Raw genomic sequence first — 235,237 nt, 5'->3', positions numbered from 1 at the left:
AAGTTTCATCATGATATCTCAATTCTTACTCAAGTTACAGCTTGCACGGACGGACGGACGGACGGACAGACGGACGGACGGACAGACAGACATCCGGATTTCAACTCTACTCGTCACCCTGATCACTTTGGTATATATAACCCCATATCTGACTCTTTTAGTTTTAGGACTTACAAACAACCGTTATGTGAACAAAACTATAATACTCTCCTTAGCAACTTTGTTGCGAGAGTATAAAAACAAAAACCCGAGAGAGATTGTTGACGCTCCAGACGGGGCTTGTGCGTCCAAGAATTTTATAATTTTACATGAATAACAGTGTGTGTTTTTTTTATATGTAAAGTGAAATAATCAGTTCATTTGCCAGGTGTATTTATTGTTGTACTTAAATGAAGTACAATACTACCTGCAATCTTGTGCGTTGATTTTGTGGGTAGAGTGCACAAACTAACCAATCTATTGCCTTCTAGCTTGCAGAGCACAAATCCAAAATATGTTTCGCTGTAACTTGCGTGTTGCTAAATTGGGCAAGTTATGCACTTTCACTTTAAATAAAAAATTAACTTGTTACCTGTTATCCGGTCCGAAGGACCAATGATAATTCGGGGGGTGGAGCACGGTGCTCGTTCGTTCCGTTGTTGTGGTTGGTCGTGGGGAAACGGTCGGCGCAAATGATTCCACAAAAATATTGAATAAAAAACAAAAGGTTTCTTACAATAAATATATTTAATTATAACAAATTGGAAATATACTTACCACGTCTGTATCTCTAAGCGGTCGCAAAAGGAGAGAGCGCGCGCAACTTTTTTTGTTAGAGTTTAGTTGCGAGCGAATTAAACTTCGAAAAAACTTCGAAAAATAGGAAAAGAAAAGATTGCTATGTCGATACAGACGGGGCAAATAAATTGAGCGGGGGCGGCGTCAACAGTTCTGATCGAGCCTAAATAGAGCGCACTAGTGCCTAAAAATAGTTTATATATGCAAGAATATCGGTTTTATACCTAAATGTAAAATTGTGGACTTTTTCCAAATGCTCTGTAGTTGCGGCTTTATGCCAACTTTAGTAATATGAAGAAAGTTAATTAACTTAAGTATGTGAATTTCATATTGTGAAGCAACTTGATATGGATTGCTAAATGTTTAAATCCAGGAAAATCAGTTTTATACCTAAATGCTCCTTTGAAGTGGGTCGCCTTGTCGTGGCGAAGGGGCTTAAGTAAGAGTAAAGTGTGCATCCCAAAGGAAACGCACTCTAATCTTACGAACTAAGAGGGACACCTCATAATTCCCACAATAGTGATATGGATGAATAACCCTAGGTTTTACGCCTATCTCCCATTGTGGAAGTATGAGGATACCCGCACCAACACCACTCTAAGCCAAGGTGTCGAGGTACCCGTGGGCTGAATGGTCAGCGGGGGGTAATAAATAGCTGATCGCGAACGGTCCCCTCCGATACTCGGGCGAGGTCGGAGGTATAAAAGCGTACTCTCCGCATACCGGCTCTGCGGACGAGTGACTACCCTTTCCGGACTACTCGTGGGACCAAACATGAACGCAAACAATACAAAAACAACAACAACAACAACACCAACTACAACAACCAAATTGACGACAACAGCAACGACTAAGGACATGAGCTATCGGAATCCTATAACGGAATCCGATGAGGACGAACTACTTGCCTCCAGCCAGGAGACGAGTAAGAGTACTACCGAACATACCAAACAAAGTATACCGGTAGATACAGCAGTGAAAACCACAGAGGTAAGGGACGAAGCGTCCACCTCCAAGGCTGCCATGAGCACCAACCAAAGTGCACTGGCGGCTAAAAGTGAGAACAAAAAGAAGCGCAAGAAATCCCAAAATCAGCTGAGGAAAAACCGGTACCAGAGGGCGGTCTTCATACTAGGGAAGATAGCCAAAGACCAGGCAGCCGGTACCCCAGTTGATGAGGCTGAAACAAAGCGCCTCAAATCCATCGTAGAGGAATATGAAAGCTACCTGAAAAGGAAGCAATCACAACCTCAAGTAGAGAACAAACTAGAGAGCACTTCTCAAAAGAGAAATCGCTCCATCACAGAGGTACCCGGAACTCAGCCCAAAAAACCGAGGCGGAGTGAAGGAGAACACAGCAGCACAACAACGGCAAGGCATTTCTGCGATGTAGCCAGGGATAGCCTGCAAGTGGCCATTATAGATGGAAATTCCTCCTCTCCGGGCACAATACAGGAGAGATGGGTGGAGATCGACGTCAGATTGTCGAGTATAATGCTAAGCTATGTACTCGACAATCCTGCGGGTTCTCACCCGGAGTTTGACTCCTCTGAGACCCTCAGGGGCTACAGGGTCATCAAATGCGCGGACCAGGCCTCGCTAGATTTCCTGACGGGTAGTGTTGCTATAACTAGGCGTAGGCCTCCAATTGAGGCTTATACCCGCCAGGGACATTCCAAAGAGACCTCGTGCTCGCATTTGGTTACCCTTTCTAGAGGAGCCAGGCGAAAAACTCCTGATTTGCATTAAGCTGCAGAACAAATCTATACCAGGTATAGAGGAGTGGCAGCTAATCAAGGAGGAAAAACCTAATAAAGCAAGTAAGCCAATAAGTAAGGCTCTGAAGAAGACTGACTACAAAATCAGCTTCGGAATCCGCAAGGCCAGACTAAAAATCTTCCAAGGCGACAAAGCGGCTGACGAAGACGACACGGAAGAGGTCGACGACGCCAGCCAGTTACTAAGGAATGTGGGCATCGAAGAAACCCGAGATGCCCAATAACAACCTTAGATGTGTACAGATAAACCTGCAGCACTCGAAGAGTGCTACAGCGAATCTGACAACCCTCGTGAACGAGAGGGGCATCGACATCAGCCTAGTACAGGAGCCCTGGGTCAATGATGATTCCATTAAAGGGCTAAACAGCAGCAACTATAACCTGTTTTACACACGGAACAGAGGTAAAACTAGGGCATGCATCCTTATCAATAAAAGTATAAATGCATTTCTTTGTCCTAATTACAGCACAGCAGATATCACAGTGGTAAAGGTGGAACAGAAGGAAAAGCCCTTCTTCTTGCTCTCGGCCTACTTGGCCCATGACGAAGACTTACCACCGGCTCCGCTCGCCAGACTAGTAGAGGAGAACAGGAGGGATGATGTCCTAATAGGGTGTGATGCAAACGCAAGGCACACCGTATGGGGTAGCTCCAATATAAACACCAGAGGTGAGTCACTCTTGCAGTATATTTTGAATAGTAATCTAAGTATTTGCAACAAGGGCGATAAGCCAACATTTACTTTCCCAAGCTCGGATAGGTTTCCGGGGTGGGAGGAAGTGCTTGACCTCACGCTATCAACAGACACAGACAGTCTCGTTGTGGATAACTGGAGGGTATCCGATGAGCCTTCCATGTCGGATCACTCTTGGATACTCTTCAGCATCCGCGAGAAGTACAGTGCGCCTCTCACATACCGGAACCCTAGAAGAACGGCATGGGGAAAATTTACCAGTATAGCAACAAAATGCCTTGAAAAGGGAGGCAACAAGAGTATCAGAAATCCTGAGGAATTAGATTCAGAAGTAGAGAAGTTGGAAAAAATTTTAACCACAACTTTTAATAAATCTACTCCGCTAACAGTTTTGAAAAAGAGAAAGTCTCTTCCTTGGTGGAACAGTGAACTTAAGAGTTTGAGAACACAACTAAGGAAAGCTTTCAATGAGAGTTTTAGAACCAAAATCTGGCAGCCATATAAAGACATTATGAAAGAATACAAAAAAGCAGTCAGGAAAGCTAAAAAGGACTCATGGCAATCTTTCTGCACATCGATAGAAAGTTGCAGAGAAGCCGCTAGGCTGAGCAAAATGCTATCCAAAGATCATATTAACACTGCCTACATTAGGACGGAGGGAAGTGATTGGACCTCCTCGGCAAAAGAGTCTCTGGAGGTACTAATCACAACGCACTTCCCCGGGAGCCAGCAAAAACCTTCAACGAGGGTTCAACCAGAACCACCGCTGAATGCAGCTGACTATCGAAGCCAAATAGTAGACAAAAGTAAAATCAAATATGCCATAAACAGTTTTGCACCATTTAAAGCGGCAGGTCCTGACGGGATTATGCCCATAATGCTGCAAAAACTGGTAGAACCAATGGTTCAAAGGCTTGAAAATATATGCAAGGCTAGCATTCAACTATCTTACATCCCAAGAAGTTGGAAGAGAAGTACAGTTGTGTTCCTTCCAAAACCAGGCAGAAGAACACACGAGAATGCCAAGGATTTTAGACCTATAAGCCCTACCTCCTTTATGTTGAAGGTACTAGAAAGGCTAATAGATCTACACGTCAGAACCATAATGGCGGAGAAGTTATCGAAGTCCCAACATGCGTGCATGAAGGGCCGATCAACCGAAACCGCCCTTCACGAGGTGATAAGTGTAATCGAAAAATCACTACACCACAAACCATACACCATGGCTGCATTTCTAGACATAGAGGGCGCCTTCAACAACATAGGAGTAAATGCGATAATTAATTCTCTGGCACATGGTGGCATAGATGACACTGTGTGCAGATGGCTACTATCGATGCTTGAGAATAGGAAGATTATAGCTTCAAACCGCGCTGCAACACAAACAAGCTATGTGAGTAGAGGAACGCCTCAAGGGGGGTCCTCTCTCCGATTCTTTGGGTTGCAGCGCTGAACGAAATACTACTCCAACTAAACGGTGAAGGAGTGAAAGCAGTAGCGTATGCAGACGATATAGTGTTGTTGGTTTCAGGCATGTTTCCTTCAACAGTCAGCGAGATTATGGAAAGAGCACTTCGTAGGTTAAACCTATGGGCTAAAAACAATGGTCTAGGAGTTAACCCGAACAAAACAGAACTGATGCTATTCACTAGCAGAACCAAAATACCTCAGTTTCAACTTCCGGTACTAAACGGTACAACACTCACTCTATCCCCCACAGCTAAATACTTGGGGGTGGAGATTGACACCAAACTGTCCTGGAAAATAAATATAGAAAAAAGAATAAACAAAGCATACATGGCCTACTATACTTGTAAGAAAATCGTCAACAAGAATTGGGGCCTTAAACCAAGTATAATCATGTGGATGTATACGGCTGTCATAAGACCTATACTTACATATGGAGCTCTGGTATGGTGGCCAGCGCTAAACAAACAATACAATATTAGAAAATTAAATGGAATACAAAGAGCAGCATGTGCGGGTGTTACGGGTGCAATCAGGTCATGTCCGACTGATGCGCTCAATCTGATCCTGCATCAACTACCAATGGACATTTTTATTCACAAAACAGCAGCTATTGCGGCGATAAGAATAAAAGAATTGGGAGGTTGGAAACAGTTGAACTACGGACATAGTGTATTTCTAAACAAGTTCACTATTAACAAATCAGACTACATTCTCCCAAAGCTGGATTTCAGTAGACATTTCCAGGTGAGGATACCATCTAGACGAGAATGGAGAAGAGGTTCAATAGTAGAGGAAGATACCACCTCAGTCTATACCGACGGGTCCAAAATGGACTGCGGAGTGGGCATGGGGATATTCTCCGCTGATCTAGGCATATCTCTCTCTATACGTCTACCGAACTCGGCTAGCATCTTCCAAGCAGAAGTACTAGGCATAGAAAAAGCCTGCGAGGTTCTATTAGAAAACCACGGAAATATACATAAAGCAACTATATTTACGGACAGCCAGGCGGCCCTCCTGGTATTGTCTTCACCCATGACAAATTCCAGTATAGTTCACAGCTGCAAGAGAGCACTAAGCTCAATAAAAGACAAGCTCCAGCTAAACTTGATCTGGGTTCCCGGACACAGGAACTTTTTCGGTAACGAAAAAGCAGACGAGTTGGCAAAGGCAGGAGCTTTCCTCAATGAATCCGAGGCGGAGCTAATACCAAGCCCGCTAGGATCGATAAAAAGAGAGATCAATAGACAATTTCAGCAAATTGCAAACAACAGGTGGAAAAACATTACAAAATGCGTCATAACTAAACAATTATGGCCAACATATGACAGGAAAAGAACAAATGATTTATTAAATAGGTCAAGAAAAAGTATTTACAGAATAACAGCTACCACAACAGGGCACTGGCCATTTGGGGAACATGCGTCCAAAATGGGATTGCCCTACAACGATATCTGCCGTGGCTGCGGAGTAGCAGGGAACAAGGAAACAATCTTCCACTTTCTCTGCGAATGCCCAGCTCTAGCACAGATCCGACACAAAACACTCGGAATCCACCAAGCACCAAATCTTGAATGGATTTCCACCAAAAGCATATCGGACATAAATAGTTTCATCGAAACCTCAAAATGGTTTGAGAGAGAAGGTGAAACGTAATAGCAGATACAGGGGTTCTACGAATAGTGTATCAAAATGGCACATCAAGTGCTAATTGAGCCGATAGGGCTGCACTCCTACCTACCTACCTACCTATACCTAAATGCAAAATTCTGGAATTTTTCCAAAATCACTGCCGTTATGGCAATTTGTCAACTTGAGTAAGATGATGAGGTTTAATTAACTTATATACATATATGAAGTTACTGATTTGAAACACCTCGACATAGATTGCTAAATTAGTATATACACAAAATTCGTTTTAATACTAAAATATAAGATTGTGGAATTTTTCCAAAATCGCTGCCGTTATGGCTTTATGTCAACTTTGGTGAGATGAAGAGGGCTAATTAACTTTAATATGTGAAGTTAATGATTTGAGGCAACTTGGTATGGATTTCTAAATGTGTACATGCAAGAAAATCGGTTTTATACCTAAATGTAAAATTCTGGAATTTCCCAAATGCTCTGCCGTTTTGGCTTTATGCCAACTTCAGAAAGATGAAGAAGGTTAATTAACTTTAATATGTGAAGCTAAAGATTTGAAGCAACTAGATATGGATTTCTAAATATGTACATGCAAGAAAGTCGGTTTTACACCTAAATGTAAAATTATGGAATTTTTTCAAATGCTCTGCCGGGTTGGCTTTATGCCAGCTTTAGAAAGATGAAGAAAGAGAATTAACTTCAATATGTGAATTTAATAATTTGAGTCAACTTGATATGGATTTCTAAACGTGTATATTCAAGAAAATCAGTTTTATACCTAAATGTAAAATTATGGAATTTTTTCCAAATGCACTGCCGTTTTGGCTTTATGCCAACTTCAGTAAGATGAAGAAGGTTAATTAACTTTAATATGTGAAGCTAATGATTTGAAGCAACTTGATATGGATTTCTAAATGTGTACATGCAAGAAAATCGGTTTTATACCTAAATGTAAAATTGTGGAATTTTTCCAAATGCACTGCCGTTTTGGCTTTATGCCAACTTCAGTAAGATGAAGAAGGTTAAATAACTTTAATATGTGAAGCTAATGATTTGAAGCAACTTGATATGGATTTCTAAATGTGTATATGCAAGAAAATCGGTTTTATACCTAAATGTAAAATTATGGATTTTTTCCAAATGCACTGCCGTTATGGTCTTATGTCAACTTGAGTAAGATGATGAGGGTTAATTAACTTTAATATGTTAAGCTAATGATTTGAAGCAACTTGATATGGATTTCTAAATGTGTACATGCAAGAAATTCGGTTTTATACCTAAATGTAAAATTGTGAAATTTTTCCAAATGCACTGCCGTTTTGGCTTTATGCCAACTTCTGTAAGATGAAGAAGGTTAATTAACTTTAATATGTGAAGCTAATGATTTGAATCAACTCGATATGGATTTCTAAATGTGTACATGCAAGAAAGTCGGTTTTATACCTAAATGTAAAATTATGGATTTTTTTCCAAATGCACTGCCGTTTTGGCTTTATGCCAACTTCAGTAAGATGAAGAAGGTTAATTAACTTTAATATGTGAAGTTAATGATTTGAAGCAACTTGATATGGATTTCTAAATGTGTATATGCAAGAAAATCGGTTTTATACCTAAATGTAAAATTATGGATTTTTTCCAAATGCACTGCCGTTATGGTCTTATGTCAACTTGAGTAAGATGATGAGGGTTAATTAACTTTAATATGTGAAGCTAATGATTTGAGACAAATTGATATGGATTTCTAAATGTGTATATGCAAAAAAATCGGTTTTATACCTAAATGTAAAATTGTGGAATTTTCCAAATGCAATGCCGATTTGGCTTTATGTCAACTTTAGTAAGATGAATAAAGTTAATTAACTTTAATATGTGAATTTAATAATTTGAATGATTTGGATGTCTAAATTTGTATAAGCAAGAAAGTCGGTTTTATACCTAAACGTAAAATTATGGAATTTTTCCAAATGCACTGCCGTTGTGGCTTTATGTCTACTTTGGTAAGATGACGAAGGTTAATTAACTTGATTATGTGAAGTTAATGACTTGAATCGACTCGATATGTATTGCTAAATATTTGAATGCAAGAAAATCGGTTTTATACCCAAATGTAAAATTCTGGAATTTTCTAAATGCACTGCTGTCTTGGCTTTATGCCAACTTGAGTAAGATGAAGAAGATTAATTAACTTTAATATGTGAAGCTAATGATTTGATGCAACTTGACATGGATTTCTAAATGTGTACATGCCAGAAATTCGGTTTTATACATAAATGTAATATTATGGTATTTTTTTCAAATGCACTGCCTATATGTATATGCAAGAAAATCGGTTTTATACCTAAATGTAAAATTGTGGAATTTTTCCAAATGCACTGCCGTTTTGGCTTTATGTCAACTTGAGTAAGATGATGAGGGTTAATTAACTTTAATATGTTAAGCTAATGATTTGAAACAACTTGATATGGATTTCTAAATGTGTACATGCAAGAAAATCGGTTTTATACCTAAATGTAAAATTATGGAATTTTTTCCAAATGCACTGCCGTTATGGCTTTAAGTCAACTTGAGTAAGATGAAGAAGGTTAATTAAATTTAATGTGTTAAGCTAATGATTTAAGGCAATTCGATGTGGATTTCTAAATGTGTACCTGCAAGAAAATCGATTTTATACAAATGTAAAGTAATGGAATTTTTTCCAAATGCACTGCCGTTATGGCTTTATGTCAACATGAGTAAGATGAAGAAGGTTAGTTAACTTTAATATGTGAAGCTAATGATTTGAAGCAACTTGATATGGATTTCTAACCGTGTACATGCAAGAAAATCGGTTTTATACCTAAATGTAAAGTTCTGGAATTTTCCAAATGCACTGCTATTTTCTTTATGCCAACTTTAGTAAGATGAAGAAAGTTAATTAACTTTAATATGTGAAGCTAATGATTTGAAGCAACTTGATATGGATTTCTAAATGTTTAAATGCAGGAAAATCGGTTTTATACCTAAATGTAAAATTGTGGAATTTTTCCAAATGCACTGCCGTTATGGCTTTATGCCAACTTTAGTAAGATGAAGAAAGTTAATTAACTTTAATATTTGAAGATAATGATTTGAAGCAACTTGATATGGATTTCTTAATGTGTACATGCAAGAAAATCGGTTTTATACCTAAATGTAAAATTGTGGAATTTTTCCAAATGCACTGCCGTTATGGCTTTATGCCAACTTCAGTAAGATGAAGAAAGTTAATTAACTTTAATATGTGAAGCTAATGATTTGAAGCAACTTGATATGGATTTCTAAATGTGTACATGCAAGAAAGTCGGTTTTATACCCAAATGTAAAATTCTGGAATTTTCCAAATGCACTGCCGGTTTTGCTTTATGCCAAATTCTGTAAGATGACGAAGGTTAATTAACTTGAATATGTGACGTTAATGATTTGAATCAACTCGATATGGATTGCTTAATGTTTAAATGCAGGAAAATCGGTTTTATACCTACATGTGAAATTGTGGAATTTTTCCAAATGCACTGCCGTTTTGGCTTTATGCCAACATAAGTAAGATGAAGAAAGTTAATTAACTTTAATATGTGAATTTAAAGACTTGAATCAACTCGATATGGATTGCTAAATGTCTACATGCAAGAAAGTCGGTTTTATACCTAAATGTAAAATTATGGAAATTTTTCCAAATGCACTGCCGTTTTGGCTTCCTGCCAACTTGAGTAAGATGGTGAGGGTTAATTAACTTTAATATGTTAAGCTTATGATTTGAAGCAACTTGATATGGATTTCTAAATGTGAACATGCAAGACAGTCGGTTTTATATCTAAATGAAAAATTGTGGAATTTTTCCAAATGCACTGCCATTTTGGCTTTATGCCAACTTGAGTAAGATGGTGAGGATTAATTAAATTTAATATGTGAAGCTAATGATTTGAAGCAATTCGTTGTGGATTACTAATTGTGTATAGTGCAAGAAAATCGGTTTTATACCTAAAGGTAAAATTGTGGAATTATTCCAAATGCACTGTTGTTTTGATTTAATGCTATCTGTAAGATGAAGAAGGTTAATTAACCTCATTATGTGAAGCTAATGATTTGAGGCAACTTGATATGGATTTCTAATGTGTACATGCAAGAAAATCGGTTTTATACCTAAATGTAAAATTGTGGAATTTTTCCAAATGCACTGCCGTTTTGGCTTTATGCCAACTTCAGTAAGATGAAGAAAATTAATAACTTTAATATGTGAATTTATTAATTTGAAGCAACTTGACATGGATTTCTAAATGTGTGCATGCAAGAAAGTCGGTTTTATGCCTAAATGTAAAATTGTGGAATTTTTCCAAATGCACTGCCGTTTTGGCTTTATGCCAACTTCAGTAAGATGAAGAAGGTTAGTTAACTATAATATGTGAAGCTAATGATTTGAAGCAACTTGATAAGGATTTCTAAATGTGTTCATGCCAGCAAATCGGTTTAATACCTAAATGTAAAATTTTGGAATTTTTCCAAATGCACTGGCGTTATGTCAACTTCAGTAAGATGAAGAAGGTTAATTAACTTAAATATGTGAAGTTAATGATTTGAAGCAACTCAATATCGATTGCTAAATGTGTATATGCAAGAAAATCGGTTTTATACCTAAATGTAAAATTGTGGAATTTTTCCAAATGCACTGCCGTTTTGGCTTTATGCCAACTTCTGTAAGGTGAAGAAGGTTAATTAACTTTAATATGTGACGATAATGATTTGAAGCAACTTGATATGGATTTCTAAATGTGTACATGCAAGAAAATCGGTTTTATACCTAAATGTAAAATTGTGGAATTTTTCCAAATGCACTGCCGTTTTGGCTTTATGCCAACTTCTGTAAGGTGAAGAAGGTTAATTAACTTTAATATGTGACGATAATGATTTGAAGCAACTTGATATGGATTTCTAAATGTGTACATGCAAGAAAATCGGTTTTATACCTAAATGTAAAATTTTGGAATTTTTCCAAATGCACTGCTGTTATGGCTTTATGCCAACTTGAGTAAGATGAAGAAATATGTGAATTTAAAAATTTGAAGCAACTTGATATGGATTTCTAAATGTGTACATGGTCGGTTTTATACCTAAATGTAAAATTATGGAATTTTTTCCAAATGCACTGCTTTTATATATATGCAAGAAAATCGGTTTTATACCTAAATGCAAAATTGTGGACTTTTTCCAAATGCACTGCCGTTATGGCTTTATGTCAACTTGAGTAACATGTTAAGGGTTAATTAACTTTAATATGTGAAGCTAATGATTTAAAGCAATTCTTTGTGGATTTCTAAATATGTAAGTTAACTCGAAACGCAAACCACCAAAATACCAAGTCAGCATTGTCTGCCTAACATCCGTTTCAGGCAATGCTGAACATTAACATCACCCCAGTCCATGACCAACGGCCCGAGTTATGATCCAACGACAAGCAAAAACAAACGATACTCACAAGCTACCGTAGCCGTGGGATCCGCTGGCGCAGCACAAATATAGCGCAAACAAGCGACGACTTACACTACACGCAAGTCGGCGTAATTGTGGGATTCGTTGGCACTGCATCTGACAAAACATAGCAACGACAGCGACGACGGCAGCGGCAGTGAGGACGGCTTAGGCTAAGACTTAAGAGTAAGAATGTTTTAGAGTTAGTCTGATCGAGCCCGAATAAAGCGCACTAGTGCCTAAAAATAACTGGCGCCCAACCAGGTAAAGATGATACGAAGGATTCTGCAGAAAGTAAAAATCACCAAGGTATTTTGCGGTGGAGTGGTTTTAATGACTTCAAGGAACCCAAGGACTCACAAAGAATCGCTACAATCTTTAAAAACGTATCCTACAAGGACTACTAGGATCCGAGGATTCATCAGAAAGCAGTTTATAATAAAAAACATGTTTCGAGTATTGAAAGTAGAGTGCTCATTAAAATAAAAACATTATAATTTCTTTTGAATTAAAACTAAGTTTTCAAAATAGACGGAAAGGAATTTATTTTAGAAAATAAGGAGATAATCATAAAATTTTGAGAAACAAATTTTCCAGAGTTTAATAAAAAAGAAACAGTGTAGTCTTTTCTCAAAAACGTTGTGTTTAGAAACAGAATGTGTGAAGAAAATTGTAATAAATTACTGAAATTATCTAGCGATGTCAACAAAAGTGTGTGATTGATTAATTCGACTATACAAGTTACAAGTCTATTCAATTTTAATTTCCAAGTCTATGAGTAACTCAAAATTAGAAAACCTCTTAGAAAGAATTATTAAACTACAGGTGACCAGTAAAATTGATTCAAATCAGGTAACCGCAGTGGTTCAAGCAGCCGTCTCAAGCGCTCTTGAACAACAAAGACAGACTTTCGAGGTTATGCTCCAACAATTAACGGAGCAAATGACTACATTGACCACTGCTCAAACGCCAAAAATATACCAACCGGTAAAAATATTACCGAATGTAAAGTGTGACGAACCCCTTGATCTGGTAAAATCATTACCAGAATTTGACGGGAGTTATATCGTCACATCAGCCCCCACCAAAGCTCAGAAGGCACCAATAGAATAATAAAAACATATCATTAAATTTATTTTATTATTTGAGGCATTGCAACAACTGTAATTAATACTTCCTTCTTGTTATCAACTTTTGTGCAGTTGTCGTTGTTTTAATTTTTACTGACTCATCAAATTTATTTTACTTGCTTGACTTCATAAGGCACCAATGGAATAGTAAGAACATATCATTAAATTTGTTTTGTTATTTAAAACATTGCAAAAGTTGTCATTAATACTTACTTGCAAAAATTGTAATTAATACTTACTTCCTGTTATCAACTTTTGTGCAATTATTATTGTTTTAATTTTACTGACTTATCAAATTTGTTGTACTTGCTTGACTTCGTGTGGAATTGGTTTGAGAAATAAAAATCATTATTGGTGTAACCTTCGAAGAAATGAGGTGTTTAAAGTGTTTTATTTGAACGGAAGAAATTTTGAGCAACATAACTGACGCAATCGAAAACCCCGTTGGCTCGTCGAGTCGAAAATAAGAGTGCTAACGAAATAAAACTTTGTGAATCCTTGGACCACATAAGGGGCCGCCTGTTCTAAATCCGAGGGAATATCGGACGGAAAACAAATACCCAGAGCACATTGGTATAGGCCACAAGGAGATAAGTGAACCGTTGGAAAAAAGGACCTACACCCCTCATGCATTCCATTCCCATAGGGGCTCTGTAAGTAAATGAGCGGTTATTAAATTACATATATATATAAAATAAAAAAATAGCAATAAAAATAAAAAAATAAAAAAAATTTATGAATAGTTAACATACTCGTATGTACATAATATATATTGTGAAAGTAGATGAAATTAGAAAAATTTTAAATAAAAATACATTAATTCAAAAGAAAGATAGGAAGGATCATTAAAAAAACAAAAAATAAATAAATCTAATATATAAAATTCTCGTGTCCCGGTGTACGTTATTGAACTCCTCTGAAACCGTTCGACCGATTTTCGTGAATCTTAGCGTGCATATCGGCTAGGGTGGAGAATCGGACAACATCTATTTTTCATCCCCCTAAATGTTAAGGGAAATTGGAAAAGTAACATTTTTCCATACAAATTTTTTTTATCAATTTTTGTTTGTTTTGTTTTTCAAAATTTTTGTTTGTCAAATATTTGAATCATTCAATTTCGGTCGCATGATTTTTTTATTCCGGCTGTTTAAAAGAAAAATTATTGAGAATTATTCAGTGAAAACGTTATGTTTCACATAAAAATATCAATTACAGGTTGAAATTTCTTACGAAGCCACGAAGACGTCGCGCTAATATCGGTCGGCGTTCGTTTTGCCATCAACGTATGGCAGCCCAAGACAAATGAACGACTACTCCCAGGATGCAATGACATATGTACATGTGGAATTATTTAACGCGATCAATCAGCAAGCGATCGTCTCGATGTCCCAGCACGACTTTTCAAACAGCAGCAGCGATGTTTGATGTACTTTATCTTGAAGCAACATATGGTACATACATATGTATATATGGTGCTGTTAGATGCTCTATGTATTCTTTCAGTAGCAAAAAAAAAGTTACGCCAGATCAAACTGATGAACTCATTTCTGTGGAAATTCCTGATGCAGAGAAAGATACAGTATTATACCAAATGTTGAAAAGCAATATGATTCATGGACCTTGCGGACACCACAATCCCACTTCGGGTTGTATGTCTGACAATAAATGCACGAAAACCCGTCGAACTCCGTTTCGTTATTGAACTCCTCTGAAGCCGCTCGACCGATTTTTGTGAATCTTAGCGTGCATATCGGCTAGGATGGAGAATCGGACAACATCTATTTTTCATCATCCTAAATGTTAAGGGTGGTACACCAATAAATTTTTTTAACTTTCCGCGAAGACAATTAAAAATTATCTAAAATCGGGAAGTTATTGGTTGTTAAAGTTATTGGACCCGCTTATAACTTTTGAACGGATCAAGCGATTCAACCCTACCCAACGGCATTTCAAAGAGTTTCACTTAACTTAGATTTTCTAAAATCTTGAGCCGATTCGGATCGCTAGATTTCGAGAAAACTCAAAAAAAAAACAGCAAAAAAAAATTTTTTCAAAAGTGGTTTTTTGGGAATAACTTCTAAACGGCTATATCGATCAATTCCATAAACTAATCAGCACTCAACCTCACAAAACTACGCCGATTACCGCAAACAGGGTCAAAATCGATCAATTTTCTTGCGAGAAATCGTTCACGAAAGAAATCGCAAAAATAGATTTTTTTTAAATAACTCTGAAACGACTCGACCGATTAATTCTGAAGACTTATCAGCTTTCGACTCTGAAAAATCACGTCGATGGCCGCAAACCGTGTCAAAATCGGTTGATTTGTTCGTGAGATATCGTTGACGAAATTCTATCCGCATATCCGCAATAGGGTTGCAAGATGGCAATTGAATATTACAATTGTAGTACGATAAATTCTTATTCATAGTTCATAATTTCAAGTTTTATTAATTATGAGAGTAGGGATGAGGACGATGCCGATCTCCTGTCTTACTCACTATACATTTTTCAGCCATTTTTTTTGGTTTTATTTGTGTATCAATCGTAGCAGTCACTGTTATACCTATTTCTTTAATTTTTCTGTGCAACTCTCATGTTAATTTTACTGTCATCATAAATTTATCATTGATTTCCAGTGCAATAATTATTTATTTACAATTTATTAATCTGACAAAGACAGTTTTAACTCTCAGTTTATTAAGTGATATCATGTAAATAAACACGTGTTGTAAGCTCCCGTCAACAACGGCCATTTCCTAAAGATTTTACTAACGATACGGTCACGCATGTTGACGGATATCCAATATATCGTCGAAGAAGTACCGAAAATGGCGGACAATCTTTCATTAAAGCTATCAGCAACGCAGACATCTACATTGACAATCGTTGGGTGATATCATATTCACATCTGCTAAGCAAAACATTCAATGCTCATATTAATGTCATGTCATGCAGTTCGGTGAAGAGTATCAAATATATTTGCAAATATGTGAATAAAGGGAGTGATATGGCTGTATTTAAAATTGAAAATACTAATGTACATTCTCTTCCGTTGAATCAAAATGATGAAATTACGAATTACCAAATTGGCCGGTATGTCAGTTCCAATGAAGCTGTCTGGCGTATATTCGGTTTCCCAATTCTTGAACGGGATCCAGCAGTTATCCAATTAGCTGTCCACCTTGAAAACGGCCAGCGCGTATATTTCACGAACGATACAGTGCTTGATCGTGCTATAAATCCACCAAAAACTACGCTGACCGAATTTTTTGAACTGTGCAATCGTGCGGATGCTTTTAGTGCCTTCGCACAAACACTTCTCTACTCTGAAGTTCCACGGTATTTTACATGGGCCCACAAAAAAAATAAAAAATGGATACCCCGCAAGCAAGGGACACCAGTTGATGCGCACCCCGGTTTATTTAAATCAATTACTTTGGGTCGTGTATATACAGTCAATCCAAGGCAGACTGAGTGCTTTTACCTGCGACTATTGGTGGTTAATGTCACCGGGTCATTGTCATTTCAAGATATACGTAAGGTAGATGGACAACAGTACCCTACGTATAAAGATGCATGCCTTGCTCTTGGCTTGCTAGAAGACGACAATCATTGGGACAGTACGCTTGCTGAAGCAACATTAAACTGCACAGGATCACAAATTCGTCGACTATTTGCTATAGTACTGACTACATGTTTCCCGGCCCGAGCACAAATGTTGTCGGATAATCACAAAGATTCAATGACTGATGATATATTGTATCGACATCGTACAAGGCGCAATGATCTAACGATATCATTCAGAGATGCAATGTACAATGAAACATTTATTGCTATCGAGGATCTTTGCATTGCTATTGTGAATTTGCCAATCAGTCATTTCGGTATGAGCTCACCGAATCGAAGTGCATCTGATTTACTCAACACAGATATCAATCGTGAACTACAGTACGATACTGTAGAAATCGCAGGCATTGTTAGACGCAATGTTCCACTACTAAATGACGAACAAAAAATTATTTACGACCGCATCATGCTGGCAGTTTCAGCAGGACAAGGAGGGTTCTTTTTTTTGGATGCACCAGGTGGAACTGGCAAAACATTCCTTATTTCGTTACTTCTGGCCGAGATACGTTCCAAAAATGACATCGCATTGGCCTTATGTGGCTTAGATTTGGAAACACCATGCATTTCCCACGGACAACTATATGTGGCATGTTCTCGCGTGGGAAACCCCTCCAGTTTGTTTGTGTTGGCTAAAGACGGACTAACCAAGAATATTGTACACTCTATTGCACTGAGAGATTAATTTTTTTTTTTTCAATTGCCATAATTGATAGGATAATATGAATAATTATTTTTGATATTTAAAAAGCTATCAAAAATCGTAATTTAAAATATATTCGTTACTTTAATAAGGATTAATTTATTAACTTAAATAAAGCATACTTTCATTGTTTATAATGCTTTCGATTATAAGTACATCCCCGCACACTTAGTAGTAGATTGTTATTTTTATTGAACTAAAAAAATGTTTCCTAGAAATAATATATGTACATGGCAAAACAGCGTTTGCCGGGTTAGCTAGTATATATATATATTAGGGCGGGTCGATTTAAAAATCGCCCATTGCTCTATGAAAATCGTATTTTTGGGATCAAATTAAGATACTTTGCCGAAGGAACCATACCTCTAAAACGAATTTTGATGTCCCCCAATTTGGGTCGAATCTTTGGGTAGGGGCAAATTTTGAAAAATTCCACTTTGACCCATTTAGAGTGCTCCAATGGAGTCCAAATGTATGACCGACCCCCACTAACTTTGGACGGCCGATCCACCCATGCCAGTGGCACACCCCCTGGAACTCCCCTGTGGGCTCCCCATATAATCATTTCAAAAAATCACCATTTTTGATGATTTACATGAAAAAATCAGCTAAATTGCTATGCATTTTCTTTATTTTTAATTATTTATTTATAACAATATCAATTTTTTCTCTTAAGAATTTTATTTAGTCAGAACATATGTAAATGAAAAAAATTAATTTAAGTGATGATCTTAAACTAACAGTAGACAATTGTGTTTGCCCTTGAGATCGCAAATGATCCTAAACTAACAATAGACAAGAAACAATTATGTTTGCCCGAAGATCAATTCTGAATTTATTGGTTACGTAGGACTGGAACATGAAACCGCTGAATACAAAACAACCAAATTAAATGGTTTTTTCAACGATAAAAATATATCACTGGATACATTAATTGGAATATGCACTGACGGTGAGCCAACAAACACTGGCCCACACGGTGGAATTATACGACGATTCGAATTGCTGTTAAAAAGACCATTGCATTGGTTTGTTTGCCTTCTACACTTCAACGAACTTCCGTTTCGGCATTTGTTTGAAGCTTTGGATAAATCAACCAGCACTGGACCAAGATCGGCAACCGGAAAACTGAGCCGTCAAATCAAAACTTGTGAAACTTTTCCGGTAAGTTATTGCTATCACTCATTTATTATAATAATCAACCATTTTTAATTATTTTATTATTATATATTTTAGGTGGTGGACGGCTTCCAGAAAATTGAGTTGCAAAATATGCCCCCTGCTCCAGAAAAAAAAGAATTTTCCACCGATTCGAAGTACTTATACGACATGGCCCATGCAATTTCTAGCGGCGTGGTTCCGGTGGACCTGGCTAACATCAAACCAGGGAAAATTGTACATTATCGGTGGCTCACCAAAGCCGCTAGATTATTGCGATTATATATGACAACGGAAAATCCAGATGCAAATTTAAGAATTCTGGTTGAATTTATAATTAAATGTTATGTGCCAATGTACTTCAATATCAAGTATTACAGCTCTGTCGTGTACGGCAGTGCATTATTTTTCAAGTTCATTGGTTGGTCACGATTTCTAGAACCTCGTTTACGCAAAATTGTCAATCAAGTAATTAAAGATAATTCATATTATGCGCATTCGGAAAATATTTTGTTATCAATGTTGTTTGATGATAGGAAAGAAAAGAGCGACTGTGCCATCAAGAAAATTCTACGCTATCCAACCGATGTTGACGAGCCAATGGAACTTAGAGTTTATAAAAAACCAGATATAAGCTTTAATTGCACAAGTTATACGAAAAATGATCAATTTGAATGATATAAATATCGTATTTGAACCACCATTCACGCGAAGCATTCCGTACGATACATTGAAAGAATATTTAAATCAAGATGATCCACCGTTTAATAATCCAAAAATTCCATCACACATACAAGGAAGGAAACGGCATGTTCAATTGCTAGCTAGCGTTTCCAAACGGGTTATACCGGAAAATGTAGAGGCTGTTATGGCGACGACATTAGAGAGCCGTGCGAAATTGCTCAGACTTGAAAGTTAAAAGGACTTGAAACAATAATTTTTATTAGTTTCTTTTCTTTAACTCACTTAAATTAATTTTTTTCATTTACATATGTTCTGACTAAATAAATTTCTTAAGAGAAAAGATAGATATTATTATAAATTTTTTTTTTTTTTTGCAATATCTTTTTTTATTTATTGAATCTGCTTTTTGTTTTAAAAGCCTAACAATAAGTTTTAAAATCTTAAATCTATTTAAAAACTAGACAAGCTCAAGCAAGTGTTTGAGCTGTTTTGGTGATACGTCGCTCCTTAGTACGCAGGCATATCTCTTCTTTTAAGTCGTGTGTGATCGCAGGAATGTACCAAAGCATTAGCCAAAGGGCTTGGGTGACCTCGGAGTTTAGATATATAATTAATTCTGCTGTCTTCTACTTCTTTTTTTACCATAGAAATACCGAGGTCTTTATGGATATTTTCATTACGCATGTACCATGATTTGTTGATTGTTCTAAGCATTTTTGATTGGAACCTTTGTATTAGATCAATATTAGTTGCAAAGGTCGTACTCCACAGTTGAATGCCATACATCCAAATCGGCTTTATGGCCGCATTATATAAAAGCACTTTGTTGTCTAGGCTAAGTTTTGAGTTTTTATTTAAAAGCCAATTTAAATTTGCAGCTCTTATCTTCATGCAAGTTATTTTACTAGATATGTGTTTCTCCATGGTAAGTCTTCTATCTGGGTGAATACCGAGATAAGTTACGTCGTTCGCTTGGGGTACTAGAATATTGTTCATTTTTACTGCCGGACACATTTTAGGTCTTAGTGAAAACGTAACATGCTAGCATTTTTGTTCATTTACATTTATACGCCAGTTGGCTAGCCATTCTTCGATTCGACCTTAAGTGCTAAGCTAATATTCTTGATGCTATTATGTGGCATTTGTTACGGCTCACTAAAGCTGTGTCATCCGCAAAAGTTGAGGTCAATATATTATTAGCTGTGGGAAGATCTGCAGTATATATGATGTATAGAGTTGGGCCTCAAAACACTACCCTGGGGTACACCAGCCCTTATCTGTCATTTCGTCAGATATGAAATCTCCACTTTTACCATAAATTGTCTATTTTTTAAATAAGACTCCAATGTTTTTATACAATTCTAAAAGGTAGAATGTTTTTAATCTTATACAAAAGGCCTTCATGCCACACCTTATCAAACATACCTGAGCCACGTCTAGAAATAAAGAAGCTGAACAGTACTCTCTTTGCTCAATGCTTTTCTTATTTCGTTAGTAATTCTGTTTACTTGCTCTATCGTGCTATGTTTTTCACGAAACCCGAATTGGTGCGTTGGTATTATATTATTTTCGTGGAGGAAAGGAGACATCTTTGATAAAGCCAACGCACTTTTTCAAATATTTTAGAAAGACAGGAGTAGAAGACTGATTGGTCTGTATGAAGACGGCTGTGTTAAGTCTTTCCCAGGTTTATCTATCAAGATAATCTGCGAGCTTTTTCCACTTGAAATAGGGTAGTATCCGACATTAAGAATTGCACTGAAGAGCAGAAGAGAGCACTTCTACAGCAATATTTGGTAACTCAATTAGCATTTTTGGGTAATATTATCATGTCCTGGTGACTTTTTTTGGTTTAAGTTCTTTTATTATTCTAATAATTTCCAGTAGGTGAAGTCTTAAAAGACTCGAGTGACTCGTTAACTGTGTTGGGTAAGCTGGACAACTCGAAGTTGTTCTTTGGGCAATTTGGTTGAAATACCTTTTCCTGGGGTAATTTGTAAAACAATTAGCCTTTTCCTCGTCACTTCGAGCCCAATTTCCGCCCATGTCTCGTATAGGCATGTTGGAGTTAGTTGGTGGCTTCAGGGACTTTTGGGCTTTCCAAAGAGAATTTTGCTTGCTTGAATTTGGACACAGCTTCTTCTGCTACATTTCGGTATTGGATTCTTCCTCGTTTAAGCGCTTTTTTTAGGTTACGTGCAGCTGATTACGTACAGATTACATTTTGAAGTTGGATGTAGATCACCACATACTACACATACACTTCGTAGAGTGCAATATGCTTTCGTGTGTCCATACTCTTGGCAGTTTGTACATTGTACTGGACCATTTCTCTTGTGTGGTTCCTCAACGGTGATTCTGCGATGGAGAAGATATTTTAAATTGTAAATCGGGTGTATTTCATTTTTCTTTAATTTGTTGGAATCTGGCATCAATTCTATTTTGAACATTGGTTGTGGGACTTTGTTCTTGTTAAAAATATTTACTACTGATTTAATGCTAAAACCACCTTCTTCTAGTGCTTCTCTAACATCGTTAGAGTCTACCGAAGACTCTATACCTTTTATGACAACAACTAGGCCTTTTGAGCTCTTCAGTTGGTAAGAGTAGTAATTCTTGTTATCATTTGATAGGAATTTTACAATTTCCATGAAACTTTTTTCAGTGTATGTTTGAATTTTTGTTTCATCTATGTTATCTTTTTTCATGGGCACAATATGAAAATTGAGCTACGCTCACGCAAATAGAATGTGGTGATACCCTTTGTATCAATCGCATTTGAGCTACGCTCACGCAAATAGATTGGAGGGGGTTTGGCATTCACGACCGTGGTGGTACCCTTTGCTTCGTCGTTAGGCCCTTTGCTTAATAAGACAAATCTGTTGCCATTAAGAATTTCTGGCTTTTTAACTGTTTGGCGTGTTTGCTTGAAATTTTTTGGTATTGACCGCTGTTTTAATAGGACTCAATTCCTTTTTATATTAATGCTAGCGATCAATACCAGTCTGAACTGATAGCCCTTTTTTGCTTGGTACATTCTCACCTTGCATTTTATTTTCCTTCGCTGTCCGGGTGCTTGCTGGCTGCATAGTGGCTGCTGTCAGTGGATTTGTTGTTGCCCCGATTGCTGTTTGCACTGCTGCTTCTGCTGACTGCGCTTGCTGAGTCTCTCTTTCGTCTGATCGGTGCGATGACTCATCATCGCCGTTACATTTGTTTTTGCCAGGAGTTACTTTTGTTAGCTCGACAAAACTGAAGTAGGCATTTAAGGAATGCCTGCGGTTTTGCAATTGAGAGAACTCTCAAGCACTCATAATTGTTTGTTTTTTTGTTTTGTTTTTTGTTTTTATATATTTGTTTTGTGCACTATTTGTTAATGTTTATTATTAAAAGTTTGTGTGCACTGTTTTTTTATTTGTTTGTTTGTTTTTATTTATTATTTTTGTTTGCTTACTTATTGCAAAAATTAGAATCACGGAGCGAATTCAAAAACACGTCCGTACACTTTGAACACAATCAAATTCATACCATAAATAAATAAATAAAAATAAAGAAAAAACATAGCCATTTAGCCGATTTTTTCATGTAAAGGCCAAAAATGGTGATTTTTTGAAATGATTGTATGGGGAACCTCCAGGAGAGTACCAGGGGGTGTGCCACTGGCATGGGTGGATCGGCCGTCCAAAGTTAGTGGGGGTCGGTCATACATTTGTACTCGATTGGAGCACTCTAAATGTGTCAAAGTGGGATTTTTCAAAATTTGCCCCTACCCAAAAGTTCGACCCAAATTGGGGGACATCAAAATTCGTGTGGTTCCTTCAGCAAAGTTTCTTATTTTGATCCCAAGAATATGATTTTCATAGAGCAATGGGCGATTTTTTGGTTTCCCCACAAATCGACCCGGCCTAATATATATACATATATTGTATATTAGGGTGATTGAAAAAATTTTTTTTTTTTTTTCAATTGGTACTCGCAAAATTGGTTCCTAGACACCTCTAAGAAAGCCTCTCCAAATATGAGTTTTTCATTGTAACGGGAAGGTCCTCCGCCTAACGGTTTTCTATTTTTTCTTATTATCAGATTGAAAAATTTATATCTCGCTTGCAACTACTTGAAAAAATATCTTGTTAAACAGGTTTTGTAGGAAATTGAATGCTCTAAAATATGGTTTCTTATGATTTTTTCGTGAACCCAACCGTTTAAAAGATATTAACGGTTGAAATTTGACTATTTTTGGAAAAAATTTTTATTCCTTATAAATTTTATAACTCAATGAATTTACTGCTCTATAAAAATGGTATACTATGATATTTCGATTAAGTTAAGCGTTTACGAGATATTCATCGTCAAACATCAATGCATATTAAGGTGGATCAAGAAAAAAAATTTTTTTTTTTCGTTTGGTATCTGAAAAATAGGTTCCTAGACACCTCTAAGAAAGCCTCTCCAAAAATCTATTCATAATAATTTTTTTTCATTGAGTTATAAAATTCATAAGAAATAAAAATTTTTTCCAAAAATAGTCAAATTTCAACCGTTAATATCTTTTAAACGGTTGGGTTTACGAAAAAATCATAAGAGACCATATTTTAGAGCATTCAATTTCCTACAAAACCTAATTAACAAGATATTTTTTCAAGTAGTTGGAAGCGAGATATAAATCTTTCTATCTGATAATAAGAAAAAATTGAAAACCGTTAGGCGGAGGACCTTCCCGTTACAATTAAAAACTCATATTTGGAGAGGCTTTCTTAGAGGTGTCTAGGAACCTATTTTTGCGAGTACCAATTGAAAAAAAAAAAAAAAATTTTTTGAATCACCCTAATGTAAATATATCGATTTTATATTAAACTTATCTGCTTTCCGCGTCTAACTTCTTTACTTCTTCGTTCAACATCTATGTTTCTGCCTTCAGCTTATTCAACTTGTTCAACTTCTCTACTTCTTCCCTCAGCTTACTCAACTTGTTCAACTTTTCTGCTTCTTCGTTAGACTTCTCGCTTCTTCGTTCAACGTGTTCACCTTTCGTTACTTTCAAATTACTTCTTTTGTTTGCCACACTTCGTTACCAATCTGCTTTTCCTTTCCACACGATCGTCGTTTTTTCTCGTACTCGAATTCGCTGCTACCACTTATCGCTGGATCTGTATTTCATACGAATGGAATACATTAGCTGCTTTTTCGCCGTTAATTTTGAAATGGCGACTTCGTATGACGACGAACAATTAATGACGCTTCCCGAACTTTCCAGAATTTTAGTATTGACAATTAAGAAATTTTTATAGCGTTTGAAGACGCTTTTTTGTTTTTGTTTTGTTTTTTTTTTCACTGGCCGACACTTGAAATATATTTGTGTATTGCACTGCGTTTGACGACGCTGACAATTACAAAATAACGGACGATTAAGTGTTGAATGTTTTTATAGCGTTTGACGACGCAATTTGACGCAACAAATGATTTTTAAACCTTTTTTTCACAATTCCACCGGTTGAGTCCCCAATTTGTGGGGTGGGTTCGTGTTTATTATATAAAAGTTTTTATTTTATAAAAGTGTTGGTTTTATAAAAGTGTTTGTTTCACAAAAATGTTCTAGTTTTAGTTTCTCAAACTGTTTGCAACTGGCATCGTACTCGTCTGCGTGTCGACTGTCAGTCGTTTCTTCGTCGCGACTCGTTGTCTATAGCGATCACTGTTGCATGTTACTGTCCGCACGTTCGCCCACTTCTAGTCTGTCCTTTCTTCGTTCCCACATATATGTGATACAAACTCAACCAAGTCCGCTAAAATTAATATATTGAGTGGACTTGAAAACCATCGGCGAAAGGATCGGATTTCATTCTGTGAGGAATAATATAATTGTAAAACTTTAAGGTACCTAATATCATTGAAATATATTAACGGTGCATTATAGTGGTGCAAAAACCAAGAGTAGTCGGCCCATATTTGCGTCGACTTTTTACGAATAGTTTCACGCAAATCGGAAGAAAAGGCTAAGTCCGTGTGCAACCGAACATTTTATAATCTTGCAACATGCAAGAATTAACTCCAGGGAAATACCTGAATATGTGAAACGTCATTCAGAGGATTGAAATTTTATCAACTTTTTATATACAAGTACATACATTCGAGTGATTCGAAAAAAAAAAAATTTTTTTTTCGTTTGGTACTCAGAAAAATAGGTTCCTAGACACCTCTAAGAAAGCCTCTCCAAACATGAGTTTTTAATTGTAACGGGAACGTCCTCCTACATACAGTTTTATATTTTTTCTTATTATCAGATAGAAAAATTTATATCTCGCTTCCAACTACTTAAAAAAGTATATTGTTCCTTAGATTTTGTAGGTAATTGAATGCTCTACAAAAAAGGTCCAAAATGATTTTTTCGTAAACCCAAACGTTTAAAAGATATTAACAGTTAAAGTTTGATTATTTTTGGGAAAAATTTTTTTTCTTATGAACTTTATAACTCAATGAAAAAAGAGGTCTTAGAGGTGTCTAGGAACCTATTTTTTAGAGTACCAAACGACAAAAAAAAATTTTTTTTTTGAATCACTCTAACATACATACATACATACATATGTATATACAAGGTGCGTTCCAAAGTAAATAGGACTTAAAACGGAACAAATGGTTTTTTCGGCAAGATTAATTTATTTTATTCAAAATAGTCTCCTTCTGCTTCAATACAGCTTTTTGCACGGTCTAAAAGCATGTCGAACGCGTTTTTTAGCTCGTTGGAATAAGGGGAGTGGTTAATGGTTAAAATGTGATTTTTGGTTCAATAATCGGTCACAAGCGTCGATCGAATGTTGGATTCTGAGCAATTTTTGGTCGTCAGTCAATTTGTGGGGAACAAACCGTGTACACAGCTTTCGTTAATCTAAATGATCGGAATAAATCGATGTTTTGGAGATGTTCAATTCCATTTCCTTGTATAAACTTTTTTGTCCATGACATTCGCCAAAAATGTGCAATACTAGCTAACTCCGTAAAAACAAAAAAAAAATCACTGTTATTTTTACGTTATTTGTTTAACGGAAATACCCAAGTTATATTAAAAATTCAAAGAAAACTTATCATCAATGAGCGGCATTATCATCAATAAGTTTTCTTTGAATTTTTAATATAACTTGGGTATTTCCGACGGCAGAAGCTTAAAATTTTTCCTAATAGGTAATATGATGTGGCGAATCATAACCAATAAAAAAACTCGGTTTGGAATTTTTTAATGATACGTTATTTTGCATTTTAAGTGACGATATGCATATATATGATCAAATTGAAAGGTGAATTTTGCCCATTTCATCCCCTCTCGCTGCAATACACTTATGCCAACGAATTCTCCATCCAGTTGGAAAATTCCTCCGTCGTGATGGCCATCAGAGACTTCTTCGATTAATCTTTTATATCCTCGATTGAGTCAAAACGGTGTCCTCGGAGTGGTCGTGTGAATTTGCTGAATAGCCAGAAGTTACGCAAAGGTAAATCAGTCGAATGCGGTGGTTGCGGCAAGATATTAGTTGAAGATGTGGCAAAATGATCACGAATAACCAATACAGTATGAGATGGTGCATTATCGCACTTCTTTGTTCAATAAATTCAGATAAAGTAAAAATTGAAGAATTCACTTTTAGAGCCTTACAAAACGACGCGTATCCTTAATACTAATGAATATTTAGATGTGAAATTTAGCATCGATGTCACTAACAGTACTACCAACTTACAGAAAAAAATTACCGATTAGAAAAACACACGAAGTAAAAATTAAAAATTCATCTGTCAATTTGATCACAGTAGTATAACTCATACTCTGACCGGCATATTCGGCATAAGGTTTGTTAGAAAAACTAAAATCATTATGGGAGTTGGGTCGTAACAACCCGAATTTATCTATTAACTATTATTATGCAACATGCTAAAAAACGTTTCCTGGGTTGTTTTAAAGTACCTCACCTACAATCATATGTAGTAACGTCAACCGGATGTTCAGAAATCCTGATATTAGTTACATAGAGACTAGGTCAAGTTTTGTCCCAAATTTATATATTTTAGGCACAGTTGTTATGATAAAAATATTGGCCGATATATGTAGTACAAAGTCACCCGGAAGTTCGAATAACTTTGTATTGAGTATATGGGGGCTCAGCGAAGTATTGACCCCATTTAACCCATTTTTGATGCACAAACTTACTTCCGTCATAGTAGAACGGGAGTGATTGTAGAGTTTGGTATTTATTCGGCGAGAGAGAACTTTATTAGCCTACTCAGTCCAACCTGTTGGCAAAAATGATTCTGCGCTGGATTTCAAGGCTGATATTGTTGTTGATGTTGATGGCGGTTCCAAGATAGACAAAATTACAATTTCAAAGTTATGACTGTAAACAGATTCACACACACGTTTACGTGTTAACAAAATATTTTAAAATCAATCCATGGATTACAATCATGCTATATTACATCATATTTCCTAAAGTTACTTAGTTGGGTTATTGCATTTTGTTTCATGTCCAAAATATTTATAATAAAATCAATCGAAGCAATTCAGAACACTATATTCATTTTATCAGTTTTTTAAGAAATAACAAAAGCCAAATTTTTAGTTGGAGAATGGCATAACACTAGTCGAAATATTCTTACTTAATTTTGTTGTGACATCTGCTATTGAAATAATAATAAGTTATAATGACAGATTGAGTTTTTTAGGCAGCACACTTAGCAGCTACGGTGAAAAAAGCACCGTAGTCGGTGAATGCAGTGGACGCCCAAAAGAGGTTGTTACTGACGAAAGCATCAAAAAAGTCCGCAAACTAATTTTGAATGACCGTAAAGTGAAGTTTTTCGAGATAGCACTCTAAACTAAACTTGGACATTATACCATTCACGTACATTTGGGTATGAGAAAGCTCGGTGCAAGGTGGCTGCCGCGCGAGCTCACTTTTGACCGAAAACAACAACGAGTTGATGATTCAGAGTAGTGTTTTCAGATATTTAAGCGCAATAGAGCCGAATTTTTGGGTTGATTTGTATTAATGGATGAAGCATGGTCCTATAATTTCATTCCGAAGTCCAATTATTAGTCCTCCGAGTGCACCGCACACAACGAACCAAAGCAAAAATAGCATGGAAAATCGTAACAGTCGGCTGGCAGTGTGTACTACTTATAGCATCTGTATTTTGATATGCGCGTGGAATAATTTTTAATGATTTCCTTGAAAAAGGAAGAACCAGCGACTATGAATTACATAGCGTTAGCATTTAAAGAAAAACGAAGAGCTGTTTCACCAATGCACCGGGTCACAAGTCAGGGAAAGAATGGCAAAAATCCATACCTTCCTTACTGAAAGAAATTTGTATATAAGTAGAAAAAATTGCATAGACGTAGTTTTTCATAGCACACAAATTCACACAAATAATTTTACAAGTGTTATTGAACTTCTAGAAGTAAAGCAACTCGAGAGCCAAGTATGTGTTATGTAACATTTGCCACACCGCTGCTTGCGGTCATACGGTCAAGATACAAATTTCATGTTTAAAATTTGTTTATTTTTTGGTTAATTTTTCAAAGCCTAGACATTGAAAAGTTTGTGCAATACCATATATCACTAAATAAGTATATACAATGTTCAAACGCCTACACTCAGGCGACATTTTCTGAATAGTTGCTCGACCAAATATTTTATAACACCCTCCAGCCACCGCCTTCTCATCGCAAAAGCAATGAGCTCAGTAATACTATATGCTGCTCCAGTATGGATACAAGCACTAGACAAAAAAACATATGCCAGACCAATAAATGCGGTGTATAGACTCACAACAATAAGAGTACCACGTGCATTCTGAAGCGAAGCAGTACTTCAGCTGCCGCCCATAGACAACCAGGGAGACGAGTTCACGAGATTATTCAAGCTATCAGCGCCAATTACAGAAATCAACAAGTTAGGAAGGACTAAATTCGGGTGTCACCGAACATTTTATACTCTCGCATGATAAAGTGATAATCGAGATTTCATTATCCGTCATTTACATATTTTTCAAATACCGTATTTGTGTAAAGTTTTATTCCGCTATCATCAATGGTTCCTAATATACATATATATTATACCGAGAAGGCATCAGATGGAATTCAAAATGGCGTTATATTGGAAGAAGGCGTGGTTGTGAACCGATTTCACCCATATTTCGTACATGTCATCAGGGTGTTAAGAAAATATTATATACCAAATTTCATTGAAATCGATGGAGTAGTTCCTGAGAAATGGTTTTTGGTCCATAAGTGGGCGACGCCAGGCCCATTTTCAATTTTTAAAAAAAGCCTGGATGCAGCTGCCATGTCAGAAGGCATTTTTCTTCCGAAAAATTTAGTGTTTCTGTCGTTTTTTGTTAGTCGGTTAACGCACTTTTAGTGATTTTCAACATAACCTTTGTATGGGAGGTGGGCGTGGTTATTATCCGATTTCTTTCATTTTTGAACTGTATATGGAAATGCCTGAAGGAAACGACTCTATAGAGTTTGGTTGACATAGCTATAGTAATTTCCAAGATATTTACAAAAACCTTAGTGGGGGGCGGGGCCACGCCCACTTTTCCAAACAAATTACGTCCAAATATGCCCCTCCCTATTGCAATTCTTTGTGCCAAATTTCACTTTAATATCTTTATTTATGGCTAAGTTATGACACTTTACAGGTTTTCGGTTTTCGCCATTTTGTGGGCGTGGCAGTGGGCCGATTTTGCCCATCTTCGAACTTAACCTTCTTATGGAGCCAAGAAATACGTGTACCAAGTTTCATCAAGATATCTCAATTTTTACTCAAGTTACAGCTTGCACGGACGGACGGACAGACGGACGGACGGACAGACAGACATCCGGATTTCAACTCTACTCGTCACCCTGATCACTTTGGTATATATAACCCTATATCTGACTCTTCTAGTTTTAGGACTTACAAACAACCGTTATGTGAACAAAACTATAATACTCTCCTTAGCAACTTTGTTGCGAGAGTATAAAAAAGAGAGGAGAGAAAGAAGAGCATAATTATATGGCAGCAACGATAGCAAACCTCAACTAAAGAACGGTGGACCCTTAGCCTTTTACTTGACATCCATACGTGGATAACTAGATAACATAGGGACCTGGATTTCCACCTGACCCAAATATTAAGCGGGTAGGCGTGCTTCAGTGGCTATCTATTGTTCGATAGAAAACTCTGAACACGTGTTTTTCCATTGTTCTCGGTTCCGTGGGAGTGTCTTAAGTTGAGAGTAAGTTAGGTTTAGCGGATTAAAGATCCGTAGTTCGATGCTTACCCCTACTATAAGACAAAATAAAAACCCTTACATGAGAGGTTGTGCGTACTTTGTGTTACCGCTTTTACCGTTTTGGTAAACTTGTTTCAATATATTTCTTGTTTTTTTTGATTAATGTCTAATTCGCTATTAAAATACATCTTTATTTTATAAACTCTCCTTATTAAATATATGAGAAAAATATTAAATTTATGATATTCCGATATTTGAATAATTATTTACTTGAGTAGCTTTTAGAAACTTAAAATATTTTGACTTTATTCGGTTACTAAAATTTAAATGCTTTCTTTTCTTACAGCGCATTATGGACTCCGCCGAACAGGCCGCTCTCTCCGAATTGGAATCACAGAACTCACACAGTACTTCCGCGACAATAAACAATCAGCACTACGATGCGCGTCGCATTAACGAATACAACTCGGATGGTAAATTGGCGGATGGTGCAAGGCATATGGACATACGTTTTATGCGTCGTTTCGAGCGATTACCCGTCAATCTCAGTCTCAGTTCCATTTTAGTGCCGAATTCTGTCTCGCTTGACGAGCCTGATGTAAAGTCAGCACTTCAGTGGAGCGCACATCTCGATCCACTCTTTCAAAACAATCTTGAACGCGATCCAGCGCTCTCGTGGCAATATTTCGGCTCATCAACTGGTTTCTTACGTCGTTTCCCTGGCACTGCTTGGCCACCCGAGGGTTCGAAGGGCAGCAAACAAATACACGACTTTCGCGCACAAAACTGGTTCGTACAAGCCGCATCGTCACCAAAAGATATTGTAAGTTTCTGTGTTTGTTTGACATGTTAGATTAACTGATTTTCTATTGATGGAATACAGATGATATTATTGGATTCTTCGTCGAGCATGTCGGACAAATCTTTCGAACTCGCTATGGCTACAGCTTTTAACATACTTGACACGCTAGGTGAGAACGATTTTGTCAACTTGATTACATTTGCGGAGGATGTCAAAACGCCGGTTCCGTGCTTTAAGGACCGCATGGTACGTGCCACTCCAGACAATATACAGGAAATCAAATCCGCAGTAAAAGCAATTAAGCTCGAAAATACCGCCAATTTCACAGCTGGTCTGGAGTATGCGTTCAGCTTGCTTCACAAGGTTGGTTGTTTATCTAACTACTAAATATTATATTTTTCAAAAAATTTTAATCGTCTTGATTTTGTTTATCTATAATTTTAGTACAATCAATCCGGCGAAGGCAGTCAATGCAATCAAGCTATTATGCTCATTACCGAGAGTACTTCGGAAACGCATAGCGACATAATCAAACAATACAATTGGCCTCACATGCCCGTACGAATATTCACCTACCTTATCGGTTCCGACTCGAGTAGTCGCAGCAATTTGCATGAAATGGCCTGCTCCAATAAAGGTTTCTTCGTACAAATCAACGATATGGATGATGCACGCAAAAAGGTTATCGACTATGCGCTGGTTATGGCACGTCCCATGATAATGTATCAGGCCGATCATCCAGTGCACTGGAGTCCAGTCTTCGTTGCTGGCAAGACTGGTGGCTTGGCGCGCGACTCTGACTACCAGCGCAGGCTGGTGACGACAGTTTCAACTCCGGTCTTCGATAGACGAAACCATTCGGTGCGTGTGGCAAATTTACTCGGTGTTGTTGGCACCGATGTGCCCATCGAGGAGATACGTAAGATGATACCGCAACATAAATTGGGACCGAATGGATATTCGTTTATCGTTGATAATAATGGGCGTGTACTGTATCATCCAGATTTGCGTCCACTGAGTGATGGTAATCAATATATTGACCAGTTGCGGCCGCGGTACACGTCAGTCGACGTAACGGAGTTGGAACTGCCGGAAACCGAAGTGGGCAACGAGCATGAAATTGTCGAAATGAATAAGAATCTCTTATACGATGTAAGTGGAGAGTGAATATAATATTGAAATAGTCTTATAGTTTATTAAATACCGTTTTTTTAACAGATGCGCAATGATATGCTCATGCCCAAGGAGGGTGAAACCGAATTCACGGTATTCAATCACTTTGACGAAATGAAACGAGTGACGGCGCGTACACAAAGGTAGATCCTAGCCCCAGCAAAGTATCTGATAATACAATACGTAAATAATTCAATGATGTTCTCATCGATTTTAGGTATTTTTATGGACCTATTGAAGATACGCCCTTTACCTTAGCTGTTGTACTCCCTGAAAAATATGGCAGCCACGAATTGGTCTCCCAACAGGAAATAAGGCACTCGCGCAGAAATGGTACGACAATTTTTCTACTTTACCTTAACTTTATATTTTCACTCACAGTGTTTTCTTATCCCACAGTGACCGAGTACTTTAAGGGAGACAGTTGGCGCGTACATCCCGACTGGGTGTATTGTGAGTACAATAGTGTTAGCGATTTAGAGAAGGAGCGTGAAAGCTCTGGCGAATATCTCTCAGCCTCACGTGAACAAGAATTAAGTTTCGGCTCACCGGAAGAGCAGGTCTTACATTTCTTGGGACGTGCAGGACGGCCAGGCTGGAAGTGGATGTCGGTAAGCAAATTAAAAGCAAAAGTTTTTGGTAGAATAGAAATATCAGTATCCAGACCTTCAATATTGTCTGCTAAAATAGTTCTGCTAAAAAAAAAATTTTACGAACAGTTTTAACTAACTTAAGCCATTTTATTTCTCACAGGTGCGACCAAAACCACCGCAACCACACCATGCCATGCATGGCGTGACACCTGTCGGCCATTTTGCTCAGCATCTAAATAACGTGCAAGGTTCTCGCAAAGCCGAACCTTACTATTGCGATCGAACCTTGGTACAGAGTTTAGTGCGTGATGCTATGGTAACCGATGGTCTGGATCGAAATTCAACTGGAACGTCCAATGGAAAGGAGGATAAACAGTATGTGTCCGACAACACGTGCTGCATAAGGATGCATGCATTTATTCTTTCATTTTCTTTTAAATTTGCATATCCTCTTTTGATTTAACTCTGCACAATGAGAACAGGTATAACAAATCCAGGTTGCAACTCTAAATCAGTTCAATGAAGAATTTATAAGTCTACAAGAATAATGAGTCTCGATCTATGCTGAAGATACACCTTTTCAAAATATTTTTAGATTCGTGAAAGAAAAATCATATTGCGTTTCGAAAGCTTTCCTCCAACTTTTCGTTTAAAACCGATTAGTTGTTCGAAGGCAACATAAACCTTATAGGGTTCTATTAATATGGAAAGGGTTGTCTTTTACGACATTTGTGTAGTTTTGCAAATAGTTCTTCACAACTTCAGCGTCAAAGAAAAGCGGAAAATCGTCCCTTTGATCCGGGCCTAGAATAGTCGCTCTGCTTATACGATATCGTGGTATTTTGTCACGTATCTTCCACGGTAGTTGTTTGCTGATATAAAGAGAAGAGTCGCGGTATATATGCTACAAGCGTTCTTTGATTTCATTGTACGATTTCCCTTGCGCAAACAAGAGTCGAATCATCGGTGTTTGCTTCTCTTTTTTCCATTTGCTAAAACTGCAAATACGTCCGCTTTCACACCCAGTCGTAGTCTACGAGAAGAAGAAAATTTCTCTTGCAAATATTGGGGCATTCCCACAGCGAAGCTACAGTGTGTTCAAAAAATAATGTATTCGTTTTCCAACGTGTAGGTACCTGACATCCTTGGTGACAACATGCAACTAAATTTCCCGCTCAAAAAGATACCTCCAGGTATGTTGGGGTAGCGGAATAAAATATTTTGTTCACATTAAAATATTTTCTTGATATTTTGGCTTTTGGTTTGAAGTCCATACATTCTCTAATGTATAAGAGTCTGGTAATGCTATGGTTTGCCACGAAGTTTATAACACCCAAAAGGAATCGTCGGAGTCCCTATAAAGTATATATATAAATGATCAGTATGTTGAGCTGAGTCGATTTAGCCATGACCGTCTGTCTGTCTGTATATATACGAATTAGTCCCTCAGTTTTTATACTCTGTCTGTCTGTCTGTCCGTCCGTCTGTCTGTCCGTCTGTCCGTCCGTGCAAGCTGTAACTTGAGTAAAAATTGAGATATCATGATGAAACTTGGTACACGTATTCCTTGGCTCCATAAGAAGGTTAAGTTAGAAGATGGGCAAAATCGGCCCTCTGCCACGCCCACAAAATGGCGGAAACCGAAACCTATAAAGTGTCATAACTAAGCCATAAATAAAGATATTAAAGTGAAATTTGGCACAAGGGATCGCATTTGGGAGGGGCATATTTGGACGTAATTTTTTTGGAAAAGTAGGCGTGGCCCCGCCCCCTACTAAGTTTTTTGTACGTATCTCGGAAACTACTATAGCTATGTCAACCAAACTCTACAGAGTCGTTTTCTTAAGGCATATACAGTTCAAAAATGGAAGAAATCGGATAATAACCACGCCCACCTCCCATACAAAGGTTAAGTTGAAAATCACTAAAAGTGCGTTAACGGACTAACAAAAAACGTCAGAAACACTAAATTTTTCGGAAGAAATTGCAGAAGGAAGCTGCACCCAGGCTTTTTTTAAAAATTGAAAATGGGCGTGGCCTCGCCCACTTATGGACCAAAAACCATATCTCAGGAACTACTAGACCGATTTCAATGAAATTCGGTATATAATATTTTTTTAACACCCTGATGACATGTACGAAATATAGGTGAAATCGGTTCACAACCACGCCTTCTTCCAATATAACGCTATTTTGAATTCCATCTGTTGCCTTCTCTGTATAATACATATATAGTACATTAGGAACCAATGATGACAGCGGAATAAAACTTTACAAAAATACGGTATTTGAAAAATATGTAAATGACGTATAATGAAATCTCGATTATCACTTTATCATGCGAGAGTATAAAATGTTCGGTGACACCCGAACTTAGCCCTTCCTTACTTGTTAAGATATCGTTTTAAAATTTCGCAAACGTCATTTTCTCTTCAAGAAGCTGCTCATTTGTCGGAAATGCCTATATCGGACCACTATAACATATAGCTTCCATATAAACTGAACGATCGGAATCAATTTATTGTATGGAAAACTTTCACATTTGACAATTTATCTTCACGAAATTTGGTATAGATTATTTTCTAAGGCAACTATGTGATCTCCGAAGAAATTGTTTAGATCGGTTAACTATAGCATATAGCTGTCATACAAACTGCATAATCGGAATCAAATGCTTGCATGGCAAACTTCCTCATTTGACGATATATATTCACGAAATTTGGTATATATTATTTTCTTAAGCAACAATGTAATCTCCGAAGAATTTGATCAGATCGGTTAACTATAGCATATAGCTTCCATACAAACTCTACACATAGTTACTAAAAGAAATGCACTTGTGAAGAATATATTAGCTTCGGCGCAGCCGAAGTTAACGTTTTTTCTTGTTTTTAAATATAAACAATCATATATTTCAAAAATATAATATGACATATCAAAGGTACATATTTGAGCAATGTCTCCTGAAACAGTGCTTTCGCCGTGGGCAGCATAACTTATTATTGGAATAAATGGAAACAGTTTTCCGCGAGTTGATCGCGAAATTGATTTTTTGAATGCCCCGAAAATTCTTATCGGACAACACTCGTGGGCTACATAGGTGCACAGAAATCGTTTTTTCTGTTCAGGAAGGCCATATACATAGTTCGAACTCTGCAGGTTAGCCTTCACTTTACTTGAAATTTTATTGGATAGATATCAAATGGAATGACTTACAGTCGCTTTGTAGAAGTATAGAACCTTATTGAGTATAAATAGTTAGCTCAACTCAACTCAACAACTCAAATAAAAAACTTTCAGCTGTGCAGAGTGTTTACGACATCCTTTTATCTAATATTATTTGATTTAATTTGATTAAAAGCACCCTTTCTAGCACAAATACAAATTCTTTATTTATAATTTTAAAGCGTTTATTAAATTGATAATTATTAATTTGAAAGTAAAAACTTTATGCACTAAAGCACAAATTTCTTTTATATTTGTATTCCTACTCTTTTTTTACTTTCTGGCAATTTGTTTTGGTTATTATCTGAATGGTCTATATTTCTTATAAAAATAATCAACTAATGGATATACGCGTTTGGTGTAATGCAAATAATATTACACATGCAATAATTTCTACTCATCTATGCCTTTCATAAATAATATATATTTTATAAACAAACAAAAATATCAAAAACAAATATCTAGTCCAATAGCCACTTTAATGGCAATTTTAAAGAGGTAAATTACACAAAATTCTCGTATCGAATAAATTTTATAGCTACGCTGCTTTCGAAAATGATGTTAATGTAAGCTAATGCTGCCTAGAGACGTGTTGGATATTGTAAGCTACATATTTACGCTAGTTACCACGGGTATTGTGACAGAAGCTTTTCTAAACTTTGAACTTTGAAAGCTATTCCCACAAATAGTGAAAGCTTTCGAGAACTACCCAAATCTACTTCGATCAACGACATATTTTACCTGCTATTGACTTACCTTCTTTTATATCCCGATGTCTATATATGAGTGCTTGAAAATTATTTCTTTTTAACTCCAATGCTATTTTGCCTACAATCAGTGCCTTTGAATTCGAACAGTTCTGTCCATTTATGATTGCTAAATTTTATTACACCGATGTGTTCTATGTATATTACGGCTGTTAAATTGTGTTCACTGTGGATTTGTTGAAAACAGTATAGCCGATAAGCCCCTGTCTTCGCGAATTTATGAGCCTCCTACGAACTCAGCATGCGTTGGTCAGCCAGCACCACTTTTGCGGTGTCGAAAATTTTCCGGCCCTGAGTGGAATGTATGCAGGTCTATTGAACTACATACTTGCTTTTAGGAAGGTTCAAATCGTCACACTGATCGCCTAACTGGATATTACCTTGTTGATATTTACTGGGTTATTGGTATATGTAACGGTCTTTTTGATATATACCTAAGAGTTCTGCACATCAAAATGGACAGGTTTATCTAGCTGTTCAAGTGAGTTTGTGAGTGGCCTCACGAATATCTGCCAGTTCACCCAACCTAATCTAAGCTCACCAGCGGCTGTTAAAATTCACTAATACCGGCATATTTTCAAATCTTCCATTTGCGAATTTCGCTGCTTTTAACTTTATTCAATTGTTGATCACTAGAGATTTAACGGATGCTGTTGTAAAAGTCAGAATGTCATCAAGAAGCAAAAGATTTTTTTAACAGCTTATTGCTACTGTACAAATAGCTTATTTGAGACCCTTGAAGTCATGGGTCCACAGCTGACAGATAAATTCAACCACTAAGCGCTTTAAAAATTGTAAAACTCGTATCGTTCATACTTTTATGCTTTAGCTCTCACAAAGGAGCGACATCGGTAATCGCAATTAGTAGCTGGAGTTAGAAAGAAAGTCAAACCAGCACATAACCATTGTACAATTTCCAGCTTGAGCGTAATATTTTGAAAAACACATATCTCTAATATAATCTAACTCTTAAATACAATTTCAGACAAGGCTATCAAAAGTTTTTGGTTGCAACATCTTTTGTGGCCACACGTTCGGGTCTACTACGTTGGATTGATCACATCAAAAGACCTGAAGACTCACCTGATCCGTAAGCTCTTAACCCATAAAGCTAAATTTATAACAAATATTGAATTTTTTTTCTTTGCAGCCATTTCAGTGAAGATAACGCACGTGCCATGGATATGCCGTGGTACAAACGCGCCGTGGACCAGCATACCGTCGAACAAGATAGCTTTGTCTACAGTGTACCCTTTGCCAATGGATATGCACCCAAACTAAATACGACGCTTGTAACCGCATCGCATGCTATATTTGTCGAACATCGTGGCCACAAAGCTATAGCCGCGGTCGTGGGACTACAATTTCAGTTGGACTCGCTGGCGAAACATTTCATAAACATAACCTCAACCGTAAGTAACGCAATTGTGCTTAAAATTATAGAAATTTAATTTATCTAAATGTATTATTCTCTATCCAGTGCACCGGCATGACAGGTTGTCGCCGCACATGCGCTTCCGACGATCTTGATTGCTATGTTTTGGACAACAACGGCTTTGTGATCATTTCCGAGCAAAGTGAACAATCAGGCAAATTTTTCGGTCAAATCGATGGTACCATCATGGATTCCTTGGTACAGGATCGCATTTACAAACGTGTCACGGTCAATGACTATCAAGGCGTTTGCTCTGACTCTGACAATCCATACACGGCTGCAAGCACTTCACTACAACCACATCGTGTCTCCACTTTTCTAATGAAATATTTGGTATCGTTGAGTGCCACTTGGTTATCGCTATTGCCAACACCTCTAAACGCATGGCCACAAGATGATTATACCTATAATGAAGATGTCTTTGAAGAACCCACATATACGGACGAGTACGAACCTTTCGAGGATTACAATGCACAGATCGATGAAGAAATGGATGAGTTCTTCACCACCGCTGATGTGGTAAGTGAAATATCTGGGGTGAATTCAAAAACCTTGCTGAAAAAGATGATGAATACCCTTCTGGAAGTGACAGTTAGATTTGTCTGAGGCAGAGTATATAAAGATTGCGACGAAGTTTGTAAGTCCCAGGAGATAACGTCGGAGACCCTACGAAATATATGCTATATGTTATATAAATGATCATAGTGACATGTTGAGTTGATTTAACCATGTCCATCTGCCCTCATTTTTCGAAATGTTGCTTTGAAATTTTGCACATGTCCTTTCTTCTCAAGCAGATGATTATTTGTCGGAATCACCGGCATCGAATTAATATAGCTAATATTGCTTTCATACAAACTGAACGATCAAAACCCAGTTTTTGTTTGGAAAACTTTTTTATTCGTGATGGTTATTCTAGCTTCGACGCAACCAAAGTTAGCGTTGTTCTTGTTAACTTGTTCTAATCGCTGCGAAATATAGAATTTCGGAGATAACAGAAAACCGGGAAGAATTCGGTTGGCTTCTAATTCTATAGGGAAACTTTAAACATATGGCTCCTCTCACCATAAGTAGTTTATAGGCTAATAAGAACCCTTCACGAAATACACTAAACATTGTTCACGATCCAATTCTGAGTACGTCATCCATTGAAGCAGGTTTTTTAAATTGCTAGGAAGCTGGGTACTTGGATAGGCTTAGATATATTTACTCTGAAAATCACGAGGAATTTAATTCCTTCCCTAAATATTCAGACCAAATTGTCGTCAACGTACCTGTATGGGTAATAATCTGAACGAATGGCCTTTATCTCAATGGGAAGGATGGAGTAAGAAATATCTAAGTACTCTAGTTTCAGACTTTCAGAAAATAACTGTTGTATGTTTGTAACCTGAGCGGATAAAGTTCTATTCATCTGCTCTCAACCCAGCTGCATCAATCTGGGGGAAATTTGTATGACTCATTCAAACCAATTTTTTAGATCTTCAAGTCTTGTGACACTAGCAGTATTTTAAAAATTTCTCCGATATTATTGAGCTTGAGTATAATTCATATGAATTAATATCCTAATGGTCTTACCTTTATTACTAGGAATACACAACACCAGCCCCTAAGCAACATAAGCCACACACCGGACCACGCGCCTCTCCAGACCCTCAACATGCACGCCGCTGCGATCTGCGTACAGATCTATACATGCTGCAGCCAGAACGTCTCAACCAAGGTGGACAAAACAATCCGCTTAAGGTAGTCTTTCCTCGTACTCAAAAGTTACAGAAATATAGCAAAAGTTTTGCATTTCCAGGGCAAGCTGACAAATTGCCATGTATCCGGTTGTGAACGCCCCTTCAGCGTACAAAAAATACCACATAGCAATCTGATACTATTAGTGGTGGATACACTATGTCCTTGCGGCTCCAAACAGTTGGATATTGAACCACTTGAGGAGTCCGGTACTATTGGTATAAATGGAATTTTAAAAACTATATTACATAACACTTTTTAATAAAATATTTCCCAAACAATTTTCTAGGCGCCTGCAGCGCGCGTCGCCAGTCGCAGGAGAGTGCAAAGCGTCGCCGACCCAAAAAATGCATCAACTATCATCCCGAGGAAATAGAAATACAGCAATGTGGGCGTGCCACAGCCTTGCTGCAAACGCCCGTCTCGATCTTTGTAGCGCATCTGCTCATGTTGGTGGTGACATTTACGCTGACAAATGCGTGATACTAAGTGCAATGCCACTAAACAACTAAACATCACAAGCTACAGGTCAAAACAGTGTCGAGCATAGGTGCAGTGAAAGTACACTTTTCATACCATATATACCATATACAAAAAAGAATGACTACGAGAAACAACGCAAAAACACTTACAATAGTTATGCCAACAAAAATTCAACAACAAACCCACTAATTAATACAACAAATAAATGTATCTACGAGTATATTTTAACAATAGCAACAGTTTTGTCTTAGGGTATTCATATACAATACATATAAGTATGAGTATATAAGTATGTTTGTGTAAAATTAAGTTTCTTAAGTTCCGACTTAGACAAATGTTATTTGTAGATATATTTTTTAGAGCGGAAAGAAATTTTAGACGATTCATGTATCGCATTAAATGCAGCCCACTTGATTCAAAAGGCATATTTTTATGTCAGTAAAAGAAAATCTTTTTTTTTCATAGAAATAGAAAAGGCTTAAAAATACTTTTGAGGATCAAAATTACTCCTTTGGAATTATATTCAAATACTTCTCAAAATTATTTTGTACTTTAATAATGGTTGTGTAAGCGCGGCAACTCTGTTGTAGTTATTTCTACATAACTGTCAGTTTTTGAGGGTCCCACTTAATGGATTACAGTGAAAGGCAAAGTAAGAACAATTTTCCTTGCTTACTATCATAGCTTACTTATTACTTTCATTTTAAGTAAACAAAACCTTGTCAGAAAATTTCTTATTACTATTCCTAAGCATTAGCATCAAAGTCGACTTTTGACAGATCAGAATCAGACAAAAAAGCGCTGTTTCCACTAAAATATATAACTTTGTACGCCATCAGAAGAGAATATTGTTTGAGAATATTGATAGGTACCGAATATTCGGATCCCAGTACCTCCAGTTGACTTTTTACCGAAAATATTGGTCAAGTGTCAAGTTTATAAATGAAATTCGGAGAGAATCCTTTCCTGATAGTAATAAGTCTGTGTGCTACAAATGGGTTGAATGGAGTCAATACTTCCTTTAGCTCAGGCATACCTACCATAATATAAAGATTTTTGAATTTTCGAATGACTTTATACGGCATTTATCGGCCAATGTGTGCGTTATTTTAATAAAATTAAGAGAGCGTATTTTTCTTATAACGATGCATATTTGTGCTTGTAATGAATAAAATCGAGTGAAAACCCCATATAACTAATAGGCCTTATTCACCTGCGGGTACTTCCCTGGTTTTAATCGCTGCAAGTTGCAAGAGTATGAAATGCTCGGTTATACCCGAACTTAGCGCTTCCTTACTTGTTGTAATTCCACTTGGAACATAACGAGGAAATATTAGCCTTAAAATTTCATTTTCAACCAGAATTCAAGCGCATCGCCTCGTTTAAAGTCACACAGGAATAAATATAAAATAAAATAAGTACTTACTCTATGAAGTATGAAGTTCTCAATTCAGAAGTCTTGAATTGGTATCTGCCTAAAGGCAAACTGAGAGTGAAGTAAATATTTAATTGTCCAACTTTGGAAAAACTCTTGATATTCAAACTGGATTAATAAGATTTCCGTCAATATTCCGAAATGTTCTAACAGAGGAACATATCGCTCTCCAACTGACTTTCTGCTTCAACGTGGCCGCTTTCACATATTAAATTTATGGCAAGTGTATACGTAAAGTTGATGCCAAAAATAATTATTTTAGGTGCAAAATGGAGAATTTGAGTACACGGTTTGTTATAGAAGAATTTAGGTGTTTCTAGATACCTCCAGTTATCCAATTTATTTAATTGAAGAGGTATGGAATAGTTAAGTACCCGTATTATGAGATTAAAAATTGTCTAATATTCAAAGTACAGTTAAGCAGAGAACACTACGTATACCTTCGATGTATGTGTTTTCAGAGTTTCCTTTTCAAAAGTTATCAAAGCAACATTTAAACAGAATGCGTAGTTATTTCAGTAAGGATTAGACCGACGTCTTCCGAAAATAAGAACGGAAAGAAATTCAATTCCATTATATTATAATTATACTGAGTAATTCATAACCATGAATTCACGTCTATCATCGGAAAAATCGTTGAAATTCTCTTCTCTGTAAAATATTAAGTACTTTGTACCCAAAGTAGCAGCGATCAAAATCAAGTTTTTGTATGAAAACTTTTCTATTTGACGAGATATCTTCACGAAACTTATCTTGGACTCTTGTTCGAGACAATACTACACTGTCTGAAGATGTTTTCCTGATCGGATAATTATATCATTTAGCTATCAAAAAATTGAGCGATAAAAATCAAGTTCTTGTATGGATATTTCTTCAAACTTTTCGCTTTAGTGCAGGGGAAGTTGACGTGCAACAAATACTGGGCGACCCAAGCCAACTGCAAAATTAGAAAATATAAATTTCCGCTCTAAATTTAATTTTATTACTTTTTGTAATTATTTTTTTAATTAATTTTTTTTTCTAAAGCAAACTGAAGTAAATTTCATGATATTAACTATTAAATCCAAATGACGGGTAATAATCATGTTTTGTAATTAGAATATTTTTTCAAATTAATTAGAAAACAATGGAATAAGTTTCTTAGATGCCTCCTACTATATTAAATATTCATATAAGCTAGGTCGTAGTTAAATTGAAAAACAAATAAAAAACGATTTTGTGTAAGTTGGTAGACAATAAAAACTTAATTTAATTCAAATAATTTATAAATTCATAAAAAATTAGATCCAATTAGTTGTACTTAAACTATACTAATTCAAGAACAGTTAAGGTGAAGTAAGCAAATTAGTAATTTATGTATATTAGTAAAAAAAACAAAAACGTAATAATGAACAGTAATGTTAAAATGATTAGTAATAATTAGCGGAAAAATATATAGACATATTTAAATAAGTACAGTGGTACTAAAACGTAAATGAAAAGTTACACTAAATTAAATTGAATTAAGAGTCTTTCGATATTGCAAATTTTAATAACTTTTTTCAAATTTTTTTTTGAAATTTTTTTATAGTTTTAATTTTATAATTATTTTATTTTAAGTTTATTTGTTTATTTGTTGGTTTTTTTTTAGAGAAGGCCTGTCATAAAACCGTTACATTGCTGTATAATATGGCAATTATGTTGATGAAACTTTTTATTTTGAAAACTATATTTTTAAAAATAATACTTGAATTAAGTTTTTTAGCAATGCCGAAAATCTTTGTTAATAATTTTATTTTTAATCATTTTTATTACTTTTCATAACACAACAACCGAAATAAAAAATAAAAAAAATCGATTCAAATATATCTTTTTGGGTTTTAATCCCCAATAAAATTTAAAAAAATGTAATTCTAAATTTATAATAAAAAATTAATAATAAAAAATTTTCAGAATTATATTTTTTTATTTTTCCCAACATTTTGGTTAACTTTTGAAAAGTAAAGCTTACTTTTTAATGAAATATTAGTAAAGTTTAACTATTTCCTTTTTGTAACTAAAAACTATTACACATACATAAGAAATGTTTGATGGTTTTTAATTATTATATTAAATTTGTATTTTTCGAAATAAAAAATTTAATTTTAATACCAATACCAATACTTTAAGAAAATCCCAACAACGGCATTAAGTCTTGAAAATTTAATTTATAATTTTAAAATTAGAATTAAAAAATTAAAATGTAAAATTAAAAAATTCACAACCTTGCATTAGAATTATATTTTTCGGAAACCTTCGAATAATTTTGCTTTTTTATTATATTTTTTATTCCAATTAAATTTTTTTTTATTATATTTCAACTTAATTTTTTTTTTTAATTTTTATTTTAACCTAAAATTTGTACAATTTTTTATCGTAACTTAAATTTTTTTTCTTAATTTTGTTTTATTTCAATATTTTTTTGGTCTAGCCCAAAGATTTTTCCGCTATTGTTGAAAAAAATCCAAAAAGAACACACTCATTTACAGCATTAAAGTTAGTACAGTGTCATACATTTAGTGTAAATGTATTTAAATTATTGACGTTAAAAAAATTTGAAATCAAAATTTTGATTGAAACGGCAACAACTATAAATAGTAAAATATTTGCCGTTTATAAATAAACAAAAATACTTTTTTGTAAATATTGTTGACGGCGAAAATGAAAGGAAACGCAATTAAACAACTTTGAAGTAAAGCAAAGCAACAAAAATTCCTACCGATCCGTTTTTAAAGCAAGAAAATAAATTAAAAAAAAAAACACAAATTAATAGTGATAATTTTTTTAAATTTGCTCCGCAATTACGCAACAAATTTCAAGTTAATAAAAAATTAAAAATTACAATTTTAATAAAATCGGATTTCATAAAAAATATTAACTGATATAAACAATATTTATTTATCAAGTGATTTTTTTTTAATCTCATTTTTTTAGCTGAAATTGAATTTAATTAATTTTGCGTTTGATTGTTATTATTTACTTGCACCAACTACAAAAGCGCACAAATACACGTACTCACTGCAGTGTTAAAGTTCACTTTTAAGCTTATTTTGCAATTATGCTTAACTGATATCATGAAATATACTATATTTAAACATAATAAATATAAACGACACCACAGTAACAAAATTACATATGAAAAACGATTCAAGCAAAGTTAAATGAAAAGACTTAATGCAATTATTGAGCGTCATATCAGTTTAAATATATATATATATATATGTATATATATAAATGTGTATATGTATGTATGCAAATATTGAAAATATTGATGGTACTTATACAATATTGACAATTTATGCCACACAAAACAAAAATGAACAACAGCTGTTGCAGCAAAAACATGAAAAACGTTTTCCAATAAAACCGGTGAGAAGTGAACGCACGTGTTTGACAGGCGAACAAAACGGTATAGCAATAAAAAACGAATTATACTAAAACTACTTAAATGATATGAGATCGCAGATGAGGCATTTTTGTTGGTATTTTTACTGAAACGATTTATTTTATATAAAACTTTATACAAAACGAAAAGCAGAAGAGAAAAAATGTGCAAAAAAAATAAACAAAACTAAAAATAAAATTTCAATAGCAAAAAATATTAATAATAATAATTAAAAAAATTAGTCTTACATAAAAAAAAAATTTTAAATCCAAATTAACCAAGAGGAAATTACAGCAAAGAAAGTCAAAAAAGCTGCTTAAAATTAAAAAAATTACTTTTGACTATAATTGCAATTGGCAAAAATATCAAAATTTAAACTAAATTAGCACTTAAAAAAAACATAGCAAAAAAACGAATTAAACAATGGTTTAGCGTAATGATAAAAAATTAAACATATCGACTACTTCATAATCAAATTGCGTTTAATGTGAGTTTACTGCGGCAATTTTGCTTTACATCTTCATTGTTGTAATTTTTTTTTTTTTCATTAAAATTTAAGAACTAATACAAATACATATGAGTCAAAAACCAGAATAGATATGGGGTTTGGGGTATATTAAACATAAGGCGAAAACTATAAAAAGATTGCAATGCAGCGTTGGGGCGAAAAAAAATTCACACACACACACAAAACATTTTCTGTGTCTTAAACTTGTATAAAAGAATGTCTTCCATTAATTAATACTAAACAAAAAGTAATAAATTAAATACTAACAGCAACAAAAAAAACAAGAAATTTATTAATTAACTATTAAATATTAAAGAAAAAACAACAACATATGCATACGAGCTGCATAAGCGTGCTCACACACACACACAAATACTCATACACGTGCATGCAAACATTTCAATTTTACATTTACACACACAGGCATAAATTTGCACTTGAACACTTGCATACTTACTACTAACTAGTAAATAATAAATAATAAATTGTATCAGAGTAAAAGTAAAAATTATCACAAAATAATACAATTATGATAATTGAGAGTAAGAAATTTGTGCAATTTTTTGAATGTATTGTATGCAAGTTAAACTAATATTTGTATATATGTAAGGCGAGGGTGTGCGTGGCAGGACAACACACAAATCTTGTACGAAAAGTTAAAGAAAATACAAATGTTAAAGGTTTGCAAAACATGATTCGGCAGTGTGTTTGAAGAAACGAAGAAGTGTATTGACATTCAGGCGCATGCTACGATTCGAGGAAGGTTTGATTGTGACGAAACGAACAAGCTATTGGTATAAATCTAACAGGCTCGCCTCAACAGATAGAGACAAATATTGTATTGAACTAAACTAGCGGACGTTGTTATTACTTTCGCATGTCAATTTTCGAAGGCATTCAAAAGTCGTGATTATGATTTTAGTAAAAATATTTTAAATTATTTTCAAACAGATCGTTAATGTAGAGAGAAAGTATAAAGAGAACTTTAATATTAGGTCTAGCAAAAAAAATCCAACATTTTTGATTTAAATTGAAGGTTTTATTTAGCACAGTTAGAATTAACCGATTTAGATAAAATTTACATGGTTTTGTTCGATAACTTTTTGTTGTTTTAAAGATAATATCACAATGCCACACTCGAACCCGGGTAAGACAAGTTTTCACAAGCATCTCTAGAAGCAAAATTTGCAACAGCAAAATTATACGCAAAGACCGGAAGCGATAGTAAACACTTGCTGTCAGACTCAAACTATAAGGTGGCTGCATAAAAACAAGACGAATCAGTATCAATGTGGTCTGTCGGGAGTTGTCTAGATGGAATATAATGCCTCTTCTATTGAGCAAAGCCTTAAGGCGGTACAACTGTTTATAATACAGGTCCGAATTAAGAGTTTGGTCGCAAAGAAGTAGCTACTATAGATGACGCCCTGCCAACTCTACCAAATGTTTTGGAAAATCTTTGAATTAAAGCTTGGCTACCGGTTGCGATGGCTCAACTCGATTCCCCCATGACCGATTACTTTTGACCTTCTGCTTCAGAATTCGTTTGATTTTGTTGCGATGGAAATGGTACTTATACTTTGTATACAGCCTTATACAAATGACTCCAAAAGGATTTTTACGCAATACTTCACGCCTGGGCATTCTAACAGTGCTTACATAACAGTCGAATTCCAATATCGATATTTCCAACAATTGTCCTTCCAGAGCGTGGTGGATGTTTAACATCGAAATTTTCGAACATAATCGACAAACCCCAAATTTCGAATCATTGCCTCCTCCAGTATCTGGGCCATAAACACGATTCACGGAGGTTTGCCTTAGGTTTTCGCCTGTATCGGAGCAGAGCTGTAAAAAAATGGCGTATTTTCTCTTTTCAGGTGTCCATATTTGGCGCATGAGTATCGTTAAATTATCGAACGTTCAGCTACCAACCAGTGTGGTTTAAAGTTTTTCCCTTGTATTTGAAAAACGAGAGCAAGGAAATAATACATGTCCAGAGCCTTCTATATCCTCTGTACACATCTGACAGTTCGGACTAATGCCATTTTGGAATCTATAATGGTAGCTTCAAAAGCACCCATGTCCGCTAAGTATTTGGATCAGAGATCCAGGTCCCTATATCGTCTGTCTATCCATGAGTAGATGTCCAAAAGAAGTATATGAGTCCAGCGCCCTTTGAATGAGGATTGCACTTGTTTCTCTCCTCTGTTTTTGCCGATACTATTTTAAACGCCTATAGCTGATAAAATCGCTCGAGTTCATTACCATGAATATCAATGGGTGGCATACTGACTAATACTTCAGCAGCGTTGGTTGATACACATAGTCCGGAAAGAACTTATTACCCGAATTGCAGAAAGCCTATGCACTGCAATTATTTACAATATTACTCCCAGATACTTCAGCTGCGACTGTGTGGTAATCTCGCATTCCCCTATGGTGAGCTCTATTCGTTCTTCCACCTTCCTGGTGCTTATGACGAAAACTTCTGTTTTGTGCTCAGCCAGTTCCAGACTCATAAAAGAGAACCATTGGCGGAGACTATTTAAGCACTGATTGCATTTGTTTCTTAGGTCGACTAACTTTTTAGCCACCGCTACCACCATGAAATCGTCCGCATATGACATTAGTTTCACATTTTTTGGTTCCTGTCATAAATAAGGTTCCATAATAGTGGGCCTAATACTGAGCCTTTCGGTACTCCACTCGAGTTAGTATAGCTCTTGGTGCCTTTGTCAGTATCATAAATCAGCCTTATATTTTTAGAATACTCGGTATAATGTTTATGAGGCATTCAGTTGTTTTCCTTGTATGGACTTATGTGTGCCCATTTTACCGTGTTGAACGCATGATTGACATCCAGGGTAATCAGCGCGCAGTACTTTTTTGTGCGACCTCTCCATCTTTTGCCACTTACTGCACATTTCGCAGTATCGACGACTTCTCGTAGTGCACAATGGTGAATCTCTTTAATAATCCGCCGGCTTCCTGGATTGCTAACTCCAGGCGATGTCGTGTTATATTTTTTTACCCATTGTGAGCAGCATACACAAAGGTCGAGAGAAGAACCAAACGCTGTACTTTCCATGAGTCGGGAAACACCTCTTCCTTTATACTTATTTATATTTTAGCAAACAATTGAGGTTTTGAGTAAATAGGTTCCTTCAGGGTACTGTTGGGTATGGTATCTAATCCAGGCGCTTTGGGTGTTTTTTTATTTTCTTTCCTATGGCCAATAGCTCTTCTTCCATGACTAACAGCTTCGTTTCGTGTCTTGGCGTATGAAATCTGGTCGTGATTCGGCAACAATATACCGACGACTTTTCCCAAAAAAATGCATCTTTAGTTTGCTGCTTCTTGTTTTTAAATCTCTACAAAGATATTTTGTAAGAAGTGCAATAGAGTTCACACGTGTGAACAAAAAAGCTGTTTTAATTCGTGTGTACCCCGAGCACCTCGTACAATATTCAGAAATGGAAAGTCACTTCGAAGTCAAATATAATCTCTAATTTAGGCCAAAAAAGTTATTTTCGTTTTTCATTACGGAAATTAGTACAATTTTAACTAGAAGTTTTAGAAATTTTTTATGTGTGGTAGACGATTTACGACCACGCCCAACCGAACCTAATGAAAGCAACTTGGGACTTTCGAAAACAACCCTCTATCGTAGACAAAACGACTTATGACATTGAATACCTGGAGGAAATTAGTTGAGTGTTGACATCTAATGTAGTTTTGTATACGATAGAGTCGAAATCTGACAGTGCAAGAAAAAGTTCAATTTCGGACGCAAAATACGTCCGTAAAATGTGATAACGTTGGGTTGTCCTTTTGTCGATAACCGTTTTTGAAAAATACTGTCTAAAACAGAAGTTAGAAGTTAGGCTAATGCTGTTTCCTTGGGTTTCGATGAATGAGGTTTTGAGAAACTTTTGAGAAAAAGCTAAACAAAAAAGAAAAAAAAACTAGTATACTTGAGCAGCTTGTAGCCCGGGTTGGGATCGAAATGTAAACGCTTTAGAACGACACTCTATAATTAATGCTTCATCTTAGCTTAAAAGCTTTGGATAGATTTTATTTAAAAAATCGAAACAGCACTCGTTCTAGTCTTCGCTAAAAATATTGAGTTGGAAAGTGTAAAAATCGTCTATTCAATAAAGAGTGTCCTATCATGCTAATTATGCAGAAAATTTTTATTAAAATATTGCCGAAAATATACAAAATATTTCCGTTTGGCAAAAAGTCGCATTTCCAATGCTTAAGTAGAGTTGTTGGTATTTTGAGTTATGGCGCTCTTCAGAACAACCAGTGTTATGTTCATGGAAATATCATAGAGAAAAATTTTGTAGCTAAATGACTGATGCTGTCTATCATACTTGTATCTACCGCTTCTTGGACTCTCAAAGGCGAGTACGATTTCTGACTAACTGAAGTCTATTTGCTCTCATTTAAGCTTTAGTTAAAGCACTTTCGATCTTATGAAATTTCAGGTTTTGTTTATTTCTCCAAAATTTCGCTTCCAAAATGCCTTCGTTAGTTGCTGTTGGTGTAAAGCTTCGAAATTTGCTGTTAACGAAAAGCCAATTGAATGTCAGCCACTTGCTGGGATGTCAACACACTGGAAAAGTGTAAAGATAATTGCCAATAATTAGGTTCAAATGTTAGAATGATGTTTGTTACAGGATTTGGGATGCTTGAGCAATTGCAAAAGAAAAAGATTGCACTTAATTGCGTGTTGATAGCGTATATAACTGTAAACTTAAGTGAATGAGTCCGAATTGTGTACTATTAATGAGTTAATTTCGAACGCGAGAGTGTGCGAATTCGAGCGAAAGTAATGGAAATGTATGTAATTATGAGTAAACATTACAGGTGAATGAGTTTAAAGTATGTGACATTAAAGCAAAAGTTGAGCAAATTTGTTATTAAGGTATTTATATGTAATTTTCATTGAAAAAAGTTTACCTGGTAACACTAGACATAAGCACATACATACCATACATATATACGCGCATACATATAAATGTGTAAAATAAAAAAAAAAATATATATATAAAGAAGACAGGAATAATGCTAGCATAAATAACGGAATGTATACATGCATATATCTGATGAATTCTAGGGTGTTAAGTAAGCGCATTAAACAATTGAAAATGTAACGAAAAGCAGTTTATTAAATACTGGCAGCAGTTGAATGAGCATAAAACTGAATTAAACGATTTATGTAAGATAAAAAATTTTGCAAAGTTGTTTGCAAAAATGTTTTTGAGAGATTTTGCGCAATTGTTTGATAGTTGTTTTTATTGAAACGAACTAAACAGAGATTTAAAACAAAAACCCAAAACCCAAAAAAATAACAAAAAAATATATTGAATAATGCAGTTTTTTGAAACTAAACTAAAAACATACTTCACACCTATCGTAGGCATACATATACATATATATACAAACAAAACACTTTCATGCGTTTCATACCGAACTACACACATACACACCTACATAGATTTCTACAGCATTAGCATACTCTTAGATTAAAGATAAACGAAACAAAAAGACAGCAAACACTCTACTCTCAACTAAAATAAATTTTTAAGCTTCATCTACTAAAAAAAAAACAAGAAAAAATTACAAAAACGAAAAATGCATCTAATAAAAACATACATTTATAAAGTCTTTCCATTATTACTCTTATATTTTGCTGCTAAAAATTGTAAAATATATTTATAAAAAGAAAAATCTAGCAAAAAATTGTGAAATCCAAGAACTCATTACCAAACTCGAATTTGCTAATCTGCATGTAGTAAATTAATCAAGTATAAAAGTCGCTCAAACGCAATTTGGAAATAAATTGAATACACACAGAAATGCATTTCCATGCAACACTTTGTTTTATAAAAGTAATATAAAATAATATGAAAAATAATAAATTACACTATACTCTCACGCAGTTGTTAAAAAAATTTTGAATTTCATTTTCATTAAGTATGCAGTGGCTTTGTTGGTTTTAGTTGGGGGAAGTCGTTGGTATCCGCTTCCAGCATGCCGAAATCTGGCTGACGTAAGCCACTAACTCATTTTGAATTTGGTACGCGGTAATGTTTATATACATACATACTTATGTAGGTAAATGCTATCACACTAAAGTGAATAGTAAGCGCGTTAGTTTCTAAAAATGTATTATGATTCTAGAAATCGCCACCTAAAATGCAAAATAATGCAACATCACTTTTCATAAGTTTACAGGCGTAGGAAAACCGTTATAATTTAAACCACTAATATTGAAAACAATTTGAGTTTTGGTTATAAAATGGTTGTCAAATATCTTCCTTCCGCCTTTTTGTCTTTTGAATTTCGCGGGTATATATAAAGCGCTACAGCGCTCGTATCTGGCAATACTATACATCTTTGAAAGGCGTTGACATAATCTACAAAACGACGCTATGCATGATTAGTTTGGATATTGAATTCAACAGTTATAGACGTGTAAACATGGAGTTCACTAACGCCGAAATTCTCGCTATTTTAAAATTTTCCTTCATTAAAGGCATATCCGCTAGAGAAACATACCGTGAGTTTAATGGTGTTTCGGGGGATGGTACCCTATCATTTCGAACTGCGGAGGAATGGTTTCGACGATTCAGAGCGGTTGAACACGACACCATGTATAAGCTAGCCGGCGGAAGACCTCCGACGACGAATACAGATCAAATCATGGAAAACATCGACTTAGACCTGTGGCATCTCGTGACATAGCCCAGAAGATGGTAGTTAGTCACCAAACCATTTTAAACTATCTGCAGAAGGCTGGATTCACAAATCAACGCCTGCGTTATGCTGCGTTTAGACTGGCGACAAAAAATGAATCACATACGATATCAAGCGAAAATGGTCGTGGAGGAAGGCCGGTGAATCGTCCCAAACAGTGACCAAGCCGGGATTGACGGCCAAGAAGGTTTTGCTGTGTGCGAACAACTGGATCGCTTGAAGCAGGCGTTCGATCAGAAGCGTCCAAAATTGGCCAAAAGGGGTGTAGTGTTCCACCAGGACAACGCCAGACCACACACTTCGTTGATGACTCGTCAGAAGCTACGGGAGCTCGAATGGGAGCATTTATCACTTCCACCATATAGCCCGCACATAGCGCCAAGTGATTACCACTAGTTCCTGTCCAAGGCGAACGCCCTTGTTGGTGTGACGTTGAACACGAAAGAGGCTTGTGAAAAGTGGCTCTGAGAGTTCTTCGCAAATAAGGAGGGGGCTTCTACGAGGGGGGTATTATGAAGTTTCCGCCTAGACGGAGAAAGATTATCGAACAAAACGGCGCATATTTGAACTAAATCCGATTACTGTAACACTTTTTATAAAGCATTCAATGAAGAGCAAAAAAGGGAAGAAGAGAGTTATTTGACAACCTTATATATTGGCTATATCTGTCAGCGGAAGCCGAAAAATTTATGCTACATATGTGTTATATTATGTAGTGAGTCATAAGCAATAAAAAAAACTCAATTTCGATTTTTTGGATGTTACATTGTCTTGCATTTTAGGTGACGAAATGTTTCACTATAATCTATTGTGTAAGACTAGTAGAGGTCTAATTACCGGTCTACCTTAGAACTGTAACATGATTCTGCATGGCCTATGGCTACTGACAGCAGTATACTTTAAAACGAAGATAACCACCTAGAGTTTGTAATTTTGAGAAGCACTGTATTAGGCCTTTGGTAGCATTACGTTGCTTTCAATTTAAAAGTCGTTAGTAGGTTTGAATTAATTTGCTAATTCCTGGTCAGATTTCAAGCTCATCCAAGTTGGTAAGGGAATCTGAAAAAATATTTGCTAGTATAACTTATAAATGCATAAGTTTCAGGGGCAATTATTAGTATCTAGTAGGCCAATGAGCCACGCATTAACCAGTTTTGGTACTTTGCGATGCCAGATGGAGTTCAGTTATTAGGTCCATTAGGAGCAGCCATCCTTTAGAATGCCTGAGCTTGACGCGAATTTTAACAGACTCTGCGGCCTCACTATCGATACTTTATCTATATACCAATAGATAATGAAAATCCTTTGAAAAATATTTCACATCAAAAAAATTATAGAACAAGTTAAATATATATATACATATATTACTTTTTTTAATAAACTTTGGTTAATTTTTCAGTTGCAGTAACGTATTCATACTTTAACACTCTCTTTAATACTCTAGGACAGTACACTAAAACAAGTTATGATAGCAGTCATAATATTGAGATATTTGCGACTGACTAATAGCCATACATAATGTAAATTTTGGTAAACAGTCGGTATTAGCGGAGAAACTGACGGTGTTTGATGTGTGCGAAGAAAATTAAAAAAATGCACGACGAAAAGAACAATATTGTTTCCGCAAGCACATACTATTGAAATGATCATACACGATCTGTGAATAGCATCTTTGATTATACATATATTGTATCTCAACCTTGATAGATAGGGTCAGTATGTACTCTTCTTTACTGTATGTTTTCATGGCGGGTGTGGTATTTCGATGAGCGCCAGAAAATTATTTTCTTGATTTGTTTATAAAAACTTTCTTGCTACTCCTAACAGTATACCCCCTATATAAAGGTAAAAGTTGCAGAGTCGACACACCTTGAACGAATATGTTATAAATCACGTTTCATATCGGCCTAGCAAACCTGAAACTTTGGTTGGGGCAAATTTTCTAGCTTTTATTTTTTTTTTTTTGAATATTTAGGTGCTACAATTTTTTACAGACTCGCTTGCGTGTTACCGTTGTTACCAAAAGTTAGTTGTCATTCAAGTTATGTACCCATAATTTTCTGACATGATCAGACTATTTCTGGACTACCCATAATTGATGTATGGAATATTAGTTCCATAAAGCATGCAGTCAGAAACCGATGACAGTCTGGTATACATAAGCGAATATATGAACCAGACCTCAAAATTTGAGGAAAGGAATTACAATTCTAATTTTGATTTTTAACAAGCAATAGCGTTGGACATATCATTCATTATATTATATTTAAGCACGAAATGAAAATTGTTTATAGGTAAGATGCCAAGAAAATAGTAAATTCCAATTCAATTCAAAAGCATTTTCATCGTCAGTCTCCATGAGATGAAATTTACATTAGCATTATTAAAACAACTGCTGCAGCTGAGGCACTTTCTAACCGTCGAAAGTGCATGTTTGGAATAATCGATTAAGAAAGGAAAATAGAAAAAACTGCAAATTTAATGATGCTGTTTAGTATTATTCGTAACAATATGCTTTTGGTATTTATTTTTGGAAGATTATGTCTATCAAATATTAGCTATGGCTACGTCTCAGATGGTCCAGTTCAATTTTCGATGACTCTTTCGAGCATTTCAACTGGTAACTGGCGAATGACACGCATGCTGTTTTGCTGCATGGCTTGAATCGTCCGTAGTTCACGCGCGATCTGTCCTAAAAAGGGTATTGAAAAAAGTACCTTTACTTGAAACACCCATTATTAGCTTAGATGGTTAAGCAGTCGCTCTGCTCTTCAGCTTGAAGTATGGTGATTCTTAAAGATGCTGTCTACATGAGAATTGATAAAAAGCTAACACTTTAAGCTAAACTTTCGAACAACGGCTTAAGGAAGAAGATTTGAAATGCAACTCAACCCGAAATGAATGGTCTATACGAATAACGAAGATATACTTAGCAGATATATTTGTTATATAAATGGTGTTGTTTAGAAATAATTACTTTACTTAATTATGTGTAATGAGAAAGGTGCACTTTTTTAATTGACAACATTTGGTTACTCGTCTCGCCTGCTTTTGTTCTGAAATTTCGTTAGTCTAACACCTGAACGAAGATTAACGAGTTTTTTGAACTCGAACATGCCTTGGCCAACAGTTTTTATTTTATTTTATTTTTTTTATGTAAATATATTCAGTCTTAAGCGTTGTGACGTTAAGAGTTTGTGCTGAAAAACAAAACAAATCTTTTAAAGAACCGATTGAATTCTTTGTGGCAATTGAAGGCGAAACGAGCGAATCTATTAGAAGCAGAAAGTTTTAAATTGTTTGTTATTTTTTTTTGTTTTTTTTTTACTTGAAAACACAAAGGCTGCAAATACATTTGAACACTTTGCTTCCGACACAATTTTTTCTACTAAACTATTTACACTAACTAGAATAATAACGTATTTAGTTCACCGAATTTTCAGAATACATATAATAATATCTAAGCAATTGCAAAAATTTTATTGCAAAGGTTTACAGTTATGCTCATTTGACCGAAAAATATGGATAAATATGAAAGTTTCGAAGAATGCCAAATCTATAATACACATATGTGAAACATTTTATTGGTGTTTGAAAATTCAGCAGAGCTAAATTGTACCAAACAAAAATTTCAAAAATTATTAATAAAAAAGTCACAATTTTTCATTATGCCTCTCGGGCTAACGTAATTTTTCACAGAAATTAGAAATAAATTAAAATAATGCATGTATATGTATGTGTACTCAAAGTATGTACACTAAATTTGAAACAAACCTTTCTGCCGCCTAACGGATAACAACACGCGAACCCACAATTTTAAAACGAGAAACCCACAATTCTAAAACAATGCACTGTAACTCGTAAAACTACTATGCACACACAAACACATAAGAAGACTTACCAAATTGCATATTAAACTCACTTACTAAATAATTAGAAACTCAAGCAAAAATGTAATGCAAATTAATGAAATTGCAAACAATTTGTACGCATCTCATAATTCTAAAAAAAAATATAAAAAAAAATAAAGAAAGCATGTGAAAGGATTTAACAACAAAAGTCTCATTCAAACCCGATATATAAAAAAGTTCATTCGCGTTAAACTACTAAGCATTATACGAGATAATTATTTATACATAAATATTATAACATTAAAGTTCATTACATTGCTAATACCAACTAAATACAATTACCAAACAAAATATACAAAAAAAACCAACAGAAAACTAAGAAATAATAAAGAAAATAAGGAGCATGTAATAAATTAATTAATGAAAGTATTGAGAAAAAGACAAAGTGATTGCTACCTAACCTATATTATGACAAAAACCTACATTTAAGTTGAAGACAGGGAAGTGTGGGTGACGAGCACATTCTAGAACCATAAACAATGAATAAATAAACAGGTGAAAGGTGACGTTGAATGATAATGAAGATGGAGATTAATTAAATTTAAAAATAAATGAAAACAAAATATTATAAAAAAAAACAATAAAATATAAAAAACGATTGGCTCATTTAAAAAATTGGAAGCGAAGAGGTAGGTAACTATAAAATTATTTTTTTTCTATTTAATGGATAGTAATATCGAAATAAATCAAACTCCATGGCATAACGTCTCCAAATGGATTGTTACACAAGGAAGGTTCGACCACCGACGGCCGAACTGTTAGCTACTCGACTCGCAGTTTTGCTCTCTGAGAGAATTCATGAACTACTGGGTATAATCGAACTATGGGCAATCATTTTAAGCTCTTTAAGTACAGCTAGAAACGAATTTACTGATTTTCGAAAATGTCAAAAGGACAGCTGGTACGATTGCGAAAGACCGCGGTTCGAGCTGAGTAGTATAAATACCGAGACTTGAAGAGGGAAGCGAGACACGTATGCAGACAAAAATAGCTGTAAGATTCAAAGAAGCCATTTAGCGGCTAATGCACAGACCATGCTAAATTATGGTGGAAATACTTCAACCTGCTGAATGGCAATTAATGTGTAACACCATTAAATGGCGATCCTTCGATGTTGATAGAACAGATATTCCATTACACGACTATGAATAAGTACGAACAGCAATTACTCCCGTTCAAGAACAAGAAAGCGGCAGGTGCCGATGGATTAGCCAGCCGAGTTATTCAAATACGACGGCGAAAAACTGACAAGCTGCATGCATGAGCTTTTTTGAAGGATATGTTCGGACCAAAGCATGCCTGATGATTGGAACCCAAGTGTGATCTGCCCAATCCACCAAACTGGAAACTTTGGACACTTTTTTGAACTTAGAAAATATCCACCGTCAAGAATCCTTATCAGTGTGGCTTTAGAGCTGAAACAAACAATTGACCTGGTATTCACTATGCGCCAAATCTTGGAAAACACCAATGAAAATAGAATTGATACACTCCAACTATTTGTTAAGTTTCAAGCCTCCGTCGATAGCACGAAACGAATCGGCGCTATGCCAACGTGAATCCGTTTTGTGTGACATTTTTGAAATTAAACGAGGTGCAGAACCAAATATGGAAGGTGCAATATTTTCTAAGAGTATACATCTGTTAGCGTATGCCGATGATTAAATACCACTAGCATTAAGAAAAGTTCCGTTAGTTCTGCAATTCACAGGCTGAATAATGAAATGACGTTGGTGAGTCTGGTAGTGTACGAGGACAAGGCGAAATAACTTCTGTCTTTAAACGACTTGGCTTGTACGTACGTAGGTTGCTATATATATTTCTGGCCTAATAATGTAAATACATAGACATATTTATCAACGAAAATGTTTTTTTTTATTTTTTTTTTTTGTCGATTGCTGTTTTGTTTCGGGCTCATACGCATAGATCCATGATTCGTCACCTGTGACGACCTTATAAACGTCTTTTGAAGCACCGCGACCGTATTTTTTCAGCATTTCTTTACACCAATCCACACGAGCCTTTTTTTGAGCGATTGTCAAATTGTGCGGGATCCAAGGAGAACAAACCTTTTTTACGGCCAGGTGTTCATGCAATATCGAATGTATGCTGGTGGGAGAAATACATAGGCATGCCTCTATTTGAAGGTATATTACATGACGGTCTTACATTATCAGTTCACGTACGGCATCGATGTTTTCTGGCACAACGGCTGTTTTTGGACGACCTTCACGGATTTCGTCTTTGAGCGAGCGTCGGCAACGATTGAAATCGTTGTACCAGTTTTTCACAGTGCTATAGGATGGTGCTTCATAGCCATACAAAGATTTTAGTTCATCGATGGACTCTTGTCGTGATAATCCACGTCGAAAGTTGTGAAAAATTATCGCACGAAAATGTTCACGAGTTAATTCCATTTTTTGGCCGAGATGAATTTTTCCCTGTAAACAAAACAATTCACGATTAAATGACAAAACGTTCTGAGTGATGTTATGCTAAAAAATGTCAAACTTTCCAATGGAAATGTCAGATTACACCTGGCAACACTTAGTGTTGCCCTAGGCCAGAATATATATAGCAGCCCTCGTAACTATGGACGATCTTAATTTTGAAGTCGTATTTAATTTCGTCTATCTTGGAATCAGCATTGTCCACATAAACAATGTAATTTTTTAAATTCAACATAGAATCACTCTTGCCAACATGTGCTGCTTCGGACTAAGTAGACAATTGAAAAGTAAAGTCCTCTCTCGACGAACAAATGCCAAACTCTGCAAATTCTTCATTATTTCCTTCTTACTACGTGAAACGCAGGTATCAGGCTAAGGTTTTGCGGAAGATTTGTGATCCTCTGCGTATTGGCAATGACAAATAACGTTACAAAGCTCAGCGAACTAAGAGGCGGCGGCAGCCGTAATGTTTCCGTTCCGCCTCCTATATCAGATACACGTTTTATAAGTAACCATTCCAGGTTAGTTTATACATACCCGTTCTCTATTAAAGAATCCGCCATTTTCACCGTTACAACAGTAAACCTTACAGTGCTGCGTTTTTTTTAACTCACATGTTGGCCGATATACAAGGTCTGTCGCAAAAGAAACAGAACTTTTTAAATATAACTGTTTCTGGTGGCGCCACCTATTGGTTGGTATATGAAATGAAAAGTTTGAACTCTTGTTGTCATTTCGTAAAAATCTTAAGACAATTGGATAACTACAATCGATGTTATCGATCAAAAAGTGACAGCAGCTTTTTGTCATCGGCCGTAAAATGCAAAGAGCAAATATTAAATTTTGTTTTAAACTTGGGAAAACGTTTACTGAAACATTTCAAATGATGAAAAAAGTTTATGGTGGTTAGTGCCTATCCCGTAGTAATGTGCATGAGTGGTTTAAGCGATTCCAAGAAGGTCGTGAGGACCTCTGTGACGATTAGAAGTCGGTCGTCTTCAGAAGTCAAAAATAATGACAATGCTGATTTGTTTTTACGATTCCGAGGGTATTGTACACCGAGAGTTCGTCCCACCTGGCCAAACGATTAATGCTGTGTTTTACCCTGGTGTTATGAAGCGTCGTGCTCGACCACAATACCGTGAGGCAGGGTCCTGGCGCCTCTTGCACGATAATGCGCCGTGTCATCGGTCGACGCTTGTCACTGATTTTTTGACAAAAAACTCCATATTAACCATTAATCACTCACCCTACTCACCCGAAATAACACCCTGTGATTTTTACCTATTTGGAAAACTTCATTTGCCCATGAAAGGACACTGGTTTCGGAACATTTCAGCTATCCAAAAGGCGACGACCGATATTCTCAAGAGCATTCTGAAAAATTACCTTAAACACTTACAATTCGAAATGCTAATTGACCGTGCTAAACGCTGTATCGAAGCACGAGGAAACTACTTTGAATAAAAAAATATAACTTTTGAAAAATATTAATTTTTTGTTGTTTTGTTTAACAGCCCTGTTTCTTTTGCGACAGACCTTGTATGCAGTATATAGTCACCAGGAACTTCGAAAAACTTTTCCTCAGGTATATGGGGGCTCAGTGAAGTATTGTCACGATTCAAGCCATTTTTGATACACAGAATTACTATGGTTAGGAAAGGGTTCTGTCTGAATTTCAATTGTATATCTCACACATTGAATGATACTTTCGGTCAACTATAGATACTGTGGTCCACATATTCGGTACCTGGGGTCTTGAACAGTTTTGGTTAGATTAGGACATTTTTTCGTCAAAAGATGACATAATTTTAGGGAATTATTACTGCAAAATGTTCTACCGTTACAATTAATGCTATTGAATTGTGTAATGGAAAGTGAAAGAATCAAGTGAATTTTAAAATTAGGTTATATAGGAAGTAGGCGTGGTTGTAGTCCGATTTCGCCCGTTTTCTCTCCGTGCCATAGTAATGTGATAAGAATGTTACGTTCTAAATTTAGTCGATATCGGTTGATCGGGTCCTGAGATATGGGATTTCACTAAAAAGTGGGCGGTGCCATCATAAAGCTCTCTCGTACCAACGGAGGTAAAATTTCATGTCTCTAGTGTAATTAGTTATTTATTTATTACGCTTTTAGTAGATTTGAACAGTACCGTTATATGGAGAATGAGCGGTGTTATCTTCTGATTTCGTACATTTTCATACGAATTCTTATAATATTCGAGCTTAGCCAATTTGTTTCTAGTAGTTTTAGTGGTTTAAGAGGTATGTGCATTAAACATATTAGAAGGCTAAGCCCACTTTTCCAAAAAAAATTACGCACAGGTGCCTTTTACTACTGTGACACCTGTGCCAAATTACAGTTTTATGCCTTAATTTAGTGCTTAGTTATGGTAGTTTATAAGTGTTTGGTTAATGCCGTTTTGTGGGCATGGCAGTGGTCCGATTACGCCCATCTACGAACTCGTAATTTCTTTTGTACTAAGGAACGTACCAAGTTTCATCAAGATACCTCAATTTTTAGCTTTAAATGATTCATTGTCAAAATTCGTCGACGGGCGACCCCTTTTAGGAGAAATCACATATTTGAAGACCTGCTCGACCAACTTTAACTAAATTCAGCACACAACATTACTTTGATTTCTGGATAAAATTTTGCACAAATAATTCTTTTGAGGTGTGCCACCTTATGACTAAAAATTATCCAAATCGAACCAAAACTGCTCAAACCTCTAGGCACTGAATATATGGACCAAATACTTATAGTTGAACTTTTCCGCAATTATCGCTTAATGTGTTGTGGACAGGGTATATTAAGTTTACCACGAAGTTTGTAACACCCAGAAGGAAGCGTCGGAGACGCTATAAAGTATATATTTAAATGATGAGTATGTTGAGTTGAGTCGATTTAACCGTCCGTCTGTTCGTCTGTATTTATACGTATTTTCATATTTTGCAAACATTATTCTCTTCTCAAGAAGCTGCTCATTTGTCGGAACTGTCGATATCGGACCACTATAACATATAGCTGCCATACAAACTGAACGCTCGGAATCAAGGGCTTGTATGGAAAACTTTCGCATTTAACTTGCTATCTTCACGAAATTTGACATGGATTACTGCGTAAAGCAATAATATAATCTCCGGAAAAATTGTTCACATCGGATTACTATAGCATATAGCTTCCGTACAAACTAAACGATCGGAGTCAAATGCTTGCAATTGGAGATTTTTTCAGTTTTTTTCTCATTAAGTTTATGTTAATAATAAAGCTTCTTAAAATTTTAAATAACTATAAGCGTCTAAAAGATCCATTTTCTTTATTAAATAACTTTAATATTTCTAGCAAAGAACCTGGCAAAAGAGAACTAGTAAAATGTTTTCCTTTGGATGAAAATCACTGGCCGGTTACGCCTTTAGATTTACTTAAACCCATAGTTACTAAAAGAAAAGCACCTGTGAAGGGTATATTAGCTTCGGTGCAGCCGAAGTTAACGTTTTTTCTTCTTACCTATTAATTTTGCCAAGAAGTTTTTAAAACCCAAACCTTATAAAATATAAATACAATTAATCAGCATGGCGGGCTGGGTCGATTAAGTCATGTCCCATCTGAAGTGTGGAGCTTTTCAAGGAGCTGCTCATTTGTCGGAAGCACTATTTCCAAGCTAGCAAGTGAACTTGTTAATGATTCGTTTTAGTAGAAATGCCTAAATGTAGGCAACGTTTAATTCACTTTTCGTTTAATATCCGTTAATGGTTTGGAATAGTTTTGAATGAGACAGACCAATGAGACAGAGAAAAAGAGAACAAAGCTTACAGTGTTTACAAAGTACATTTTTGGATTTTATTTTTTCATTTTAGCTTATTTTAGTTAAAGTTAGTTTTAATTCTATATTTGTTAAATATGCTAATGGCGCTCGAGCATCCCAATATAACTAAGTCTTAAAAAATATGAATTAACTAGAAATTGAACTAAATGTTTACAATTCCAAAACGTAACTACTTAAATTATTTTTGGTAAAACTCTAATTAATACAAAATCTTAACAGTTATAGTAACTAATATCTCTTCGAGAGCTTAAGTACTGAGCAGTTCTTATAAAAAACAGCAGAAAATGTTAAAATCAATTAAGCCTAAATATAAATTAATTATTTTATGGCAGCGATTTAAGTTCAATGAGCATTTACAACAAAAAAACTAAACGGTTTAACAACGATAATGCTAATTGGCTGGATGGAAAAACAAATGATTACTTAAAGGTAACTGAATGAGACTTATAATTACAAAACGGTCATGCATGCAATGTTTATGGATTTTCAAATTAATGCGAGACATTTGAGACAAATAAGCTTACAAACTAAGGCGATAATACAGTATGCATTCAGCTGGCGTCGCGAGCGACGCAACGATACGACTACCGACAGCCGCACGACTCAATAACCATATTCGGAAAGGTTTTCTGTGTCGCAGTATTATTGCTATCCATAAAGACGAGCTTCAGCGGAGAATACTGTTTGGCGGTGCAGCAAGGTACCAGCTCAAGCGGTTTGCTGTCACGGTTGTTGCGTCGCGACAATGCAATTTTCTGCAAGAAACAACAATACAGCGCATAAGTACGTGTTAAACGAAAGCAAAAAGAAAATTTTTATCTCATAATTGAAATAATATGCAATACCTGCAGGAAGGCACTGTGATGCGTCGCCGACTGTGCCACACTGGCTACGCTGCCGCAGGTGCCCCGACAGAAGTAGGCATCATAGCCGCGCGGTTGAATGATCCAATCACCCCAACCGATCTCATCGAATGAGATGTAGAGCTTCTCACGGCAGCACTCCGTTACACCGTCGGTGCAATTGATGCCACGTTTCTGGCGTGAAGCGCGCCGCCGATTACGCGTATCGACCATTATAAAGGGTCGATAATCCTTGTCAACGGATATCATATCCTCCATTGCGGCCATGTCGCAAGTGCGGCATGAGATGTGTATGAGATGGCTGAGATCGTGATTGCCGAACCAACGTTTGATGGGCCATTCAATATCGATCTTCATCCATTCGTCTGCAATTAAGAAAGGAAAAACGTCATTATTAAAATTATTTTATTAACAGAGATATAATTAATAATACACGAAAAGCTATGCTAAAAGACAAACATAAAAGACCCTAAAAAATATTTAAAAAAAAATCGCTCTATAATAATTTGCTAAAATTCGCTTGGTGTCACGCAACTGATATAAAAAAGTCTATAAATAAAAGCTGAACTAATTTTTTAATACTTTTTCAGCATTTGATAAGAAGTTCGCCGCTTCGGCAATTTGTTGAAATACTCAGATTTTAATGACTTTGTTATGCTGACTATTTTTTCACAAGTTTCCATGCCTTTAATCTTCTTCTCTCATCCGAGGCTTGTTGTTCTTTACCTTTAATCAATCCTCGAAATTTAAGGAAATATAGTATTTCACAGTAACATAAGCTGAAGTTTATGTAACAGTATGCTTTTGTAATGTGTTCTTTTTTTAGTAATATTTGTCAGTTCGAATTAAAAAAGAATAATGAAAGTCGGTTTGGGATTCACGAGTAAGAAGTATTTTATTAAAAACCTCCAATGAAAGCCTAGAAAAACTATTGTTTGAATTCTACGGGTTGTAGGTTTTTTTTAACACAAGTGTAAGCTTTACTATACTTAAGAATTTCATGGAAGCTCCAAAAGCTCAGATTTCCTCAAACTTTCAACTTTTTTATAACACAAGTGAAAGCTTTATTACACTAATGAATTTCTTGAAAGCTCTAAAAGCTCAGATTTGCCTCAGAATTTATGCAAAGGTTTCTTATGTGATAAATTAAATCTTTCATTTGTCTTTTTTGGATTGAAAGTTTTTTCCGAAAAAATATGAAGTTTCAAAAAAAAAATTTAAAGTTAAAAAAATTATTTCGAAATTAAAATTAAATACATGGCAAAATCTATTTGTTTACAAAATAAAACATTATATGATATATTTTTTAATTTAGGTCAAAAAATACTCGGAGAATATTTTTTTAAACAGTTAGAACAACTTTTTTGTCTCTCTAACTATTATTGTTTTAGTATTTAAAATAAAACATTTTTTTTAATTGAAATAACTTTTTTAAATTACAACTTTTTACTCTGTCTAAATTTTTAAGCAAACCGTATGGATGACGTAATCGGAAGTATGGCCAAGGACTTTAAATATATTTTTTTTCTTGTCTTTTTCGGTTAGAAATGTTTTCCGAAATTAAAATTCAAATTCAAAAAAAATTGTCAAAGTTAAAAATAAAAAAAATGTCAAATTTTATTTATCTGAAAATTAAAAAATTATGTAAATTTTCTCCTGACCAACATGTGTTAATTTAGGCCAAAATAATAGGCATAAAACTATTTTACTTAAAAAAAGCTGTTTGTCTTTTTAGTTATTATTGTTTTAGTATTTACAACAACATATTTCTTAAATGAAAACTATTTTTTAAATAACAACCTCTCTTCTTGCTTTAAAAATATTGCATTCTGAATATCTCAAGTGATTTGTATACAGGTGAAAGCTTAATTTTTTGTTATAAAATTCACGAAAGCTGCGAAAGCTCTGCAGTTTACCTATTCTCATTGGCCTGACACAAGAAAATTTAGCTTTCAACACAACAACAACATCGAAATTAATTCATTTTCAATAAAAATGAAATGTTTTAAAACTTTTTTAACAGTAAAGCACTTAATTAATTAAATAAAATTTCAAAGTCGCAGAATTACAATGAAAGGAAACTTCTTTTTTTTCTACTTTTACATTGTCTATTGTAAAAAAAAAAAAAAATCCTATAACTTTAAGTATTTTCAATAATTTTTTGCTGAAGGCACACTAGAACCCAAAAAAGCGCTTCCGGATGTGCTTTTAGTATGCCATAATGTTATACTTCTCTTAATCAAAGAGGTCAAATGACCAAACTGAATCTAAAAAGCTTAATTTGCGCAGTGGGCTCTTTAAATTAAGAAAAACATCTATTAGCGTGCAACTTTTAGTATTTATTAGTAATTATAGATAACCAGAAAGCTATTAATTTGGTCAATAATCAAATAGTCGCCTATTTAATAAGCTATGTGTTGTTTTTTTTTGGTATTTTATTCCTTATTGATTTGTTTTTATTTGTTTTCACTATTCATTTCTGCGCTTCATCAATGCGGATTTATCATTGTTGTTGCAAATTTTGTTCATATTGTTTATTTTCACATTTCTTCTTCTTAAATATTTTTTAGAAAACAAAAATTATCTGCTTTATTTCATCATGTCTTTAATTCCTTTATTATTTTTTATTATAATTTTTTTTTACTCTGTTCTTTACTCCATTTGCCATTTGTTTACACATTTTTTCAGACTCGTGATCGGCGAAAGTCCAAATCACGAATCGGCATTTTTGAGATTTTTTTGTATACGAAAATTGCAGCGTGGCTTATTCACACACACTTAAAAAAGCTTAAGTCTGTCTAAATTAAGTGACACTCAAATTGTTTTGTCTTTATGTACTCATAATTTTAAGTTGTGATAAAATATTTTAAAAATCAAAAATATTCCAGATATTCAAATGAAAATTAAATAAAATGTTTTATGACAAAAATCGGTTTAAATATTATAAATAAATCTTAAAATTAAAAAATATCGGATTGAAGAGAACTTTAATCCCAAACTTAAAATTAAAAATAACAAAATTTTTTTTAGAATTCACATTTTTTCGCATTTGTATACATCGTGCTCTAATATTTTTCTTATCTTTAAAAAATGAAAACTCATTTTTTATAAGATATCAACATGGTTTAGCTCTTTTTGCCTTACATAATTGCTTGAATCTCAATTCGCAACCCGGTTTCTTGGATTATATTTTAATAAATAAATTCAGTAAAATTAGTGAGCCTGATTCGCATTTTTAATCTTATATTTATAATAATTCCATTGACTTCTTGATTAAAAATGACACTTCAAAGACCCCACATTATGCTAAACCCATTAAATTTTAAAAAAATATATAAATGCTGTGTGTGTGTAGTTGAGAAAGACAAGCAGAATGATTTGGTAGCTATCAATTGTTTCTTTGTCCTTAACTCAGTTGCTGTTTTTGTATTGAATAACAAATTTTTACAGCTTCACAAATTTGTATGCCTACAAAGATAACACAGGCGCTGGAAACAACCGGTTTTATAGAATATAATAAAGTGTACTATAAAAGCTCAACAGTTCTTGGAATGTACTTCAAGTCGGGTGGAGAGAAATACATACTATGTGTTGAGATATATGCAAACATATTATTCAAACAGTATGAAATGATTTTGAGGTTTAATGTTTGAAATACTTGAACTTGTAAAAAGTTTAAAGTTCCGCCTCAATACATACGTATATTAGGTTGTCAAATATCTCCCTTCCGCCTTTTGAATTTCGCGGCTATGTATAAAGCGCTACAGAGCTCGTATCTGGGAGTACTATACATCTTTGAAAGGTCTTAACATAACCTACAAAACGACGCTACGCATGATTAATTTGGATATTGCATTAAACGGTTATAGACATGTAAACATGGAGTTCACTAACGCCGAAATTCGCGCAATTTTAAAGTTTTCCCTCGTTAAAGGCAAAACCACGAGAGAAACGTTCCGTGAGATTAATGGTGTTTTGGGGGATGATACTGTATCTCTTCGAACTGCGGAGGAATGGTTTCGACGATTCAGAGCGGCTGAAAACGACACCATGTATAAGCCAAATACCGATCAAATCATGTAAAACCTCGAGTTAGACCGGCATCTCGTGACAACGCCCAGAAGATGGGAGTTAGTCATCAAACTATTTTAAACCATCTGCAGAAGGCTGGATACAAACAAAAGCTTGATGATTTGGTGCCGCATGATTTGACGCAAAAAAAATCTTCTGGACCGAATCAACGCCTGCGATATGCTGCTGAAACGAAACGAACTCGACCCATTTTTGAAGCGGATGGTAACTAGCGACGAAAAATGGATCAAATACGACAATATCAAGCGAAAACGGTAGTGATCAAAGGCCGATGATCGTCCCAAACAGTGGCCAAGCCGGGATTGACGGCCAGGGAAATTTTGCTGTGTGTTTGGTGGGATTGGAAGGAATTATCCACTATGATCTACTCCCATATGGCCAGAAGCTTAATTCTACCATCTACTGCGAACAACTACACCGCTCGAAACAGGCGATCGATCAGAAGCGTCCAGAATTGGACAACAGGAAGGGTGTAGTGTTCCACCAGTACAACGCCAAACCACACACTTCGTTGATGACCCTTCAGAAGCTACTAGAGCTCGGATTGGAGGTTTTATCGCATCCACCATATAGACCGGACATAACGCCAAGTGATTACCACCAGTTCTTGTCCATGGCGACCGCCCTTGTGGGTGTAAAGTTCAACTCAAAAGAGGCTTGTGAAAAGTGGCTGTCCGAGTTCTTCGCAAATAAGGAGGAGGGCTTCTACGAGAGTGGTATTATGAAATTGCCGTCTAGATGAAAACAGATTATCGAACGAAACGGCGCATACTTGTATTTGAACTAAATCCGATCACTGCAACACTTTTTATAAGGCATTGAATAAAGAGCAAAAAAACCGAAGGGAGATATTTATATACAAACATACTTGTATTATTCAATCAGTATGAAATGATTTTGCGGTTTAATGGTAGAAATACGTTGGATTCAAAAAAAGTTGTAAAAAGTTTGCAGTTTCGCCTCAATACATACGTAAATATGTATGTATAATAACATTATTGGGTAAATATGACCGAACACGATCACCAGCGGATTAAAAGATTTTTCACAGCGCTTTTAAAAGTTAAAGTTTAAATGGAAAAAAACATATTCAATCTTTTCCACTGGAGACTTGTGAGAATCAATCATATGTATTTTAAAGGCAGCGTCTACAAAGACTTTAAATTCCTAAGCTACCCGATTTCTTCCGTAGTTAATCGTTATTTTAAACACTTTAGTCATAAAAGCACAGCTAAAATAAGCTCACACTCACCTTGCACATCGATCGCCTGTATGGCGATTGTTTTCACGACTGGTAAATAGGTCGGGTGTGTGTTTTGCTGCACTTCCGACACGACAATGGTTTGCGGACTTGTACGCGCGGCTTTTCGCCTATGCGTGCGTTTGCTTTTACTCTTGAAGAGCCAGAGCACAGCGGTATTGACATCGAAGCCATCAGCATCAGCATCGTCGATTTTGAACGAGAAGCACATGGATGAATTCGTGCCCAAACGCTGACATTCGCGTTTTTCTGCAAATGAAAAATTGTTGTAGATGAGTTAAAAATTCATTAGCAGACAACAGTAAATTCAAATAGTACAATAATGTAATAGTTTTCTCTACAATTCCGTTGCACTCACCTTTCTGCAGGAAGATGAACTTTTTGCTCGTACGCGCATAGTAATCATCTACTTCCTTATTTTTAGCGCTGTCCTCTTCCTCCTCATCGATGGTTGTGCCCTCATAAATAGGTTTGGGCAAACTGACCGCCGACACATTGGGACGCTCTTTCAGCCGCAGCTTCTCCAAAATCTGTTGTTTCACATACTCGATGCGCAGCAGTGTCAGCTCTTCCTCGCTGATGTGTTCCACGCGCCGACTACTTTCACATTTTGGACAATCGGTCTTACCGTTGGTTTCTTGTTGTCTTACAGTCTCCGAGCTTTGCTCCTTCTCTGACGACTCCGACTCCGATTCCAGCGAATTGCTCTGCTCTGCTTCCACAGTGGGCGCCAAAAAATCATCCAGCTCATCAGAATCGCTAGTGGTCTCCGCCAGCGGCAGTGACACATCGAAACGTTGTGTCTCCACGCTGTCATAGCTCGGCGCATCGCCGAGCATTACATCCGCGGTGCCGCCTAAGTGCTGCCAAATACGCGGCATGCGCATATTAAATGGGTATAGCGACACATCGCGCTGCTTTTGCTGCTCTTCGGATCGCCACTCTTGTATTTGTGTCGCCCTTTGCTTTTGATTACGTCCGTATTCGTCTTGGTGATGCAGCAGATGCTCCTGCTGATGCGCCATGTGGCGTTGTATGTGCACGTAACGTCGCAGCGCCGCTTCGGCTTCTTCGCGTTCCGCACGCTGCTCTGCGCTACTTATAGTATCTGGCGGCACATTCTCTTGCCACGACGACTGTCGTATGCGTCGCGACTTAGCAACACGCGGTCGATTGTTCTTCACATGCGGCGTACGCTTGCCTGTGTGTGGCAATGTGTGCGCCGACAGTAAATGCCGGTGATTGTGGTGTTGTGCTGGACGCATGTGATCCGCAATCGCTTGCCGGCCGTCAGAGTCGTTCGGACCATGTGTGTCACTGTGGTAACGTCCATAGATGATGCTGTGATCGAGCACGACGAAGGCGATCAGTATGAATAGGATAAAACACTTGGCCATGGCTGGGCTTAGTAGTTTGGACGGTGTGCGTTGATGGCGTTTACTTTGGTGTTTGAAGTTGACGGCGTTTAAATTACTTATTTACCGTTAATATTCACTTGCTTTGTTAGCTATGCAAATATATGCTTTCTTATTGTATGTTCACTGATTTACTATCTTTTTGGTAACATTAAAAACCCCACTTTAGTCCGTTGTTGTTTTAAAAACATAGAGGTGGTTTGCACTATAGTTTTGTTTTAAGTTGTTGCTTTTCTTGTTCTTTATATGTTTAGCACTTTTTCAAAGCCAATTCATTTGGAAAAATTTATAAACACTGGGATTTGTCACTTTGTGGGCTTTGAAAATTTGAATGTGTCATGAAATTGCGCCTGTAAAGAGAGAAAGAAGGTAACTGTTAAATATAAAGCACATTTTAAGATATTTGAATATTAAAAATTAAATTTATATAATTTTTTTTAGGCATATATTTGGCACAACTAAACGCTTGAAAATTCTTCGCATTAAAGTGACTGCCAGAAAAAAACACATATTCGCTTCTCATATTCGTTATACCATATTTATTTGTAACTTTTAAAGCATTCTAAAGTTGTAGTAACTTTGTTGGTATCCGACACTTGAAAGCGCTTCGTTATTACTACGAATTCATCGGCTTACAGCACCAATCACCAAATTGGCCGCGAGTTCAATCGATTATCAATTCTGTGAATATTGAAATGTAATTTACATACGAATTCCGGAGAAAAATGTTTTTGTGGTTTTTGTAACAATTATACACTCGTGGTTACACAAACCTTACCACTATACTTTCTTAATTTTTTTTTCTGACTACACCGACTAAACTTCGTGTTTCAATTAAAAAAAAATGAAACAAAATATTAATTTCGATTATAGTGTAAATGAAATTAAATAAAAAAAATAACAAAAAATTTTTCGATATCATTTTGTATTCGTAAATCTCGCTATCTTCCAATTGATTTATCTGTTGCTGAATGTGTTTTGTTTTAAATTTTTAATATTTTTGATTAATAAAATGTGATTAACTTATTTCTTTATAAAAAATTTCTATACCGCAAAAAGTACCGCTATAAAGTGTAGTCAAATATGCACTATACTTGAAATTTTTGAGTGGTAAGATTTGAGTGGCCACGAGTGTATGTTTCAATAACGATAAAAAAATCACGTTTTTAATAGGCATATTAAAAACATTCACTAACTATTGAATACTTTACTTCAAATAGTAAACAGTTTTTTCAAAAGTTTTTCCTTTTGGATATTTTTGAAATTGTTTTTTTTTATTATTTTTAAATGTTTTATAGACACAAAATTATAAAAAAAGAATTATTTGTATATATTTTTGGCCAAAAGTACTTTTTAATAATTTTTTTGATTTTTTTATAATTCTGTCTTTTCTAAATATATTTATTTTAATATATTTTATTAGCATTTTATACAGTTATATCATAATATTTTGTTTTATATTTTTATGAATGTTTTTTATATTATATCTTTATAACTTTGCTTTTTTTCACTTATAAACTTGTTGAAAAATTTTAATTTTATTTTTAATAATTTCTTGTATGTTTTTTGTTATAATTAAGTATTTTCAAAATTTATTTTAAATTGTTTATTATAAATAATTGATATTATTATCTCACAACATTTCATTTAACAAAATTTTTATGAAGATTTTCAATCGTTTTTTTATAACTTTGTCTCTTAAATATATATTTTTTTATAATGTTTAAAAAATTTTTCTTATAATGTTAACATAATTACATACTTTTCTTTTTCTTGTTTTTGCGCTAGTCCCGTTTTTTATAATATTTTTTTTGTAAATTTCCCATTAGTCCTTTTTCATATTTCTTTCAAAATTTATTCAAAGTATGATCACAAACCCAGCTAGTGCGCATTAAGCAATTTTTTTTACGCTCGCATGCCGATGACACGTATAATTAGAACACTATCAGCTCATAGAGAACACACATTTGTTAAATTTTTGGAAGGAGGTGTACATGACCGCAATTCTTTCCAAATTAATTAGTGGCGTCATTTCTCGAACCTTTTCCAAGCAAAATTTTTAAGTGTGATTATACTTTTAACTAATACTTGAAATTTGATTGACGCGCATACACATCCACATATTTATTTATTGCAAAGCATTATCGCTGCGTATAATAACTACCTGAGTGCATTCGTTCTTTTTCTTTAAGAAGCTACAAGCTTATCTGCAATTTTGGTACTTGAAACACTTCAGAATTAACTTCCTCAAACACTTGCAATTTGTTGCCATTTATTTAGTAACTCTTTCGAATGCGTTACGATAGTGTGATTTATAGCTTTTTAAGTAGACACCGCCGCGACACGCGTCTTGCCACCTTGCGACACATTTGATGAATGAAGTGACAGCCTAACGAGCGCACTAGATTTATTAATAAACTACGAAACGCTCTGGCGGCGGCAGCAGCAGCAGCACCAGCACTAGCAGCGCCGCGTCACTAGTAAGTGATCAAAGCAATCGCAGCGCTTACAGCTACGAAGTAATTGGGCGAACGCTACACCCGCCACACCGCGCAACCGCCCTTTGACGCTCAGCCCACCCGGCTACTTGAGACATTCACAAACTGCTCACTAAAAACTGTTATGTATATGTGTTTGAGTGTAAGTATGCCGCCATGTAAGTTGTTAAGTGTGTTTGTATGTACACTGAAATTGCCTTCTACACTTTTTTGTGCACACGTGAATGTGTGTTTATGCAAAAAATATACAAGCTTGCACTATGCAGACAGAGAGCGATTACCTTTCGTCATGAAATCACTAATGAAATTGCATCAGCTTACAAAGCACGGCGCGCTGAGCGTGAGCGCTTGGCCCAAACATTGAAATATCAAGTATGCAGACATTGCTTGCAATTTAGAGGCGCACATGCACATACACACCGTATGCGCTTAGCTGGCGGCCAAGCAGATAGTAACCAAAAGAGATCGTCAAACATTTGCCATGCACAAACACTCACGCGCGCGCACATTTCGGCTATGTATCTGCACTAGTAAACGGTATGCCGAGGCATGTAAAGTGTATGAACGCGCGCGCGCGTTTGTATGCGTGCGCATTGTAATAAATCGAATCTCCTACGTCAGCCAGACGAACGTGATTACGTTTGGGTCGCAAGCCAACCCATTCAACGACGCACATTGCCGCGCGTCACTGCGCGGACGAGGGCTTCGCATTGCAGCAAAGAAAAAATGTAGTATAAGATATTTATGCAAGCGTCGGCAAAATTACATAGCACATGTACCCTAAGCGCTGAACGCTGAACGCTGAGCGGAAGGAAAGGTGCTACAACAAAAACTGTATGCAAGAAGTGATCGCTGCTTTAATTATATCGCCCGCAAGAATTTGCAATTCGCGGCGCTAACACAGTCAGACACGTTTTTGTGCTATTTTTACTGACGCCGCAGCCGCAGCGCAGCTGTTGCATTCAAGAATATTCCCGGCGCCCTAGTAATTTATCTGAATTTGGCATGCCGTTAATCCGCAAAGAGATTCCCAAGATAAGCAATGCCAAATGAAGCGCCTACAAACAAAAAGCAAAATAATGGAGTTTACTGCGCGCGGGTAATAATTTTGTGTACTCATTATTTCAATTAACGAATGAGCGATTAGATCTGTGATCTCACGTAGATCACGTCGTGACATTTGCTTACTGATATTTTCAACATATTGTTATCATTTCAATTAAATGTATACGTAAGTGTTGCTGGCACGCGGCAATAAATGCGCGCATACTCATACTGCATATACATATGTATGTATATATACACATTTGCATTTGTATGTATGTCGACATGTGTGGTTAGTTACATGAATATGATAATGCTATCAATTCGAATGCCAAACTGATTGAAACGATAGGGTGGTAAAGATCACCATTGACAGGCTCGTACGTTCTACACAGTGGCGGAGCTAGGGGGGGTGGGGTTGCGAAGGGGGCCGTCGCCCCGGGCGCAACGTCTTGGGGGCGGCAAAACGATCTTCGCTGACACCAATTCGGGCAAAAATTCCTGCAAATTGTGTCGAAAGTGTACAAGATATAGGGCGAAAATGGGTTTTTTCTATGGCTTTTAATAAGATGTCTTGTAAATTTACTATCAATTTCCTCAAAAATCGTATTGTGGGAATTTTGGATCTTCAGAAGTTGCGTGGCTTGTAGTTCCTAAATTTTACATACTTAATATCGAAGATATTTGGTAAAAATTCACTTTTGTTCGAACCACCTCATGAAACTTGTAGGTAGGTAGATATAGGGGGGGCGGCAGAACATCCTTGGCCCCGGGCGCCCGAAGTTGTAGCTACGCTACTGGTTCTACACATGCTCGCAAGCTCATAAGTTTACATGCCGACATATTAGCGCATATCGATTTCATCAGCTGTTGAAATTAAACATTAATTACAATAAAGAATGTCCGCCTCAGCATTTACAACTGCTTGACATTGATTAGGAATGGAATTTTTTTGACTTTTTGCTTTCGTAAGAAAGTCAAAAGGGACCCTTTAATCGTTTTGCTGATAATTGAGGAGTCTAATACAATGTTAATAATTTTATTGCAATGTTCAAACGTAATACGCGAAATCGGTTACAGTTTACTTGAACTTTTTTAATCCAGTAAAAAAGCTATAAAATAGTGATCAGTTTACAGCTGAACTGCCATTCATACATACAAGTATTGTCACCTAAAATGCAAAATAACGTAACATCACTTTTCATAAGTTTACAGGCGTAGGGAAAACGATATAATAGAAACATCTCATATTAAAATAAAATTAGAGTTTCGGTTACAAAACGGTTATATATTGGTTATAAAATGGTTATATATTGGTTACAGATTGGTTATATATTGTCTATATATTGGTTATATCTGGCAGCGGAAGCTGAAAATTTTATGCTACATACATATATGCAACATAATGTAGTGACTCGTAAACAATAAAACCCCAATTTCGATTTTTTGATGATATGTTGTTTTGAATTTTAGGTGGCGATATGCTTGATATGAACTATGCTCGGATTTAGTAAATAACCAAATTCAACACGTAATCGCTTGAGCATACTCAAGCGGATCATAAAGCAGTATGTTATTTCAATATAATCTCTAAGGATTGTTAATCTCAAAGCGAATCTGCGGCGAGTTGATTAACACATATGTATATTTAACCTAAACTAATTAAGTTTGCGCAAAATGATTGTTCAGTCTTAAGTTTTCTAGAAATTATTTAATTTTTTAAATTCATATAGCATAAAGCTTAAATTTCAAAGCATCAAGACAGTAAATAGCTTCTTATTTAAGCGGGTACAGAAAAACAGAACTAATGTATATACAGTTTTTTTTTCCGTTTTAGTCACAAAAATTTAGGCCTAAACAGTGTTGGAATTAATGCTGTAAAAAATTAATTAATGTTCGATCTAATTACTTTTTATTTTTTGTTTTTTTTTTTTGTAATTACGAAAATCTTACTTAGAAGTAATTTATAAAATTTTAATCTCAAATAACGAATTGAATAAAATTAAAAAAAAAAACAGAAATTGTAACTCCAAACCTGGATTAAAGATTTATTTTTAATTTTTCATCCCAAACACGCGAAAAAAATAAAAAAAATCCGCAAAATTTCGATATGCGTAGGTACAAACATACATTTTTTTAGAATTGTTATCGTTTCGCGTTTCATACTTCCTTTTACCATATTCTACCATTTTGAACTAAAGGCGCTCTTACAGCGCCATCATATTCATTACTCTATAGCACTGAACGGCAAATTGATATTGTACATGCGAACGATCTATATTTTATCAATTTTTAATTCTAAATTTAAGATTAAAAATTAAGTTTTTAAAATGAAAAAAAAATAAAATTCTCAATTTTTAATACCAAACCTCTTGCAATTAAAACTAAATATCGTATTCCATTTTTAATTCCGAATTTGGGATTTAAAAGATTTTTGTTTTCAAAACTGCCCAACCCTGGACATTTGTTACATTTCAAGCCGGAAAAGTAAGAAGAAAGTATAATTGGCAAATAAGTTAAATAGGAAAAGCTCTAAGGAAAACCAAATACACTGCTATCACAGCATCGAACGTTTGTTTTAACGGGTACATACTTGTACATATGTATAATTTAATCAACAAAGTAATATCAGGTTTTAATGAAACCAGATGACTTAGAAAAATTAAGAATATGTAGAGTTTTCTTCATAATATAATATCGATAGCTTGTATAATGAACATTTCATATTTTATATTAACGCTCTTATTTTAATAAATGTGCATACATACTTACTAACTGCAATCTGACAATGCAAAGTGGACTATGGACAGAACCGTTCAAGCGCATTTAGAGCTTTTGAAGCTCAATAAATATATTTACTTAATGCCATTTGTTAACACAGAGCATAGTTGAAATTTGATTTAAATTCACAATAATCTCTCATAAGGGGTTACATGGGTTTCCTCGGGTAAAGCACAGCCTTTTTTCAACAGCTTTGTTACAGTTACAAACATACACTATTAACAAAAGAAATTCTGAAATTTTTGGAAAAAAAATATTTTAAACTAAGCCATTTTGGTCACCCTCGGGAAAAAGATGCGCCCGCGTTGGCAGAATGACTCCTAACAGTGTCATTTAAAGTAAAAAAAATAATTTTTTTATATAAAACCTTAACTTAAAACTTGGGCGAGGGGAAAAAAAATGAAAATTTTGTTTTGGGCAGACATTTTTACAAAAAAAAAATGAAAAGTAAATTATAATCGAAAAAAATTCATAGTCCAAGTCTTTAAGAGTTGTATTTCATAGACTTGTGTAAAATTTCATGAAGATCGGTTAAGTAGTTCTCGAGCAATCTTGCCAACCGACTTCAAAAACACAGTTTCGAGAAAAACGCGTTAAAACACGACGCAGTTAGCCGAAATTCATCCCACGCAATCCCTTCCTTGACAGATCTTGATAAAGGGTGTAAGAATATGTAACTCCATCAAAATATTTACTTACTGTCATCTAATAATACAAATGATAATTGAAACTTAAAGTACAAACCTGTGAGAGTGACCACTTAAAAGGAACTCACAAAGCAAAATCACATTAGTTGCCTTCCAGGAATTTGCCAATATCTAAGGATAATTAAAAATTGCAGTAAAACGTCGAGTGTTGGAATTAAAAGCTTTTCAGAACTGCAGTCAGCAAAGTAAGAACAACAGGCATTTTCGAAATTATGGAGATTTTCCAAATTAACGAAAGATAAGCCCAGTTAGATTAGTTTAAATTATTTTCAATATTGATATGGAATGGAAATTTGCAAAAAAAATTGTTGATATAGATTATAAATAGAAATGGCTTCTCGTATGATACTTGAAGAATATAAGAAAAAGGATTTTAAACTTAAAAGACGGTAGCAGTGTATAATTGCTTAGAACTACTAACGTAAAAACATTTTTAGCAACTCAAGACATAAAATAAATTTACAAACGAAAATTAAGTATCTTTTTCCAGCCATAAAAGGCACTATAATATTATTATGTCATATTAAAGAATAACAACACTAAAATTACCGCTGAAATGTTGAAATTCTTTGACGCACATACTTTCTATGGAAAACAAATTGGAGGTGGGGAACACAATTCGTACAAGTATTATGTATATTCGATATACGATCTAAATAGTCTACAGCGGTATAAAATGTGTTATCTAAGACCGCTTTAGCGCACTTACGTAGAACGATATGCGTGGATACAAACATTTTTCGAGTGTTTGATCCTTAACTATTATACTTTAAAAGAAGTACACACGTCAAAGCTTTCGAAAATCGTTATATCTGTTATATGTAATTATCGTTACTTTTTATAAAGTGTAAACTACTTTGCTACACTTTGTAAAGGTTTATTTAAATATGTGAAATGCTTAGGCAACTACTTCACCATATCGTATCGTTTAAGCTGTTAATACTCAACTACAAAACATGCCAATGGTAATCACTAAACATTGCTGTAATGAATTGCTAATGACGTCATGTGAGTACTTTCAATACAATTGCAATTTGAATACGACTTTGTACGTTTTTGCTACACGTGATTTCTGATTTGTGAACAGGAATACTGATTTTGAAGAATAAATGTTTATAAATAGTTAATTAAGTGGGTATATTTAAAAAGTCCGTAGAAATACAAATCAGTGTCGATTTTAATTAAATCATGTAATTGTAGAATAATATTTAAATGTACATACAGTTAATTTACTAGAACAGCTGCGCGAGTTTGTTTCAATCATCAATTACTCATGTTAGACAAACTCATTACTGTAAAGAATAGTCAATTGCACCTTGGTTGCTCCAAGTAATCACAAGTACTTGAGGTAATATTTGTATTATTAAATAAAATTATTAGTATAGCCTGAACAGTGATGGAAACGTCGGATACCTTATAAAGTAAATATGGGCGATGAGCAGAGACGAATTATACACGTACGGATTCTATATACACGCTCCTGGTCCTCAGATTTAAAGTCATCGATGTGAAATTTTGCACACGTCGTTTTCTCTCTAAGCGGCTGCTCATTTGTCGGAACAGCCGATATTGAACTACTATAGCGTATGGCTGTCATACAAACAGACCGATCAAACTCAAGTCCTTGTATGGAAAACGTTTTTTATTTGAAAGGAAATCTTAACGATATTTGGCGCAGATTATTGTTCAAGGCAAGTCGGGTGAATAAAGCATATAGCTGACATACAAACTCAAAAATTCTTATATGAAAGATGTGAATGTTTTGGTAGTTATACAAGTATGAAATAAGTCATAGAAAATCTGAAGTCAATAAAGAAATCTTGAAATAAACTCGGCATTTTTTTTAATTATGGCAATAATTTTATATAATACTTTTGGATACAAAAATTTAAGGGATCAGTGGGGTAATCTGGGCTGTTTTTTTTTTTGATATTGTTTACATAGAAATTTTTATTGTACAATAAGACTTTTTTCACATATCATGAAGTATGTATATCGTGGAGTGTATAAATAATTTTTTTTGGAATTTTTGATGACATCTGTCGTAGAAATGGCTGGGTGAATGAGATACGTTTTTTCACTGTCGGACACGATTTCTCATGTTTGGATCGTCTAAAACACAAAAACCCAATTTATTCTTAAAAAGTACGTGAATGGTTATCGTACCTACCAGAATCATGAAAAAATGTTGATAAATAAAAAGTAATTTACCGTTTTTTTATCATTTTTCGCCACGTTTATTTACATAAATTTTGTCATAACATTGTCAACAAATTATTCAAAATATAGGGTCGATAGCCAGGCGTTTTGAGAACATTTAAAAAAAAAAACTAAGCAAATCCGTTGAGTAGTTCGACCGGAATCATGTCCGCCAGTTTAAAAAAGTGTGTGTTTGAGAAAAACGCGTTTAAAGTTTGAAGTGTGCACTCCGAGCGCTCCGAACGTAGAGCAGTATTACCATTTTTGGTCCTTTTTCGAAACCTTCCAATGATGTAGTGGGTTTCTACATTAACAGAAAATGCAAAAAAAAAAATTGGAAATGGATTACCCTACTGACTCCTTAACTGAAATACCGTTTGAATTAAAAATTAGGTATTAAGAATTAAACATAAACTCGCAAATCAAGACAAATTTAAATGTATTTTATTGATGGGCGATCATTTTATACACACCTTAATCTATATATGTAAAGGAGATTTCACAAAACCGGACCTTAAGCGCAAAAATAACAATGTTAAACCAACAGCTTACACATACTTATCTCTCCCACATTTCATGCCATCATTTGTATTCGGATAGTCCATTTGCGCTTGTGAATGACCTAGAAAACTGAATTTGAACGCCAATAGGTGCGTTACTTTGCCGCAAAATAAAGTTTATTCACACTGTTTGTGAAATTTCAAAACACGCGGCGCATAAAATTCCCATAATGTACAAAACAAACCATTCACATATTATTTGGATGCTCTTCAATCACCTTTTCTAACCTCTGAAATGGCCGCAACAAAGATTGCCACCATATAAATAGGCGCCGTTTTGGACTGTAGTACTGTGTGCGCCGTAAAAAATAATACCAAAAAAAAAGCAAAAGGAAGAATTGCTGCTTCGAATATTTGCGAGTGCATTGAACATTTGAGCAGAATTACAGTGAAAAATATGGCAAAAGCGCACTTCGCTGCGGTAAATAACCTTCAACAAGCCGCCGTACATTCAAACAGACATATGTTGTTGCTGTTGTTGCAGATTACGGTAATCAGACAAGCGGCGCGCCGGTGGAAATTATGCTTGTGACAATACCCCCAAAAAAAAAGTTCATCATTTGACATTAACAAAGCTACGCCTACCCACACAATTATCGCGCACAAAGAAGTGTGACCAATCAGAGATCGGCAACGAATGTGCGTTGAATAAAATGGCGGCTTGTTTTGCTGGTATGCTTTCTTTTATGTGTCTTAGAGCACGTCGCTGAAACTCCACGGTAAAACTCTTGTTCAAAAAACGTACCAAATGTACTAGTGTATGTGTGTAGATAGTATGTATGTATGTGTACATGTAAGCACAAACCTCGATTAGCCATAAAATAAGACAAGACGAAGAAGGAGCGTTGTAAATACCAAAAGAGAAAACTTCAAAATTATTTTTTTGTTGGGTGAGGTGGTTCAGGAGCTTCCAAGTTAAACTTATTTTTTTTTTTAATAGAGGATATAATTAAAAATAATTACATAATATTAAAGTCAACCTCAAGACTCGAACCACGTTCCTTTTAAAAGCTCATAGCAGTTGTTTTGGAGAATTTGAAAGCTGGGTTTGTATTATTTTGTCCTTCAAAAAGGGTTCTAAAGCACCAAATGGAGAAATAATAAGTGAAGGGTTTAGCAATCTATACTTGTATATATGTATGTATGCCAGAACATAAATTTATCGTCAGTAAATCAAATTTTGATCCAATCTTGATACAATGATTATATAACATAATGTTTCGTTTTAATGTTTTTAACAGAATTTTCGTAATCACATTCAGTGATCAAAAAAGTATTCAATACACAAACATGTAATTGGATTAATTATGGAATGAACATAAAAAAGCAATAACAATTCTGTACTTGTAAATAAAGTTGAGAAGTGGCCTGTTACTCTATATCCTCTCCAAACTGAGGATCCAAGCTATAATACCCTGCACAGATGCATTTTTATAGCATGAAAGAGTATAAAAAGAACATTATGGGAATTTCTATAGATCATTTGTATGGCAGCTACATATGTACATATGTATGTATATGCTATATTGGTGCGATTTGAACGATATGTTCGGAAATCATAGCAATGCTTCGGGCAATAATCTGTGCCAAATCTCATAATGAAAATCTCTCAAATAAAAAGTTTTCCATATGCGAAATTAATTTTGAGCAGTCAGTTTGAATGACAGCTATAAGCTTTAGTGGTCTGATATCAGCGGTTTCCACAAATTAGCAGCTCCTTGGTGCAGAAATCACATGAGCAAAATTTCAGTTCGATATCTTAAAAACTGAACTATTCTGGGTGTAAACATGTAAAAGCAACTAATCTAAAACCTACATTTCGTTCAAGTACTTCTGGCACTGTACTCGGCTTCTTTGTCATGGGTTCGTTCAAGTACCCCTGGCGCTTGACTCATCTGTCATGAGTTTTTATTTAACTGTTATGTTATGTCACCAGTAATGCGCTCATTACTACCTAGAATAGCGCGTGTCTCCCATGATAAAAATCTGTCAGGTTAATTGTATTTTACGAGCGCGCCAAAGTAAAAATGCCTAGTAATTAATTTTTTATCAAACAAATTACTCGTTTTCATTCTAATCAACCCTAAAAATATATTTCCTAATGACTACGATGATAAATGCTGCGCATACATAAGTGCAAACAGCCATATAATACGTATTAGTTTAAAAATACGCTTTGCTCAACTTTATCAGTTAACTCCTAAATTAAATTTATAATGAAATATATTTTCCACCGCCCCTCTGAACTTTTGCACGCCATAATCTTCTGAAATACCGGTATAACATATTTCTTTTCGTGTCTTCTCTGCTTTTTTAATTTATGTGGTAACGGCTTGCGGGTTCACGCAGCCATCGCGTTGCCAGCATATGTTAGACACGTGACTTTTGCATGCTTACCACTAAACACTAGAACAAGTAGCGCAAACAAAAAAAAAAAATAAATGAAATAAATAAATAAAAAAAGTTGATTTAGAAATCTCACGAATTGCTATGTGTTTTATTTTCAAAATGTTTTTTTTTTGCAAAAGTTTTTTCATTATTTGCACACATTAAGCCTAAGCATACAATTAACAGGTGCGATAATGTCGACACGTAAGTATGCACTCTTATTTATTTCCTTCTCTCATGCGAGCTCTATCATATCAATAAAATAATTATATACTCTTTGTGCCAACAAATTCGGTAAACATTTAATTCGCAATAACTGCGTTAGTCACTCAGATAGATTGGTGTATAGTATAACATGTACATATGTGCTGTCCTATGTTGTGTTATGTTATGTTATGATATGCTGTTAAACAAATACACATGTAGTTCGTTTTTACAATTGCTCGATTAGACTTAATCCACTCTCCAAAATCTGGCTTATCAATGACATCTAAGCACTAGATTCTAGAGTCAGAAAAAGAATGTGTTAAATATGCTGTCTCATATTCCCTTCTACTGTAAAGCGTTGTTTTTGCTTTCTCAGGTATTTTTCATTACGCGAGAGCAAAGCTCAAAAGCTTTAGATTTACTGTATTAAAGCTCTGTTAAAGTGTAGTAAGCGGTCGGGCACACAATATAATTTTCGTAAAATAATAATAAATTTTCATAAAGTGTTATCAGATCCACAATATAGATATTAAGAACCCGTAAATAAGCACTTTGGAAAAGAAACGTTCTTGAGGAATAATATACCATTGAATATTTATATTTATACAGCTAGATTTCCCCTATAATAGTTAGTTAGTTCAACACTAACAGTCAGAGAATTTGAAATCGCTTCGCTCTCTCATTTACGGGTACACACAACACATGCATGACTAACTACTGTTAGCCATATGTTAAGAATGATAGAGTTATAGCAGAACGTTCTCTTTGTGCTATAATTAGGAAAGCTTTTATGCTGCCTTCATATGTTTGTATGTATGTTATGCTAGTTCCTGTGAGAGTTTTAAATTCGCAGAATCCGATCCTTAAAAATATTTTCAGACTTTCTATTCTCTAGAACTAATTTTATGCCAAAATTTTCTGAAAATTACGATCTTTGCTTGTAGCAGAGAGTTCAGAGTTAAAAAGTTTAAAATGTATACATATATACATACTTGAATATATATAACTGATACGTATGTACATATGTAATATGTATGTATGATAATAACACATATGTATGTACTTGGCCTACAATTGACCAATTAGAATGAAACACAACTACTAATAAAAACAATAGTGTAATAAGTGTTATATCCACAAGAGATATCATTATATAAAGATTATATAAAGATAGCAAGAAGATAAGAAATTAAAAACATCTTATTTTCATAGTTAGATTTTAAGTCATCTGTCGAGAGCTTTTTGTAGTACATGATTAATATTGCTTTATCAGTTTATCCTAACCATCCTACATGGATTTATGATAAGATTCTCATTATTTATCAGATAGTAAATCAAAAATAATATAGTAGTTTGTTAAATCTTTAAAACTGTTAAAGTCGTTGCATAGTTTTAGGAAGCCAACCAAATTACATACTTCGCAGGTTTTCGCCAAAGCTTCCTGCTCTTTAGGTTACTAAATTTACTAAGCATGTGATTGGTAGTTTGCCAAAGAGTATGGAATAATCAAAATAGATTTTTTAATAAATATCATATTGTAGTATATGGTATATGATTTAATATTAAAATACCATATTCTATAGTAAATTTACGTGTCATGACAATCGAATAGTATTTTTATACAAATACAGGGGTAACTAGAAACTTAAAGTTTAATATAGTGAAATGTAAAAGCTTTAACAAAAATATTTTGTTTGGAAAACTTTTTTTAAAAAGCACGTCCTTTAACAAAAAAAATTTTGTGTATAAACTTTTGAGAAGAGTTTACGGTGAGAGTTTCAGATTATATTTTTCATAATACTTTATTAATAAACATTGACTATTTACTAGGCTACTAATACTAATTGCCCTGTCGTATTAAAAGTTATAACAGCTTTATATAATATGCTGTCTAAGGAACATTCGACACATTTTTAAAAGCTTTCCATAAAGATTGTAAAAGTTTTATATTTTAGAAACACAATATAAATCTGTATAAAAAATGTTCCCTATTTTTTTATTGAAAAGGTTCACAACTAATTTTATTAATTTTTTTTGCATATTACAAAAATTAAATAATTAGCGGCTTTAAACAATACTAAAACCTGCTGTCATTGCGATTTTTCCTTAATTTAAATATAAATTAGTTGCAATAAAAAATGTCCACGCAGATTTTGCGCTTTTAAGAAATAAAATTCGTTTTAAAAATTTTATGATTTTCGAAAAAAAATTGGTATAAAATAAATATTTATAAAAAATTTAACTAATAAAAAATTTTTATATTTTTTTCAATATAATCTACAATTATTTTTATATTAAAATTATTAATATTATATTAAAATATTAAATTTTAACTATTATTTATTAAAATACAAACGTATTATATTTTTTATTATATACTATATATGTATATACATATGTATATTATATATATTATATTAAAATATTATATTTTTAATAAAATAGATAATTTTATCTTATCACATTGTTACTAACATCAAAAAAGTCAACATATATTTTTTTTAAATCGCTAAAAAATTTATTATTCGTAAAAATAAAATAATCGTCTTTTTCTTAGTATATATTTTATTCAAATGAAAACAATATCCACTCACCTTTTCAAAAAAAAAATTTAACAGTATTTAATCGATATATATGTACATATGCACATTTAAATGTCACGAAATCATTTTTAAAATATAAATTTTAGAAATCCGTCATATTACATGAAAATGTTTAACTCATTTTTTCTCACATTTTATTTGTCGAATTCACAAGTTTAATTTTCATTATCACCAGAAAATGACGCTTAAATAAATCTAGCTTTGCAACGTTGGCTTCACGTTTATTGAAATTGCGAAATTTCTTTTCGAATTTATGATTAATTTGTTAGCGCGTGCACACCTTTTAGCCTATTAATTTTTTTTACTGACTTTTATTTTTCTTCAATGCTTTTGTTTTGCTTTTATTTCATTTGCTGATCTGTTAATCCTTGTGTGTGTCTAATGTTTATTTTTCTTACTATTTATTTATATTGTTGCTTCTGTTTTGCTGCACACTTTTAACTTAAGATGCAATATTTATTTATATGTATGTATGTATATATATGTATGTATGTGTTGTTATTATTATTTTTAATTGTCACTTTTTAATTAGTTTACTAATTTGTAAATTTGTATTTTTATTCCACAATGCTTGTGGCACACTTTTGACTTTTACTGATTGCTGATTGCTATTGAAGTCACTTTCATTTAATTATTTGAAAACCAAATACCGTTTCTATTTATTTCCGAAAGCGTAACAACACGTCCAAACGCTGGGATCTCCTACGAGTGAATAATTTGCGAGATGACTTCCCCGGCGTACATTGGACACAAGCAAACTCTATGAGTTGGCTGTTCGCTGTTTGTAGGCTCAAAAGCTGCAGCAACAGCAGCAGCAGCAGCAGCAGATGCTAATCATGAATGCTAGGCGACGTGTGTACTTTTGAGCGTGTGTGTGGGTGTGTATTCCTATCAGCAACTGTTGAGGCGCCTATTCGGGGGCTTTCCAACATCGCGTTGATACGATCAGCAGCAGCAACAGTTCGTCAAAATCAAAAAACCGAAGAGGACAACAAAAAAACGTTGTAGATTGAGTTAGTATGAGCACAATAACAACAACAATAACATTCGAAGCTATGAAGTTATCGGCGGTAGCTTATGCGCTGGACGCATTGCGGGTGCGAAAAGCACAACAAGTTTGGGGTGATAAGACCGTTTCGGTAGTAAGTATGTACATAGGTACATATGTACATGTACAGTTGTGATCGCAATAATAGCAGCGCTTATATCTAAATCCATTTTAATTCAATTTGTTTACGTATTCTACGTATGTGAAGGGTACTTTTATAGCAAGTCTTATGTAGAGTAAGATCTCTTCAACTCTCTTTAATACTCACACAAAAAAGTTAGAGAAATCATTGCTATTTTTTTGGACAGAATTGTATAAAAATACAAACGTATAGACATGTATGTATGTATGTATGTACGCCTGCCCGCCGACGGGCGTGTGCTAACGTACGAGTATGTGTACATACACACGCACATGAATTCATGCTTTGAGATAAGTGTGTTGGCAAGTTATTGCTCTTTGACTGTAAGTGAGCAGCGAATGTGAACTATGATCGCTGTCGTCACAAGGCGCATGTCTTGTACATTGCACAAGTCCGATAGTTTAATCATATCAATGAATTAGTCAACGACTGATAGCATCCCCGTGGGACCAAGCACAAGCGTAAGCGTTTGGGCGAGTGAGTAACTGTAATCCTCGATAGCAAATCGCCGTCGCGCGGATATTAAAATGTTAGAAGCGTAAAAATGTTCGGATGGAGAGCGGTTAGCTCAACTTCGCAGCCATACAGAGTTAATGCGAAGCACACACACGCACCAACGGAAACTCTTTCAAAACTTACGCATACAAATGTACGTACTTAGTAGTACAAACCGAAGTAGTTCGTTTGAATTAAAGTTGCGCCGATACGCTCTCGCATACATTCGGCCGCAGCATGGTCGATTTACCTACTATATATGATCGTCTCGACACGCATTGCATTCGGCTCGATCTGTATTGCACCTCGTTTTATTGCTTAGCCGTTCGATGGCTGTGCGTTGAGCAACGATTCACTTAAGTGTATTAACACCCACCCACCCACTCGAAGTTGACATACATAAATTTCGTGCGGCATAAATGAACGCCGGCGTTTAGTAAGCGCTACCGAGCCAGCCATATCTGCGCAGTACGTCGTAGCAGTGATCTTTGCACCCTTTGCAATCGCGCAATAGCCGCCTCAATAAAATTTTTTAAACACAAATATACTCTTATTTACAAATATACTTCTATTTATAAGTATTAATCACGCTCAAGGTAATTGTGTGTACCGAAATTTCTTTCTTTCTTGAGTTCCCAAAATATCAACTTTATTTGTTAATTCAAATGAAGAAAAATAACTCCTTCGGACCACAATTTTACAATTCTTTACACGTTTTTAGAGACTTTTGCAATCGAAATGAGAGAAACTACATCAAAGCTGGAAGTTTTTAAGCTCCGAAGCTCGGTTTCATATCAGAAATGCTGTCGAAGTTTTATCATTGCCTGAACCATTACAATTGTGGAACCGATAACAGCAAAGTGTTCTACTATTTCAATCAAAAGTTCAACCGACACTCTATTTTATTGTAGGTGAACTCAATCTCAATTTTGCAAAAAGAGTGTTATCGAACATCTTTATTGTTCCGATAAATGTTAATAAAACCGAAAAGTTACGCTATCCAACAGTTACGTATAAGATGTCTGATAAACCCTCTTTCTGGGTTTTTTGTTTAAACAGCCAGTAATTTTAGGAATATAACACGCAGGGTGCGAAATTAATGGTTTTTTTATGATATTGTTTTATCATATTTAATGGGTTATATTGCGTAGGAACATCATTTTCGCTTTATGGTTTTGTTACTTAGATTCCAGATACACAAATTTGAAAATTCAATGTCTGGGTAAACTAGACTTTTATGTGCGTTGGTGATTGGGAAGTTTTGATCGTAAATTTTTATAATCATTAATAGCTTTATACACGTCTACTAATAATACTAATTTACTATAAACATGCATATAATTAGGGAAAACCCAAGGCAATTCCTACTTTTTTCTTAGCAACAGGGAATTGATAATTATTCGACATAACAGAGACCATTTAACCTTTCCCCAGGCAGTCAATGTACTTCTGACGTTGTGTTAACAAACACGGAATCACTTCTCCGATCGGCAGGACAATCTTCTTTTTTCTCAGGAATCGTTTGTTTTTGCTGTAGTAGATCCACTGTTTCGACTGTTTATTTTTTCGCCCGCCGCCATTGAAGATTGCTGAATATTGATATCGAATTTTCCAATATACATATATTATATCATATAGATGTATAGCAAATCAGCCTTATTATTTAAATTCAGTCTTAATGTCAAGTATCATGAAATATTAAGTCCAAATTATTAAGACAAAGAATTTTCAAGGCGTTTAGAGCTCACCACAGCTTACCGAACTCACTGGAAGTACATAGATTCACAACTAAAACGCAAGAGGACATTGTTATATCGATCGGCTTCTCCCTAGGATTAAGGCCAGTTTCGGCTCTCGGAGTGAACTCGCACAACTCTCTGAAGGAAGCTAAACTTCGGAGGACTACATCTACTGCTACCATTGATAGCAACCACCTCCGCTTGAGAGAGGCTACAGTGGTCTAGTAGCCTAAAAGTGGAATTATTGGTAAGCTCCTGAAAGAACATTCCATCTCCACCTTCCTCTTAACTTCCATCCGTTCCTCAAAAAGCTCATTGCACCTCTCCTCCAACGGATTTACCCCGTACACAAATCTAGCGTAGGTGTGTGAGCAGAGAAGAAAGCAACAGGATGCAGTGGTATTAAGTATCATTGTTGGTGTTTTCCTTAGCACACCACAGATATCGATGAGCACACTCCAGCTGCTTAGCTCAGGCGGTTTTTCCGAATGTCCACCTACCCAATAAAACGTTATTGGATTAGCTCAAGTTTCATAGACCCAGCACAACATTTTTAGTGTGACGCCCCACCACTTCCCAATTGCTCCTCTATAACAATACACATCCTTTCAAAGAGTAACTCAATGATTTTGTATCTCCTAATATAGTAAATAAAACCAGTTCAGTTTTATTTGAATTTATGGCTAATCCATTTCAATCTGCCTACTTCCAATAGTTACCATATTTATGTGCTCTTAGGTGAGATCGTAAACGGTGTTTAGGAGTTTTCCTTGTTACCAGAAGAGCTACATTGTCCGCGTAAGCAATCATTTGGCAGCCTCGTTCCTCAAGTCATTTGAAGTACATAAATATGACCTTTACGCTAATAGAAAGTACCTAAAGCTGTCAATAAATCGAAAATTAAATCGTCCATAGCAAGCGCTCTGTTGAAAAGCTCTTAGCTTTGTTTGAAAATCGTTAAGAGCAAGGACTTTGACTCTCTAATAAATGCAACAGACAACGATATTCAATTCAAAGAAATAAATTACCCGCCATTGTTAAAAAAGAGAAGAAGCTTTTACTACGAAAATTCATTAATTCACAGCTGCGCTTTTAACCTCACAAAAAGCCCACGGGAGAAAGCGAATGTGTTTATCGAAACAATTTTATGCAGCTAATAATCATTTCAATAGCTTTAGAAAGTGAGAGTATTTTAGAAACAAACAAAAACAAAACAAGCTGATTTTGTTTACATTTTAACAGCTTTTATAGAATGTATTTGTATTAATTTGTTACTCAAATAAACAAAATTGCATGAAAGCTCCTCAGATGCCTTACAAAGGCGCATATGTATATTTAGCTTTAAAGGTCAAAGACTCGGTCCACTCAATAGGTCTGCTGTTAAATTTTAATGAAGTGACACACAATGCATCGCCGAAGCTGATGAAGCTCTGAGATATGCGTTCGCGGGGCGCCGGCTGGCACAGTCTTGTAGACAGACACTACGTGAGTAATTATGTACATATGTACATCGGTATGTGCGCTCACACACTAAACGATTCACATTTGCATGTAAACATAAAATTAATTGAATGGACTTAGTACAGCCGCTGCTGGCTGCTGGCTGCCGTTCCGATGAGAGTGCGTCTGCTGGGCAATTCGCCTGCGAGCGCACACACAAGCAAGTATGTATAGAAATTTATGCATATGTTGGCATGTATCTGTAACACGCACAAAAGTAGTTTACGTGTAGCACTCGTCGTGTGCATGACTCGCCGTTGGACTTTGCACTTTCCACGAGCGGGAATTGCCTAAAAACAAAAAAATAGAAGCTTCAAAAAATAAATTTGTAAAGAAAACATGCATGCGTGCTGGGACATGCTAATGAGTAGAATTGTGCGCCAGACAAAAATGCATGCTGAAAAAATCAACAGCTCTCTGGGCGAACGACTGCAGAGCATAAGCGAAACAAGACAAAAACACGTTAACTTCGGCTGCACCGAAAGCTATAATACCCTTCACGGGTGCAATTTTATAGCAAACAAGTAAGGAAGGGCTAAGTTCGGGTGCAACCGAATATTTTATACTCCTGCAATCCAGAATCAAAGCCAGGGAAATAAGGTACTTTAAGGTGTGAAATACCAAACAGAGTATTGAAATCTCAGCAATTTTATATATACGTATACTAAATAAAGGGCTTTTCATTAGGAATTTCAATTAAATTCTTTATTCCTGTGAAAGTACTTTCGATGCCATTATGTATGGAACTCGTTTTCGTTTTCATGGCGACCACGGGCACGCTTACAGAAGTCCAGATGCTGAACCCAAATTTCGACCGATACTGCTGCAATTTTACGTTCGATATTTCGTACGAAGTTCATCAATCGTCGCTGGCTTCTTGGCAGAGACCATGGACTTGATGTAGCCCCACAGCAAATAGTCTAACGGTGTCAAATCGCATGACCGAGGCGGCCAATTGACTGGGCCATTTCGTGAGATAACACGGCCAACCAAACTTGGTTTTCAATAAATCGATTGTGACATTCGCTGTGTGGCTTTTGGTGCCATCCTGTGTATGCGGTTATCAGCGGTAGCGTAGCGTTCCCATTCACAGTAATGTGTCGGATGGTGACTAGGGACTGTCGCCCCGGGCGCAACGTCTTGGGGGCGGCAAAACGATCTTCCCTGTTTTCTAATATTCAGAAAAATACTTCAACAAATTTTTTTACAAAATTTGTTATAAAAGATAAAGTGTTGTATACTCACAATGTAATAATCTGAATAACAATGAAAAATATTAATTTTTACTCAAATACTCTTCAGACTTTGAATTTGTCTTATATCTTTTGGCTTATATCTTTCTTAAAAATGGGGATAGAACTTAAAGATGCACTTTTCTTGCTTTGTCCTATGCTTTAAATATAACAAATGCTTTAATAACTCCAAATTTTCAAAAATGGTATTTAAAAACTCCAATTCGGGCAAAAATTCCTGCAAATTGTGTCAAAAGTGTACAAGATATAGGGCGAAAATGGGTTTTTTCTATGGCTTTTAATAAGATGTCTTGTAAATTTACTATAAATTTCCTCAAAAACAGTATTGTGAGAATTTTGGAACTTCAGAATTTGCGTAGCTTCTACGAGGGGGGTATTATGAAGTTGCCGTCCAGATGGAAACAGATTGTCGAACGAAGCGGCGCATACTTGTATTTCAACTAAATCCGATCACTGTAACACTTTGTATAAAGCATTCAATAAAGACCAAAGAAGGGAAGAAGGGAGATATTTGACAATCTTATACTAGGTATATGGGGGCTAACGGAAGTATTGGTCCGATTCAACCCATGCATTTACATGCAGACATATCATTTTCAGAGAAGATCTATCCCAGAAATTCAGTTATATGTCTCACACATTGACCGATATTTTCGATCAAAAGTCAACTATAGGTACTGGGGTCTAAATATTCGGTACCTAGAGGGCTTGAACGGTTCTTGTTGGTCATAAGGTGGCATACACTACAGGCATTATTCGTGCAAAGTCTTATTGCTTCTTGATAGGTACTGGAAAGTGAAAGAATCAAGTGGAATTTGAAATTGTTCTATATGGCAAGTAGTCGTGGTTGTAGTCCGATTTCGCTAATTTTCGCAACGTGACATAGGAATAAAATAAGAATGCCACATAAAAAAAAAACAAAAACAAATCTGTAAATCTAAAATGATATCACTTTTATATTTCAAAGATTGTGTACATATATGATTTAGCGTTATATCCATCAATACATGCTAATTAATTGTCAATTTGCTTGGCAAACGTAAAGAATTAACAAATTTCTATTTTTACAAAAATTTCGTACTTCGTTTTCCGCTCTCTTTACTTCTTGGCGCCTGCAACGGAAGCTGTTTTGATTTTGTATGCATTCATTATCTCAGGGCAAAGGCTTATCGTTTATTGCTGGTCTTGTCCACTGTGTTCCACTCCAATTGCTTCTGGGTAAGTATTCACCTGTTTGACAAGTCACCCACCACAGCCGGCCGGCAACAGTGTTGCAATATTTTTACACATATATGTATGCATGTATGTCGCCAAGTTTGTGTGTGTGTGCAAAGCATTTGAAGATGGCGGCCGCGTTCAAAGTCTATCAGCAATTTCGCCGCACCGATTAAAGTCATCGCTTGCTTGTTGGCACGAGCATATTCTACAACAATGCCAATATTTTCTATATTACTTGGCATACTTCAGTATTAATTATTGTTATTTGTTTTTGTATGCTAATCAGCCACCCCCACATGCATACACTGACAATTTCTTTGAAACAAAAAAAGAATATGTCCTTGCAAGTGAATTTTAACCTTGCTATCGCGGTAAAGGGGGGGGCGGTGATCAAATATGAAGCCATGGTTCCACCACGTGATAAGCTAAGTACTCGCAATGGAATATTCCATTTGGCGAAAAGAAATTTTGTTTTCCTCATATCAGTCAGAGTATTGGAGTTTTTTTGCTTCTTTTTTTTTGCTTTTTCAAGGTAAAATTGATTAACTTTCGATATTGTTTTTATTAATAGATGGTCAATTTAACAAAAATTTGCAAAAATAACGATCTATTTAAAGAGTATATAGAATTAGCTCTTGTTATCACTGAGTGTTATTAGTACCGGATTTTAGCGCATTAGCTTCCAAACAGGCAAATGTTATTTTTCTTTAAAATGCGTTGAGAAGATTTAAGTATTGCCATTGATATTGTAAAAAAAAAAAACGTTAACTATGGTCGCACCGCTTACGCGATTATAGCCGAGTTTACACGCGCTAGTCGTTATTCCTTTTCACTGTTTCGTACCACTTGAAGATTCCAAGTGTGGCCACGTCTTGTAATGTAAATGTCGTTTTATTGAATGCGGTATTCACCGTTGCCAGTGTGCAAAGGACCATAAATCTTCCGCAGAGCCTTCCCCACGAAAACTCGTACTCTGACTCATCATATGTTGTCATCGTTTATGCCTCTGCACTATATAGCTGGAATAATGAGTGACTTATAGAGTTTGGTTTTTGTTCGTCGAGAGAGGACTTTACATCTCAATTACCTGCTCAATCCGAAGTAGTACCTGTTGGAAAGAGTTATGAAATTATCTACGACTTCGAAGTTATGACTGTCAACAGTGACGTGGGAGAAAAGTCGCGAGTGCGACGACTGTTTGTTTGATGTTAGGAGATATTTCGTCTTACCCTCGTTCACCACCAGACCCATTTGCTTCGCTGCCTTATCAATTCTGGAGAAAGCAGAGCTAACGGCGGGGATGTTAAAGCCAATGATATTAATATCATCGGCGTACGCCAGCAGCTATACACTCTAATAGCAGATTGTACCTGCATTGGATTGAAGAAGTCGCATGATAGCAACTTGTCTGAAACCTCGTTTGGCATCGAACAGCTCGGAGAGATCCTTCTCACTCCTGACAGAGTTTTTGGTACTGCTCAACGTCAGTTTACACAGCCGTATTAGTTTTGCGGGGATACCAAATTCAGACATAGCGGCATAGAGGCAGCTCCTTTTCGTGGGTCATTCCCAAGATTTGGCGCATGGTAAATATCTGGTCGGTTGTTGATTTTCCAGGCCTAAAGCCACACTGTTAAGGCCCAATCAGTTTGTTGACGGCGGACTTTAATCTTCTAATTAACTTCTAATCCCCCGATTGTTGGCGCAGATTGTGAGATCTTCCTTTTGGTAGCCGAAGCTAGAGTGCCTTTCAGCATTAATACAGTTTCCACACAATAACTTGATTTTGACTGATCGATTTGTGTGGCAACTATATACTATAGAGGACCAATATATGCGGTTCCGACAAATGGGCAATATTGGAAAGAAAGGATGTGTGTAAAATTTCACAGCGTTATCTCAAAATCTGAAGATTTGCAAATTTCCGGCCAAACCACCAATATGGAAGCTAATGAATGCTGTAACAATTTTTACCATTGTTAACACCAGGCCATATTATTATCAAGAAAATATACATATGTACATACAAGGTGCGTTCCAAAGTAAACAAGACTTAAAAAAAAACGGAACAAATGATTTTTTCGGTAAAATCAATTTATTTTATTCAGAATAGTCTCCTTCTGCTTCAATACAGCTTTTTGCATGGTCCAAAAGCATGTCGAACGAGTGTTTTAGCTCGCTGGCCGGTATTGCCGCCAGTATGCCGATACAAGCCTTTTGAATGGCATCTACGTCTGCATAACGCTTTCCTTTCATAGGCAAATGCATTTTTCCGAAGAGGAAAAAGTCGCTCGGTGCCATATCAGGTGAATACGGGGAGTGGTTAATGATTAAAATATGATTTTTGGTCAAATAATCGTTCTTCGAATGTTGGATTCTGAGCAATTTTTGGTCGTCAGTCAATTTGTGCGGAACAAACCATGCACACACCTTTCGTTAGCCCAAATGTTCGGTCAAAATGCGATAAATCGATGTCTTGGAGATGTACAATTCCATTTCCTTGAATTTCAATTATAATTTCGGCTAATTTTTGATGAATTCACGCACAGTTTCGATGGAATTTCCGCTGATCACGGATTTTGATTGGCCCACATGTTGATCGTCATTTATGTCCTCACGACCGCTTTGAAAACGTTGAAACCACTCGTGCACTCTGCTACAGAATAGGCAATCATCGCTATAAACTTTTTTCATCAATTGAAACGTTTCGGTAAAAGTTTTACCAATTTTAATACAAAATTTAATGTTGGCTCTTTGCTCGAAACTAATTTTTTTTTTTGTTACTGACACTTAAAACGCAATAACTTCACTTCCGATCTATGAAATGTCATGAAATTCTCACTGAACAATCGATAAAGATAGCAGATTCTAACGCATGTCATTTGAATAAAAAGAGCAGGGGCCCTATTCTGCACCTCGATTCGTATATGTATTCTATTCGAAATTCGGATCTATTTTATAATTATGCGAAAGTTGTTCTTGTGCCAGAATAAATACGTACAATTTTCGTGTTTTACTTTCTATAACTCAAAATCTAACAAATATTTTATTCGAAAATTGGCTTGAAATTTCGAAAATCGAGTTGCAGAATATAAAAAATCCGAGTTCGAGTAAACTTTTTTTCGAATCGAGTTTCAGAATAGGCCCCCAGAGTTTGATACAAATTCGGTTTCATTCAAAAATTGTATTTACTGTAGTTGAGTTCAGTCGAAGAATCTATTTAACATGGTTATAGCCTCTTATACAACTTGCCAGTTTTGCGACATGGAGCCGGCAACCACCGAGCACCTGATTCTAGACTGCACAGCAGTCTATAGATGCTATAACAAGGCATTAATAGCACACAGCTCGATGCAGGAATTTATCAGACTGCTGCATGGATGTTAGTTTGTATGACATAAGAGAGGGCGGAATATATGTATGTATGTACAAAACTTAGGTTGCGGCGCAAGCCTCTTTTTCTTTCTGTTTCTGGTTTTAGTTAAGTAATTGTTCTGAGCTGATGTTAACAAACTTTGTCAAATCTTGTTTTTGATTGCGGCATACTGCCAACCATACTTCTTGATGACCAATTTCTAGCGATACCTAATGCTGAAGATAGCGTAACTTCCTATCAAAATGAAATAAAGTCATATAACTGTTACTTACTGACCAGAATCTAACTTCGCTTACACATAAATACATATAAATACACAACCTACCATATTTGTCGCATCTTTAAGCTATATTAATATTAAATCTTTTTAATTTATTTTATAACAGATTCCATATACAAGTACATTCCACTTCTAATTTGTTCTTTCTTTAGTTTCATTAATCGCTCTTAATTTTATATATACTTAAGCACTCTCTTAAAAGTAAATATTTGTTCTTTTCTTTGCGGATGTTGTAAGAGTAGTCTGGCATATTTTTCGCTCGTTATGGACATGCCAGTATAGTGGGTGTTATCATTGTATCAATGTAAACACAATGCGATTAAAATTGACTTTGAGGTTAAGTACGCTGTCTGTGAAGTTTTTGATTTATTATCCGTCATTTAGTTCCTTTATGTATATATACACATATGTATGTATGTATATGTGTATAACTTTGCGCAATCTTGCATATACCCGCAAATGAATGCATAGTTTATAAGGACAAAATTTTTGCTAAAATTTCAATGCTACAGTTTAATCTACCAAGCCTTTTAATCTTCAAATTGGCATCCAGAAATAATAAAATGTGAAGAAACTGATATCACCCACCTAAACGTTAACTTCGGTTGCACCGAAGCTAAATACCCTTCACAGGTGCATTTCTGTTAGTTACTATGTGTTCAGTTTGTATGGAAGCTATATGCTATGGTAATCCGTTCTGAACAAGTTTTTTGGAGATTACATTGTTGCCTTAAAAAATAATCTATACCAAATTTCATGAATATATCTTGTCAAATGTGAAAGTTGTCCATACAAGAACTTGATTCCGATCGTTCCGTTTGTATGGCAGCTATATCTTATAGTGATCCGATATCGGCCGTTCCGACAAATGAGCAGCTTCTTGAAGAAAAAATGACGTTTGCAAAAATTCAAAAAGATATCTTAAAAACTGAGGGACTAGTTCGTATATATACAGACAGACAGACAGACGGACATGGCTAAATCGGCTCAACTCGATATACTGATCATTTATATATATACTTTATAGGGTCTCCGACGATTCCTTTTGGGTGTTACAAACTTCGTGACAAACTTAATATACCCTGTTCAGGGTATAATGAACGCGTTCACTTGAATATTTATTGTTAATTATAATTGAGTAGTCGAAAAAGTCTTTCGAGGTTTCCTACTTCTTTAAAGGAAAACACAGAAACTTCAAACCCAATGGGGAATATTTATTTTCATTCGAAAGAACAAGTGTTCTCTCAAAAAATCCATTGATTACAACGATGTGTGGGTAGTGGCCCTGTTATGTTGAAACAAATTTCGCCGAGTCGAACTTCAATTTCAGGCATCAAATATCGGTTATCATGGGACGATAGCGGTCGCCATTGACGGTTATGTTCTCAACAGCATCAATTTTAAAGGAACCACATCAAACCGTTATTTCTTCTGGATGAAATTATTGAATCTCCTCAGGTTGCTCTTCGTCCCAAATGCAATTTTACTTGTTTACATACTCATTGAGCTAGAAATAGGAATTTTTCAAGAGCCCATAGAGCGAATGAATGTCGATTGGAAAGTCGAGTGACTTCAACTCACACAAGCTTTATTTTTTACGCTTTCGATTTAAGATCTCGACGTAAAATGCGTCAAGACGTGCTATACATGGTGTTGCGAATAGTACGCTCAGTAAGCCGATTAAGTTGAGCGAAGCGAGCGAAACACACTTTTTACAAAAGACGAATTTTCGTAATAAAATTGAACGATTTGTAAACGTTGGTCAGGGTAAAGTCTTTCCATGATGAAATACCAAACAATACTGTACAAAAATAACATGACAGCTTGACACGACTCATGCGTGATCTGTCAAAAAACGGCTATTGAAAAAAGTACCTTTACTTGGATCACCCGTTATAAGTATCATCCAATTATCAAAGCATATGTATGTACCAATGGAGGTTATAATTTTTTATCACATCCTTTGAGAATATTCATTAAATATATTAAAAATATAAACTATATGAAACAAGTAAGGAAGGGCTAAGTTCGGGTGAAACCGAACATTTTATACTCTTTAAACTTGCAGGAATTTAGACCGAGGAAATACACTAAAGTGTAAAACGTCAACCAAAGGATCGGAATCCCTGCAATTTTATATTTAAATATACTACTACCCATATATAACTCTTGCACTGACCGACATATTCGGCATAAGTTATGTTAGAAACACGAAATTCATTATATGTAGTTTATGAGAGATCGGGTAGTATCGACGCGATTTTATCTTTTAACTATTATATTATCATGCCCCATACTAAAAAAATGTTCCCTGAGTTTCATGGAGGTACTTCACATACAATTGATAATCATATAGAGCAAAGCCAGTCAGATGTTCTAAAGTCCTGGTAATATTTATATGGAAGCAAGTTCAAGTTTTCGCCCAACTGTATTTATTATTTAGGCACAAAAATATACTGTTATGAGTAAAACATATTCTGTAATTTTCGTTGAGATAACTCAAATATTGGTCAATATCTCCAGCATAAAGTCACCTGGAAATTCGAAAATCTTTATATTAGGTAATTGGGGGCTCAGGGAAGTATTGACCCGATTCAGCCCATATTTGATACACAGGAATACTATTGTCAGGAATGGATTATTTCTGAATTTCAATTTTATATCTCACACATTGACCGATATACCCGGTCAAATTCAACTATAGATACTGGGGTCCATATATTTTCGGTACCTAGGGTCTTGAGCAGAAAGCAAAAGAATCAAATGAAATCTAAAATTGTGTTATATGGGAAATAGGCGTGGTTATAGTCTGTTTTCGCCCATTTTAACACCGTGTCATATGAATGTAAAATTATTATAGAAAAAAAGTTAGTGATTCCACTCTTTTGGGTTTCAAAATAAATGTGGTGAAGAAATTTCAAAGAAAAGTTTATTAACGAGATTTCGAAAATCAGTTCAACCTTTTTATTTTCCAGATTTGATCTTTTCTGCATTTTAATCTGAACGAAGAGAGTAGCTGTTACAGCCAAAGTGTCATATGACACTGAGGGAAACCCAAAAGTTTTTCAATCTCATCAATGATCATCTCGCTGGAGATCATAACTTGTGGTTCTCAAGCTGGAAAAATGCTGGAAATATGACTCACTAAACCAATATTTCATATTAAGTTTAGTGTTGCTTAGCCGCTGTTATGTGAACCAATTCTATATAATCACTAATATATGATTTCTATAATGTGGTATGTGCTAATATTTCCCTATCAGCATTAAATTGAATACATATTCAAATTTTCACTTTATTTAAATGTTTGCATCATTTTGTAAGAAAATTACATCAGCATACTTTTTCTGATTAAGCCAGATCTTGATTGCAGACCAAAACCAATACATTCCATGCTGGAATATGTATATTAACATAGAATAACTATAAATCAATATATTATAGCAAAATAATATGCACTTAAAGTATTGAAACTTGACTTCATACATACTAAATCATACTGAATTAGTGGGTGGACTTAAGTACTGAAGAGAAAATAAAAAGGCAAATAAGGAAGAGCTGAATCGAGTGTATCCGAAAAATGTATACTCTAGTGATGTTCTGGAATTGTTACAATTATTCGACGGAAGCACGAAAGCATGAAAGAATTACGATAATTTTTGACATCTTTTTAGGTCATAGACAGTCTTAGTTTTATTACCATATATTTACAGCCAACCAGCACTATTTATGCAATATTTTATACCAATAGCTTCATTGGGGTTTTTTTTTTTGTAACGACATTTTATGGTCATGACAATAGTCTGATTAAGTTCATCTGCAATACCAACATTCTCATATTGCCAGGGAAAATATGTACCAAGTTTCATCCGGATATCCTAATTTGAATCATTATACGTGAATGTCTTGGGTAATATAAAGGCTACGGAAAGAATGATTTTATTAAATTTGTGTTGAAGTGTATGTATATGTTTAGGATTACATTAATTCCAATTATATATCTCATATATTCGCTATAAAGGTGAACCTCGAAGAAATAATTGAGTTTGGTTAAGTATTGTCACTACTATCGTATATCTCCAGTGCTACCAATCACATTGTGTCATACCATATAGTGTTGGAAAATGAGATTTTAAGCTTCATTTAAACAAAAATTAATTTAGAAAAGTTATAGCTATTCAAAAATAAGTAAAACCAAGAAAAAACGTTAACTCCGGTTGCACCGAAGCTAAATACCCTTCACAGGTGCATTACTGTTAGTTACTATGTGTTCAGTTTGTATGGCAGCTATATGCTATAGTTAACCGATCAGAACAATTTCTTCGGAGATTACATTGTTGCCTTAGAAAATAATATATACCAAATTTCGTGGATATATCTTGTCAAATGTGAAAATTGTTCATACAAGAATTTGATTCCGATAGTTCAGTTTGTATGGCAGCTATATGCTATAGTTAACCGATCTGAACAATTTCTTCGGAGATTACATTGTTGCCTCAGAAAATAATATATACCAAATTTCGTGAATATATCTTGTCAAATGTGAAAGCTTTCCATGCAAGCATTTGATTCCGATCGTTCAGTTTGTATGGCAGCTATATGCTATAGTTAACCGATCAGAACAATTTCTTCGAAGATTACATTGTTGCCTTAGAAAATAATATATACCACATTTCGATACAAGCATTTGATTCCGATCGTTCAGTTTTTATGGCAGCTATATGTTATAGTGGTCCGATATCGGCAGCTCTGACAAATGAGCAGCTTCTTGAAGAGAAAATGACGTTTGCAAAATTTCAAAACGATATCTTAAAAACTGAGGGACTAGTTCGTATATATACAGACAGACGGACGGACAGACAGACGGACATGGCTAAATCGACTCAGCTCGACATACTGATCATTTATATATATACTTTATAGGGTCTCCGACGATTCCTTCTGGGTGTTACAAACTTCGTGACAAACTTAATATACCTTATTCAGGGTATAATAATGAAGGAATTCGCTATGTTTTAAAATTTGTGTATAAAAAGGGAAGAATGCCACGCAGGCCACCAATGAAATTAGTGAAGTTTACGGAGACGATGCTGTATCAGCTCGTGTAGCACAACAATGGTTCACTCGCTTCCGTTTTAGAAATTGCGATGTGAAAGATGCACCTCGCTCTAGTCGACCCATCGTTGAAAAAGTTGCTGAAATTATGGAAAAGATTGACCAGGACCGTCATATAAGCAGTCATGACATCACTAAGCAACTTAACATTCATCATCAAACAATTTTGAACCACTTAACAAAGGCTGGCTACAAAAAGAAGCTCGACGTTTGGGTACCACATGAATTGTCTGTGAAAAATTTAATGGACCGAATTAATATTTGCAATTCTTTGCTGAAACAAAACACTGAAAACGAAATAGAACCATTCTGAAGCGAATGGTAAGAAGAGACGAAAAGTGGATCAAATACGACAATAATGTGCGAAAAAGATCAAGGGCCAAGCGTGGTGAAGCTTAACAAATGGTCGCAAAGCCAGTATTGACGCCTCGAAAGAGTGTTTGGTGGGATTGAAAAGGAATCATCTACTATGAGCTACTCTAGTCTTGTCGAACGATTCTACATTTTACTGTCAACAAGTGATGAGATTGAAGCAAACTATCGAAAAATTCGTTTTCCACCAGGACAACGCTAGACCATACACGGCAAAAACTGGGAGAGCTTAACTGGGAAATATTGATGCATCCACCATATAGCCCTGACCTTGTGCCATCGGACGACCATTTGTTTCGGTCAATGCAGAACTCCCTTAATGGAGTAAGATTGACTTCTCTTGAAAATAAAAAAAAATAAAAAAATTACTTGTCGCAGTTTTTCGCCGAGAAATCAGAAAAGTTTTACACTGATGGAATAATATCTTTAGCAGAAAAATGGCAAATAGTGGTCGACTAAAATGGTACATATTTGATGATTTATCAAAGTTCATTATAAATAAAAAAATACGTTGACTTTTTGAAGCGAAAAAACTTTTTCGACTACCCAATATTTTACTTAGTCGTAGGTATGTAGGTATTACAATTAACCGATAAGTGAACAAAACTATAATACTCTATGCATCATTCACTCTAGCAAAAATCAAATTTTAGCTTATCACCCAAATTTTGTTAACCACTTTACGAGCAGCAATTAAATGCAGACAGTTTTCGATAATGAGTTTGTTTGTAAATGTGAGTAACCGTTTGCATCGAAGGTTAATTTATAATTATAATTTTCTGTATTTGAGCTGATATCTGTTTTTTTTTACAATAAAAAATGTACACGTCTCGTTGGACGTCATTTCATTGTATAAAACACGTATAATGTCTTAACGGTTTTCGTTTTGATTTTTAAAATAGTACATATTTCACATTTGCCCGTCATTACATTGTTTTCTAACATTTGCACAAAAGTGAACTCTAGCAAAAGGGCTAAAGAGTTTCCCAGAGGATCGGAAATCAGTATTTCCCCAAAATATTACCAAATTCATACGTATTCAGCGCTTTACCACATTATTTTTTAAGACCTTCCCTTCCGCGTTTTTGCTCTTTATTCAATGCTTTACAGTGATCGGATTTAGTTCAAATATGCGCCGTTTCGTTCGAGAATCTGTTTCCACCTAGACGACAACTTCATAATATCAACTTCGTAGAAGCCCCCTCCTAATTTGCGAAGAACTCGGACAGCCACATCTCACAAGCCTCTTTTGAGTTCAACTTTACACCAACAAGTTCGTTCGCCATGGACAGGAACAGGTGGTAATCACTTGGCGCTATGTCCGGGCTATATAGTGGATGCGATAAAACCTTCCATCCGTAGCTTCTGACGAGTCATCAACGAAGTGTGTGGTCTGGCGTTGTCCTGGTGGATCACTACACACTTCCTGTTGGCCAATTCTGGACGCTTCTGGTCGATCGCCTGCTTCAAGCGGTCCAGTTGTTCGCAGTAGGTGGTAGAATTAAGCGTATGGCCATATGTGAGCAGCTCTTAGTGGATGATTCCGCAGCACGCAGCAAAACCTTCCTGGCCATCAATCTCGTCAGTTTGGGATGATTTGCCGGACCACAACCGTTTTCGCTTATAATTGTCGTATGTGATCAATTTTTCGTCGCTAGTCACAATCCACTTCAAAAAAGAGGCGAGTTCGTTCCGTTTCAGCAGCATATAGCAGGCGTTTATTCGGTTCAGAAGTTTTTTTGCGTAAAATCATGCGGCACCCAAACATCAAGCTTTTTTGTGTATCCAGCCTTCTGCAGACATTTTAAAATGGTTTGGTGACTAACTCCCACCTTCTGGGCGATGTCACGAGATGCCACATGCCGGTCTAACACGATGTTTTCCATGGTTTGATGGTGATGGTATTCGTCATCACAGGTCTTTCGCCGGCTGGCTTATACATGGTTTCGTTTTCACCCGCTCTGAATCGTCGAAACCATTCCTCCGTAGTTCGAAGTGATAGAGTACCATCCCCTAAAACACCATTAATCTCACGGAACGTTTCTTTAACGGTTTTGCCTTTAACGAAGGAAAACTTTAAAATAGCGCGAATTTCGGCGTTAGTAAACTCCATGTTTACACATCTATAACTGCAGAACGCAATATCAAAACTAATCATGCATAGCGGCTTTTTGTAGGTTATGTCAAGACCTATGTGATCTCGAGACACGCCCAACCGATTTCAATCAAATTGGGTATGTGGCATTTCTCTGGCATATTTATGTATGTTACAGTATGAAAATGAGTGAAATCATTCTACAGCCACGCCTACATCCAATATAACATATTTTTATATTACATTTGAAACTTTTTTTTTCCAGTATACAAATCTATATTAAATTGCTGTGTGCGTGTGCCACCTTATGACTAAAAATTGCGTAATTCAATTGTTCAAGGCCCTTGGTACTGAATATATGGACCCAGTACTTTTCGTTGACTTTTTATCGAAAAAAATTAGCCAATATGTGAGATATATAATTGAAATTCAGACCGAATCCTTTCCTAATAGGCAAGTGATGTCCTGCGTTGGATTTCGAGGCTGACGTTGTTGTTGGTGTTGATGCTGGTTCCTAAATAGAAGAAATTATCTGGAACTTCGAAGTGATGACTGTCAACAGTGACTCCCCCTGTGGGTAGGGGGGACCCCCTTTGGGTTCGGCGGGGAAACCGAATATACCCGTGGTGGTAAGGCATGCCTGTCGTAAAAGGCAACTAAAATCTACATGTACTGTGTATGACATTTGCAGGTCTTGGTTTGAATGTCATCATGGTCTAAAGTCAGAAAAGTGCTATAACACTCAGCTTGAAATGATATTATAGTTTTTTATATTAATTATTAATATAAAGGCATTTGTTGTTCAAGCGACAAATGTCACCAGTCATGAGTTGGGATTTTTATGAGCTCAAACTGGTAGTAGCCAAAAGTTACAAAAGTCACAACAAAGACTTTAACTTGGTACCACGGGGAGCAGTTAGCCCTTGGAGGTAACTCCAATCTGCTCATTGGGTTTTGCCCTTTGTGGGGATTCGTGATGGCTGTGGCTTAAACCTAAATGCAGGCAGGGCATTTGTCCAATGTGGAGTCGCATTGCGGTCGGGTGCCGGACCCAGAGTACGGCGATTGCGACGGCTGTTTGTTTGATGACAGGAGATATTTCGTCTTACCTTCGCCACCAGACCCATTTGCTTCGCTGCCTTATCTATTCTGGAGAAAGCAGAACTAACTGCAGCTTGAATTATTTTCTCCAGAAGAAGGTTGAAGAAGTCACACGAAAGAGAGTTGTGTAGTCTGAAACCTCGTTTGGTATCGAAGGGCTCGGAGAGGTGTTGCTCAACGGCAGTTTATATAGCCGTTATAGTTTTGCGGGGATACTAAATTCAGACATCGCGGCATAAAGGCAGCTCCTTTCCGTGCTGTCAAAGGCAGCTTTGAAATCGATGAAGAGCTGGTGTGTGTCGATTCTCCTTTCACGGGTCTTTTACAAGATGTGGCACAAGGTCTGGTCAGTTGTTGATTTGTCAGGTCTAAAGCCACACTGATAAAGCCCAATCAGTTTGTTGACGGTGAATTTTAATCTTTCACACAATACGCTCGGTAGAACCTTATACGCGATGTTCTTTTTCTCTCTGCAAATGCGTCTCGCTTCTCTCTTCAACTTCAATCTGCTTTTTCTCCGCTGCTACACCGTACTCATCGTCGTACCAGCTGTTCTTTTGCACTTTCCGAAAACCAATGGTTTCGGTTGCAGCGGTACGTAAGAAGTTTGAAATGCCGTTCAACAGTTCCCTTATACCGAGTTGTTGAGGAGTGCTCTCAGAGAGCAGGAGTGCAAATCCAGTAGAAAATCGTTCGGCTGTCTGTTGTGATTGCAGCCTCTCGACGTCGAACGTTTCTTGTGTTTGTAGCCGTGCGTTTTTTGCTACACAAAGGTGAATGCGAATCTTGGCTGCAACAAGATAGTTGTCCAAGTCGATGTTAGGAGCGTACGCACGTCTAGAACACTGGAGACGTGTCTTCCGTCTATAACAACATGTTCGATATGGTTGGTGACTTTTCGATCCGGAGACAGTCAGGTAGCTTGATGTAAGTATTTTCTTGTGCTGGAATCTTGTACTACAGATTACCATATTTCGGGCCCCGGCGAAGTCGATCAGCCTCAACCCATTTGGGGATGTTTCCTCGTGGAGGCTGAATTTACCGACTGTTGCGCCAAAGACACCTTTTTTGCCCACCCTGGCGTTAAAGTCGCCAAGCACGATTTTGACATCGTGGCGGGTGCAGCTCTCATAAGTGCGCTCCAAGCGCTCATAGAAGACATCTTTGGTCATATCGTCCTTCTCTTCCGTCCGGGCGGGGGCACAAATCAGCGATATGTTGAAGAACCTCGCTTTGATGCGGATTATGGCTAGATGTTCATCCACCGGAGTGAATGATAGTACTCGGCAACGGAGTCTCTCTCCCACCACGAATCCAACACCAAACTTGCGCTCTTTTATATGACCACTGTAGTAAATGCCACAAGGACCTACTCGCCTCAGTCCTTGTCCGGTCCATCGCATTTCTTGGACGGTGATGTGAGCCTTTATTTTCACGAAGACATCAACCAGCTGGTCAGCGGCACTTTCCCAATTAAGAGACCGGACGTTCCAGGTGCATGCCCTCAAATCATAGTCCTTATTTCGTCTGCCATGGTCGTCATCAAAAGGGGGGTCTCTCATCCGAAGCTGTTGTTTAGTTTTCATTGGATGCGTTTTCTACGTGGCGGGTCCCAAACCCAACGCATAACCCTATGTTGGGGATGTTTCGCCTTCTCACTTTAGCTCGCCTTCAAATGGATGTTCTTAGGCTACCCAGAGGATACTTAGTCAAAGACCGAAAGTCGTGAACTGCTTGAGCCATGTGTAAAAGAATCGTTTCTGGCCACTCCCAAGTAAATGGCGATCAAAGAACTTTCCTCACTTGCGTGAACTTCTACACATGACTCCATCCTCCTTATACATAAACAAATAATCTAACCGATAAAATTGTTAGATCGAAAAGCATACTAACTTTCCTTGTAGACGTGACAATATAGTCATATGCAAAAACTTATATTTTTTCAAAAAAACGGCAAAACCCGATTATTTGCCCTTGTAATTAAAATTTTAATTTTTAGTTGATAAATGCGCCGAATTCACGCCATCAAATGTCAATGTTGTTATTTTTATGAGATGAAATATAATAAAATACTACAATATAATAATACTTTTAAAAAGTTGCACACTTATGTATGTACATACATTGACATACAGTAAAATGTAACTTGCCATCAGAAGCGAATTCGAGGCAGATAGGGATCAACAAACTTAATCGATGGAAAATTCCCAGAGTAACTGACCACCCAGTGGGGACGCTATATACGCACATACGTACATATATGTATGTATAAAGTGTATGTAGGAACATACTACATACTTAAAATGTAAGTGAGATCTATATAAAAAGGTGATAATGGCCCCCTCAATTAACCCTTCAAAGGAATGTGCTACATTTGACAGCGTGAACACTGCGTGGCCACAAGACAACAAGCAGGCCGAGATAATGCGCACAGATAGTTACACTATCTCTATCAGCTTCAAGCATAATAAGCGCATACACTTGAGCGCTTTCCAGTGAATGAAGATGCTAATCTGCCGAAAAACCAACATTTAATCAACTCAGCTCAATAGTTTCGGAAGCGAAAAAAGTGCGCATGTTGCTTGCGTGCTAGATCACCCACTCGTGTTCAAATATATGTGTATAATATATTTAACTATGTAAATATTTAATTATTTGTTCTTGAGTGTACACGCGTTGATTATAAATAAGCATATATACTTATGTACATTGAGAAGTTAAGTGCGTAAGTGTGCCAGGGAGATACACGTATTACGTACAAAAACTTCAGTTGTATTTAAAAAATTTCCCGGAGCTTACCCGGATTTTTATCCGGCCAATGACTGTCAACTCGCGAGATTTCTGCCGCCACAATAATAACAAATGAACAGCTTCTTTAAGAGAAAGATCAAATCGATATCTTAAAAACAGTGGGGCTAGTTCGAATTTTCACAAACGAACATGGCCAAATCTACTCAGCTAGTCACGCTGATCATTTATAAATATATTTCATAGGTTCTCCTTGAGGGTGTTACAAACATCGTGGCAAAATTAATATACCTTGGTATAAAAACTCCCGAAAGAGTCATCTGTTGTGTGTTGAATATCTATATCTACAGGCGCTGGTAGGGAATGCGGACAAGAGAAATGTCTCCTATTATTGTATTACTGCTGACATACAAAATTGAGGAGTTCTCAAGCATGCCGATTGTCACGTAATAAGCGTTAACACGTAAAACCAACGCAACTTCGTAATCTGAAGTGATGAAATCAGAAGTAAAATTATCTCTGGTCGAACTAAAGTAAGAATGAAACTCTTATTAAGCTAATACAGGAACCAGAAACATATACAATATCCTGTTGTTGTTGTTGTAGTGACAGAATTATGCCTAGTTGACAGTCGGCTGGATAAAAATCCGGGTCCGTTCCGTTTGCATGAACCCGACTGTCGTGGGATCGGGTAAGAGACCGGTACTTGGAATACTCAAGGCATACGTTGTCCAGAGTTAAAACCAAATCCACAATACTTGAGAAAGATACACAGAAACGTTGTTAACTACCTACTAGATGACCAAACGGTTTTTAATTTCACAGCCTGATTATAATAGAAAAATGTGGAACGCACTTGAAGAAGCTCACAACATGTCGGAATATTACCATCCACACTATAGCAAGTGTCTCATCTATCTCAAGAGCAACTACAGGTTATTTCTGCAATGCGCCGAACACGATATTTTACCGATCAAAATTCGAACGGCATTAAATGCCATAGACAAAGAATAGCTCAAGATACCTTGAGAAACCAGAGAGACTCGTATTAAATAATTTTACGCACAACATAGTATTTTAAGCTCTTCCTTCTCCAAAGGGGATATATGTTTTGCATGTAAAGATCCCCGGCATGACACTAACCATTTTTTGCATATTTAGACCTACTTACTTGACAGCGCTTTTTCTATGATCTAACTTCGTCGAAATAGCAAGTTTAGCTTACCGTTCCTACAAAACTTTGAAATTATATATTTTGGTTAAGTATGAATGTGGAGGATCGAGTCATGTGTAGAAGTTCACGCAAGTGAGGAAAGTTCTCTGATCGCCATTCACTTGGGAGTGGCCAGAAACGATTCTTTTAAATATGACTCAAGCAGCTCACGACTTCCGGCCTTTGACCACGTATCCTCTGGGCAGCCTAAGAACATCCGTTTGAAGGCGAGCTAAAGTGAGAAGGCGAAACGTCCCCTCCGCAGGATTGTGCGCTGGGTTTGGGACCCGCCACGTAAAAAACAATGAAAACTAGTAATCAGCCTCTGATGAGAGACCCCCTTTTTGATGACGAACATGGCAAACGAAATAAGAACTACGAATTGAGGGCATGCACTTGGAATGTCCGGTCCTTTAATTGGGAAAGTGCCGCTGCACAGCTGGATGATGTCCTCGTGAAAATAAAGGCTGACATCACCGCCGACGAAGAAATGCGATGAACGGGACAAGGACAGAGACGAGTAGGTCCTTGTGGCATTTACTATAGTGGCCATATAAAGGAGTGCAAGTTTGGTGTGGGATTCGTGGCGGGAGAGAGACTCCGTCGCCGAGTACTATCATTCACTGCGGTGAATGAACGTCTAGCCACAATCCGCATCAAAGCGAAGTTTTTCAACATATCGCTGATTTGCGCCCACGCCCCAACGGAAGAGAAGGACGATGTGACCAAAGATGCCTTCTATAGGCGCTTGGAGCTCACTTATGAGAGCTGCCCCCACCACGATGTCAAAATCGTGCTTGGCGACTTTAACGCCAGGGTGGGCAAAGAAGGTATCTTTGGCACTACGGTCGGTAAATTCAGCCTCCACGACGAAACATTCCCAAATGGGTTGAGGCTGATAGACTTCGCCGGGGCCCGAAATATGGTTATCTGTAGTACTAGATTCCAGCACAAGAAAATACATCAAGCTACCTGGCTGTCTCCGGATCGAAAAACCACCAACCAGATCGATCATGTTGTGATAGACGGAAGACACGTCTCCAGTGCTTTAGACGTGCGTACGCTCCGAGGTCCTAACATTGACTCGGACCACTATCTTGTTGCAGCCAAGATTCACACCCGCCTCTGTGCACAAAAAAACACACGTCAACAAAGGATGGAAGGTACGACGTCGAGAAGCTGCAATCACAACAGACAGCCGAACGATTTTCTACTCGGCTTGTACTCCTGCTCTCTGAGAGCACTCGTCAACAACTCGGTATAAGGGAACTATGGGACGGCATTTCAGACTCCTTATGTACAGCTGCAACTGAAACCATTGGTTTTCGGAAAATGCAAAAGAACAGCTGGTACGACGAAAAGTGCCGTGTCGCAGCGGAGAGAAAACAGGCTGCCTACCTCGCAACGTTACGATCGACCACAACACGTGCGGGATGGGATAGATACCGAGAGTTGAAGAGGGTAGCGAGACGCATTTGCAGACAGAAAAAGAAAGAGGCCGAAATGCATACTCTCGCAGAAGAGCTTGATAAGCTGGCCGACAGGGGTAATGCTCGAAAATTCTACGAAAAAATGCGGCGGCTTACAGAAGGTTTCAAAACCGGAGCATACTCTTGCAGAACCCCCAAAGGTGATCTAGTCACTGATGCCCAGAGCATACTTAAATTATGGAGGGAACACTTCTCCAGCCTGCTGAATGGCAGTGAACGCACAACACCATGAGAAGGAGAACCCGATTCCCCAATCGATGACAATGGAGCAGACGTTCCATTGCCCGACCATGAAGAAGTTCGAATAGCAATTACCCGCCTGAAGAACAGAAAAGCGGCGGGAGCCGATGGATTACCGGCCGAGCTATTCAAACACGGCGGCGAAGAACTAATAGGGAGCATGCATCAGTTTCTTTGTAAAATATGGACGAAAGCATGCCCACGATAGGAATTTAAGTGTGCTCTGCCCAATCCATAAAAAAGGAGACCCCACAATCTGCGCCAACTACCGTGGGATAAGCCTCCTCAACATCGCATATAAGGTTCTATCGAGCGTATTGAGTGAAAGATTAAAGCCCACCGTCAACAAACTGATTGGACCTTATCAGTGTGGCTTTAGACCTGGAAAATCAACAACCGACCAGATATTCACCATGCGCCAAATCTTGGAAAAGACCCGTGAAAGGAGAATCGACACACACCACCTCTTCGTCGATTTCAAAGCTGCTTTCGACAGAACGAAAAGGAACTGCCTCTATGCCGCGATGTCTGAATTTGGTATCCCTGCAAAACTAATACGGCTGTGTAAACTGACGTTGAGCAACACGAAAAGCTCCGTCAGGATCGGGAAGGACCTCTCCGAGCCGTTCGATACCAAACGAGGTTTCAGACAAGGCGACTCCCTATCGTGCGACTTCTTCAACCTGCTGCTGGAGAAAATAGTTCGAACTGCAGAACTAAATAGAGAAGGTACCATCTTCTATAAGAGTGTACATCTGCTGGCGCATGCCGATGATATTGATATCATCGGCCTCAACATCCGCGCCGTTAGTTCTGCTTTCTCCAGACTGGACAAGGAAGCACAGAAAATGGGTCTGGCAGTGAACGAGGGCAAGACGAAATATCTCCTGCCATCAAACAAACAGTCGTCGCACTCGCGACTTGGCTCTCACGTCACTGTTGACAGTCATACCTTTGAAGTTGCAGATAATTTCGTCTATTTAGGAACCAGTATTAACACCACCAACAATTTCAGCCTGAAAATCCAACGCAGGTTTGCTCTTGCCAACAGGTGCTACTTCGGACTGAGTAGGCAACTGAAAAGTAAAGTCGTCTCTCGACGAATAAAAGCCAAACTCTATAGGTCGCTCATAATTCCCGTCATGCTATATGGTGCAGAGGCTTGGACGATGACAGCAACCGATGAGTCGACGTTAAGAGTTTTCTAGAGAAAGGTTCTGCGAATGATTTATGGTCCTTTGCGGGTTGGCCACGACGAATATCGCATTCGATGGAACGATGAAAGTATTCCACGCAGTACCTGCCGGGGGAGCAGAGGAAGAGGAAGACCTCCACTCGGTTGGAAGGACCAAGTGGAGAAGAACCTGGCTTCGCTTGGAATATCCAATTGGCATATTAATACCTGTTGTTAACTCGGCTATAATCGCGTAAGCGGTGTCTACGTCAATTAAGAAGAAGAAGTATGAATGTATTGTTATTGGTATATATTGGTTTAATAAATTTTGAAATTGAGTCGAATGTTTAGTTTAGTTTGGAAACACTCTTCTGAGCAACATCACAATATTAGCTGTATTTATAAAGAGCTAATCACAACCAATTAGATCTTCCTTATAACGTTCAAAACTCATCAACAATCATCAAAACAATAATAACTGACATTAGTTATACTTACAATTTGTTCTTTATTTTTAATTACAATCATTAACATAATATTTGCCAGCAGCTTCCATTATTGTAAAATTTCTTCTTCCACTATATCAGTTTTGCTTACTTATTATTAATTAACTTAATATTCTTGCATACTTAAATACAATCTTAAAACAATATATGCAATATGAAGACCTCTACATAATTACGTATCAAAATATTTATGAATATTAAAAACATCAGGTTCGTTTAAGTGTCCGTGCGTGTGTTAGTTTGTAACAAACTTCGTCGTTTTTTCATTTGCTTTGAAGATTCAAGTGACCGTCTTTTTCTATGTTTTATTCGCTCCTCTAATTGAAATTGCAAAACATCCGGCTTTGTATGCAAGGCAAATTGTATTTCTGGCATATTATATGATGCCAGTAGAAAATTTATGCGAACACGATCTTCTGCTATTTGTTGTAGTAATGCTTTAGTTTCATCTGACGCAAGAAACTCGGCACAAACATCAGGTAAATCGTCCTTATTTTTATCTGCTTGTGGCTTAGTATTAAGTATTTTCGGTGCAATTTTCTGTAATTTTGGCGCCTTATTCTGTTGTATACTATCGCTGATAGCATTTGTTTTGTTTTTGGTCTTCGATGGCGCCTTATCTTCCTCATCATCCAGAGATATTGTCTCAAATTGTATTTCCGGGCTTGCACACAGAGGATGATGGATACTTTTGCGACGACTGCGTTTAGTTTGTAGTGGAAGAGCTGCATTTAAAGTGCTAGCTGCGGCTGTAGTACTGGCGGCACTAGTACTTGCAGACGGGTTACTTTGTATAGTTGCTGTCGTTGGACCCTGTAAGATATTTAAGGACGAAACGTCCGAAATTACTAAAGGAGGAGGAGAGTTACTGCAAGAAGGTATAGTTTCCCGTGGCAAAACTTCCTGCAAATACGAATCTTTGGTATTGCAAACATTGTTTGGCGTAGTCAAAATAGAGCTGGCGTTCCCTAGAGGATCACTTTCAATTCTTTCTGACTCCTCTTCGGAATCAGAAATCTCTATCACTTTCGACATATTAATACAATAAATAATATTATATTTTTGTAAACACCACAAATTGTTTGTCAACTATTTTCGGACGTTTCTTCTACAACGATTGACAATCAGCTGTTATTAGCAAATACACAAACCACACAAATATCCCAGCTGGGACATTAAATACAAAACATAATGCCAGATTAAAATATTTTTCTTTTGCGATAAAACAGTAAAAAGCTTTTAATCAAAGGAACTATAATAACGTCGAAAAATATAGAAATTAATAAAGCATAATCAAAATTAACCACAAATATCGTATTTTAAATATAATTACTTAAATGAGAAAACAAAGTGGGAAAAATTCGTTACTATTTATAATCTACTAATATAAAATAGGTCATTATAACTTTTTACTTCTGTAATAGCCCTGACAGGCGGCATCGCTATTATGCATTAGCGGGCTTAATTTACATTTACTTGCGCATTTGACCCATGTTAATGCAAGTTTGTAATGCACAAGAATTTCGTGGATTTAGCTGAATTTACCAAATTTGTAAGCGGATTGTTATTGTTCACTTGGCATTCGTTAAAATATTTGTTACTTTTGGTCAGAGAGTGACACATAACTATTTAATGTTCAGTGGTTATCTCGCTCTAACCAATGGCAAATATCGCATGCTGCCTTGTTCTAACAGAATACATACATTTGTTAGCAAACCTCTTCACAGTATGTTACGCGTAACAAATTCTGTTGTTAGCGCATTGCTTACCTATGTGTTATGGATAACAAAACGTATTTGTTACCCGAATATCTGTTAGTGTTATTATTTTGGTTATCAGTTTGTTACCTATAACATATAAACATGTTAGTAGGAATAAGCAGTAACAAGATTATTTGTTACCCATTTGTTACTTCTAGCAAATTCAATTCTTTTAAATAAAATTCATTTTTTTTTATTATTTCGCTTTATTTAATAATATAATCAAAATAATCAAATATTTACTTAAACTAATAGCGAGCTCCACGTAATGCTCGTCCTCTAAGTCACCGGTGATGCGGCTAATTGAATGGTGCGTCTTTGTTATACGCATCCAAATGCTCCAAATGATTTCTGTATTATAAAAAATTTTAATTACACACACGACATTCAATTCACAATTATTACCTTTTTCGCCTTGTTAAGCTTTTTCGTTTACTCTATATAAAAGAAATTAATAACATATACATAGATATGTATAAGAAATTTATTATAAAATATCAAATTATGAAATAACGAACTTACCTCCTTAAAATCCAAAATAAACTGCGCTTTTCGTTTTCTTCTTCTTGAAAAATTGGGCATTCGTTTCTCCTATTCTAGCAAGTTAATAATACAATATGTTTAGAATGTCGATAATTTTTCTCTATCTTACTTACTTATTCTGTAAATGTAACAGTGTTAGTGAACAGCTGAAAATGTTTCAATAGGGGTATTCGCTTGCTCTTGCAAAACCCTTGCACGGTGCAAGAATTGCATATATTTCCTCTTGGTGCACTGTCGCAACAACAAACAAACGCAAAAAATTTTTTGCAATGGCTGTTAAATATGTCAGACTAAAACCCATGTATATTTGCGTTCAATGTCACGCAAAAATATAATTGCAACCCTGTTTTAGCTGTCATTTTACATAAAGACATATTACGTCGTTAAATTGTTGAGGAAGGTAAGTTTTAAATAGATTTTATAATTTCTATTTAAATTATAAAGATTTGTTACAGCTTTTTTTGTTAAAAATGTAAACAGAAGGTGCGCCAATTCACATAATAAGTCATTCACAATAAACTGACCGAATCAGCCGTTCATATATCACTAGATTGTGCAATGAGTGCTCTCGTGCCCTTGTATATTTCGGTATAGTATTTTTGCAATCTGCAATCTTGCAAGAGCAAGCGAATACCCCTATTATCTGCTCATATGAATGTATGAATACGCATGTGCGCGTTCAGAAATTCAAATCATGATTTTATCACTTATCAATATATGCATGTTCATACATTCATATATACTTATATGTACATATATTTGTATACACTTCCGAACAAATAATGCACAAGCATACCAAAATACATATGCGTACACATGTGAATATGTCACCAACAAAAAATTGAAACATTGTTCTACAAAAACAACAATTGCCTAAATACCATAAGCATGGCAAGTCAATATGGCAGCCGAATTGGCGAAGCCCAAATGTAGTAAATTTTACAGCAAATACGATTTCATTCGTAAACGCAGGCGCATATTCCACAAGTGACCTCGCATCATTCATAAAAACAGACGCCGTAACATCTCCCCGAACATGCCTTTGCCTGCAACATCTTTTCGCGACGATGGCAAAAGCAAAAAATCACAAATTGAACATCTTTCTGGTGTTTGTTCTAAGAAAGAAGTGAGAAAAGTGGCAACATAGCTGTTGTCGATTTACAATATTTGTCAATTCTAAAATATTTTTCCGTGGCTCGCAAAACTCAGCGTCGATATGTATGCAAGCTAATACAAAAACATACATATTTACGCTAGTTTGTAGGCGAAGCTGTTACAGCGGCAAGGGAAGCGGTGACAATCGGCGGCCATTTCGGCCATTGGTTGACCGTGACAACGGAGATGCGTGCGGCACTTGTTACTATGGATGTATGTACATACATATGTATGTGGCTCGCAATTGCTTTCGTAAACATACAGACAAATGTGCCAAAGAAATAATATACATATGTACATACATACATATATGCCATAGAAATTCTATTGGTGCAAATATGGAAATGATTACGAAATAATGCGAATGGCACACCTTCACTTTGTAATAGTCGAATTAAATATAACTTTTTTGAAATAAATAAAAAATAAAATTAAATTATTTTTTATCTAATTTTTCACGATTTTGTAACAAATGAAAATTTGTACCATTTTTCTGAAAAAAATGGTTAATATAATACAAAATAATCACTCATTTATGACTCAGAGAAGGCTTTTTTACATTCTCTGTGTGACTTTGTATATTTTTCTTCAAAGCATTTCTCTTTATTCGTTCTCGCATGGATTCAGTCGTTTTACATATATTTCTGCCATTGAACGTGCTCATTTCTGCTAAATAGCAGCGAGAATGGTGAATTCCGTACTACAATTCTATAAGCTCTGTTCGCCGTCCCATCATATAGAATTTTTCTTCTCTATGCTTTAAGTTCTCCAGCTCAGCTCTGTTCAAGCGCAACTGTTAAGATTTTTCCTGCCGAGCTGGAAGCTCTCCACGAAACTCTCCCATCTCGACTGAAGTGCTGAACACATAGAGCGCTACAGACTGCAAGCGACATCTGTCAAATATTAAAATTCACACGTTCTTATGGACACAGTTATGTAGTTGTGCAGCTGCCTCAATAACTGTGTCCCTAAGAACGTAAGTATTCTAATATTTGACAGATGTCGTTTGCAGTCTGTCGCGCTCTTTGCGTTCGGCACTTAAGTTAGCCAAAAATATTTTTACGTTCTCCGCGCCGTGAATCTTCTCTATGATAAATGTTCTCTGGTAATGCTTTAAGTGATCAACCGGTTAAATAACTGAACCGGCTACCGTATACGCCAGTTAGACCAAACCATAATTACACTTTCTTTATTAAAATGACTTTCAATATATTCTTTATAACTCAATTTTTGTAATATCTAAATTGATACTTGTGTATGCAAGTTTAAGAACAATTTAGTAGGTTTATAAATCTTTAATAGGATTATAATTACATATATACATTTAAAATATGTTACCTACTCATTCTTGCTGCAGAGTATAATAGTTTTGTTTATCTAACGCTTGTTGATATAACCAAAAATTAACCGATATTGTAAATGTGGGGTATAAATAAATGAGCAGGATGACAATTAGTATTCTGGGTGACTGTTTGTCCGTCCGTTTGCCCGTTTAAATGATAAAGGATTTCAAGTCAACCAAAAGAGGTAGGTACTGATGGTACTGATAATGGGCGTAATAGACGGTACATACACAAAAAGCATTAACCTATTAATGACGAGAACCCAAATTTCAAAGTGAGATTTGAAATTAAAGTAATAGACCACTTTCGTGGTGGGAGAAAGACTCCGTCGCTGAGTACTGTCATTCACCCCGGCGGATGAACGCATAGCCATAATCCGCATCAAAGCGAAGTTCTCCAACATATCGCTGATTTGCGCCAAACGCTCCGACGGAAGAGATGGACGATGTGACCAAAGATGCCATCTATGAGCGCTCGGAGCGCACCTATAAAAGCCAGGGTGGGCAAGGAAGATTTCTTCATCCTCCGCGAGGAAGCATCCCCAAATAGGTTGAGGCTGATCGACCTCGCCGGGGCCCAAAATATAGCAGGAGATTCCAGCACAGAAAAATTCACCAAGCTACCTGCCTGTCTCCGGATAGAAACACCACCAACCAGATCGATCATGTTGTGATAGACGGAAAACACGTCTCCAGTGTTTTATACGTGCGTACTCGGACCACTGTCTTGTTGCAGCCAAGATTCGCACCCGCCTCTGTGCAGCAAAAAACGCACGACAACAAAGACAAGGAAAATTCGACGTCGAGAAGCAGCAAGCACAATAGACAGCCGAACAATTTTCTACTCGACTTGCACTCCGGCTCTCCGAGAGCACTCGTCAACAACTCGGTATAAGGGAACTGTGGGACGGCATTTCAAGCTTCTTACGTACAGCTGCAACCGAAACGATTGGTTTTCGGAAAATGCAAAAGAACAGCTAGTATGATGAGGAGTGCCGTGGCGCAGCGGAGATAAAGCAGATTACCCACCTCGCAACGTTACAATCGACCACAACATGACATGGGATAGATACCGAAAGTTGAAGAGGGAAGCGACACGCATTTGCAGACAGAAAAAGTGAGAGGCCGAAATGCGTGAGTATACGCTGGCCGACAGGGGTAATGTTCGAAAATTCTACGAAAAGATGCGACGGCTTACGAAAGGTTTCAAGACCTCTTGTAGACGATGACGATGGAGAAGACGTTCAATTGGCCGACCATGAAGAAGTTCGAGTAGCAATTACCCGTATGAAGAACAACAATGCGGCGGGGGCTGATGGATTCCCGACCGAGCTATTCAAACACGGCGGCGAAGAACTGATAAAGAGCATGCATCAGTTTCTTTGTAAAATATGGACGAAAGCATGCCCACGATTGGAATTTAAGTATGCTCTGCCCAATCCATAAAAAAGGAGACCCCACAATCTGCGCTAACTACCGTGGGATAAGCCTCATCAACATCGCATATAAGGTTCTATCGAGCGTATTGTGTGAAAGATTAAAGCCCACCGTCAACAAACTGATTGGACCTGGCAAAACAACAACCGACCAGATATTCACCATGCGCCAAATCTTGGAAAAGACCCGTGAAAGGAGAAGCGACACACACCAACTCTTCGATTTCAAAGCTGCTTTCGACAGCACGAAAAGGAGCTGCCTTTATGCCGCGATGTTTGAAATTGGTATCCCCGAAAACTAATACGACTGTGTAAGCTGACGTTGAGCAACATCAAAAGATCCGCCAGGATCGGGAAGAACCTCTCCGAGCCGTTCGGTACAAAACGAGGTTTCAGACAAGGCGACTCTCTTTCGTGTGACTTATTCAACCTACTTCTGCAGTAATAATAATAATTCGAGCAGCAGAACTAATTCGAGAAGGTACAATCTTCCATAAGAGCGTACAGCTGCTGGCGTACGCCGACGATATTGATTTCATTGGTCTCAATAACTGTTAGTTCTGCTTTCTAGACTGGATAAGGAAGCGAAGCAAACGGGTCTGGGTGGGCAAGACGAAATATCTCCTGTAAACAAACAAACAGTCGTCGCATTCGCGACTTGGCTCCCACGTCACTTTTGACAGTCATAACTTCGGAGTCGCAGATAATTTTGTCTATCTTGGAAACAGCATTAACACTAACAATAATGTCAGTCTCGAAATCCAACGCAGGATAACTCTTGCTAACAGGTGCGACTTCGGACTGAGTAGACAATTGAGAAGCAAAGTCCTCTCTCGACGAACAAAGATCAAGCTCTAACAGTCACTCATCATCCCCGTCCTGCTATATGGTTCAGAGGCATGGGCGAAGACAACATCCGTTAAGTCGGCGCTACAAGTTTTCGAAAGAAAGGTTCTGAAGCCGATTTATGGTCCTTTGCGCATTGGCAACGGCGAATATCGCAGTTGTTGGAATGATGAGCTGCACGAGTGTCGTCCGAATGAATGAAAACACTCCAGCTCTGAAAGTATTCGACGCAGTACTCGCCTGTGTCCTTAATGCGTTTATTTAAAAAAATTGTTAGAGAAAACGGAAAATGGTTGAAAAAAAATATTTTACTTATAACTTAAAATTATTTTAATCAGTTATTTTGTAGAAATACTTATACAGGTGAAACATTTGTTGAGCTTGTGGAGAAAAATCACGACGAGGCATGGCTACAGTATCGAAAGGGTGTCCCAAAATTAACGCAAGATTGGAATTAAATAGAAAAAACAGTTTTTATTCTTTCGATTGTACTTTTTTTTTTCTTGAATCATAAAGTATATAGGATAAGTTTGTTTATGGAATAAAATATCGACCAAATGGCGTCCACAGCTTTCCATACATATACTCACTCGTTTATCGAAATGTTCCATAACTATTCTGTATAATTGTTGTTGAATTTCATTGATGCAACGTTGACTCTTCCTCCTTTCAAGCACTTGTGATTGAGGGCTTGTTGCAATAAATTGAACTGTGATTTTAAGTAGCCCCATAAAAGTAAATCGAATTCAGGATTTTGTATTGACACCGACACTCTCACGCACTGCTTTGATATTGTGATTTGAACGATTGCACGACCAGTGTGTTTGGCGTCTCCAACAGATCCTGTCTCCCAGGATTTTTCAATTTCAATCACAGTTGACACAGTTATAGCACTATTTCGGGCATATTTGGCATGAAATTTTCGAACTATGGCCGTTAAGCCATTATTTTTCAAATATTGTTGTATAATAAAGACACGTTGTTCTATTGAGTAACGCTAGATTTTTACCAAGCCTAGACTGTCAGCTGTCGATTTGTTTTTTTAAGGTTGTCAACTTTCCCACATAAATGGCGGCAAATTTAAATCTTGAGCTAATTTAATTTTTTTTTATAATCATGATCCGAAAAGTGGATGTCAGTGCAGCATAAAGTTCGCATTAAGCGCTTAAGTTTCTATGACCTCGAAGACTCGTTTGACAAATTTGGATAGTCAGATTAGTTTAGGATTTATTGCTGCTTTTGGTTAATTCAACATTTTTTGTTTTACAGTTGAGGCTAATACTTATATTTTTATTTTTTTCCTATTTAGTTTTTAATTAGGCAGCTAATTTTCAATTTTCTAAACCTTTTTTTTCTACCGAAGTTTATCTAAAATACTGACAACAATTGAACAAAAATACTTTACAATAGAATCATATGTATATAATTATTTTCGAGAGTTCTTCATTATGTCGTCAATTTCGGCACGATTTTTAAAAGCGTAAACGAATGCATAGCATTACGTGCAAACTCATAAGCCACAAATGCTACCCGACCGTAAGTCTTCGGCGTTTCCAGACGCGCGTAGTAGTTGAGCATTTCCAGCACCAAAAGCAATGGAAGACGTTTGGTGATAACAGTTTTATTTTCCAAGCTAAAAAAAAATGTAAACGGTATGGAAAAACAATTACTTATAAACAGAACTTTTAAATTTTACCTTTCATAGATTGGCAACGAAAGCACTACGCCGGTAAGATGTCCAAAATCGCGAGCCAGCACGAAAATTGAACTATCCTCATGGCGCATTTGTGTCGGATCCATACACCACTTGAAGGCCTGCAATACAGAAATTAAGTTATCATACACCCTTGAGTAAGCACCCAATGATGACGTTTACCATGCGCACCGACCAATGCGGATCCATGTCAATACGCAGCATGCCAAAATATATCAACACCGGCGAAAAACTAAGGCAGCCGAGTATCAGGATTGCTTTAAACCGACGAAGATTACACAAGCTTTTGGAATATTTGCGGAATGTGTGCAACGTGAATATCGTGAAAAAGCATGTTAACAGACATTGATGTGGAAATTGTGCTGCCAAATAAATGCGACTTATTGACATGGCAGTGCCGCCTAGTATAACCGTTTGTATACAAAATGCGCTCAAATATCGATTAGGCAATTTAAGGCGCTGACAACAGGCGGGTAAAAAGACCAAAGCTATCAAGTAAAGAGTTGTGCTGAAGGACACCAAATGGCTCGAGGGAAACGCTGCTGTCGTTTGGCAAGTGCCCTGATATTGCTGTAACGCAGTCGTGTCATTAGACTCACGTAACCACCAGTAAGGGCGGTTTGCCGGCGCAGACCTGGAAGTAATTAAAAATGTATCTACTGAAAACCTTATGAATATGCAACAAATACCATTTAATTAAAGAGGAGAGCACATTCATTACACCTAGCGTGCCTACAAGTAGCATCATAAGCTGTTGGTTAAATACACCTATCACTGGAATATAGATATCCAGTAATTTTGCTGGCGTCAAATGCTCGCTGAGCAGCAGCAGTAACGGTCCCACTGGCGCAAAACTGTAAAAAAGTAAGTATGAGTAGTGTGGTTATATAAAGTTTACATTGTGGCACTCCAATTTCCAATAGCGACGTGGACTTACAAATTTTGCACCCATTGTATAAGAAACAGCTCCTCATGGTAAAGTGTTGCTAATGGATCCACTAGTAATGACTCCAACATATTTTAAGAGAAATTATCTTAATTTGTGCTCTATAATCACATTATTTATTACATTTACTTGCTTGTCAACTGCTATGGATTTTGTGCCTTGACATTTTAGGGACATGCGCATTACTAATTCTGTGTTATTGCTAAAAGTAAAATGTTACCTTATTCGCGCAAACGTCGTTTCCACGTTAAAGGGAAGGAACTTGAATTTATATCCGGTCAAGAACTGTCACCTCGGCAGTATTTTTATACTCTTACTTACGTAACCGAACATTTTATACTCTCTCAATCAAAGTAAGTTAGTAAGTGAAAAAATCAAGGGCAGATCAAACAGAAAAAACTTTAACTTCGGTTGCACAGCAGATACAACCCTTCACTCATATAAAAAAATTCGTTACAAGAGCTTAATTCTCATAGCTTAGTTTGTTTGGCAGCTGTATATTCGGACAACATGACCTAGCCAGCGTAGCCGCTGTCTTTCAATTCGCTGAACTATTTCAATGTCGTCGTATATCTCATACAGCTCATCGTTCCATCGAAGGCGATATTCGCCGTGGCCAACGCCCAAAGGACCATAAATCTTTCGCAGAACCTTTATCTTGAAAACTCGTAACGTCGACTCACCAGTTGTTGTCATCGTCCATGCCTCTGCACCATATAGCAGGACGGGAATAATGAGTGACTTATAGAGTTTTGTTTTTGTACGTCGAGAGAGGACTTTACTTCTCCATTGCCTACTTAGTCCGATGTAGCACCTCTTGGCAAGAGTTATGTTAAAAGCGCTGCAGAGCTCGTATCTAGCAATACTATACATATTTCTTGACATAACCTGCAAAACGACTCTATGCATGATTAGTTTGGATATTGCGTTCAACAGTTATAGACGTGTAAACATGGAGCTCACTAACGCCGAAATTTGCGCTATTTTTAAGTTTTCCTTCGTTAAAGGAAAATCCGCTTGAGAAACCTTCCGTGAGATTAATGGTATTTTGGCGAATGCTCCTCTATCACTTCGAACTACGGAGGAATGGTTTCGGCGATTCAGAGCGGGTGAAAACGACACCATGGACAAGCCAGCCGGCGAAAGACCTGAGATGACGGATACCGATCAAATCATGGAAAACATCGAGTTAGACCGACATGTGGCATCTCGTGACATCGCTCAGAAGATGGGAGTTAGTCACCAAACCATTTTAAACCATCTGCAGAAGGCTTGATACACAAAAAAACTTCATGTTTGGATGCCGCATGATTTGACGCAAAAAAACTTTCTGGACCGAATCAACGCCTGCGATATGCTGCTGAAACGAAATGAACTCGACCCATTTTTGAAGCGGATGGTGACTGTCGACGAAAAATGGATCACATACGACAATATCAAGCGAGCGAAAACGGTCGTGGTTTTGCTGTGTGTTTGGTAGGATTGGAAGGGAATCATCCACATCTACTGCGAACAACTGGACCGCTTGAAGCAGGCGATCGACCAGAACCGTCCATAATTGGCCAACAGGAAGGGTGTAGTATTCCACCAGGACAACGCCAGACCACACACTTCGTTGATAACTCGTCAGAAGCTACGGGAGCTCGGATGGGAGGTTTTATCGCATCCACCATATAGCCTGGACATAGTGCCAAGTGATTACCACCTGTTCCTGTCCATGGAACGCCCTTGTTGGTGTAAAATTGAACTCAAAAGAGACTTGTGAAAAGTGGCTGTCCGAGTTCTTCGCAAATAAGGAGGGGGGCTTCTACGAGGGGGGTATTATGAATGGCGAACGTCCTTGTTGGTGTAAAGTTGAACTCAAAAGAGGCTTGTGAAAAGTGGCTGTCCGAGTTCTTCGCAAATATGGAGCGGGGGGCTTCTACGAGGGGTATTATGAAGTTGATGTCTAGATAGAAACAGATTATCGAACGAAACGGCGCATATTTGAACTAAATCCGATAACTGTAACACTTTTTATAAAGCATTGAAAAAAGAGCAAAAAAGCGGAAGGGAAATATTTGACAACCATGCCTGATGCACTTAATAAAACAACAACAATTTACATATTTGTTTTTTTTTTGTCTCATACAAACTTATTGAATTCATATAATAAATAATTATGTAAGATTTATTTTTTTACAAAATGATAACAAATAAGATTCAATAAATAAACTTCAGTAGAAAGAAAGTGTCGTAATATAATGGTACAGTTATCGTATATCATAGAGCAGTATGTAGTAGTAGCAATAGTGATATGTAGTAGGAGTATCAATACTTATATACAAATTATGTGGTAAAATTACATATACATATACAAGCATTCCACACAACGACAATTCTTCATTTCTCCAGACAAATCCGTAAGTGATAGACAATTTCCACACAGATGGAAATATTGTAGAAGCGCGCTAATTTGACTAACAATTTTTAAATTATATTTAATTTAGTGTTTTTTTTTAACTCATTTTTCGTACGTATTTTTTGTTGAAAGGGCAATGAGTTAAATTAAAAATTTACTTAAACAGTAAAAATGAGTAGATCTCAGCAGATTATATAGTTTTTGGTGGCATTAATGTTGTCGTCCTTGCTTTGAATGATTAACAGTAAATACATTGATGTGATCCACCAGAAACCATTGCAAAATCCCGTCGCCATTAACCGAAATTCTCGAAATGATGTATAAAATATGGGAGCTTTCGCGTTTTGTTCACCTCATCACAAGCAGACATTATGCTCTTCGTGAGCGGACGCGGTCCGCATGAAAAAACGCCAATTTTGGAAACCTGTTGGCAAGAAAATAATGTGATTATAATAGATTTCTTAATATGTATATACTATATACGTCGATAGTAGATCGCTGAAGACCTCATAAGCAAAATTAGCCAAATTAGCAAATTTTATTTGGCCGATTGTTTAAACCTTCTTTATATCTGGGGTTCTTTTTTAAAGATTGAGAAGCGCGTGTTGTCGCAGTGAATACTGAGTTTTATATTGCTAACACACAAAATCCATTTGCGTCTTATAGTCTACAGTTAGCCGAAATAAAAATATTCTGTAATAGCAAGAAACAGTCTCTAACCTCATAGTTGCCAAATGACTTTAAACTTGTGTTATTTTTACGAAATTGTCCTACTCCGATGGTAATTTCCGATTCGAGTTAAGATGGCAAGAATGGGGATTGATAATAGTTGGTTGCAATTACCAAGTTTGAGGTTTTAAAACAGGGTGATCTATTTTTAGTTGTTGAGGGAAAAATGTAAGTATTAAATCGGCATCTAAATTTGAAGTTATACTGGATTTTGTCCGGAAAGCAATAGGACTCATTTCCTTCCGCCGCCGCTGTACTTTAGAGCGTGCGCGCACCGACTGGATTCGGTAGAGGGTGTTCCTAGCTAACGAACGAGCGGGTGGTCAGTTATCACCGAGTACCTGGAGAGTCAGGACAAACATTTTCGCGCGACGTGTTTCTCTGAGTGGGGCAAGCCGAAAGTGCAGCGTTCGTTAGAGTAGAGGTACGCGATTAAATTCTGTGTGAAACTCGGTAAATCTGCGACAGAGACGTTTGATATGATGAAGCAGGCTTACCCAGATGTTGCTTTAGGAAGAAGTGATTTGTTTTGGTGGCACCAAGCCTTTTTGGAGCGCCGGGAGAGTTCGCTGATGAAGACCGTGCTGGGAGACCTGCGCCTTCGCCAAGTTAACTAGTGTGCGCAAAGTTTTAAACTAAGACCATCGCCTCAGTATTCGTTTAATTGCCCTGCTGTTAAATTTATCAAAATCTGTGGTTCATGACATAGTAACGGATCACTTGAACATGCTCAAGGTGTACGCGAAGATGGTCTCAAAAGTACTTACTGACGAAAAGAAATTGGGGCGAGTGGAAGTGGGCCAAGAAAATTTTAACATGTTTAAAAGTGAAAGGACTTTTTTTTGCCTGATCCAAGCAGCATGCACCTCGGCACTTTAGTGTTGAGTTGTTTAGTCGAAGAGACCAAAACCCATGTCGTCGTCTTCCTCGGACTCCGACTGAGGCTATTCCGGAGAATGCCAGCGCTGCATGGACGCAGAAGGGGCTTATTTTGAAAGTTTTGAAAGAATTGTAACAAACTAGTTCAATAAATTTTCTTAAATCTATGAAGTCTTATCACTTTCCGGACAAACCCTGTGAGTTTAAAAATGTAACAATTTTTGAGAAAATATGTAGTCGGATTTGAGTTTTAGCTAAAGCTAATGAAAAGTTAGTAACTGATTGTGGATACCTATACCACAATTCACAGATCACGGAGATCAGATATGCAGAGTTTGAATCCGTTACTATACTTTGAAATTCAAGATGAAATTCTTAAAAGTGTTCCTCATATGTTGAGTAAACGACCGTAAAGGCCGTGAGCTAATCATAAACCTATGGACGCAATTAATTTCGAATCTAGAAAAATTCACAAAGATGAGAAATCCAATATGAATAATTTACAACAAACAATTCGATGTACAGAGTTCTTGCGTTCGACTCTGAACATGAACGATCTTGTTCCGTTAGTTAGACAAAACTTCGCGATCTCGCACGAAGCCTAAGCGTCCCATATTAAGCTGCATGAGGTCAACTGCGTTTAGCTCCATTCTTGAAAAAGCTCAAAGTACACCTTTTTAAACGGTTCCACGTTGGCAACAAGTCCTCCGCGTTGAAAAGAAACCACCACTTAATTAAGTAAACAATTACGGACCATTTTTCTGTCAGATAAGTTCTGGTTAACTTAACCAAGATTTATTTTTTCAGTAAAGAACCTTTTTTTAGCCAGAACTTAACTGACAGATGGCTAACCAGATAATGAGAAAACGATCCTTGAAACCTCCAACATTATTAAAGATTTCTAACTAATCTTACATAATACATAAGGTGCTTCAAACTTTTTAAAAACTTTCCCAATAATTGTTTTGGATTAACCTTCTTTTCCAACATTTTACTTACATAGGAATGTTTCTTTTGTACGAATTTTAAAAAGCTTGACATATCAGGTCGTCCAAAATGATTCACCGCCTTTAGGCCCGTAAATATTGAGGTCTTCGATAGGCGCTGGAAGTGATTCTCACAAATGTACTGCAAGAGGAAGAGGCAAATTATTGTAACCAATTGCTTTAATATTTCATTAGTTTCAACAACTCACCAGCATGGTGGTTCTCAAATCGAATTTGTGGAAAAATTGTGTAATGAAAATGTGTATTTCCAACACATTTGTGACATCCTTCTTCTCCACATCGCGCAGCACATCGATGAACCATTCGAAATGTTTGTGCGAGGGACAAATCCAAAGGAAATATACCTTCTTGCATGCCACACCTGAGTACCGGTTCGTGCTTGTACCGAACACCAAATCATTGAGCATCGAGGCATAGGGTGTAACACCTATGCCACCACCCACCATTACCGCTACCTCGAACTTGTACCAGTCCTGGTTGCCACCGCCGAACGGACCTTCAATGCGTATTTTAGGCTGATCTTCTGGATTGTAGTTACACGGGTCAAAGTAATTGCGCAGTTTCCACGTCCATGGACCTTGTGCTTTTATGTGACAACTGAGGAAATTCTCATGCGGCGCTGAAGTTAACGTGAAGCTGTGCATTTCGTGTGGTCGAAAAGCAGTACACGACAAGCGCACCCACTGTCCGGACAGGTATTTTAGATTAGGTGGTCGATAGAACTTGATTTTGATAACATCGGAAGGCAGCAGATCCGTTTCGATAACATCCAGCGCCATGTATTTGGTGCGCAGCGAGACGATTTTATCGAGCGTGTATATAATGCCTGGACCTAGGAAGAACATCCAAAAACGTGGTGGTCCAGTGATGCGCGCCAAACCGTGTATCAGGGACAATAAATACATCCCCACGTAAAGTTGATGCGTATTCCAGAAGAACTTGTATGCCTTCTTGCGTACGGTCGGGTGCGCAAAAACGAATATTATGCACATAACAATAAAGAGCAGTATGCCAGTAGTGCCTTGGGGAAGAAGAATTCAAATTTGTTTTTGACAAATGTCGAGAGGAATTTATAAAACTTACCGGTAACTGTTTGGAAAAGCCAAAATGTAATATCCGGCTTATAGTCGGAGGCAAAGTGCACTTCCCGTGTAAGACAACGTAAATTCTCGTGAGATTGCGTAGAGACATGATAGAAATTAACAATATGACCGATGGTATGCAGCACCGAGAAGAAGAGCGCGGTACAAGCAGCGATTTTGTGAAATTGTATGTGTGCATCAAGTGGAATATACTGTTGTATGGGGAACTCCTTCAGTTTGGTGATAAGGTTTCTGAAATTAAAATTATGTTGCAGGGTAATTCAAGAAAGAGTTACTTCCGCTTTACATCCGCTTTACATCCGCTATTGAGACCATACCTGGACATTGTGAGTAGTAATAACGAGTAGCAGAAGGACAGCGAAGCTGCTGAGCCACGTGTTACGGCAATGCCGACACCCATAATGTGCCGCAGATCCGTATGCTCGGCCATGAATGAGTAGTCTGTAATTATTTTCAAGAATTAAACAAGTCTAAAACTCCACTTCCGTAGTTCACTCACGTATGAAGCGCTCTACAAACAGCACGATCGTGATGACGTAGAAGAGAAACAAATAAAATATGTTCTGGCGGTTCTCTTCTAAGAACGTTATATAGCTGTCCCATTTCTCTTGCATCCAATGTCGTGGCTTTTCCTGCATTGGCTCGATATTGAATGAGGTCATACGCGCCACATTAGTTGAAGTGTCGAGGAAATTCTGCTTAGCACCTTTGCAATCCAAACCGATAGCTACAAAGTCACCCTTATATTCTTTCATCATTAATTTGAAGTCCTGATAGGTTAAATGATTTTTATGTTCCAGTCCAACATCTTGGAACATGCCATCTATCAGCTCGGTCACCTGATCATCACCCAAACTGGTGGTGCGCGCCATCTCCACTAGCGAGCGCATCATTTCACTCAATTCACCTTTATCGATGACACCGTTCCGATCATTGTCGCACATATCGAAGATAATACGCAACTTATCGTCGGTCTTGCCACGCGAGAAGAGCACCACAGTCTCAAGAAACTCCTGAAAGCTTATTCGTCCATCTTGATCCTTATCGACAATATTGAACATTTTACGCACAAACATATCGTTCGGCTTCATTCCTAATGCCGCCGCAAACTCCGCTTTTGAGAGACTAGTACGCATAACCGTCATTACTTCGCCATCGGTGGAGGCGTCGGAGCGACGTCGGCGCTCTCCAGGCCGTAAGCCAAATGTTAGCGCATATGCTTCACGGAAGAAATACTCCAGGCGCTTCTGTCGTCTCTCACGAGTTTCAGCACGCGCCAACATAATCTCACGATTCACTTCCACCAGCGTCATTTCTTTTTTATGCAAAAAGAGAAAGTCTTCCAACTTCTTAACGAACTTACGTCGCGCACCATAAGATTCTAACTCTAGTACCAAATCATGATCGTTCGGTACACGCAGCAATATGTATGGCTTCTTCTTAATATGATTTGTCGATGATTCCTCCACTGTGATTACTTCCACATTTTTCAAATTAAAACTACGCAATTTCTCACCCTTCCTATCCACTGTGTAAATGGCAGCCTCCGGACCGAACTTTACCGTCACCAAACGTTTGTGATTCGCATGCAGCCATTCACGCGCCAACATCTTGTCCACCGAACCCTTATTTTGTGCCGAACGCAAGGCTTCTTGGCGTATTTTCAACTTACGTCGTTTGCTATTTTGCAATTTCACCACACAGTATCCAGCGCCAGCGCATAGTATGGGCACAAATCCGAGAAATACGCAAGCATAAATGAACATTAACTCAGAACCAGAAAAGTAATCGTATCCTTCGAGATATTGACAGGGCTCCAGCTCGGAGGCGTTCAGTTGCATGGGCTGTGGACAAGGGTCACCTTCGTGCCACATAAACACATCGCGTTGTATATCGGAGTCATTTATGTCTGTGCTGTTTACAATAATATCCCACATGGTTATCTGTCGCAATTCTTCGATTTCTTCGCGCGTAAAAATACCATTCCGATCATTTTCAAACCAAAAACGATCAGCGTCACGCAAACGCTCGAATTGTTCCTTTATTACGACTGTGAAAAACTCGCCAGGTTGACCGTATGATTCCAACATACCACCAACGTAAACATCCACATTGTCCAGACGATCATCGTAGGCAGTAATCAGCATTCTGAAATTATTTGAATCTTCATTAATGAAAAGTTTTTTGGACTCGGTTTAATCAAAAATATATACAAATAAAAATTGTTGATCTAGGGGCACACACATAGACCACAAACAACGGATTGACCGATAAAATGAGTTCGTGTCTTTATATCGAAGTTGTATTGGAAAAGCATTCTGGAGAAGATTTTGGCAGTGCTGTGCTAAGAGATACGCTGTCTTGCTACATATCAATGGATTCAGAATGGCTTTGGTGCGAGGGAAGTCCGGTAGGGCTCTAATCAACAGTCTCTGAAGGATTTGGTAGACATCCATTTATTCTATATACTATAGCAATGAAGTAGGTTTATCGTTCGTGTGAATAATAGATAATTTGACCGAATATCCATATCCAACTCAAAGGGAACGAAAACAATTAAACCCATTTGCAATTTATTCAGCGTGTTAGCATAAAATACATGTATGCATATCCATATCCAACTCCAAGAAGATTTGGCAGAACATATGAGGACACGTCAAGGAAAACTAAAGGCATATACTTCCACTTTAAAAGGACCTTAGTTATTTGGAGACTTGGCACGGGTCTCACTACAACATAAACTGTATTTTGGAATGCTTGAAGCGGAAAACTTTTAAAAACACAATAGGACTTGATGTATTAAACAAATAATAACCGTCCGCCAGTTTAGAGATAGAGATAGTGACCAGATTACCAAGGTGTTAAGTTTACTCACCTTAACAATTCGGGATTTTTCTCAAACAGCTCCGGATTGATTTCCTTCCAATCATTACGACGCTGTAAACCAAAAGCCTCACGCGCTGTATTGTAATCAGGCAAACCATTATCACGACCACGCATAATATTCAAAGCACCCAAATCACGTCGAGTGAATTCCATCGGACCGAAAAGTTTATCACGGACGTCTGTACACAATACGGGATCTTCACGTTCTGCAATCTGCGAAGACATACCCAGTAGCACCTCCTCGACTGTGGTGTCCGTGAAGAAATCCTGCGGATTAAAAGTCATATGATTATATAATTTAAGATAGTTGGCAGAAAACTCACGCTTGAGTCCCACCAAGTAGAGCACAATCGTATCGCGGGATAGCCCATAGGTGTCTTTTTGTAATTACACTTGGCGTCACGGCGATAGATACCAGGTGGTATCATTGTATGACCGAAGCGGAATGCAGCTGCTTGAAAGATGTGTCCAACACCGGGATGTATTTCCTGCTTATATCCCTCGTAGGGTTTTACTTCGGAACCCAAAAAGGCTGGCAGATACTCATACATAATAACATTTTGTAAACTAGCGATGACCATGTGACGCGCACGTTGAAAGATATCCTCATCACTCCAGTCGGAATGAGCGCGCTTGATGCGTTGCGCGAGAGTATTATGCCAACGCAAAAAGAGTATGGCAAATGAGAGCACAGCGGGATTTTGATTTGTACGCGGGTCACCAAGCACTGACGGGAAATAGATTTAAATTAATTTACAAGCAAAAATTATGCCAAAAAACTAACTCACAAAATAGACGTTCTGGGCTAAGCATCTTCATCACATTCGGCGCTGGGTTGTTGAAGAGCGGTACTCGCATTGTATTTTTAATGGGCATTTTGCCACCCTTCTCCGTGAGCAGTGTGCCATTGTGGAACGACCGCATTGCGTTGAGCCACGCCTCTGAGGTACTGTAAATGAAACTGCCATCAATCCAAGCAGTCATTTGATTTATCTGTAGAGCGTAGATAAGTTTTTGATGAAATCAGGTATAGAGTAACATTAAGTTGCATTGCGTATATTTGCATCATAATTACCTGTTCACGCGGCGCATTCGGACTCTGCCCAGTATCGCGATCGTATGCAGCACGATGGAATGGTATATAACGATCTCCACGACACTCACGATCGTACATTGCATCGCATTTTTCAATCTCAATGCGATGCATCTCGATGGGACAACCCGACTCTGAAGCCATCACTATTTCATTCGCCACTACTTGCCCGAAGAAGGCTAAGAACGCGGTGCGATTATGCTTGGATGCCAAGCCATCACGGCCGCCCATGAATAAACGACTTAGTCGACGAGTAGACGGACGATTTGAGCCAGCCATGGCGTAAACTCCGTCGGAATATGACGGCGGTGCTTTTCGCACCAAGTGACTATCTAAAATATCAAAGAGGAAGAGTAAGATTAAATAGTCGAAATAGAGAGATTAGTTTTACGAGAAAATTCAACAATGGTCGTGACTTATTAAATCATATATTTTCGATTGATGTACACGTAGTGAGCTACCGTTTGTTTAATGTTTGAGTAATGGTGGGTCTAAGTCCGGTCATCTTGATAAAACCTAATCTGAAGGATTTAGCGTATTCAAATGATAAATTCAGTAACCGGATCATTAATTCACGTAAGCTTAGAAAATTATGCTTACTTTACCTTATGCTGGGCAAACCCGCGAAAGAGACTATTTACATATAAGACTAAATAATCAAACTTTGCTTTAGTCTGGCAGATGTGGGACTGTCAAGAAAAAAGTTGAGACCTTCCATAATTTAACAGAAGTCGACTCTACAGTGTTCTCTGAGCTTGCAAGAGGACTAGCTGCCCATTAGTAGGCCGCGCCAACCCCCAATGAGCCAGATAGTAAGCTTTACAGCTTTATGGTCTCTGCGATTGCACAGTACCTACACACTTGTATATTATACATATAATTTAAGGTTGTCAAATATCTCCCTGCCTTGTCTTTTGAATTTTGCGGCTATGTATAAAGCGCTACAGAGCTCGTATTTGGCAATACTATACATCTTTGAAATGTCTGGTCGTAACCTACAAAACGACGCTATGCATGATTGGTTTGGATTTGCGTTCAACAGTTATAGACGCCGAAATTCGCGATATTTTAAAGTTTTCCATCGTTAAAGGAAAATCCGCTAGAGAAACGTTCCGCGAGATTAATGGTGTTTTGGGGGTGGTACTCTATCACTTCGAACTGCGGACGAATGGTTTCGACGATTCAGAGCGGGTGAAAACGAAACCATAGCTAAGCAATCCGGCGGAAGACCTATGACGACGAATACCGATCAAATTATGGAAAACATCGAGTTAGACCGACATGTGGCATCTCGTGATATCGCTCAGAAGATGGGAGTTAGTCACCAAACCATTCTAAACCGTCTGCAGAAGGCTGGATACACAAAAAAGCTTGATGTTTGGGTGCCGCATGATTTGACGCAAAAAAACCTTCTGGACCGAATTAACGCCTGCGATGTGCTGCTGAAACAGTACGAACTCGACCCATTTTTGAAGCGGATGGTGACTGGCGACAAAAAATGGATACGACAACATCAAGTGATAACGGTCGTGGTCGAAGGCCGGTGAATCGTCTCAAACAGTGGCCAAGCCGGGATTGACGACCAGGAAGGTTTTGCTGTGTGTTTGGTGAGATTAGAAGGGAATCATCCACTATGAGTTGCTCCCATATGGCCAGACGCTTAATTCTACCATCTACTGCGAACAACTGGACCGCTTGAAGCAGACGATCGACCAGAACCGTCCACAATTGGCCATCAGGAAGAGTGTAGTGTTCCACCAGGACCTCGCCAGACCACATACTTCGTTGATGACTCGTCATAAGCTACGGGAGCTCGGATGGGACGTTCTACCGCATCTATCATATAGCCCGGACATAGCGCCAAGTGATTACCACCTGTTCCTCTCCATGGCGAATGTCCTTGTTGGTGCAAAGTTGAAATCAAAAGAGGCTTGTGAAAAGTGGCTGTCCGAGTTCTTCGCAAATAAGGAGGGGGCTTCTACGAGGGGGGTATTATGAAGTTTCGTCTAGATGGAAACCGATTATCGAACGAAACGGCGCACTTGTATTTGAACTAAATCCGATCCCCGTAACCCTTTTTAGAAAGCATTGAATAAAGAGCAAAAAAGGAAGGGAGATATTTGACAACCTTATAAGTTTTATGAGAAAAACGCTCACTCAAAGTTAGCGCCTAACGCGTTCTGAGTGTACGACCAGTAAGATCAGAATATACAGGTGTATATTATTGACCTGATTTCGGTGTGAATATTTAGCTTTGAGAGGTGATAGAGGATAGAGGGGTGAGAGAGGTTCGGTTCGGTTACCATTATAGTAAATGATAAAGCTGGCGAATACGAACTTGGTACAAAGGCAGTCTATTGTACAAAATGAATTTAATGCCCATCTTGAAGTTGGCACGCGTGAAGTTCTTTGCCTTGCGGCAACATCATTTGGGTATTCACCTGGCTCCTTTTTAGCATGAACTAATTAATTAATTAGTGTGTTATCGCCGGCTACGCTTTTGTTTGGTCTAAGCGAATGACACAAAAATAATATTCTATATATTGGGATTTGTTTTCAGTAGCATTTTCGTTTTATAGCACAAATTTGTTGGGAATCACTGCCCTACAATACACTTAATGAAAGTTGAATGACAATTAGCCTCATCTCAAACATGAAGGGCTTATTAACACTCTGTTACTATTAACCCCATAAAAATAGTAATTCAAAATGTAAAATAAATGAATGATAATTTATTTATACTAACTACAGTGAAGTGAATAAAAGCGGCAAATTCAATTGGGCCCTTCAAAGGCAAACACATTAAAGATATTTAAAAATCCATTAGACACCCACATATTTTTCAAAACAACAGTATAAATTGTAGTAAGTAGATATACTGTCAGCGTCAAAAGAAAGTGTACACCTTCTTCCCATACATTTGACTCTTTATTTCAGTATAAAAAAATGTAAATTTTTTCAAATCAATTTTCATTTACAAATGGATAGATAGTGTTCTTAAAAAAAATTAACAGCAATCCAAAAAAACTCTACAACAACAAAAGCAACCAAAACAAAACCTAATATACGCAGTATATCACGCGTCAAAACAAAGTGTACAAATACAGTAGTAGGCCTCGCATTTTCATTTTACGCCAATAAATGTACCGTTATCAATAGTTTTCTCATTGTAACGGCTTCATTCTAATGTTATTTAGTATCTTTGTGCCGATTGGATATTATTTGCGTTTGGAAATTAGCGGAGTGCACATAAATTGGACAATGGGCAAGCAAACTTCACCTGATATAAGAAAATTAGTGGTAAATTTTAAGAAGGAAGGAAAATCCTTACGTGAAATTGCTTTAATAATTGGAAGAAGTCATAACACAGTGAAAAAAATTATTGATAAGCAAATAAAGTTTGGTAAAATAGAAGATCGACCACGTTCGGGTAGGCCAAAACGGCTTAGTGCCACAGAAATACGGTCAATTGTGAGAGCTGCGAAGGTGGATCCAACTGTCAGTGCTGTCAAAATGTCTGAAGAAGTATCCAGAATATCCGGACTGAACGTTAGTGCCAGCACGATCAGGCGAGCATTGCATGCTAATGGTCTGTATGGCCGGGTACCGAGAAAAAAACCACATATCTCTACAAAGAATCAAAAGCGACGACTGGAGTTTGCGGAAAAATACAAAACTAAAAACAAATCGTTCTGGAATAATGTAATTTTTTCTGATGAAAGCAAGTTCGAAGTTTTCGGGAAGAAAAAATGTACTAAAGTTTGGAGAGTGAAAATCAAGAGTTTGAACAGAAAAACATTACATCCACTGTAAAGCATGGTGGGGGTTCGGTGATGGTTTGGGGGTGCATGGCGGCAAGTGGAGTGGGAACGCTGGTGTTTATTGATAGCACAATGAACAAAACAGATTACCTAAACATTTTAAAAGAAAATTTGCTTCCCAGCGTTGAGAAATTGGGCTTAGGTCAATCCTGGATCTTCCAACAGGATAACGATCCTAAGCATACGGCAAAAATAGTGAAGGAATGGTTGCTCTACCGTACACCTAAACAGTTAGATCACCCTCCACAATCACCGGACCTCAACCCCATTGAACATCTGTGGGAACATTTGGACCGGCAAATAAGAAAAAGAAGTATAACCAGCAAAAATTCTCTGAAGGAAATTTTACAAGAGGAGTGGTCAAAAATTTCCCCGGAAGTAGTGTCCAATTTAGTGGAATCAATGCCAAGGAGGTTGGAAGCAGTTATCAGAGCAAAGGGAAGACAGACGAAGTATTAGCTTTTAATTTTTTTAAATATTCGCAAACTGTACACTTTGTTTTGACGCGTGATATACTGCGTATATTAGGTTTTGTTTTGGTTGCTTTTGTTGTTGTAGAGTTTTTTTGGATTGCTGTTAATTTTTTTTAAGAACACTATCTATCCATTTGTAAATGAAAATTGATTTGAAAAAATTTACATTTTTTTATACTGAAATAAAGAGTCAAATGTATGGGAAGAAGGTGTACACTTTCTTTTGACGCTGACAGTATGTATTCCGCTCACGATCAGCGAGCGCTTACTGTACACGAGCCACGTTGCACACGAATATGCAAATCTGTTTATGTGCGTGGGAGTGTGTGTGTGTACAGCATGACGATATCACCGTAGGGTGCATCGATCAGCTGTGCGCAGTTTAGAGGCTTTGCCGTGCATAAATGTTATAAAAATAGCTATGAATAACAAGTGCAATCTTTCCGCTAGAAAGGGAAACCGGGTCAACGTCACGAGCAGCTTTTGCTTTTGAGATATTTCATAATAGTTGCTGAATTGCAAATTCAAAACGTGTCTCGTCTACCAGTTGTTTACCTACTTACATACAAGCAGACATGCCCATTCATAGGCTAATAAATATTTATCTTCTTGACTGTGTTAGCGATTGTACTCACCAACTGATCCCCAGTCTGGATGCGCTAGATTATTGTACCAGCCATCGTAGCGCTGCTTCTCTGTTAAACTGTACATTTTATCTGTAAAAAAGGAGAAAAAATTGGATCAAATATTAATAACACATTGTTATGTATGCATATAGAAATTTTCTATAAGTATATTGTGACTATAATTTACTATATATTAATATATTATCTCTAGATTAACTACTGAATTTAACTAAGACTATTGGCATCTTGCATTTGTCGTGTTTTATCTATACAATATGTGTTGATTTCCATAAAATAATTTAGGTGAATTCATCGTTAAAGCAAAAGAAGGCTGCTATTCCAGAAAATTCCAGCAAATAGAGTATACTTTGCTATAAGTTTAGACGTAAAGACTTAAAAACCATATGTATATGAAGTAAAGACTTTAGGTGGATGGCGAGACTGACCAGAAAGGTTTTGAAAAAATCTTAAATTTTTCAAAGTAAAGTCTGTAGCAGATTCCGTTTGTTAGATGACATTAAAGGGGCTTCAGAAATAGGAGAAGAACATCTGGGAATATGTAAAATATGTAACCTAAAATTTGGCAGATTTTTCTATAGTAACAGCGTAATGACCTAACTTTATATGTAAAGTTTACTATCATAGCCTCTCTTGTAATGAAGAGGCAGAGTGTAGAGTCTAAAGATACCTGTTAAAGAGACCTGTTTATATTTCTCTAACACGTGCCTGACGATTTTCAAGCACCATATCTTTCACTTTTTTAATATTTTCATCACTTGAACAGGTCGAAGGTCGTCCAGAACGAGGCATGTCTTCAACAATCTCTCCAACGTCTTTGAAGGTTTTCTACCACCGTAGGCTTTTGATTTTGATAAAACGAAATCATTGTAAGCCTTTTCCAACATACGAATTTTGGTTATAATTAAAAAGATGTGAGACAAATTATTTGTTCGATATTTTTATCCATTTTAAAAATCGGAATGCACTTCTGAGGTGTACCGACTTAAGCAGCTGCTGTAAACAAAGTTTCTTAGAAATACCGTATTTAATTACAATTTCATTAACGTTCGACTAATCCCAAGCTTTAAAATAGTAATACCCGTTCGAGGCAATAATTTTTCCTGAACTTGTTTGGATAGCTCCTGCAGGGTGTTAAGAACTTCGACAATCATTGCCTTACTCCTGTTTAAAAAACTATCAGTCTTTGAATTTCTATACTCGTACCTTTAAACAACATCACATAATTTATATGCATATAATTGAATTTGGTTTTTGGCCGAAACACTATCTTCTTCTTCTTAATTGGCATAGACACCGCTTACGCGGCTGTAGCCGACTTTACAACAGCGCGCAAGTTGTTCTTCTTATTCGCTGTTTGGTGCCAATGGGAGATTTCAAGGGTATTCAGGTCCTTCTCCACCTGGTTGTTCCAATGGAGGGAGGTGGGTATATTTTCGCTTAACTATGTCAATGTCGTCGTATATCTCGTACAGCTCATCGTTCCATCAAATTCAATACTCGACGCTGCCAATGCGCAAAGGACCAACAATATTCCGCAGAACTTTTCACCCGAAAACTCATAACGTCGACTCTTCAGATGTTGTCATCGTCCATGTCTCTGCACCATATAACAGGACGGAATAGTGAGGGACTTATAGAGTTTGGTCTTCGTTCGTCGAGAGAGGACTTTACTTCTCAATTGCCTACTCAGTTCGATGTAGCACCTGTTGGCAAGAGTTATTCTGCGTTGGATTTCGAAATTGACATAGTTGTTGGTGTTAATACTGGTTCCAAGATAGAAGAAATTATCTACGACTCCGCCGTAATGACTGGCAACAGTGACGTGGGAACCAAGTCGTGAGTGCGACGGCTGTTTGTTTGATGACAGGAGATATTTCGTCTACTGTCTACCGCTCATTAAAAAATAAGCAAAACTTTTAATTACTAAAATTAATGTGCAACAAAATACAAATTCAATTAACACCTCAAGTCTCGGCAACTCATGTTTATGGATATTAGTAATTATTTGTTAAGGGCATATGTTGTTCTCTGAAAACAAATGTTTTCGAAAAAGCAATTAAATGACAATGTATTCGGAACTGCAACTAATTAATTACTCAGAAGTGCGAGCGCTCTGCAGGCATTAGCAAGCGTTTTTCGTATAACCATCACATGTGTGTAAGTTTCGTGCCTGGCGCTCGTGCATGAAAATCGTATTTGGTCACAATTTAGCAAAAACTAATAAGTTGACGAACATAAATTATGTCGATGCGTTTTGCTTTGAATTTTTAACTTTTCCATTAAATCGTTAATTGCCGTCACTAATGATTCGGCTTCTGTGTTAATCGCGGCGTACTAGTGTATATGTATACGTATGTATGTGCACATACTTCAAATATGTCCAATGCCACGTTTAGTTATTCCACAATTAAAATTTACTACTTCAACGGGTGTGCCTATTGGTTCCCAATTAATTCCTTTTTTATACCCTGAACGTGGTATATTAAGTTTGCCACGAAGTTTGTAACACCCAGAAGGAAGTATAATATCTTTATACATATATAAATCCTCTGACCGTGTGTTTGTAATTGAACTGCTTTTAAACGGCTGGACCGATTTTGATGAAATGTTTTGTGTGTATTCAAGGAGATACGAGAATGGTTTAGATTCACAAAAAATTAATTTTTCATTTGTAAGTAATTGCTAATTTTGGAATGTTGGACCGATAGATTGCGCTACCATCGTAGTATCCAATATTCAAACCTTAAATTGGAGTAAACGTGCAATAAACAAAACGATGCCAAAGTAAAAGGCGACATCTGTAGACAAGTTTTCATAACGTGGACAGAGTTGTTCGTTCTTAAGTAATAAATTGGGTGATTCAATACATCTATGAGTAGCTATAACATTTTTTTCATACCTGCTAACTATTGGAGGGGTTATCTTGACAGGCAATTTAAAATTGCAAAAGATCTGGCATAAAAAAATAGCGGCATAACTGAAGTGTTGATAAAAAGGTCTATTAAAATTTGAGATATTCAAAAATCTTTTCGAAGCATTGCAAGACTGATGCCATAACCTTGCCAGCCGATTTTTTTGTCTTTCCACGCTTGAGAACCGTTTTTTAATATGCCACCAGACTGACAACCGATTGGACTCGATTGATTTCACTGATGCACAGCCCAAATTCAATAGTATTTTTACCCCAAAAACCAATTCTTTCTTAACGCACGAAATGCTTTTTGATTAATTTTTGTTGCTTCACCAAAAATGCGATTATTTCTTAACTTATACTTATAATCTAACTAATAGAAATCATATAGATGGTACTACTAGCTATGTATGTATCAGCCACAGTAAAACGTGGGCGGGTCCTCTAGTATGAATATATGATCAACACGATGAGCTGAACCGATGTCAGCCTGTCTGTTTGTCTGTAAATATATGAACTAGTCACTCAGTTTTTGAGATATCGATTTCATTCATACCTTTCTCCACAAGAAGCTGCTCATTAGCTTCCATACAAACTGAACGATTAGAATAAGCGTTTGCATTGAAAAATTTTGTTTGATGTGATATCTTCACGAAATTTGGCTTGGGTTAGGCTTGGGGATCGGATCGCTATAGCATATAGCTGTCATATAAGCTGTCCGATCGGAATCAAGTTCTTGTAAGGAACATTTTGTATTGTGAAGGGTATTATAGCTTCAGATCAATCTAGGTTACCTTTTTTCTTCATTTAGTATTATTTATTCTCAACTGGCTAACAGTTTAAGCAATTACGCAACGAAGGCAATTCATGCGTTTGTTTTAGAATTGAAAATTAAATAACTGATTGTAGGAATTTGAGTTTTTCAAGCCGCAAAATACTTCTAATAACTGCATTGCATAGGTGTCTATAGCTTGATTGCTTTCAACTCATTACAGGGTGCGCCAGTATATACAAGTAAATCAATAAAACGACTTTGACATTTACTAACCGATTGAATTGGTTAGATAAGTTTTGTAAGCCTCATTTCGGTACAATTCCAACCTCGAAAATTTTCACACCAAAACAATGTTTGAATTTAGGGAAGAAAATAACCATTCCAAATCATATTACTGAGCTATATTTTTCCAAACAAATCAGTGGATTGATGTTGACATTGACGATCTTTGGCTTATTATACTTGCCCACGTGCGTGCGTGTATTTCGACGTATCAACAAGACGCCAAGTCATTTCACAATATCAATCAAACTCTTCAGCTTTCGAAGTAATATTGACTGGGCATCAACAATACACGGAAAAGTTAAACATTGTGTTGAAATGTTCACTATACCACCAGATGCTCGTATTATCGCAAATAATCTTGCTCTTTTGAGATTTTTAGGAAATTTGGCGGGTTACGGGACGTTGAGCAGTGATCCCCCTCTTCATTCTGATTCCTGATTTTCAATGCAACCAAACTTCAAAACGCTTCCCGTCCAGCTGAGCAGGTATGATACCGTTTGATCCCGAGGAATCAAAGGCATTAATTATGTAAAGCATCCTTGTGAGATAGCACTCTTTCAAAAAGTCATGAAGCTCACTAAGGTAGCACCAGCGGGCAGTAACCAGGAGTTGGTTGGGTCCCTCATGACTGGAGACAGGGTTGTGGTAAACTTCAAACACATTCACAGTCTCTTTTGTTAAAGAACTACATATAATGGCAGTTTTGGGCATTGCGCGTCGATGGTAAAAAAGATACCTTGCAAGGTGAGTTATCCCCCATGCTCTCGATTATGATCTTACCAACCAACGGTTATCTGAATGAGATAACAAAGTGAGCGAATAAAAGTGGTATAGCCATAAATTCGTATAAAATTGAGCTAGTTTTATTTACTATGAGTTATAAGATCCCACATGTTTCTCTCCTCTCATTGAGAGGCTGTAATCTTCGATTCGTGGATAGGGTTAAATACTTGTGGCTTATCCTGAACAAGAAGCGTTCATGTAGGCCAAACAATGAGAAAATAGTAAGGTTGCCTTAAACTGCTGTAAATGAGCAATGAAACTCTATGAATCGGTAGTATAATGTTTTAAGGGGTAGTTGTACGGTGGAGGGCGCACAAAAAACCATACTCTCCAAGTACAAAGGACAACACCAAGCGCTAAATTCTACATGTTACAAGTTGATATTAGGTACAATGAAGCTGGGTGTTGGAGAGTTCCCGATTAAAGGTTTTCTGAAACCCTTCATCACTTCGAATGTACTGCTGACAACCTGTACCACTGCATTGTGGAATTTTCGCCGGGCGGTTCCATCTGTGCGCACATATCTGGGCCTTAACCAAGTGTACTGAAAAAATATATCTTATTGTATTCAAAAAGGCCTAAATTAAATAAAAATATCTGAAATATTATATAAAAGCCGGTTGTTTTTTAAGAAACTTTAAAGTTTGCCTATCAACTTTAATCATATCCCACCTTGTATAAGTATACTGCCTATATGTATAAACACAAATGTTCGATTCCACTATTTTGAACAATAATATTTCGATTAATCATATCATTTGTCGACATACTTTTATAGGCCTTGCTTTTAGTTATTCAACAACGTGCATACATCAGTGCATATATCTACATATATACGCATGTAATAAAACAATTAATTAAAGCTAAATATGTAAAATATTTAGAGAATTCATGTAAGCTTAAAGCCTACACAAATTAAACTATTTGTCAAATAATAGACTAATGAGAAACAATTCTCTCCAAAACTGGTTGACATTTATGTTTGTACTTATGTGCTTGTGTTCATGGAAACTGGTGAATGGGGGAGAGATCTATTAAGTTAAAAATCTTAATTTTATGGAATATTTATAAAGCCCTCAAACAAATTCAAGAACGCACAGAGTCGATTCAGTAAATATTTTTATACTCTCGCAACAATGTTGCTAACGAGAGTATTATAGTTTTGTTCACATAACGGTTGTTTGTAAGTCCTAAAACTAAAAGAGTCAGATATAGGGTTATATATACCAAAGTGATCAGGGTGACGAGTAGAGTTGAAATCCGGATGTCTGTTTGTCCGTCCGTCCGTGCAAGCTGTAACTTGAGTAAAAATTGTGATATCATGATGAAACTTGGTACACGTATTTCTTGATTCCATAAGAAGGTTAAGTTCGAAGATGGGCAAAATCGGCCAACTGCCACGCCCACAAAATGGCGGAAACCGAAAACCTATAAAGTGTCATAACTAAGCATTAGGGAGGGACATATTTGGAAGTAATTTTTTTGGAAAAGTGGGCGTGGCCCCGCCCCCTACTAAGTTTTTTGTACATATTTCGCAAACTACTAAAGCTATGTCAATCAAGCTCTACACAGTCGTTTTCTTCAGGCATTTCCATATACAATTCAAAAATGGAAGAAATCGGATAATAACCACGCCCACCTCCCATACAAAGGTTATGTTGAAAATCACTAAAAGTGCGTTAACGGACTAACAAAAAACGTAAGAAACACTAAATTTTACGGAAGAAATTGCAGAAGGAAGTTGCACCCAGGCTTTTTTTAAAAATTGAAAATGGGCGTGGCGCCGCCCACTTATGGACCAAGAACCATATCTCAGGAGCTACTAGACCGATTTCAATGAAATTCGGTATATAATGTTTCCTTAACACCCTGATGACATGTACGAAATATGGCTAAAATCGGTTCACAACCACGCCTTCTTCCAATATAAAGCTATTTTGAATTCCATCTGATGCCTTCTTTGTATAATACGAGTATAAACATTAGGAACCAATGATGATAGCGGAATAAAACTTTACAAAAATACGGTATTTGAAAAATATGTAAATGACGTATTATGAAATCTCGATTATCACTTTACCATGCGAGAGTATAAAATGTTCGGTGACACCCGAACTTAGCCCTTCCTTACTTGTTCAGTTTAAAATGCAATATCCCGGTCGAATGCGATATAACACAGGTGACAAGTGTGATAATGTAGCTCTTGTATCCGTTGTTTTTACTGCTATAAGCATTCTAGCTAAGCTATTCCAAAAAAGTCGAACAAATTATACATATATATGTATTAGAAGCATCTCAATTAGAGTTTCTACATTCGTTGAAATAGAGATGGTGAAAGAAACAGAAGAAAAATTTTATCTGAGATCCGCTAGAGAAAAGTTCCGTGAGATTAATGGTGTTTTGGAGGATGGTACTATATCACTTCGAACTGCGGAGGAGTGGTTTCGACGATTTAGAGCGGGTGAAAACGACACCATGAATGAGACAGCCGGTGGAAGATATTTGACGACGAATACCGATCAAATTATAGAAAACATCGAGTTAGACCGGCATGTGGCATCTCGTTTCATCGCGCAGAAGATGGGAGTTACTCACCAAACCATTTTAAACCATATGCAGAAGGCTAGATTCACAAAAAAGCTTGATGTTTGGGTGCCGCATGATTTGACGCAAAAAAACCCTCTGAACCGAATTAACGTCCGCGATGCTGCTGAAACGGAACGAACTCGACCTGTCAAAACACTTCTCAAACTACATTTTTGGGATAGCCGTTAGCTTATGTAGCTTAGCTTTTTCGTCTATATTGTAAAATGAAGGCCTGAAATTTCTCTTTATTTTTGGACTTAGGAAAAAGTCACACCCAGCCATTTCAGGTGAACATGTAGGCTGGGGCATCCTTACAGTATTATTATTTGTGGCCAAAAATTCATGAACAAGCTATAAAGTGTGAATTTTTATACTCTCTCAACAATGTTGCTAACGAGAGTATTATAGTTTTGTTCACATAACGTTTGTTTGTAAGTCCTAAAACTAAAAGAGTCAGATATAGGGTTATATATACCAAAGTGATCAGGGCGGCGAGTAGAACCGAAATCCGGATGTCTGTCTGTCCGTCCGTCTGTCCGTCCGTCCGTCTGTCCGTCCGTCCGTGCAAGCTGTAACTTGAGTAAAAATTGAGATATCATGATGAAACTTGGTACACGTATTCCTTGGCTCCATAAGAAGGTTAAGTTCGAAGATGGGCAAAATCGGCTCACTGCCACGCCCACAAAATGGCGGAAACCGAAAACCTATAAAGTGTCATAACTAAGCCATAAATAAAGATATTAAAGTGAAATTTGGCACAAAGGATCGCTTTAGGGAGGGGCATATTTGAACGCAATTGTTTTGGAAAAGTGGGCGTGGCCCCGCCCCCTACTAATTTTTTTGTACATATCTCGGAAACTACTATAGCTATGTCAACCAAAGTCTACAGAGTCGTTTCCTTCAGGTATTTCCATATAAATTTCAAAAATGGAAGAAATCGGATAATAACCACGCCCACCTCCCATACAAAGGTTATGTTGAAAATCACTAAAAGTGCGTTAACCGACTAACAAAAAACGTCAAAAACACTAAATTTTACGGAAGAAATTGCAGAAGGAAGTTGCACCCAGGCTTTTTTTAAAAATTGAAAATGGGCGTGGCCTCGCCCACTTATGGACCAAAAACCATATCTCAGGAACTACTAGACCGATTTCAATGAAATTCGGTATATAATATTTTCTTAACACCCTGATGACATATACGAAATATGGGTGAAATCGGTTCATAACCACGCCTTCTTCCAATATAACGCTATTTTGAATTCCATCTGATGCCTTTTCTGTATAATACGAGTATATACATTAGGAACCAATGATGATAGCGGAATAAAACTTAAAAAAAATACGGTATTTGAAAAATATGTAAATGACGTATTATGAAATCTCGATTATCACTTTACCATGCGAGACATCCGAACTTAGCCCTTCCTTACTTGTTACAAATGAAAATCGCCAAGCTTATAAAAACATGTCTAATTTTAGCGGCTGCTTCAGACAAAGTACTACTGTGATCAAATTAAAAGCTGAATTTTGTCCATTTCATCCCCTTCAAAGTAATCCCCTCTCGCTGCATTTCACTTATGCCAACGCATTTTCCAGTCATCATAGTACTTGAAAAAATCCTCCGTCGTGATGACGGCCATCAGAGCCTTCTTCGATTCAGCTTTTATATCCTCAATTGTGTCAAAACGCTGATATTGATATCATCGGCCTCAACACCCGCGCCGTTAGTTCTGCTTTCTCCAGACTGGACAAGGAAGCAAAGCAAATGGGTCTGGCAGTGAACGAGGGCAAGACGAGATATCTCCTGTCAAACAAACAGTCGTCGCGCTCGCGACTTGGCTCTCACGTCACTGTTGACAGTCATAACTTTGAAGTTGTAGATAATTCCGTATATTTAGGAACCAGTATTAACACCACCAACAATGTCAGCCTGAAAATCCAACGCAGGATAGCTCTTGCCAACGGTTGGTCATGGCGAATATCTTATTCGATGGAACGATGAGCTGTATGAGATATATGACGACATTGACATATTTAGTTCAGCGAAATAAAAGACAGCGGCTGCGCTGGCTAGGTCATGTTGTCCGAATGGACGAAAACACTCCAGCTCTGAAAGTATTCGACGCAGTACCCGCCGGGGAAAGCAGAAGAAGAGGAAGACCTGCACTCCGTTGGAAGGACCAGGTGGAGAAGGACCTGGCTACGCTTGGAATATCCAATTGGTGCCACGTAGCGAAAAAAAGAAACGACTGGCGCGCTGTTGTTAACTCGGCTATAATCGCGTAAGCGGTGTCTACGCCAATTAAGAAGAAGAAGAAGTAAAAGTCGAAGAATTCACGTTTAGAGTCTGACAAAGCGACGCGTCTCTCAGATACGAATGGAAATTTTGACGTGAAATTTAGCATAGATGTCGCTAACAGTACTATCAACAGAAAAAAATTACCGATTCAAAAAATACGCGAAGTATAAGTTAAAAATGTACCTTTCAATCACAGATCACAGTTGTAGGCAATAAACACAGTTGAAAATGCCTTTCCAGAGCCTTTCGGGTGTAAAAATTTTCAAAAAAAAGTATTTGTATATGGTATATACATTGCTCATTTTTTTTGGAAGATTGTTAATCTTAATATTTCGTGAGTAACTTGACGGTTCTTACTCTAAATTGGTGTTGGCTGAACATTCACAACTGACTGTGTGGCAATTTTGATCGTTAACCGTTAAGGGTATTGTTGATATTTTCTCGTTCATGGCCAGCTCTAATTGGTACCCAAGTCTACTACTATGACATTTCGAGAGAGTAAAGATATGAAAAATGCATTAGATGTAAACTATTTCGTTCTATTGTAAGTAAGATCTTCAAACATCTACCTATTGTCGCAAAAATATGAAAGTAATTGGTGCAGCAGTTGTCATAAATAAATTTTTGTTTAATTTTTTAACTACATAAAGACGTAGTTCATACCTTAACATAAAAAGTTCAAATATTCTGGGAAATTAAGAAAAAAAAACAAGAAAAAACGTTAACTTCGGCTGCACCGAAGCTAATATACCCTTCACGTGTGCATTTCTTTTAGTAACTATGTGTTCAGTTTGTATGGAAGCTATATGCTATAGTAATCCGATCTGAACAATTTCTCGGAGATTACATTGTTGCCTTAGAAAATAATTTGTACCAAATTTGGTGAAGATACATTGTCAAATGTGAACGTTTTCCATACAAGAATTTGATTCCGATCGTTCAGTTTATATGGCAGCTATATGTTATAGTGGTCCGATATCGGCCGTTTCGACAAATGAGCAGCTTCTTGAAGAGAAAATGACGTTTGCAAAATTTCAAAAGGATATCTTAAAAACTGAGGGACTAATTCGTATATACACAGGCGGACGGACGGATGGACAGACAGACAGACGGACATCAGCTCAACATACTGATCATTTATATATATACTTTATAGGGTCTCCGACGCTTCTTTCTGGGTGTTACAAACATCGTGACAAACTTAATATACCCTGTTCAAGGTATAATTAGACATTCGCAGATTTAATGACGTTAATAACATAAATAATTCTCCTACATTGACAGCACTCGTAGCGCGGTGTTGAAAAGTATTACGCATATGTCGATCACTAGTATACATATATGAATAATTATGCGCTTGTTACGACTTTAATGAGAATTCCGAGTGCATACATATCTTGTGAAGTGCTAAGATATCGATCGGCACGAATGTAAATTCATTTTCGATTTGATTGTGTACAACTCAAGGGACTCAAAAATTCAATCAGCCAGTTTAATGTGACCATCAAACACCAAGTTGCTCGAATTCAAGTGGGTAAGCGTAGACAACACGGGCGTATTATAAGAATGCACAACAACAACAACTGCGGGTTTAACTGAAAAAGTCAAATGAAATCAAAATTTGCTTAATTTATGCTGTTTGAAATTTGAGAAGCCGTTTTCGAAATTGTACTCATTGCTGTTGGTGCCGCTGTTGTCATCTTTGTTATTATTGTTGCTTTGACGGCGACAGCAACAATTTGTTAGCCGCTTTTATCGCGTTTTAATGAATCGCATAAATAGATTTGAAACACACAGATGAAACAGGTGATATACATATGTATATGTTTATTCGTATGTATGTATCTATGTGTATTTGCTTACTATTTATGTGTAGTAATGGGTGGTGCAAATGCAAACAATATACAAATGTTATATACCCACTAGCAAAAGGTAATAGGTAGTGTATGAGTTGGTAAGAGCCAAAGTGAGGGTCTTACTGCTGAATTCATTGCTGAATTTTAACACAGCGATGTCCTAGGAATTTCAGAACAGATCAACTCACATACCCAGGGATACAAATCGATCAGCTGTACGCATTACCAAGCTATATATCTGAAGACATAAATTAGTCAGTTGTAAGCATTACTGGCTCACATACCTGGGTATTTAGTACTGAAGCACTCACATACTCAGAGGGCTGGGTCGATCAGTTGTGCGGATGACCAACTCATATGAATAAAATTCGCACATTTCTTGAAGATAACAACAACCATTTTAAAGCGAAATTTTTTTCGTTTCTTGCCCCGCAACCCATTACCAACTCGCTTACTTTTTTCAGTAGTGAATTATTTTGCTACTGGGTAGCCACATTTTATATCCTTATTTGATTATCTCACTGTATTTGTTTTAAGCTAGTTGCTTCATCGATTCGCTGATCATCAATATGTATACCCGGAACTTTGCCCTATTAAGTTTGCCACAATGTTTGTAACACCCAGAAGAAAACGTTGGAGGCCCCATAAAATATATATACATATACATGTATTTCTAAATGATCAACGTAACGAGCTGAATCGATTTAATCTTTGTTTATCGTTATATTCGGACCTGAAATGATGTACTTTAACATCTTAAGAAGAATATTCACCCAGTGTTCGGTCTGGAGCTTATCAGACTGTCATGTATTCGGGCCCTATGGCAACAACCCAGAGACGCTTTGTTTTTACACAGAAGCTCGATATTCCCCATTCACCCATCCTCCAAATTATTTCTAACTTTTCATCAATAAAAAAGCTTGCATTTGATCCACCCATTTCAGTTCCATAATGAAGCATGACAGTGTAGTAACCAAAGTGGCAATTAAAGTAAATAAAAATAAAAGATTAAATATTTACAAAACTTTTCGATTACGGTTGTTTGCTATAGATTTACGAGTTACGAGTTGCCATACGCGTACGTGCTCGTATTTGAATTTACCTGAAATAGCGCCATTCATTACCCAATTAAATTTTAAGTTACCAATTTGTCTGAAGTGGCCATAGAAAAGTAAATGCAAACAAAATATAAAAAAATTTAAGTAGACTTAGGAGAGCCGAAAACACTAATTTAGTTATTCGAGTGCGAATCTTTGGCGATTTTCATGTGAAACTAGATACTCTACAAATGTTTGCATACCGCAGAATAAATCAAAAAAATATATGTAAAATAAAATAAAATTAATTTAAAAATAAGAAAAAACGTTAACCTCAGCTACATCGTAGCTAAAATACCGTTTACAGGTGCATTTTTTGCAGCGTATACGTAAAATGACCTGTAAAGATATTTATCTTGATTTGATCGGTCAGTTTACTTGGCAGCTATATGTATGCTATAGTCTGAATAACATTTTCGGGTATTAAAGTTATACCTAAGGTAATTAATTTGAGATTCCTGAGATAGCAATCTATGCCAAATTTCGTGAAGACATATTGTCAAATATTTCCCTTCCGCCTTTTGAATTTCGCGGCTATGTATAAGCGCTACAGAGTTCGTATCTGGCAATACTATACATCTTTGAAAGGTCTTGACATAACCTACAAGACGACGCTATGCATGATTAGTTTGGATATTGCGTTCAACAGTTATAGACGTGTAAACATGGAGTTCACTAACGCCGAAATCGCGCTATTTTAAAGTTTTCCCTCGTTAACGGCAAATCCGATAGAGAAACGTTCCGTGAAACCAATGATGATATTGGGGATGATACTCTAGCACTTCGAACTGCGGAGGAATGGTTTCGACGATTCAAAGTGGTTGAAAACGACACCATGGATAAGCCAGCCGGCGGAAGACCTGTGACGACGTGATCAGTTTATATGAAGGATATGTGATATAGCGGGTCAATATCGGCAGTTCCGACAAACGTCCCGCTTCTTGGTAAAAAAAAGGTCGTGTGCAGATAGATATCTTACATTATCATCTCCTATTCTCGCAATTAACATTTTAAATATCACTCAGATTTGAAGAATAACTTTTTATTTTATGAAAACATACAAAACTTTAGAAATTATTTGACTCCATGCCATCATTTTTTATTACTTCACTACATCTATTTGGCATAGAAACTATAATATTTTTAATAACTACTTGTGGAATGTTTAACCAAGCTTATTTTGCAGCTTCGAACAATTATCCTTCTATTTGTTATATACCACAGATTCTCAACAGGATTGAGATCCGTCGTTTGAGCTTGCCACTTTAGTTGACTCGATGTAGAGGTGCAACGCCATATCCGGAAAAACATCCCTTTATCATAATGTCACCTCCACTATGCTTAACCGTACCTTGGCAATATCGGGGATCTGACCTCTTATTTTTGGTAGGCGAACTCTTCTCATTCCGCCTGAATATTTCTAAGTAAATTTCAATTCATCAGAGAAAAGTATTGATTTCCATCGTTTGACCAGTTTGATGTGTTCCCGAGCTTTTAAAAAGGCTTTTAACTACCCTATAGCATGCACACGCTTTTCTTTTGACGGCTTCAACCACGCTCGCTGACGACTTATCTGGAAATTGTTTTAGTTCACTAAGTATTTTTTAATCACCATGTCGTATTGTAGCTTTGGGTCGTCTTCCACGATGATGAGTTTTCACAGATCCACTGTCCCTAAATTTCTTTATAATAAAGCTCACTGTTGATTTGTTGACCTAAAATTTGTTACAAATGTCTTTTTGTTATAATTCATTCATGTAGTCCTTACTAATTAATTGTTTTAATAGAATTGATTGTGTCTAAGTAGCACGATTCCCTGTGTGATATGGCACGCTGTCTGGTGTAACCGTCAAAACACAGGTCTGCCCGAAAATTCTAAACATTGAAAGACTTACCACGAAAACTAATCCATACACAAGTTTAGGCTCATTATTTCTATGTGAAAGAATGTGAAGAGCGATTACCCGTGCACAGGAGTTTTGAATACTGTGCCTTAAGAAACTCATGCAATCTGGTAGCGCTCTCTGGTAGTTAATGCACGATTTAACCGTTAGTTAACTTGCAGGGAGGCTTGAGAAAACATATATAGTAAATAGCAATTATAGCAACTACGCTTCGATCTTTAGGTTTGAGAAAACATGTTTCAATACTAATTTTGGCGCACACACTGACCCAAATAGGCACTTTGTGGTCAAGCTATTTCGATGGTTATTCCATCGATGGAATTTTACGGAATCGAGGAGGTTCGAAAACATGTCCAACGAACTACTAGCTATTAATGCGGCATACAATGTATATACAATAAAGATCGAAAAAATTTCTGGAAATGCTTTTGAAGAATAGAAGATTTGGAATTGTTGAAAAAGTTTTGATTTGCATTCAATGTGACCCTCACAATACACCAGGTTGCATAATTTGTTTGAGAATCACCCTTATGAATTCCGGAAAGACGAATTATGAATTTAAGCAAATAGAGTAGATTTTGAATTTGTAAACTTCTGTTTAAACGAGCTTAGCCATATAAAAGCTTTTGAGGTTTCGCAAAAAACAAACCAAGTATTTAAAAAGCATTTACATCAGTAGACCTAAAACTACCTGGTTAATAAAAACTCATTATAGAATATTCGTGATGGCTGTTTCAACATTTAGGATGTAGGTCTACTTGTGAATCTTCAATTTAGATATTCGGTGGAACAAAGTGACTACGTTTTGAAAAATTTCAAACGAAAGTATTCCAAAAACCGAGCTAAGCTTCAGAAGTTTGATAAAGCCTTTCGAATACCTAGTATTTGGTAAATCAGCAGTTTAGAATTATATTGAAACAGAGTTGCCACCAATCCGTAAAAGTGAAATTGAAAACTATCAAACTTGTGCGACAAACGTTAGATGTTGATTAAAAGTGAAAGAAAAACTAAAAATGATTATCTAAAATTGTTAAAGACAAGGTCTTTGAAACATCAAACTCAGCTATAACCACGTAATCTCTGTCTACGCCAATAAAGAAGAAGAAAATTAGAAACATGTATTGTATTTGAAGATTTTCTTTTAAAAAGCTTCGGGCGTATTTAAGCAAAATCACGCAAAACTTAACTAGTACACGGAAAAAATGTGTAATTTAAGCTTCAAAAGGGAAACTGAAAATGTTAAAATGATATGTTCAATAAATCAGTTCATCTTAAATTCATGCAATTATGATTCGGAATTGAAAAGAAACACAAAAGCTCGATATTATAGGGCACACTTCTCGAATCTTGTTTCAACGTTGCTACTTTCATTTGCAAAACGAGTTATATTGTCAACTCACCCATCACCTTTCAATAAAAATTATAAAAGCTTAGCACAAAATATAACGTCAAGATCCGGTATCTATTTGTTGTTTCTTTTTAAAAGAGACCCTTGTTGTACAGCATTTGCGGGTTGTTGACTTTTATAGTACTTCCTCTACAAAAAGGCAAATATTCAACAAAAAACAACACAAGATAAAACAAATGTAAATTTTATATCAAAACAAATGAATAATCCGTAGCCATCGCCAAGCGATGTGCTCAGAAATTAAGTAGCAAATAATAAACATCAGCTAAGATAAAACTGCCCGAGAAAAGTGAAGGGGGACCTACGCGATAGCAGACTTTTTAATACTCACACGTGTGTGTTCGTTGAATTCATAGGGACGCCTACTTTCCATAAACCTAACTAGATTGTGTGTTTTGTTGGCTGGCAGTGAGCGCATAAGTCCATAATATTACATTGAGCATATCAAAAAGGCGTAAACGAATTTTTATTATTTTTTTATTATTTGAATAATTATAAAAATATATTTTGTTTAAGCTTTGATGCCGCCAGAGCTACTAGCTAGGCTTAAAGTGCATGAATGAACTACCTGTTTCAGTAAATTATTATTAATGTATGTACATATGTATGTATGTGTGCATATGTGTTGGCTTGTATGAATAGTTCATTGCTGGTTTTGCTAATCTCGAAAGCAAAATGGGATTTATAACATCAGATCCGTTGATTAGCTAATTGTACATAGTTGAACGGAACGTACTGAAAGTGAGCTAACGCTACACAATATTCCTACTTAGTATACAACAACAAATACAATTCATATATATATACTTGTATATTGTACATATGCACATACGTATGTATATGGTACGTTTGCACGTTTCTTACTTAATATTAAGCTGGAATGCATTCCTGGTATAGCGGATCACTACAACTAAGCATACAAACCTACAGTACTTGATAAAAATATGGCACATTTTAATGGAATGTTTGTAATTACTTTAAAGTACTTCTTTTCTCAGTGCTGTGACGGAAAACAAACATATACATACATATTTCTGGTTGAGGTTAATAAAGTTCTTTATAGATGCAATTTATGCCGGACGCTCTCTCTTTATTCAATGCTTTATAAAAAGTGTTACAGTGATCGGATTTAGTTTAAATATTCGCCGTTTCGTTTGATGGTCTGTTCATAATACCCCCCTCGTAGAAGACCCCTGCTGTTTTGGGAAGAACTAGGACAGCCACTTTTCAAAAGCCTCAAGTTCAACTTAACACCAACAAGGGCGTTCGCCATGGACAGGAGCAGGTGGTACTCACTTGGCGCTATGCCCGGGCTATATGGTGGATGCGATAAAACCTCCCACCCGAGCTCCCGTAGCTTCTGACGAGTCATCAACGAAGTGTGTGGTCTGGCGTTGTCCTGGTGGAACACTACACCCTTCCAGTTAGCCAATTCAGACGCTTCTGGTCGAACGCCTGCTTCAAACGGTGCAGTTGTTCGCAGTAGATGGTAGAATTAAGCGCCTCGCCATTTGGGAGCAGCTCATAGTGGATGATTCCCTTCCAATCTCACCAAACACACAGCAAAACCTTCCTGGCCGGCTCGGCCACTGTTTGGGACGATTCACCGGCCTTCGATGACCGTTTTCGCTTGATATTGTCGTAAGTGATCCATTCTTCGTCGCCAGTCACCATCCGCTTCGAAAATGGGTCGAGTTCGTTCCGTTGATTCGGTCCAGAACGTTATTTTGCATCAAATCATGCCGCACCCAAACATCAAGCTTCCTGTATCCTATCCAGCCTTCTGCAGATGCTTTAAAATGGTTTGGTGACTAACTCCCATCTTCTGGGCGATGTCACGAGATGCCCCATGCCGGGTCTAACTCAATGTTTTCCATGATTTGATCGGTATCCTTCGTCACAGGTCTTCCGCCGGCTGGCTTATCCATGGTGTCGTTTTCACCCGCTCTGAATCGTCGAAACCATACCCCAAAACACCATTAATTTCACGGAACGTTTCTCTAGCGGATTTGCCTTTAACGAAGAAAAACTTTAAAATAGCGCGAATTCCTGCGTTAGTGAATTCCATGCTAAGACGTCTATAACTGTTGAACGCAATATGCAAACTAATCATGAAAAGCGTCGGTTTGTAGGTTATGTTAAGACCTTTCAAAGATGTATAGTATTGCCAGATACGCGCTCTGTAGCGCTTTATACATAGCCGCGAAATCAAAAAGACAAAAAGGCGGAAGGAACGTATTTGATGGTATTTGCGTAAGTATAAAAATATCAAAATCAGTTCTTAATCGAAAGTATAAAATCCTTAAACATTATGGGGAAATATTTTTGAATGGTATTAAGGACATTTATATTTTTTACGTGACCGTAACTCTCCTTCATTTTTATATGTGTTGTAGATATTTCTTTAAAGTAATTCCTAAAATAACATGTAAATAATCAGAAATACTTTCATAAATAAACAAAATAAAAAATAAAAAATGAAGAAAGAGAAGAAAATATTACATTTTTTGTTGCGCACTGTACACTTGCCTTGTAGCACACAAAGCGAATGGAAATGACAGTTGTTCGTGTGAGAGGCTTAAACCAACCTGTTTGATAGTAATTTGCAGTAACAGCTGATTTCTATAACTCATTTGTGACATCGAGTTCACTAAATGAATAAATAAATATAATTTTATAAAACACGTAATAGCACGTGTGAACTCAAATATACCACTTTTACCATAAATTTATAAATACATATATCAGTCTGTATAAAAAGCCTAACTACCCCTACGCTGAAAGAATAATGCGGATCTACAAACGTTGCATACCCTGCGGTGAAATCCCAATATGAAAAGCGGACTTGCAAACATCATGGGAAACACCTAAAGTTCATTTACACTAGCCTACGGTAGTCATACAGATCTACAGCTGTAAGATGATTTATTGTATTTGCCAATCAACACTTTTGTTCCGTCATCAATTTTATACAGTTTGAGTTCCGGCTGAGTAATTTAAAATGAACGCTTGAAATAAATAAAATGAAACAAAAATGTTTAAGATGTGGTTATTTAAATGTAGGCACATTTAAGTGGGCGATGAATGAATCAGAATGTGTGAATGACTATGAAGTAACAGAAAAAATGGAAATAAAATTAGCTAAAAAACTCATAAATATAAATTAATTAACATTTTTATAAAAATTTTTACTGGTAAGTAAATAGTTTACTTAAATGCTTTTTGATATGATTTTTTAACATTCTTCTATTATGATTTTTTATGTTGTGTTCACTGCAGTTGAAATTTTACAATTTGATATTAACAATAACAACTCAACCTGTCAAAAAAATGTATTCTGAGTAAACTATAATACAATTCAGTAAAAGTGGGATTATCAGCAAAACCAAAAACTAACAGATTATTACTATTAGTAGCCATAGAAGATTATGCCAATTGTTTTCGAAAATTGTTAATAAAAAATTAAAGTTAAATACTCTTACTTATTACCCTTTCACTTTATTGTAAACTAATTTTAATCAACAATTTTGAACAAATATATGAATAAGACGGGGTTGTAACGATTACTAATGCCTAATAAGTAGCAGATTCCTCCGCATATTTTCGCAAATGTTTTTTAATCTCATTTAAGGGAGAGCGAAATGCGTCTTTTTGGTATGAAAGTGTGTAAATCAAAAAACATATTATTAAATAGTTATTTAATTAGGATTTTCAAAGAACTGGAGAGATTACGGAGACAAATCATGTCGTTGTAAAATAAATCAAATCGAAAAAGATTTTAATTATTTTTTTATTCACTCTTTCGCCAACATTAACTAAATTGTAAAACTTTTATTTTGCATTACAAAATAATTATCCACTGTTATTATCTGCAAATTTTACAACTGTCATTAATTCAATTGCAACTGAAATTTCACCCTAAAAAATTTAGTTGTTACCCTATTCTGGTTACAACTCATCTAAGCTGACATCAGAGCCGTAATTAGAGTATCACTCCCAGTTTCAGTAAAAGAGTTCAAAATAGCTTAAGTCTACTTAAATCAATTAATACGTACAATAACAATCGAGATACTGAGTTCTATCTTCAGCAATGCTTTGAAATATTAGGTTGTCAAAAAAGTCTTGCGGTATTTTCGCTAGTTGGCGCTGAAAGCGCGTACTTCTAGTTTTATTCGTCGCATCGGGTCATGCTATACCTTTTAGGAAAGTTCATTTCACGCGCTAACACGTGTTTGATTGATTGTCGTTTCTTTTAAGTCGTTCGTGAGTTATAACTTCGCAAACATGGAGCAAAATAAAGAGGAAATACGGCATATTTTACAGTACTACTGTGATAAAGGCAAAAATGCATCTCAAGCCGCCAATAAAATCTGTGCGGTTTATGGACCCGATACAGTTTCCATTTCCACCGCACAACGATGGTTTCAACGTTTTCGTTCTGGTGTAGAGGTGGTCGAAAATGCGCCACGCTCCGGAAGGCCTGTCGTCGAAAAATCGATAAAATCGCTGAATTGGTCGAAAGAGAGCGGCATAGTAGCATTTTTCCTAAAGCTTGTTTTATAACTACCTCATAAATTAGTATCTCACATCAAAGCAAAGTGACAGTTTACATTGAAATAGTATAATAATAGTAAATATGGTTGCACTAAGATTAAAAATTTGAATAAGAGAAAATGTATACATTTGAGATGGGATGCAAAAATCAAAGTTTCACTATTTCAGTCGATGTTTGATGCAAAACTATCATTTCCCCATATTTTTCGGTAAAAATGGGTCCAAGAACATGCAATGTCTCCACAAGAATATCTCGACGATAAGGTCATTAAAACTGCGCACCAATTTACACAATAATCGAACAGATCTCTATATTTGACTTCCTGACTGTTTTTGTAAAATCTTTGAAAGCCAAAGTTTACGTCATATATCCTCATATCATTGACGAGCCGAAATCATTATCATCATTAAGGGCAAACTTAAAGTAAAGGCGACCAAACATTTTTTTTAACAACAAAACAAAAAAAAATAAAATTAAATTATTGCAACTGTCAATAATCCTAAGATTTTAGGTGTAAAATTTTATAGTTTATGCTTCTTCACTCATCATATGACCGCGATTATCGCCAAGGTACAGAGCCGCAATAAAATCCTCAAGTCGCTAGCCGGCAGCGCATGGGGAAAGGACAAAGAAACGTTGTTGGCAACTTACCAGGCAATCGGCCGGCCGGTCCTCAATTACGCCGCACCAATATGGTCGCCTGGATGCAGTGGTACGCAGTTGAGGAAACTTCAGACCTGCCAGAACACTGGGCCACGACAGGATGCCTCTTGATGTCTCCCATCGAACATCTACAAAGTGAGACGCTTATGCTCCCAGTTAAGGAGCATAATGAACTCCTCTCCAAGCTGTTTTCGCAGAAATCACCGCTGCAGCGATCTGCTTGGAGCGGAACCGCCTCTTAGGAACATCTCTCCTCAATTACGCCGACCATATCGAACAATACGCCGACCGGGTTTTGGACGCAACTAACTTCCAACAGGTACTGACCGCCAATTACAGTGGATCTATCAACGCCGACTCCCTTCCAGTGAATGGCGTTCTTGGAGTCAAATCACCACCCATTGTGGTCGAAGAGCTCGAGTTGCCGCGAGAAACGCGAGTGTGCTTTGCGCAGCTTCGTTCTAGATACTGTAGCAGGTTAAACTCTAACATATGTCCTGCGTGCAATGAGTCTCCGCATGACACTGGCACCTCTTTGCATGCCCCGCCAACCCCACTCATCTAACACCCCTTTCCCTTTGGTCCGACCCCGTCGAAACAGCACTTTTCCTGGGCCTCCCGCTAGATGGCGTCGACGATAACCTAGATAACCCTTATCAGCTTAAGAGGGATTGCTAACCGTTAGAACAACAACAACAACCAAATATTTTTATGTGTAAAAATTTGTTCAAAATTCAGAAAATCAAGCAAAAATAAATGAGTTGATTCAAAATTCTATGACCATAGTTTAAATCATGTATGGATTGAAATAATTTATTAATATTCTTATTTATTATATTTAATATTTTTATTAGTTGTATCAAGTTTACATACATAATAAATATTTTTAATGAAAATAATGCATATTTAATAAGAACTAATATTATATGTGAAGCATAATAGTTATTTGTGAAGAGAAATGTTTATAAAGTGCATTAATATACACACCTAATACATTCTTTTAAACTTCTTTATCGCTTGTATCTGTCTACTTTTCGCTAAGCTTCCTCATTGCGCTATAAAAAACGACGTTATTTTACAAATATTTATTCTCATTGTTATTTATTTTTATTTTTATATATTTATTCCCTTATCAGGGTATATTATTCCAAGTTTTCCATTAAGTTTGTAACACTCAGAAGGAAACGTCAGAATCTCTATAAAGTATGCGCCTCAAGAGATTAGCTCACCTTCATCAGCTTAATAGTATCTCCCTTCCGCTTTTCTGCTATTTATTCAATGCTTTATAAAAAGTGTTACAGTAATCGGATTTAGTTCGAATATGCGCCGTTTTGTTCGATAATCTATTTCCATCTAGACAGCAACTTCATAATACGCCCTCGTAGAAGCCCCCCTCCATATTTGCGAAGCCTCCTTTGAGTTCAACTTTACACCAACAAGGGCGTTCGCCATGGACAGAAACAGGTGGTAATCACTTGGCGCTATGTCCGAGCTATATGGTTGATGCAATAAAATCTCTCATCCGAACTCTCATAGCTTCTGACGAGTCATCAACGAAGTGTGAAGTCTGTCATTATCCTGATGGAACACTACACCCTTCCTGTTAGCCAATTCTGGACGCTTCTTATCGATCGCTTGCTTCAAGTGCTCCAGTTATTGGCAGTTGATGGTAGAATAACGGGCCTGGTCATATCGGAGCAACGCATAGTGGATGATTCCCTTCCAATCCCACCAAACATACAGAAAAACCTCCCTGGCCGTCAATCCCGGCTTGGCCACTGTTGGACGATCATCGGCCTTTGATCACTACCGTTTTCGCTTGATATTGTCGTATGTAATCCATCTTTTGATTCGGTCCAGACGGTTTTTTTTCCGTCAAATCATGCGGCACCCAAATATCAAGCTTTTTTGTGTTTTTGTGTAGTCAGTTTTCTGCAGATGTTTTAAAATGGTTTGGTGACTAACTCCCATCTTCTGGGCGTTGTCACGAGATGCCACATGCCAGTCTAACTCGATATTTTTACAGGTCTTCCACTGGCTGGCTTATCCATGGTGTCGATTTCACCCGCTCTGAATCGTCGAAACCATTCCTCCGCAGTTCGAAGTGATAGAGTACCATCCCCCAAAACACCATTAATCTCACGGAACGTTTCTCTAGCGGATTTGATGGAAAACTTTAAAATAGCGCGAATTTAGCCGTTAGTTATGAAGGGTATTACAACTTCGGTGCAGCCGAAGTTAACCTTTTTTTGTTGCAATATGTTTCTGTTGGTATGGAGTCAACATTGTTAATTGCTTACGTCAATGGTGTTTTATTATGTGCGCCACACCATTTATGCTGCTGTCAATTTGCATGCAATGCAATGTTTTTGTTTGTATGTATATACATAAGTGCAATATTATGTGCAGCTTGAAGATCACTTGCTTAATGGCGATAACAGATGCGCGCGTCAGTCTCGAGTGCAACAGTAGCTCTGATGTAATGGTGCGATCAGATAAGTGCACAGCTGAACGTGGCTGCAGCACAAAAGTATTAAGTAATACGAAAAACTAAGCAAAGTATCAGCAAAAAAAACAACAAACAAAACACCCTATTGCTTGCGTCACAAATTAATATAAATTGCCAGCTATTTCGATTTGTACTTGCCGCGCATTATCTCACTTTTTACAGTTAAATCAATATGTGGATGGAAAAAGCTTTTATGCAAAGCGATTCTAAGAATTCACTGGCATATACGTGTATGTGTTAGTGTGCGCGCGCTTGTCTGCAGCATGGCGTGTCTGGACGCGCCCCTTTTTAACGCAAATCAGCCGTAGCAACTTTTGTTTACAGTTTACGCGTCTCAGATTTTTTCCCATATTTTAATTGGCAATTATTTATTGCCCATTTGTGCTGCCGCGCTGAGCGCTAACTGTTTATATGTTTGCATTTGCAATTACGGTGCTTCTTTGCAATTCTATGTTTGTGCATATTTTCTTATTTTTTTCCGGAATGCTGTGTATTTTTATGTACATATGTATTATATAGGTAAATGAGTATGTATATAGATATACATATTTATACTACAAGCACGTTATTTGTTCCAAATTTTTGTGGTTTTTTCTATCCATTTTCAGGACTTTCTCAAAATATTATTACACAAATAAAATTTAAGTTAGCGCAAAAGTTTACGTACTTCCGATTGTTTATAGCAATCGCCATACAATATTTTTATGTTCGACATTTTGTTGCTATTAGTGTCTCCCTAGTTTGTATCTGCTCAATTTCTATTATCGATTGTCCAGCTGTATTTTGATGAAATTTGAATACGGTTTTTCAAAGCCTCCAGATATTTTGAATAGGATTAATGTCTAGTGATTGCAGGTATGGAGTTGTTTTTATTTCCATAACAACCATTCACGTACAAGATAAGTTGTGTGTTTTGGGTCGTTATCCTGGTGGTAAATAGAAATGGCAATTTGTTGAAGAGTGCTGGTTATCATAGACGAGTCGCGCGTCGTCAGCCATACATATATAAGGTTAATAAAAAGAAAATGTCGGCGTTTGCTAAACAATATTTAAACAAACCGATGTATTGCCAATGGTAGAGCACTGTGGGGGTAATGTTAAGGTTTGCGGGTTTATGGTTGCACCTAGAGTTGGACATTTGGACTTCATTAGTGAAAACATGGATAAGCATATGTATCTGAACATTTTAGGAAAAAAATTTAAATTTTAAGTGTGCTTAAATCGGCTGTTAATAGCAGCAAAACCAATTTCCAACAGGATACCGACCCAAAATAATGGGTCAAAACATCCGGAAATAATACTAGAAATTGAGTGGGGAGCATACAACGATGTCTAGGGACACTAATAGCAACAAAATGTAGGCCAAAACCCGTTAAAAGTATTGTAATTACTTTTGATTTATATAAACAATCATAAGTGTACGTAAACTTTTTTGATATAAATTATGCTCATTTTAAGCTTTAACTTTAATTTTTTTTATTTGTGTAAAAAAAAAAAATATTTTGATATGCTATGTTTAATGTTAAATATACATATCTTGAAATGGATAGAAAAAACCACAAAATTTATCCGAAACAAATAAATATCGGAATTTAATGCCGAATTAGGTGTAAAATGTTGGTCCACTGTATATGCCTACAAGCAAATCCAAAGGGAACAGGACTTTCTGAATCCAGCGCTCTCCGGTTGCGCCATCTATATGTCGATTGGTTCGTTAGTATCTGCTATCTTTATCGATTGTCCAGTGAGAATTTCATGACATTTAATCCATTGGAATTGAAGTTATTGCGTTTTAATTGTCTGTATGTTTGTGTTATTGGTGCGAAAATGAGCTTCGAACAAAGAGCCAACATTAAATTTTGTTTTAAAATTGGTAAAACTTTTACCGAAACGTTTCAATTGATGAACAAGTTTATGGCGTTGATTGCCTATCCTGTATCAGAGTGCACGAGTGGTTTCAACGTTTTCAAAGCGGTCGTGAGGACATAAATGACGATCAACATGTGGGCCAATCAAAATCCGTGATCAGCGGAAATTCCATCGAAACTGTGCGTGAATTCATCAAAAATTAGCCGAAATTATAATTGAAATTCAAGGAAATGGAATTGTACATCTCCAAGACATCGATTTATCGCATTTTGACCGAACACTTGGGCTAACAAAAGGTTACACGGTGCACGGTTTGTTCCGCACAAATTGACTGACGACCAAAAATTGTTAGGATCCAACATTCGTAGGACGATTATTTGACTAAAAATCACATTTTAACCATTAACCACTCCCTGTATTCACCGAATTGGCAACGTGGGACTTCTTCCTTTTTGGAGAATTGCATTTGCTTATGAAAGGAAAGCGTTATGCAGACGTAGAGGCCATTCAAAAGGCTTGCACCACGAGCTAACAAACTCGTTCGACATGCGTTTGGACCATGCAAAAAGCTGTGTTGAAGCAGAAGGAACTATTTTGAATAAAACAAATTAAATAAAATTAAATATTTTATTTGAATTTTTCATTATTACAAACATACACTATTAACAAAGAAATTGTGAAATTTTTTGAAAAAATATTTTAAACTCGCACATAGCAAACTTCTTGCAGGACCATCTATGGTGGACGAAGGAAAAAAATAAAGATTGGATTTTTGGCAGACATTTTTATAAAAAATTAAAATTAATAAATCTTAATAATTTTTAAAATTAATTAAAAAAATATCCTTCGTCCAAGTCTTTAAGAATTATATCTGAAAGACCTCTGTAAAATTTCATTAAGATCGGTTGAGTAGCTCTAGAGAAATCTTGCCAACCGACTTCAAAACTAGCCTCGAGAGCACAAGTTCTCAAGGCTGTATCTCCGAAATTATCACTCGGATCAACTTGAAAATTTGTTCTAGAGGTGTTGTAGTATTTAATAAGACAATAAAAAATGTCGATTTTTTGAAACCCGTAATGGAGGCTATTGTAGAATTTTGCGTAGTACTTTTTACTTGTACTATCAGTATGTCTGTTAATAAATATAGATATATATATAATTCCTACTTTGTGAGTTATATACACTTACTGTAGACAATATTTAACGCTAATTTTCAAAGGAGAATGAACCCCATATTTTGTTTTATTCACTCCTCGAGCTAATTACAATTAACACTCGCTTATAATTATGCAAATAAATATGGAAATAATTAAAGTTCTATTCCCATGCTGTGCAATTAAATTAGCATTTAAAATTTTTATAAGCGAGTGGCCGCTTATGCGTATAAGAAACGCTAAACAAAGCACTGGAATGTTGGCAAGAAAATGATGTGCTGTAGCTGGCTTTCAGCTGAATGACTTCAAACGTTCTCAAAATGATGTAAATACATAAAAAATATTTGAATTTATTTTTGATGACACCCCCCCATCTATGAACGAGTCGGCATTTTCGGCCGTTTTAATATCATAACTAAAATTTGAAAGTTAATTTCGGCAATTCCAGTAAGAGTTGCCAAGTACCCGGAAATTTGTTGTCAAAACTTATTGAATATTTTTAAGATTTTCATCAAAATATATTATTGCACATTAATTTTTACGTCATATCCATTGCGAATTCACTAGCCGGCATTTATGAAAATTCTAACTTCAGTAAAACGCAATAAATAGCACTATAATTGCGGAAGCAAGCTTAAAAAGACACCTTTTCGTAATTTCCACGAGGATTATTAAAACACTACAATGTTCGAATAAAAGTGGTTGAATATATTTTTTTTTAAGTTCGAAGAATGAATTTACTATCGATCGTCATTCTTTCAAAAGTCGGTTATCCCCTAATTTACTTTTATATGTGCAATATTTATATTCACAAAACACTCGTTCTGTTTAAATTGACGAAGGAGATTATGATTAGTTTATCATATCGTATCATATATGTAGGCGAGTGAATCGGCGTTCAAATGAACGAGTGTTCGAATAAACAAATGTTCTAATAAACGAGTTTCTAGTGTAATAATCTGAAGTCGATAAAATCTTCCTATATCTAGATAATGTTGAACTAATTATGAATATAATGCGATTTGCTTTAGTTTGGTGAATATATTATGCAATTGCGAGAAATCAGGTATGAGTATGACTCGAATCGTAATTGCTGTGTTGAATAATATTATGGAATACGGTTATTAAATTTTTAAAATACCGACTTCTAAAATATCGACTATTTGGAATGACATTTACGAAATAATGAATATATATATATGTCGGCGCACCCTAATGCTGTGTTGAGATTGGTATGCTTGTGTGAGTGTATGTGTATACAGTTTAGGGAATTTCATTAGAAATCTTAGTTCCTCATTATTGCATTTAATTTAAGCTTCATGTGGACGTTCTTTTAGTAAATTGAAATTTGTTTTCAACGATTTGCGTACAACAATGGGGGATGAACGTTTGTATTCTTTGATGCTGCTTTCTTCTTCAAAGGATAAAGTAGACGAAATCGATCTGCGCCATGTTGTTGGAAAATGGTCAATGTTGAAACATCGCAGAGTGAAAATATAACTCAGAAATTTATATTTTTTGCAATTCAATTTCTTAAGAAAATCTTGTTTTTTCCCGCGTAACACGTGGCTGAACAATATATGTATTTTATATTAAGAGAAACATATTAAATGATGATTATACTAATATGTACAATACTTATTTGAGAATAAAATAATGAATTATGCTATTATGTTGTCAAACTTCTCCGTAATACCTTATCAGAAATGAAGATATCCTTATTTCATATATATTTATAAACATATACATTAAATCGGCAAATTCTTGAAATGAGTCGGCATTTCAAAGGGACTCAGCAACCCCCCCCCATGATCTGGATCCTCGCAACGCCCCTATGATTTTCCCTGTCAAAAAAATATTACGCTGAATACTTTTAGTTTTAAAAGCAATTAGTAAATAAAACGTAACATTTTAAACGTATATTATTTAAAAATATAAGCAATTTTTATTATTGCATAAGAATATATGGACGTTTACTATAAATGAATTTGATTAAATTACTTATATGGTACATACTCATATATTTTAAATATACCCATTAATTGCTACTGTGCCCAAAAATAAGGTGACATTTGAATTTAAACTGCGCGCGTCGAAGGATTTGGAGAATTATTTTTTTTTAGGTTGGTAGTACTGTCAGTCACATTTATGTTAAATTTCATGTCAAATTATTGATTAGTGTTTGAGATACCTGTCGTTTTGTGCGCTGCTAAAAGTGAATTTTTCGTTTTTTGCGATGTCGAAATTTGTTGAGCAAAGAATTTGCATTAAATTTTGTTTACGGATTCAATATTCTGCTGCGGATACGTTGAAGATGGTGCAGAAATCCCTCGGTGATGAGGCTCTGTCTAAAAAAAATGTTTACAAGTGGTATAGTGAGTTCCAAGCCGGCCGTGAACGTGTCGAAGACGAAGAGCGTCCAGGGCGACCATCAACCCCAAACCACGAAGTCCACGTTCAACAAATCAAAGATTTGGTGTTGAAAAACCGTCGATTAACAATTAGAGACCTTGCTGATGAAGTTGGCATATCGAAAGGCTCAGCCAATACCATTTTGGGCTTCAAGCGCGTCAAATCTCGACTGGTACCGAAAACATTGGATTTTTTGGAAAAAAGGCGTCGCGTTGAAGTGTGTGAAACGATGCTTTCCGACTACCAGGGTGTCGCATTATAACTGGCGATGAGACTTGGATCTATGCTTACGACTCCGAAACATCCGATCAATCGAGCGAATATCGTGCCAAAAGAGAGCCGAGACTAAAAAAATCGCGCCAAAGTCGCACAAAAATCAAGGTCATGTTGACTGTTTTCTTCAATTATCGTGGTGTTGTGCATTATGAACTCCTTCCAACCGGTCAAACAGTCAATAAGGAATATTATTTGAACGTTATGCGTCGTTTGCGTAACGCTATCCGCCTAAAAAGGCCGCAATTGTGGAAAGACAATTCCTGGTTTTTACACCACGATAATGCACCATCCCATACTGCCCTCGTAATTCGTGATCATTTCGCCAAAAACTCAACCCATATCAATCAGCAACCACCGTTTTCACCTGATCTGGCACCGTGTGACTTTTGGCTGTTCAGCAAGCTCAAAAGACCGCTCTGAGGACATCGTTTTTATACGATAGAGGAGATTCATGCCGCAGCGAAGACGGAACTGAAGCCCATCCCGGAAAGTGACTACAACCAGTGTTTCGAAGATTGCAAAATCCATTGGCATAAGTGCATTGCATCGGGAGGGGATTACTTTGAAGGGGATGAAATTGATTTGGACGAATAAATAAAGAATTTTCAAAATAAATACAATGTCACCTTACAGTAGTATATATATGTATGTATATAAGGGTGTTTGTTATTACCCACTTTGATTTTAGTTTAGTTTAGTTTTTGTTGAGTTTAGTTTTCGCAGACAGATCCTGAAATTATTGTTCTAAAAAAATATTCAACGTAAAACTCGTTTACTTTCAAGTTTCTTTTCCCATGTATATAATATGGTATTATTTCATATTTTGCGAGTCGTTTGGATAAGTAAACCTACAATTGGAGACTAGAAAACTGATATTCTAATAAGAATTTCTTTGCTCTACAAGTGAGAAGTGTATAACTTTAATTTCAAATAGGACTTTCTTCACATATCATGAGGTATATCGTGGAGTGTATAAACGCATATTTTCAGAATTTTTTGATGACATCTGTCGGAGAAAAGGCTGGGTGAATGTGATGCGTTTTTTCACTGGTGGACACGATTTCTCATGTTTGGATCATCTGAAACACAAAACCCCAATTTATTCTTAAAAAGTACGTGAATGGTTATCGTCCCTACTGGAATCATGAAAAATATTGATAAATAAAAAAGTAATTTACGTTTTTTTTTAATTTTTCCCCATGTTTTTGACACAAATTTTTTCATAACATTGTCAATAATTTATAAAAAATTATGAATTTAGTATGGACGATTTTGTGAACATTTAAAAACAAAATTAAGCAAATCGATTAAGTAGTTCGACCGCAATCATGCTCGCCAGTTTAAAAAAGTGTGTTTTGAGAAAAACGCATTTAAAGTTTGAGATGTGCACTCCGAACGCTCCGAACGTCGAGCGTTATTATTATTTTTGGGCCTTTTTCGAAACCTTCCAATGGTAAAGTGGGTTTCTACATTAATTCTAAGGGTATAAGGGAACAGATAATGCAAAAAAACAAAAAAAAATTATGATAAAAGATTAACCTACTGGCCCCTTAAAGTTATACTCAGCAAGTTCGTGCCTTAAGTCTTTTGTTAGAGATGTATTTGCATTCAAACCGCTGAACACAAATAGCGTTCTCTTTAACCACAAAAATTTTGCATTTATTCTGCGCTATGCCCAAGCCGCCTTGGTTGCGCGATCTTTTCTCACCAATTTCGCAAGTAAGTTTGTTATTTTCACAGAAAGTGTGAAACATTTTCTCTCCTTTTCAAAACGTAAAAGCGAGAATTTTTCAACGTTTGGAACATTTATTTTGTTCAATGGCGATGCGATGATTTCTGTAGTCTATACTGTAGTTATTAACTTAGAGTACTCAGTATCTAAGAAAAATCAATTTTGCACTTCTTAATAACTTGATATATCTTGATGTTATCTAGGTATGAATAAAATTTTTCAAAATATTGGCAATATGGTATATAACTGCTTACTTGAAAGACGGAATCTTCCACGAATTTTATATATAGTACGTTTAGTTCAATCTGAAATTCATATATAAATTTAAGTTTCATTAAATGCTTTAAGATAATGCTTCCTTTTGCAGAGGCTAGAATAGCATAAGCCCGAAAAGCTTCCTGAGCAACCAAATATGCCCTGTACTGCTGCAGAAGAGATATTGGCAAAGCGTGGGGACTCTCACCAAAGTAGTTTCTTGGCTTTATGAAGCCATAGTTAAGACAATAATGTTCCACTGAATTCGGGCTGCGCTCGTCTGTATATGTGGGCACCACGAACCACACCAACTATGGCGCTGAGTGCATTGCTACATATACATAGCACTGGTAGATATAGCCGCAAGGTGCATGGGTGCGAAGGCTCCCCTTTACTCAGAGAGTATGGGTACTGGCAAGTCTGGACACTCTAAAATTATCATACATCTTGACTTCATTCCAAAGTACTTGGTTTAGCAGGTCACAGATCCTACAATTGGTTGCCTCTTCTCTGCTCATATAGCCCCGAGGTATGGAAGGGAAGGACACGCTAGAGGAGAGGGGCGGTAAGCTTCTTTATGGATGGATCAAGGCTTGCGGGGAGCGTCGGTGGAGAAGTACATTATCGGAAAATTTTCATTTTATCCAGTTTAAGGCTTCCTATTCATTGCAGCGTCTTCCAAACGGAGGTGACTGGTATAAAGGTAGCAGAAGATCTAATGCTTCGGAGTGCAGCCTTCTCCAGAGTGGTTACTATGCACTTTGATAGTAAGACAGCGATATTAACCTGATGAACTTTCTAGGGCATAACTTCGGAATGGGAACGAGTAAAGTCTCCGTTGGCCTCTTGTGGTTCACTGCTGGACTGTTGGGCTTTAGATCAGCTCAGTAAGAGTTGGTCAACTACCAAAAGCTGTGCGGTCTAAAGAACTTTCTCACCAAGATTAAATCGTAAGAGGTCTAGGGACCTCTTCGCTCTCAACAAGAGTCATTTTCAATGGTTGTGGGAGTCCTAACTTGACCTTATCCACGGGATTCCTCCTGAATGTACCGCTTTTGCCGCCATGCTGAGGGATCAGTCATTTAACCTAACCTAACCTTTCCAAATATTACTGAGTTGTGTTAATACACATATTTATTAGTTAAAAATTATCACGTGAATATAAGGCACAAAGAGAGAAGAGAGCGAATAGTAATGAAGCTTCTATAAAACTGTGCAAATTGGATCGCTGGCAGCCTCCCATTCAACAAATTTACTGCGTTCCAAATCAATAAAGCGTATCAGAAATTTCTTCATAAATTCATAAGTTCAAGCCATCAGATATCGAATAAGTGGAGCTCCGTCCGTACATTTGGCTTTAAACCGAAAGTATCGGCGAATCTTTGATATACACCCTGTCAAGAAAGTATCGGGAATTCTTCATTTAAATCTCCCGCTTATATGAAAGACAGGTAATTTTTTTTCCTAGGTTGGTACAACTATCCTTAATTATGATGCCAAAAGTTAGCACGAACTGTCAACCATTGTGTTCACAGCAGCTGTTTATATCAGTCGACCCTGTTTGTCGAATTTTGCAACGAACGAAAATATTGATCAACGTATTTATTTGAAACTTTGTATTGCGAACGCATTTTCGTGTACCGATACATTGAAAATGTTGCAGAAGGCTTTTGGTGAATCTGCTCTATCAAAAACGCGCACTTACGAGTGGTACAGAGCATTCAAGGAGGATCCGAAGACCGTCGAAGACATGCCTCGTTGTGGATGGCCTTCAACGAGTGTGACCGATGATTATGATGAAAAAGTGAAGGAAATTGTTGCTGGAAATAGCCATGTGAACTTGAGAGAGATTGCCCATATATTGGAGATGTCGCATTATAGCGTACGTACGACTTGTTGCGATAGAGCTGAATTTCCTTCAGAAAAGTTATCGATAGCAGGTAGCTGCAGACATGCTGGATCGAGCCAATTCGGATTCCACCTTCATGGAATACATAATTACTGGTGACGAGACATGGGTCTACAAATAAGACACACTTACGAACCAGCAATCATCCTAATTGCGACCTGAAGGCGCACCAAAGCCGAAAAAACCACGCCAAAGCCGATCGAAAGTGAAGGTAATGCTCACTGTTTTCTTCGATATTCGTGGTGCCGTTCACTATGAATATGTTCCAACTGGTCAAACCGTCAACAAAGAGTATTATCTTGGTGTTATGAGGCGCTTACGAGACGCTTACGAGAGTCGTAAATGTCCGAGTTTGTGGGCCAACAATTCATGGATTCTTCACCATGGTAACACACCATCGCACAAGGCCATCATTGTGAATGAGTTTTTGGCCAAACATTCAACAAATATCATTGAGCAAGCATCGTATTCACCTGATATGGAGCCCTGTGACTTTTTCTTATTCTCCACACAGAAATATACACTTCGGAGAACGCTCTTCGACTCAATTGAACACAAATTCGACGCGAGAGCTGAAGGCCATCCCGGAAAGTGGCCTTAAAAAGTGCCATGCTCATCGCTTCAAATATTCAATATAATTTCCGTATACTTACAGGACAGTTCGAGGTTCTTCTAGCACCCATATATCTTATATACAAATTTTCAAACTTCCGAGTGACTTTATACCGTATACTATATATCGATTAATATGTTATCTATAAAGAGTAAATTTGGAGTGGTTACGTCTAAGTTAAGCGTCTGTCCTTGTGTCAACAAAGGTTATAGTCAGCTCAACCTTCGACTTTGCAGTTGACTGTTAATAATTTATTTAGGTCCTTACTTTGTTAATGCTCCAATCTTTAACGAACGACGACTGTTATCTGTACAAGAGGTATAGTAAAAATCTGAATTGAATATTTACTTAACGTTATTTTAGTTATCCATGTTATATAAAGTACACTATTTTGGTTCTCTTGATAATTGTTTGTATCATTGAGGTCAATAAATTATTAGCAATTTGCAATCAATTTGAGGTCTAAAACAAGCTTTAGTTTGAGTGTGAAAAAGTTTTCAAAACTTTTCTCTAATTAATAAATGAAACAAGCATTAGATGCTTTAGAATTCAAAACATTATATCCGATATAAAAACCCCTTTTAGTGTTTTATTTTTATTTAAAATAATGACAGAATTACATTCAATCAATTAGTCACATAATTATAATATTATTGTCAAGATCACTAAAGTATCTTATGCAACAAGGCAGTATCTTAATTGCTGCTTTTAAATATCTTTTAACATTCAAATCAAATGAATTACAGGTAATTTACGACCAATTGCAATCAACAACGGCGACAATGGCAGTGCAGCACTTGCCAAAATCAGTCAAGACCTTCAATTACTTTCCACTTCGCGTTAAAAAATTCGAACGCTTTTAGCAGACTTGGAGGCCAGCAAACTGCTCGCGAGCCACGACCAATGCACGAACACCGGCTGGAGTTCTCTTTTTCGGTAATTTCGGCTTTCAAAGCTCACCTTTTGACCACTTTTTGCCAATGCACACATTTTTTCTATGTGAGCTTTTGTGTCTTTAATGAAGTGCATACTTTCGTTAAGCTTAAATGGGAGCAATTAACAGCTACAAATAAGAAAACATGTGGTATTTTAAATTGCTACGCAATCCCCAGAATTCGTGCAAGCATTACACAAAATCGAACTTTACAACGAGTCGCCAAGAATTGGTATTCGTGTCGGTAGTTGCGCGCTTGGGTAGGTATCTACCTACATTTCGGCTACGAGTTGTTAATTAAAACTTAAGCCGTACAAGTACAGGCGTCACGAATTTGGTTATAGTACGAGTATGCAGTGCGAATATTTTGTTGGACAATGACAAATGTCTGTCACGCACGCAGCTTGCACATAAATTGGCTCCTTCTCGATTGCCGATTAATGAAGTGGATTGCATGTGTGCGTATGCACCCTGTAGGAAAAGTCCTAACAGTTGAACGGAGAGATTGATAACAAGAATGGTAGAAATAAATAGCAAAGAATAAAAATAGTTAGTTTCCTTTCGTTATCATTTTTGGAGCGCTTTGACAGCAAATGCATGAGTTTGTGGTGACATTCGTACAGGGTGCATTGGGTTGAATGTTTTCTCTTTTTCAAATATATTTTCCAAGCATTTCGTTTCTACCAAATTTGCTGCATGCTTCATCATTCATCAGTATTGATTTCAAAATTTCTTTTCCCCTTCTACGAGTGGGGTATTATGAAGTTGCCGTCTAGATGGAAACAGATTATCGAACGAAACGGCGCATATTTGAAATAAATTCGATCACTGTAACACTTTTTATAAAGCACTGAATAGAGAGCAAAAAGGCGGAAGGGAGATATTTGTATATTACCGCACCAACGAATTTTGATATACCATATTTGTACTTGTGGGCATTTAAAATAAGATATTGAGCGAAAAAATAGGATATTAGATGAAAATATGTTATCCATCTATTTAATTGGCAGGAAATAAACATTATCTTAACAAAAACAGACAAATGTTAGAGTGCGGTTGGAGCTCATTTTTATAGGTCAAGTTTCAGAAAAGAAATTAATGGCAAACGATATAATGAATGACCAACTTATCGATTAATGTACAATTACTTTTAATGTTTGTTATAATTCAAGTATATTTCACGCTTCTCTTCAGCCTTTAGTCAATCAAAATATTTTGGAATTTCCCTTTGCAATGTAAAATTTGCTTAATGCGCCACACCAACCTAAAACGAAGGAAAATAGAAAGAGCAGCATCAAAGAAAGCCGCCAATAAATATAAGCGAATATGCTTTTATATATTATTTGTAGATTTCTGAAAAATTAGTAGCCCACGGTCAAGAGCATTCTTCTATTCCCCAATTCATTTCGGCCAAAAATCCGGGGATAGCAAATAATTTATTTTGACTTCTAAAATTAGCAACAAATTAAATCTGTGGTTACTTGAAATTGGCGTATTTTCCCCAAGTTCCAAAATAGTTCGGATTATATTTTTTTTGTATCGCTTCCACTGGTTTGGTAAATTTGCAGTAACAGTTTGCTATTTTAGATTGATTGTGGAATTCCAACGAAGCTCGTTTGAGATAAAGTTGAAAGCTTTAACCCTTTCAGCACTGGGTTAGCTCACCTATGCATAACGGTAGCGAGCTTTTTTGGTAAAAGTGTTTCGAAAAGGGGGTCTTAAGCACCGACGTCAGTGGCAGTTAATTTCAATTCTTGCACATTACTGCTTATATAAAAATCACATTAAATTTTGCTGAGGTGTAAAACTTAAAGTTTTTAGTTCGAAGAGGAGGGTTAAGCGTGCTTTTCATCAAACTCATTGTTAGCTGGTACATCAATTATGAGGGCATCTCCATGCTTCTTTTAATAGCTAATTTTTTTCGTTTTCATTCGCGCTTATGAACCGCGTATTAATGTTATTATAAAAAGATTAAAAACATTTATGATCATAGCAACAAACACATTGGCACATATGAATATAAACACAAAATAATGAGTTTGGAATTCAGCGGTGAAAACGAAATTCCAAGGAAGCGGATACAATAGTAAAATATTTACAATGCAATGCTGAGTAATGTAATTAATAGCATTTGCTGCAATACTGGTAATTTAGCATTACTACCAAATGTCTTAAATATTTTTTTTTCATTTGTTTTTGTATTTGTTTTTGCTTTGCGTAAGTACATATATTTATATATTTGCACTTAAGTGCACAGTTATTAGAAAGCTTAATGAATTAGCTTCGAATTGCCCCTTTTGGGAGTAAGTTCGTATTCTCCGAATTGCGCATTTCTGAGAATGATTTGCTGAAAGGCTGTAATCAGCACAAATTATGAAAATTATGTTAGTCAGTTTTCAAAAAAAGTATTTTTTAGTTGTAATAAAATTTTCGTTTGTTGAAAAGTGATATGAAAGCTTTTGAGGAAGCACAATAACATATGCAAATTTCAAAATTTTCATACATTATTATTTTAATCTATGAACTCGTAGAAAATGCAAACGTACATATAATAATACCCAACGATTACCCTCCTCCCGCCCAACCGACGCGAGGGGCGCAATCCGCGAACGAGCGGAATTAGCCGAGTCATAAAAGGCAAGAGAGTTTTAAGCGTTGCGATCTTAAGCTGCTCAGCTACAGAAACAAAAATTTCAACAGCCGAAATTTAGAATTAGATTAATGTTTATAATTATTAAATGCTACTTGTTAAGAGTAGATAAAATAATTTTTTTAATGGTAAAGAGTGAGTCTGTTAGATCAAATGTGCTGGAATGAAAATTGAAATCATGACATATACGGCGGAATGGTTCGTTTGACTCAAAATTTGTTCTAGAAAATTTTAAAAGTAAGGGTCTAAACTGCCTGGTAGGGCGAGCGGGAACGTTAAAATTAATATCAGATAAGAGAGATGGGCTACAGACTGATCCATTCATGAGTTTTACAAGAAATATTATACCAAGCATCTCCATACGACTAGCGAGTGTCGGGAGATTTATAAGTTTTAAACGGTTAATGTAAGGGGGAAGATTTAAACTGGAATCCCAATGCAAATGATTTAAGGCAAAAAGTAAAAAATGTTTTTGAACGGACTCTAATTTATCCGAATGGACTTGGTAACTAGGGTTCCAAACCACAGAAGCATACTCCAATATAGGCCTCACCAGAGATGTAAAAAGAATTTTTGTGGTAAGAGGATCTCTAAATTCTTTAGAACAACGTTTAAAAAAACTAAGAGCGCCTTTAGCTTTAGGGACTACTTCTCGTATATACAGAAGGTCAGAGAGAGGGACCATGGCTAAATTGACTCAGTTCAGAATTCGTGTTTTGTAGTTGGACTTAACTTTCAAATCCTCGTTAAAATTTTCACTTTTGGGCACAGCACACATTCGTTAGTGCTTTTATGTAAGATGTAAAGGGCTAATGTCCAAAAGAGACAGACAAAAACTCTGCAAAATAATTATAGATGACCTTTAACGGAAATTGGCAGAGATAGTTGGCAACTTGAAAATATAAAAAATTGTATGTTATAAATAGTATCTTTTATCATCTTTATTTAAGTAATAATAAAGATCAAGTAATCGGCGCGACTAAAGTCTATTTCTAAGTCAAATAATAAATATCTTGTTCCATATTATTTTATGCATTTGGCAGAGACGACAGAGTCGAACTGCCAGTCCTGCTGCCAGTTTTTTGGGGGTCACAGCCAAGTTTTTACTCGTGTTTTTGTTAAATTAAATATTTTATGCATCAAAGCCATTCGTCGCTTTGAAGAATGTATCGATATGGAATTTAGCACTGAATTGTGCATTGCTGGCCTTTTTGGTAAAAAATAAGTTGCGATGCAGATTATGCGTACATTAACCGTTTATTATAAGGATTTTGTAATTTTATTTATATTAAATTTGCTTGCATATTTTACTATGCGTCATAACAAATTGAATCTAAAACAAGTAAGGAAGAGCTAAATTCGGGTGTCACCGAACATTTTATACTCTCCCATGATAAAGAGATAGTCGAAATTTCATTATCCGTCATTTACATATTTTTCAAATACCGTATTTGTGTAAAGTTTTATTCCGCTATCATCGTTGGTTCCTAATGTGCATATATGTATATAATACAGGTAAGGCATCAGATGGAATTCAAAATAGCGTTATATTGGAAGAAGGCGTGGTTGTGAACCGATTTCACCCCTATTTCGTACACGTCATCAGGGTGTTAAGAAAATATTATATACCGAATTTCATTGAAATCGGTTTAGTAGTTCCCGAGATATGGTTTTTGGTCCATAAGTGGGCGACGCCGCGCCCATTTTCAATTTTTAAAAAAAGCCTGGGTGCAGCTTCCTTCTGCTATTTCCTCAGTAAAATTTAGTGTTTCTGACGTTTTTTGTTAGTCGGTTAACGCACTTTTAGTGATTTTCAACATAACCGTTGTATGGGAGGTGGGTGTGGTTATTATCCGATTTCTTCCATTTTTGAAGTAGACATAGCTATAATAGTTTCCGAGATATGTACAAAAAACTTAGTAGATGCCGGGGCCACGCCCACTTTTCCAAAAAAATTACGAGATATGCCCCTCCTTAATGCGATCCTTTGTGCCAAATTTCACTTTAATATCTTTATTTATGGAACTTAACCTTTTTATGGAGCCAGGAAATACGTGTACCAAGTTTCATCATGATATCTCAATTTTTACTTAAGTTACAGCTTTCACAGGCAGACGGACGGACGGACAGACAGACATCCGGATTTCAACTCTACTCGTCACCCTGATCACTTTGGTATACATAATCCTATATCTGACTCTTTTAGTTTTAGGACTTACAAACAACCGTTATGTGAACAAAACTTTAATACTCTCCTTAGCAGCTTTGTTGCGAGAGTATAAAAAAATAAATAATATGAAGAGAAAGATATGTACTACTTGTATAATCTTTATGAAAAAGACATAGTATTATTCAATGTCAGTATGATTAATTATCTGACAACATATTAAAAAATTTTCCTAAGGTTTTAAGTTTTGTTTTGAAATATGGATTTAATATGGTAAACTTTTTTGAAGAGATTTGAAGATAAGTTTTCAAGAACTAAAAGTTTAATTTATTTTCGTATGGAAAATGTGAACTAATTAAACATTCATTTCAAGGGATAGAAAACAATAGATGATAAATAGAAAAAACTATTTTTTAAATAGTATAAATTTACTAATTTTGAATGTGTCCCAGTCACTTCTTATGTTGTAACTGGTGTAACTTCTAATTTCTTAATATATATTTAAATTAAATTTTGTTAAAGAATTAAAAACGCTTAATAAATATAGTATATCTATACAATACTTACTCGACGTCAAAAAATCTAAAAAACTGTTTTGTGAACACATTTTTTAATGCAACTCAAAATTAATAGTAAAATTTTTTTCTAATTTTGACTCACCTTGACAATGCACATCTAAACAGATGATAAATATGATGGCCAATGTAAGCCATATTCTGTTGCTAAACACAATGCTGTTGGCAACATTAAAATATTGCAACCGTCCCGACTGCCTCTGATGACCCCACGCTGGGGCTAACCTTTTAACACTCATTTTAAACAGCAGGTAGAAATATTTGCGCTAATACAATTAAAATATTTTCCTCTTCTTTGCGATTTTGCACAACTTAAAATTACTATCACTTTTTTATTTCGACTTGGCCGCGCTCTTTATTCACTTATTTTTACTCGGGTATTTTTATAAAATGAAACACACGAAGAGGGTCGGAAGAGAGCCGAAGAGATGGAATGCAGTGAGCAAGAAAATATTTAGCAAGTTTCCTTGTTTGTCATCGCATCGCGAAGATGAATTGTTGCTGATGCACTGTTGTTGTTGTTGCTTGTTGATGATCGTCGTTATTAGTTGTTGTGGTCGTTGCTTTGTTGCGCGATTTTTTTACACTTTTGTTCGTAGTTGTTGTTATTGTTTTGTTAACTGCCGATGCTACTCACTGATGGCAATGATGACGCTTTACTCTAAAGCCAACACTTCCTGATTGCAATTTCACATTCAACTTTACTCATGGAAAACTACGGGAGATTTGTAATTATTAATTAATGAATGAACTTAACCGATGTCAAAATCTAAAGTAATTCTGAATTTGCAGAATTAACACCTTAATGATTCTGTCAATTTGGTGATTTGCAATATTTAGCACTACAAAACCAAAAACAACAAATTGCTGCTATAATAACTTTTATTTGTAGTTTTAAAGTTTTTTGCATTATATATTTAAACAATGTTGTATATAATTATACTTAGGTTAAATTTTTACTAAATTTCTTTTTATATATATTTTCATATATTTTATATATGTACATATATAAATTATATTTCTTGAATCAAATTTCATTTAAAATGTTAGTCTAAATTTTATAAAGCTCATATTGATGAGAAGTATTTTATAATTCTCGATTATTCTATTATCAAAACGATAGGCATTTTTTTACGAAAAATCGTTACAAATGACATGAAAAAAGTTAATTGTACTCTATATTATATTCGCCACCAAGTTTGTAACTCCCAAAAGGAAACTTCGTAGATTCTATAAAATAAATAAATAGATGACCAGCGTGACGAGCTGATCCAATTTAGCTATATCCCTCAGTTTTTGCGCTATATCATTTTCATTCATCCCTTCCGCTCTAAGAAAGTAAGAAGTTGCTCATATATCGGATCCGTCGATGGCGGAACACTATATCACATAGATACCACACAAATTGTAGTATAACAAGTAAGTAAGATTTAAGTTCTAGCGTTACTGAACATTTTATACTCTTGCAACCAAGAAGAATCAAATCCGGCTATATTACTTTAGGTGTTGGCAAAGCCTTATGTTAAAAAAGTTAAAAAAATCGAAAGAATTAAACATTCTGGAATTACAATCGACTTTGTAACTTATTAACCTATATTATAGGTTATTGGCTCAATTTGTTTTATCACTACATATAATATTTTAATTTGCTTCAGCTAAATTCATATGACAATCATCTTCAAATGAGATATATATCATATAAAATATATTGATGTTAAAAATTTTGGAATATTGAGTTGATAGGCCCAATGTCAACTGGAAGATCGGATTTATTAAATTCGCTATATGCCATTTGGACGAAGATCTAAATAAATTCCATTTATACTCAGCGATAAACCACATAAGTTTCGTTAAAATAGCGAAAATCATTATACGTTTTGGCATAATTCGCATACTAAACTCACATATTTTCGGTATTAAACTATAGAGACATCCAACGACATAGGTTCGGTTAATTTTGCGAAGATATCTAACCTTTTGACTGACACATATGGTATAATGTAAGATTAAAAATCTTGTATTAGGCGTATAGGAGATAAGGGTAGTGTTGATCACCAATATATATGAAGTAAAGTCACCCGGGCGTGGTAAAAATTTCACCCGATTTCACACAACACGACTTAAGATAAGAAAGTAAACTGGCAGTTCGAAATTGTTACTATTAAGTATGAGTACTAAGGCTAGTATACATCCTATTGAATCCATTTTTGACATACAGGTGTACTATCATCGTAATGGTAATGTATTATTTCATTGATTTACCGTTATTTGATTTAAAAATTTAGCAACATATACTGGGGTCCCAATATTCGGTACCCGAATTACCGAATTTCTTATGGTGATAAGGAACACGTTTACCAAGTTTCATCACGATCTTGCACGGACCGACGAATCTACGGACGGTCGAATTTTAAATAATATCTTCATGTGATCATTCATATATACATAATCCTATATCTATCTCGATTAGATTTAAATGAAACAAGCAATAGTTAGGGTTTTTTTTTTGACAAACGATCTTCACAAAATTTGGCATAACCTATTATTCAAAGCCGTGATACAATTTTCGAACAAATTTTTTGATCAGACCACTAAAGCATATATGTAGTTACCATACATCCTGGGCGATCAAATTCAAGTTCTTTTATTGAATATTTTCTATGAAGGGTATTATAGCTATGTATGAACCTTTCATATTCAGTCTCCCTTGGCAATATTATCAAAACATAGCAATGTTATTTTTTTGCAATGAGGTGACTTTCAACAAGCAAATTGATTCTAAAAAATATTAGTGCTTCAGTGGCGTAGCTTTGGTCGATTCTGTAGAGCAAACCAAAAACGTAGTTGCCATATGTAGTGTTTTGGTACTAATTGAAAATTTTTCTATATTCAAAGTTACCGCTCTCATATTTATACGTACATATATAAAAAAACAAACTTTATATCAGTTCACCCAAAACAAATTACATTAAAAGCTAATTTCAAGTTAATTTTTTCTCATATTAAAGCCGAAAATCACACCAAAAGAAGGCCACCTGTGCGCAATTTAAACAGTTATGCGCACACTCATTCATTCTTAATATTTGTCGGTCAGTTGACTCCGGTCGCTTTGTCTATGATTTAATAGCACAGCTGTACGTATGTATGTATAGTACCGCCACTGTTAAGGCCGTCTTCCGTTATCTAAATGGGTTTTACGCAAAGCAGCCGTGTAAATGCATACATAAGACCATATAATTGTCGGGCTTGATCCGCCATCCGCTCCTCAGTCATGGCTACGTGCGCGATTTTCATTTCATTAGCGTTCACAGGCAACTCGTGTAAGCTATATTTGTATGTACTGCGATCATAATATTTGGAGTTTGAATATGAACAAACACGTAATGAATGGTCTAGGCGTCTGTATAAATTAGAATACTAGCCAAGTACCAAGTCGTGCAAGTACGCAGAACAAATTAGGTAAATGATGTTATATGGCGAATTGAATTAATTTTTTCCTTTATTTAATTTTTATACTCTCGCAACAATGTTGCTAACGAGAGTATTATAGTTTTGTTCACATAACGGTTGTTTGTAAGTCCTAAAACTAAAAGAGTCAGATATAGGGTTATATATACCAAAGTGATCAGGGCGACGAGTAGAGTCGAAATCCGGATGTCTGTCTGTCCGTCCGTCCGTAGGTCTGTCCGTCCGTCCGTGCAAGCTGTAACTTGAGTAAAAATTGAGATATCATGATGAAACTTGGTGCACGTATTCCTTGGCTCCATAAGAAGGTTAAGTTCGAAGATGGGCAAAATCGGCCAACTGCCACGCCCACAAAATGGCGGAAACCGAAAACCTATAAAGTGTCATAACTAAGCCATAAATAAAGATATTAAAGTGAAATTTGGCACAAAGGATCGCATTAGGGAGGGGCATATTTGGAAGTAATTTTTTTGGAAAAGTGGGCGTGGCCCCGCCCCCTACTAAGTTTTTTGTACATATCTCGGAAACTATTATAGCTATGTCAATCAAACTCTACAGAGTCGTTTTCTTCAGGTATTTCCATATACAGTTCAAAAATGGAAAAAATCGGATAATAACCACGCCCACCTCCCATACAAAGGTTATGTTCAAAATCACTAAAAGTGCGTTAACCGACTAACGAAAAACGTCAGAAACACTAAATTTTACGGAAGAAGTGGCAGAAGGAAGCTGCCCCCAGGCTTTTTTTAAAAATTGAAAATGGGCGTGGCGCCGCCCACTTATGGACCAAGAAGCATATCTCAGGAGCTACTAGACCGATTTCAATGAAATTCAGTATATAATATTTTCACCCTGATGACATGTACGAAATATGGGTGAAATCGGTTCAAAACCACGCATTCTTCCAATATAAAGCTATTTTGAATTCCATCTGATGCCTTCTTTGTATAATACGAGTATAAACATTAAGAACCAATGATGATAGCGGAATAAAACTTTACACAAATACGGTATTTGAAAAATATGTAAATGACGGATAATGAAATCTCGATTATCACTTTACCATGCGAGAGTATAAAATGTTCGGTGACACCCGAACTTAGCCCTTCCTTACTTGTTTATGCATATATTCGTAATGCTTTTGTTACAATATACATAAAATGTAATTCAATTTACTTATTTGTCTTGCAGTACTCTCTCGAATTTAGCGTGTGAAATTTTTAATTGGCGTATCGCACTTAAAATTTAATTTGAATAAAACATATTTGTTTACATATTTTTTTGTTTTGTTTGGAACAATTACGGTTTATAATATATTAAATTCTATTTCTTTTTTTTCAAAAATTTTATTTCCATTTTTGGATTTAAAACTAAAATTTTCGACTTTGGTATTAAGATGGGAGCCTGCTTTAGAGGCTTCAAAAATCGATTTTTTTGTGGATTTTTTTGGGAGAGAAAAAAAATTATTGATTAAAGCGAAATTTATATATTTAAACATCATCCGAAAATTTTTTTGATACGGAATCTTTTATATTCTGCCTTTGGGAAGCAATTGCCCGTCGTATCTCGGATGTGCATTTATCGGACGGCGAGCAGGATGCGGGTCGCAATTTCTATCGGAAACAAAAAATTCGAAGAGATTCATATTTTCTAATAACTTATTTTCTAGTTAAATTAAAAAATTCCAAAAAAAAGTGTAAATTTTACAATTTCTTAACATTGGTTTTTGACCAAAAAAAATTTGCTTTATGTTGTTTAGAAATATGTTCAAACTTGACTTCTTTTTTAAGTTTAAATAGAAGATTTGTTAATGCCAAAGATAATAAGCTTTGCCCCAATTCCATACCACGTTTAGTTTTTTTTCTATCCTGCTCGCCAATTAAGAAAAATCGTAAAAATTAAAAACCGAGAAATCGCGAGATGCTCGTTCACTATTTCACTTCTAGCTTCGCCAATATTTCGAATTCCCATCCTTACCTTTGGGGACATATTCTTAGATGATTTCTAAAGAGATTTAAGCAAAAACAAAAAAAGGGATTTTTTGAAGCTTCTACAGCAGGCTCCCCCCTTAATTTGATGATTTTCGGTATTAAAATTGTTTTCATTTTTTTTTCGGATATTTGAGATTAAAACTTTTAATTCGATATTATTGATTAAAATTTTAAAAATTATTATTAATTAATTCGGGATTAGAAAATAAAAATTTAAATTCTTATGTTAATTCACTTATTATTTTATATGCAATCCTGATAATAATACGGCTTGTTAGGTTTGTTTTTCTTATGATTGGGTTGAAATTTCTGATTATTTAAAACCCGAATAAAGTTTTCTCAGAACATTTAACTTATTTGTCTGAAATATTAAAATGTCAAAGTGAATCATACTCTTCTATACCCCCAGAGATGATCTAGTAAACAATACTCAGAGCATACTATCTAAAAATGTGAAGGGAACATTTCTCCAGTCTGCTGTATACGTTCCATTGCCCGCCCATGAAGAAGTTCGAATAGCAATCGCCCGTCTGAAGAACAACAAAGAGGCGGTGCTCTTGGATTGCTGGCCGAGCTATTCAAACACGGCGGCGAAGAGCTGATAAGGAACATGCTTCAGCTTCTTTATAGAATATGGTCGGATGAAAGCATGCCCAACGATTGGAATTTAAGTGCGCTATGCCCAATCCATAAAAACGGAGACTCCACAATCTGCGCCAACTACCGTGGGATAAGCCTCCTAAACATCTCATATTAGGTTTTATCGAGAGTTTTGTGTGAAACATTAAAGCCCACCGTCAACAAACTGATTGGGTCTTATCAATGTTGCCTTATATCTGGAAAATCAACAACTGACCAAAAATTCACCATTCGCCAAACCTTGGAAAAGACCCGTGAAAAGAGAATCGACACTCACCACCTCTTCTGCTGCCTTTATGCCGCGAGAAAACAATTTGAGCTGCAGAACTTAATCGAACAGTTACAATCTTTTATAAGAGGGTACAGCGTCTGGCGTATGCCGATGATATTGATATCATTGGCCTCAACATCCGCGCCTGTCATCAAACAAACAGTCGTGACACCCGTGACTAGGCTTCCACGTCACTGTTGACAGTCATGACTTTGAAATTGTGGATACTTTTGTCTATCTTGGAACCGGCATTAACAGCAGCAACAATGTCAGCCTCGAAATGCAACGTAGAGTAACTCTTGCCAATAGGTGCTACTTTGGACTGAGTATGAGCTGTATGAGATACGGAGGCTGCTATATATATTTCTGGCCTAGGCAACACTAAGTGTTGCCAGGTGCAATCTGACATTTCCATTGGAAAGTTTGACATTTTTTAGCATAACATCACTCAGAACGTTTTGTCATTTAATCGTGAATTGTTTTATTTACAGGAATTAAAAAATTCATCTCGGCCAAAAAATGGAATTAACTCGTTAACATTTTCGTGCGATCATTTTTCACAACTTTCGACGTGGATTATCACGACAAGAGTGCATCGATGAACTAAAATCTTTGTATAGCTATGAAGCACCATCCTATAGCACTGTGAAAAACTGGCACAACGAATTCAATCGTGGCCGACGCTCGCTCAAAGACGAATTCCGTGAAGGTCGTCCAAAAACAGCCGTTGTGCCAGAAAACATCGATGCCGTACGTGAACTGATAATGCAAGACCGTCATGTTACATACCTTCAGATAGAGGCATGCCTATGCATTCCTCCCACCGGCATACATTCGATATTGCATGAACACCTGGCCGTAAAAAAGGTTTGTTCTCGTTGGATCCCGCACAATTTGACAATCACTCAAAAAAAGGCTCGTGAGAATTGGTGTGAAGAAATGCTGACAAAATACGATCGCAATTCTTCAAAAGACGTTTATAAGATCGCCACAGGAGACGAATCATGGATCTATGCGTATGAGCCCGAAACAAAACAGCAATCGACCGTGTGGGTCTTTCAAGACGAGCCAGATCCAACGAAAGTTGTTCGTGGAAGAAGTACTTCGAAGCAAATGGTCGACTGTTTCTTCGGCAAAACTGTCATGTGGCGACTGTTCCGCTTGAGGAACGTAGGACGGTCAATTCTGAGTGACAAACCACAATTTGTTTACCTGAAGTCTTCGGAGAAATTCGAAAAACGAACAAGAGAAGACGATTCATTGTGCACCATGCGAGCTCTCACACATCGGCTCCAACCAGCGCCTCTTTGACCGGCCAAAACGTCGAATTGATGGGTCATCCGCCTTACAGCCCTGACTTGGCACCCAATGACTTCTTTTTATTCCCACACATCAAGAAAAAAATGCGTGGTCAACGATTTTCGTCGCCAGAAGATGCTGTTGAAGCATTCAAAAACCATGTTTTGGAGGTGTCTTAATCGGAGTGGAAAAAGTGCTTCGAAAATTGGTTTGAGCGCATGCAAAAGTGTATAAATCTTGATGGAGAATATTTTGAAAAACAATAAAACCATTTTCGTTGATAAATATTCCTATTTTCATTATTAGGACAGAAATATATATAGCAGCCCTCGTATACGACGCCATTGACATAGTTCAGCGAATTAAAAGACCGAATGGACGAAAATGCTCTAGCTCTGAAAGTATTCGCGTAAGCGGTGTCTACGCCAATAAAGAAGAAGAAAAATGCATAAATCAAAGTTAAGACCATGGGACTTTGTAATTGAAAATTAGTAAATATTTTCTGTAGAGTTTAACAGACTCAGGCTACTATTTCGATCAAGATCTAACCATAATTTGATATTAACCAACATTTCATTCAAGTCCAAAAAGGTTATCCTAACGGAGTCTAAGGTCAGTGCAAGAAAAATTAGAAAGGTTATTGAATGATTGAATGAGCTGGGTAGCGATAGCTTCAATCCTTCATAATTAAAGTTAATAAAGTATATAAACATTGATTCGTCTCGTTTAATGAATGAAAAATCATCCTTATATAATACTTATATGTGCATATAAATGATAATAAGCTGAATCGATTTCGTCATATCTATCAATATATGAATTGGTCTTTCAGTTTCTAAGCTGTCGATCAGTAATATTACCCATGATCTTTTCTCCTCAAGAATCTGCCCGAACCGCCGATATCAAACCAATATAGAATACAGCTGTCACACAAACTAGCCGATCAAAATCAAGCTCTTGTAAATAATCTTTTTTATTCGTGAAGAGTATTATAGTTTCGGTGCAACCAATGTTAACGTTTTTATTGGTTTATAATCATTTTTGGTGTTTTTCTTTATTTTTGCACTCTGTAGTAAACCTAAGTTGCGATTCTTATATCGTTACATTATTTAACGAAAATTATTTTTACCAAAATTTGATAAAAGCCAATGAGGACTACCGAAACTCCAATACATTGAAAGTATTAACACCTTGCTGCTCATAAGCCTTATGCGGGGATGGATGATAACACTTACGAGAGAATTTCGGTTAGTCTTTCAGTTGAATCTTAATCCTAGAAACTTGTCTCTGGCAGCGCCCTTGTGTAAATGACTAATAAAATATGTAAATGTAAATAACTAGTAAAATAACTAGTAACTTAACCGATAGTTGCCTTGCAGAGTGGAGTAAAGCAATCACAATGAAGAATACACTTTGTTGGCATGCATACACACGGTATGACACTATCAAAGCCCTCATAAAGAGTGTATCCAAGAATGTATTTTCCGTGGCTGCTGTAAATCTGCTATCGTACAAAAATGAATTACATAACACTATATATAAACTGACGTTAATTGAAAAATCCAGCTTAACCACTTCATTATTTTCTATAACTTCGCGATAAAAATTGAAAAATTAATATTAAAAACAAATGTGTCCTTATATCCACTCCACTCGACCTCAAATATTGTAGTATTTAAACTATGACTAGCTGTTAGTTTATTGCATTTTTTGTTCTCTCGAATAAAAATGCTCGTACCTACAATTAAAGTGATTTTTTGCATTTTCGTTTCAGCACTTCAAAGAAGACCTCTAAATATTTTTGTGTTTTTTACCGTCAAATGAGTAATAACTGAGCATATGCGTGAAACATTTGTTGACGTTCGAAATTCACAACACGTTTGAGTCACAAAAACTCGGAAAATATGCACATTTTTAATGCTGGAATGCAGCGGCAACATAGACTCGTGTATACATAGAACTTGTACATACAGTTTGTATAGGTACATTTGATAAATGACACACAAAAACAATGACAAATGCTAAAAAAATTTACGAGTATTTAAGCAAAATTAAACGGAATTAATTTGAAAAAAAACATAAATAAGGTAAAGGTGCATACCTCAACTTGGGCAAACATACACACAAGTACTATGGCGGTGAACGGCATGGCATTGTACATATATATATGCATATAGATATATGTATCTACAGTGCGGTGAAATGCATATTTGGAGGTCAGTAAGAATGATGAAATTATATCAAGAAATGGATGAGATTATGGAATATACAACTGGGTACACTAGTGGATCCGGCCACGCGTTGCTGTGGCATACATTTTATACTTGTATTCATATAATAAACTATTCAATACAGTGAAAGTTCATTTACGAATAAAGTCGAAACCGTTTTTGACGGCATAAGAATCCAGGAGGTTGTACACGAGGTTTAATTTTGAATACACAATATTCATATAAATAAATGACAATGGAAAAAATAACAAATTTAAGGCTATTTTCTCAGTTCGGTTAACAGCATTTGTGAGTTCAATTTAAAAAAAAATGTGTTTTTACTGAAAATTATAATTACAGTTGAACTTTCTTAACTCGAATCACCATAATCCACAAAAACCTTCGAGTTATGGCAGGGAATTTGTATGCAATTTGACTTCTATTGCCAAATCAAGAGTTCAAGTTATGGAGAACTTCGGATTATAGTAGTTTTAGTTATGGAAGTTCAACTATATTATATTTTTTGAGGGATTGTGAATGCATGAAATCTCCCATAAATAGGCACTGACGAACCAGCCTTTCTGTCCAGTTATTAGAGTTTCCCGCTTAATAGATTGTACCTAATAAATATCAACAAATTGTGGGACCGGCAATTATGTATGTTAATAAAGATGTCCGCTTAATAGAACGTCCATATACATACATAATACAGCTTTCACTATATTTATTTCTTATTTATGAACTGTTTTGACTATCCTATCCATCGCGGACAAACAACGTGATACGTAATTTTTATATATAAAAATATATATTATATGAGTATACCATTGAAAAGCGGCAAGTTTAAGTCTGAAAGATTTTGCTATATTAACAGCCTCTTTCAATTCCGATTGAAATTTTTCTTTGTATAATGAATGGAAGCTTCATAAACGCAATGAAGTGGCAGAATATATTTCTTGTTTTTTGAAATTATTATTTGAAGGCACTTAGCTCAACCCAAATTTATAGCAACGATAAACTTCTTCATCATTTTTCTCCGAAAATTTCATAGTTATATTGACCATAAAGTAATTCAATGACTCTAAAAATATAATTGCACGAAATGCCAGCAATCTTTATTTTTTATGAAGATCTTTTTCTTGGCTTTGGTCAATCAGTTAGTAAGGCAGCTTTATACTATAGTTGTCGGATACCGGCGGTTCTGAAAAATGAACAGCTCTTGTGGAGAAAAGTACGCATATAATTTTTTAGTTGACGAGATATCTTCACGAATTTCGGCATACATTGTTTTCCAAAGCTTTCGAAAAAATTGTTCATGAGATTTTACATAGTAAATCAGTGCCTCAGGTAACGCTACAATCTCCAACAAAAATCGGATCACTGAATCATATACTAGAAGCGTTACAAACTGATCGAGCAAAATACAGCTCTTTAATGGAAAACTTGTTTATTTGAAAAGTTAGATTTACGAAGAAATTGGCCAGATCACACTTCTATAGCTTATAGCTGCCATACAAATTGACCATTCAAGCTCTTGTATGGAATTTGTTTGTAAAGAGTATTATAGTTTCGGTGCAATCGAAGTTAACATTTTTCTTGTTTTTATTAATTTAGTCCTTACAACTAGCGTCAACATATTACATAAGCTGTGCCAATTAATCATGGCATCAGTATTTTTCAAAAATTACAATAAATCAAATTTATTCGAAAATAATTGTAAACAATCCGGATCGCCCATTTTTCCACTTATTGGAGACACCTATGTATATATGGATTTTGAAGATGTCATTCCCTATTCTTTCTTTCAAAAGAAACCGTAATTTTTTGTTCACCGAAACTTGAAACCAAAAACTTGAACATTTTCTGGTTTTGACAAAATATCACGCTTTTGAATATTGTTGATTTTTACTAATTTTCTATAAACTAATATACCAACTTTTCGCTAATGACGACATGGAGAGTAGAGTACATAATTTTTTTATTGCTTAGTAGTATCAGAAATCCGTTATAGAAATTACATCGGCAGTTTTTTGAAATAAACAAATGTTAATCGTTTGTTCAGATTTTTCAAAGTTGGAAAGCTTTATTCCTTTGAGCATCAAACAAATCCATTATTATACTTTTCAGAACAAATTTAAATACGAAACTGATCTAAAGTGGTAATCAATGAACTCAATTTAGAAAAATCAAAGACATCATATGAAACAATTTAAAAAGTATTATTTACTTATTGATCAAAATTTTAAATATTTTACAAACAAAAATTGTCATGGAGCTGAACTCTATTTGATTTAATTCGATTGGCTTTGAAACATTGAAGTTTTATGGATATCTTCCTAATTTATCTAAAATTGTTGTTATTTTCTGACAAATCATATACAATTTTGGTAACAATTTCTAACTAAATTATTTGCCCGATATAAAACCGAACTCAAATGCACTAAAACAATTCAACTAAAAAAATTTCATGGAAATCATAACTCGGAGTACAAAAGTCTGAATAGTAGTGAGAATGAGAAGAGTTTAAAAATTATTAAATTAAAATTTAAAGTTATTTTCTATCAACCTTTTCTACGATGAAATTGTTTCATCTGAAAATTAACAAATCTGTGCTCTGAAACTGGTCAGAACTGGAACAAATCGCAAATAACTCGCTTTTGGAAGAAAACTATTAGTTTTGCGTTTACAGTTTTTTATTTTGAAGCGGAAATTTTGCTGTCCACAGTTTTTGTAACACCGCGAAATATTTACTAATTATACGTTTGGTGTATTCAACCATTTAGCTGCCGAACCAAAAAGCCAACTAGCGCCTGATATCCGTAGTTATCAAAAAAAAACGCATTTCAAAGAGTTGTTGTGGATTTTTAAACTCAAAAATAATCAGAGATATTTTCATAAGTATTTTTAGTTTTTGTTAAGTTTTTTTCAATGTACGTAGACAATTGCTCATTTGCTTTTTCTTTTTACTTGCCGCTAACTATTTTTCGCGCATTTCGGTTTGCCTACTCTTTTTGGTCTCGCTGCTCATATGCATTAATATTTTCCATTTCTTGTCTCACAGCCACTTCCGACACGATTTTTTACGCAATGCACGTTGATTGTTTGTTGGCGTTTTTCGTTAGCGTAGTCTTTAAACACACACACACACATAAGTATATATACATATATGTTTGTGCATGTAATAAATATTCGTAACAACATTTTTAAGATTTTTATTATATTTTTAAGCACTTGCCGATGGTTGGAGCGAGTGGTTTGGCGGTGGCAAGGCAAGTCTTTGCAGCGCAAAGTGTTCAAGGAAAAAACAAAAAACCACACAAAAGCAGAAAACCAAAAATAAACAACAAAAAAGCGTAAAAAGTTATGCAAGCATAATGACGACCATTAAAAAAAGAAGTTAGCAAACACGCAAGCGGAGTGTACAGCTGAGCTATTTATGTGGTGTTGCCAGCCGCGCAAGCGCAGCGTGAGGGACCAACGACCCGCAAAGTACGCATAATGAAAAAAAATATCGCACTCACGGCGAGCAAACAGCGAAAAACGCGTGAAGAAACAACGATTGTTTTCTTTTGTTAAAAGAAAAATGAAATGGAGAAGACGCAAGCGCTTTACGAGTTTGGAGAGCTTCCAACGCGTTTTTGTTGCAGTAGCGGGAGTATGCGCGTTGTCTACCCTTTTTTTGGGTTCGCTTTTTTGTGAACATAAGCTTGACAAACGTGCAAATCGAAACTGGCTCTCACTCATTTTGTTGGCGGTGCTCACTTGAAGCTTCGTCGAATTTTGAAAGTGCAAGGCGATGTAATTATTTTTTGAATAAATATAAATATTTCGGAATTTTTTTGTTTATTTTTGGAAAACATAGTTTTTATTATTATATAAATAATTATATTACATTTTACTTCGATTATCTATAAAAGTTTTGAATATGACAATTTTTTTGAACACTTTCACATTAATTCAAATTTTATTTTAGTGTATCTGTTATTATAACTGTTACTTTATCACAACCTATTTAAAAAAAATATAATTTTTTTTAATATTTAAATTTTTTCATTTACATAAGTTAAAATTTCGTGCAGCTCAAGTCCGAAAGAGCGAAACCAACAAGTTTCTCGCGGCGCATTCGTTCAGGAAGTTCCGTGTTCCATATAAACGCTGCTTATATGTAGATATGTATGCATATTTGATTCATGGGCAAATGGTAGAAGTCAGCGCCAACACAATAAAATCATTGCTCTTCAAAACAAAAACAATTTCCTAGCGTTTTTTGACAAATTTTGAAAGCACGTAGCGTAGGAAAGTTTGGCACGGCTCATTGAGTTGGCGGACAAGTTATGCTCTTCAAATTCGGCGAGACTTCTTCACACTTTGAGCCAAAGCTTTGGTTTCACAGCAATAACTTATTGAAAATATCTGTTGTTTGAGCAGCAACATTGATTTAAGACATTTTTCTGCTTTTTGTATTTCACAGTATTAAATATGCTCCACAATTTCTTACACAGTACAACACCAATAATCATGTATGCACACTCACTCACACTTGGCAACGAAAGCAATAACAAAAGGCAAGGCAGCTACACTCGTTGCTTTGTTGCTATTTTGCCCACTGTATTGCTACTCACAACGCACGTACACTCGTTTGTATCGAGAATTCCGAGACCGTCCGCATCCGCTAAGAGTCCGTCGAGCACTGAAGATCGATTTGAGCCACGGTTAGGTTTTGAGCCACAAGCCACAAGCCACAAACACGACGAACATCGACGAATAATCCGGCAAGCAAGTGCCAAGCAAACAGTCGGCCAGGCCAAGCCACGACAACACAACACAGCACAGCACAGCACAATAAAAAAAGCTCCAAAGGCGAGGGTGAGCTGACGCGAAGTTAAAGTCTTCGTCGTTGCCGTCTCCAACCTGTATGTTGAGCCAACTTGCTCTGCCACCGCCGCCTCCGTCTGTGTCGACTATTTTGCTATTTATGCTGTTGTTGCTGACTCGTGTTGTTGTCGTATTGTTGTTGCTGTTGTTTTGGCTTGGTTGTTAACAGCTGTGTAGGTACATAAGCTTGTGCATTGCGGCTGGTGTAACCGGTGTTGGAGCTGGCTGTCAGCTGCTAGTCAACTCGGTCATCTGACTTCTCCTTCTTCTTTTTTTCTTATTTCTACGCTTGTTGTCATTTGCTGTTTTTTCGGCTGTATTGTTGTTATTGTTATTTCTGCTGCTTGGTGACTGCCGCCTCTTTTGTTGTGGTTACTGATATTATAGAAGTAGTCCACATTTTGATGGGCTTTTGTGCTCTCGGATGCGCTTAATTTCGTTTGCCTTGTCGCTGTCTTAAATGCATCTTATGCAATTGTTGTAGTTGATAAAGTAAGTACTATCTTGGCTGTGCTTTTATTTTCTTGCACTTCGCTTTGTTGCCATGCGCAGCGTTACTTTGTGATTTTCATTTTTACTCACTTCATCTACTCACACAGCACCGATATCACTTTCAGACTGTCTACTTGTACTACGAGTCTCGTTCATTTTGGCTGAAGATACTTAATGCAGTGAAATCATACTGTCAAGAACTGTATTAATATATACAGCTGTTGACAGCTAATTAGAAACGCTCCCTTTTTTGTAGGTGGCTAATTAGTATAATGATAAAAATTTTTGATATACCGTTATTTATGTATATTCCTAAAAGTCCTGCATTGTTCGTATTACTCTATATACTATAAAATTCACTTTGTTTTGTAGTTGTGAACTTTAAGTTATTTTAATTTTTTCCCAAATAGTAAATGCATTACGGTATACTTAGAATGTGAATTAAGTGCGACAGCTAATTAGAAACAGTTGTTTAAAGAATTGAAATTCCTCAAGGTGTTAATTTTTATTAATAGTATTACTGATTTATAGTAAGCGTGTGTTTCAAAGTTGTGGTTTAAAATATATAATTCAAGTTATTTAATGATAAAAAGCTGCAGAAGTACATCTGCCCTACGTAGTTACATTTTTGACCTTCGTCAGTCTGAAAAAACGTAAAAATAAATCGTGAATCAGATCAAATGATCAACAAAAATTATTTTCAATGCCTTTAAACAAATAGTACTATATAGAATTTTAAAACTATTTCAAATATTGCACGCAAAGAAAAAACCCGGAAAACTGCAACAGAAATATACCGCAGAATTACTACCATCTCCGGAGGAGACCCAAAAAAAGGGTTCCACTGATATTCTACATGAAATTCAAGGCGAATACAATGTCCAAATATCCAAGACTCTTCTTGGTCTCAGACAACAATGGTATGTCGTTTGGAACGATGTAACAAAAATTAATCGCTTAGATCCTGATGGTCGAAGTATTTGATCCTCGCTAGGTTCCAGGCTTAGTTGAGCATGGATGAGGATCAATCATGATGTGGGGATGTTTTATCTGGAATGGTATTGGTCCACTCCATAAGATTGATGGAATTTTAAACAAGGAGCAATACGTCGATATCCTAAAAAATATCATATTGCCATAGGCTGAGGAGAATTTGCTTGTTATACGGAAGATAACAATTCAAAGCGTACGTCTAAGTTGACACAAACGTTTTTATACTCTCGCAACAATGTTGCTAACGAGAGTATTATAGTTTTGTTCACATAACGGTTGTTTGTAAGTCCTAAAACTAAAAGAGTCAGATATAGGGTTATATATACCAAAGTGATCAGGGCGACGAGTAGAGTCGAAATCCGGATGTCTGTCTGTCCGTCCGTCCGTCTGTCCGTTCGTCCGTCCATGCAAGCTGTAACTTGAGTAAAAATTGAGATATCATGATGAAACTTGGTACACGTATTTCTTAAGATAAGAAGGTTAAGTTCGAAGATGGGCAAAATCGGCCCACTGCCACGCCCACAAAATGGCGGAAACCGAAAACCTATAAAGTGTCATAACTAAGCCATAAATAAAGATATTAAAGTGAAATTTGGCACAAAGGATCGCATTAGGGAGGGGCATATTTGGACGTAATTGTTTTGGAAAAGTAGGCGTGGCCCCGCCCCCTACTAAGTTTTTTGTACATATCTCTGACTATAGCTATGTCAACCAAACTCTATAGAGTCGTTTTCTTCAGGTATTTGTATATACAGTTCAAAAATGGAAGAATTCGGATAATAACCACGCCCACCTCCTATACAAAGGTTATGTTCAAAATCACTAAAAGTGCGTTAACCGACTAATAAAAAACGTCAGAAACACTAAATTTTACGGAAGAAGTGGCAGAAGGAAGCTGCACCCAGGCTTTTTTTTTAAATTGAAAATGGGTGTGGCGCCGCCCACTTATGGACCAAGAACCATATCTCAGGAGCTACTAGACCGATTTCAATGAAATTCAGTATATAATATTTTCACCCTGATGACATGTACGAAATATGGGTGAAATCGGTTCACAACCACGCCTTTTTCCAATATAAAGCTATTTTGAATTCCATCTGATGACTTCTCTGTATAATACGAGTATAAACATTAGGAACCAATGATGATAGCGGAATAAAACTTTACAAAAATACGGTATTTGAAAAATTATTATTCGATTATCACTTTACCATGCGAGAGTATAAAATGTTCGGTGACACACGAACTTAGCCCTTCCTTACTTGTTTAATGAAAATTTTATCAATGTTTTGGAGTGGCAATCGTCCAGCCCAGACTTAAGCCCTATAGAACATCTCTGGGTGATATTAAAAAAGCCATATGCACCAAAAATATCCCAAATATGGATGTTATTTTTGATGGAATCAGAACGGCATGGCAAATTACACCATTGATGTGGTGTCAGAGTCTTAAAACGTAAATTCGGAATCGATGTGAAGCAAAAATAAAGTAAAAGAGACAACCAACAAAATACTAACTCAAAGTAAGCATGTTTTTGTTATATCATTATTTTTTGTTGATAAAATATTTTCGTTTCTAATTAGTTGTCGCACTCAAAACGTTGATTCTACATTTTTTTGTTAAAATCTTCAAAACAGAAACGAATTTTAAACAAAATTTTTACTATTAGAGTTTGAGTTAAACATAGGTTTCAATAAAATAAGTGAAAATACAATAAATATACGTGATTTATTGGAAAATAACATCATTTAATTCAATTAGGTGTCGTTTCTAATTACCTGTCAACAGCTGTATATATAATAATAATAATTTAAATATTTAAATAAATAGAGTCATCATTATAACTTGGCTTGGAAAAATAGTATCCCTTAATTTTATTGTGATATTCTACATGCTGAAAGATATGGGGCTAGAAGGCTTTTGAAGAAAAAACAAATACATTATCCAATTAATTCCAATTAGTATTTACTATTAAGCCAAATTCAAGAGCGGATATTCTCATATTAGACAATTTCTTTGATGATTAAACTTATCTTATATAATCCTGTTTTTTAAGAAATGGGTGTTAAGAGTCATCAATCCCAAAGCTTTGTACTATATTTTATTTTTGAGGATTTTTAAGGAATGTACAAAAAGTTTTTAGCTATGAACAAAGCTATATCCTCAATCAACTAATAACAAACTTAAACAAGCCAGAATATATCGTATCAAGGTGGGATTTCTATGGTTACTTCGAGGTGGGGCTACCCCTAGACATGAATGGAGAAGAGATTTAATAGAGTGGGAGGATACTATCTCAATCTTTGCCGATGGGCTGCGGAGTAGTGGCGAAGTGGAGTAGTGTCTTGACCGTCTACTAAGCTGAAGTAACATCTACCAAGCGGAAATACTAGACATTCAGAAGGCATGTGAAAGTCTATTAAATAACTATGAGAAGGTTAAAAAATTTACTAAATGGTTTTCAATAAGAGCACTACAAATTTTTTTTTTTAATGAAACTAAAAGCGTTTGGGGCATCAATGAAATTCTATATTTTTGTGAAAGTAGATTCGATGCTATTATGTATGGAAATCGATTTTTTTGCATGGTAACCACGGGCACAATTGCAGAAGTCCAGACGCTGAGTCCAATTTCGAAAGTTTTCAAGCATAAATCGGTCAATACTGCTGCAATTTCACTTTCGATATCCGTACGAAGTTCGTCAATCGTCGCTGGCTTGTTGGCATAGACCCACAGAAAATAGTCTAACGACGGCAAATCGCACGACCGAGGCGGCTAATTGCCTGGGCCATTTCGTGAAATAACACGTTCAACCAAACTTGGTTTTCAATAAATCGATTCTGACATTCGCTGTACAGCTTGTGGCGAAGTCCTTTTGCAACTACTTACTGTCCAAATTCATATCATCCAATTCGGGTCAAACATATTCACTTATCATTGAGTGGTAGCGATTCCCATTCACAGTAACGTGTCGGTCTTGATCATTACGGAAGAAATACGGCCCAATGACGCCGCCGGCCCATAAATCGCCCCAAATAAGTACGTACGAATGCACTTTCACAGTAATAAGGAGTTTCATTGATATTCCAAACCGATTTTGTTATTTAAAACAACTTTTGTTATGCTCTTAATGAAAAAACCGCTATTAAAGTTAAGTCTTAAAGCAATTTCTAAAAATTTCAAGCGAGAAAAAATATGACGTCGTTTGCCAAAAATTATTTCCAAAGCAGTCAACTCCACTTGTCCATAAGCTGCGTTACCGGTGACTGCAACGAAAATGCTGACGAGTTGGTTCCACTGAAGGGACATCATCTCTCATTTCGACAATATCCTGGATAATCTGGAGCATTGCGTTACTGATTCTACAGCTGATAGTATCTTTGCCTGTCAAATACATCCGAGGAATATGTGGGTAGGGTGGAGAAGAGACTGGAGAAGAGACGCAATGAGCTTTTTCATGGAAGGATTGAAGCTCAAAAGGAAAATTTTTCTTTCATATCATTATTACTAATGGAGTTTACGCTCCTGTCTTAATTTTTACGGAGTTATCGTTCTTTTTACAATTGTGAAATAATATTAGAAACCGTTGTTACCGAATTAGCTTTATCGGAAATGAGAGATATAGATGTAAGATTTCAGTCCATTGAGTGGTGACAACATATTTTAGGGCTGCTGTTTGAATCGTGTGTTGATAAGGCAAGAAGTTACCGGACTTGAGTTATTACAAAAAGTATTTTCTAAGATTTTGCAGCAAAAAAATTCTAACGACAGCTCGAGATCTGAAACTATGTCATACAACCAAATCCACTGATAAACAACTTAGTAAAATATATTCATTCATAACCATAATAAGGCAATGTAGGAATGTGAATTTCTGGTAGGTGCTGAGAACATTTGGATACAGCTCCTTCAACCTGACGGAACTGTTGATAATTTCAATACACAATTTGATTAATCTGGAACCCTCAAACCAAATTTGTGACAACAATGAAGCTTGTACTAAGGTTTTACTAACCATTAGTACTAGATTTAAGTTCTCTTGTTAAATTGCTGTTGCGCAGCTACAATCTCTTAAGTATTTACATAAGTATCTGCATATATAAGCATGCGAATATATAAATATGTATATAAAGTGCACATGCTAGTTAAAGTAATGCAAAAAGTAACATGCAATCTCCGCTTATGGTTGGTGGTTTTGCACTCCCCCACCATTTTATGCGCCATTGCATGTCCGCGTGACTGACTTTTCTCACCTCTTTTTAATATTCATTTAACTTTATTTAAATTTTTTGCTTGTCTCAACTGTTGTAGGTACTTGTGTTGCTCTCAAACATACATACATATGTATGTATATGTGTTTGTATGCCAAGTGGCATCCAGCTGTTCGTCGGCTATAAAATGATGAAATGACACACATAACAATTTGTTTTGGTAATTTCGTTTACATATTTGATTCGGTAAACGAATGGCTGCATGAGCGCTTGAGTGACAGCCGAAAATTCTCGCATTACTAGTAAAATAATTATAATTACCAGTGGTAGAAACTTCTAAGTATCCTTGAGGTGTTTGAGTATAATTATTAATTAGCCACCCAAAAGTGATTATCTTAAGGTGAAGTTGCAGGCAAGAAGTTGCATGTATGTAAGTGCCTATATATTTGTAAATATATGTACGTATGGTATATTGATGCTTAATCTGGTGACCACATGTGGCATTCCGGCAAGTTTGATTTTACAGCCACGCAGCGCACACAGGCACAGCAACACGGCCACTACATTTCCATATGTAAGTGCGCATATGTTGTAGGTACGTATGTATGTGCTCAGGTGCATGCGTAACTGGCATTGGAAGGCCTTGTAAGTGCAAACATAATAAATTTGGATGCCAAGTTGAATTATAAATGAAAGTGATCGTTGCATAAATGCACGTATGAGTTATTTGTAAGTATGTTTTCAATTATTTACATGTCAGGCATTAAAAAACCACGAACCTATTAATATATGGTGAAGTCTAAAATCCCCTTCTTTAGCTAAGCAGTCGATTATTTAGTTGCAGATTACATTATAAATGTAAATTAATTATGTTATTAACACCAAGAATATATATATCCAATATGTCTTCAATATATGATTGAATATCTATAAGTAGCGTATGGTATTTAAGTTAAATCATGTTTCGAAGCTCAAGGGTATGTGTGAATTCATCCATAAAGTTAAATCTGCTGTTTTATACATATGTAATACATAATCTTACTTATCTGTTTTACATGTGTTGATTTATAATATTATTATTTTTTAAAACGAAGCGTAATATATATTTACGCTAAGAAAATTATATACTACTGTTGAAGGGTAATTTATTTCGAGGTTCCCTACTTTTTTAAAGAAAAACATAGAAACTTCAAATTGAATGGGAAATGTTTATTATCATTGGAAACAAAATTCCTTGGCATTAAATTTTAGAAGATTACCTTTTTCAAATATTGGCTATGACTTCATCTCGGTTAGTTCATCCGTTGAGTCCAATGATTTACTCGGGCTTTTCGACTGGTAACAAATGACACGCGTAATATTTTGCTCCTAGGCCTGAATCGAACCGGGATTGTTCGCATAGAGTTTATATGTTTTATATATACTGTATATACATATGTACATATATATATATATATCCCCACAGGAAAAAGTCTAACGGTGTGATATAACACTATCTTGGTGACCAATCGACCGGCCCAAAACGCGAAATTATCTACTCACCGAAGTGTTCTCTCAATAAATACTATGATTGTTGCGATGTGTGGCGCCGTCTTGTTGAAACCAAATGTCGCCGAGATCACGAGCTTTAATTTCAGGGATCAAATAGTCGGATATCATTGCGCGATAACGGTCACCTTTGACGGTTACATTCTCACCGGCATTAGTTTTGAATAAATATGGATCGTTTTTTCGACCGCCTCACAAACCGAATCAAACCGTTGTTTTTCTGGATGAAATAGCAGCTCTTGAGTCTTCAGAGCGCTCTTCGCCCCAAATGCAGCAATTTTTCAAGTGTGCGTACCTTTTGAGCCAGAAATGAAACAGATGACTGAACAACTCGAAACTGATTTGGCTCGAAAACTTCGGATCTTCTTTGAACTTTCAAGAGCCCAGAGAGCGAAGCGATATTGCTTGGGATGAGCGGCTTCAGTTCTTGCATAAGCTGTATTTTGTACGCTTTTAATTAAATTCTTCACATAAAATACGCCTTGCATAATTTTGCATATATGTATATAGTAAATAGGGTTTATAGAAGGAATGGCAGTGTTTAAAAAGCCGCCACGCGCATCTATCTAATATACAGTGACTCAAACAAATGGCCCCGTGGGGAATATTTTGCCATAGCAAGAATACTTTCCTTTCGACTTTTTTTTAAGTTTTTTATTAAAATATAATTCAACACAAATAGCGCACATCAACGTTAAACTTTCTGCACAACATTAACACATTTAACACTTTTCCATCAATTGCCGTCAAATACAACCAATAATTTAATTCAATTGTTTTCTCATCGTCAATTTTTATTTTAAAGGCCTCTAATTTGTCCAGTTCCGCTTTAATATCGTTGTTTTCTTTAGTTATTGTTTCTTTAGTTTCTTTAATATACTCAAGTTTTAAAGGACGACAAAATCGCATAGACTGTGGTGTCCGATTGTACCACAAATTGTGCCGTTTTCGTCACTCATACTTAATGGAGTAATTGTAGTGGCAAGAAGCGATGAATCAATTTGATGTGATTCAGTTGAATATTTCTGCTTGAAATTAGAATGACCTGTACTGCTGTCAAATCCATAGTTTACAATTAACTCCACTTTCAAAAAGGTTTCTTTCCTATCCTCCATCACCGCGACCATAACATCTCTTTGTGTGTGTTCAAGCAATCTATTCAAAGGAACTTTTGCCAAATTTTCGTTAACTACTATTTCCTTCGGTCTGCATGCACATTTCTTACTTAATACTTCTTTGTAAGAAGGAAAGATATCACAATTTCGGCTAAGACTTTCTTCTCGAATATTTATATGTTGTTGTTTGGTAAAGCTATTTTCCAACAAGAAAGCCAACCCCTCTTCAGCAGACATGCGAATTGGGCATTTCTCTTCGGTTTTATTTTCTACTAGTTTTCTTATTTTAGACATTTCATTTGAGTTGCTTAAAGTCCTTTTTAAAGTTACAGCCAAATCTATTTGACCTCTTTTACAGGCAGCCGTAGACGCAGCGGACACCATTAAGTCAATATTGTCGCCTTGCTGTTTCGATAATTCCGCAGCTTCTCTTCTTTGATTTACGGCCTACTTTTGATGTGCTTGGTATAGAATATGACAACTCCGGTTTCATTATTTCGGTTTTTGTTAAAATCCAGTTTGCATTTTGTTTCAAAAATACATCTACACGCCGATGACTTTTTCCCCATCGTTCATTAATATATTTACATATAATTCTATTTTTTTCCTTTAAATAGACAGTGTATTCATCGGAAAGTCAATTGCAATAACGTTCTCTAACAAAAAATCAAAAACTGTTGTCTGTCTAAGGCACGTGTTTGCCTCTTCCTTCCATACTTCAAATAAATCAGCAAATCGCACGGAGTAGTGGTCTAAGAAAAATGTGAATTATTCAAAAATCGCAAAAAAGAGCAAAATAATTTTTTGCACACAAACTCCAAATTGAGTTATTTATACAATCACAAAGTACCAAGACTACCAACTGCTACCAATTTTTTTAAGCTCTACGTAAAGTTAAAAAATATTACTAAGCCAAAGTTAATATTTAAATAAATTTTTTTCAAACTTAACAACAGTTGAATGTATTAATATTCGAGGAACAAAATATAATTACCTTTATTGTTAGTTTCCATTTTTTTCTTTTAGTTAATTTTAATTTGTTTATAAAATATTCAGTTTTGAGTTTCAGCCAAATTTCACCACTTGTATAAGCAAATAGGCTAAGTTACAATTTAACTGCTGACCACATAACGGTAAACCGATTAAAGGGAAAACAAAATATGCAGTTAACTCATACGAAGTATCAGCTTAGTGATGGTAAAAAAACAGACGAAAAATCGGAACTTTTAAAAATCGATTTTGGCCAGAAAATGTGGTCCTAGGAACCATAGTGCACTGTTGAAATTACTCCTTCTTAAAGTGCCCATACACGACACACAAGTCCGTTCGATCGGTATGTTTGCGCATGCGGTTTACTCGTGTATGGGCTTGTGCGCATACCTATCCATGTTCGCGAAAATGTTTGATATTTAACGATCGTTGCGCGCACATGTGTGTCGTGTATGGCGTTGTGTGCGCACAAAATCTCATTTCTCTCGTGTCGCCGAACAGTGAAGATCGCGGAGGAACAATGGCAAGTGTTAAGAGCCTGCTTTCGAGGCTTCAAAAAATCGATTTTTTGAGAATTTTTTTGGGAGGGAAAGAAATAAATGATTCAAGCGAAAACACTAGGCTTTATAGTTATATATTGGAACATCTTTCACAAATTTTTTGGATACGAAATCTTTGATATTCTGCCTTTGGGAAGCTTTTGCCCTATTCATCTCCCAAGTGCATTTTTCGGACGGCGGGCAGGAGGCAAGTCGCAATTTCTATCGGAAACAAAAAATTCAACGAGATTCCTGTTTTTTAATAATTTATCTTCTAGTAAATAGGCTAGTTAATTTGCAATTGCAAGGACCCCTTATGTTGTGACGCTTTGTCGTCGCGTCAGTTCTTCGACACATTGACTTTTTGACAAAACGTGAATTTCGGCCATTGGTTGTCCGTGACAATGGAGTTTTCATATGAAACAATGAGTGTATGTGAATATTTACAAACAAAGTTGTGTGTAGACAAAATTACAAACATGAATGATTTTTTCAAATTTGTTTACGTGAACACAAAACTACATATGTATATATGTATGTGAATACGTCAGCATTATGCGAATGGTTTTTTAAAATCTTTTTACGAGTACACATACTTACATGCATATGTGAATCTGAGCGACGGCTTGGTCTTTTTCTATGTTATCAAAACTTCTAATGCCCAAAGCAAATAAATACATACATATGTATATAAATATATAACTTATCAAACCTATAGTAATTAAATGTTTAGGTAATAATACAATTATGACTTTAATATTCATTTCAACAGATTTAAAAGAATTCATTATTAAATAGGTCAAATTGCACATATGTATGTGTACATTTATGCTTAGATATCAAATATATCTATAAATGATATCCATAGTCGTTTGCTCATTGTAAATATGCGAATCTGTAAGCGTACATTTCTAAACATTGAAATTAGCATTATTTTTCTCATTTAACACTGAAAATGCTCAATTCAGCTATTTTCGACCCTCCTGTTAAATATTGGTGAAATCCGCTAATAGAAAAGAGTACCCCTTTTTTGTGGTGTAATCCACTAATAGAAAAGAGTACCCCTCCAAAAAATGAAATATCTTAAATTTGGCAATACCCAACATCAGCCCAATTCTGAAAAAACCTCTCAACTGAGTTGAGAGGAAAAATTTGAGAGATTTCTTGTGAGGAATATTTTTTGAGGCTATTCTTGCTCAAACCTCATAAGAAAAAAGCTTAAAAAAGTCACCACGTGAGGTAAAAAGCTTTTCGCTGTCAAACAGCTGTTTTAATAAAAATAAGCAAACAAAAATCCACCTACTACGTACATTGCTTATCATCTACATATGCATAGCGCTGATAACCAATAAATAAAAAATAAATCCAATATTTGTTTATGCATTCATAAAAATAGATCGAAATAATTCTTGCAAACAATATAAGCGATAGTAGAAAATCATAAAATTGAACTCTGGTGCCTAATGAAATATTTTATTTAATTTTTGTTCAATTACCAGATGCAGTAGATTTGAAAATGCTTTCTAAAATTTAAATATTTTTGCTTTAATTAGGCAGAGTTTCATATTATATTTCACACGCTGTTCTAATTATCTAATTTCACATCACATTACATTTTGTTATTAATAAAATTATAGCTAACCAAACTTGATATATGTATGTATATGTTGGGTTTATTTTTAACATATGTATGTATTAATAGAAAGATTGGTAAATAGTTTCTATAATATAGAACATTACGTACTGCTTCTACATTAAGGCTGTAAAATCCTTTAAACAATTCCAATATGGGTACAATCGATTGCGCCGATTATGCCCTTGATTCTAAAGCATATAACTATTACCAACGCATTTTTGGTAAGAGCCATACCCGTGAAAATACAAACACGCCAGGAAACGCAGATCAAAAGATATACTCGCCTTCGGCACATCATGCGGCACCAATTCACCTATAAGTACTTTAGATAGCGATTTTATGAATCGAAATGTATTTATAAATGTAGTGTCTTGCATAGGAAAAGGATCGCTTTTGTCTCGCAAACCCTTTAACACTTTCCTCCTACCGCCAGATTCCTCCTCCTCAACAATTGCCGCATATACAAATAATAGTTCCTCCATGATAATTATAACACTCAATTCTCAATTTTAAAAAAAATGGAAAATATTGATTTAAAACAAAACAAACACAGATGTTTTCTATTATGATGTCTGCTTTCACACGTCACAGATATTCGTGATAATAGTGAGCATTTGAGCTTTTGAATTTTCGCCAGAATAAGGTAACCCTCACAATAGTGAGAAACATCACTGAAGTGAGGTTGGTGACTTTTGTGAGGGCATGAGAATAGGGCTGTAAGTCGTTCGGACCGACAACGTGTGTTTTCGATGAGTTTTCACTGCTCTTGCAAGATTGCACGATGACACAAAATTCAAAAATCCTATACCGAAATATGCAAGGCCAGGAGAGCACCCATTGCAGAATCTAGTGATATATGACGGCACGAAAATAAACATGGGTTTTGGTCTGACATATTTATAGACATTGCGAATAATTTTGTTTGTTGTTGTGCCGTTGCACCAAGAGGAAAATTCTGCAATTTCTGCACCGTGCAAGGTTTTGCAAGAGCAAGAGAATCCTCCTAATATGAGACTATCAAGCGACAGCTGTTTTTGTATATGGAATGTAAACAAATATCAAGTTACAATTTAGGGGCGGCAAACTATGACTTCCAAAAACATCGATTAAACTTGAGCAGGCACCGATTATAATGAGTGGAATGTAAGTTTTCAAGTAGTTTTCAGCGAAAACTGTGTTTACGTTTGACAGATTTTACATGGACGAAAACCTGTTTTCGTTGTCGGTCCGAACATAATATTAATTTTTGGTAAACAAATGAGGTTCAAACGAGTGTAAAATGTAATTTTTAAAATAAATATTTTTTTCGTAAAAGACCTGCTAAAAGTGTAAAGTGTGGATGTATTCAAAAGTTTATAGTGTAATTTAATTAATATGAAATGCAAAATGTGAATAAAGTGTGTTTAATATTGTGAAATAGCTTCTTGAAATGTTCGAACTTTGCGAATTTTTGAACTTTAAGGTCGAATATCTCGTAAACTAAGCGTTTGCGGTACCTATAACAGCTTATCAGGAGGGTTTCCTCTTTCCAACGGTACCTTCAGATCGCGGCGCCAATGAAATCGGAATTGTGCTCCAATTATGTATTGTTTTCCCCTATCTAAATAGTATCTATTTATCCTTTCGCGAGAAATAAGTTAAAAGAACTTTTTTTATATTTTTCAGTTTTTTTTTATTATGTCAAATAGTAGGGCAAAAATTTAAAATAGTAGTCTGAATTATAAAATTATATCTGAGCTACGTATGCAGCCCTGTAAAGTTAATTTTTTCTAAGAGAGCCGTATCTAATTTCTAGCTCAAACTGCTCAGCTTTTAACGTTCCATCTATACTTTTACAATTTTTATTAAATACACTATAAGCGCTCATTTCATTCGTTATCTTCGGGGTAGTCCTCGTGTTTAAATAAATTCCAACCAACGCTGAGATCATTACATAAACCGTTCCAAATTGTAATTTAATAGCAATAACGTAAAGGGTTATCCAAAATAATAAAATCACTACACTTAAGGCATATCTGAGGCGATCTGATGAAGATTTTACCTCAGAAACTGATACCCGTTCATCTTCATCATCAGAGCTCTGCGCCAATGCGTATTCCACATTCTTTGTAAATTCGGCATTTGAATTCTGGCTTTGAAATTTGTTCAAATCAACATCTTTTTCCTATTGGTAATGAAATTATTTAAATACCTATGTATGTAATGCAAAGCATGGAAAAACAGTAATTTATATATTATCTGCAAACCTAAACTCACAATCACATTAACGCCGATTTGCTCTCCTTCACTCAAACTAGGTTGTCCCATATCCAGCATCCAGAATTCACGGAATTTTGACTTAAATATCTGAATTACTTTCTGCCTTTGTTTTTCAAACCGATATTTGTACAATTTATTCCTTAATTCCTCTGCCATATCAAAAACATGTTTGACAGAGTCAACAAAAATCAACTGTTCGCAGTCAACAAAAATTATAATTTTGTGTACGTGTGATACGCGCGGTCGCACTCTCAATATTTCTTGTGATATTTTAATCGTGATCCATGTTCGTGAATTATGGATCGCGAGTGAATACTACACACGTCTGTCTTTATTCAAACTGCCCTGCAAGAAGGGTACCTGTTAGCAAACGTGTAAGCGACTTGTTATTGTTCACATTTGTTAGCGAATCTCTAACACTAACAGCCCTATTCTGAAAAAACCTCTCAACTGAGTTGAGAGGAAAAATTTGAGAGATTTCTTGTGAGGCATATTTTGTGAGGCTATTCTTGCTCAAACCTCATAAGAAAAAAGCTTAAAAAAGTCACCACGTGTGGTAAAAAGCTTTTTGCTGTCAAACAGCAGTTTTAACAAAAATAAACAAACAAAAACACAAATGGATAATAAAGATATGTATGCGTCTGTGCTTGAGGGTGAAACATTCCCAATATGGGTACAATCGATTGCGCCGATTGTGCCCTTGATCCCAAATTTCGTGCAAAATCTTTAAGAGAAAATTTGGTTATTTATTTATATTTATTTACCTTACCCCTTCTTTGTATCTGAAACATCCTCCGCGCTTGAAGGGAATTAAATTTCACTGCCCTTAACATCCATAATTAATTTCGAAATAAAGTGCAGAGCACTAGACACAGAGAACTGGCTCATAGAGAGCATATAACTATTACCAACGAATTTTTGGTAAGAGCAATGCCCGTAAAAATACAAACACGCCAGAAAACGCAGATCAAAAGATATACTCGACTTCTGCACATCATGAGGCACCAATTCACCTATAAGTACTTTACATAGCGATTTTTGGAATCGAAATGTATTTATAATTGTTGTGTCTTGCATAGTCAAAGGATCGCTTTTGTCTCGTAAACCCTTCAAAATTTTCCTCCTACTCGCCGAATCCCCCTCCTCAACAATTGCCGCATACACAAAGAACAGTTCCTCCATGCTATTTATAACACTCAATTCTCAATTTTTTAAAAAATGTCAAATATTGATGTAAAACAAAACCAACACAGATGTTTTGTATTATGATGATTGCTTTCACACGTCACAGATATTTGTGATAATAGTGAGCATTTGAGCTTTTGAATTTTCGCCAGAATAAGGTAACCCTCACTATAGTGAGAAACATCACTGTAGTGAGGTTGGTGACTTTTGTGAGGGCATGAGAATAGGGCTGTATGTTACGGGTCAAAAATTCTTTTGCTAGCGCATAGCTTAAGGTGTCCATACACGACACACAAGTGCGTTCGATCGGTATGTGTTCGCATGCGGTTTACTCGTGTACGGGCTTGTGCGCGCACCGATCCACGTTGTTTGAATTTTTACAATCGGTGCGCGCACATGTGTGTCGTGTATGGCGTTGTGCGCGACCAAAATCTCATTTCTCTAGTGTCGCTGAACAGTGAGGATCGTGGACGAACAATGGCAAGTGTTAAGGCCTGCTTTAGAGGTGTGGCAACCCCAATTGCAACTCTGCAAAAAGCATAGATATGGCAACCCAAAACCTGGATAAGCTGTTAGCTTGACGAACCGCCATCTTTCCTTCTTCTTGGCGCATCATCCCGACTGCTAACACGCTTCATCATTTTCGCTCTCCATTTCATCTTCATTTTCAGTCATCAACTTTGTTTCAGTATTTTATATTTTAATAAATTAAAATTATTGTGGACATCCCACATATTGGTGACCCCGACGTGATCGAAAAATGACGGAAGAAGAAGCGATAAACCAGGTAATACAAAATTTGAAGCATCGGGGCCAATTGGCAGAGGACATCCAAACCCGCAACGTGAAAGTGGCCAAAGTTTCCATCAGGATCCCACCATTCTGGCACGCAAAGCCAGAACTGTGGATGGCGCAGGTCGAGTCGCAATTCATTGCGGCAGGCATAACGAGCGACACCCCACACGTACACGTGGTCGAAACTCCAGATACAGCAACACGCAATCAATCCAGCATCGAGCAACAGCTAGCCGAAATCACGAAAGAGATAGCCTCAATAAAGGCGAACACAAATCGTCGGCCTAGAAGTCGCAGCAGAAGCCGTCCTCCGTCACGTTCCGGTATGGAAAACAACAATTCGAAAGGTTTGTGTTGGTACCATCACAAATTTGGTAGCGATGCCAAAAAATGTCGTAGCCCTTGCGCAAAAAAGTTAAACTAACTAGTCTGTCGTCAATGGCGGTCGACGACAGGCTCAACGACAAAAACCGCCGCTTAATCGTTCGAGATAAAAAATTCACAGTAAACTTTCTCTTCGACACGGGAGCTGAAGTCAGCATAATTCCACCGACGCAACAACAACGTAGATGCCCGGACAAAAACAACTCCCTCTACGCAGCAAACAAGTCCACCATAAAAACTTACGGCGAAAAAACTATGTTCCTCAATCTGGGTCTACGCCGCCAGTATTCCTGGAATTTCATCATTGCCGATGTGTCACAAGCCATCATCGGAGCTGATTTTCTATCGCATTTCAGCTTAGCAGTCAACCTACGACAACGCAAACTCATCGACGACGTCACACACACCAGCAAACTGTGTTTAATATCAACAAATAAAAAGATAGTTTCTAATCTCAGCCGTTCCATGATTTATTGAGGGAATTCGAAGACATCACGATGGATAAGTCTTCAGTCAAAAAACCACAACACTTTGTCACGCACCATATCGTCACCAAAGGACCACCAGTCTTCTCTAAACCGAGACACTTATCTCCCGAGTAGTTAGAAGCCGCAAAAGCCGAGATATAACTCTTGCTGAACGCAGGCATCTGTCGTCCATTGCGCAGCCCATGGGCAAGCCCCCTGCACATGACAAAGAAGAAAAACGGCGAGTGCGGGCCTTGTGGGGATTTCAGGCGACAAAACGTCGTCACCGAGCCTGACACGTACCCCCTGCCACACCTGCACGATTTCACTCATTCCCTGTATGGTTGCAAAATTTTTTCCACACTTGATCTGCGTCGGGCCTACCACCAGATTCCTGTGGAGCCGAACGACATACCAAAGACTGCAATTACAACGCCATTCGGCATGTTTGAATTTCCGTTCATGTGCTTTGGTTTGAGGAATGCCAGCCAAACGTTCCAAAGATTCATGGATCACATCTTCCGTGAATACGACTTCGCCTGGCCATACCTCGATGACATTTTGATATCATCGAAGGATATGAATCAACATCATCGTCATCTACAGTTAGTATTTAAAAAGCTACGCGAGTACGGCCTTGTTATCAACCGTTCGAAATGCACACTTGCTCATCCGCAAGTTGAATTTTTAGGTTTCAAAATAAACAGCATTGGAATTTCACCCCCAGAAGAACGAGTACGGGCAATTTAAAATTTCAACCTACCTTCGAGAGCATGTGATTTGCGACGCTTTCTCTGTATGGTAAACTTTTTTCGCAGATTCTTGCCTTGCGCCGCAGAAAGGCAAATGACATTATTCAACCTCATAAAAGGGAACAAGAAAAACGACACATCACCAGTTGATTGGACAGTTGAAACAGAGAAGACATTTCAACAATGCAAAAGCGACTTATGCAAAGCAACTTTACTCGCTTAAAGCGCCGATACACGAGCACACAAGTGCGTTCGATCGGTATGTGTGCGCTTGCGGTTTATCGTGTATGGGCTTGTTCGCGTACCGATCCATGTTCGCGAAAATGTTTGATTTTTTACGATCGGTGCGCGAACATGTTTATCGTGTATGGCGTTGTCGGCGCACAAAATCTCATTTCTCTCGTGTCGCCGAACAGTGAAGATCGCGGACAATGGCAAGTGTTAAGGGGAGAGCCTGCTTTCGAGGCTTCAAAAAATCGATTTTTTTGAGGATTTTTTTGGGAGGGAAAGAAATAAATGATTCAAGCGAAAACACTAGGCTTTATAGTTATATATTTGAACATCTTTCACAAATTTTTTGGATACGAAATCTTTGATATTCTGCCTTTGGGAAGCAATTACCCGATGCATCTTGCATGTACATTTTTCGGACGGCGGGCAGGATACAGGTCGCAACTTCTATCGGAAACAAAAAATTTAAAGAGATTCATATTTTTTATTAATTTATCTTCTAGTTAAACTAAGGAAATTCCAAAAAAAGTGTAAAATTTAAATTTTTTTAAAAATTGAATGAATAGTGGCTTTTGATCAAAAGAATTTTACTTTATGCTGTTTAAAAATATGTTAAAACTTGACTTTTCTTAATATTTCATATTTTTAATTTATTTATTTTAGTTTAAATATAAGATTATTTTATGTCAATGATAATAAACTTTGCCCTAATTCCATACGACGTTTAGTTTTTTTTTCTATCCTGCCCGCCAATTAATTCCAAGGAACATGTTAACTCGCACATGTTAACTCTGTGAAGAACGAACGCAAAATGGATTTGTGTGTCGTGTATGGGCAAACGAATTCGTACCGATCGAACGCACTTGTGTGCTCGTGTATGGGCGCTATTACCCAAAACACAGGGCGCAACTCAGTTTGACGGTTGCTGCATCTGGAGCTGCGGTAGGAGCTGTACTACAACAACTCGAAAACGACCAGTGGCAACCACTAGGTTTTTATTCCGAACGCCTTACTGAAACACAAACAAGATACAGCACATACGATCGTGAACTTTTAGCGGCATACAAAGCAGTCAAATATTTTCAACATGTGCTAGAAGGAAAAGAATTTTTCATCCTCACCGACCACAAGCCATTGCAGTACGTGTTCCAGCAAAAGCTTGAAAAGGCATCTCCGCGTCAAATACGTCATTCGAAATTCATCGCACAATTCACAACAGACATTCGGTACATCCCCGGAAGAGAAAACGTAGTAGCTGATGCAATGTCACGTATTGACGCCATTCATACTCCAAGAACTATCGACTTCGCCAAACTTCTTCTTCTTCTTAATTGGCGTAGACACCGCTTACGCGATTATAGCCGAGTTAACAACAGCGCGCCAGTCGTTTCTTCTTTTCGCTATGTGGCGCCAATTGGATATTCCAAGTGAAGCCAGGTCCTTCTCCACCTGGTCCTTCCAACGGAGTGGAGATCTTCCTCTTCCTCTGCTTCCCCCGGCGGGTACAGCGTCGAATACTTTCAGAGCTGGAGTGTTTCCGTCCATTCGGACAACATGACCTAGCCAGCGTAGCCGCTGTCTTTTAATTCGCTGAACTATGTCAATGTCGTCATATATCTCGTACAGCTCATCGTTCCATCGAATGCGATGTTCGCCGTGGCCAACGCGCAAAGGACCATAAATCTTTCGCAGAACTTTTCTCTCGAAAACTCGCAACGTCGACTCATCAGTTGTTGACATCGTTCAAGCCTCTGCACCATATAGCAGGACGGGAATTATGAGTGACTTATAGAGTTTGGTTTTTGTTTGTCGAGAGAGGACTTTGCTTCTCAATTGCCTACTCAGTCCGAAGTAGCACCTGACATTGTTGGTGGTTTTCATGCTGATTCCAAGATAGACGAAATTATCTACGACTTCAAAGTTATGACTGTCAACAGTGACGTGAGTGCCAAGTCGCGAGTGCGACGACTGTTTGTTTGATGACAGGAGATATTTCGTCTTGCCCTCGTTCACTGCCAGATCCATTTGTTTTGCTTCCTTGTCCAGTCTGGAGAAAGCAGAACTAACGGCGCGGGTGTTAAGGCCGATGATATCAATATCATCGGCATACGCCAGCAGCTGTACACTCTTATAAAAGATGGTACCTTCTCTATTAAGTTCTGCAGCTCGAACTATTTTCTCCAGAAGCAGGTTGAAAAAGTCACACGATAGGGAATCGCCTTGTCTGAAACCTCGTTTGGTATCGAACGGCTCGGAGGGGTCCTTCCCTATTCTGACGGAGCTTTTGGTGTTGCTCAACGTCAGCTAACACAGCCGTATCAGTTTTGCGGGGATAACAAATTTAGACATCGCGGCATAAAGGCAGCTCCTTTTCGTGCCGTCGAAAGCAGCTTTGAAATCGACGAAGAGGTGGTGTGTGTCGATTCTTCTTTCACGGGTCTTTTCCAAGATTTGGCGCATGGTGAATATCTGGTCGGTTGTTGATTTTCCAGGTCTGAAGCCACACTGATAAGGTCCAATCAGTTTGTTGACGGTGGGCTTTAATCTTTCACATAATACGCTCGATAGAACCTTATATGCGATGTTGAGGAGACTAATCCCACGGTAATTGGCGCAGATTGTGGGGTCACCTTTCTTATGGATTGGGCATAGCACACTTAAATTCCAATCGTTGGGCATGCTCTCGTCCGACCATATTTTACAAAGAAGCTGATGCATGCTCCTTATCAGTTCTTCGCCGCCGTGTTTAAATAGCTCGGTCGGCAATCCATCGGCCCCTGCCGCTTTGTTGTTCTTCAGGCGGGCAATTGCTATTCGAACTTCTTCATGGTCGGGTAATGGAACGTCTGCTCCATCGTCATCGATTGGGGAATCGGGTTTTCGTTCTCCTGGTGTTGTGCGTTCACTGCCATTCAGCAGGCTGGAGAAGTGTTCCCTCCTTAATTTAAGTATGCTCTGGGCATCAGTGACTAGATCACCTTTGGGGGTTCTACAAGAGTATGCTCCGGTCTCTTGGTCTCGCTTCCCTCTTCAACTCTCGGTATCTATCCCATCCCGCACGTGTAGTGGTCTATCATAACGTTGCGAGGTAGGCAGTCTGTTTTCTCTCCGCTGCGACACGGCACTCCTCGTCGTACCAGCTGTTCTTTTGCACTTTCCGAAAACCAATGGTTTCGGTTGCAGCTGTACGTAAGGAGTTTGAAATGCCGTCCCACAGTTCCCTTATACCGAGTTGTTGACGTGTGCTCTCAGAGAGCAGGAGTGCAAGCCGAGTAGAAAATCGTTCGGCTGTCTGTTGTGATTGCAGCTTCTCGACGTCGAACCTTCCTTGTGTTTAGCGGCGCGCGCTTTTTGCTGCACAGAGGCGGGTGCGAATCTTAGCTGCAACAAGATAGTGGTCCGAGTCGATGTTAGGACCTCGGAGCGCACGCACATCTAAAACACTGGAGACGTGTCTTCCGTCTATCACAACATGATCGATCTGGTTGGTAGTTTTTCGATCCGGAGACATCCAGGTAGCTTGATGAATCTTCTTATGCTGGAATCTAGTACTACAGATAACCATATTTCGGGCCCCGGCGAAGTCAATCAGCCTCAACCCATTTGGGGATGTTTCGTCGTGGAGGCTGAATTTACCGACCGTATTGCCAAATATACCTTCTTTGCCCACCCTGGCGTTAAGGTCGCCAAGCACGATTTTGACATCGTGGCGGGGGCAGCCTTCATAAGCGCGCTCCAAGCACTCATAGAAGGCATCTTTGGCGTGGGCCCAAATCAGCGATATGTTGAAGAACCTCGCTTTGATGCGGATTGTGGCTAGACGTTCATTCACCGAAGTGAATGATAGTACTCGGCAACGGAGTCTTTCTCCTACCACGAATCCAACACCAAACTTGCGCTCCTTTATATGGCCACTGTAGTAAATGTCACAAGGACCTACTCGTCTCTGTCCTTGTCCCGTCCATCGCATTTCTTGGACGGCGGTGATGTCAGCCTTTGTTTTTACGAGGACATCAACCAGCTGGGCAGCGGCACCTTCCCAATTAAGGGACCGGACATTCCAGGTGCATGCCCTTAATTCGTAGTCCTTATTTCGTTTGCCATGGTCGTCATCAAAAGGGGGATATCTCATCCGAGGCAGTTTGTATCATTTCATTGGGGGCGTTTTTTACGTGGCGGGTCCCAAACCGTGCGCACAACCCTGTGTAGGGGATATTTCGCCTTCACACTTTAGCTCGCCTTCGTACGGATGTTCTTAGGCTACCCAGAGGATACTTGGTCAAAGACCGGAAGTAGTGAGCTGCTTGAGACATGTGTAAAAGAATCGCTTCTGGCCACTCCAAAGTGAATGGCGATCAGAGAACTTTCCTCACTTGCATGAACTTCTACACATGATTGCATCCTCGCCAAACTTGCGGAGAGTCAAAAGTCTGACCCAGAGCTCAAAAACTTACAAGACTCGAATACCAGCCTATTAATCAAACCTTTCACGATTTCAGGCACCGCTGTAGACATCTTCTGTGACGTAAGCACGAGCCAAGTCCAACCGTACTTAACTCCGTCGTTTCGTAGAACAGCTTTCGACTCCATACATAACATGGCACACACCGGCGCCGCTAAAACAACTAAATTGATTGCAGAAAAATGAGTATGGCCGAGTCTCAGAAAAGATTGCCGCTTATGGTCCAGGCAGTGCATCCCGTGCCAAAGAGCTAAAGTACAGCGCCACAACAGAGCACCGTTATCGACATTCACGTTACCAGAGCAACGATTTGACCACATAAATATGGATATCGTCGGACCACTACCACCTTGCAAAGGTTATCGATACTGTTTGACAATAGTCGATCGTTATTCTCGATGGTTAGAGGCACTCCCGCTCGAAGACATGACGACAGAGACCATCGCTTTCAATTTCTACACGCACTGGATCTCTAGATTTGGAGTACCGGGTAGAGTAACAACGGATCAAGGCAGACAATTTGAATCTACACTATTCCGAGAACTTTCCAGACTTTTAGGCATCAAGCACCTACGTATCACTGCGTATCACCCCGCGTCAAAGGGAATTATAGAGCGATGGCACAGATCATTAAAAGCAGCGATAAAATGCTACATGACAGACAACCGCACAATGCCAAAGAAGGTGAGATCGTCGAAAATTTACGCATACGCATGCAGTCACTAAAGCCGTCACCAACTACAAACAACTCAGCGCACGTACCGTTCGTAGAAAAGAACTTACACTCAACACCATCAGTCTTCGTGCGAAACGACTCAATTTGTCCACCTCTTCAACCACCATACGAGGGACCATTTCCCGTAGTCGAACGCGGCGACAAATTTTTCAATGTCAAAATCCGAGAGAAGGACGTAAACATTACCATCGACCGGTTAAAAGCAGCTTTCGTCGCCGAAGATTACCAAACCCCGTCGTAACAAACAGTTCAACACAAAGAGTACCAAACAAAATCTGGTCGTCGAGTACGCTTTCGTCTTCCCAATAGGGGGAAGTGATGTGGCAACCCCAAAGTAATGTGGCAACCCCAAATGCAACTCTGCAAAAAGCATAGATATGGCAACCCAAAAACTGGATAAGCTGTCAGCTTGACGAATCACCATTTTCCCTTCTTCTTGGCGCATCATCCCGACTGCTAGCACGCTTCATCATTTTCGCTCTCCATTTCATTTTCATTTTTAATCATCAACTTTATATCAGTATTTTATATTTTAATAAATCTAAAATTATTGTGGACATCCCACAGAGACTTCAAAAAATTTATTTTTTTGAGGATTTTTTGGGAGGGAAAGAAATAATTGATTCATGCAAAATTTCTCGGCTTTATAGTTATATATTTGAACATCTTTCACAAATTTTTTGGATACGAAATCTTTGATATTCTGCCTTTGCGAAGCAATTGCCCGATGCATCTCACATGTGCATTTTTCGGACGGCGAGGAGGATGCAGGTCGCAATTTCTATCTAAACAAAATATTCAAAGAGATTCATATTTTTTAATAATTTATCTTCTAGTTAAACTAAGAAAATTTCAAAAAGAAGTGTAAAATTTTACAAATTCTTTAAAAATTGAAAAAAATGGTTTTGACCAAAAAAATTTACTTTATCTTCTTTATAAATATGTTCAAACTTGACTTTTCTTAGTTTTTTTTTAGTTTAAATAGAAGATAATTTTATGCCAAAGATACTAAAATTTGCCCCAATTCCATAAGACGTTTGGTTTTTTCTCTATCCTGCCCGCCAATTAAAAATAATCGTAAAAATGGAAAACCGAGAAATCACGCTTCAAAGTTTTCGCTTTTTGCCCAAGCGCATATATCTGCTAAACGCTCGGTTACTATTTCCCTTCTAGCTTCGATAATATTTCGAATTCCCATCTACAACTTTTGGGACATATTTTTATATATTTTTTAAAGAGATTTAAGAAAAAAAATTGATTGTGCAGAATTTATTGATCTTATAAAATATGAATTGACAAACGAAAAGTGATAAATATAAAAATAAAATTGAGAAAAATAAAAGTTGGAATAACTTATTAACGAAATACAAAGAAATAGATAAAAATGCTACATTAGAAATAAATTCCAAGAAATGTTCCGCTTACCTGTCGCACATGTTAACTCTGTGAAGAACGAACGCAAAATGGATTTGTGTAACGTGTATGGGAAACGAATTCATACCGATCGAATGCACTTGTGTGCTCGTGTATGGGCAATTTTAGCTACATATGTGTTATGGATAACAAAAAGTATTTGTTACCCGAATATCTGTTAATGTTATTATTTTGGTTATCAGTTTGTTACCTACATAAACATGTTAGCAAGAACAAGCACTAACAAGCATATCCTTTACCCATTTGTTACTTTTAACAAATTCAATTCTTTTAATTAAAATTCAGTTTACTTAAACTAATAAATTGCCTATTATTATTACATTCGGCAGAAAAATAATACAAGATTAAGTTTATTTCAGTATAAAAATTATAATTCTAAAAATTCATGTTTGTAAAAGTAAGGTTAGAAACTTCAACTTGAAACTAATATGTACAACTTAGAACTAATATACACAACTTAAAACTAATATGTGCAACTTAAAACTAATATTTACAATTTAAAACTAATAAAAATAATATAAGTAATAATAAGAAATCGTATATCAATTTAGCCTTAAGTTTATGTTTTTTTGTTTAAAACGAGTGTGGCCTAAGGCCACAAATCTCCGGAGCTCCCAATAGATAGTGTTTTTATCCTTGTAAGGAAATAAGTATGTGTAAAATGAAATAAGTTAAGGCATTCAAATATATATCAGTAACAAGTAAGGAAGGGCTAAGTTCGGGTGTCACCGAACATTTTATACTCTCGTTTGATAAAGTGATAATCGAGATATCATTATCCGTCATATACATATTTTTCAAATACCGTATTTGTGTAAAGTTTTATTCCGCTATCATCATTGGTTCCTAATGTATATATTATGCAAAGGAGGCATCAGGTGGAATTCAAAATAGCGTTATATTGGAAGAAGGCGTGGTTGAGAACCGATTTCACCCAGATTTCCCCCAGATTTCGTACATGTCATCAGGGTGTTAAGAAAATATTACATAACGAATTTCATTGAAATCGGTCTAGTAGTTCCTGAGATATGGTTTTTGGTCCATAAGTGGGCGACGCCACGCCTATTTTCAATTTTTAAAAAAAGCCTGGGTGCAGCTTCCTTCTGCCATTTCTTCCGTAAAATTTAGCGTTTCTGACGTTTTTTGTTAGTCGGTTAACGCACTTGTAGTGATTTTCAACATAACCTTTGTATGGGAGGGGGGCGTGGTTATTATCCGATTTCTTCCATTTTTGAACTGTATATGGAAATGCTTGAAGGAAACGACTCTATAGAGTTTGGTTGACATAGCTATAGTAGTTTCCGAGATATGTGCAAAAAACTTAGTAGGGGCAGGGCCACGCCCACTTTTCCAAAAAAAAATTACGTTCAAATATGCCCCTCCCTAATGCGATCCTTTGTGCCAAATTTCACTTTGATATCTTTATTTGTGGCTTAGTTATGACACTTTATAGGTTTTCGGTTTTCGCCATTTTGTGGGCGTGGCAGTGGGCCGATTTTGCCCATCTTCGAACTTAACGTTCTCATGGAGCCAAGAAATACGTGTACCATGTATTCATGTTTCAGCATGATATCTTAATTTTTACTCAAGTTACAGCTTGCACGGACGGACGGACGGACAGACAGACATCCGGATTTCAACTCTACTCGTCACCCTGATCACTTTGGTAGATATAACCCTATATCTGACTCTTTTAGTTTTAGCACTTACAAACAACCGTTATGTGAACAAAACTATAATACTCTCCTTAGCAACTTTGTTGCGAGAGTATAAAAAAACCTACCAAGAACTAGACCTACGCACTTTAGCTTTAGTATGGATTCCTTCTCCTTGCGCCCTTCTAAATTTTAATGGTACATTACATCGTCTGAAAATATACCACGCAGTACGCCATCCACACTGCCTTTTGCGCCCTTTGACTTTAATATTAGCCGCATATGTTATAAAGAAAAAAATTAAATTACAATCGCATAATATTTAAAAGCGAAATATTTACCAAAGCATCCGTGCTTTCCTTTTGTTAAAGTTTGTCTTCCACGAAGCGCACGTGCTCTTCCGATGACATGGGCAGTTTCGAAGCGAGCTCCACGTAATGCCCGTCCTCCAAGTCACCGGTGATGCGGCTAATTGAATGGTCCCTCTTTGCCGCTATGACGCGGCATTCGCGCAATAATTTACTTTGTGTCTGCACCTTGGCCATTTCTGGCATCTAGAAAATTAATATATAAAAATTAGCTTCTGTTTTAATTTGGTAATGTAATAATGCGTTACTTACTTTGTATTTTAGGGACCTTTCAATGACAGTGAGACGGGTCTCAATGGCATCCAGCTTCTGGATTATATCTGAAAAACATAAATGTATTATATCCATATTTTAAAAGCCTGCTTCGGAGCAGAAATGCGTATACGTATATTCGAACTATGTTCACTTTTATTCATACGAACAGATATCTTGGACGAACAGATGAACATTTTTAGTTATAGATGGGGCTCTCCAGTTCAAGAATATATTCGAGAATATAACATCAACTAAAGGATTGCAATATTGATCTGAAGAACCTCCTCTATCCGACCATACCCATTTTATTCCCGAAATCCTGCGACGGTATTCTAAAGTCGACACAATTATAATTGTAACCGCACAATTCGTTGAAATTTAACTCGTGAACATTTTCGTGCGATCATTTTTCTCAACTTTCGACGTGGATTAACACGACAAGAATGCATCGATGAACTAAAATCTTTGTATGGCTATGAAGCACCATCTTATAGCACTGTGAAAAACTGGTACAACGAATTCAATCGTGGCCGACGCTCGCTCAAAGACGAATTCCGTGAAGGTCGTCCAAAAACAGCCGTTGTGCCAGAAAACATCGATGCCGTACGTGAACTGATAATGCAAGACCACCATGTAACATACCTTCAGATAGAGGCATGCCTATGCATTTCTCCCACCAGCATACATTCGATATTGCATGAACACCTAGCCGTAAAAAAGGTTTGTTCTCGTTGGATCCCGCACAATTTGACAATCGCTCAAAAAAAGGCTCGTGTGGATTGGTGTAAAGAAATGCTGAAAAAATACGATCGCGGTGCTTCAAAAGACGTTTATAAGATCGTCACAGGTGACGAATCATGGATCTATGGGTATGAGCCCGAAACAAAACAGCAATCGACAAAAAAAAAATATTTTCGCCTATTTACATTATTAGGCCAGAAATATATATAGCAACCTACGTATAACAACTATTTGAATTAAATATGCACTATTTAACTTTAATAATTTAAGGCTTACTCCCTTATTTGTTTGTTATTCGCAATATATTTAAATTCTGCAAATGCCCCAAATGATTTCTGTACAGCATTCAAATTACAATGCCCACCTTTTTCTGCTTGTTAAGCTTTTTCGTTTTCTATATATAAAAGAAATTAATTATATATATGTATATATATAGTATAACAGAAATTAATTATAAAATATCAAATTATCAAGTAACGAACCTACCTCTTTAAAATCCAAAATAAACTGCGCTTTTCGTTTGGGTATTCGTCTTTCCTATTCTAGCAAGTTGACATTAAAATGTGCTTAGTTTTTCCAGAAAATGTAACAGTGTTAGTGAACATCTGAAAATGTTTCAATGTGTTTGGGCAATCTGTTACCAAGAATGATAGAAACAAGATTGCGCAATGACGAGTTCAAATTTTGTTCGTTCTGCGCATCTACGTCACGGTTGACCAACGTTCAATCAGCTGATTTTCAGTAGCTTGTTTTTCTTTGCAATAGGAAGCAATTTTGTATTACAGGCATACAAAAACATGAATATCGTCAAAAGTTAACATCAATATAAGTGAATATTAATAAAAGATAATAATATAAGTGAATATTTTATAGTGAACATTTACCTACATATTCATTAAATTGTATTTTCTTTGTATTATTTAATTTTGTCTCTTTGCTGTGTTTGTTTCAACCATATACATTCATGCAAATAAAAAGATTGAATATTTTGTGACCAAGTATCAATTTATTGTCTTATTTAATTTTCTTTTTATACTCTCGCAACAATGTTGCTAAGGAGAGTATTATAGTTTTGTTCACATAACGGTTGTTTGTAAGTCCTAAAACTAAAAGAGTCAGATATAGGGTTATATATACCAAAGTGATCAGGGTGACGAGTAGAGTCGAATGGATGTCTGTCTGTCCGTCCGTCCGTCTGTCCGTCCGTCCGTCCGTGCAAGCTGTAACTTGAGTAAAAATTGAGATATCATGATGAAACTTGGTACACGTATTCCTTGGCTCCATAAGAAGGTTAAGTTCCAAGATGGGCAAAAAACGTCAGAAACACTAAATTTTGCGGAAGAAGTGGCAGAGGGAAGCTGCACCCAGGCTTTTTTTAAAAATTGAAAATGGGCGTGGCGCCGCCCACTTATGGACCAAGAACCATATCTCAGGAGCTACTAGACCGATTTCAATGAAATCCGGTATATAATATTTTCTTAACACCCTGATGACATATGACGAAATATGGGTGAAATCGGTTCACAACTACGCCTTCTTCCAATATAAAGCTGTTTTGAATTCCATCTGATGCCTTCTCTGTATAATATATACATTAGGAACCAATGATGATAGCGGAATAAAACTTTACACAAATACGGTATTTGAGAAATATGTAAATGACGTATAATGAAATCTCGATTATCACTTTACCATGCGAGAGTATAAAATGTTCGGTGACACCCGATCTTAGCCCTTCCTTACTTGTTTTTCTTCTACTTTATTGCCGTAGACACCGCTATCGTGGTTATAGCGGAGTTTACATCAGCGCGCAGTGGTTGACAAAATACCAATTTCTTTATTTATATATTTCTTTGGCGCAGCGATCTGAAGATACAGTTCAAAAGAAAAATCCTCCTGATTGAAAAATATATGTGTATATATTAGGGCGGGTCGATTTAAAAATCGCCCATTGCTCTATGAAAATCATATTCTAGGGATCAAAATAAGATACTTTGCCGAAGGAACCATATCTCTAAAACGAATTTTGATGTCCCCCAATTTGGGTCGAACCTTTGAGTAGGGGCAAATTTTGAAAAATCCCACTTTGACCCGCCGCATGCACATGGAGCTGCCTTCAAATCGCATTTACATGTTCCAATGTAAAAAATTGTTTCCAGAGATTTTACATACTCTGTAAATTGTTGGGTGTTGTTTCTTCTCTTGATTTGCTCTTGATACTTGTCAAGCAATTTATTCAATTTATTACATACACTTTTTTTCAGCATTATTTCCATACCAAGTTTTTCCCAAATTCCAATCATCTTATCTTGTACTTGAATAGTGAATGATTTATGGGAAAACTTTTTTTGTTCTGTTTTAGCACGTTCGCTTAAGTAAAAATAATATCTCAAGATATCCAGATTGGTTGGTAAATTAAGATCAGTAAAATCAGTAGACACACCAAAAACAGTAACATCATGCGTGGGTATATGACTTATTGGGTTTTCGATAGTTGTTGATGTAGTTGCTTCATCTTGCGGTGCAGAGGATGGTGGATTCATTGTAAACTTTTTGAGGTAATAAGAATGAAATGGTAATTGTAAAGTAAGACGCGTAGGGTTTCGGTTGTTAAATAGAACTCAGCTCTGGTTGCCCAGAGCTCCTTTATTTATAGCATTCCTTATCCTAAATTATGTATGCACCACATGCTGAGTGCATACACACGTCTTAACACTAATCTACTGTACATACCGACAGTATGTACGCATATCTTAAGCATACGTGTTTTCAAGAGCAAACACAATTGTCTATTGTTAGTTTAAGATCATTTGCGATCTTCAGGGCAAACATAATTGTCTATTGTTAGTTTAGGATCATTTGCGATCTCAAGGGCAAACACAATTGCCTATTGTTAGTTTAAGATCATCACTTAAATTAATTTTTTTCATTTACATATGTTCGGACTAAATAAATTTCTTAAGAGAAAAAAAGAGATATTATTATAAATAAATAAATAAAAATAAAGAAAAAACATGGTAATTTAGCTGATTTTTTCATGTAAATCACCAAAAATGGTGATTTTTTGAAATGATTGTATGGGGAACCCCCCAGGGGAGTTCCAGGGGGTGTGCCACTGGTATGGGTGGATCGGCCGTCCAAAGTTAGTGGGGGTCGGTCATACATTTGGACTCGATTGGAGCACTCTAAATGGGTCAAAGTGGGATTTTTCAAAATTTGCCCCTACCCAAAAGTTCGATCCAAATTGGGGGACATCAAAATTCGTTTCAGAGATATGGTTCCTTAGGCAAAGTATCTTATTTTGATCCCTAGAATATGATTTTCATAGAGCAATGGGCGATTTTTTTGCCTCCCCACAAATTGACCCGGCCTAGTATATATGTTAAGCAAACGCTTATTTTACGAGATATTTCACTTTAAAGTTCAAAATTCCAAAAATTCGAACATTTCAACAAGCTATTTCACTACATTTAACACACTTTACGCATATTTTTCACTTCAAATTAATTAAACTGAACTCTAAACATTTAAGCAAGTACCAGAGAACGTACATATATTATATAACATTACGTATATTATATTCGTTCTCTGCTATACTATACAATAACATTACATAAAGAAATAATAAAGTACTTTGATTACCCCTGGTATTGGCTCAACTAGGGTTATTTTTTTAGATCGCGTCCGAAAACGTGAGCTTATTTCAAGGGTAAATTTTAGAATACCATCCTCCAACTTCGGGGTTAAAATGGGTATCTACGGATAGAGGAGGTCCTCCAGATCAAGATAATATAAAGTCGCTGCTGACTTTTGGTTTTTGAGATAATTACATTTAAAGTTCAAAATTTCGACTATTTAAAATGCGTGTTTCTTCTATTTATCATTAATTTAACACTTTTTTAACTTTTATATCGACCTCCTCTATCCGTACATACCCATTTTAATCCCAAAATCGAGGGATGCTATTCTAAATCCCAACCTATTTCGATCCCTAAAGTATATATTTAAATATATTAACGAAATAATGTAAGAAAATTTAGTTAAACATTATGAAATGGCTTATGTTATTTATACGAATTTTTGAATTATTAAACGCGAATATTTTACAAGGGAGCAAGTCGCGAGTGCGTCGACTGTTTGTTTGAGGACAGGATATATTTCGTCTTGCTCTCGTTCACCGCCGGACCCATTTGCTTCGCTTTCTTATCCAGTGTGGAGAAAGCAGAACTAAGGGGGTAGATGTTAAGGACAATGATATCAAAATCATCGGCGTACGCCGGCAGGTGTACACATTTATAAAAGATTGTACCTCCCCGATTCAGCTTTGCAGCTCGAATAATTTTCTCCAGTAGATATATTCAGATGTAACAGCATAAAGGTCGCTTCTTTTCGTGCTATCAAAAGCAGCTTTGAAATCGACGAAGAGGCGGTGTATGTCGATTCCCTTTTCACTGGTCTTTTTCAAGATTTGGGGCTTTAATTTTTACACAATACACTCAATAGGATCTTAGATGCGATGTATAGAAGGCTTATCTCACGGTAGTTCGTGCTGATTGTGGGGTCTCCCTTTCCTTCGCCGCCGTATTTTAATAGCGAGGCACGCAGTCCATTGGCCCCCACCGCTTTGTTTTTCTTCAGACGGGTAATTGCTATTCGAACCTTTTCATAATCGGTCAATGGAATGTTCGCTCCTTAGTTGTCGATTGATCGAGGCTAGAACCTCGTAGCGTACGCACGTCTCCAACACTGCATAGGTGTCTTCTGTTTATCACAACATGATGCATTTCGTTGGAGGTTTTTCGATCCGGAGACAGCCAGGTGGCTTGGTGAATTTTCTTATACCGGAATCTAGTACTACAAATAGCTATCATTCGAGCACCGTCGCAGTCGATCAACCTCGACCCATTTGGGATGTTTTATCAAGGAGACTGAATTTAACGACTATAATGTCAAAGATATCTTCTTTGTTCACCCTGGCGTTAAAGTCGTCATGGCATCGTGGCGGGCGCAAATCACATAGGTGCGCTCCAAGCGCTCATAGAACACATCTTTGGTCATACTGTCCTTCTCTTCCGTTGGGGCGTGGGCGCAAATCACTGATATTTTGAAGAGTTTCGCTTTATTGAGGATTGTGGCTAGACGTTCATCCACCGGGATGAATGGCAGTACTCGACGACGGAGTTTCTCTCCCACCACGAATTGTCTTACCGAATTTGCGCTCTTTTAAATGGCCGCTGGAGTAAATGCCACAAGGACCTACGTCTTACGTCTCAGTTTTTGTTCCATCCATTTCATTTCTTGGACGGCGGTGATGCTAGCCTTTTCTCTAATGACGACATCAACCAGCTGAGCAGCGGCATCTTCCCAATTAAGGGACCGGACATTTAAGGTGCAATCCCTTAAGCTTATCTTCCGAAGCTGTTGTTTCCTTTTCGTTGGTAGGGTGCCAAATCCAGCACAACTCTGTAGCGGGGATGTTTCGCCTTTTTGCTTAAGCTCACCTCAAAACGGATGTTTTTGGCTACCCAGGGGATTTTCAGAAACCTTTCCTCGCTGTCATGAACTTCTATACATTGTATATACATATATATTATATATATACATTGTTCCGTAATATCGCAAATTTACATACAAACTGTCGTTGATTATGCCATCAATATTGATCGATCCACAGTTCAAATAATTTTTTTTTTTATATTGGACAACTTCAATATATTTATGTATTTGTATATTATATACTTCGTTTCATGAAAACACATTGAGAATGAATCATGGAAGTGTGACATTAAATAAAGAAATTGCAAAAAACAGAAAACATCATACATAAAGTGAAGCGAAATCTTCTGCGTTGTAAACTAAAGTCCAGCAGTCGAATCGCAAATATAATTTCATAATGCTCCAAAATGCAGTGAAAACGTCTTCTAAATTCTTCCATTGTTTTCTTTACAGTGAACAACTTTAGATCGCTGTGGAGAACATCGTTTCTTACATAGAAAGGAGCTCCTCTGTGGTGGAGTGAACTTTATATTTTAAAGCTTGAAATACTGTTATATTTTGATTTGCTACACTGTCTAAGATTTGAATGCCATACGTCCATATTCGCACAGGTATTATCTTACAAATTAGCAATTTTTTTTCAAACTGAGACGGGGTCTGGGCCTAAGGAGCCAGTATAGCTGCGCCAACTTTAACCTAAGCTTTGTTCTTTATATTTTTACGTCATCTTTTCAAGTTCTTCCGTCTTCGTCGTCCATGACACCATAAATATATTTAAGACCTGGCTCTATTATATTAACTAACACTCTTTTCTTAATTCTATGATCTGGAGTGAGTGTACTATATATGTATAGCTGAGTTCTAATATACTTAATTTTAGCCATTAAAATTGGATTCGGTTCTTTTTCTTTCAGGGTTATCTCCTCTTAATTTGTCTACTATTTCTTTGTACATTGTTGTATTTATAAGATATGTAATTCTGTCGTATAGTTTCTTTCAACAAACTTTACTTTTTCTAGTATCAGAAGGGAATAACCATTTCCGTGACTGAAATCCATGATTTCTATACGTAGTCCAGTCAAAATAGGCTAAATTGTGACTGTTTGAAGTATCACTGTTTGAGTAGGTGCCCACTTCACTTTGTCGTTGACACACTTACCACTTTCACAAATTGCAATAAAACACACGGTTGAGGTATATAAAAGTAATTTCAATGCTGATTTGATATTTTATTAATTTCGATTTTCCAATGGCTTTACAACAGAGGATGTTGAGTGTAATGTGAATAATACTTCGGAACTATTAATACAAGTTTGTCTTAACCAAAAGGCGCGAGGACCACAGCGGCGATGCGTAAGCTTCGATTACAGATCAAAACGAGACTGACTTAAACTTTTTAGTTGACCCTTTTCACCAGTGTGGTATGTGTTTGCGCGTGTGGATGTCCTCGCGCGAGTTACGTCAGTAACAACGACGGCAGCTCCAACTCCAAAACCACAGCTAAGGCTTAGCCTCCACAATTAAAAAGCCAATGCACGAAAATACATATAAACAATCAAAAACGAAATATGCCGATTAAGCATAAACAGCAGTTTTAATTATTGTCGCTTATTACTTTGTAGCGACACTTACACTATTTATGTACAGAACGACACTTAAGCAATATGTTTGCATAAGGGTCGTTCACTTTATTATTGTTTATATTACTTTTCGAGCATTGACCAGTAAATTCTGCATATGCAGAATTTGTACACAAACAAATAAACAATAAGTTATCGTATAACAGCTTAGCAGCTGAACAATTTGATTATTATAAATAGCAGTGACATTGACATTTCAAGTTTAGTTCAGAAGAACCAATAAAGTAGAGTGCAGTTAATTATAACAACTTTGTGTTTTTATTTAATCTTGGCTCTACACACTTAACTGGCGCAGTCACGGGGTTACTTCTCTCAAGAAAAGTAACTAAAACGAACAAAAGCTAAACTGTTCAAGTGAAATTTAAATAAAATAAAATAAAATTAAATTAAAAGTTAAAATATAACTGGCAGTCGAACGCCAATAAAATAAAATAAAATTAAATTAAAAGTTAAAATATAACTGGCAGTCGAACGCAGTCAAAAAAAAAAAAAAAAAATGGAAACACATAAAACAGAACAAGCAACCACATCGGCAGTGTCAATAGAAGCTGCAGCAAATCAAACTCCATCTGCTGCAACACGTCACTTGCCACATAACAATCCAACTTTTCAATTACCACTATCGGAAGCACTAAAAGAAGCAGCGAGAATCCAGGAGTTCCGAGGAGATAATACATACGACGTCACATCATTTATTAATGAAGTCGAACTTTTCATCGACTTGTTTGCCGGTACCAACGTGGAGGAGTATTTTTATAAGCGGCACGTCCAAAAAAAAATTCAAGGAGAAGCAGCTAACGCAATTAGAGCCCTCGACAATCCAAGCTGGACAGAAACAAAACAAGAACTCCTGAGGAATTTTGGAGTTCGCGAATCGTATCATCAACTGTACCACAAGGCGCTGAACGTAAGAAATTATAATGTAAGTCAATCTTTTTATTATCTTAAAAATATATTAGATAAATTAAACAATAAATATTATCAAGACCCGGGAAAACCAAAAGAGTTTTCTCCGGCAATAAACGAGGCAATGATATTAAAAACATTTTTGAGCAGCATGCCAGTGCATCTAGCCAGCATAATACATAGTAGAAGCATAGGGAATCTTAGAGAAGCATATTATTGTCTGGAGGAATGTGGTCTGGTACAGAATAAAATTAGTACAAATAGCAACAACACACAATCAAATAATAGCAATAATTTTAGGCCAAATCGCAACCCAGTAGATCAAAATAATTATCAAGGCAGGCAAACAATTAACCGGTTTCAAAACCAAAACAATAATTCGAGGCAAGATAATCCCCAAACACAACAACAATTTTCAAGAAATTTAGGAGCATATAGAAATCCAATATACACAAGTAGAAACCAAAATAATGTCGCTCATCTTCAAGAAAATAATACCGATACAGAAGAAACTGGTGAAGTAAATTTTCAATTAACCAGCGAGAACAACAGTTACCGATAGTAAATTTAACAATAGGTAAAAATATAATTAAATGTTTAATCGATACCGGTTCTACGACAACCCTGATCGACGAACATTCGTTAAAAGAATATAAAAGGACTAAATTAGTAAAACCTAACATATGTATATAGTACACTATCAGGACAGACAAAAGTAGACTTTGAAATTATAACAGAAGTACCTCAAGAATTCAATGACCCGAATAAAATGGCTTGGAAGGTAACGTCATTCAGAAATAAAAACTTCAACGGACTAATTGGTCAAAATATATTTAAAGCATTAAATGCAAAAATTAATCTTGAAGAAGATTTTCTTGAAATTAATAACAATAAAATAAAATTCATAAATACGAAAATCCCTACACTGGAACCTTCAACCTTAAATTTGGAAAACGTATTAAAACTCTATAGAGATGATATGAATGAGGAAGAGAAAAAATATATAGATTTGATTTTGCGAAAATATTCTAATATGTTTTACAGAGAAGGAGAAAAGTTAACCCACCCACATAATATAAAACACCAGATAATAACAAATACGAATAAACCTGTATATTCTAAAATATACTGGTACCCAAAGATACACGAAGAAGAAATTAAAAGGCAGGTGAATGAAATGTTGTAGCAAAACATTATTAAAGAAAGCTTTTCCCCTTACAATTCCCCAATTTGGATAGTCCCCAAAAAATCGGATAATTCAGGGAAACAAAAATGGCGTATTGTTGTAGATTATAGAAAACTCAACGAAATCACAGTCGATGATAAATTTCCTATTCCTAATATAGAGAATATATTAGACAAATTAGGAAAAGCAAATTACTTTTCAACAATTGACTTGGCGAAGGGATTTCACCAAGTATTAATGGATGAAAACGATCAAAAGAAAACTGCCTTTTCTACCCCCTTCGGGCATTACGAATTCATCCGTATGCCATTTGGATTGAAGAATTCCCCTTCCACCTTCCAACGTTTGATTAACTCGGTACTTAGGGAATATATTAACAAAATATGCGTTGTATATCTCGATGATATACTCATTTTTAGCACTTCCATAGAAGAGCATATGAACAGCATAAAACAAATTTTTGCAAAATTAAGGGAGTTCAATCTTAAAATCCAAATAGACAAATGCAATTTTTTTTGCAAAGAAACTGAATATCTTGGTCATACTTTGACCACAGAAGGAATTAAACCTAATTCAACAAAAGTTGAAGCCATTCAAAAGCTAAAAAACAAATAAAATCATTCTTAGGTATAACAGGCTACTATAGAAAATTCATAAAGGATTATGCTAAAGTAGCCCACGGACTTACAAAGTACCTAAAGAAAAATACCACAATTAATATAAAAGATACTCAATATATAGACGCATTCGAAAAATTGAAAAAAATGCTCATTAACCCTCCGATTTTGAAATACCCAGACTGGTCTAAAAATTTTAAACTAACAACAGATGCTAGTGATAATGCAATAGGAGCAGTCCTTTCTCAAGAAAATCACCCCATCGCTTACGCTAGTAGAACCTTAAACGACCACGAAAAACATTATGCTGCAATCGAAAAAGAATTGCTTGCTATCGTCTGGTCAGTCAACTATTTCCGACCATATTTATATGGCAAACCATTTGAACTCTTAACAGACCATCAACCACTTGTTTGGTTGCACACAAAGACGAAAGGAAAAGATATTAACCCAAGACTCCAAAGGTGGCTCTTGAAACTTGGCGAATATAACATACATATTAACTACATAAAGGGTAAGGAAAATAAAGTAGCCGATTTTATGAGCCGAATAAATAGTCAATCAGGCAACATATTAAATACCGAAAACGTTGAAGAAGATAACACCACCTATCAAAATTTTACACCACTCAATACAGTAGTTAACAGATTTGCAACTCAAATTATAATTACAAATAATAAAACGCAAGACACGAAAGTAGCAAACGGTAAAATCAAAATATATATAAATTCAAATGATATTGAGACTAATTATATGGCCGATTTGTTTAGACAACATATAAAGTCGAAAAGGGTAGGAATATATACCGAACTTCCCAATAATTTATACAAGCAGGTTCAGTCCAATCAATGAAGATGAATTATTTAAACAAGTTGCTAAATATCATATTAATGAAACAGGACATGCAGGAATAACAGAAAATTATGAAGGTATCAAAACAAAACTTTACTACAAAAACCTCAAAGTTTTCGTGCAAAAATATATAAATAATTGTGATATTTGCAACAGATCAAAATACAGTAGGAACCCTATTAAAGCAAAATTTAATATCACAGACACAATTTGATGTAAATGAAATTGTACATATGGATGTTTACACTATAAAGAAACATAGCTTTATCACATTCATTGATAAGTTTTCGATACATGCAACAGCCATACATTTAGAAGACAGAAATAGTAACACAATTATAGAAAAAATTAGAATGTACTTTTCAATGAGAAGTAAACCAAAAAAAATAATTACTAATAACGAGTTCAACTCAATAAATGTCAAAAATTTCCTAAAGTCAGAAGATATTGAAGTACATTTTACGAAACCAAACAACCATACCGGGAATGCAGACGTAGAAAGGTTGCACAGCACATTATCCGAAAAATTTAGAACACTTGAAACACAAAATTCTCAATGGTCAACACAAGAAAGGGTATACAAGTGTATCGAGTGGTACAATAAATCCATACATTCCACAATAAAAACAACACCCTTAGACATAGTAGAGGGAAAGATAGAAAAAACTCTAATTAAAAACAGAATATTAGAAGCAAAAAAACAAAATTATAGAAAAAAGAAATGAAAATAGGGAGGAATTCGTACAAAATAATCACGAAGGTTATGTAAAAAATTACAAAGCACTTAGGCATAAATATGAGGCTCGTTACAAAAAATTAAAACTAGAAAACATATACCCAAGCAACATTAAAAGAAAAAATAAATTTTCAAGGGCAATGGACATCAACAGGTATATTAATCCTGATGATAATACCACTAGTAATGTCAACATTAATAATCCAACCCATCAACGAAAACCATAATGGATATGTCGAAATAAAATTAACTGATGTACAACTAATTGCGGACTATACAACTATACTACATATTATAGATCTTACTGAAATCGAAAAGACAATAGAAAACCTCCAAGAAAACGTAGAACAACTTAAACTAATAGATAATAAGGAACTTCTCTTATCAGAAATAAAGAAAGCTAGGACTAGACTACATACCCTCCAGATAAACAAAAATAAAAGAGGTCTACTCAACATCGTAGGTTCAGGTCTCAAATGGATAGCTGGTACCATGGATGATGAGGACAGATCCGAAATAGAAAATCATATAAGTACAATAGATGAGAATAACCACAACATGATAGAAGCTTTTAATAACAATATACTGATAAATAATAATTTCAACGAAACTATGAGAAAACTAGCTAAAACAATTGAATTGGATAGGCAAAAAATTACAGAAAAATTTAATAGCATAGATCAGTCTAACAATGATATTCTTTCACAGTTATTTTATATGGATATTATGTTAAAAATAAAAATTTTAAATGATAATATTGAACATATTCAAAACAATATCATTGCTGCAAATAGCAATATTATGGTCAATAATATACTAACATCAGAAGAAATACAAACTTTAGAAATCGATTTCTATAAATTGCAAAATATTAAATTAGGCGTAGCAAAATTTAAAAGTAATAAAATTTTGTTTTTAATAAAAATACCCAAAACAATTGTAAATGTAAAGAGATATTTTCTATCACCACTTGCAGACAACAATAAGTTTGAAATTAACTTTCAAGAAACAGAAATTGTATATTACAATAATAATACATATGATTACTTCAATAATCCTAATGTAAATAAGCTAAGAAAAACAAATCTTTGTATATTCAACAATAATGTATGTCCAAAAATCAAAAATGTAAAAGCAGAAATAAAAGAACTCGAACTTGGTGTCATTCTTGCAAAAAACATAAATAACACAAAATTAATAAATACTTGTGATGAACGAAATGTAACATTAAATAATAATAATTTAATAATTTTTAGTAATTGTAAAATAGAAATAAATAATGTAATTTTTTCCAACTATGATAAAACATTTAAAAATAGCTTCGTTAAATTACCCACATTTTTGTACAATAATACAAAATTAACCTTATCATTAGACGAAATAGTCTTGAATGAAATAGACAACATCAAAAATATCAAAGAATTAAAATTCGATAAAAATATTCACTCAACATCAATCATTATAACTTTTGTAATCATATTATTGATTATAATTATCACTGTGAGTGCTATTGTCCACATATACAAAAAAATCCCCATTCCTTATAATAAAAATTCGGGAGAATTTTCAGGAGGAGTTACGTCAGTAACAACGACGGCAGCTCCAACTCCAAAACCACAGCTAAGGCTTAGCCTCCACAATTAAAAAGCCAATGCACGAAAATACATATAAACAATCAAAAACGAAATATGCCGATTAAGCATAAACAGCAGTTTTAATTATTGTCGCTTATTACTTTGTAGCGACACTTACACTATTTATGTACAGAACGACACTTAAGCAATATGTTTGCATAAGGGTCGTTCACTTTATTATTGTTTATATTACTTTTCGAGCATTGACCAGTAAATTCTGCATATGCAGAATTTGTACACAAACAAATAAACAATAAGTTATCGTATAACAGCTTAGCAGCTGAACAATTTGATTATTATAAATAGCAGTGACATTTACATTTCAAGTTTAGTTCAGAAGAACCAATAAAGTAGAGTGCAGTTAATTATAAAAACTTTGTGTTTTTATTTAATCTTGGCTCTACACACTTAACTCGCGTGTGGGTAGTGTTGATGTGTGGGTCCTGTGGAATGTAGGTTCTGTGTGTGTGGTGTATTGGTGGTGGTGGTGTATTCGTGTAGTGGCATTACGGGGGGCGGCTTATCTCATTTAGACATCCCGGCCCCTCTAGGCGAATATTCAGCCTAGCAATCTTTGTAGTTGCTGGAGAGTTGCCACTACGTTGCTGAGTCCAGTAGCGGGGCGATGCTGTGGCGCTTTTGGACAAGGCCTGGTTGGTGCAACGTGGTGCAGACGCCATTGATGGGGCGCAGGCCGGGCTGCAGTAGTTCGCGTCGTACCGTCCGGTTTGCTTGGGTTGATCTACCCGTGCTTGGGGCAGCTGGCCGACCTAAATCGCATCGTGGGGTCCTGTGCAGCAGCGTGTGATGTGGTCTGCCACACGTGTGGCATAAATCGGCAGAAACACACTCCTGCGTCCCATGCGTGTGCGACAGGCAGTTGAGGCAGTGCTCATGTGCCTGGGCCACACCCTTTCGTTGTGTCGATGTTAGCTCCTTAAAGAGCCCACAATTCTGGAGTCGATGTTTCCGGCGACATAGCGGGCGTCGGATGCGACGCGGCTCGACTGGAGCGGATGGTGTTGATGGGGCTGCTCGTGAGCCACTACCAGAAGCGGCAGTCGATACAGTCGCATTGCCCCGTTGGTTGCCGACCGAACAGTTGGTGTTGGGATTGTAGGCATGTCCACGTCCATCTTGATCTCAGTAAGAAATTGTATTTGAATATTCATGGTAGTATATAAATAGAATGTGTGATTGTGCCACGTTATGTGGCATGACTGGGTCGTCATATTGACCGACCATTTTTTTGTAATTTTTATTGTTATTGTTAACGGTTGGTTGCGGGTTGCGACTTTATTGATTTATTTTCATTTGTGTTACGGCATTATGTTCGGATTGTTCAGTATCGGATTTTCGTTATTATCCGCGGTTGGTAGAAAGCATAATTTAACCAGCGGTCTGGTGAGTATTCCGCTTTGAGTACGGAGATCAACGACGCGGATGTGACCGTCTGAGCCATAATGGAGCTTTTCTATACGGCCAAGTTGCCACTCGGTAGGTGGGAGACAATCGTCGTTAATAAGTACACAATCTCCAAGCTTTGGCGCATTTTCTGGTGTTTTCCATCGATACCTCTTGTGGAGGTCCTTTAAATAGTCTTCTTTCCATCTGAATGGGTGCTCCTTTGAGAAAGTACCCTGGTGTTAAGGCTGTGAGATCTGAGGGATCTTGCGAGATTATTAGGTAGTTAAGAAATCGTTCATTTGTTGCCACGTTGGGCACTATCTTCGTGATGAGAGCGATTACTTCCACAAAAGTAGCGATTTTTCTGGCAATGCGGATGTGCATATATTTACCAGAATGGGGTCCCAATTGTCTGTGGGAATATTCTGTGTCGCTAGAACCGACAAGCAATTTGAAACTGTGGATTGAAGTTTTATGTATTCTTCGCTTGTTTCTTTCTGAAATTTTGGTAAATTCATTAATATTGTGACTTGTTTGTCGACTAATATTCTTTCGTTCTCGTAACGAGCTTTTAGAGCTTCCCAAGCATAATTGAAATTTTCGTCATTAAGAGCGAACTGTTTGACTATTACGCCTGCTTGACCTTTTGTTTTGTATCGGAGGTAATACAATCTGTGCGCTTGAGATAATTAAGGATGGTTTATGTACACGGCCGTAAACATGTCCCGGAAGGACGGCCATTGTTCATAACCTCCATGAGATATTTCTGCATCGCATGCTGGCACTTTAAGGTGAATGCCTGAACTCGCCTCTTGGCTTTGAATTTTTGGCAGCTCTACTCTCGGTTGTGGAGTAGGTGCAATTGCTTTAATTATTCTCAATTGATCGGAAATCATAGCTCTCGTTTCCTCGTACTGGTCTAAGCAGTGTTCATATTTGGAGTTTGCTGAAGATTTTAAATTTTCAGGTAGATCTGATTCGTCAGATTGTTGGAGAGAACCACACGGATAAAAGAAAAGGCAGTGTTGATGGTTTGAAGGTTTAATAAGAACTATGCAGAATTCAATGTACAACGTTACGGTTACAGTTAGGAATCTATGACACTGACAACATCATTAAGAAGGTTGCCATATTAATATATA

General features: G+C 36.4%; 7 protein-coding genes and 1 pseudogene across 12 annotated transcripts; 2 read left to right on the top strand and 6 right to left on the bottom strand.

The window, feature by feature from the left end:
* The first annotated feature begins 16,693 nt into the window (after positions 1–16,693).
* On the top strand, positions 16,694–41,536 carry LOC120768740 (voltage-dependent calcium channel subunit alpha-2/delta-3). The gene is made up of 15 exons (XM_040095512.1): positions 16,694–17,203; positions 30,759–31,235; positions 31,296–31,577; positions 31,659–32,366; positions 32,433–32,530; positions 32,605–32,720; positions 32,787–32,998; positions 33,141–33,355; positions 36,671–36,703; positions 37,958–38,062; positions 38,123–38,384; positions 38,453–38,926; positions 39,998–40,153; positions 40,212–40,368; positions 40,440–41,536. The coding sequence occupies exons 1-15, from the start codon at positions 16,694–16,696 to the stop codon at positions 40,631–40,633; spliced, it is 3,999 nt and encodes a 1,332-aa protein (XP_039951446.1). The 3' UTR covers positions 40,634–41,536.
* Positions 41,537–63,027: 21,491 nt separating this feature from the next.
* LOC120769661 (growth/differentiation factor 8) lies at positions 63,028–85,585 on the bottom strand. Of its 2 annotated transcripts, none has more exons than XM_040096770.1 (5): positions 85,550–85,585; positions 69,515–70,921; positions 69,148–69,405; positions 63,786–64,168; positions 63,028–63,695 (listed from the first exon to the last, which is right to left on the bottom strand). In XM_040096770.1, exons 2-5 carry the CDS (start codon positions 70,551–70,553, stop codon positions 63,525–63,527), a joined length of 1,851 nt encoding a protein of 616 aa, XP_039952704.1. In that variant the 5' UTR covers positions 70,554–70,921; positions 85,550–85,585; the 3' UTR covers positions 63,028–63,524. The 2 variants fall into 2 exon arrangements, with proteins under 2 accessions (XP_039952704.1, XP_039952703.1); XM_040096769.1 differs by lacking the exon at positions 85,550–85,585 and adding an exon at positions 72,736–72,913.
* Positions 85,586–112,645: 27,060 nt separating this feature from the next.
* Positions 112,646–113,765, bottom strand: LOC120768091. The gene has a single exon (XM_040094629.1). The coding sequence runs from the start codon at positions 113,696–113,698 to the stop codon at positions 112,880–112,882; it is 819 nt and encodes a 272-aa protein (XP_039950563.1). The 5' UTR covers positions 113,699–113,765; the 3' UTR covers positions 112,646–112,879.
* A 7,376-nt stretch (positions 113,766–121,141) lies between these two features.
* Positions 121,142–122,476, bottom strand: LOC120768212 (glucose-6-phosphatase 2). The gene is made up of 5 exons (XM_040094782.1): positions 122,397–122,476; positions 122,149–122,313; positions 121,622–122,093; positions 121,442–121,560; positions 121,142–121,378 (listed from the first exon to the last, which is right to left on the bottom strand). Exons 1-5 carry the CDS (start codon positions 122,474–122,476, stop codon positions 121,192–121,194), a joined length of 1,023 nt encoding a protein of 340 aa, XP_039950716.1. The 3' UTR covers positions 121,142–121,191.
* A 2,098-nt stretch (positions 122,477–124,574) lies between these two features.
* On the bottom strand, positions 124,575–192,385 carry LOC120768445 (dual oxidase). 5 transcript variants are annotated; one of them, XM_040095139.1, is made up of 13 exons: positions 191,997–192,385; positions 177,709–178,338; positions 137,433–137,513; positions 132,486–132,835; positions 132,199–132,403; positions 131,734–132,137; positions 131,400–131,677; positions 129,024–130,672; positions 128,842–128,965; positions 128,505–128,755; positions 127,610–128,442; positions 127,414–127,542; positions 124,575–125,230 (listed from the first exon to the last, which is right to left on the bottom strand). In XM_040095139.1, the coding sequence occupies exons 2-13, from the start codon at positions 177,860–177,862 to the stop codon at positions 125,102–125,104; spliced, it is 4,587 nt and encodes a 1,528-aa protein (XP_039951073.1). In that variant the 5' UTR covers positions 177,863–178,338; positions 191,997–192,385; the 3' UTR covers positions 124,575–125,101. The 5 variants fall into 5 exon arrangements, with proteins under 5 accessions (XP_039951073.1, XP_039951072.1, XP_039951074.1 ...); XM_040095138.1 differs by having other exon boundaries at positions 192,033–192,385; XM_040095140.1 differs by having other exon boundaries at positions 192,037–192,385.
* A 13,170-nt stretch (positions 192,386–205,555) lies between these two features.
* LOC120768142 lies at positions 205,556–206,370 on the bottom strand. The gene is made up of 2 exons (XM_040094699.1): positions 206,154–206,370; positions 205,556–206,061 (listed from the first exon to the last, which is right to left on the bottom strand). The coding sequence occupies exons 1-2, from the start codon at positions 206,310–206,312 to the stop codon at positions 205,657–205,659; spliced, it is 564 nt and encodes a 187-aa protein (XP_039950633.1). The 5' UTR covers positions 206,313–206,370; the 3' UTR covers positions 205,556–205,656.
* A 9,254-nt stretch (positions 206,371–215,624) lies between these two features.
* On the bottom strand, positions 215,625–219,074 carry LOC120768739 (annotated as a pseudogene).
* Positions 219,075–227,250: 8,176 nt separating this feature from the next.
* LOC120769586 lies at positions 227,251–233,033 on the top strand. The gene is made up of 2 exons (XM_040096644.1): positions 227,251–227,685; positions 232,914–233,033. Exons 1-2 carry the CDS (start codon positions 227,254–227,256, stop codon positions 232,992–232,994), a joined length of 513 nt encoding a protein of 170 aa, XP_039952578.1. The 5' UTR covers positions 227,251–227,253; the 3' UTR covers positions 232,995–233,033.
* Positions 233,034–235,237: the final 2,204 nt, after the last annotated feature.

The sequence above is a fragment of the Bactrocera tryoni genome, chromosome 2, assembly GCF_016617805.1.
Source record: "Bactrocera tryoni isolate S06 chromosome 2, CSIRO_BtryS06_freeze2, whole genome shotgun sequence".
NCBI classification, from domain to species: domain Eukaryota; kingdom Metazoa; phylum Arthropoda; class Insecta; order Diptera; family Tephritidae; genus Bactrocera; species Bactrocera tryoni.
The sequence above is the reverse complement of the archived record's forward strand: the minus strand, read 5'-3'. Positions and strand labels throughout refer to the sequence as shown.

Excerpts from the sequence above, each read along its gene's own strand:
- LOC120768740 (XM_040095512.1), top strand. The coding sequence starts at position 16,694 with ATGTTGTCGGATAATCACAAAGATTCAATGACTGATGATATATTGTAT. Across the intron at positions 32,531-32,604 it reads GTGACGGCGCGTACACAAAG|GTATTTTTATGGACCTATTG; the intron begins GTAGATCCTAGC and ends CATCGATTTTAG. Across the intron at positions 40,154-40,211 it reads GACAAAACAATCCGCTTAAG|GGCAAGCTGACAAATTGCCA; the intron begins GTAGTCTTTCCT and ends TTGCATTTCCAG.
- LOC120769661 (XM_040096770.1), bottom strand. The coding sequence starts at position 70,553 with ATGGCCAAGTGTTTTATCCTATTCATACTGATCGCCTTCGTCGTGCTC. Across the intron at positions 69,406-69,514 it reads GTTCATCTTCCTGCAGAAAG|AAAAACGCGAATGTCAGCGT; the intron begins GTGAGTGCAACG and ends TTTCATTTGCAG. Across the intron at positions 63,696-63,785 it reads ATCACAGTGCCTTCCTGCAG|AAAATTGCATTGTCGCGACG; the intron begins GTATTGCATATT and ends TGTTTCTTGCAG.
- LOC120768091 (XM_040094629.1), bottom strand. The coding sequence starts at position 113,698 with ATGTCGAAAGTGATAGAGATTTCTGATTCCGAAGAGGAGTCAGAAAGA.
- LOC120768212 (XM_040094782.1), bottom strand. The coding sequence starts at position 122,476 with ATGTTGGAGTCATTACTAGTGGATCCATTAGCAACACTTTACCATGAG. Across the intron at positions 122,314-122,396 it reads ATACAATGGGTGCAAAATTT|TTTTGCGCCAGTGGGACCGT; the intron begins GTAAGTCCACGT and ends ACTTTTTTACAG. Across the intron at positions 122,094-122,148 it reads CTCTCCTCTTTAATTAAATG|GTCTGCGCCGGCAAACCGCC; the intron begins GTATTTGTTGCA and ends AATTACTTCCAG.
- LOC120768445 (XM_040095139.1), bottom strand. The coding sequence starts at position 177,862 with ATGAGTGTTAAAAGGTTAGCCCCAGCGTGGGGTCATCAGAGGCAGTCG. Across the intron at positions 132,836-137,432 it reads TCCAGACTGGGGATCAGTTG|ATAGTCACTTGGTGCGAAAA; the intron begins GTGAGTACAATC and ends TTGATATTTTAG. Across the intron at positions 131,678-131,733 it reads CTACTTGGTGGGACTCAAGC|GATTTCTTCACGGACACCAC; the intron begins GTGAGTTTTCTG and ends TTTAATCCGCAG.
- LOC120768142 (XM_040094699.1), bottom strand. The coding sequence starts at position 206,312 with ATGGCAGAGGAATTAAGGAATAAATTGTACAAATATCGGTTTGAAAAA. Across the intron at positions 206,062-206,153 it reads AAATCGGCGTTAATGTGATT|GAAAAAGATGTTGATTTGAA; the intron begins GTGAGTTTAGGT and ends CATTACCAATAG.
- LOC120769586 (XM_040096644.1), top strand. The coding sequence starts at position 227,254 with ATGGAAACACATAAAACAGAACAAGCAACCACATCGGCAGTGTCAATA. Across the intron at positions 227,686-232,913 it reads TAAGAAATTATAATGTAAGT|GCAGAATTTGTACACAAACA; the intron begins CAATCTTTTTAT and ends AATTCTGCATAT.